The 280,337-nt window shown below is 41.8% G+C and overlaps 5 protein-coding genes across 8 annotated transcripts in view; 4 read left to right on the plus strand and 1 right to left on the minus strand.

Annotated features, from left to right (window-relative positions):
• The first annotated feature begins 265 nt into the window (after positions 1 to 265).
• LOC125452234 (uncharacterized protein C6orf163-like) lies at positions 266 to 30,450 on the plus strand. The gene is made up of 5 exons (XM_048530405.2): positions 266 to 584; positions 6,158 to 6,252; positions 10,594 to 10,701; positions 23,497 to 23,699; positions 27,076 to 30,450. The coding sequence occupies exons 1-5, from the start codon at positions 275 to 277 to the stop codon at positions 27,515 to 27,517; spliced, it is 1,158 nt and encodes a 385-aa protein (XP_048386362.1). The 5' UTR covers positions 266 to 274; the 3' UTR covers positions 27,518 to 30,450.
• Positions 30,451 to 32,704: 2,254 nt separating this feature from the next.
• LOC125452541 (uncharacterized) lies at positions 32,705 to 125,502 on the plus strand. Its single transcript, XM_048531099.2, has 23 exons — positions 32,705 to 32,906; positions 38,768 to 38,836; positions 39,963 to 40,086; positions 43,120 to 43,222; positions 44,132 to 44,257; positions 47,255 to 47,371; positions 64,178 to 64,338; positions 72,175 to 72,321; positions 82,883 to 82,985; positions 86,537 to 86,665; positions 87,738 to 87,923; positions 89,460 to 89,710; positions 92,967 to 94,124; positions 95,278 to 95,389; positions 96,918 to 97,037; positions 99,799 to 101,634; positions 104,017 to 104,139; positions 106,072 to 106,200; positions 110,437 to 110,632; positions 111,328 to 111,452; positions 114,263 to 114,450; positions 120,393 to 120,526; positions 123,334 to 125,502. The coding sequence occupies exons 1-23, from the start codon at positions 32,885 to 32,887 to the stop codon at positions 123,564 to 123,566; spliced, it is 5,892 nt and encodes a 1,963-aa protein (XP_048387056.1). The 5' UTR covers positions 32,705 to 32,884; the 3' UTR covers positions 123,567 to 125,502.
• A 6,773-nt stretch (positions 125,503 to 132,275) lies between these two features.
• cfap206 (cilia and flagella associated protein 206) lies at positions 132,276 to 183,708 on the plus strand. 2 transcript variants are annotated; one of them, XM_048530235.2, is made up of 13 exons: positions 132,278 to 132,624; positions 132,732 to 132,840; positions 142,818 to 142,901; positions 147,808 to 147,898; positions 154,715 to 154,903; positions 156,484 to 156,642; positions 158,198 to 158,412; positions 161,765 to 161,884; positions 163,943 to 164,141; positions 167,775 to 167,915; positions 175,388 to 175,581; positions 179,711 to 179,842; positions 182,556 to 183,708. In XM_048530235.2, the coding sequence occupies exons 2-13, from the start codon at positions 132,733 to 132,735 to the stop codon at positions 182,787 to 182,789; spliced, it is 1,866 nt and encodes a 621-aa protein (XP_048386192.1). In that variant the 5' UTR covers positions 132,278 to 132,624; position 132,732; the 3' UTR covers positions 182,790 to 183,708. The 2 variants fall into 2 exon arrangements, with proteins under 2 accessions (XP_059501261.1, XP_048386192.1); XM_059645278.1 differs by lacking the exon at positions 167,775 to 167,915 and having other exon boundaries at positions 132,276 to 132,624.
• An 11,816-nt stretch (positions 183,709 to 195,524) lies between these two features.
• slc35a1 (solute carrier family 35 member A1) lies at positions 195,525 to 212,685 on the plus strand. Of its 3 annotated transcripts, none has more exons than XM_048531122.2 (8): positions 195,525 to 195,696; positions 197,190 to 197,367; positions 199,206 to 199,365; positions 200,671 to 200,823; positions 204,164 to 204,230; positions 209,261 to 209,437; positions 210,722 to 210,856; positions 212,074 to 212,685. In XM_048531122.2, the coding sequence occupies exons 2-8, from the start codon at positions 197,231 to 197,233 to the stop codon at positions 212,202 to 212,204; spliced, it is 960 nt and encodes a 319-aa protein (XP_048387079.1). In that variant the 5' UTR covers positions 195,525 to 195,696; positions 197,190 to 197,230; the 3' UTR covers positions 212,205 to 212,685. The 3 variants fall into 3 exon arrangements, with proteins under 3 accessions (XP_048387079.1, XP_048387076.1, XP_048387077.1); XM_048531119.2 differs by lacking the exon at positions 195,525 to 195,696 and adding an exon at positions 195,703 to 195,896; XM_048531120.2 differs by lacking the exon at positions 195,525 to 195,696 and adding an exon at positions 195,927 to 196,012.
• Positions 212,686 to 220,290: 7,605 nt separating this feature from the next.
• Positions 220,291 to 280,337, minus strand: part of rars2 (arginyl-tRNA synthetase 2, mitochondrial) — a 72,829-nt gene continuing 12,782 nt past the window's right edge. Inside the window, exons 2-20 of the mRNA XM_048531676.2 lie at positions 277,459 to 277,532; positions 270,065 to 270,167; positions 268,059 to 268,142; positions 266,495 to 266,592; positions 264,091 to 264,146; positions 262,174 to 262,257; positions 258,482 to 258,558; positions 253,974 to 254,132; positions 252,136 to 252,242; positions 249,055 to 249,150; positions 245,036 to 245,096; positions 240,133 to 240,209; positions 238,415 to 238,539; positions 235,828 to 235,895; positions 231,012 to 231,121; positions 228,402 to 228,497; positions 227,874 to 227,948; positions 225,412 to 225,475; positions 220,291 to 222,201 (exon numbers count right to left, since the gene is read on the minus strand). Of these exons, the coding sequence (XP_048387633.1) occupies positions 222,115 to 222,201; positions 225,412 to 225,475; positions 227,874 to 227,948; positions 228,402 to 228,497; positions 231,012 to 231,121; positions 235,828 to 235,895; positions 238,415 to 238,539; positions 240,133 to 240,209; positions 245,036 to 245,096; positions 249,055 to 249,150; positions 252,136 to 252,242; positions 253,974 to 254,132; positions 258,482 to 258,558; positions 262,174 to 262,257; positions 264,091 to 264,146; positions 266,495 to 266,592; positions 268,059 to 268,142; positions 270,065 to 270,167; positions 277,459 to 277,532 (1,701 nt within the window). The 3' untranslated portion in view covers positions 220,291 to 222,114. The remainder of the gene's footprint in view (positions 222,202 to 225,411; positions 225,476 to 227,873; positions 227,949 to 228,401; positions 228,498 to 231,011; positions 231,122 to 235,827; positions 235,896 to 238,414; positions 238,540 to 240,132; positions 240,210 to 245,035; positions 245,097 to 249,054; positions 249,151 to 252,135; positions 252,243 to 253,973; positions 254,133 to 258,481; positions 258,559 to 262,173; positions 262,258 to 264,090; positions 264,147 to 266,494; positions 266,593 to 268,058; positions 268,143 to 270,064; positions 270,168 to 277,458; positions 277,533 to 280,337) is intronic.

The following is a 280,337-nucleotide window of genomic DNA, read 5'->3' on the forward strand; positions in this document are numbered from 1 at the left end:
CCCCCCTATTCCTTCGGTCCCCTTCTCGTTTCGCTCCTTTCTCTCCCTACCCTTTTCTGATAACCCCCAGCCCGCAAGCCCCGGACCCCTGACCCCGTCCTTCCACCCCTCTCTCTCTCTCTCTCTGTGCTGGTCTCTAACCTACTCTCCCTCACCCACACTATCTGCCTGTCAGTCTCCATTTGTTACTGTCCAGATCACTGTAGCAACGTCACTGTGACAACTGCTGGACTTTAATCTGCACCCGTTTCCCTGGTAACCGTGACTCACTTGTATGTCTCGTGCACCAGACATCAACATTTTTAAGTCTACCGAGCCCCGAGATGAGCTTTTCGTTTGCATCTTGGATAGTATCCCATTTGTACGGTTGGACGAGTTAGTTGGAAGGAAGCTCATTCCACCCTCCTTATTTAGTTTCTCCTTATATTTACATGTATGGTCCCTGATGGACACTTGGTGTTTTAATATCGCATCCAGGAAGTCTCTGCTGGTGACCCCAGATAGGGGGGTCCGGGGGCTGCCCACCTGGTACAAGACGCCAACTCATGCTTTAGTTCAACTAGACGCCCACAAGTGTATACTGGGTAAGAGCTGCAAATGGTGCACCCAAACCAGGGGAGAGGTGTGTGAAGCTGCAGTGTGTGTGTGTGTGTGTGTGTGTGTGTGTGAAGCTGCAGTGTGTGTGAAGCTGCAGTGTGTGTGTGTGTGTGTGTGTGTGTGTGTGTGAAGCTGCAGTGTGTGTGTGAAGCTGCAATGTGTGTGTGTGAAGCTGCAGTGTGTGTGTGTGTGTGAAGCTGCAGTGTGTGTGTGAAGCTGCAGTGTGTGTGAAGCTGCAGTGTGTGTGTGTGTGTGTGTGTGTGAAGCTGCAGTGTGTGTGTGTGAAGGTGCAGTGTGTGTGTGAAGCTGCAGTGTGTGTGTGTGAAGCTGCAGTGTGTGTGTGTGTGAAGCTGCAGTGTGTGTGTGTGTGCGTGTGAAGCTGCAGTGTGTGTGAAGCTGCAGTGTGTGTGTGTGTGTGAAGCTGCAGTGTGTGTGAAGCTGCAGTGTGTGTGAAGCTGCAGTGTGTGTGTGTGAAGCTGCAGTGTATGTGAAGCTGCAATGTGTGTGTGTGTGTGTGTGTGTGAAGCTGCAGTGTGTGTGTGTGAAGCTGCAGTGTGTGTGTGTGTGTGTGTGTGTGAAGCTGCAGTGTGTGTGTGAAGCTGCAGTGTGTGTGAAGTTGCAGTGTGTGTGTGTGTGTGTGTGTGTGTGAAGCTGCAGTGTGTGAAGCTGCAGTGTGTGTGAAGCTGCAATGTGTGTGTGTGTGTGTGAAGCTGCAGTGTGTGTGAAGCTGCAATGTGTGTGTGTGTGTGTGAAGCTGCAGTGTGTGTGTGTGAAGCTGCAGTGTGTGTGTGTGTGTGAAGCTGCAGTGTGTGTGAGGTTGCAGTGTGTGTGTGTGTGTGTGTGTGTGAAGCTGCAGTGTGTGTGTGTGTGTGAAGCTGCAGTGTGTGTGTGTGAAGGTGCAGTGTGTGTGAAGCTGCAGTGTGTGTGTGTGTGTGTGTGTGAAGCTGCAGTGTGTGTGAAGCTGCAGTGTGTGTGTGAAGCTGCAGTGTGTGTGAAGTTGCAGTGTGTGTGTGTGTGTGTGTGTGTGTGTGAAGCTGCAGTGTGTGAAGCTGCAGTGTGTGTGAAGCTGCAGTGTGTGTGTGTGTGAAGCTGCAGTGTGTGAGGTTGCAGTGTGTGTGTGTGTGTGTGTGAAGCTGCAGTGTGTGTGTGTGAAGGTGCAGTGTGTGTGAAGCTGCAGTGTGTGTGTGTGTGTGTGTGTGTGTGTGTGTGTGAAGCTGCAGTGTGTGTGAAGCTGCAGTGTGTGTGTGAAGCTGCAGTGTGTGTGAAGTTGCAGTGTGTGTGTGTGTGTGTGTGTGTGAAGCTGCAGTGTGTGTGAAGCTGCAGTGTGTGTGTGAAGCTGCAGTGTGTGTGAAGCTGCAGTGTGTGTGTGTGTGAAGCTGCGGTGTGTGTGTGAAGCTGCAGTGTGTGTGAAGCTGCAGTGTGTGTGAAGCTGCAATGTCTGTGTGTGCTGTCGAAGCTGCAGTGTGTGTGTGTTTGTGCTGGTTATAGAGGGGCACGGTGGAGAACTGGAGCTGATTTGTCTGATCACCCTCAGCCTGCTCCAGGCTCACTGGGACACCCGGTTTCATCCCATGCGGAGCTTGATCGGGTTTTCAGAATGTGCATTTAGGAACACACGCAGAACAGGCTTATTTACAAAGGTTTGGGCAGATTTGCCTGTTTTCCTCAGCGCGGTTGAACGGCCATTCATTTCTTCAGAAATCTTGGATTCATCAAAACTGCGCAGCTCGCTAACTCCGTCTCGTTATTCACGTCGTGTTGCCAATTCCTCGCAAACTGAGAACATTTTCTTAAACATGATCATGCTGGTCAAATAATCACTGCAGAAAGCTAACTGCTAAGGTTATTACATACTTAACGGTTGCACTAAACAATGAATATACAGTTAATATGCAAAATAATTGTACAACGGTAGGTTACACTTCGTTGGTTAAAAATGTGTTGTCCCTGATAATAATTACACCTGCACATGCTTGAGTAAATATCTTATCTTCACTATCAGTTTTGCCATTGATGTGATGAATCAAACATTTAATCTTTTGCTCAGATTTTGAAGAACAAGTTCAACAGTTTCTCTTTAACCATATAAGATGTCAAATTGTTCTCGAATCCACTGCATTTTCTTTCAAGTACCTCCTGTCCTTGGGAGCATGGTCTGAAAAGCATGGTTAGCAATCCCATGTTCTTTGATGGTACTGAGTTCCATTTCTCCATCTCTCTGCCTTGATCTCAAATGCCATCCTGCTGTTAGACTGCCTGTCCAGAATAAAGAATGACATGATCTGTAACCTCATCCTGCTCAGTCATTGTGAAGGCTGGGGTATGCTCTTCAGTCGCCAGCACAGATTTCATTCCCTTCTTATTGATTTGATCCCACATTAGTCACTCATGGACTCACCTATCCAACCATTAATCTTAATATTTGATTAATAGAACATAGAAAACAATACAGCTCAGGAGCAGGCCCTTCAGCCCACTGTGTCTGTCCTGAACATGACACCGGGTTAAACTGAACACATCTGCCTGTGCATGGCTCATGTCCCTCTATACACTTCCTGTTCATGTGTCTGTCTAAATGCCTCTTAAAAGTTGCTTGTGTATCTGGTTCTACCACCCACCCCCCCCCCCACCCCCGGCCCCCAAGCCGCACGTCCTACCCCTAGATAATGAAATCCCACATCCTACCTATCAGTAAGATTGCTCACATAGCACTCTATAAGATTGCCTGCCGTCTTCCATCCATTTCAACGCTTTCTTCTCTGAAACCCAATTCCATGTTGTCCTAATCTTAATGAAATATTACTATCATACTTTATAGTACAGTACTATTTTCCTTGGGATCTCCTATTCTTAAACCCAGATAAAATTCAGATTATTAAAAAGCCTGCCTGTTCCGTAACAATTTCCATTAACTCCTAATTCCCCAACACATCACACATAAGATCTGACTTTACCTATAAATCTGCATACTGTTTGGTTACATCACTGCTCCTCTAACCTTATTTATCAAACACACTGTGATTTTGAGGTGCTCAAGTGGCACATTGGGTAGTATCCCTGTCTTAATATCCATCACTCCTGAATATAACACATATGTAAAAGTACATGTTACCACAGCAACCTGGAATCCCTGAGTGAACTGTAACACATCACCACCCTTAGTTCTATCTTTTGTGGCTGAGCATCCAGTCATTCTATAGAATTTTCTCTTCACTGATCCATTTTCCTCTTCAAATCTTTTGAACAATCTCTACATCCAGCTAATGTAGGTTGTCTCCTCCAACTTTGATATTCAGTATCTGTTTCCTTCAATGTACTTGTGAAGATCCAGCAACTATGTCTTGTTTTAAAGTAATTACAAAGTCACAAAGTTGATCAATAAACACTATTGTGATGTAACGCGGCTTACCACTCCAGTTGAAAATTAACTAGCAAATAAAGGAACTAACATTCACATTATGTTCTTCTATTATTTCCAAACTGTTGTTGTCATTGTGTTCTTCAAACCTGCTGTAGCCAAATGTGTTGAACCTGAATTCATTCCATTTTAATTATTTCTGTAGAATATCTAAAACATATTAAATGATTATAAATTATTTCACAGCCTTGTATAATTTCTGCCTTTTGCAATGAGATTAAAAGAGAAACCATACAATAGAATTTTTGCTGTGCACTGAATGTCGCTGAATGCTAAAGAGTGATGTTGGCTGCATTCTATCTGGGTGTATAACATCTGCTCTGCCAGGACAGTAAGAAGCTACAGAAAGTTGTACACGCAGCCCAGACCATCATGAAAGCCAACCTCCCATCCATGGAGAGAGAGAGATAATGGGAACTGCAGATGCTGGAGAATTCCAAGATAATAAAATGTGAGGCCGGATGAACACAGCAGGCCAAGCAGCATCTCAGGAGCACAAAAGCTGACGTTTCGGGCCTAGACCCTTGGACACCACGTGCACTTCTCTTTGCCATGAAAAGGCTGTCAACACCATCAAAATCCCCTTCCATCCCAGTGATACTCTGTTTCAACCTCTTCCGTCAGGCATAAGATACAGAAGCTTGAACAGGCACCAACAGGTTCAAGAACAGCTTCTTCCCTGCAGTTCTGAGACTGCTGAATGGACTTCTCTAATTTCAAATCTAGTGTTGATCTTGCTTTTGGGCACCTCCTGGGCAGCTGTAACCTTGCATGCCTCACTCTGCTTAAACACCCTATGATCTGTGTGTCCTTGAATGTTATGATCTACCCTTAATGCTCGCGAAACAAAACATTTCAATGTACTTAGGTACATATGACAACAATAAATCAAATCAAATCAATCATTGACAATTAATTTTTGCAATATGCTTGTGGATTCTATCATGCCAGTCCCTTTTTGGTTGTATCGTAACCAGGGTCATACAAATGCAATGTGTCTTTGACTGTAGTAGCGTGTATGTGCTTTACTTTGTGTTGCCATGTCCAGATAGCATTTATGTTTTCCTTAAAAATTCATTCTCATGTCAAAATTTGTTTAATGTGGACACACTGATGGACTCTCAATATGTTGTCAATGATCACATGATGCCACGAAAGCCACAGACAATCTGCACCCCCCAGCTGGAGTGATTTTCAAGGAAACTGTTGCACCTCTTTATGCCTGTGATGGCACTAACAACTCCAATAATCAGCTATAAAAATGCGATAGCCTTTCGCAAAGGGGCATCAAATCCCACTTCATTTGCTGAATGCCTCACCAGCAATCTCAATTATGTGACTGAAACTGCTGGTTTTTTAACATCTTCAAATTATACAGTTTTCACTCTGTTCATGATTCTGTTTTGAACATCAGAAGAGAAAACTGCCGCCTGCTTCAATTTATCGAAAAGTTCTTAATTCTCGCAATAATAATGTCACCTGAAAAGTGAACAAATTTTCCACCCTACAAGAGCGATATTACTGCTACTTTAACTACAATTCAACCGTATCCAAGCTTATATAAAATGTTCAATATTGACTTACTTGACTCTATTTCACATGAATTAATGTTAGTGCCTTTGATTCTTCTTTCAGTCATTAGTAAATTCTTTTTACTTTTCTTTTCGTTCTTCTTGCGTCAATATGTGTACGTGTCTGCACCTGTGTGTGTGTATGTGTGTGTGTGTGTGTGTGTGTGTGTGTGTGTGTGTGTGTTTGTCCAAATTAGCTCCTGAGTTGAATGCTTGAATAAACCATCCTTTTTGTCTTAATCCTTAAGGGAGTGTATGGTGAGTCATTTTAAAATTGGACTTCACAAACTGAAGGTCTTTTTTTGCCAGAGGGGTCACACCACAGCTTTTCTCGAAAAGGAAATCAAATTTTAAAAAATATTAAAATTACCTGTGTTATGGACAGTGGAGAAGAACAGTAAAAAAAATTTCACCTCGGTTGTGACATACTCTATCCTGCTAATGCAATTAAGTACATATTCTTCAGAAAAAATTAGGCACAAAATCCACATTTGCTTTGTAAATTTTTGGTGCTCATTACTACTGTAATTTAAAAGGCATACACTAAAATACTGTTTTTCTTCCGTTACAGATCTGGGAGCACAGATTCATAAGAAATACATGAACGAGACTGTGAACGAAATTAGGCAGGCTGTGGAGGAAGTGCGAGCAACAATGTTATATTGGGTATAAAAATTATATCTTTTTTAATCTTCAATTTTCTCCTATCCCATCATTTTCTAAGAGGATTCGCTCTAGCCACTGTCTGAACTTTACCCAAATACACATTATTCAGGTGTCAGTTTGAGTTTTGAGTTCGACTGGCTGCACACTGTTGCGTTAAGTTAGGCAATATTGTTGAGCCCAATTCCACAATCACACAACATTCACACTTCCTGTAAAAACCAACAGACATTGATTCTAAAGCATGAAACAGTACAGATTTATAATTTGACATTTTAATTACAAGACAGAAGGGAGAGGGGAGAAATTGGATTTAACTGAAAGCCGTTTCTTTCATTATTGATTTATTTGGCAAATCTTTGTTAGTTACTGATGTACAAACTAAGTATACAAATCACTAATCATTCTAAAAGGCAAAGAGCCTCAATGGACAAAGGCAGTGAGTAAATGATACAAGCATGGCACCAAGATCCCAGGTGAAAATCAGAAAGCACTGGAGAAACTTGGCAGGTCTGACAGCATCTATAGAGAGAGAAAAACAGTTAACCTTTCAAGTTCGAATTTTGTCCTATCCAGGATTGGGCCTATATTTTTTGTTTGTGAGGATTAGATTTAACATCAACCATCCTTCTTCTCCCTGTTATGGCCAATTGGAATGCTGCCATTAATCGATAAAAATTGACTACTTGGTCAAAAGTCAGTGAGTTACATTATCCTGTAAAAGTCACCGTGTGGGTACGTGCACATAATATGGTGATTAAAAAGTGTGTCCCTGAATACAGTAATTACAAGGCTGAAGATATCTATTGCCTTCACAGTTCAAAGTTTTGGCATATGTGAAAGAGAAATCCACATAATTGTTACTTTAATGTACCTTTACCTTGTGTAAATGTAGTCATTAAAGTATGAGCACAAGTGTATAAAAAAAGTAGATATCCACAAATTGCAGCCCCTAAAAATTGTTCTATCCTCTGTTTAAATTGTGTGCCCTTCAACACATCTAAAACATTATTTTGACATTCTTCTGCACTTATGACCCTGGGATTTCACAAGTTTCATTTTATCAGCATTCTGTTGCTGTCCATGGGAGTTTCACAAATATTAGCTTTCCTGGGATCCATCCTTAAAGACTTGCAGTTCAATCAGGTAATACAGATATCCTTAAGATGAATTCACTGAGATTGTTGCCTTGGAAACAGACATTTGAATCCATGGTGTTGTCACAGTTGACATAGACATTGATGTATTAGAGGGCTTTATGAATAAATAGAACCCTTACAGTGTGAAAACAAGCCATTTGGCCCATTGAGTCCATACTACACCTTCAGAAGGCTTTCCACCAAGACTCACACCCCTACACTGTGCCTGTAACTCTGCAATTCCTATGTCTAATCCAACTAGCCTGCTCAACTCTGGACACAAAGGGCAATTTAGCATGGCCAATCCACCTAATCTGCACATCTTTGGACATTGGGAAGAAACTGGAGCACCTGGCAGAAACCCATGCAGACACAGGAAGAACATTACAAACTCCACACAGACAGTTGCTTGAGTCTGGAATTGAACCCAGGTCCCCGGTGCTGTGAGGCAACAGTGTGACCACTGAACCACCATACTGCTCCAATGCTGTGGAACTGTGTGCAGGAGCTTATAGAATGTAATTCAGTGAGCTTTTAGGAGCAAAGTTTGAAGTGAATAGTATAGGTGCATTTAAGGGGAAGCTAGATAAACAATGAGGAAGGAGGGAATAGAGAATCGCAAGAGAGACTAGTGAGATACCACCACCAGGCACATAATACCCTCCCCTCCCTTGTCTGTCTTCTGCAGTGACTGTTCCTTCTAGGACTCCCTGTTCCACTCTTCCTTCAGTCCAATACCCACCATAGCCCCATGGCACCTTCCCCTGTAACCGCTGAAGGTGTAATACCCGCCCTTTTACCTCCTCCCTCCCCATTATCCATGGGCCCAAACATACCTTCCAGGTGAAGAAACACTTCACCTGCACTTCTCACTATCTTTGCTGTTCACAACGTGGTCTCCTCTACATTGAGGAAACTAGGTGTAGATTGGATGACTGCTTCACAGAGCATCTGCATTCTGCCCACAAAAAGGAGCCTGAGCTTCCAGTTGCCTGCCACTTTAACACACCACCCTGTTCCCTGGCCTCTGCCTCAGGCTTGCTGCAGTGTTCCAGCGAAGCTCAGCACAAGCTGGAAGAACAATGCCTCATTTTCATTCAGATGCTGCCAGACCTGCTGACCTTTTCCAGCAACTTTGTTTTTGTTCCAGATTTACAGCATCCACAGGTCTTTCAGTTTTTAAATGCCTCATTTTCCACTTGGGGACCCTGTAGCCCCCTTGACTCAATATTGAGTTCAATAATTTTAGGGCCTGAACTCTTCCATGTCCTAACCCCCAATCCTACACGCCATGCCTTGTTTTCACACTGTCTGCCATTGCACACTACCTACTGTTAGCCACTGGCAGTGTCCATTAACAGCTATTCACCCTCCTAGTCAGATTATTATCCACTCCTTTGTCTATACCACTGTTCTTCTGTCTCTTTGGGCTCTATTCCCACCTATTGTTCACTCCTGACTCCCTCCCCCCACTGTGTCTTGTGCATAAAAACCGACATTTTCCTAGCTACCACCAGCCCTGAGGAAAGGGGTCACTGGACCGGAAATGGTAACTCTGACTTCCTCTTCACAGATGCTGCAATGACCTGCTGAGCTTTCCCTGCAACTTGTGTTTTTCTTTCTGATATACAGCATGCACAACTCTTTCAATTTTTAATCATAAGGGTAGATTTTACCAAGGAATTGGCAGGAAACTCTTGTGGAATATAAACATGGCATGGGCTGGGACTGAAGATTTCTGGTCAGCAATGTCAAAGGCTGCAGATGGAGAAGCATGAGAAGTAATACTTTACTTTGCTCACAGTTACGTAGAATGTGAAATTGTTTGCCACAATGTCAGCTTTCTGATTCGTGCATCAGTTCACTCCATTTTAATCGGTAATTGTGATGTCTTTTGTGGCAGCTAGAATAATAAAGATTTTCTATTAGCTCAGTGCCATGGTGACTGACTGTGCTTGTGGTGGTGGTCAGGTTCTAATACACAGCACGACTCCGTCACTGCCTCCCTTGTGAAGCAGAACTATCGGAAACTATGTCCTTTATCATTTTAAGGGGGTGTGCCTCTGTAGATATGACTCCATTTGTAAGTAGCAGTTCAGTTGCTGCAATTATAATTGAGAAAATGACTACTACCCTGAGAAATTGTTCTTGTATTTCTCTCTACAGTCCTCACTGACCCCTTCAGTATTGGTAAGACCAATCTAGCCTGCCAAACATGCCTCTTTTTTTTTACTGATTCTTCCTCCTGTAAAATTGGAACGTCTCATTAGACTTTCTGTTTCCTAAATTATTATCAGAGCAGGTAAAACTGTGTTAGCCAAAATTCTTGGTCAAAATTTCGATTAAATAACTAATGGAAAATAACATGCAACGTGTTGTTAAGGAAAAGCTCCATTCACGGAGGTGCTTCTGGAAATAGGACAAGTTCCTCTTCAAATGTTGCTTTCCTATCAGCCCAGAACATTCCAGGTCCACGACACCTACTTTGCTTAGCATCAAACAGTGAAAATTGCTGGAAGTTTTGCAAAAATTAAAAGATACCAATTAAATGCTTTTGAATATTAAGCTGAAGTAGTGTGCTTTAGAGCTGACGTCCTGAAGAGAATTTACTTGAATGCAGTGCAGACCAAGAAGACAGTCAGTAGGATTGATGTTCTTCCAGTTTCGAGTCACTTGTGATGGTAATAACAAGATACGCCGTTCTAAAGCTAAAGCACTGCAAAGTGCAAATATACTGGACATATAAATCTATTTACAGGCTTTTTTCTGGAAAAGTAATTTCACCCGATGGATACAAAAGAAGGGTTTTGCCTTAAATCATTAACTTGATCTGCTTATACTCTGTATTGTCAACATTAAATAACATGTGAATTATATCTTTACTTAGCCATTTAGTTCTCCATGCTGCTGCTCACTTCAGACAAAAGGTAAGATAATCTGAGCCAATGGGCTGACCCTGGCTGTTACCAATGTTACACCTTAACAGATGTTCTTTATGGACAAGCCACTTTTCACATTCTGTCTGGGAATACGGCCAAGCCCTGGTGAATCTTACCCGCCGTGGAGAGATGAGTATGAACACTTCATGATAACTGCCAAAGTTCTCTATCCAAAATGACTTAGAACCAATGTAAATGATTTCTCTTCAGGAATAGACAGTGGTTATCATTAATTACGCTTTTATTTTGTGTAAACGCTTGTCCAGGCCAAAAAGGAGAAAGAAGAGGCAGTGAAAGCAGCTTTGGTTGAGGCTGAAAACAAAAAGAAAGCAGCAATTGAAGTATTAAAGAAGACACACATGGTTGAAATGAATGTAAGTACTTGATTCAACCATTTGTTACAACACCTGACTCGGAGATGTGAGCGCTGCCGAGTTGCAGTTATTAGGAAAAGGAGGTGGAGAAGCAAGAGATATTAGGGAGGACATTCCAGAGCACTGGACCATTTGGATAAAGGTGATTACAGGAGGGATGAAGGAAGGCAAACCAGGCTCAGAGAAATGAAATATTTGGGATAGGGAGCAGCCTTTGTGCTGGAGGTAGAGAATTTTTAAAATAATATTGAAATCTTTAAATATGAGCTGTTATGGAACTGAAAGCTAATAGGTCTATAGTTCGAGTACAATAGATGGGTCAGTTTTTGTCCAGTGTGTGCAGGAGGGCTTTCTGACACAGTATGTAGATAGGCCAACAAGGGGCAAAGCCACATTAGATTTGGTACTGGCTAATAAGCCCGGCCAGATATTAGATTTGGAAGTAGGTGAGCACTTTGGTGATAGCGATCACAATTCTGTTATGTTTACTTTAGTGATGGAAAGGGATAGGTGTATACCACTGGGCAAGAGTTATAGCTGGGGGAAAGGCAATTACGATAAGATTAGGCAAGATTTAGGGAGCATAGGATGGGGAAGGAAACTGCAGGGGATTGGCACGTTAGAAATGTGGAGCTTATTTAAGGAAAAGCTCCTGTGTACCCTAGATAAGTATGTACCTGTCAGGCAGGGAGGAAGCTGTAGAGCGCGGGGGCCGTCGTTTATGAAGGAGGTGGAATCTCTGGTCAAGAGGAAGAAGAAGGCTTATGTTAGGATGAGATGTGAAGGCTCAGTTAGGGTGCTTGAGGGTTACAAGTAACCAGGAAAGACCTAAACAGAGAGCTCAGAAGAGCCATGAGGAGACATGAGAAGTTGTTGGCGGATAGGATCAGGCCAAACCCTAAGGCTTTCTATAGGTATTTAAGGAATAAAAGAATGACGAAAGTAAGATTAGGCCCAATCAAGGATAGTAGTGGTAAGTTGTGTGTGGAGTCAGATGAGATAGGGGAAGTGCTGAATGAATATTTTTCAACAGTATTCACTCTAGAAAACAACAATGTTGTCGAGGAGAATACTGAGATACAGGCTACTAGACTAGGTGGGATTGAGGTTCACAAGGAAGAGGTATTAGAAATCCTTCAGAGGGTGAAGATAGATAAGTCCCCTGGGCCGGATGGGATTTATCCCAGGATCCTCTGGGAAGCCAGGGAGGAGATTGCTGAGCCTTTGGCATTGATCTTTAACTCGTCATTGTCTACAGGAATAGTGCCAGACGACTGGAGGATAGCAAATGTGATTCCCCTGTTCAAGAAGGGGAGTAGAGACAACCCTGGTAATTATAGACCAGTGAGCCTTACCTCAGTTGTTGGTAAAATGTTGGAAAAGGTTAGAAGGGATAGGATTTATAATCATCTAGAAAAGAATAAATTGATTAGGGATAGTCAGCACAGTTATACGCACACAAGGCGTTCGATAAGGTTCCCCACAGTAGGCTATTGTACAAAATGCGGAGGAATGGAATTGTGAGAGATATAGCAGCTTGGATCGGAAATTGGCTTGCTGAAAGAAGACAGAGGGTGGTGGTTGATGGGAAATGTTCATCCTGGAGACCAGTTACTCGTGGTGTACTGCAAGGGTCAGTGTTAGGTCCACTGCTGTTTGTCATTTTTATAAATGACCTGGATGAGGGCGTAGAAGGATGGGTTAGTAAATTTGCAGACGACACCAAGGTCGGTGGAGTTGTAGATAGTGAAGAGGGATGTTGCAGGTTACAGAGAGACATAGGTAAGCTGCAGAGCTGGGCTGAGGGGTGGAAAATGGAGTTTAATGCAGACAAGTGTGAGATGATGCACTTTGGTAAGAGTAACCGGAAGACAAAGTACTGGGCTAATGGTAAGATTCTTGGTAGTGTAGATGAGCAGAGAGATCTTGGTGTCCATGTACACAGATCCTTGAAAGTTGCCACCCAGGTTGACAGGGCTGTTAAGAAGGCATACAGTGTTTTAGCTCTTATTAATAGAGGGATCGAGTTCCGGAATCAAGAGGTTATGCTGCAGCTGTACAAAACTCTGGTGCAGCCGCACGTGGAGTATTGCGTACAGTTCTGGTCACTGCATTATAAGAAGGATGTGGAAGCTTTGGAAAGGGTGCAGAGGAGATTTACTAGGATGTTGCCTGGTATGGAGGGAAGGTCTTATGAGGAAAGGCTGAGGGACTTGAGGCTGTTTTCATTAGAGAGAAGAAGGTTGAGAGGTGACTTAATTGAAACATATAAAATAATCAGAGGGTTAGATAGGGTGGAAAGGGAGAGCCTTTTTCCTAGGATGGTGACGGTGAACACACGGGGGCATAGCTTTAAATTGAGGGGTGAAAGATATAGGACAGATGTCAGAGGTAGTTTCTTTACTCAGAGAGTAGAACATAGAACATAGAACATAGAACAGTACAGCACAGAACAGGCCCTTCAGCCCACAATGTTGTGCCGACCATTGATCCTCATGTATGCACCCTCAAATTTCTGTGACCATATACATGTCCAGCAGTCTCTTAAATGACCCCAATGACCTTGCTTCCACAACTGCTGCTGGCAACGCATTCCATGCTCTCACAACTCTCTGCATAAAGAACCTGCCTCTGACATCCCCTCTATACTTTCCACCAACCAGTTAAAACTATGACCCCTCGTGCTAGCCATTTCTGCCCTGGGAAATAGTCTCTGGCTATCAACTCTATCTATGCCTCTCATTATCTTGTATACCTCAATTAGGTCCCCTCTCCTCCTCCTCTTCTCCAATGAAAAGAGACCGAGCTCAATCAACCTCTCTTCATAAGATAAGCCCTCCAGTCCAGGCAGCATCCTGGTAAACCTCCTCTGAACCCTCTCCAAAGCATCCACATCTTTCCTATAATAGGGCGCCCAGAACTGGACGCAGTATTCCAAGTGCGGTGTAACCAAAGTTTTATAGAGCTGCAACAAGATCTCACGACTCTTAAACTCAATCCCCCTGTTAATGAAAGCCAAAACACCATATGCTTTCTTAACAACCCTGTCCACTTGGGTGGCCATTTTAAGGGATCTATGTATCTGCACACCAAGATCCCTCTGTTCCTCCACGCTGCCAAGAATCCTATCCTTAATCCTGTACTCAGCTTTCAAATTCGACCTTCCAAAATGCATCACCTCGCATTCATCCAGGTTGAACTCCATCTGCCACCTCTCAGCCCATCTCTGCATCCTGTCAATGTCCCGCTGCAGCCTACAACAGCCCTCTACACTGTCAACGACACCTCTGACCTTTGTGTCGTCTGCAAACTTGCTGACCCATCCTTCAATCCCCTCGTCCAAGTCATTAATAAAAATTACAAACAGTAGAGGCCCAAGGACAGAGCCCTGTGGAACTCCACTCACCACTGACTTCCAGGCAGAATATTTTCCTTCTGCTACCACTCGCTGTCTTCTGTTGGCCAGCCAATTCTGTATCCAAGCAGCTAAGTTCCCCTGTATCCCATTCCTCCTGACCTTCTGAATGAGCCTACCATGGGGAACCTTATCAAATGCCTTACTGAAGTCCATATACACCACATCCACAGCTCGACCCTCATCAACTTTTCTGGTCACATCCTCAAAAAACTCGATAAGGTTTGTAAGGCATGACCTACCCCTCACAAAGCCGTGTTGACTGTATTTGATCAAGCCATGCTCTTCCAGATGGTCATAAATCTTATCGCTCAGAATCCTTTCTAACACCTTGCAGACGACAGACGTGAGACTTACTGGTCTATAATTGCTGGGGATTTCCCTATTTCCTTTCTTGAAGAGAGGAATTACATTTGCCTCTCTCCAGTCCTCAGGTACGACTCCAGTGGAGAGTGAGGATGCAAAGATCTTCGCAAGTGGCGAAGCAATTGCATTTCTCGCTTCCCAAAGCAGCCGAGGACAAATCTGATCCGGGCCTGGCGACTTGTCAATCTTGATGTTTGACAAAATTTTCAGCACATCAGCTTCGTCTATCTCTATCCATTCCAGCATGCACACCTGCTCTTCAAAGGTTTCATTCACTACAAAGTTCGTTTCTTTCATAAAGACAGAAGCAAAAAACTCATTTAGGGCTTCCCCTACCTCCTCAGGCTCCACACACAAGTTCCCTATGCTATCCCTGATCGGCCCTACTCTTTCTTTGACCATTCTCTTATTCCTCACATAAGTGTAAAATGCCTTTGTGTTTTCCCTAAATCGTTCTGCCAAGCCTTTCTCGTGCCCCCTCCTGGCTCTCCTCAGACCATTTTTGAGCTCCTTCCTTGCCTGCAAGTAATCCTCTCTAGCTGAACTTGACCCTAGCTTCCTCCACCTTATGTAAGCTACCTTCTTCCTTTTCACTAGAAGCTCCACCGCTCTCGTCATCCAAGGTTCCTTAATCTTACCCCTTCTTGCCTGTCTCAGAGGGACATATTTACTCATCACTCCCAACAACTGTTCCTTAAACGTCTCCACATGTCTATAGTTCCCTTACCATGGAACAACTGCTCCCAGTCCATGCTTCCTAACTCATGTCTAATCGCATCATAGTTAGAGTAGTAAGGGAATGGAACGCTTTGCCTGCAACGGTCATAGATTCGCCAACTTTAGGTACATTTAAGTCGTCATTGGATAAGCATATGGACGTACATGGAATAGTGTAGGTTAGATGGGCTTGAGATCGATATGACAGGTCGGCACAACATCGAGGGCCAAAGGGCCTGTACTGCGCTGTAATGTTCTATGTTCTAGGTCGGTGAAGGGAGGAGTGGGGAACCCAATGGGGCTCCAATTGGACAGTACATTTTCATGTAAGCTGGGGTTTAATGTCCCAGTGTTAGATGTGAGAGTGAAAAAGGCGAGGTTATTAACGAGATAGTTGTTAATGTGGCATAGGATCTTAAAGATTATTTTTCTGAGTAACATGGACTTGGCAAGATTTGTGGCAGAATCACAAAGTTGAGAGAGCCCTGCCTTGATTTCAGGATCTTCTCACTCCACCTTTCATGTTTTCCATCACTGGAGAGGTGAGTTTCTCATGCGGCAGCAGTGAGCTGTCAATTAAGGGGGATCACAGCTCTTTAAAATGCCTTATTAACAACCCAAGTCACATCAATTAATAGGGTGTAGAGCTGGATGAACACAACAGGCCAAGCAGCACCAGAGGAGCAGGAAGGCTGACGTTTTGGTCCTAGCCCCTTCTTCAGAAATGGGGAGGGGTAGGGGTTTCTGAAATAAATAGGGAGAGAGGGGGAGGCAGATAGAAGATGGGTGGAGGTGAGGATTGGTGGACAGGAGACAGACAGATAAAAGAGATGGGGATGGAGCCAGTAAAGGTAAGTGTAGGTGGGGAGTTAAGGAGGAGATAGGTCAGTCCAGGGTGGACTGCAAAAATGCAATCCCCCTTTCCCAATTCCTTCGCATCCGCCGCATCTGCTCCCAGGGTGAGGCATTTCACTCCTGTGCATCTCAGATGTCCTCATTTTTTTGAGGACCGCAACATCCCCCCTGTAGTGGTCGAGAATGCCCTCGACCATATCTCCCGTATTTCTCACAGCTCATCCCTCACAACCCCTCCCCGCAATAACAACCAAAACAGAATCCCCCTCGGCCTCACGTACCATCACACTAACCTTTGGATCCAATGCATCACCCTCTGACACTTCTGCCATCTGCAATCCGATCCCACCACCAAAGACATTTTTCCGTCCCCACCCTTATCTGCTTTCCGGAGGGGCCACTCTCGCTGGGACTCCCTTGTCTGCTCAACACTCCCCTCCAGCCCCACCACACCCTGCAATTTTCCCTGCAACCGCAGGAAGTGCTACACCTGCCCCCATACCTCGCCCCTTCCCCCCATCCCAGGCCCCAAGAAGACTTTGCACATCAAGCAGATGTTCATCTGCCAATGCGGCATACTGTATCCATTGTACCCAGTGTGGCCTCCTCTACATTGGGGAAACCAAGTGGAGGCTTGGGGACCGCTTTGCAGAACACCCACACTCGGTTCACAAAAAACAACTGCACCTCCCAGTCGCGAACCATTTCAACTCACCCTCCCATTCCTCAGACGACATGTCCATCCCTGGGCTGCCTGCAGTGCCACAGTGATGCCACCCAAAGGTTGCAGGAACAGCACCTCATATTCCGCTTGGGACCCCTGCAGCCCAATGGTATTAATGTGGACTTCACAAGCGCAATGGTATTAATGTGGACTTCCCCCACCGCATCCCAAAACCAGCCCAGCTCATCCCCATCTCCCTAACCTGTTCTTCCTCTCACCTATCCCCTCCTCCCACCTCAAGCCGCACCTCCATTTCCTATCTACTATCTCATCCCGCCTCCTTGACCTGTCCGTCCTCCCTGGACTGACCTATCTCCTCCCTAACTCCCCACCTGCATTCACATTTACTGACTCCATCCCTGCATCTTTGACCTGTCTGTCTCCTCTCCATCTATCTTCTCCTCTATCTATCTTTTACCTGCCTCCCTCTCTCTCTCTATTTATTTCAGAACAAGGTTCGAAGCCCGAAACATCAGCTTTCTTGCTCCTCTGATGCTGCTTAGCCTGCTGTGTTCATCCAGCTCTACACCTTGTTATCTCAGATTCCCCAGCATCTGCAGTTCCTACTATCTCTCTCCACATCAATTAATACTGAGCTTCCTATATTACCAAACAAGGTAAACATCAATAAAGCTCAACATGGAAATCAGGGAGTGACACCAGCTCACTACTTGCTCCAAAGAACATCCATGTTGGATACCAGGCTCCAATATCTCCACACACACTCCATGGGCACTGATCACATGCCCCCATGTCCATGGACATTGGCAGCTGATGTGTGCCAGCCTCTAAGAATCCTCATAGTACTTCTCCAATCTATTTACAGGATGCTTTTGCACTTCAGTGCTGCATATCATGCTGAACCAGCAACTCTCATTGTAACGCTGCAGCACTGTGATCTCAGGGACAAACACCTGGCTAAAGGACCAGGCTGTACCTCCAGGATCTTTGCTCTCAGTCATGGAATTCACTCACTCTGAGCCTACCTGGATGCTCACTACTTCCTCCCTTGTGTTGTCTTACCTGTTTGCATTTTGTCCTACTGCAGGAGACACATATTATTTCTCCAAAACCAATTTGGATATGATCAGTCAGCTACTTAGTCAGTAAGAGTCAGGAAACTCTTCTCATAAACAGTGAGAAGCTGAATGTCCCTATTGTGGGATAACAAGGTGTAGAGCTGGATGAACACAGCAGGCCAAGCAGCATCAGAGAAGCAGGAAGGCTAACGTTTCAGGTCTGGACCTTCCCTCATAATTTTTCTGAAGAAGGGTCTAGGCCCAAAACGTCAGCCTTCCTGCTCCTCTGATGCTGCTTGGCCTGCAGTGTTCATCTAGCTCTACATATTGTTATCTCAAATTCTGCAGCATCTGCAGTTCCTAGATCTCTGCCCTCATTGTGAGCTATTTTTCTCCTGGAATGAGAAAGCAACTGGTTTTTTGGGAGATAAAAGTGGACAGCACAGCAATTACTTTCAATACAAGTGGGGAGGTTCCCAGAGAGAGTAAGTGCAGACAGCATTGGTGGGGGTCGGTGTGGTGGGGTGGTGGTTTAATGGTGTATTGGATAGGGATGTGGGGGCAGGTGAGGAAAGATATTTCAGCCAGAAGTAGTATTGGGAGAACATGAGCATTGGTTGGAAGCTGGATCCAGTAACGGAGATAGGGTGAGTGTGAGGTATCAGAGCAAAGGTGGTAACACTTACATTGGCAGAATGGAGAAGCTCATAGGCCATCTTCCTATATCTAACTGCTCTAACCCAGGTGGCATCAGATCAGGTTGGCACAGTCTGGTTTAATGGCCTCACTGCTGATCTTGGGCATGAAGATGTGCACCCTCTCTTCACCACGCCATCCAGCGGGACCTTTAGATCCCTTCCCACAAAACAGGGCACTGATTACTCTGTGAATGTCCAGGGCAAAAATCAAGAACTGTGCAAGGCAGCTCCAAACGGATAGTGGTTGTCTGGGTACACAATGAATTTTTAAAGACAGTGTGGGCACATGGGATGCAGCTTAAATCCGGGCTATTGCCAGCAGTGGGAAGTTATTTTGGGAATGGTAAGACGGGGCTTGAATTGGATGTGAGAGTTTCCATGGGGGTGGAGACTATGTGGTTGATAAGGTACATTTAGTAAGGAACGGTGAGAAAACCCACAAGGCAGAACAATGAAAAACCTTTCAAAAAAACCTGACACACTTTCACTTAGCCAAAATAATGTGAGATTCAGCCCCTTATCTGCTACAGTTCTGTCCACCGAGATTCAAAGAGCAGAGCAATACTGAGAGCTGCAATATTATATAAGTTCTAAGCACGGGTGTGCAGCAGTGAGTCTTATCGGCTGACTTACATTACTCAATTGCAATTGCATCCTTTGTATATTGCTATGGTTAGAAGTGTGCTCCTTAACCCATAAACATGCTTCTTACCAAAGAATTTGCTTTCTGTTCACATTTGGTTCAGTCTGCTTTACTTTCACAGCTCCAATGAATATTGAAACATTTTTCTTGAATTGCCCACTTGTGTTGTTGAAAATCGTAAGGAGCACTTTGTTTCAACAATCAATAACTGGTCAGTGCAAGGCATTCAGGATCTTCTACATGTCATTTAGGTTTGAGATACCAACCATTGGTAGACAAAATAAAATCAAAGTATTGCAGATGTTGGATATCTATAATAAAATGAGAAGGTGTTGGTGATACTTGGCAGATTTGGCAGCAGCTGTGAAGAGAGATATATAGTTAACATTAACTCTGCTGTTCTCTCACCAGTTTCTTATTGGTTTTTATTATCCATTGGCTGCAGGTCTTTAGGAAATTTTCTGACGAGGAGTTGGGGACGAGGTTTAATTTCAATAAATGAGAGGTGCTGCAGTTTGGAAAGGCAAATCAGGGCGGGACTTAATAATGGGGTCTGGGAAGTGTTGCTGAACAAAGAGACCTTGGAGTGCAGGTTCATAGTTCCTTGAACATGGAATAGCAGTTAGATGGGATAGTGAAGACGGTATTTGGTACACTTGCCTTTATTGTTCAGTGCATAGAGCATAAGAGTTGGGAAATCATGTTGCTTCTCTACAGGACATTGGTTTGGCCATTTTTGGAGTATTGTGTGTAATTGTGGTCTCCCTCCTAAAGGAAGGATGTTATGAAACCAGAAAGTGTTCAGAAAAGATTTACAAGTTGCCAGGGTTGGAGGGTACGAGCTGTAGTAAGAGGCTAAACAGGCTGATGTTATTTTTCCTGGAGCACCAGAGGCTGAGTGTTGACCTTATAGAGGTTTATAAAATCATGAGGGGCATGGGTAGGGTAAATAGACAAGCTCTTTTCCCTGAGGTGGGGGAGTCCAGAACTAGAGTGCATAAGTTTAAGGTGAGAGGGGAAGAAAATAAAGGGACCAAAGGGGAAACTTTTTCATGTTGAGGGTACTGCATGTATAGAACGAGCTTCCAGAGGAAACGGTAGAGGCTGGTATGATTGCAACATTTAAAAGATATCTGGATGGGTATATGAATAGAAGGGCTTAAAGGGATATGGGCCAAATACTAGCAAGTGGGACTGGATTAATTTAGGATATCTGGTCAGCATGGATGAGGTGGGCTGAAGGGTCTGTTTGGGTGCTGTATGTCTCTATGACTATGACTTTATGACTTCATTAAAAAAATCTGTGTCTTTATTGGTATTTTGGTGATTTATTTGGTGGTCATTTGCTATATGACTTACTGAATTTAATTATTATTTCAACTTCAATCTTAGTGTTTAACTTTGAAGAAATTCTGTATCTTAAAATTGTTTTCTCAAAGATGTCTAATCCACTGTTCTATTTGGCCCAACTCTGACATTATATAATTTTAAAAATATTATTTCTCTTTTCATTTCTTTATAACATATTTATTTATTTTTATTTATTTTAAATGGATTAAAATCTGTGCCATCTTCATACAATATTTAACCTGTACTCTTCAAGCTTCCATTCTTGCAATAGATCAATGTGTTCTTAAATTCTTCATTAAAGTTTCTTTAGACTTCTAAGCTGTGCACATAGACTTTAAAAATATGTTTTACTGAAATATTTTGTGATACTTTTACAAGAACGCTTTAAATTCTATGAGCTAGCAATCTTTACTGTGTTACTTATCAAAGGGCATATTCTGTGAAACAGCAACAGTGTATTCCTATATTGGTTGCTGAAGGCCTTCCGTTTTTTTCCATGAGTAAAATGGTAGCCTTCTCCTTCTGTAGCATTATCCAATGTTCTGCAGCCAAGTTGGAGATTTGTGTGTTGCTTCCTGGGTGAAATGGACATTTTCCTATCTTTTAAGGTTCATTAGATGATCCATGACCCCTTGGACAATTTTTAAAATTAACTTCTAATACTGTGCCAAAATAACTCTTCCTGCCAAAATTGCAATTTAAATTCTGGGTGTCTTGATCATGTAAAACACTTCTTCTGTTAGACTGTTTCTTCATATTGTTCAGATTTACCTTTTTGTTATGATAAATAAACTGGGCCACATTTCCAGTAATGTGATCTTTGAGTAAATTACTTTTCTGACCATTGCTCCATCTATTATACTCATGGCTCCTGGAGTTACAATGCTGGTGATGCTCATTTTGAAAGACTACTTTCATTCCATCCCACCCTGTTTTAATCACCATTACTATGATGTTTGTTCCCAATGCCCTTAATGACATCTAAATTTACGGTCAGAGCTTGCAATTACTCCCGCAGGCTCAATTAGAATCATAGAATTGTACAGCACAGTAAAAGTCCCTTTGGCACAAGTTGTCTTTGCTGACCAGATGCCCTATATAAATCTAGTTCCATTTGCCAGCATATCCCTCTTACCCCTTCCTATTCATATACCCAGCCAAATGCTTTGCGAAAGCTGTAAGTGTACCAGCCTCTACCACTTCCTCTTGCAGCTAAATCCATACATGCACCACCCTGTGTGAAAAAGTTTTCCCTCGGGTCTCTTTAATACCTTTCCCCTGTCACCTTAAACCTATGCCCTCTAGTTCTGGACTCCCATACTCTAGGAAGAAGACCTTGGCTATTCATGCCCAGAATGATTTGGTAAAGCTCTTTAAGGTAACCCCTTAGCCTCCGACATTCCAGGGAATTCTACCCAGTTTATTCAGTCTCTCCCTATCGCTCAAACCCTCCAAACCCCAGCAACATCCTTTTAAATCTTTTCTGCACCTTTTCAAGTTTAGCAACATCTTTCCTATATCTTGGAAGCCGGAAATGAAACAGTTTTTCAAAAGTAAACTAGCCAATGTACTGTACAGCTGCAATATGACTTCCCAACCCCCATATTCAATGCCCTGGCCAATAAATGCAAAACACCCTCTTTTCTACCCTGTATACCCATGATTCCCATTTCTCTGAGGTTTTCAGGTCATCCCAGTGTAGCTAGCTTTTATCCTTTTCCTAGCCCACACAATTTTCTCTCTGCATCAGATCATCACTGAGATTAAGGTTTCTGCTGCTTTCACTGTGCTGCTGGACCGATAACTGCAGCTGTTTGTTGGTTTTCACATTTCAGCTGCTGTGTTCATGCCTTCTTAAAGTGGAAGTCTTCTTAAATCAGTAACTTTGCTTGTTGTGAAAACCTTCCTTTTCTGTATGAAGTAGATTATCTCTACTGTTGTTACATTCAGGTATTTCTACAATGGTGCCTACCACTGATCATCATGTTATACTGGGCTCTGGGTACTGATCACCGTTTGGGGTATACACTCTCACTAATCCTCGTTACTGTGCTGAGACTAAGGATCAAATTAGTAATCAGTGGTAGAGAATAAATCACCAGAGAATCTTAAAAATAGGATGCATTTTCTTATATAACAAGGAATAATTTATTGTGTAATAGCAATAGATACAATTAACATTAACATGTTAGTTCCAACTATCAGAAGTTCGGCATTTCACATAAGTTTCATTGGGACCTCATTTAAGACCAATAGTTCTTCCACCCAAAGATGGTGTGACATCCTCAATACCATTACCTTGTACAACACTGTAGACATTTTGTCCTCTGAAATAATTTAGTTATCATATTTTTTCTTTATAATTTTGTTCTTCTATGAAAGTGTTAATGTCAACATACTGAAGTTAGCAATTCACTGTGAGAGGAAATGCTGAGAATGATCCATACACCAATACAAGCATAAGCCACCACACTATCACATCAGTTTTGCATTTGAACTAGAAAGGTAGGAAGGTATTAGAATGTATTAGCTTCCCAGTGTGTTTCTACAGGATGTGGACTGTTCCTAACAGTTCTTTCCGTGATATGATTCTTGACCTTGCCCTGGTCTTAATGGGGAGATGTGATACAGTTCTGGGGTACATTACCAAGAGAAGACACATCATATGTGAAGTGGAAGAGACTATCAACAGCCTATCAAAAATGTAAATTGTTGAATCACAACCAGTGTTGTCCTTTGCTGGGCTGACTTACTCTATCATCATTTCAAACACCGGTGTAAAGTTACATAATATTGGAGGTTAAGTAAACAAAGACCATCAGATGAAAATATGTTGCAACAGACATATCTCTGAAGCCTATAAGATATGATGATTGGAATTTTCTTTCAAATCATGGTGTCGGATAAAAGTTTGTTTTAACATTTTTTCAGTTTGAGAAGTCATTTCCAAACTATGTTAGAACTTAATTTCTTTTCAACATTGTTTGACTATCGTTCTGTTTTAATAGAAAGCAATACGAAAAACAGTGGCTAAAATGCAATGGCAACAAGAGCAGATGGTGAGCAAGGAACATGAAGTTGGAAAACAACGATTAGCGCATGAAATCCAGCTGATGCTTCATAAGTGTGAAATTGAAAAAGAAAAGGCTGTAGCTGAAGCCATAGAAAAAGAAAAGCAACTTGCATCCCATACTCTTGATCAAGTGATAACGTAAGTTCTTGGATCTCACTGTATGTGTCAGATCTATGCAATAATAGCTGCCGACATCTTTGCAGCATTTGGAATAACTATGCAGCTAACTCTGCTGACAAGATCTTGTGCTTCCCATTATTGCAAAGTGGATGCGCCATTTCTTTATCAGTAACATCTTGGTAACTATGGTCCACTCTGCTAGGAATCATCCTGGCATACCTTTGCTCATGTTGAGAGAGACAGTGTGGTAGTTGTAATATCCTTGGCAATCCAGAAGCACATTCTAAGCTCTTGGGACTTGCTGTTAAATTGCAACACAGCAGCTGGTGGATATCAAGTTCAAATGATAAATCCGGTATGGAAAACTCATCAGAAAATTGGTGGCTGTTAAATTAGCATTGATTGTTATTAACGCCCATTTAACCTCTTGGTTCAAGGGGAAATAGGGATGGGTAGTGAATGCTGGCATTGCCAATGACAAAAATTAATGAAGAAAAATAATCAGTCTGGTGGAGAAAGACATACAATGATACAAGTAAGCATCTGGCATCACAATTATTGAGATATTGCCATGTTTTCTTTGTCCCATAATGACACTAGAATGTTTACCCAACATCTTTTGGTGGCTGTTGGAGGGAAAGGTTATTACAAGTGTTCTCACAAACAATTCTAATAGGAGCAGACAAAGTAAATGCAGGAAGGATGTTCCCAATGATGGGGGATTCTAGAGCCAAGGGTCACAGTGAAGGATATAGGATAGTTCATTTTAGACTGAGATGGTGAGCCTGTGGGATTCTCTATCACAGAAAGCAGTTGAGATCAAAACATTGAATGTTTTTAAGAAAGAGCTAAATGTAGTTTCTAGGACAAATGAGGCCAAAGGGTATAGGGAGAAAAGGGCAACAGGGTACTGAGTTGGATGATCAGCCACAATCATATTGATTGGCAGAGCAGACTTGAAGGAGCAAATGGCTACTCCTGCCCCTATTTTCTAAGTTTTCATGTGTTTGTCATGGCTTAGAACCAAGGAGTACATCAGGGCCTATTCACCAACACAGGGATTGAGGGGGTTAACTGTCGCTGAGGTTGCAGGGGTAGGGAGCTGCAATGCTTGGGGCAAGGTAATTTTGCATATAACCGGATTAGAGCTGGCACATGTGGGTACGGAGCAGGGCTGTTTCCCCGGTTAGGGGCACATTGCCACTGTCTGTGGTTCAGCAATCAAACCCGCTATGCACAGATCAGGGCTAGGTCCAGGGAGCCAAAGGCCCATATCCGCAGGAGCATCGGAATCTGTGATTTCTGTCCCCACCTAGGGTGTCAAAAAGGATTAATTTATTGCCATTGAGGTTGTCTCTAATTGCAAACTTTAAAATACTGCAGATGAAACTTGCAACAGGAGTCTGCATGCATTCTGGAAAATACCTACAGAACCCAATTTGTGAACCATTGATCTAGGTGTATTACAAATGAAAAGTAAGTTCATATATAATGTGTTGAACACTGTGTACGTTTCTAGTCTGTGTATTACATGAAAAGGGATAAAGCAGCTTTTGGTAAGGTTTATAAAAGGTTCACAAGAAGTATACAAGAACTGAGAGATCATATCTATCAGGAAAGATTCAACAGCTGTTTTTTTTCTGTTGAGGACAGACAAGGCTGAAGGGGGATTATTAGATGATGAACTTTCAGAAGGATTGTGACTAGGTAGTTGTGACTAGGACTCTTAAATATAGGAGTAAAGTAATTGGAGATTTGGGACAAATCTCTTCATTTAGATGTTTGTTAGAATGTGGAACTTTTCATCACAAGCAATAGTGATGGACCTGCTCTTAATCTCCTACCTCTTGCATATTTACAATATGTAAATGATCATCTTGCTACATTTGAATTTGCAGCTGTAATGTCTTAATATGCTCCATCCTACACTCAAATTCACATTTGAAATGGAGCAATTTAAAAAAAACTTCTTTTCCTCAATGTCCTAGTTGAAAAATCAGTCAAGTATTTCTTTTCTACTGTTTAGCACAAAAATACTTTTGCCAGTCAGTAAATATGTTGGGATCCCTATTGTTCCCTGGGCTATAACACTGATTTTATTGGAAACCTCACAAATAGGGTCCAAGTCTTTGTTCATTGTGCAAACTCAAAGCAGAAATAGGGATATCAAAGCCATCCTGCAAAATAATGGCTACTTTGATCGAATAATTTCTCACTGTTAATTGCGCAAAATCATGGAAGGCCCTAAAGAGATCACTTTCCATCTTGAAAAGTGCCCAATCTATCTCAGGTTACCCTGGAATAGTAAGAAGTCTTAAAGGATTGAGTAACAGGCGGTGCTTGTTGTTTCACATTGCTACAAAGGACATTCTAAAGACTGGCAGATCATATCCAACAGCATGTCCTTTGCAACAAAAAACAAAGTTGCTGGAAAAGCTCAGCAGGTCTGGCAGCATCTGTGAAGGAAAAAACAGAGTTAACGTTTTGGGTCTGGTGAAAAGGGTCAACGAAACATTAAAATGGATGAAAGCCATTCTCAGGTTCATTTCTCAGTGCTATGCCCTGACCAAGAGAATCAACCCACCTGATTTAAAATAAAACAAAGCCTGACAATTAACTCTTAAACAGCATTAACGGATGTGTTCTCCTTGGAAATACCAATCAGACTCCACCTCCCAACCAATCAGTACTCTGTTCTCACACAGAATAAGTTCTGGTTTCCTCTTGAATTTGTATTCTTGCAAAATGCCCTGAAGAGTGCAAAATGAAAAGCTTCAACAAAATGTGTCTTTTTTCAGCAATACTTAAATGTTCATTTTCTTTACTTGTAAATTCAATTTGAAACTTGAATGAAGTGAGTTGGGAAAATTGTATTTTGTAATTGCAATAAAGCTCACAATCAAAATTTTAAAAGAGCAATATTGTGGGGTTACATTTTCTGCTCATTCAGCTGGAGGTTCCCAAATACACAAATGTTTTTACACCAAACCTGGCCTCAAGTACACCCAGCAGCAGAATAAGGCTGGAGTCCATACAAATAATAAACCTGAAACTTACGATAATGGTGTGATTTTGCTCCCTCACTTTTAAATTCATCTTGGTCACTCCATTGAGTAAGGCTGAATGATTTGTGCTGAATTATGAGCAGTTATATGTGTGAATTTACAATCCAAAGTAACATAATTTGATTATGAGTCACCACATATCATTTATTTGGATCTCATACAAAGTAACGAGACAATTAATTGGATTCGGCTCAAATGCAGAATTCTGAACTGAAAGAATAGTATGTTAACTCAGCACTAGATCAAGAGCACCTAATTATATTACAGTTTCAAATGTGCTTTTTTTTCCCTGTGAGGTACTAATATTACATTTGTTTATTTCTAATCAGAAAGCTAAAAACCGATGCTGAAACACAAAGTCAATCCATTCTACAAGAAACTTTGGAGATCCAAAAAGCAGAATATGAAGAGAAGATCATGATGGAAGTTGCTAAAGCTCGTGTTGAAGAACAGGCACAAGCTATGGAACCCATCCTCATCCTACAAAGTAGACATCAGTCTGAAATTGACATGTTGAAAAGACTACTGTGTGAGAAAGAGGTTGACCTCAAAGACGTTTACAATAAAGTGGAAACCATGACCATCTTGGAATTAGAGCTAGAGACTGAGCTACGAAACACAAGGTCAGCTTTTCAAGAGTACATTAATCTTACCTACCCAAATTTAGCTCCTGGGCAGGCAGACTTCATTCTTCCACCTCGACAAATGTGCAAAGATTCTCTTACAACCAACAAACCCCAAAATGCTCAAAAACGTCCCCAAGAGAAATAAAGAGTTAAAAAAAGGAGTGTTTCCACTTTTGTTAAACTCGAAACAAAATCATTCAGTAATTATAACGTACTAAACTTGTCAGCGCCCTGCAGTTTTTTTAGTAATCCACTGCATCACAAATATTAACAATAACAAATATTATCAAAATTTCCATAAAATATAAAATTATTATTTCAACTAAATAGTAGAATAGATGCCCCAGTGTCCTGAGATTTGGTATAAGAAAGAAATCTGAACATCAACAACCTTTCAAAAACCTGAACCAGTTAAAATTTCTTGAAGGGAGATGATACTATAGTGGCAACGTTATTGAACTGGTAAAGCAGAAGCCAGGCTAATCTCCTGGAAACAGGAATTTAAGTCCCACTATGGTGGGCAGCAAGGTTTAAAATAAATTGATAAAAACTAGATTTGAAAGTTATTTTCAATAATGGCATCATGAAGCTGTCAGTTGTTGTAAACTACAACCAATCTAGCCAACGAATGTCTGTGCGAGACGTAGATCTACTCTCCTTATACAGTTTGACCTATGTGTGACTTCAGACCGACTTGACTGTTAATGGCCCCATGAAATGACTGAAAAAGCCCACTACATTCAACAGCAAGAAGAGATGAACAACAGATGCTGGCCTTGCCAGAGATACTCAAATACCATTAAAAATATTTTAAAATGTGGAAATTCATTTTTAGTCATTGAATATTTGTATTTGACAGATGACACCAGAAAAATTGAATTGATGAAGGGGTAGTTGATTCAGATGGAAGAAATTCAAATATGCACACAGAACATAATTATTGAACTACCCTGATTTTGTGATTGAATTTGCTACTATTAATCCAGTTCCCGTACATTTACTGAAAGAGAGTTATGTTATAGTTGCATACCAGAACTTCAAGAGAATCAGTGGATGGAGGTGAGTGTACTAGCCATCACTGAGGAGAAGGTGTTGGGAAAGCTGAAAGTTCTGAAGGTGGATTAATCGCCCATATCAGATGGACTACAGCCCATGGTTCTGAAGGAGATCGCTGAGAAGATTGTAGAGGAATTAGTGGTGATATTTTAGGAATCACTGGAGTTAGGGAGAATCACATGGGACTGGAAAATGGTTAATATAACATCCCTGTTTAAGAAGGAAGGGAGGCAACAGATACTATAGGCTGGCTAGGCTGTTGGCAAGATTTTAAAGTCTGTCGTTAAGGCTTGTGGAGTGCTTGGGGTGCATGGTTAAATAGGATCGAGTCAGCACGGCTTCATCAAAGGAAGGTCACACCTGACAAATCTGGTAGAATTCTTTGAGGAGGTAACAAGCAAGTTACACAAAGGAGAGCCAGTGGATGTGATCTATTTGGATTTCCAGAAGGCCTTTGACAAGGTGCCACATAGGAGGATGATAAATAAGATGACAGTCCATAGTGTTAGGAATAAAGTACTGCCTTGGAAAGAGACTTATCTGCTAATGATCTTGATGAAGGCCTGCAGACATTGTTGCTAAACTTGCAGATGGTACAAAGGCAGGTGGAGGAATAGGTAGTGGGGAAGCGGGGAGGCTGGAGAAAGACTCGGAGGATAGGAGACTGGGCAATACAATGGAATACAATTTGGGAAAGTGTGAGATTACACAATTTGAAAGGAAAAACAGAGGCATAAACTATTTTCTAAATTGGGAAATACTTCAGAAATCTGAAGCAAAAAGGCATTGAGGGATCCTAAGGTTAACATGTAGGTTCAGTTGGCATTTCGGAACAGAAACGCAATGTTAATATTAATTTCAAGAGGGCTGGCATACCAAAACAGAAATAGACTGCTGAGGCTGCATAAGGAGTTGGTCAGACTGCATTTGGAACATTGTGAGCAGTTCTGGGCCATGTATCTGAGGATGGATGTGCTGACTACAGAAAGTCCAGAGGAGGTTTACAAGAATGATTTCAGAGGTAAAGGGCTTGTCATATAAAGATGGTTGAGGCCTTTGGGTCCGTACTTAATAGAGTTTGGAAGAATAAGGGGATATCCGATTGAAACTTAGACAACACTGAGAGGTCTAGATATGGAGAATTTGTTTCCATTAGTAGGAGAGATGAGGACCTGAGGGCACATCCTCAGAGTGAAGGTAAGACCCTTTAGAACTGAGATTAGGAGGGATTTCTTCAGCCAGAGGGTGGTTAATCTGTGGAATTCATTGCCACAGAAGACTGAATGGATTTAAGACAGAGATAGGTTCTTGATTAGTAAGGGGATCAAAGGTTACACGAAGAAGGCAGGAGAATGGGGTTGAGAAATATATCAGCCATGATTGAATGGCAGGGCAGACTCAATGGGCTGAATGACCGAACTCTGCTCCTGTAATTTATGATTTTGTAGGTAAACTAGTTACTTATATTTGATTTTGAACAGTTGAGACTCCTTCTTATCAAGAGATACAAAAAGTGTCCATTCAGGAACCCATATTTTGATGTACTAAAGTCCTTACATTAGATAATAGGTTTGTAAAGTGCAACTTATGACAGAACTTTTCATCTTAACAAAAGCAGAAATTATTGGAAACACACAGACCTGATGATGTATTTGCTGGGAGAAAATGTTAACATTTCCATTGTGTGACTTTTCACTATTTAAATAACTGTAGGAAAAAAATGTATAACCGTGGTCACAAAAGGCAGAATATTTTCAAACCAGGAACGTACCATAGCCATTTCACAATGTTTGGTAATGTGGTACTGTGTAGATGTTCATCTTCACAGTCTGTGAAGCACAGAAAATGTGGTAGCGAGGTTGTAACATAAAATAGCTGATTTTCATCTTCCTGAAAGTAGAAAAGATCCAGAGATGTTCATTTCTGACTTTCACGCTGGCATTAAAAATGTAAGTATAAAACCTAGATTTTGCGTAAATATACTGTGCATTACTGTAAAAGAAGCTCTATCCTGACCATGCCAATGCCACAGTAAACTGCTGGTACAAAACACAGCGGTGTAACATATATCTGTAACCTTAAAAATTGAATCAATGATATGAGAATAAACAGTAAGTCACATGGCTGATCCGACAATCCTTGTGTCCACTTTCATTCCCTTTCCCCGTTACCCTTGATTTCCTGACTGATCAAGAAAGTATCACAGCTAGTAGGAACTGCGGATGCTGGAGAATCCAAGATAACAAAGTGTGGAGCTGGATGAACACAGCAGGCCAAGCAGCATCTCAGGAGCACAAAAGCTGACGTTTCGGGCCTAGACCCTTCATCAGAAAAGGATGAGGGGGAGTGGGCTCTGAAATAAATAGGGGGAGATGGGGAGGCGGATCGAAGATGGTTAGAGGAGAAGATAGGTGGAGAGGAGACAGACAGGTCAAAGAGGCGGGAATGGAGCCAGTGAAGGTGAGTGTAGGTGGGCAAGTAGGGAGGAGATAGGTCAGTCCAGGGAGGGTGAACAGGTCAAGGGGGCGGGATGAGGTTAGTAGGCAGGAAATGGGGGTGCGGCTTGAGGTGGGAGGAGGGGATAGGTGAGCGGACGAGCAGGTTAGGGAGGCGGGGACGCCGGGGAGAGAGATTTTGAAGCTTGTGAAGTCCACATTGATCTAACTCAGCCTTAAATAGACACAAGGAGATTGTTCCCACAGCCCGAGGAGGGTTCAGCCCCCGTGGCAGATTGTGTGCTTTTGGCATTTTTCCTGAAGCTTTCTGTAATTAGTTGGCATACCATCCAGCCAGTGTTGAGCAGGAAAACACAAGGACTTGCACCATTCACACCTCAGGTCATCTCAAGGCGCCTTACAGCCAGTCAACTACTTTGGAAGTGTTAATAAAATGTGAGGCTGGATGAACACAGCAGGCCAAGCAGCATCTCAGGAGCGCAAAAGCTGACGTTTCGGGCCTAGACCCTTCATCAGAGAGGGGGATGGGGGGAGGGAACTGGAATAAATAGGGAGAGAGGGGGAGGCGGACCGAAGATGGAGAGTAAAGAAGATAGGTGGAGAGGGTGTAGGTGGGGAGGTAGGGAGGGGATAGGTCAGTCCAGGGAAGACGGACAGGTCAAGGAGGTGGGATGAGGTTAGTAGGTAGCTGGGGGTGCGGCTTGGGGTGGGAGGAAGGGATGGGTGGGAGGAAGAACCGGTTAGGGAGGCAGAGACAGGTTGGACTGGTTTTGGGATGCAGTGGGTGGGGGGGAAGAGCTGGGCTGGTTGTGTGGTGCAGTGGGGGGAGGGGATGAACTGGGCTGGTTTAGGGATGCAGTGGGGGAAGAGGAGATTTTGAAACTGGTGAAGTCCACATTGATACCATATGGCTGCAGGGTTCCCAGGCGGAATATGAGTTGCTGTTCCTGCAACCTTCGGGTGGCATCATTGTGGCAGTGCAGGAGGCCCATGATGGACATGTCATCAAGAGAATGGGAGGGGGAGTGGAAATGGTTTGCGACTGGGAGGTGCAGTTGTTTGTTGCGAACTGAGCGGAGTTTTTGCTGGGCTGGTTGTACCCCCACCCACTGCATCCCAAAACCAGTCCAACCTGTCTCTGCCTCCCTAACCGGTTCTTCCTCCCACCCATCCCTTCCTCCCACCACAAGCCGCACCCCCAGCTACCTACTAACCTCATCCCACCTCCTTGACCTGTCCGTCTTCCCTGGACTGACCTATCCCCTCCCTACCTCCCCACCTACACCCTCTCCACCTATCTTCTTTACTCTCCATCTTCGGTCCGCCTCCCCCTCTCTCCCTATTTATTCCAGTTCCCTCCCCACATCCCCCTCTCTGATGAAGGGTCTAGGCCCGAAACGTCAGCTTTTGTGCTCCTGAGATGCTGCTTGGCCTGCTGTGTTCATCCAGCCTCACATTTTATTATCTTGGAATCTCCAGCATCTGCAGTTCCCATTATCTCTGATACTTTGGAAGTGTGATTCCTCTTGGCAGGGACGTTCACAATAGAATAGACTGGCTATTTAACATTTGCAGGCATTTTCCATTGACCCGGCTTCCTTGCACCTTTTCAGTGGCAGAGAGATGTTCTGGGGCGAGACTGGGGACTTGGGATTCTTGCCCAGGGTCAGTCGAGGGGATTCGGGCATGAACAGTCTTGGAAGCGGGAGGGGGAGAGATTGCTTTGTGAAAGGCTGGCCTTTACCCAATCAGCAAGTGCACGTCTGCAGCCTATCGGCTGAATGAATGAGAGAGAGAGAAAGAGAGAGAGAAGTCTCAGGGTTGGGAACATGGCGGAGTCAGGGAGTGTGGAGGTGAGGTGTACAGTGCTTTCTGCAGCTCACTGGTAATGTGAAGCCCTCGGAGAATTCCTTACTCACTTATCCGCTCTCAGTCCCTGGGGCTAAACTCTGCCGCTGATGGGCGCCGGGGTGTAGCTGAAGTTGGAAGGAAGAGGAAATATGAGCCGGGACAGCGCAACAGGTAAAGAAGGTCTGTGTAAGCAGCGAACCTTGCAAATGTTAAATATTAGGGAGCAGTTACTAATTTTGCTTTTTGCAGTGATCGTGGGTTTGTTCTGAAGAAAGATAAGGATTGGCAAAAGCAGGGGAATCAAGGACAGCTGCTGTGGGGCTATGATACAACATCGCACTGAACAGCCTCACCGTGTTACTGTTGAGCCTAACTGCACCCAGTACTCCGTCCATCTCTTCACTAATGCAAACTCCAATTTTTTTAAATTAATCGCTCTTTTTTTTTAAAATAAGTGATCTGCTGTTCCTGTACGTCAGGATTTGGCAACGAAGCTGTTAAACCGCATTTTTAGAGCGTTCTTCGTAAAATGTCTTGGTTGTTCATTTTTCCCCGGTAATTTTGAAGAGGTGGGTCTCCTAAACTGGGGAATCGGGGCAAGAGGTGATCACTGGTTTTCACCAGATTGCAAGCTCCAAGCGCTTGGTGAGGTCTTCCCATTGAATCGTTGTGTGTGTGTGTGTTTTCTTTTGTGAACAAAACGACAAATATTTCTCCATTTTTTTTTGACATGACGAGGATACCCCACTAGTGAGATGGGATTTTGATGACAGTAACTTTAACGCGTTTAAAAAAATTGTGGAGACGTTAATGTAACTACCGTGAATAGTTCTATACCTACTGAGATAATGTCATGCAGTAAATTCATTTTCGTAACAATTAAAGCACCCTGTACTTGACAATCAAATAAATAGCTTAATTAAATATGATTTTTCAAGTAAAATTCAGTTCTAACCATAGGCACCGGAGAAAAGAAATGAAGATGGGTTTGATGTTATAGGTTCGTGTTCTTTTCTGGACTTCAGTTTACTGCATTTGCAGGTTCTTTCCCCCCAAACCTTCAAATTAGTTTCCGAATTACTTTAAATTGCTGAGTTGAATTATCTAAATTCAGAGTTTGGAACAGAAGCAGAATCTTCTTGTATTCGTTGTCCTCATGTTTTTGCGCTGTCCCGGACCAAACAAAGCTCCCCTGACCGAAGTTTGAGAGAGTGTTTTCCAGAGCAATCTTTGGTCTAGCCACGAGGAGGTGCTTGAAGGATTAAGGCCTGCCATTTGTTTTCCCCAATTTCGATGGTATGGAACGGATTACCCTGTACCATTTGCGGTGACTACAGCTGGGATGTGCAAATGTAATGTAAATCTCAGCGGGATATACAGAGCAGTCTGATCACATTCCACCCAGCACAGAAAGACAGGTCTTGTATTACATCATGTTCAACAATATTTATTTGCATTTATGTAGCACGTTTTACTGAAGGAATTTCTCCCGCTCACCACAACCACCAGATTTAATAGGGACATTAAAAAACAGAATTTGACGCTGAGCTACACTTTTGCAGATATTAGGACAGATGATCATAAGCTTGGTCAAGGAGAGAGGTTTTAGGAGCCCCTTGAAGGAGGAGAGGCAAAACAAGGGAGAGAATTCTGAAGATTGACTTAAGCATCTGAAAGCAAGTTGTAGCAAAAACAGTTGGGATCTCATGAGAGGTCAGCGTTAAAGAATTACAAAGTCTTCTGAGGTTTGGTGTGGCTGGGGAAGATTAGAAAGTTGTGGAGGGGCTTGGGCACAGGGATATAAATTTTAAAATTGATTTGTTGAACTGTAAACGAATGTGGGTCAGTGGGCACTAGAAAATTGAGCAAACGGGCAGGATAGGACGTGACAGAAATGTAAATCAATTAAAGTAGGGAAGGGTGAAAGTTGGAAAGCTCCGAAGAACTCTGTTTCTCTTTCCACAGATATTGCCAGACCTGCAAAGTTTCTCTACTGTTCTGTGTTTATCTCATATTTCCAGCGTCTGTAATATTTTGCTTTTATTGGAGCATTGCAGTTGTTCAGTTCAAAGGCAGCAGAGTGCTTAAGGGTTACAGCAGCACAAGGGGCTGAGGCTGAAACAGAGGCAGGTCTATCAGGCAATGTACAGTAAAAGTGGAAGCCTGTGATTATGTTCAGCATTTGCCAGCAGAGCCTTTGACTCAGCCTGTTCAAGTTCATATCATTCAAGGCCACGGGCCAAGTATTGGAAAGTGGGACTGGTGCAGTCTGCTGGGCTGAAGGGCCTCTTCTCTACTGTCTGATTCAATGATGTGTTCCATCATTTGATACCAGGGCTTCCTGCTGTCTGCAGGGATTCAAATATCATTTATCTTTGAGATGAAGAATTAACCAGGTCATTAATTTCTGACTGTTGGCAGCTTGACAAAACTGGAATCATTAATAGATCGTGCTGCCAACTCAAAATGACCTTCAGCGTTTTGGTATTTCTCATATCAGTACAAATGTTGGTTATCAAAAGAAGGTGTGGAATGTGCTCATTAGTAGTGCAACAGAACCATAGCGCACGGAAGCAGACCCGTAGGCTCAAGTTGTACAGGCCGACCAGGTTTCCGAAACTGAGCCAGTCCAGTGTGTTTGGCCGGTATCCCTCTGAACCTTTCCTCTCCACATATCTGTCCAAATGACTTCTAAATGTAGCAACTGTACGCACCTCTACCACTTCCTCTGGCAACTCGACTCCACGTACATGCAACCCTCTGAGTGGAAAAAGTTGCCAGTCAGATCCCTGTCAAATCTTTCCCCTCCAGTTTTGGACTTCCCTACCTGGGGGGGTGGGGAAACACCTCTGCTATTCACTTTATCTATGCCCTTCATGATTTTATAAACCTCTATAAGGCTACCCATCTTCCTCCTACACACCAGAGAGAAAGTCCCAGCCTGTCCAGCCTCTGCTTATATCTCAAACCCTCCAGTCTTGGTACTAACATCTTTGCAAATCTTTTTGCACCCTTTCCAGTTTAATAATATCCTTCCTGTAGCAAGGTGACCAGTATTGTACACAGTACTCCAAATGTGTTAATTGATGCTTAGTTTGTAATTGCAGCAGTTGTTGTATCTAATATTTCCAACAAAAGACTCCAAATATAACCCAAAAGGTGGATGTAGAATTAGAGTTTAGGGTCTGGCCATGCTACTGTATAATCTTTCTTATAGGTCTCCCAATGGTAACAAAGTTTTATCGGAGCAGATCTGCAGGGGAAATCTAAGGTGTATGAGAAGTGTTGAATGGTACAGAAACAAATTGCTGGACAATCTCAGCAGGTCTAGTAGCCCCTGTGGAGAGAAATCGGAGCTCATGTTTTGGGTCCAGCGACTCTTCCTTAAAACCGGACCACTGGAGTTGGAAACCAGAAGTATAGAATGATGATTACCAAATATTGACTGGGATTATGTTAAAGGGTGAGTGGAGTGATGGGGAGGGGATGAAGTTAGATACGTTGTGATGAGGTATTTCTGAAAAGTGTTCAGGAGAATTCTCTTGATTTGCAATGTGCTCTTGTCCAACTGGGAAGAAGTTAATGCTGCATCTGCTGCTAGGGAATGAGTGAACAACATGTCTATGGGAGAAGAACTTGGGTAAGAGTGACCATTGCATAAGATTTTAGATCAGTTAAAAAGAAGAATGAGAATGAGAACTCCTTGGATTTCCTAGCAGTCACCCATTCCCTATTTGCTTGCTTTCTTCTAACTTGCAGTGCCTCTCTGAATGTGCTATCCATTATAGTTCTCTGTCTCGTGGATGCACCTCAGTGTCTGTTGTTGCTGCTCGAGCTTGTATAGCTGGTTACACTCCTTGCTGATGAGCTTGTCAGGATCATGAGCATTATCAGTGACCAACCCCAACCCTCACAATATGCCATAGAATGAGTACTTCTCACATCTACACCCTAGCATACTAAGGAAAGTAGCCATGGACATAGTGAACACATTGCGTGTATCTAGACTTCTCTAGATTGTAGAAAAGTCCTACAAGATTGAAGGGTGGAATATGTAAACCCACTCTTTAAAAATGGAGGGAGGAGAAAATACTGGGAATTACAGAGTAGTATGCTTAATTTCATAGGAGGGAAAGTCTTGGAGTCTGTTATAAAGTACATGATAATATAACACTTAAAAAATACCAACAGGATTACACAAAATCAACAAGCATTTCTGAAAAGGAAATTTTGTTTGAGAAACCTGTTAGTTTTTTGAGAATGTAACAAGAAGTATAGATGACAGAGAGCCAGTGGATGTGGTGCATTTAGATTTTCAGAAAACTTTGGCTGAAATTCCACACAAGAGATTAGTGGGGAAAATCAAAGCACACTGGAATGATAGTAATATCCTGGCATGAATTGAGAATTGGTTAGCAGACAGGAAACACAGCAGGAATAAATCAGTCACTTTCAGAATGGAACATGGCGATTAGTGTGATACCACAAGGATCAAGTTTGGGGGCCCCAGCTATTCATGAAATACCTCAGTTTGGATGAGAGGATCAAATGTAATACTTCCAAGTCTTCTCACTCAACAAAACTAGGCAGGATTGGTGAGGAGGAGGCAAGGAGGGTTCAGGGCAGCTTAGGCAAGCTGAGTAGGTGGGTAAATGCATGCAGGATGCAGTGTAATGTGGATAAGTGTGAAAATCTACTTTGGTGGGAAAAACAAAATGGCACAGTATTATTTAAACACTGATAGATTAGTATAGAGACGGACCCAGGTGTCCACCTTCATTGCACTTCCCTCTAAATCAAAAAAATCTTTTTTTCATCAAAAGGAGACAAAACCAGCACACATTACTCCAGGTGTGGTCTCACTAAGGTCCAGGCCAACTTTAGGAAGACATGCCTGCTCCTGTACTCAAACTGTCCTGCAATGAAGGCCAGCATAGCATTTGCTCCCTGACTGTTGGCTGCATCTGCCTGCTTGCTTTCATTAACTGGTGTGCAAAGACCAGTTTCCAGAAAGTTTCCTTTCTATACTAATCTATCGGCATTTAAATAATACTGTGCCATTTTATTTTTCCTACCAAACTAGGTTTTCACACTCATCCACGTTATACTGGAATCGATCCTGGGTGCCGTTGTGTTCTCTATGGCTCAGTTTGTATTCGTACTGGAGATGTGGCAAACAGTGAGATTGATGCCAGCGAAGTGCAGCAGGACACAGATGGGCTAGTGTAATGTGGACAAGTGATGAAATTAATGCAGAGAAGTGTTAAGCGACATTTTGAAAGAAGAAATATGGAGAGAGGTCACAGACTAAATGACACAGTTCTAAAATGCCTGCAGTGATGGGGATTTAGAAGTTACTGTATATAGATCACTAAATGTGGCAGGACATTTTTAAGTGAGTTGTTTGCAGTGCTTATGGATTATTAACTTCATAAATAAAAATTGAATACAGAAGCAAGAAAGTTTGGTGAACATTTATAAAGCTTTGAGTAAACCACATCTGTTAGACTGTCACAAGAATATTATGTCCAATTTCAGTCACTACACTTGAATGGGTGCCAAAGAGGTTAACCAAATTGATTCCAGGGATGAGGAATTTTAGCTGCCACATTAGGTTGGAGTTAATCTCCGAGTTAGAGGGAGGAAAGGGAAATTTGATAGAGATGTGTAAGATTATAATAAGTTTGAATTTGGTGGATCAAGAAAATCTTTCCCTTTAGTTGATGGTACCTGGACTAAGGGACACATATTTAAAGATTTAGACCAAAAATGTAAGGCAGTGGGTGCAGACTTTTTTTTTACCGTGAGTGATAATGACTTGGAACTCTCAACCTCTATGGGTGATGGGAGCAGAAATGATGAATGTTTTAAAAAGGAAATTGAATGGGTGCTGGAACGAAGTAAACTTACAGGTCTAAGGGGATTTTGAAAAGAAGGAAAGGGATTAATTGAATAGCTGGACAGAAAGCTGGCATGGGTTTGATGTGCTGAATAGCCACCTTATCTATTGTGACTCCATATTTTTGTCTTAGGATTTCAGAAATCTCTTCTGTGCTTGCCTGAGGATCGAGTCCTATATTCTGGTGTTGCCATTATCCCAGGTGAGCCTAATTTTGTTTACTTTTCCCATTTAGCATTTGTTGTTATATATGAGCAGTTTTGGTGGTGAGATAGAGTCTAGTATTTTAGAAAATGTGATGCACTTTGAGTTGTTTCAAATTATTTTTGCTTGCTTTCTGTGCTGCATGTAAGGATACAAGTGTGATATACCTAGAGGCAACATTGTATACTGCTTTGATGTTTTGCTTGTGGTTGATGCAGTGGGTTAATAGACAGCTTAGTGAATATTAGTATTGGAGAAATATTTACTCTTAAGCTGTTCGGATGCCCCACCGTATCTGACCATCCAGATATACCACCAAGGCAGTTCCTGACCCTCTTTCCTACATTGCAAAGAAATTGGTCTCTCAGCCTGAGACCTTCCATTCCTCCAGCTCAGATTAGGTATCCCTACCTGAAACTGTTCTGTGGCAGAAAGTGTTGATGCATTAATAATCAGTGTTGACCAAATTTTCATCTTTAGCTTCTCTCTGACTTTCTAATAGTCACTTCAATACATGTTTGAAAGCGTAAGATCATAAATCTTTGGAGCAGAAGTATACCATTCAGCCCATCAGGTCTGCTCCATCATGCAATGAGATTCTGGCTGATCTGATAATGCTCAGCTCCACTTTCCTGCTTTTTCCCAGAACTCTTGATTCCCTTACTGGTTAAAACTGTGTATCTCAGCCTGGAATGGGCTTAGTGATCCAGCCTCGACAGCTCTCTGTATTAAAGAATTCAACAGATTCGCTACCCTCTGAAGGAAAACATTTCACATCGTAGCTGTCTTAGAATAAAGGTGACCGTTTATTCTGACATTATGCCCGCTGGTCCTGGACACTTCCCAAGAAGAAACAACCTTTCAGTTTCGACCCTCTCAAGTTCCCTCAGAATATTGTATGTTTCAATGAAGTCCAATGAGTTCCAACTTATTGAACCTTTCCTCATAAGACAGTCCCTTCATACCTGGTATCAGACTAGTGAACATTCTTTGGTCTCTCTGCAAAACCAATATGTCCTTCCTTAGACGTTCCTTCTAGTATATTTAACATCTATGTCTCAAACGATTTCTTGGCTTGATTATTGTTGTGTTAATCCCTTCACTTTCTGTTGTCTCCTTGGCAGGCAGTTTTGATCATCAGGGATGTCCAATTGTTATATTCCCCAGGGCACAGCATAGCAAGCTAATGTCGGATCTAAAGCACAGTGATGTTGTTGAACTTCTCAAATATTTTCTGCATCATCTTCGGTCAGTTCATATGAACTCTTTATTTGCTTTTTTGTACGTTTTTTATTTCTTGTGATGGTTTAGCAGTTATCCACTTTGAACAGGAATGTGTTCTGAGTTGGACTGGTGGAATGAGGTGTGACTTAAAGTGAAAGGGGAAATTGCTTGAATGGAAGAGTAGCTCCATCAGAAGTGGAAAGACACCTCTTCTGAACGCAATTCCTGTTTAACTAGCATTGAATCAAAAGCTGTGGTCATATCTGAACTTAACTTTATCAACGTTTCATGGGTTCTGATGTCTGGCATAAGTTTCTTGTATTAGGGCGATGCTGTCATTCTGAGATCTGGTGAGGAATTGTATGTCCTGTAGAACAACAACAAGTTTAAAATAGACTTGTAAATAATTAATTAATACTAAAAATTAATTCCTCTATTAACAAACCGAGAAATATGTGCTTCAGAGAATTTAAGGGTAGGTATTGAGTAAGATGATCAGATCAAATTCAACGTGAGCAAATGCGAGGTTTTGCACTTTGGAAAAAAGAATACTGGCATGGACTATTTTCTAAATGGTAAGAAAATTCGTAAAGAAGAAGTACAAAGGGATCTGGGAGTCTTGCTCCAGGATTCTCGAAAAGTTAACTTGAAGGTAGAGTCTGTGATTAAGAAAGCGAATGTAATGTTGTCATTTATCTCAAGAGGGTTGGAATATAAAAGCAGCAATGTGCTTCTGATATTTTATAAGGCTCTAGTTAGGCCCCATTTAGAATACGGTGTCCAATTTTGGGCCCCACACCTCCAGAAGGACATACTAGCCCTGGAACGTGTCCAGCGGAGATTCACACAGATGATCCCTGGAATGGTTGGTTTAACGTATGATGAACGGCTGAAGATCCTGGGATTGCAGTCATTAGAGTTTAGAAGGTTGAGGGGAGATCTAATAGAAACTTACAAGATAATGTATGGCTTAGAAAGGGTTGACTCTGGGAAGTCATTTCAGTTAGGCAGGGAGACTAGGACCTGTGGGCACAGCCTTAGAATTAGAGGGGGTAAATTTAAAACTGAAATGAGATGACATTTTTTCAGCCAGAGAGTGGTGGGCTTGTGGAATTCATTGCCGCAGAGTGCAGTGGAGGCCACGACGTTAGATGCCTTCAAGGCAGAGATCGACAAATTCTTGATCTCACAAGGAATCAAGGGCTACGGGGAAAGTGCAGGGAAGTGGAGTTGAAATGCCCATCAGCCATGATTTAAATGGCGGAGTGGACTTGATGGGCCGAATGGCCTTACTTCCACTCCTATCTCTTATGGCCCTCTGGTCCGAAGGTCTTATAAGCTGTGAAGACAATGATCCTGCAGATACTAGGGCCAGACTGGCCCAGACCTCTCCACAGCTTAATAATCAGGGAAAACCCACTTCCATGTAACTGGAAGCCCCAAGCTGATTTCATAACTGTCAGGCCATGAGTTCGCACAGAGCAAGACATGTAAACCCATCTGTGAGTAAGTCCTGCCTCTGAGAGGGCCCGATCTTAGCAGCACCCATAGTAACAGTGGTGACCACTGCTGGAAATGTAACTGGTCTCCAGCAAAGAGCCTTGCTTGAGCTGGCTAATGTGGTGAGTCGAAGGGTTTATAGTGGGATTGGTCTAGCAAGTCTGAATGACTGGATTGAACAGCAGCCACAGGGAGGACCCTGTTGTAAGATGGTGGGGACGGTAGGCTTGGGAAGACAAATGGGCTGGAGTATGCTGCACTGTGTGCAGGGGCCTCTTTTGGACACAGGGTGCATAAATGACACCCCTCCCATCAGTTCACAACAGCACCACAAAATTATGGGACAAGTATGTTATGAAGATGTTGACTTGCTAACCAAGCTGGCTTGGTTTTGTCGCCATGCTATGTAACATCATTAGTGAGGCCTCTGATGAAGCAATGTTGTTCTACTCTGCTTGGAATGTATATTGTCCGGTCCATTATGGTACGTAGTGTCATTTCCGGTTTTGTTCTGCATTGGTTTGTATATGGGGTCCAATTCTATATGTTTGTTGATTGCATTATTGGTTGAGAACCATGCCTCTAGGAATTTCCGTGCATGTCTATGTTTGACTTGGGCTACTATTGTTACCTTGTCCACATCAAACTGATGGCCTTCATTATCCGAGTGTACATGGACATGCACGGGAATTCCTAGAGGCATGGTTCTCAACCAGTAATGCAATGAACAAACACATTGAAATGGACCCCATACACAAACAAAGATAGAACAAAACTAGAAACGACACATCTTACCATAACGGACTGGACAGTATAAATTCCAAGTGGAGTAGAATAACATTGCTTCAGCGAAGCCCTCACTGATGATGTCACCTAGCATGATGATGAAATGTCTAAACGAAAACAAGCCAGTCCAGTGAGCAAGTCCACAACCTCATTCACAATCTGAGCTATAAGTCTTTAAAACCTTAAACAAGCGTATTACACAAAGCGTGCCACAAATCATTAAAGTGTTCCTCTCGATCACCCTCGGTCTCTCTTCTTGCCCCACATATTGTCAACAATTGATACCTTTCTCCTCTGAGATCTTGTTAAAATCAAACTGTTAAATGTGTTACAGTACATTTCTGGAGAGGGTGGGACTTGAACCTAGGCCTCTTGTCCTGCCTACCCCTCTCCCTTAGTATTATTGTTTCTCACTTGGACAGAATTGGGAATAATTACTGCAGTTATTGGTTCTATAATAGATCTTCTTTTGAACTAAAGGTTTGCAACCCAGTGGAGTTTGCATTTGCACCATGACTACCCAACACGTAATGATCACTAACCTGTAACAGTTACAGGGTTAGGAATGAAACCTTCCTCCATTGCTCTCTTGGTTGGATGAAGTTAAAAGAGGGAAGGTGAACATTGAATCTTTTATACCCCAAGTTTGAAATTCTGTTTCATTATTCATTATTTCACTAAGTTACTGTAGAATCATTCTTTTTCTAGGGCAAATTCATTGAGCAAATATGTTCAATCTTATATTTACAATTGATTTTCTTGTCTTAATAGTGAATCACAAACCACAAATTGTCTAGTGTCTGTCGTAACTGATCTCCGATGTGCCAAATTAGATGTTGTTTCCATCATTGTAAACAGTTTGCTGGAAATCCAGGTAAATAACGTAAAATGTTATAAATATTTATAAATCAACATTTTCAGAAAAGCCTGGGGCAAATGGGACATGAACCTGGACCATCTGGCTCAGAGGCAGGGTGAATATCACCGTGCCACAAGCCCTTGATGGTGAACCATGCTAAAGTCAGATGCCTTTAAGCAAAGTGACCACAGGAACATATAATGTGTTATAATCTTGGGTCTTAATTAGTGGGAGCTGATTGCTTATCAGCCTTAGTTACATCACTGCGCAACTTAACTGCTTAAAATATTTGCATTGCACCCACTTACGTTGTCCGAGGAGTGAGAGTACTGGTGGTGGTGTGTTATGGCTCACTCAGGAATTCTGAGTTGTTGTGAGAACATGCAATCTGTGGACTTGAGCTGTTGATCGCGATGGGAGAGGTTCCAACTTTTTTTCCATCACATGGCTGACCAGGCATTTCTGCCCCAGCTTGGTGGTGGGCTGAGTTGGCTGGACAGCTGGTTTGTAATACAGGGTGATGCTAACAATGTGGGTTCAATACGTGCAATGGCTGAGGTCCCACCTTCTCAGCCTTGTCCCCTACCTGAAGCATGGTGACCCTTGGGTTAAAATCACCACAAGTTGTTTCTCTCTAATGAGCGAGAGCCACCTGGTGCGGTAGGGATGTTTACTGCTTGCTATCGGTGTGTGTTGGAAGATTTTGTATGATCGTGTTTGGCCCCATCTTGCGTACCCCTTATTTGACCAACAAGTTGTGGAGTGGCACTAGTACCTAGATCTTCTGGCTCCAATGCAACAATGTTGGTACCCATTGAGCTACAGGCCCTCCACTAAGAATACAGTGTGGGCTAAACTAAGCATGGGGCGACAAGAAATGAATCCTTCACTTGCATCAGATTTTCTTTCCTTTGTTTTACTTAGCACCAAATTGGAAGAATATTCAACACTTTGTACGCTCTCCAGCCACAGACAAAGGGAATTAGAAAATGCATTTTGAAGTCACTAGGCCTAAGCCACAGGAAGCTGCTTTCAGAGCCACCATTCAAGGTAAAAAAAAAGTTTTATTTTACTGATATTTGGATTGTATTTTAACAAAACATATTCTTCAAAGTTTTAAATGATCAATTTTCTCTTTCAATGATATCAGGAAAATCAATTTTTGTGTGTAAATTAGGTTTTGAGATTTATCTGTACATATGTATAACACTGCACAATACTGACTAGTACAGAAAGCAAATCTGTCAGGTACAGACACCCTGTTCCAGCTCCATCTTCATTTCAGCGATGAACCTCTGCCTTGTTGTATGTGTAATAATGAGTGTATCTCTGTTACCTCCTAGAATCACACAAACTCTCCCTGTTATATATCTGTGCTCAATCTTTTCTGACGTCACCCCTGCACACCTCAAAAGTGACAACATCATTTACCCCATGTATAAATAGTTTACCCTCAATCATTGGCCATCACCATCTCTCCAATCGATTCTGTTTGTGCAAGCCGGAGAAAAGACAAGAACTACACTTCTTCAAGCACTTGATCCTCATATATCTGATCCCATCAAAAACTACAGTTACCCTTTTCAAAGGCACCAGTTAAACCCTGTGTGACCCATGGTCAATCTCCTTCATTGGTCTTTCTGCTACCTCATCATAGTCTGTCTCATTCTCTTCCGTTACACCCTCAATGATCCATTTACACAGCATCAATCTCTATATATGTCTACTTCTGCATAGCCAGTTCAGGCTGTCCTCCCATTCAGCACAAATCCTTCTATCCCCTCAACTCTTACGTTTCTCCTTTTCAAAACATTACCAAATGTAGAATGTATGTAGGTACAGCCAATGTATGTTGACAAGATTTTGCAGAGCTGATGGAGGTCTCACCCTCTGCTGGAGAATTTGGTGGAGTACCTGTCCATGAGGACCCATTCCCTTATCAGCATGCGAGGCCCGAGTAATCCACTTAGACTTTCCTGAGTAACTTTTTTGAGAACATATGAGATCTCAGGTGTCACCACTAATTTGTGCTGGGTTCCTTGATAATGGATGTCCTTAATGAGCTAATTGACATCCCACCACCAATGGCCAGGCATTCCCCCATCCTCTCTACCGCCAACTTCATTGGTGGTGGCTTTCCCAGCAGGAGCTTAATGCAGAACTCTCCACAATTAGTGGGATTTGCCTGCAATGATTCCCACAGCATAATGTCTAGGAGTTCATCGATCCCTGGATATTGGAAAAGCAGCAGTTTCCGTTATCTCACCATTGGTAATGCCTTGTAACTTCCACCAGTTTTTTTACAAAACTCATGCACTGACTCCCTCAGCCTGCTCTATTAACTGCACAGATCCTTTCATCTTATATGTGAGCTGGACAATTTTAGGCTCATAAGTGGGAAGTAGGTCAAATGGTAAGCAATGGCCATCTTCCATCCATCACCCTTTGATGTACAATGGTGTTACGATTGCTGAAATCCCAAAGTCAACATCCTAGGGGATATAAATGATCAGAAACTGAGCCAGACCAGCAGTTTGAATACTGTGGCCACAAGAGCAAATCAGAGTTACTCCTGCAGTGAGTAACTCATTTGCTGACTCCCCAAAGCCTGTCTATCGTCTACAAGGAATAAATCAGGAGTGTGATGGAATACTCCTCTCTTGCCTTGAAGGGTGTAGATCCAACTATACTCAAGAAGCTCAGCATCGTCCAGAACAATGTAGCCAGTTGATAGACACCCATCTAATACCTTCAATGCTCACTGAACCACAGACGCTCTGTGGTAGTAGTGTATACCATCAACAAGGTGCACTGCAACAAATCACTAAGGCATTTTTCGGAGCATCCTCCAAACCCATGACCACTATCATCCAGGAACTATATTGCTGTTCCTTCAATGTTGCTGTGTCAAAATCCTGTAACTTACTACCTAATGCCTTGTAGTTGTATCTACACCAGATGGACTACAGTGATTCAACAAGGCTGCTCACTGCCACTTTCTCAAAGGCAACTAGGGACTGGTCAATAAATGCTGGCCAGCCAGTGACAAATTCCATGAATGAATTTTTTAAAAATCACCAAGACATCAGAGTGTTTAGGCATTCCTGGCAAATGTTGTGCAGGCAAACTGTCTTGCAACTTAAGGCGTGGGAGATTTTTAACCTCTGAACCCTGACACCTCAGATCATATCAGAGTGACACGAACCCAGTGCTGTGTGGCATGGGGAGTTGGGATAGGGATTTCACAAACAGGTGAACGGTTGTGTTGGGATGGGGCTCTGCTGGCTTCGGGAAGATGGGAGACAAGGAAGCTATAGAAGAAGACAACCAAACTTTTCCTGTGGTATGATTCTGCTGCTCCTAATGCACAAGGAAACAATACCAAGTGAAACTACATAGCTTTCTGGTGTTCATTACACCCCAAGTCCTCTTGTGACTAAATTAACCGGATTAAGAAACTATGCCCAGCTGCTGCTGTTCCAGTTCCTATCAAGTTTCCTTTTCCTTCACTTCAATGCCCTTAGTTTCCCATCTCACCTTCAAAATTCATTGACCTCATTCAGTTTCTATTATTGCACATTCTGTCTTACTACACTCCAACTATGTCACTGTAACATGGCAGAGATTGGCACTGTAAGGAGGCAGGGTGCTCTTGGTCACCATCTTTGCAGTCCACAAATATTTGTTTGAAAAATCCAAAAGATACCATGCTGAGTAATTTATGCTTTAAAAGTTATTAATATAAGATGCCATCATTCAGCATGACAATCCTCAACACATTAAAAGCAACAAATTTGATATTTTTTATCATGTCTGGAGAGGTTTTATTTTTAGTCTTTGTGTTCAGCACATCATGTGAATTATTGCTCTTGAATGTAAAATTGAATGTGCAGTCCATTTTTTTTTTGGAACAGTTGAATTTTTACAAAATATCTGCTGCAAGTAACAAAGTGTGAAGCTGGATGAACACTATTATTTTGGACTCTTCAGCATCAGCAGTTCCCATTATCTCTGCTGCAAGTAACACTTTGTTTCCTCCAATATTAGTGTGTGCTCATGAATGAAGTCTTTGAGTTGTACAACTACATTGATAGAAGTCAGTTGACCTCTGACCTGGGAGGATATTTGATTTATCAGCATGAAGCATGGGTCCACTTCAGGAAGGTAAGATGCATAAGATGTCAGAGCTGTAACCTATTTCATAGATCTCGGCCCAGCCACCTGATTTATTTTTCAATTAGATCATCTGAATTTCTTCCTTGAGAGATTTCTCTGAAATATGTGTCAATGAGTTTGGTGTGGAAGGTTCACCAGAGCTGTTGGGCTGAATGGCCTGTTTCCATGCTATAAACATTATGCAATGTGTCTCAGTTAAATGCCTTGCAATATGTTTCAGGAATGTCCATATTTATTATTTCAGAGTAAACATTTCTCAGTGGCCTGAAATAGTGATCACAATGACTCGCTAATGAGAGAGTGTGCCGTAGATTTTATTAACTGTGAAATTTTTATTCAACCGACATTTCTGGCCATACTTGCCAAGGGATTCCAAATGTGCGCTGATGACACCAGCACTGTCTCACCTGTCTCTTGCTCAACTTCTTGTATTGTCTGTGATGGTCCAATATCTGGCAAAATTTCCTCCAAGTAAATATTGAGACTTCCTATGTTTCTAAGAACTAAAGACATAGCCTTTGACTTCCACCAGAAACACCACCAACTCTGTCCTTCCTCGCGGTATATGTCTGTAGGTAAACAATTCACAATCTTGACCTTCTCACCACCAATCAAGTAGATTGTGTTCATCTACCTCCATAACATTGCTGTCCTGTCTCAATTTGTCTGTCTTCTGAAACTGTCACCTGTCTTTAAATTTGCTATTACCTTGTCCTAGAAACCACCCTTCACAAATTTAAACTTATCTGTGCAGCTTTAAGTAATTATCATATATTTTCTTGCAGAATATTTCCTGAGTGGTTATTGATTTGTTGTTGTCTCAAGTCCATTCTTTTAAAATTCATCATTAAGTGTGGCACGGTGGCTCAGTGGTTAACACTGCAGCCTCACCACGCCAGGGACCCGGGTTCGATTCCAGCCTTGGGCAACTGTCTGTGCAGAGTTTGCAAGTTCTCCCCGTGTCTGCGTGGGTTTCCTCCGGGTGCTCCAGTTTCTTCCCACAGTCCAAAGATGTGCAGGCTAAGTGGATCGGCCATGCTAAATTGCCCGTAGTGTTCAGGGGTGTGTGGGTTATAAGGGGATGGGGTTGGGTCTGGGTGGGATGCTGCAAGGGGCGATGTGGACTTGTTGGGCCGAAGGGCCTGTTTCCACACTGTAGGGAATCTAATCTAATCTTAAAAAAACACACTGAATTGACTGTTATTCTACAGCTTTGTACATTAAAATAACTAAGCCATATGGAGAAATATGTGCCCTTTGAATCATATATTGATTTTATCCGACAATAATAAACAGCCTCTGTTTGGCCATTGCATCAAGGAGATGCACTGAGAAGGTAGCATCACTTTAGGTGGCTTTTGCTTCAAACATATTTGAATGTAATTTATGTCCAAGTACTTTCTTTTGGAAAAGGACAGAGCTGCCCAAGCTGTGCAATGGGACTGGAATAGTGGTAGCCTCTGGTCTATGCATGCTGGCATATGTAAGCAGAAGCAACCTTGTGACATAAGCCATTGATAGGTAGGGAACGTAAATATTGATCAAAGTTTCTAAAATGTTGGTGATCTTCTGCTATCTGCAGAATATTGCAGCTGCAGGAGGAGTGAGGCACAGTCTTTTCTAAAGCAAAGTGGGTGTTGAACATGGTGATGAATACAAAGACCAGCAGCAGCACACACTACTGACAACATTGGCCTGATTTATATGAGGCTCACTTAGCAGATGCATTAAATATAAAAGACTTGCCCGAACCTCTGCCCCAAACTCCTCCAGCACAGTTTTCTAACAGCCAGCATTCCTCTTCATAGCCCCTCATTGGTCACCATTAATTCAAGTCTCTCCCCCACCCCATTCACCATCTCAACTCTTCAGCATCATCGAGTATGAGAAAGGGGGCAGTCAACGCATGACTGAGGATGTTATACATAAATGCATGCAGTATACGAAACGAGATAAATTAGTTTGTAGCACAGATATAAATTAGCAGGTATGATGCTGTGGGTATCTGAGACGTGGCAGCAAGGGGACCAGGGCTGGGAACAAAATATCCAAGGATACATATCCTTTTGAAAGGACGAGCCGATGGAGGTGGGGCTTCCTTGTTAGTAAGAAAATAAATTAAATCAATAACAAGAAGTCACAGAGTCAGAAGGCATAGAGTCTGTGTGGCTAGAGTTAAGGAACTGTTATGGAAAAAAGGCCCCAATGGGAGTTGCGTACAGGCTTCCTCGCAAGAATGAGGATATGGGGAAGGAAATAAATCAGGAGACAGAAAAGACCAGTAAGGAAGGCACTAATAATCAGCGAGAACTTCAGTGCAGGTGGACTAGAAAAATATGCTTGATAACAAATCTTAGGAAAAGGACTTCATGAAAAGCCTGAGAGTTTTTTTGGAGCAGATTGTGATTGAATCCACTAGGGAACAGGTAGCTCTGAATTTGGGTGAGCATAATGAGGCAGACTTGATTAAAGGAGCTGGACGTGAAGGAGCCCCAAGGTAACAGTGATCAAAATATGACAGAGCTCCCCCTGCAGTTTGAGAGGGAGAAACTGGAATCCGATGTAAAACGGTATTACAGCTGAGTAAAGTAACTACAAAGACATGAGGGAGGAGCTGGCCAGGATTGGTTGGGAGGACAGCGTAGCGAGGAAGATGCTGGAGCAGTAAAGGCAGGTGTAATGCTGGAAACTCAGCAGAAATTCATCTCAAGGAAGAAGAAACATTGAGGAGGGGGCAAGGCAACTGTGGCTGACAAGGGAAGTTAGGAACTGCATGAAGGCTAAAGAAGAAGCATACAATGTGGTGAAGATTAGAGTGCAGCCCGAGGACTATGAACCCTTTGAAAACCAGCAGAGGACAGCTGAAAAAAGCAATAAGGGAGTGAAAATGAAATAAGAGGGCAAGCTAGCTAGTAATACAAAAAAAAAGTTGCAGAACTTTTTTGAGATACCTTACAAAGTAAAGGAGAGGCTAGAGTGGACATTGGATTGCTGGAAAATGAGTCTGGAGGAGTAGTAATTGGGAATGAAGAAACGGCAGTGGGTACTTTGCATCAGTTTTCACAGTGGAAGACACCAGCAGCATACCAGAACTTTAGAGTCGGGGGCAGATGTGAGTGTAATGGCCATCATTAAGGAGAAGGTGCTGGGAACTGAAAGGTCTGAAAATGAATAAATCGCCGAGACCAAATGGATTACACCCCAGAGTTCTGCAGGAGGTAGCTGAGGAGATTGTAGAAACCTTGATGGTGATATTTCAGGAATCACTGGAGTCAGGGACGGGCCTGAGCGGTTGAAAATGACTAATGTAATACCCTTGCTTAAGAAAAGTGGGAGCAGAAGGTAGGAAGCTAAAGTCCAGTTAGCCTTCACTCTGTCATTGGTAGGATGGAAATCTAAAGTGCATTATTAAGTAAGGTACTGTGGAGTACTTTGAAGTGCACGGCAGTATGAGGCTAGGTGTGCCAGCTCAGCTTTGTCAAGGGGAGCTCACAGCTGACAAAATCTGTTATAATTCTTTGAGGAGGTAATGAGCAAGTTAGACTAAGGAGAGCCAGTGGACACGATCTACTTGGAATTCCAGAAGGCCTTTGACAAGAGCTGCACCGGAAGCTGCTGGAGGCAAAGTTCTGTCATGGATAGAGGAATGGCTGCATGGCAGAAGGCAAAGATTGGGGATAAAGGGGTCTTTCTCAGGATGTCAGGTGGTGACTAGTGGAGTTCTTCAGGGGATGGTGTTGGGACCACGACAATTCACATTATGCACTAATGATCTGGGTGAAGGAACTGAGGGCATTGTTGCTAAGTTTGCAGATGACACAAATACCGATGGAGGGACAGGTAGTGTTGAGGAGCAGGGGAGGCTCCAGAAGGATTTGCACAGCTAGGAGAGTGGGCAAAGAAGTGACAGATCAAGTGCAGTGCAAGAAAGTGAGAGATTTTACACTTTGGTAGGAAGAGTAGAGGATGTTTTGGCCTTGGAGGGTGCTCATTGTAGATTTAGAAGAATGATTCTGGGGATGAAGGGCTTATCATGTGAGGAACAGATGAGAACTCTAGGTCTGTATTCCTTGGAGTTTAGAAGGATGAGGGGGGTTCTGATTGTCTATTCTGTATTCTGTAAGTTTCTGAGTGGATGTGGAGATGATGCTTCAACTCGCAGGAGATTCTAGGACCTGAGGGCACGGTCTCGGAATGATGGGATGACCCTTTGGAAGTGAGATGAGGAGGAATTTCTTCAGCCAGAGGGTGGTTAATCTGTGGAACTCATTGCTGCAGAGGAGGCCAATTTTTTTTAGTTTATTTAAGATAGAGATAGATAGGATCTTAATTAGCAAGGGGATCGAACATTGTGTGGAAAAGCCAAGAGGATGGGATAGAGAAACATATCAGCCGTGATCATATGGTGGAGCAGACTTCATGGGCCGATAGGCCTCATTCTGCTCCTATATCTTATGATTTGAGTAAACATCTTTCTTTTCTTCAGTTGAATCCTTGTGTTGGATTCCTATTATGTCAGCAGGAATGGCTGACCACTTTGCTCCAGCAATCCTTGAACAGTCGATGATGTCATCTCAAAAGGACATCCAAAAGGGAGAGATCCTAGGTGAGCAAATACTAAATGATTGTTTTACTCCTATCCGCAGAAAAGTTTGTGTAATTTGTGCCTTAATTCCTGATATGTGTTGCCAGTGGATGAAGTTTCCTGTGTGAAGTTGGAAACTTATTCCCCTTGAGTCTGCACGTTTAGGGAGAAAAAATAATTGTTGGAGAAAGAAAGAAAAGTTTTAAAGAAAAGAGATGTGTGCCGCTTCAATATTGAGAACTATTCATTACTGAGAATTTCCACGTAATTTCTTGCTGCTGTTTGCAATGGTAATGAATGCAAGTCTGTAATAACTTGAGTTTTGTTGGTACTATCAATTTGGAGCATATTACTGAAGACCAATGTGTGTACAGATCTGTGGAGAGAGTGAAATGTGTCATACTGCAAAAAAAACACATCTGAGCAACATAATTTATTTATCTGTAGTGAGAAACCTTGTACAAAGTTGATGTTGTTAGAACCCAGTGTGCTGTGGTGGTGCTTGTAGCAAGGCCATGAGTGTAACCCTGTCTCATTTTTTAAAAAAAGAACAATCTCTGTTTTGCTAGTCTCTCCGTGTGCCGGAAATGTTTCATCCTTTTGTACCAGAGGGTAAATTTAGTCTGCACTTTTCTTAAAGCCTTGACATCCTCTGAGAATCAGCCAGTGCCCCAGATGACAGTGAGTTCCAGGCATTTTCTCCTCTCTGCACTCCAGAGTCCCGGAAATCTGCAGCATATGGACAATGTAGTTCACGCCCCAGACACACGAGTTGATTTTGGGGTCGGGGAGAGGGGGTTTTGTGCAGTGGGTTTCTATAGGTGTCAGTATTGGAGCCCTTGGTTTAAATAAATGATTTAGATTTGAATGTAAGAGTGTTGATTGGTAAGTTCAGCCAAGGCCAGTGCAGAGGAAAGAGATGGCAGTCTGCAGCAAGACAGCAGTGTGCAGGCCACGGGGATTGAGGGACTGAGCCTGGCACAGGAGAGAGAAATCGAGCAGTAGGACCTTAGGAAGCATCGAGTATCAGAAGAACCTCGGTGTGCACATACGCTAGTCCCCAAAGGTATCAGGTTAAGTGGATAATGTGACTAAGAATACATATGGTGTACTTGCCTTTAGAGAGTTTAATATCAGAAAGGTCAAGCAAGAATTGTTTAAAAACATCATTTGTTAGGCCACAGCTAGCTATATGCAGTTCTGAAATCCATACTTTGGAGGTGTGCGATAGCATTGGAAAGGGTGCAGAGGAGATTTACCAAGATGTTGTCTAGCCTCGAGAGTTTCAATTATTTAGATTGGACAGACTGGGATTATTTTCAGTAGAGCCAGAAGAGATTGAGAGAAGACATGATTGGTATCCATAAAATTGAGGGGCAGAGAGTACAGAGGAGAAATGTTTCCTCTTAATAGAAAGAGAAATGGCCAGGGGCCATGGGTTTAAGGGAAGGAGTAGAAGGTTTAGAGGAAATGTGAGGAAAAACTTTCTCACCCAGAAGGTGGTGGGAATCCGAAACCTACTTACTATAAGGGTGGTAGAGGGAGCAAACAAGGCTATGGGCCAAGAGCTAGAAAATGGGATTAGAAGAATGAGTTGTTGCTTGTGACCAGCACAGACAGGATGGGCTGAAGGGTCTTTTTCTGTGGTGTAGACCTCAATGACTGTATGCTGGGGTGTGTATATGGCAAAAGCTGTGTCATACATTTTTATATACAATTTGAGTATTGCTGTTTAAAATATATTTTTCCAAAGCTTTTCATTTTGTAGTTATACCTTGTCACAAGAATACAAATCAAGGGAAAAATAGACATTTATATTGAATAAGGTGAGAGCTGATTTGACTGGCAATGTGTCTGAGACATTGCCATGGCGATTGCCTTAGTTAGTGATAATTGACAGTTAACCGCCAGGCTTTGAGTAAATTTAAACCAGACGGTTTAAGCATTGCCCTGAGAAACGCTGCACCTAGTTTGTTGCATTGAAATAGGTGCAGTGTGTGTACATGTTCTTTGCAGTTTGAAAAAAAACAGAGCTCAGTGTATTAAATAAATGTAGTTTTCAGCAGGCGCGCACATGCAAACCTGAATTGGTTGTCAGTATAATCCTTCTCACACACAGGATTAACCAGTAAATATTGTCCAATTGCAGGATCATATCTAATACTGGCAGTGTTGCAAGTTTTGTATGTGTGAAAGATTGCAATTATTTATCCTCGGCCAGAATAATGTCAAAGGTTATCCAGTCATTATCACATTCCAGACAGGAAGCTAATGTAAACAGCAAAATTGTCTACCTTGTTTCTGACATTACTGTTTGGGAGCAAACACAAAATGAAGCAGGCACTTCCACAATTCAGGGAGCAGTAGTGGCTACACTGTCAGACATTCCTAATACCATGAGTCAATAGAGTGGCCTTGGTTGTGAGCATATTGTAAACAAGCTGTTGGATGTAACTTGTTATGCAAGGGGGCCCATTAGGAATTGCAAATAAACAATGTTCAATTTTTTAAAAAATCTATTTTGCTAATCAACCTATTCAGGTGTTTTTACACTCCTCTGGAGCTGGTGGGACTTGAACCTGGGCCTTCCAGTTCAGATGTTATCACTGTGCCATAAGAGGACCTAATGTTATTAATATTGACTAGTAAACCAAGAAGAACTCGCCTGCTGTTCTTTTGAAATACTATCATGATGCCATTAGACTCCACTTGAAGGAAGAAGTTCTGAGGAAGGGTCACTGGACTCAAAACATTGACTCTGCTTTGCTCTGTAGATGCTGCTAGACTGACTGGAGTTTCTCCAGTAACTTCTGTTTTTTGTTTCTGATTTACAGCATCTGCAGTTCTTTTCAGTTTTTAGTTTTGTTTGTTTCATTCTCCAGCATCTGCAATTCTTTGTTTTATTTTGTGATAGACAGGATTGAACAAATCAAATCCAGCTAATTCCCCCACCATCAATCAACAGTGCCAGGAAGTTATTACTTCCAACAAGAGAGAATCTTACTGTTGCCCCGTGACATGCATTTGCATCCTATCATTGAATTCCCCATTGTTAAAGTTCTGGAGCTTGCAGCTAGCCAGAAGCTGAAGGGGATGAGCCATGTAAATTTTGTAGCTACATGTCAGTGACGTACAATTCTGTAATGAGCAATTGCCCTTAATTGGGCTGTTAAAGGCCTCATTAGGCCCAAAGTCAGGTGACAGGGATCAGGACAGGGTTGAGCTGGAAGGAGATGGGCTGGGCACCCCTCATCTCTGCTGCCCACCCCACCCAACCAAGAAAACGCCTAGCGATGGAAGTAGCCAATATATCCACAATTTTATCTAGATTATAGAGCAATGGGCTCAAAATATGGAAAGAAAGCAGAAAATTGTGCTTTAAGAAATTCAGCGCTGAGAGCTAAGCTACTTTGTTCTATTGTGAAAGAACAAACTGAATTATGCAGAGCATGTTAAATAATGCGCGTGATTCAAATCCATTGACAAAGCAGATGCCCATTCCATTACAATTGAAAAATGAAGTTTAATGTACATTGGGAAGAGCATTTGTGCTGTTACATAAGACTGTGATTGATTAGCAGCAGCATATTTTCCATTTTATTTGTGATCCACTGTAGGTGTAATGTAACCTGTTCTGATATTGAGAGCCTGTACTCATGTTGCTAGGAGAAACCCATGCAGGCATGACCTAATTAATAGTTAGAAGTAAATATTATTCATTGGAGTAAATTATGCTTCTACAATGGGACCAGATAAATTCCATACTTTCATTATCCCTTAATTAAAGCATGCACAAAAATATATGTAATGAGAGCAAAGGAACAAGAGGAAATTTGATTCACAAATGGCTTTTTCTGCCATTACTACAATGACAAAACTGGCAATAGCCTCTATGAATAGCATTGGTAATTTAATATGTGGGAACATCATGAAATTAATGTTGTTAGGGTGATTTATTATGAATTTACAAGAATGTAAAGCCAAATGGAAATGTAATGTTTCAACTTGGGGAATTATTCAAGAACACTATACGTACATATCCTGCTTAAAGAACATAAAGTTCTCCAGCACTAAAATGGTCGACAGGCATAATGTACTGGGAAGAGATTCTGCGATATAAGACAGGAGTTGTTGGATAACACACAATACAGGAAAATTTTCAGGAAAGCAAGCACAGAAGAATAACTTTCACAAATGATCACCAAAAGACAATCGCATTTTTTTAGGGCATGTGTTTAATGGAGGGGAACCAGAATATCTGGTAAAATATTATGGTAAAAAATTTAAAGAAAGAGATTTGAGATGGCAAGTTTATTCTGATAACAAGCAGTATTTTGTATTAAAATGAAGATTGCAATAAATTCACTAAGAGAAAAAAACTTGTTTATGAATGAGGTTTTTATGATTACATTTTTATGATTATGTGTAAGGAATTATTTCTTGTTTTCCATCACTTCTAGCAATTCAATCTCCTCCCTGCCCACTTCACATTGCATTGTTTGCTGATGTACGGTTTCAGTAACCCACTATTCTTTGGGTGCCATGTTTTACGCTAGTGATTATGACTCTCCAACTTTGAGTTTTTGATAATAAATATTATCTTGGGGGTATTTCTCAAATCTTGCACCTGTTCTAATTCTTTAACTATTAGTGTATTTTCGCCTTTGCGTCTGTCTTGTTTTGCTGCTCTCAATGTTACCAAATATCCTAGTTTCTCTCCATTGAATACATGCCCCAAAATGTGGCTGTCCTTTGGTGATTATTTGTGCAAGTAATTTTTCTGTGCTTGCTTTCCTGGGAATTTTCCCTGTATTACGTGTGTCATTCAACAATTCTGGTCATATGTCTTAGAAACTATCCCTCTGTTACCTTTATCTTCCATTTTTGTGCTTATATTCCAACTTTCTTTTTGATTTAAATCAGAAGTCACACGACACCAGTTTATAGTCCAACAGGTTTATCAGCAATCACAAGCTTTGGAAGGGCTGTTCCTTTGTCTGGTGAAATCGCTTCACCTGACAAAGGTGCAGTGCTCCAAAAGCTTGTGATTTGAAATAAACTTGTGGACAATAACCTGGTGTTATCAGACTTATGGTTATGTCCATTCCAGCCCAACACCGGCACTTCCACATCACTCATAATGATATACTGAGATAGATGATGTGTGGCACATTAGTAATATCTTTATGCTTTCCATTAAGATGTTATTATTTCTAAATCAGTCTGCTATTTTTGAATGTTTATTTTGCATGTGTTATGCATGTCCTGATGTCTTGATTACTTTTCCATTTAGGCTGCCTAGATACAAAAATGATTATACTTCGTTTTACTTCTGCTGATTCCATTGGTGTTTTGCATCTATGTGTAATCCTTTTCTTCTTACCATCCTTCATAGTTTTGCACCAGTTTAATAATAATCCATATCTCTTTCTGTTTGATACTGTTGCATGTTGGAGTATTATTGATTCTTCTCCTGTAATGCTGTATCGTTGACAGATCTCAAAGATTTGTTTTTGTAACCTCTCCACCAATGGAAATTCCTCAGCTCTGTCAGATTTTTTGTATTTGGTAAAGATTAAAAAGGCATGGAGACTGAATACAACCTTGTTGCACTCCTCTTTTATAGCTACCTAGTCATTGTATTCGTAGTCTATTCTAATTGTGCATAGTTTAACTTCTGAAGCCAATTTACATTTTTCCTTTATGTGTCTAAGTCATTTCTCAAGTGTCCTTCTTTGTAAGCTTAAATAATCAATATTGAAAGAGCATTACAGCCATGCCTTACCCTGTTCTTACCTGATGCAGACAGATGATTACTACTTTAACAAATCATTGGATAATAGAATGAGAGTGTGAACTCCTGCCCACGTTTATTTTGTTCTCTAACCCAGGGATATTGAGGAAATTGTAGCACCCTTTTCTTGATGACAGCTGTGGCACTCGCATCTGAGTCCTGAGTTCAAACCCCAAACCAGAGTGTGTACCAGGTGCTGTCTTTTGGATGAGATGTTAACCTGAGGCTATTCAAGTTGATTTAAAAGATTTCATGGCACTATTTTGAAGAAGAGCAGGCCTAATCATCTGACCAATATTTATCTCTCAATCAACATCACAAAGGACATTATTTTGGTCATTGCCACTTTTGCTGCATATGTAATGTTGCAATGTACAAATCAGCAGTCATATTTCCTACATTATACCAGTGATTTACATTTCAGAAAAACCCTCCGTTGGTCTTAAAGCCCTTTGAGACATCTGCTGGTCATGTAAATTTCTACACAAATGCAAGCTGATTCATTACAGGTTGGGGATCGCCGATCTGCATGGCTCAAATACTAACAGAAGCCTAATAATTCTTTTTTAATCCAAGGTCACTCACCAAATATTTTTCTGCTATTATCAATGTCTGGTGCCTAGTTTACAGTTGCCATTCTGATAAAATTCCTTTGACCTGAGCAGTATAAATTACTCCCTTCCAAAGGATTCAGTTAAAAATATGCAATATACAAATCGTATGCCAGATCTGCAAACGTTAAAAGGATTAACTGAATGGTTTTGAGTATGTTCCAGAATAGACATATGCTTGTCTACAAATTTATTCTAAGAGCTTTATTCTGAATTACAGATTTCTGTATTTTAGTGTTACTGTAGTTTGGCCACATTTGGAGTATTGTGTGCAGTTCTGGTCGCCATGCTATAGGAAGGATGTGAAGGCATGGGAGAGCATCCAAAAGAGGTTCACCACAGTGTTCTCTGAATTGGAGGTACAGGCTATAAAGAGACATTGGACATACTTTGATTGTGTCCACTAAAGTATCAGAGGCTGAGGGGCAACCCAATAGAAGTATATAAAATTATAAAAGGGATTGATATGGCAGATGGTCAGAGTCTATTTTCCCCACAATGGAAATGTCAGATACTAGGCTGCATTGGTTTATGATGAGACAGGGAATGTTTAAAGGAAATGTGCAAATCTTTTTACACAGAGTGTGGTAGATGCCTAGAACACGCTGCCAGTGGAGGTGGTAAAAGTGGATGTGATAGCAATGTTTAAGATGCATTTAGACAGGCACATGAACAGGAAGGGAATAGAGGGATAAGGTACGTGTACAGGCAGATGGATTAATTGAGAATGGCATCATGGTCAGCACAGACATGGTGGGCCGAAGGGCCTGTTCCTGAGCTGTACTGTTCTGTGTTGTAATATTAGCTTTTATTAATAGAGGGATCGAGTTCCGGAACCAAGAGGTTATGCTACAGCTGTACAAAATTCTGGTGCAGCCGCACTTGGAGTATTGTGTACAGTTCTGGTCACCGCATTATAAGAAGGATGTGGAAGCTTTGGAAAGGGTGCAGAGGAGATTTCCTAGGATGTTGCCTGGTATGGAGGGAAGGTCTTACGAGGAAAGGCTGAGGGACTTGAGGCTGTTTTCATTAGAGAGAAGAAGGTTGAGAGGTGACTTAATTGAAACATATAAAATAATCAGAGGTTTAGATAGGGTGGATAGTGAGAGCCTTTTCCCTAGGATGGTGACGGTGAGCACGAGGGGGCATAGCTTTAAATTGAGGGGTGAAAGATATAGGACAGATGTCAGCGGTAGTTTCTTTACCCAGAGAGTAGTAAGGGAATGGAACGCTTTGCCTGCAACTGTGGTAGATTCGCCAACTTTAGGTACATTTAAGTCATCATTGGATAAGCATATGGACGTACATGGAATAGTGTAGGTTAGATGGGCTTGAGATCGGTATGACAGGTCGGCAGAACATCGAGGGCCAAAGGGCCTTTACTGTGCTGTAATATTCTATGTTCTATGTTCTGTCACGTTTTTAATAGTAATAATGGTCTCCAGATTAATCGTGTTGTAACTGAAGTTATTTTAATCTACTTTTTCCTGACTAAGACTAAACTATGATTGTGAAAGGAAGGCATGCTTTCTATCTTGCACCCGTCAGGACAGATGCAAGAATCTCAGATGGCACAGCTACCCCGAACAGATCTTTACTCACTGTGTGCAGCACATCCTCACAAACAGGCCATCACATTCAAACCTGAGAAGTGCCCAGTCTATCTCAATATGGGCTGTCTCAAAAATTTAAGCATCAGTTAAAGCTAGCTGTTTTGAACTGCTATTAAAGAGTAGCAACGTGAATGGTGTTATCCACTGACAGGATGCTGCTGAAATACCATTTGATGTTTTGCCAACTACACAAATGTACAGCATGGTATATGAATTACAGTGCTGGTGTGATGCCAGGTATATAGTTTCCAGTGACGAGCAGTTCATATCAAATACCAATACCAAGAATTCTAACCATACACAGGGAGCCCGTGCTTGCAGAACTCGTGTGCAGTGTTTGGTGTGACTCCAAGATTGGGCTAAACAATTCCAAAGTGTGCTAAAAATTACACTAGTGACCAATTTAAGATTATCACTTGGGTTCATATTTTTGTTCATCAGATTTCTAGAAGCTACCTATGTTGATACGTGGGACTTGTCCTCTGCAAACAGAAGGATTTTTGTTTTGAATCGTTGGTCCTTGTTTGAATTAAATAAAAGTATTGGGAAAATGGCTCCCTAATTTCTGGCACATTCTGTATAGCATTGCCCCAACCAATTGGAATTCCCTTGCTAGCCAATCAACACTTTCTCTCTTGCAGTATAAATTGTCACTCCCTTTGAAATTTACGTTCTTGTATTTGACCTGATGAGCGCAACGCAAAATTCTTTAAAAGCATGTGTCCATTCTCTCAGCAATACTTGAACTCTATATCACCAAGCAACTATAGTTATGAAAGCAGTCCTTTGCTACTTTGTTCGGGCCTTTGGACAGGAAGTGGCTGCAAAGTATCGTTGCCAAGCCAGATCAGATTTGTAGCTAATATCAGCAAGTGCACTCTATAGAGTGCCAGCCGGAGTGGGAAGCAACAGCTGATTCTCACTCTCCTACCTAATCATGGGGAATTCAGGCACCTCTACTGATGTACAGCTAGCAGTACTGCATTGATGCACATTCCCACTCTTACCATGCTCCAAATCTCCAAATGATCGGGGTGGCCTATGACCTACTTTACTGATTGTCCATCTGAGTTAACTAAAACTGTGAAAAGTGTTGTTATAAAAACTTACTTTCTGAAGGACCACAGGCATTTTATTGCTCCAAATACACAACTTCAGTTGCTGACCTGTGTTAGCATTGTCGTGACCTGATGTCTAATGCAGTAATGATGCTCTCTTTCTCTTGATGAATCCTTCCCACAATAACATGATGGAAGTTGGTATTTGAGTTACTTGGCAACAAATTGCACAAACAAGGTTTCTGTTCTGCTGTGAAATACCACTCAATCCAAAGCCATCTGCAACAGCGCTTAGTTTATGAATGGAACACTACAGATCACAAGATATAGTAGAATTAGGTCATTTGGCCCATCGAGTCTGCTCCACCATTTGATCATGACTGATCTGTTTCTCAACCTCATTCTGCTGCTAGATCCTGTAACCATTGATCAACTTTCTAAGCAAGAACCTATCATTCTGTGTCTTAAATACACTCTGACAAGGCCTCCACACCCTTCTGTGGCAAGGAGTTCCACAGTTTAACCACCCTCTGGCTGAAGGAATTCCTCCTCATCTTAGTTCTAAAGGATCGTCCCTTTGCTTTGAGACTGTGCCCTCGAGTTCTTGTCTCGCCCTCTAGTGGAAACATCTTCTCCATCCAGGCCTCTCAGTATTCTGAGCATCTCATGAGATCCCCTCTCCCTTCTAAACTCCATTGAGTACAGATCCAGACTCCTCAACCGCTCCTCATATGACAAACCCTTCAACCACAGGATCATTCTTGTGAACCTGGTCTGGAAACCTGCCAATGCCAGGACATCCTTCCTTAGATGCAGGGCCCGAAACTGCTCACAATATTCCAAACGTGTTACGGCCAGAGCCTTTTACAGACTCTGAAGTACGTTCCTGCTTTTATGTTCTAGTCCTCTTGAAATTAATGCTAATATTATATTTGCTTTCCTGGCTGCCAGCTGAACCTGCATGTTAACTTTAAGAGAACCCCTTAGTCTCTTTTGATGACTGTCTATCGAGAAAATGGTCTATGCCTCTGTACTTCCTATCAAAGTTCATGATCTCTCAATTTACCATATTATATTCCATCTGTTTCTAATTTGACCAGTGTCCTAGCCTTTTCAAGTCATTCTGCAGCCTCACACTTTCTCAACACTACTTACCCCTCCACCTATCAGCCAATGGCTCTTAGATAATAAAATGTGAGGCTGGATGAACACAGCAGGCCAAGCAGCATCTCAGGAGCACAAAAGCTGACGTTTCGGGCCTCGACCCTTCATCAGAGAGGGGGATGGGGAGAGGGAACTGGAATAAATAGGGAGAGAGGGGGAGGCGGACCGAAGATGGAGAGTAAAGAAGATAGGTGGAGAGAGTATAGTTGGGGAGGTAGGGAGGGGATAAGTCAGTCCAGGGAAGACGGACAGGTCAAGGAGGTGGGATGAGGTTAGTAGGTAGATGGGGGTGTGGCTTGGGGTGGGAGGAAGGGATGGGTGAGAGGAAGAACAGGTTAGGGAGGCAGAGACAGGTTGGACTGGTTTTGGGATGCAGTGGGTGGGGGGGGAAGAGCTGGGCTGGTTGTGTGGTGCAGTGGGGGGAGGGGAAAAACTGGGCTGGTTTAGGGATGCGGTGGGGGAAGGGGAGATTTTGAAACTGGTGAAGTCAACATTGATACCATTGGGCTGCAGGGTTCTCAGGCGGAATATGAGTTGCTGTTCCTGCAACCTTCGGGTGGCATCATTGTGGCAGTGCAGGAGGCCCATGATGGACATGTCATCTCGAGAATGGGAGGGGGAGTGGAAATGGTTTGCGACTGGGAGGTGCAGTTGTTTGTTGCGAACTGAGCGGAGGTGTTCTGCAAAGCGGTCTCCAATGGCTCTTATCACATTTACCAACTTGCTGTGCGACACCTTGTCACAGGTCTTCTGGTAATTCAAATAGATATGCCCACTGGTTCTCCTCTTGTCTAACTTGCTCATTACCTCTTCAAAGAATTGTAACAGATTGATCAGGCATGACCCCCCCCCTCCCCCAAATGAAGCCATGCTGACCCGGCCCTATTTTATCATGCACTTCTAATTACTCCACAATTTTATCCTTCTGAATGGACTTTTAAAATTTTACCGAAGATGACATTCAGGCTAACCAGCTTTCCTGCTCCTAAGATGCTGCTTGGCCTGCTGTGTTCATCCAGCTCCATACCTTGTTTGCTCACTCCCTTCTGAAGTAACGGTGTTACATTAACATTCGAACATTAGTTCTCTGGGACCCTCCCTGATTCCAGTACTTCTTGAAAGATCATCACCAATGCTTCTACAATCTCCTCAGCCGCGCTCCTTCATTTTGCAAATCAGGCAAAATTTTAGAAATTGAGGCAATAAAAGTATTCAGCAAGTGTCATGTAACCCAAGTGTTAAGGAGAGAATAGAAACACAAAATGAATAAAATAACGTTGGAACTTTTACTAAATAATCAATTTAATGATACATCCGGAGTCGATTTTTACTAAACATATTCAGAGGAAGAATTTCAGAGGTGGACCTTCTTGTATGTGTTGTTGAATCTTGATCTTAGCTACATTGTTTACAAATCAATCATTTTAAGATGGCCTTGTCTAAATGTATTTTTTAAAAATGCTATTCATTCTTCGGATTCAGGTGTCACTGAAAAATGCTTGTAGCCTACTCCTGCATTTTTTAAATTACTGCATTCTGTGTGGTGAATGTCTCCGCCCTGGCGCTGTTGGATGGGAAATGTTCCTGAGTTTTGGTCCAGCAATGATGATGGACGATCGAGTGTGGATGACGTGTGGCTTCAAAGGGAGCTTGAAGTTGATGTTATTTCCGTTTAGCACACAGATATTAGAGATGTTAATACTCAGTTAACTTTGTGTGCTCAATCTAAATTGATACTAGAAAAATGTGGTAACAGCTACAATCAGTCAATTCACAAACAGATTCCTTTACAAGTATACCTCTGAATAATGGAATAAGTGAATTTGTGACTTTTTTCACATGTCCATGTCATTAATTTTGTGCTGATAAATTTCTGCGTAGTCTAATTGATGTAGTGAATTTTTAATTCAGACCGACTTCTATTGCATAATTGCAATTATAAATGAATGAAATAGCTTATTTCTTGCAGGAGATTGACAGCTTCACGCATGAATATTATACCTTGATCCAGAGATTTCCTAGCTGTCTCGCTGGTCTCCAGGAGCTGTCTTTTCAGCCATTGCCCGCAGAAGCAGAAGAATTAGAACAATTCTCCTACCAAGTCATGGAGCTACACGCAGCATGGAAGAGGTGAACAAACTAGTTAGGCTAATATTATATGATTCACATCTTGTTAACTCAGAGTTATTTTTCACAAACAATTCCAATTATCCAGCTATTTTAACTCAGGTGCTTTTCTTAGTTCCTATATGATTCCAATTAATTGAATAATGAAGGATTTTACAGCATAAAGGCTGTTCATTTTGTCCACGGTCTGTGCTAGTATTATTGCAGCTTGTGAGCTTCCTCCGTCAAACCTCATCTCTAACCAACATCTCCTTCTATTTTCTGAAGAAGGGTCTAGGCCCGAAATGTCAGCTTTCCTGCTCCTCTGATGCTGCTTGGCCTGCTGTGTTCATCCAGCTCTACACCTTGTCTCAGATCCTCAGATTCTCCAGCATCTGCAGTTCCTACTATCTCCTTCTATTCCTTTCTCCCTCATCTACTTAGCTAGCTGTCTCTATAATATATTCGTTTCATTTGCATGAAGCAACTTCAAAGTGTTGACAATAATGATTCAGAACAAATCTGAAACCACTAATAGCAATATCATCCTGAACAGCATTTTCAATTTCCAGAGGATGTTCTTTTTTAAAGGACCTGTAGCTGTTTACATTTGTGTGAATGCTAAATATTATAAAGGGACATTCATCCCTGTTTTTTTTTGTTGAAACTGTTGATATGTGGTTCACCTGGATGGAAACCATTTTGTGCTGTCTGCTTAAAACTTTGCTGTAGCTCCACTTTATTTTTATTTTCATACAGTGTAGAACTTTTCCAGATGTCTGAGGAGGGGTTATTGTAAACAAATGAGTTTATGTACCTGAATACTAATTCAAAAGTCAATATTGAATTGAAATGAATGAAGTGTAGTCCACTTGGACATTTAATCCATTGACAGTGGTTGAAAGTGGCAGATAACTACAATCAATGTATTGATTTTCTGTTTCGAGTCCAGAGAACCTTCAATAGGCTGATTCATGGGATATAAGTGTTCTCTTAAAAGAGAGAAAATGATGTGGACGTGCTGGTGTCAGACAACATCAGGTTATAGTCCGACAAGTTTATTTGAGATCTCAAACTTTTGGAGCATTACCAAAAGATCATACAAATGGTGTGAGTAGAGTGTCAACAGCTGAATAACCAGTGAAGGGATGATCTATAAACTGATTAAATGAGGCAGAGAGATAATTACAAAAAAAAGAAAAGGTTGAGTTTGAAGAATGGGAGGTGATTGTATTGAAGCGTGTAGCATCTTGGAAGGGATTGACCGGGAAGCTACTGAGCAGATATTTTCACTCATGGGAGTACGTGGAACTGCAAGATATGGTTTCAAAATAGGAGGCCTCTCACATAAGTCGGAGATGAGGTAGAACAGCTTCTCTCCGTTGTTGGTTTTTGGAATTCTCCTCACCAGTGAACAGTAGAGACTTCGACAACAGTCATAGAGTTGTACAGCACGGAAACAGACCTTTTGTCCGACCATAATCCCGAACTAAACCAGCCCACCTGCCTGCTCCTGATCCATTTTTCCCTGAGCCTTTCCTATTCCTGTACATATCCAAATGCCTTTTAAATGTTGTAACTGTACCTGCATCTAACACTTCCTCTGGCAGTTTATTCCACACACAAACCACTCTCTGCTTTACAAATAAAGTTGCCCTGTGTCCTTTTTAAATCATTCTCCACTTGCCTTAAAAGTATGCCCCCTAGTTTTGAACGCCTCCACCCTAGGGAAACAACTTTTACTCTTCACCTTATTTATGCCCCTAATGATTTTGTAAACCTCAATAAGGTCAACTCAGTAGAGACCGTTAGGCCATAATCTCAACCTCCTATGCTCCAGTGAAAAACGGTCCCTACCTCTGCTTGTAACTTAAGCTCTCCATTCCTGGCAATATCCTGGTAATTATTTTCTGAATCTCCTAATTTAATAATAGTCTTCCTATAGCAAGGCAGCCAGATGAGCATGCGGTACTCCAGAAGAGGCCTCACCAACATCCTGTTCAACCTTAACATGACGTCCCAACTCCTAAGCTCAATGATCTGAGCGATGAAGGCAAGCGTGTCAAACGCTGTCTTAACCACCGTGTTTTCCTGTGATGCAAATTTCAAAGAACTGTGTACCTGAACCCCTAGATCTCTCTCTGTTCTATAACACTACAGTCACTGAGTATATTTTAGGCAGATCAGACAGTTTTCTGATTGACAAGGGAGTCAACACACATGGGGGGGGGGGGGGGGGGGGGGGTGGGGTGCAGACAGGTAACTGGAGTTGAAGCCACAATCTGATCACCATGTTGTTCCCTCGAACTCTGAGCTCAATAGTGATTTGCCCCTATTATTTCCTTCAAAGTTTTTGGTTTTACTGCCTTGATTTTTATTTATTTGGCTTTTGGACAGCACCTAATCATGATTCTGCTATTCACACATCCTATTTACATTTTTTTTATTACTTGTCCCATGATCATTTCCTTACATCATCATTCCTTTTACCTTCTAATCTCTTTATCCTTCCCCCCCTCGTTTCAAGGTGGTTGGAATTTGAGAGTAGGGAAGTCTTACTGCAACTCTGCAAGATGGTGGTGATATTACATCTGCAGTACTGAGAACAATATTTAGGGAAAAATATATTTTATTGGAGACAGTGAAGGTTCCCTAGGTTGATCTGCAGTATGGAGGGATTGTCTTATGAGCAAAGGTTAAACGGGGGTTGGGATTCATTGGTGTTCAGAAGAAAGAGAGGCAATCTCATTGAAATATGAGGAGCTCCTAAGAGTCGAGGACCAGAGGCCATAGTCTCAGAATAAAGTGGCACCAATTTAAGACAGACATGAGGAAGAATTTCTTCTCTGAGGGTTGTAATTCTATGGAGCTCCTTGCCAGAGAGAGCTGTGGGGGTAGAGTCATTGTGTATATTTACAGCTGAGATAGATTCTTGATCAGCCAGGGAATCGGGTTATGGGGAAAGTAGGATCAGCCATGATCCTATTGAATGGCGGAATAGCCTCAACGGGCCAAATGGTCTACTCCTGTTCCTATTTCTTATGGTCTGATGATTTCTATTGCATCCCACTTTCACCTCCAGAAAGCTTATTACATTTCTCCACTTTTATCAGTTCTGATGCTGCTGAGTGGCCTGGACAGAGTGGACGTTGGGAAGATGTTTCCATTGGTAGGAGAGCCCATGACCCGAAGACACAGCCTTAGCGTAAAGGGAAGACTTTTTAGAATGGAGATAAGGAGAAACTTCTTCCACCAGAGAGTGGTGAATGTGTGGAAATTACTGCCACAGAAGGCTGTGGAGGCCAGGCCATTGAATATATTTAAGACAGAGATTGAAAGGTTTTTGACTGTCAAGGGTATCAAAGGGTTACGGGGAGAAAGTGGGAGAAACTTATCAGCCATGATTGAATGGTGGAGCAGGCTTGATGGGCTGAATGGCCTAATTTCAACTTGTATGTCTTATGGTTATAGATCTGAAACATGGTGAGACATTTTTTATAACTATGTACCAGTGTTTTTGAAGGTGCAGGAGCATGTAAATTGGGTGGCTAGCTCACCACCTCCCACACACATCTACTTATGCCTGATATTGCAGGGGGTCACTAAGCTATCTGTCAATTTTCCCATTTTCCGGCCTTCTGAAATCCTTAAGCTGGCAATTCAAGGTCATTTAAGATCCTCCTGCTGCCTCTCCCCTTATAAAGTTGGCGAGTAAAGGTGGAAGGTAAGTGGCCATACCGTTTCTTATTGAACCTGGAAAAGAAATATGAGAAGAAGGTGTTTGCTCCTTTTGGTGGTTCTCTCTGTCTATCAGGGCAACCTCCCAATGGTAACCCTCTCTTTGTGCCTGTCTTCCTACCGACTCCACCCAGGCATGACACCCCCTGCAACCACCACTTCACTGGGATCCTTGAACAATCCCTAACCAACGATTCAGGATTTAACATGAAGTACTGTCTAGGTGGATCTTCTCTTTAGGATTGCTTGTAATCTCAAATGGTTGCTGTGAAGTTCTGACACTGATCTTGTCATCTGCCAGCTATTGAGATTGGCAGCACGTCTCCATTGTTGAGTGAAAGTCCCCTTCTCGGCTTGTTCAGGCCACCCCCAATATAGAACATAGAACATTACAGCACAGTACAGGCCCTTTGGCCCTCGATGTTGTGCCGACCTGAAGCCCATCTAACCTACACTGTTCCATGTACGTCCATGTATTTTTGCTGCCGGCAACCTCATTCAGAGTTGCCAAGCTGTGTATAAGTATGTGCTTGTACACTCCTCTCTCCGTAGTGAATATGTTACACAACTATCAAAATTCCATACAACTTGCATACATCTCCCATTTCCCATTTACTTATAAATCTAACTGAACCACCAGTTCCCTATTCCTGCTCTGTTTTTGATTTGAAAAACCAGGCAAAGAATTAAGACCAGCCTTGGCCTGAGAATGAGGAGAGGCTTTCTTTAACAGGATTAATTTTGACATTGACCTTCAATTGAACTGTCCCTTTCAGCAGATATGCCTCCTGACTTTCACTCTGACTTGGATCTGAATTGTTTCAAGGCATAGCTTGAGTTGGTGTAACTACTGGTTTGGTTTATTATTGTCACATGTACTGAGATACAGTGAAACATATTGTTTTACATGTTATCCGGGAAAATCATACCTTACATAAAGTACATCAGGGTAATAGAGCAGAATGCAGAATATAGTGCTACATTTACAGAGAAGATGCAGGAACAGATCAGTCATGTATGATGTGAAAAACAGAAGGAACTGCAGATGCTGTAAATCAGGAACAAAAACAGAAGTTGCTGGAAATGCTCTGCAGGTCTGGCAGCATCTGTGTAGAAAAAAATCAGAGTTAAGGTCTGGTGACCCTTCCTCAGTCATATATGAGAGATCAGTTCAAAAATCTGATAACAGCAGGGAAGAAGCTGTTCATAAATCTATTGGTACATGTTCTCATCAGTATTGTACTTTTATCTCAACTATCCAATTCATCATTTGATTTTACTTATCTCCCCTTTTCATGAATCTCTGAAGGTAAAATAGGAATTCCATGTGCAAGACTAATCTATCTGCTATGAAGCATTTTGACTAAATGTTTGTGAGGATCACATTTTAATGCCTTTCCCTTTTAGCCACTTGAACCATTTAAGATGTTCCTTCACCTTTCCCTTCAGGTTCAACCTTCAGACATATTCTCCATTCTCATCATGCCTGTTTTTCTGTCAAGATTGTTTTCCTTCTATTGACTATGGTAAATGTGCCTTCAGCAATGGAAACCTCGTTACAGGCTGTCTTCTAAGGAACAATCTAGCTCACATTCTACCAGTCATAGAATGACGTGTGCAATGATCAATGAAAAAAAAAGCCAACTTGTGATGCAATGACATCAGATATTTCTTCCCATTTCAGTTTTTTTTGTTTTACAAGAGCATGTTTAACAATTTATTTTAAAATAGTGACTCTCCACCAATTGTAAATCTAGCTGCTTCCCCTTGACATTCAATGGAATTACCATCACTGAATTCCCTAGTAACCATTGATCAGATACTGATCTCATTATGCCTTTATATGATCGGTGTCAGATGCTGGGAATGCCATGGTGAGTAATTCACCTCCTGACTCCTAAAGAGCGTCCACCATCTACAAGGCACAAGTCAAGAATTGTATTCCACTTACCAAGAAGAGTAGATTTCCAACACCACTAGTAGAAGCTTGACATCATCCTGGACAACACAACTACCTTGACTGCTAACCCTTTCACCACCTTCAACATTCACTCTCTGCAGCACTGACAACACAGTAGCAACAATGTGTGCCATCTACAAGTTGCACTGCAGCAGCTCAACAAGTTGCCCTTTACCAGCACTTCCCAAACTCGTGAGCTCTGCCATTTAAAGGGAAAAGGGCAGCAGAGCTGTTGGAATCATCTGCAAGTTCCTTGCCAAGACACTCATCGCCTTGACACTAGAACTAGTGCTGAAACTTCACAGTCACTGGGACTCCCTCCCTAACAGCACAGTGGATGGATCCACTCCATGGGCTGTCTTCAGTGACTCTATGGCCCACCACTTTTTCAAGTAGTTAGTGATGGGTAGTAAATGTTGACAAAGCCAGCATTGCCCACAACCCACAAGCAAATGTGTTTTTTCAAATGTCCATTGAAGATAAAATGTATTGGTTTGTAGTTATTCCTCTCGAATCGAATTAGCAATTAATGTTATGTAGGCCTGTGTGTACTGAACATGCTGAGACAAACATCATGATGTCTTAATGCAATACACAGCTGGCTCTGGCAGTGAGAGATACATTGTATACTTTTCCTCAATGAGAAAAATGTTACTACTTTGCTCAGAACCTTTTTATGTAAAAACATGAAGTCTTCCAAGTGAAGCAGGAGGATGCTGTGTGTTAATATACTAAGATTAGAGTACAGTATCCTCTATATCAGGAACGAACAATGGCAATTTTAAGTGGTGACGACGTGAACTGTTTGGCATCTTGCTCTTTCATATACAAAGTAATTAGTGGTGGAAAGCAAGTTGTAGCTCACTGAAGGGAATGTCGACACTGTTATCCTTCCCTCCCCCGACATTCCTCGTGTGTATGGTGTTGTGTGTGAATGAGAATGCCACAGAGCTGCTGTAATCCTTCCAAGTATGCATTACATTTCACCTCAGGAATTGCCTACGTTTCGGTGAGTTGTGTTTAGCATGTAATGATACTGTTGTGAAGTAAGTGAAACCCCTGATTTTAAAGGGGAGCTTGGCTGGTGTACTGTGGGGAAAGGTTAATATTGAACCTACTAGTTATGAAGGGAGTATGGTCCCTCAGTTTAAATTTTACAGCCCTGCTCCAATCTGGGGAAGCAATTTCATGTCTGGTAGGTTTAGGTGGGAATTGTAAACTTTTTGAGAGAAGGGCATAAAATAAGAGCTGGCAGCAGTAGGTAAGGCCTCCGACTGAGGTGGGCCTGGTCTCATTCCATCCACCCGCGCACCTTCCTCACTAGGCATGGGCTCAAAACTTGCATTCAAGTCACTGCTTTCCAAAGTTTCTAAGACCCATCTGAAGAGTTGTCTTTCCTCTGGTAGCTCCAGACACAGATGCGCTGAAGTAGCAAAATTCGATACCTCCCAGTTGCAATTTTATCTTTACACAGGAAGACTGACGTAACTCGACCAGCAGTACATTTATCAAGAACAGTCAGGCAGCCAACAAACTCAAGTTCCAAATAGTAACTTCCCTGTATCTGTATCTAGTTAAGCTCCTGCTTTGTGAGTGCAGGGTGTGGAATCTGACTAACAAGTGGAAATGTACAGCTCTTGAAATCAAAGCTTAAAAAATTCATTATGTGAATTCAACAATTGGCAAGTGTTTTCATAACAATGTGCTCACAATTCTTTGATTCTTCTCTCCTCCCATCACAACCCAACCCTTTTGGATTTCTTATTTAAACACTTCTGCAAGGTTTTTGCTTTATGCTGTAACAAGTAGTCAAATCAGAAAGAACAACCCCATTACTCAGAAGGGTGACTGTAGAGGTCTGGAGTAAATCTGACAGATATTCTGTTCATTGTTAGGCCATCTTCAAATCCTTGTGTATAAGGTTAGATATTGATCTTAGTTGATATTGATTGACCTGCTCCTAAACCTCCAGTGGAAGACTTCCAGTATGTATCTCTCTTGGGTCATTATTTTGAAATGTATGCGACTAATTATTGTGTAATTATTTTGTAAATTGTTTACATTTACAATTACATATAATTTGTAATAGTTTATAAATGTGAATGTGTACTGAGTATAATGTTAGTTAAAAATTCTGAAGTCCGCAGTTTTTCTTGCTGTAGGGATCTGGGAATCGATGTTCTGTTGAGAAGTTGTGAGGGGATCTTGGAGAAGCTCAGGGATCCGAAATCTGACCCCTACTTTTTGGCCATGGCTGGGACTGCCCAGTTTTGGCACACATTTGATGACCTCCGTGAAAAGAATGAAAGGTAACAAATCAGAAGCCTCAACTTTGTGGGATGCTGAAATGTGAAGGTCAGCAGTCAGTGGTAATAGACAGTCTTTGGTTCACACTTTGAGAAGTTGCAGTGGGAGACCACTTTCTGGAAGTAATTTGGAAAATCTAGCAAACCTATTAGTATCAGAGTCAACACAGGCAGCCAAGCTTAAAAAAAAGTTCTCTGAGAAAAATGACCCTGCGGTCATCGCAGACCTTGACTATTTGCAAAATAAAGTATCTGTTTTGAGTAGTATTGTCATCTACATGCTTTTGTTGTATATACACTGTTTCATTGCTGACGTTTGTTGTATTTTTAAGATCGGCTTCCTGTATATAAACAGGGATCCATAAATGATTTCAAACTGTTCAAAGGTTTAAACTATTTTATGATTAAGATAATTTTTATAGGTGCAATCTGCCAGGGAATTGACATCTGTTTCCAAAGTAAATTAAATATATTTGAGTTTAATTAACTGCTATTTATTATATAACATTTTCGAATGATGAATCCCAAATTATTTAATTGATAGTCACTTTAATCTTGTCATTTTTATGTAAAGGTTGTTTTAATTTATTTACTAATGCAGCCCTATTGTTACTGGAATGTTTTCAGAGAAGGCTATTGCAACAACTCAAAAATATTGGGGAGTTTAAATGGTACACCTCTGCCTTCTGGATGGGGTGTAACTTATCAACCACACAACACAACTACGTAGCATTCAACCATGCGATTCCTTGTTCCCATTCAAAGAATCATAGAAATTTACAATGTAGAAGGAAATCATTCAGCCCATCATATTCACAGCAGCCAACACGCAGCTTTCCAACTTAATCCTAATTTGCAACTCTTGATCCATAGCCTTGTAGATTAAACCATTTCAGATGTACATGCAAGTATTTCTGAAATGTTTCGAAGGTTTTTGCTTCTACTACTTTGACAGATACAAGTTTTACATCGGCACCATCTTGATCAAAAGTCCTTTCCAGAGCACAGTAATCTTTTGAGAGCTCCTTTTGAGTGTTAGCTTTTGGTTTTTGTGTGTCTTTTTTTTTATTGTCCCTGACTCCTTTATTAGGTGATGCGGTCACATAGAAATATTATTTTCCATATTTGCGTTGACGCAAGGGGCATTTGGGCTTTCACAGAAGCAGAATTAGAAGAATTCATTCATTTCAAAGCCACAACAAACAGGAAAAGTGTTTATTTCCAAGACAGCACATTTCTTAAATGGTTGTAAAACAATGGCTGCAAGTTAGTAATAAAGGGTTCATCAAAATAACTCTCACTTCAACAAACAAAAAAACTATTACACTGAACACACCTGTGGCACTGCTATTGTTGCAGCTAATGCATTGTATACTCCTAAAGCTGGAATATTTTAACCAGACATTTATCTTTTCTATGCATCTCCAATCTCACTCTTGCTTTTAAATTAAAAATTGACAGGTTTTTCAGTGCAACAGCACCCACTTGTTTTCCCAATATAATTGTTTCTAGACACATGCAGAACCTACTTCCCAACCTAAATTTGTGCCTCATGATTTTCACTTATCACCCTGTCTAGGTATTCTATTTTGTACGTTTCAGTTCAGCCCCTTTTCAACCTCAAAAACATCTATCATTATTGCACCTTGCCAAACATTCAAAATATATGGGATAGCTCATGGATTCACTCCTGTCAGGCCCCAAGAAGCCTAAAATTATCTACAGACTGTTTCTCTAAATAACACCACCATTCTGCATTCAACCTTTATGAAGATATTCAGGTGGCTACTCAATATAAATTATATTTTGCCAAATTACATGAATATTAATTCCTGGAAAATTCAAATGAGTTTTGCATCATTTTTGCATGAGGCGTGCATTTAACTGTTTTGATGAATGCAGAAAAAGGATTGCGTATTGGAAATTTGCTTCTGATAAATCACCATCAAAATTAAAAAATAAGTCGCTCTCAAGACAAGTCAACAAAAAGGTCTTAAAACAACTCGATTAATTTGAGCCGTGTTCCTGGCTTTGAACCAGTTTCGCATCTGACTTGCCACTTTGTCTTGGATGCCATGGGCTTTTGCTTTAGTAACCATTAACAAAAGCCCACATAAAACCTACTTAGACAGCACCAAATGCACTACCTTCATCAGCATTCTTTGCTATGTTCCCAAAATATTCAATCATGTCAGTCAGACGTAATCTTCCTTTCAGAAACCAGTGTCTATCTTAATGTGTATTAGTTTTCTGCATTGTAGGTGGCCATTTTCCTAGCTGGAGCTGTAGCAACATTGTAGGGGTAGAAAATCCTCAATCCCCTCTTGAGCTAAGCTTTATGACTGAATATTTCTGGAGGAAAATATATGTTGACATTCATTGGGTTTCTAAGTTTTTGAGTTTCTAAATTGGCACAATGAGTCAGTAATAGGTTACATTGGTATTTCACTTAGAAAGGGCCAGTTACCTGGAATGGGAAAGCTCTTTGAACAACATCTTGGAGAGTGGGGGGGTGGGGGAAGTTAATAATGGAAACTGCTTCCTTTCAAAATGGATTGTCACTTTTGCTTTAATTAAAAACCGGGCCCAGATCTTTCAGTCAGTAGCCAAGACAGTGTGTCCAATGCTGTGATTCTCTTATGCTCACTGTCCATTTTACATTGGAGCTACAGCAGGGATGCAGGAATGAACAGTCAGGAGGTAAATTGTCAGACACACAATTCCAGAACAGCCATATCCCCCTTCTCCGGGCGTGGACTGAAGTCACAAACCTTAAGGCCTGCCTTCAGTTGATTGATACCTTATTAGGCAATCTCACAAGTCCGAGCATGACTTTCTACCTTAGTTATGGGTCCTGGGATGATTTAAAAAGACCAATCCTGGATTTACACACTGGCACAGAAGGGGAAGCTGGTGATGGATGAGATGACAGGTTTTCTGGCTCAGTCAACTCTGTGATTTACCTCCGCCTGGACCCATCGGAAATACTCAAACTGGTTGTTAGTGGCACGTATGCTTCTTTGCGATTAGGGTGATCTTGAGCAAGGGATTCCCTTGGTGAGGATATGATATTCTTTTATTCACTCGTGGACATGGTTGAGCCATTGATTATTTCCTAAGCTGGTTGCCTGTGAGAAAGTGGTGGGGAACTGCTTGCTTGAACCACAGCAGTCTGTTTGGTGTAGGTACACACACGATGCTATTAGGCAGGGAGTTTCAGTGCCACTGAGGAACGGCGATATAGTCCTAGGTCAGAATGATGAATGACTTGGAGGGGAATTTGCATGTGGTGGTGTTACCCTGTATTGTGTGCCCTCCTTCTAGATGGTAGTGGTCACAGGTTTGGAAGATGCTGTCTAAGGAGCCTTTGTGAAATTCTGCAGTGCATCTTGTAGACCTCTCATGCTACTACTACTGAACATTGGTGATGGAGGGAATGAATACTTGTCAATCAAATCACCCTAGTGAGAAAAGATTGGACAGGCTGGGCATGCTTTCACGGGAGCTCAGAAGACCAAGGGGTGATTCGATTGAAGTTGATAGGATCCTGAGTGATCTTGATAAGGTAGACATGGAAAAGAGGTTAACTCTTGTGAGTCCAGGATTAGGGGACAGTGTTTTAAATTAAGGGTCATCCTTTAAGGCTAGAGGGGAGTTTTATTTTTCTCTGAGAGTTGTGTGTCTTTAGAACAGTCTGCCACAGAAGGTGATCGTGGTGGGTCATTGAATATTTTAAACGCCGATGTAAACAGATTCTTGTTAGGCAGGAGAATCGAAGGTTATCAGGAATCGGTAGAAATGTGGAATTTGAAACACAAACAGCTCGCCATGATCTTCCTGAATGGCACAGCAACTTGAAGGGGCTGAATTACCTACTTATGCTCCTTTGTATGTTTGTATGAATCAGTCAGACAAACAGAGACAAATGAAACTGTAGCAGACTATTCAAGAAACACTTGCAGAGTTGAGCATGAAAGAACGCTGGAATACTTCATTTTCTTCAGTATTGGCAGAGCTAAAGTCTTCGTTCTCTGCTGTGAAGAGATCATGAAAATTCAAACAGAAATGGCTGGATTCAGGATAAATCGAAACTTGAGTATTATTTTTGATTTGGGGTCTTTTAGGGGAAATCTCTGCTCAGGTTATAAAAATGAATGAAGGTCTAAAAGAGAAAGATGAATGACAAGATGATTGAACTCAACCCCATATACATTCCACTACGGAGGAAAACTGGAAATGAGGCAATCCATCTCAACGGACCCCAGAGTTTACAAACCAGGTGGAAAACACACTGACACTTCATCGGAGGCTACACTGAGGATGTTACCCAGCATGGTAACAAAATGTCTGCAAAACAACCAACATCAACAAATGATTGATCTTGCCTGTGTAAAGCTGCACTATTTACTGCTTGTCCTTCAGAGAGGTGTAGACTTTGTTATCACACAAATTGACAGAAAACTGAGAAAATAGGACGACGATCATAAAGAGCGCTACTTATAGAATGATACAGATGGAAACAGACCTTTTGGTCCAACTAGTCCATGCTGACCATATTCCAAAACCAGACTAGTCCCACTTGTCTGCATTTGGCCCACATCCATCTAAACGTTTCCTATTCATGTACCTGTCCAAATGTCTTTTAAATGTTGTAACTACCTGCATCTACCAGTTCCTCTCACAGTTCATTCTGCATGCTTCACATGATAAAATGTCGTTCATATAAAACCAACTCGTCCAGATTACAGGCACCTCCGAGCTTCATATATAACATTACGCTATTACATACTCCAGCTCCCACATTTCTTTGCCCGGGTGTCTTACATAATGTACTGTTTACCCCCAGTTTAAGAAAGGAATTGCCTGTGTTTCACCTGAGGCCAACATTATCTTGCTGCTGGTGTGGTTCCTGCAATTCTAGCCTGCTCTCGTGCATCTGAGGCTCTCTTCAGATTTTGCTATATCTGAAAATTTAACCTAAGGGTTAACTAACTGAAACTGATTCAGTTCTTCAGGCTTTTCTGGCAAGACCAGCATTTGTTGACCATCCCAAATTGCCCTTGAATTGATTGGTTTGCTAGGTCATTTCCAGGGCATTAAAGAGTCAGCCACGTTGCTATGGGTCTGGAGTCACATGTAGGCCAGATATGGTAGAATTTGTTCTCTAAAGGATATTAGTTGAGTTTTTGCTGCAATTGAGAATACATTGACATTGACCAGCTTTCAATTCCAGATTTTATTTATTGAGTTAAAATTCCACTAAATAACGTGGTGGAATTTGAATCCATGACCCCAGAGCATTAGGCTGATCCTCTGAACAGTTGTGCAATAAAATTGCTCTGTACCACTGTCTCTTCCAAGCCACCAATCAGGGAGCCCTGGTGTCACTGGGCTACGTACCTCCCCAAGACTGCATCCAATCTCCAGACAAAAAATATTTCACCCACGCCGACTTGGAAAATTCACTATGGTTTCAGAGCAATTTCAAGGTACAGAAGAAAGAGAATCATATGTTGACCAAGAATGATTTGTGACATTGAGTATCCCAAGCAAAATTTCCAGGCATGATTTCAAAATTAGCAGGTTGCTTTGTGCTGGATGATGTCAAGTTGCTTGAGTTTTGCTGGAGCAATGTTCATTCAGATAAGTGGTGAGTATTCCATCATACTCTTGACTTGTGTCTTGTAGATGCTTGATAGCATCTGTGCAGGGAATTCCAGAATGTGGGACTGGTGCCATAATTGTCAACAGTGGAGCAAAGGAAAGTCAAAATAATGGAATGTTATCAGAGATAATAGGAACTGCAGATGCCGGAGAATCTGAGATCGCAAAGTGTAGAGCTGGATGAGCACAGCAGGCCAAGCAGCATCTTAAGGAGCTGCTTGGCCTTCTGTGTTAATCCAGCTCTACACTTTGTTATAATGGAATGTTAAGCTGGGAAGCAGCCCTGACAGAAGTTATGGAGCTGGAAGATCCATTTATACCACAAGATTTTGCTCTGTTTCAACGGTGTAGAGTGACAATTTAGAGAAGGTACAAGATGAATTTAGAAGATTGTGGAGATTCTAGCGGTGGAATTTAGAAATGGAAAAGGACTGTCCTCGGAATTCCTTTGGCTCTGGTAGCAGATGTGAAATAGTTGTTTTCATGTTCCTTCTCTGTGACTCAAAGCAACAACTTTGATACATTGTGCTGTGCTTTGTATCTCTCCCATATGACAGGACTATCTTTCCTTTGCATTTCTATGAATGATCTTTTTAGTTTTTGCTTGTTCCTTACCTCTTTAGTAATACCTGGATTTTTATAGCAAGTTGAGTTTTTAATTTAAACTGGTTGAGTATCGTTTTAAATTCATGTATTGAACACCAGGTACTGATGTTCCTTCATTCTGGCATTGACATTTGCCCAGTTTACTGTATACAGTCTTGTTATGAGTTTGCATCCAGTAAGATGCTTTACTTGATGCAGTAGTGTTCATATCATCTCTAAAACAAGAAAGTGGGCAGATATCATGGTATTCAAGAATCCAAAAGACATTCATTGCATGTAATCATATGTACAAACATTACACTCATTTAGCACGTAAGTGTCTGGGCTAGTATTAATCTGTTAGATTATAACAGAAGCAAGCTTCCAATAAAGTGTTATGTATCAAGTGATCTGGGCTAAGATGAAGTGTGAGATTTTTACATGCTCAGCTTGATTACTATGATACAGTAATGATAACAGCCTGTCTGTTGAAGGGTTACTGACCATGATACACAACGTAATATTCCCCTTTTTCCAAAGATAAACATCTGTCCCAAATTGTGTATTGGCATGAGTTGTCAACTTGATTATTATACAAATAATTAAAACAGAGTCTATATATGATAAACATTTCAAACTTTAATATAATACCTTTTGCAGACTGATAGGTGTCTTCGTTTTATGATTGTATACCTATCTGAGGAGGTATACATGTTGTACTGGTTTGGAAATTTGGTTGACTGACTGCTGGCTGCTGTCATTCAACTTCAACTTTGTTATAAAGCAGAGATTGATCCCCATCTGAGAACCAAAACCAAAACCCCCAAAGAGGAGTGACTTACCCTACAATCTGTAAAATTGCCTTTCAGCAACTTCTAGTGGTTAAACCAAATAAATCTGTGATATTCACTTTACAATCAACAAGTAACAATTTATCTAACAGTGAACAAATTAACTAAATGATTACAAAACCGAGCAAATCTCTTCTAACCACTAGCTATTCCTGAATAATGAAAGATTCTAACGGTATACTTTTCCAATAAATACACTTCACACTTGTATAGCAAAACAATAAAATTTAGTCTTTCAAAATTACAGACATGTTATATCTCGAATGTTCTGTGTCTTCTCTATTGATTCTTCTGTCAGGAATGCTTTCTCAGTAAATACTTCTGTCAGGAATCTTAGTTCAGAGTGCCACGGTACTGTTGTGAATACCGTGCTCTCTCTAAGAGCTGAGAACTGTTTTCTCTAGCAGATGACAGTTAGTTCAGCTGGTTTTCAACTATCCCCTTCTTTTATGCCCCAATGACATATACATTTCTTACAATTAGATTGGTTTTGTGTTGTCAAAACCAACAAAATTATATTTAATTGGTTTTTGGTAAGTATGTGCTTGGTTCAAATTGGCTAACTTCAAAGCTTACTGTCTTGATAACAAAACAACACTGCTGCTTAGCCTGCTAATTTCACAGCCTCTCAATACATATGTTTCAATATGGCTGCTCTCTGTACTTGCTAACTTTCAAGCTCCTCACACATCTTCATGCAAAAAAAGCACAATCTTTTAAAGGGACCATGCAACGCTTTCCCACCTAGCATTTTACAAACACCCAATTCAAATGTCCTACCTCCCAATCCATAATTACTCCACCCATCTTTGCAACAGCATATAGTCATCACTGTGAGAGTGTTCTTCTCTCTAACTTCACATATGATTGCTGTGCTGTATGTTGGTCAGAACTGGCTTCTGTTCCTTTGCAATGTAGCAGCAGTGTTCCTATGCTAAGAACTTCTTTTTTCCAAGTATTTGTATTTCTAACATGCACGCTCTGCCAATGGGCAGTTAGGCAGTTCTCTCTACATGTTTGCTTGTTGTGTATCTGGATCATATTCCCAGGCTAGCTGCTTTGTCCATTCAATGCCCATGTGTCCCTTTATAATATCAACATAAGAGTTTGTTGCAATGCTTTTGGTAATAAAACTTATTTGTTCTTGACTTTGTATGTTGGAAATGAATGTATCTTCTGTTGGTCCTTCTTAATACTGTCAGATCATCCCTGGATAATAACCACATCCAATTCTTGTATTTGCTTATCTTTGGCAGTCAATTGTTGCGACTGTTCACGCTTAGGCTCTGGCCTAAGTGTGACAGATCAACCTTAAGAATATCTTCAACTTTTCAAGATCAAGAGGAATATCCTGGTCTTTGAGTGGGTTGATTAATTTGTGTGTCAGATGTAATTATCCTGATATTTTAACTTCTATCTCACTTTAACATGAGATTATTGACTGATTTGGTTGCGAGACCCACTATTCTGCCACAGTGTGTGTGTGGATTGAATCTCATGATTGTGAATAGACTGAGATCTGTGAATACCAGTAGTCCTGCCATGGCTGGACTGTTGTTAACAACTGCTTTAGGAAGCCAAGACAAACTTGCAGATTACCTTTGCTGTGTAACACTGCCAGAGCATGGAATTGGTTATCCGTTATATGCTGTGAGACATTCTCTCATTGCTGAGGTACCCGTCTTTCAGGATGTGTAGGGGTAACATGTTGGCAACAGCTCTTGTGTTGACTTTAGCTTTCAGTGAATGTCATTTTGCCTTTTCTGGACATATATTAATGACTGTAAAAAGCTCCCCATGATCTAATTGCATCAATGTGTTGTGTAGTGCCTGGTTTGGAGTGAACGTCATTGGTCGGTTGATATTTGTGCACTACCTTAACATTTTCCTAACTGTTGGTTTTTTTTATTGTGCTATGTTGTTGGCCACTTGTGTTTTGATTTGGGTATGGCTTGATCTTTGGATGTGTGCATGTGTGTCCAATGTCTTTTGGTGCCATATACTTTATGAAGAGCCAGGTAGCTTTTGGGTAGCTGCAGAGCACTTTCTGTTGCAGATTTTGATGGATTGGTGTGATTTGCTGACTGTAACTATACTGTTTCTGGAATCTAAATCATTACAGTGGCAAGTCACTCTGACTTCACATTTACATTCATCCTCAAATAATGTTTCCATGGTAATGCCCTATTTTTCTTGCTCAAATGATCTTTCCTGAAGGATTTAATTAACATACTTGTATTCTCAGCAAAAATAAATTAGCTCTGTTTTCAGGGTGGTTAATGCCAATTAAAAAAAATACAATCTGGATTGACTACCTCACATTCAGTCAGTGGTCAGGGAGAGGAGGGTGTAACAATGATCAAGGAAGGTAAAGGCATCCAGGAAGTACTGCTGTAGGAGCCTTAGCTCTTGAGTTTTTCTAACAGGTTTGAGGTCCTTGCTCCCTGTATAGATGAGAGTGGGGTGCTGTTGGGAGAATGAGCAAACTAACAATGGCACTATGGTATTGGGAGCCATTCAAGACTAGGGAGAAAGAAATGTAGCTGTAATCAGGGATAGTTGAGGGAGTAGACACTGTTCTCAGTGGCCATAATTGAGATTCCTGAAGGTTGTATTGCCTGTCTGGCGTCTGGGTTCAGGATATCTCATTGTGATGCTGATCTTTCAGGAAGCACTGGAGTCGGGGAAGGTCCCGGAGAACTGGAAAATGGCTAATGTAACGCCCTTGTTTAATAAGGGTGGGAGGCAGTTGTATAGATAGATGGGGGTTCTATAGCTCAGATGAGATTGGATTAGCTTAATGGAGAGCAATACATTAGAGAGTAGTCTTTAACAATATAACAATATAACAGTAAGATTAAAGACTCAGATTACCATATATAGCAATAGATAATATTAAAATTCAATAAATTTAGTTTGAGTTCAAAAGAAGCCCAAGCCTGAAGGCATTTCTTGACCTTCTCATCAATCTGTTTTAAAGCGAAATTCTAAGATATGGGCATTAAACCAGAGGTCAATAGATAATCAGTTTATATGCCTCAGATTAAAAAAAAGTCTGAGCATTCTCACTCAAGTGTTTATACAGCACCTTGCCAGCAATAATTCAGATGTGTTTTGCTAAATGAGAATGACTCACTCCCTTACACACCAAAGGTCTTATTCTTCAATGAAAGGTCCAGATGTCCCCCTCATCACATTTATAGATAATTTTAATCAACCCGTTGTGTCACACCTCTAAAGCAGACGTAATTTGATATGAGGCCTCCTGGTTCATGACAGGGACACTACCACCGCACCCCCAGAGTTCCCTAAAATAATCACATGTATCCTTTTGTCACAACACGCTCTGATAAAAATCCTTTAGATTAAGATTCTTCTGTACTTATTCATTTTGTGTAGAAAGCTTTTTTTAAAAAAATCTAATTATGTATGTAACTTTGCTTATTTTCATTTGCCTGGGATAGGATAAGAGCAGCTGTGGAGAAAGTGGAGTTACTGTGGCAACAGGCTCTTGCCAGGGCTCAGCTTTTCCAGAAGGACCTTCAGTGTAGGGAAGAGGCTGAGCAGGTAAAATTCATAAGTGCAAAGTGTTTTATAGTATGACTGCTTTATTCTCTAACTTACTAAAAAGAATGGCAAATGGGAATAGTAATTAAATATTTGTTCTTGAGATCTTTGTGTAGAATAATTCATTGCGTTTGAGTTGATTTTACTGAATAGATCCTCCCTACACCTTGTTGAAGTGTAACTGGGAACAGACAGACTGCTTATACCTACCTGCAAAAAAGCGAAACACTGCAGATGTTAGAAATCTGCAACATACAGAAAATGCTGGAAATGTTCAGGTCTGGCAGCATCTGTGGAGATTCATGTTCTGATCATGTTTCACAGAGGTCACAGAGCTGAAAACACACATGCTGTCTTTCTTTAAATATTTTCTGATTAAGCAGATTAATTCCACCATTTTCTGATTTATTCCTGTGTCTACTCAGTGTAGTATTGTTCTGATAACCGGTTTGATTAATTTTTTTTCTTTCTGTGTTAGTTCATTGAGTGGGAAGGTATTTGCCCAGAGCCATTATCACTAGACTATTAACCCAGACACCCAAGTAGTAATCTGGGACAAACCAAAAGAGCTGTGGATGCTGTAAATCAGGAACAAAAACAAAGTTGCCTCAGGAAGGATCACTGGACCCAAAACGTTAACTCTGTTTTCTCCTCCACAGTTGTTGCCAGACCTGCTGAGCTTTTCCAGCAACTTTTGTTAACATTCTGGGAACCTGGGTTTGAATCCCGTCACGGCAGGTGGTGGAATTTGAATTCCATTTTTAAAACTATGTGGAATCAAAGGATAATAAAATGTGAGGCTGGATGAACACAGCAGGCCAAGCAGCATCTCAGGAGCACAAAAGCTGACGTTTCGGGCCTAGACCCTTCCCGAAACGTCAGCTTTTGTGCTCCTGAGATGCTGCTTGGCCTGCTGTGTTCATCCAGCCTCACATTTTATTATCTTGGAATCTCCAGCATCTGCAGTTCCCATTATCTCTGGAATCAAAGGATGTTGATGGTCACAAAACCACAGCCGATTGCTTGGAAAATCCATCTCGTTTGCTGGTGTCTTTTAGGGAAAGAAACTGCTGTCCTTACCTGGCCGGGCCAACGTGTGACTCCACCCATAGCAATGTGATTGACTCATAACTGGAGGAAATCAGTACTAGCCTAGCCGGTAAATGAACACAATTGTTGTGAACTCTGCCCAAAGGCAGGCTCTTGGCTCGTTGTCAGATTCATCATGATCAGTCTGTCACCAGTAGGAGGCCTTTTGTTAAACTCAGGGACAAAACAAGAAGGCAGCTCCCAAGTTTACATCAGCTGGAAGGGGTATTAAACCCCCACTTGTCAGTATTATACAAAGTTATTTGCTGTCCAACTGAGCTAACGGTCTCCTGTTTAAGTGAAGCTAAATCTGTACTTGATCCTTTTTGTGCCAACGATAGACTGATATGGCAGCTTATTGAGACAGACAACTGAAGGCATCTCCTTTTATGTTTGAATTAAAGCATTGATTCTGACAATAGCTGGTGACTGCAAATGTTACAGTGCTGTTGCTGAGTACCGTACAAAACTTTTTTTGTGTGTGTGGTAATGCCACAGAATTATTAATCCAGAACCTCTGGCTAAGGCTCTAGGAATAAGAGTTCAACTTCCACCATGGCAGATGGTGAAATTTTAATTCAGTAAGCATTTCTGGGATTATCCTGGTGGTGGCCATATACTGAATGATTGATGGTTTTTGAAAAGCCCATCTGTTCGTGAGTGTATGCTGTCCTTACCTGGTCAGGCCTACATGTAACTCCAGACCCACAGCAATGTGGGTGCATAGCACTCTATCTTAACTGCCTTTGCTGATGGGCAAATGAGCACACTTTTAAAATTCTAGAACTCCACGTGACAAGCAGCTTGTTGAGAAATTGGTTTGCTTCGTCTGTCACAGGCTATATATTAAATGTGTATTAAATCTTTGACACTAACTCTCTTTTCATCCCCCTCCCTCTATGGTGCTAAGATGTGCATCCATGTTTTTGCTTCCTGCAAACGTAATTATGCCAGTGTTGGCATAATATTAGCCCCATGTCTTTCACCCTCTGTAACTATCATTTTGTCCAAAGCTTTGTTGCCAGTATCTCATCTTGTAGCAATCTTGTATGTTGTCCACCATGCCTATTATCATTTATCTTCATTGCGTTCTTCTATCCAATGACCTCAAATCTAACATTCATACAGTTGTATTTATATTCCTCCATGGCCTTGCTGTTCCCTACTTCTGCAACTTCTCCAGGGCCACAGACTCTTCCTCTACTCTCTCCTTCACTCTTATTTCGTTGGGGTAGGAGTCACAGTGGATGCCTGATCTGTCTGTTTTGTAGGTTGATGAAAGGGTTAATCAGATACCAGAATTGTTGGAGGATGCAAAATTTAGTGAGAGGGAAGAACTGAAGGAGATCAATATTCATAGAGAAATGGTGCTGGGAAAATTGTTGGGATTGAAGGCTGATAAATTCCCAGGGCCTGATGATCTAAGTAGATGAGGAAGTAGCTGTAAAACTGGTGGATGCATTGGTGGTTATCTTCCAGGAATTTATAGACTCTGGAACAGTCCATGCAGATTGGACAGTGACTGATGTCACTCCAATATTCAAAAAGTGGGGTAGATGAGAAAACAGGAAATTATAGACTGGTGAGACTAACACCGGTATTGGGGAAAATTGTCAAACTCATTGTCAAGGATTTTATAGAAAGCAGTGGCAGGATCAGACAGAGTCAACATGGATTTATGAAGGGGAAATCATGCTTGACAAATCTGTTGGAATTCTATGAAGATGTTAACTCAACTAGTTATAAGGGGACAAAATGTGAAAATTAGAAATTTCCAGTTGGGGATTGGATAAAGCTCAGTTCTAAGGAGCATGGTTGTTTAATTTTCATCTTTCTCTTGTAATCTAGTGCAGTGAAGTCCATCATTGAAGTCTATCGATATCTCCGTTGAGATCAACTTACTTAAAAACAGTGCAGGATTGAATTATTGATAATAAAACAAAGAGTAGCAGATGCTAGAAGCCTGGAACAAAAACTGAAGTTGCTGGAGAAATTCAGCAGGTCAGGTAGCACCCGTGGAGAGAAAACAGTAATGAAAGAGTCATTGAATCATAAAAGTTACTCAGTTTTCTCCCCAAAGTTGCTGCCAGACTGCTGAGATTCTCCAGTAATTTCTGTCATTGAACTGTTGATGTTCCTGGCCTCTGCAACTCTAGTGCTTATTTTATCAGTGAAGCGATCAGGAAGATCCTCATGTTCCTTTCATACAGCATCTACAGTTTTGGAATTCATCACCATGCAGATTTTTTTGTAATTTTAAGAATTATTTGAAACAAAAGTGACATACTTTAAGAACATTCATTGTTAAACATGCTATTGGCCTCGTGTTTAAAAAAATATAATGGAGAAAGAGCAATATGATGTTGTCTAGATCCTCGACACGTTGTGGGGGGACACAGTGAAGATGTCCTTACATAGTGGTTTTGAATGTTACTAATCAATATTCTTTTCTTTGTCTGCAGATTATTGATTTGATCACCAATGAAGGAATGGGAAAGATCCAATCGTACAAATTAGAAATTGCAAGTAATTTGAGCCAAGCAGAGATTCTAAAACTGGATTATGATGTTGCCATTTATAACCCTGCAATGGTGAGTTCGTTTAAACCTGTTTATTTTTCATTATGAAATATTTACAATTTTAAGATCATATTTAATACGCTGGCACAATCGTTATAAAATGGATTGTGTTTAAATGTAATGTAAATGATTCTATATATCAGACTAGTTTGCGGTATTGGGACAGTTGGTTTACATTTGTGCTGAGTGTACAGACTGGCATTCTGCCAGGCCAATGGAAGCCTCAACTATAGGTCAGAGACCCTCTGTCAGTTCAGTGGGGGATGCCTGTTGGAAATAAGTGCCCACTAGGTTCTTCAGTGTCCCAGGCTTTCCCCAAGATTGAGGCCCCTGGCTGCAGAAATGCCATCTGACTAGAACTGCTGGCAGTCCAATACTGGCAGGCTTTCATGCACCCACCACAGCTCCAGAACCACCATTGGATGTCAGTTGGGGAGCAAGAGATGGGATGGGGTGAGCATTGAGAGTTATGGAAGAGAGTGGGGTGGGGTAGTGGTGAAAATTATAGCTGTGAGCAGGTGAGGGGTTTTTCAATAGTCCTCCCCTTCCTTGTGCCAAGACCCATGAATGTCTACTATTAAGGGGCCACCGGCAGGAAGCAGTGAGGAATCCTGATGGTTTTACTTGGTGATCCTCCACAGAGGGAGACCTCTACAGCCTTCACTTAATCCCAGAGGCATCACTCAATTGTGATCAGTGCGAGGAGATTGAACGTCTCTGTTTCATTAATGAGCCTAATTGGCATCCTGCCCACGGCAATTAGAAATGCTGTGCCAGCACCTTTTATGCCTCCAACTTAATCAAAAAGAGGTTCCCTCCCCACGTGGGGATGACCAAGGGCCTCAATTTAGTTGCCATGGTTCCCATCACTATGGGCTAAAAAAAAATTCCACAGCTTTCCCAGACCATTGGCCTTACGTGTGCAGGACGCAAACACTTTGACCAGTGAAGATTTTTCTGAGAAGGCTGACAATTTGCCTCTAATGACATTGATGGATTGTTTTTTAGTCAATTGGGGATTTGGCTCTTTGACTGTATCTTGAATGTATAATGGAACTGTTTGTGCTGTCCATGCGATGTATAGAAGCTGATTGCCGACTCTGAGAGAGTGTTGCAGGATTTGGATGAAATAACCAAAGAAAAACGTGGAGGAAAAGAGGAGGATTGTAAAGAGGAACTGAGCAAACTAAAAGATATGTTCCACATAGCTGTAGAACTGCCCCACCAAACCTTAAAAGCAGTTTATGATTTCTACTACATTTTTGAAAAAGTAGGTAATGTATAACCAATCTGACTGGGCTGAATGTGCGTCTGATTTGAAATAAATGACCTCTTTTGTGAAAGTGAATTTCCTTCTGTGGAATTGGTTTAACTCTGATTTCACCTTGAGTGTTAAATCTGGCTTTCTGTTTTCGATGCTGAGCAATTTCCTGTTGCTTTGACCTTTTAAACATTTTCTCATTCTGGATGTCTGTGACTCTTATGTGTATTTCTGTGTTTACTTCGTATGCCCAGTATTCATTTAACTTTTAAATGTTAGTATTTGATTTTATTTTCATCGAGCAATGCCAAAGAGCCAAAGTAGTTTTACTAATTCACCACAAATGACTATTTCATCTTTTTTCTTAAATAACTTACGGGCTGCGGGTGTCACTGGCTGGTCCAGCATTTATTGCTTGTCCCTATTTGCCCTTGAGAAGATGGTGATGAGCTGCTGCCTTGAACCTCTGCAGATCATGAGCCGTGGGCAAACCCACAATGCCATTAGGGAGGGAGTTCCAGGATTTTGACCCAGTGATTCGATCTTTACTAAATAATGGACTGTTTTATTAAGTCTGAGTAGTTGGTTGTGAACCAGTTCATCTTTGTACCCAAGGTCATTTCTGATATAGCAATTAAGACAAAGTAATTATAGTTTCTTCAAAGAGAGCTTGTAAAGACAAAGACTATGGTACTACAAAGATCAATCCCAGTGCAACCACACTCAATTATCTAAAGCCATTTCAAGACACAAGAACACTAATGTGCTTCTACAGTGAACCCTAATTTGCGTGTGCATTTTTTGAAAGTACTGCAATCTAAACGCCAACTGAATAAGTTTTTTAATGCAGATATTTTGCATCAGTTTGGAGAGAAACTCCACAATTTGGAGTCAGTTTTGGCAATGAATCCATCATTACCAGGGCTGCATGAGCCTCAAATGGACTGCTTGTCTTTTCACACTCGTGGGGAGACAGTGGCATTGTTTGTAGTGTCCGTGGACCACTAATCCAGGCTCCCAGGCTGGTGTTCTGGGAGTATGGTGTTCAAATCTGACCATGGGAGATGGTGAAATTTAAAATCATCTTAAAAAATCTACGGTTTAGGGAAAAAAATAACAGCCTACTGCTGACCCTGTCACCACTCTTGTTTGCTGCAAAAATAACCCGACCTGGTTTGTTAGTGTCCCTTAGGGAAGGAAATTTGCCATCTTGGTTTGTTCTACCTGTGACTCCAGACCTATATTCATCTGGCTCACTCTTAACTGCCCTCTTGACAGTTAGAGGTGTGCAATAAATGCTGGTTGCATCAGAATAGCTGTCTGGCACTGTGCACCCTTACCAAGCCCAATCTCAATAAGGCTGACACTGAACATTTAGACTGTCTCCTTGCTGTCGTTGCTGCTGATGCACCACAGTGTTTCTTTGGTTTCATCAAAATTAAAATTGAACCCCTTGTGTTCAAGATTGATGCTACATTTTAATTCTTTTTAAGTTGAATGTCACCTAGATTTTTAAGAGATTTTTGCAAAATTATTCCTTTATAGGTTGCTGGCTGGTATCATTTACTGCTGCAAGAGATACTTTTTAAGGATGCAGTTGATACTCATGATGCACAATTGTTAGGCTTTCTTCATGAGGCAATGATCTGCCTCAAACCAAGCTGGCAGAACCAGGTTAATCACTTCCTGAAAACAGCTCCAGTTCCAGCCATTGAAGAATTGGTTCAACTCAGGGATTTGGCTGATTACATTCCAGATGCGCTGCCGAGGAGAAGAGGAAAACTGCTATCCCATCAGTAAGTATTGGAATCCTGCTGTATTTTCACAAATATCAGAGAGAAGTATTCCATCAATCCACCAAGCAAGAAGCTTAATGAAGTCCAATCCATTTAAGATGCTGCTTGGCCTGCTGTGTTCATCCAGCTCCACACTTTGTTATCTCGGATTCTCCAGCATCTGCAGTTCCCATTATCTCTGATGCAATTTTAACCCCCATTTATGTACTGCTTAGTTGTGATTAAAATTTGGTGAGACTCTAAAATGTACAGCTAACCTGACTCCTTCAGTCTGCCTGAACTTGTAATTTTGCTGCTAAGAGCTTAATTGTTTGTTTGTTTTCCCTCCTCTGGCCAGTTTTTGTAGTAGGTTGCATTTCTTTCCTACTCCTTAGGGCGGCACAGTGGCTGAGTGGTCAGCCCTGCTGCCTTGTAGTGCAAGGGACCCGGGTTCAATTCCACCCTTGGGGTGACTGTCCATGTGGAGTTTGCGCATTCTCCCTGTACCTGGGTGGGTTTCCTCCGGGTGCTCCGGTTTTCTCCCACAGTCCAAAGATGAGCAGGTTAGGTGGATTGGCCATGCCAAAGTGCCCATAGTGTTCAAGGATGTGCAGATTTGATGGGTTATAGCGGGATGGGTCTGGGTGGGATGATGCTGTCAGAGTCGGTGTGGACTTGTTGGGCTGAAGAGCCTGTTTCCACACTGTAGGGATTCTATGAAAATGCTCTCAATTGTTATTGATCTGCTCTGTCCTAGACAGTCCTTTTTGCTGACATAGTTAGTGTCATTGTACTGACCTATCTCCTACTTCTACAGCAGTATTCTGTTGCATAAACAATCCGACAACTATTGGCCCAACAATTGTGATAGTGAGGGAATTCCAAGAATGACTGCGTAGAATGGGAGGATAATATATCTCAAACAACAGAAGGCACAATTTACGTTGCAGAAATGAAAGTAACAATGGAGCTGATAAAGATGAAGAACTTAGTGTTCTAAAAGAGATATTGGATACACTGGTTATGCTTTTCTGAACTTTGAAAAAGCATTCATTAGATGTGACAATAGGACACATGGACTTTGGGCTAATATGTTAGCTGACAAGAAGAAAGTATGATTGGATGTGACATTTTCAAGTTGGCCAGCAGTAATTGTTGTGGAATGATTCAAAGATTAGTGCTCCAACATCTGCTTTTTACAAAGTCTGTTAATAACTTGGAGATGAAGGGACGGTATTGTGTACAAGTTTATTAATGATACAGAGCTCAATGGAAATATCAACTGTAATGATTACACCAAGTGGCTGCAAAGACAGTTTAGGTGACAAATTGAGTATAATGTGTGGAAGTGTGAATTTTTTTAATGTGAAAATTTTAAATGCTGATGTTTAGAGAGACTTGAGTACATTCATAAAGAGCAAGGAAATGCATGCAGATGCAACAAAGAATTAGGAAGGAAAATGGCATAATAACTATTTTTGTAAAGGGTTTGGCATACAGAGACAGAAATGTCTTGTTACAATTATGCAGCACTCCAGCACACTGAAGTACTATCTTTAGTTTTCTTCTCCATGTTTATGAAAGAATATATACCCCTTGGAGGCAGAACAGCGAAGGTTCATTGGATTGATTGGTTGGTTGAGAGGGTCATTCTGTGATGAACAGCTGAATAAATAGAGCCTGTGCTTTTTGTAGTAGAATGAGAAGTGATTTCATTGAAAATATAAGTTCATGCAGGCACTTGACAGAATAAACATGATCATACCCTTAGTCTGGGGATGAGTGCGTGGTCCCTACATAAAGGAGACAATCACTTGGAATGAAATGGGAAATTTCCTTGCTCACAGGGTCGTAAATATTTTGGAACTCTCTTAACCAGAGAGTTGAGGATGTTTCATTATTGAATGTAGTTGAGACTGAAAGCTTTAGCCTCTCAGGCATCCAAGGGACATGTAGAGCGGCAGCGAAGTGGAGCTGAATTCAAGAATTGGCTGTGATTATATTGAAGGGCAGCACAGGCTGACATGCCAAAGGGACTATATCTCATGTCCAAGTTACAATGGGTGTGTGACCTGGAGAACATGTAAGTAATGCTTTAGCTCTCAGGCCTCAGGAGGTAAAGCTGGAAGCTCCGTTAAAATATGTGTTTCATTTCCAAAGTGCAGGTTGTATAGTGCTTGAATATACCGGCCGCTCAATTTGTCAGTGGTGGACAAATAGAAATTCAGCAGCAGGAATGTCAGTAAATTGTTTAGTTCTGCACTGGATGGTATTGAGCTTCTTGAGCGTTGCTGCACCTGTGCCCAGCAGGCAAGCATGAGACTTCTAGATAATGGAAAGGCTTTAAATCGTGAAGAATAAATCATTATCCCAGTACAGTCACTGTCTGTAATGCTGACTTACCCTGGGTTGACATGACTGGTTCAGTTAAGCTTCTGCTCAGTACATTCAGAGAAATTGTTTTTAAAATGCTTTCAGTGACAAATGTTGAATTCAGTATTAGGGGTCTGATACATGAAGGCGTGTGGTTGGCATGGTGGCTCAGTGGTTAACACTGCGTCCTCACAGTGGCAGAGACCCGGGTTTGATTCCACTCTCAGGTAACTGCCTGTGTAGAATTTGCACATTTCCCACCACCAGCACCCCCCACCCCCCACACCGTGTCTGTGTGGATTTCCTCCCAAGTGCTTCAGTTTCCTCCCACAGTCCAAAGATGTGCAGGTCAAGTGAATTGGCCATGGGAAATGTAGGGTTACAGGGGTAGGGTTCGGGGAATTGATCTGGGCGGGATGCTCTTCATAGGGTCACTCTGGATTTGGTGAGCTGAATCGCCAGCCTCCACATTGTAGGGATTCTGAGTCTATGAAAACCTACTTAACATTTTTCTCCCCCAGCCAATTTTTAAAATGATTGAGGTTTAGTGTTCTCATTTCCTGCCATTAGTGCATGACTGAACATCACTTTATAGAATATGGTGATTCTTGAGGACCAAAATAGTAAAGCCATTTATCTCTGAAAGCAACAACTTTAAGTTTTCTAAGAAAGAATTTGTATTTGTAAGGTATATTTACATGTAGGAAAATGTCTTGAGGCACAGAGGAATGAAAAAAGCAGATGTTTCACCTTTTGAAAATGGACAGGAGGAGTTACTGAAAGTTTTCATGAAGAGAGATAATTTTATTTGGAAATATGTGATGTTTAAGATTGATTTTATCGATGCTTTAATCTAATCAGCTATAACTTTTTGCCTTTTGCCATGATATTTTTCCTTATATAGGTGCTTCGTTGTAATAAAGTTATTGACTTCTCTGGGGAAAGTATTCCTGATTGACTTGGAACAAGCGATTCACTGGCAAGAAATGTACTTAGAGAGACTGCAAAATGCAATGCTTTATCCTGCTAATTCATCTGTTGACACCAAGATCAGTGCAAGTGCTGATAAGGCTCTGAAAACTGTCAGTGATGCACATGTTATTGAGGAACAATTCATTGAAAGCAAATTGCAGGAGGCAAAACAAGAAAATAGCTCTGAACTATGTGCATCCACAGTAGAAAAGCACTCTCCCACAAGTGAGAAAACAGAACAGAGTAGGGGTAATCTTGACTGTGACCAGCTGCAACTAACATCTTTTCTATCCACTCATCAATCTGTTGTTGTTCAAACTGACCAAAAAGGCAGAGCATTAACCAAAAAAAAACCATCGTTAAGTGCTTTTGACCCTGGAATTGATGGTGCTGGGAATTGCAATTTAGAGACTGGAAATGTAAAATTCAAGTCTGAAGTACCCAATAGGGACTGCCGGGTAAAAGGAATCTCTGAACTATCACTTAAAACTGTAGCAGCAAAACAAAATGAAGTGGATAAAGTTTGTACAAATGAGTCTGATGATTGGCTGAGTTTTGAGCAATTTGGGTTTGCTGATCTCACATCCATATCATGTGAACCCCTTTTGAATTCTAACACAAAGACTTTAAATTTTGAGATAAAAGTGAGCCGTTCAGCTAGTTTGCCTAAGAATCCTTGGATTGGCTTGCCTATTGAGAATCTTGAAAAGTCTTATGTGGTCACAATCACCCCCAAACAACCAACTTTGGAAACGTGCCTCAGATATAAAAAAGCTGGAAGCTGTAACACGGTGCGTACAATTGAAGAAAAGATCGGGGACCAGCTTACTGTTACAGTTCCAGGAGAGAACAGCTTTGGGGCAATGGCAGTCCAGGCGAAATCTCCAGAAAAGGAACAATTTTTAATTTTTGAGGACTTTGATCTGCAGCCTGTTGAAATAATTGAATGCGCACAGATCGGCGAGGACCAGTGTTTGAATTCTACCACGCAGATTGATGAAGACCTTAAAAGGGAGATCCCAGCAACTTTTTGTGATAATTATGAACTTTGTAGACCCAAACGATTTCTGGAGGAGAGTAAAAATGAAAGGTATTAAATTGTTACATACATCTCCATCCCACCGTCTCCTGAACCACTCCCAGATACTACTTTGGACGTTCATCTAATGGACTGAAATCCCTCTCTCATTTCTCAATCAAATGGGATCCAACAATTATAATACAGAACAGGCCAAGGCTGTTCAGTCTGATGTAGTCTTATAGGAGAACTACCCACTCAGTTTCGTTCCCTATCCTTCCCCGTACCCCCTGTAAAAGTGCAAATCTTTCCCTCTGGGAAGGTTGTCTAATTCCCTTTGAAAGTGTAAATTACATTTGTTTCCATCACTCCTTTTTTTAGTTCAAGCAGTGCATTCACTATCATTACCCTTTTACACAGCTTATTTTATCTCCTTGCCTTTTGCCCGCCACCTCAAATCTGACTCTTCTCCGATTAGAAACAGCCTCTCCTTCATGACGCTGACAAAATTATTTTATGATTTTGTGCAGCTCTATTAAATCTCACCTTCACCTTTATCCAAAGAAAAAGCACCTCCATTCTCTCCAACAGAATTCTCCCACTACCCCACCCAAGGCTTTGTTAACTGTGGTAAAGTATGGTCCTTGGGTAATGTAATTTGAGTGAGTTTTGCAAGGGTACTTCAAAATCTGCAACACCAAAATCTTGTTTTGTTACTTTGCTTGTTTATTATAACATTGACCTAAGTTTGTCAATTATCTTCTTAAAAATGGATAGGTCTTAATCACTGATGGGGTGTGCCACAAAACCATAGCACGTAATTTTGCCCTACCATTTTCTCCATTTAAGTCCAATGCTGCTTTCCACTGATCTGGTAAGACACGATGTTATTTGGAAGGTGAGGCAATGCTTTCTGTACAGAGAATTAAAATCAGAAGCAGTCAGCACAGCATATTCTTGTTCACCTCTGGGACAGAGTAAGAAGCCATTTAGCAATTAAGTTCCTCAAGGCTCTGCTTAATGAAAAGGAATGTAGTGAGAGATGATTCAGAAAGTGCCAGGCTTACTTAGCAGCTTGGACAGCATTTGTGAGAGAATTTGTCATTTCGGGTGGGAACCCTTTGCTAGAGCCAATTTCTTTCTCGCCAGTTTTAATATACAGTACATTATGTGCAGAACTTTTTAATGATCGCAACCATGACTTTCTTCCACTTCTCATGTGCAGAGATCATGCTGCATTAACTGAATCAAAGCTGTGTGACAGGGACATGATGGAACAGGAGAAGCTGCAGGATGATATTGAAAAGCTTCTGCTGAGGACAGCAAAGATTTTAGAGGTAAATGTGAAATATTTGTGTGTGATTGAATCATTTCTTTTTAATTATGTAATACATGTGAAATTGAACGAGGCAGCTGAAGGCTAAGATGCCACGGGTTGGAGTGGAGAAGGTGGATGTACCTGAGAGTCATAGAGAACGGAGTAGAATGAAGGGCTGAGTGAGTTTGCAGAGTTAGGATGCTCTAAGGCCATGGAGTGATTTGTCGATGATGACTAAGCTCTTGCAAACAAGATTAAGGTGACAGTCAAGATAGGTCAGCAAGGATGGGTGTGTGGGTGCAAGGATGTGTGACAGGATCCGAGTTGTGAACAGTTTGCAACTTATGAAAGTTAAGAGCTTAACGGCAGAGAATGCAAGTGTTGTGGAAGCGAAGTCTCAAGGTGATGTTGATATGGTTAAGAGGTTTGGCAGTAGTGGAGATAAAGTCAAAGTGGAGATGGACAGTGTTGCAGATGTAGCAGTAAATCAATTTGAATGGGATGTCTCATATCACTGCCTCTTCGGTTTTTAAAGGATATTTAGATCTGGTTCAAATTATGATTCTAACAATGTGAAAGATTGGTTGTGCAATACATCTGTTATAAACTATCCCATCAATAGTTTTACTTCAGTGTTTAACATATTCTGTGATCCTGTCCATTCCCGTAGGAGATTCATGGCCTGAATGTTGTTCCATGGCCACCTGGCCTCTTCTAGTAAATGTATTCTGATATAGAAAACATGACCAGTCATTTTGTGCATACAAGATCCCACAAACAGCATTTGATTATGTGAGAAAGCCTGGTTGTTTCTCATTTAAATCCCATTCAACCTGAAGACCAAATTTGAGGGGCATGTGACCAGAGCAGGAGAACTGGAAATAGTGCTAGTCAATGATCAGAAAGCCCTCTGACATTGATTGAGGATAAAAGGAAATCTGTTGGAAGCTCTGTTGTGAAATAATAGCATCAGATTGATTGCCGTATAGGTGGTCAAACTGTGAAAAAAGAATGGGTGCTTATAGAAAATGGGCAGGAATAATAACCATCCAGGTAATCAGGATGCTGGTGGGATTATAGTGGGTAAGGGTGAAAAGATGATTACACAAGATTCGGGAAGGACTGAAAGGAAAGCGTGAAATTAAAGGATGGATGGAAAATTGAAACATAATTATCTTAATTATCCATGTTAAGCTATATAGCAATGTAACATTAAGCAATGCTGGCACACACATGGGTATAATTGAGAGGACAGGGAGGTGACCTGAAGAGGACTGGCACAGACTGAATATGTCCCGTAAAAGTTGGGCATAACTATAATACCCATGGACCTGCAATGAAACACTTATTGTCTGGTAGAGGTGAGTAGAGTTTAAGGCTTTGGCTTTATCAAATCTGACTGACCCCCTGTGCATCTTCATCTTTATTTGAGATAGCTACATCCTCTGAGCTAGCATCTTCCTCTTTGTTCTCAGTTGAACACCAACAATCTGAGTAATAACACCAGTTTTACAAATTTTAACGTTATGCTATTTTTTTGAATCCAGGAAGAAGAAGATGTGCTTAGACAAGAAGAAGAGCTGGAGCTTCTTTTGCAGTTGGAAGAGAGCAAGTGCTACAGAGTTAATGAAGTGAACAGCATAGGCTCGGACTTGCACAATGAGAAGGTAGTCCTCTCAAATATTTTCACAGGAGTTTTTATGATGCTCAGTAGCCAGATATTTGTTTCACTTAACGTAAATCTGATTTGGCAACATGAAAGCATTGTTGAATTCCAAACATTTCTTCAATAGTTTCATAACCTGTGTAAGATACATTCATAGCGTTGTCCTTTCTTTGGATTGTGACGGAAATTTGCAGGACTGATCTTCTGAACACATTCCCCCTGCAAGCACTTTATCTATCTGGTTCACAAATATAGATAACACTTACTATCTATGAGAATTAACACAGAAAATTGAGAATATTGTCTGCAAATTTCTGAAATGCAATACATTGTCCCTCATTTGGAAAAGTCATAATCTTTTCTTGAAAGCCCATGAACAGATGTTTGTCACCTGTACCTCTTTTGATGCTGAGCTCTGCATGTCAGGACTTCAGGCACAAATGCACATCTGTCACTCGCATTGTCGCTTTTATTCGTCAGAGCACCGAAGGCAAAATGTTTCTCCAGATAAAGATCTTTGTAAAATGTTATTATGTGATAAAAATTGAAGTTTGTGGGTTGTTTTTGTTCAGCAGTATCTCCATTTACGGGACCCAGCAATAAATCAGGGGCAATATAATGTGCAAAATGTTCCAATTAAGATTTTTCTTTATGCAATAAGTTTCCTTAGTAATTGACCCCTTTGCTACCTGAATACCGCATCAAGTAGTCTTAGGTCCGAAAAGGCACAAGCCAGTTTTGCTGCCCAGTGAAATATTTTAATCTTCAGTCTGAAAAGGACACTGTATTGATGTCTGAGTAACAGGCACTTTAACAGTCTGTTTCGATGAGACTGTCAGATGTGCTTTGTTTTCCTTCTGATCCATGCCCACTATAAACCGTTGAGAGATTCCACAGCTTAAAATGAATTCTTTGCTACCACCTAGTGTGGGTTAGAATTAGGCTTTTTCCTCACTTTTTACTTCCCAAGAGGACAGTGAATGTAGGAGGTATAATCAGTAAGATTGCAGATGACAAAAGTTGGTGGTGTTAAATAGCGCAGAGGAAAGCCTTTGACCACAGGGACAATATGGATAGCTAGTCAGATGGGCTAATTAGTTGCAAATGCAATTCAGTTCTTGAAAAAGTGAGGTGATGCAGATTGGAAGGACTAACAATGCAAGGAAGTGCAGAGGATCTATCCCCACCTCAAGCCGCACCTCCATTTCCCACCTACTAACCTCATCCCACCTCCTTGACCTGTCCATCCTCCCCGGACTGACCTATCACCTCCCCACCTATACTCTCCTCTCCACTTATCTTCTCCTCTATCCATCTTTGGTCCGCCTCCCCCTCTCTCCCTATTTATTCCCTATTTAGAACCCTCTCCCCATCCCCCTCTCTGATGAAGGGTCTAGGCCCAAAACGTCAGCTTTTGTGCTCCTGAGATGCTGCTTGGCCTGCTGTGTTCATCCAGCTTCACACTTTGTTATCTTGGATTCTCCCATTATCTCTGAGTGCAGAGGATCAGTGGGATCTTCATTTGCATGTCCAAAGATCCTTGAGGAAAACAAGACAGGTCGATAATATGGTTAAGAAGGCATATGGGATACATGCCTTTCTTAACCAAGGAATTGAATAAAATAAGAAAGGAAGCATGATGGAGCTGCATAGGCTATTGTTTAGGATACAACTGGATTACTGTGTGCAGTTCTGAGTACCGCAATAAAGGAAGGAAATCATTGCATTACAGAGGGTGGTGGAGAGGAGATTCACCAGGATGTTGCTTGGGCTGGAGTGTCTCTGATATGAAGAGAGACTACATAGGCTGAGATAACAAAGTGTGGAGCTGGATGAACACAGCAGGCCAAGCAGCATCTTAGGAGCACAAAAGCTGACGTTTCGGGCCTAGACCCTTCATCAGAAAAGGGGGAGGGGGAAGAGGGTTCTGAAATAAACAGGGAGAGAGGGGCAGGTGGATCAAAGATGGATAGAGGAGAAGATAGGTGGAGAGGAGACAGACAAATTAAAGGGGCGGGGATGGAGCCAGTAGAGGTGAGTGTAGGTAGGGAGGGGATAGGTCAGTCTGGGGAGGACGGACAGGTAAAGGGGCTAGGATGAGGTTAGTAGGTAGGAAATGGGGGTGCGGCTTGAAGTGGGAGGAGGGGATAGGTGAGAGGAAGAACAGGTTAGGGAGGCAGGGACGAGCTGGGCTGGTTTTGGGATGCAGTTGGGGGAGGGGAGATTTTGAAGCTTGTGAAATCCACAGTGATGCCATAGGCTGAGGTTGTTTTTCCTTAGAGCAGAGAAGACTGAGAAGGAAACCTGACTGAGGTGTGCAAAGTTATAAGAGGCAGAGACAGGACAGATAGGGAGAAATCGCTCCTCTCGATAGAGGGATCAAAACCCAGTCGTATAGTTTTTAGGTAAGGAGCAAGAATTTTAGAGGAGTTTTGGAAAAACTCTGTTTTTGCCCAGAGGGTGGGATAGGTATCTGGAGCTCACTTCCCAAAGAGATGTTAAAGTCAGGAACCCTCAAGACATGTAAGAAGTATTTAGCACAACACTTGAATTGCTGTGGCATTCAAGACTATGGACCAAGTTCTGGAAAATGGGATTCGAGTAGATAGATATTTGATGAACAGTGTAGTCAAAATGAGGTGAATGACCTTTTTTCCATGTTGTCAAATCTCTGAGTTTCTATGAATAAATAAGTAAATACACTCTGTATTCTGATTCTTAGCATTTTAAGTAACTCTTTTACTAAATCTTTTATTTTTTAGGTCACCATGTCCCTCAGTGAGCTTGCAGAAGCTGGAGTGATTGGATTGGAAGACTGTGAATGGTCTGAAAGGGAACAGCAGGAATGTCACTGTAGTTGCACCCATTCACAGTTGGCTTGTGATATTGAGAGCGTGCAACAGGAAAGAAGCTTCAAGTCTGACTGTGGTTTTCATAATATAGACTGTTACACGACTGTTGTTACTCTAGGGACAAATTGGAGCGTACACAATAATCACAGGTTATTGCAAGAATTGAAAGAACTAAATCAAATTGAGGACAGAATTCTGGAAGAGAACTTGAAGATAAGAGAGCTACGTTCCTCTGAGGAAGAGCAGAATGGTCCGGTACAAGTCTTGGGCAAGTCAAAGCTCAGCAAAGATAGAACAAAGTTTTTGGCTGAGCTGGAGAAGGAAAGAAAGGAGGTTGAGAAAATGGAGCAAAGTCTTGCTCGAGAAGGAAAAATGAAGCACAGGACTGTGAAGAAATTGCCACAAATATCTTCAAAGACGGGATGTAGTAATCCAAAGAGCAGAACTGTAAAATCATCTGCAAGAGTTTTGAGTTCTCATTCAAAATGTAGCCAAAGAGCTGAAGCAAAAAAACAATCTGGGTTCTCAGATGCAGATTTCAAATCCAGTGAACTAATGTCCCCTGCAAGTATCATTGATTCAGGCTCCAGTCAGGATCGATCTTTCAACAAGTGTATCCCAGACAAAACTCCTTCACAATTAAAGGAGGTATGTAGCTCAAAGAAAAAAGCCACCAAAAAAGTACATTCCATTAAAGATCAAGATCATGTGTTTGGTCAGGTTATGAATACTCCTATTGCTGTGAATGAAGAAAATGACCCAACGGACTCAAAAGATGACCAAGCATTCATTACTCATCCAGATGATGAAATTCCTGTACAGATTTTTTACTCTTCCAACAAGGAAACAATCGAAGATAATAAAATTTTTACCTCTGGCTATCAAAGCCAAGGAGAACTGGCTGTGCAAACCAAAGAAAAGCCAATACCAGTACTTTGTGCTAATGTACCTGTAAAAGTGGAAAAGGTTCTGACCTCTGAATGCTCTGACCACTCCTGCAGTGAATCTCTTGGAGATGTTGCAACAAAAGATGTAAGGAAGGAGCAGCTGAGAATTCCAGTGCCCCAAAACGGTGTCAAAACCAAAACTTACCAAACAGAATTTTTGGAAAATCCTAATGCTGTGAGGAAACCTAGTGAACAGCAAGAGTTCTTCGAGTCTTTAGAGAACTATCCAGTGACACAAGAATCCATGACTGCCGGTGCATTACTTGAAGCAAATGCACGGATAGGGAACATGAATAAATCAGAAGATGTCAAAAAGGACCATGTCAGCGAAATCCCTTTTAACTTGTCAGAAATCTCAACAAACGTGCATAACAGTCAAGTCAATTATGAGAAAGATGGTTCTATCACTGAACCAAGCTCTTTAGTAAACTCTGAGAATGGAGAAATGTGTCTTGAGCAAAAAGGTTCCAAACTGGTTGTAAAGTCAGATCCATCTGTTGAAAGTAAATGTGATGCACAAGACACTCTCTTATTTAATGAAGCGATAGTGGAAACTAGTATAATTAATAGCAGCAATGTAGGATCAAGAGAGTATTACACAGTTGAGATGTTGCAAGCTGATGAATCCAGAAATACTGAGATACAGAAGGATTCTTTACATATCATTGACATTACAAACCAGATACAGGATTCTTCAAATCGAGACTTGGATGCGATATTTGAAGATTGTAATACAAAGCTGTCAGTGGATTGTAACCCACCAATTGATGCACATGTTTTTCAAGTATCTGTTATGAAGGTAACCAAAGATTGTATTTTAGTTAAGATAAATACAGTGTGTCGTTATTTTTTCCTGTGATCTCAGTTAAAGGAGCAAAGTCTGTCAGAAGATTGAATTTGATCTTAGTTTTTTTTAAAGAATTGGGGCTTCTAAGGATAGCAAGATAAGATTTCCTGGAGAATGAGTTTATGATTTAATTTTAAAACAGCATGCCACCTCCACATGTGCTCGAATTCCCAAAATAAATGACACCACTGAGAGGTGAGATGGCATTCCTTTCTCAAGATAACGCAAACTGTTTTATTCTACACATTTCCAAAGATGATGATGTTATAACAACCTGTAAACAGCACTGTCTTGAAACAAAAGCATATAACAAGCTTTTTAAAAGTAAGGTCAGTTATTGTATAGGTTGCTGACTCTCTTGTAGCTATCCGGCTCCCAGAGCCTAAGCACAGATAATTCTTCAACAGTTTTTCACAGATTTCTGCATAAGTTCCTGCAGTTGTCAATCCACTCCACGAAAATTCCTTTGCAGAGCTTCCTCTCTGATAATGATACACTGGCATTGGATTCTGCCATTCTCACTGCTATATGATACCCATTCTCAGACTCCTTCCTGGGCCTTCCTATAATTGTATTCTGCTACATGCTTTTACTTTTTCGTGATGAGGCCCTTGAAAATATTGTCTGAATGTGCATCCAAAGACTCTAGTGCCTTCTCTCAGGGCAGTTAGGGATGGTCAGTAAGTATTGGCCGAGTCAGCAATGCCATATCCCACGAATTAATACATTTTAAAAAAAAACATTGCCAGTAATGTCTTTGAGGAGTTTGAATCATCCAGTAGTGTCAGTTTTTCATTTCGATTATCTGAATAACCCTGAATTAACTTGCCTGGGTTAGTGAGTATAAGTGACATTACTTACAATGGAGTGGGCATCTTCTACTGTCAATGTCAAATGGAGTAGGCACCACTCTCACTCCACACTTACCTGCAGAGATAAAAAGACTGAGGTATATAATGTATTTCCATTCACCCACCTCTCTGTTTCCATTGAACTCGTGTAAGTGTCTCCTTAAAGTAGAAATCTAAATACTAAAACTATTTTGAGTCCTTCACCGCCATCATTTAGTCAGAATAAACCATAGAACATAGAACATTACAGCACAGTACAGGCCCTTCGGCCCTCGATGTTGTGCCGACCTGTCATACCGATCTCAAGCCCATCTAACCTACACTATTCCATGTACGTCCATGTGCAAATGGTCTCAATGGAAAGAAACTAGAAAGTGCAGTTCAGAAAATATTTAAAAAGCTGAAATACGAATGATATTTCTCTGGAATTAAGTCTGTGTAGTGAATAGTGTTGTGAAAAAAGTTGAAACTTTGTTTTGATGTCTGTATTAAAATCTATACATCTGTATTCAATACAAAGATGTGTGTTTGTTTTCTTTGTGTGTTTTGTTTTTGTGTGTGTGAGGTAACTTGCATTCTGTTGATAGGGAACATCCAGGACATCTGAATAGCCAAGTTTCAATCTGGGATTTCTCTTGGCCAGTATTAGAATTATCTGAGATCATCTCACTTGTCATTTCTGCATGACCCTGGCTGCTGCTCCATTGGCAGATCTCTTCCCAGTTACTCCTTTCCTATAATAAATTTTTTTTTGTCTAACTAACTAAACTTGGATCCATAATTTGAAATTGCTGTATGCTGATTTTGCTCTGAGAAGCAATCAAAAGCACAGCTGTAAGAGTAATAGTTTTGTCCATAAGAGAGATTCCTCCATCCCTTTCTCCCAACTCACTCTCACACCCTGGCCACAAATTAATTCCCTGGGTCTTCTAACAAAAACAGAAGTTGCTGCAAAAGCTCAGCAGGTCTGGCCGTATTTGTGAAGGAAAAATCAGAGTTGAAGTTTTGCATCCACAACACCGAGGAAGGGTCACCGGTCCTGAAACGTTAACTCTGATTTTTCATTCACAGATGCTGCCAGACCTGCTGAGCTTTTCCAGCAACTTCTGTTTTTGTTCCTGATTTACAGCATCTAAAGTTCTTTCAGTCTTCTCTGGGTCTTCTAGCCTGTTTAGATGTAAATTTTTGTCCTGAACAATGTTTGGACAGGAAACCCTCTTCAGTGCATATGCAGCAGAGAATTGTGAACCCTGTTATTTCACGAACATTTTATTTTGTATTTTTTTTGCGTAGGACATGGTATCGAATACTACACAATGTGTATATTCTGGCCATATGGTCCTCCTTTATTTTCAAATGTGAATAGCAACACCAACCCGTATTTAATTATCTGCATACTGCATTAGGAACATAAGCCCAAAATATCATCAGTAAGAATGGGAAATGAGGACAGGCTGTTAACGTGTATTTTTGTCACTGACAGGTTCGTGATTATAACATACCAGTTGTATTGGATACAGGATCTGGTCTGATGAAAGCTGGCTTTGCAAATCAGGATCTACCAACTACTATATTTCCAACAGTAATTGGGCGACCTAAATATGAGGTAAATAATGCTGAATATTAGCTTATTGGGAGCTTTAAACATATTATTTTATAAAATAAAGTCTTTTACACAGTGTCTAGTATGTTACAAAATCAGACAATAGCCTTTTAGGAAATTATGCTTTCTATTACATAAAAGTCTAACTACTGTACTGTCAATCTGTTCCACTTTACTGGCTTTTCAAGCGGCTTTTGACAAATTTGCCATAAAATGTACACATACTGTTTTACACGGTATAGGACTTTCTAGCTTGAATCTATAAATTACTTTTATAAGAAATATGTTCTATCTAGGCATTGGGGGGAAAAAATTGCCATTAATAAATTCTGCTCTTTAACTTAAAAAGTTGTTTAAATTGAATTCACCATTTATTTGAATAGAAATTCTGCAAAAATAGCACATCGTTTTATTAAAATTGTTTAATTTGAACAAGTAATTAGTTTTTAAATCGAAACGACTTCAGATAAAAGGAAAAGGAATAGGCTGACTCCACATTTTAAGTAGTTCCACCCAAATCTCATCTCATTTCACCATATCCCAACCCCTCCAGTGTTTGTGTACTCTTTATATTCCCTTATTGTTTCATTCTGCACGGAAAGCATTCCCTGTACAGTTCCCGCCATTTCTTTGTCTCGTTTGTTCCTTAAGACCTGTAAACCACAACTTCAGAATGATCTCTGTCCAATTTATTTCATCAACTCTTTTACCACATTTTATCCTCTTTTCTACCTCTAATTTCTCTATCCTTCCTGCCTATCTAGGGTTCGGTAGGGAAGCTATTAATTTCCATTCTGGAACCCAGTGGCCTTACATTTATTGCAGGTATATTTTGATCAATTAGAATCAAATCTCAACAGCTCTCAATCCGATTGGCTTCCATCTTTTATTCCCACCATATTAAGGGTTCCTTGCCCCATTAACCCCTGATGTGGTAGTTAGCTCCTTGCTGTCATCTCTGTAGGAAGAAGGCAGGAATGTATGAATGGCTGCATTAACTTCCAGATCTTTCTGGATCATCACAAGCCTCCAATTCTTTGTGGTTGAATACTCCAACGTCTCTTGGGAGGTTGAGGCTGATCCCAATGCTGTCACCACTATTTCCAATCAGGGAATGTCACAACTAATTCCCTCCCCAGTGTCCACCCCCACCCCTCCTCTGCAACTTCAACTCTGATTCAGGACGTGGGATTCTAATAAATTGTTTCTTCCACAGTCGAGCCCACCTGCTCAGCCTCCTGTGACTCCTCCACCTTCTAGTTCAAAATAAGTATTCACCCTAAGGTTTGCAGATTCTCTCCTCATTTTAAGTCCAGGCATGGGACTATGAATAAAATATTGGCCCATTTGTGTCAGCAAGAACCCCTTCCTCCTTTTCAAGGGGCCAATCACTGTTGAGATGCATGCCCAAAATGGACATTCCAGTGCTGTTCACTTCCTCCAGCTCAGTACAATTTCCAGTCACTTATTGGCTAAGGTGGCCTGTCAGAAGGAATTGGAGGAAGTGACTATCCTCTGAAACTCCCTGCTTGAATTGTTTTGGGAGTGAAATTCAAATTGAGTATAATGTAGGACTGTCAATTTCAGAAGGAGAATTGGGTGAAATGTTAAACAGACTGCTTTGCTTTGTCTGAGAAGAATTTCATCTCCTTCATTTTAGGTCTTCTTGAAAAATGTTTAGTTTATCTTTTGATCTCTCTCTTCTCATCGTTTTCTATTTGTGTATCCCTTATGAAAGATGCTGAGGCACTGTTTAAAGCAGGGCCATAACATAACTGTGTGTAGGTGAATTTTCCCGAATTCACATTGTGCCCACAATTTTATAAGTGGATGGATAATCCTGATGGTGGGATTTGGAAGAATTACTCCAAACATAATGGGCTGCCTGTAATGCTAAGATGAACTAGTTTTACAATCCTGTTTATTTGTTTTCAGAGAGTTTGTAATGGGAGGAATCAAAAAGATGTTTACATTGGGCACGATGCTCAACATATGCGAGGTGTTCTTTCCTTGCACTACCCGCTGGAACATGGCATTGTGACAAACTGGGATGAAATAGAAAAGGTATGTTTAACTGAAATGGACTGAACTTAGAAAGTTAAAGCTTTCAGAATACTAACTAACATTTCTCCAAATCTTAATCAGTTAGGACCTTTACCTGTTGTTATCACTGCAGCAGGAAGAATGTAGAATAGAACACCACGACTCCAGACCTACCATCAGTATAAATGTGTTAAATCAATCAAAATGGTCAATGGTTTCTCTCTTGCACTATTTCAAAATAAATATTTTATCAGCTTCCTTTGATGAACTCAAAATAATCTGTTTATTAGAAACAAAACTTATTTTTAAAACAAGTTGCAAACATTGGTTAACATCGAAGTTACCACCTGCAATTTAAACTATACCACCTTAATTCTAGCACAGAAACATTCACACAACACAAAAAGGCAAGTCTGAGTCGAACTGATGCCTTTTTTTTAAAAAAGCAGGCATGAGAGGAAAAGAAAACCGTGTTGAAGGGTCTACGCCCGAAACGTCAGCTTTTGTGCTCCTGAGATGCTGCTTGGCCTGCTGTGTACATCCAGCCTGACACTTTGTTATTCTGTTGGCCAATGGTCTAGAAATCAAAAATAAAAGCGAATGATTGCTCATATCTGCTGGATTTCCTGTTGATGAAGTCAAACTGTGGACCGTGATAGACTGGTAGAATTTCACCTCTGCAGTGAATCTGAATTGCAGTCTTTAGAACATGATCACAGTCCAAATTTTCAGGTTTCACAAATTAGTCAGAAACACTGGCTTTTAGAATATACCACATTCACAAGAATTTCTACTGAGAACAGCATTTTGTTAGAGAGACTCGCAGCTTTCGGGGTATCTTCCTTCTGACTCTTGGGTAAGTAAAACAGAAATCCAATACAGAAAAAGGTTGCTAAGCAACTATCAGCAGTCAAGTCCCTTAATTGTTGCATAGTCAGGGTCTAGAAATTACGACATTAAAACTCATCTCATCTCTTTGTAAGTTTTCAGCTCTCCAGGGCATTGGTTAGGCCACTTTTAGAATACTGTGTGCAATTTTGGCCTCCCTGTTATAGGAAGGATGTTGTGAAACTTCAGGAAAGATGTTGCTGGGACTGTAGGGCGTGAGCTATAGGGCAAGGCTGAATAGGCTGGGGCTATTTTCCTGGAAGCACCTGAAGCTGAGGGGAGGACCTTAAAGAAATTTATACACTCATGAGGGGCAATGGATAAGGTAAACAGGCAAGGTCTTCTCCCCATGGTAGGGGAGTCCAAAACTAGAGGGTATAGGTTTATGGTAGAGGGAAAAGATTTAAAAGAGACCTACGGGGTAACTTTTTCATGCAGAGGGTAGTACACGTACAGAATGAGCTGCCAGAGGAAGTGGTGGAGGCTGGTACAATTACAGCATTTAAAAGGCATCTGAGTGGGTGTATGTATAGGAAGGGTTTAGAGGGATATGGGCCAAATGCTGGCAAATGGCACTAGATGAATTTAGGATATCTGGTTGACATGGATGAGTTGGACTGAAGGGTCTGTTTCCATGCTGTACATCTGATTCTATGATTATTATAAGTGATCTAGCTTATGAAGCTAAGTAAAACCAGTTAGCTGTTCCATTCCTGGTTGCTGTCTGCACACCCTGATTTCAATATAATACAAACATATACAAAATGATACAAACACAAGTCCATCAGCTCTCTGATGAAGGGTCTAGGCCTGAAACGTCAGCTTTTGTGCTCCTGAGATGCTGCTTGGCCTGCTGTGTTCATCCAGCTCCACACTTTGTTATCCTGATTTCAATATACTTGTCTGTGAGCATTTCAAGTTTAATAAGGTCTATGTACAAGTTTGAAGCTATCTTATGCTACTTACCAGTGTGCGTAATTTTAAATCCGTTGACAACCGTTGAAACAAAATGCACCTCATGTCCATAAGAGAAATGAGCCTCCTTGAACTTTTCCAACTGAAATTTCTATGCACTGGGATTGTACGTCACTGTGGTGGAATAGCTAGGCAACATTCATCTTAAAGCATAGCTGGATGGTAACCCAAATGAGCTATAACCTAGTCAAAGTCAGCATCTCTGAGAAATGACAAGAATGTAATGTAAGTACAACTAATTGAGAGTCAGATTTGATTCTAGCTTTTTATGTCGAAGACTTCTGTATTTAACACTTACGTTATATTACATATACCAACCCTGTTAAACCAATAAACTTCTGGCTGACTCAAAGGTGTCGTTGATACTGATGCTGTAGGATTAATGTAACTGAGGAGAAAGAGGGGAAGAAAAAGCTTCTGAAATGTTTAAACAGCCTTGGGGAGTCTTTTAACATTTTAATGTTTAGGTCTACTTATTAATTACTTTATTTCACACTACTTCAGTGATAACCTTCCATATAACTTGAATAAATCATCGGTAATATTCTTTTTAGATACCATTTTATTTTAACTTCAGTTAACACCTAACACATCATCATATAATAATATTGAACAGCCACTTACCCTTTTCTGAATAGGTTTTGAACATATCGCAGTATTTTGCCATGAAGTTTCTCTTTATTTAAACATTTGAACACAAGCTTCCAAAATCAAAGCAGGATTTTATTTCTTTTCATTTCTCTGAGACATTTAATGCTTCCTCAGTGATACAGACATTTTATTAAATGATATAAACAAAGTAGACAAAATAAGCAAATTTATCATTTTGAGGATTTGTCTATAAACTCAGTGCTAAGATTCTGCTGTTCAGGAGGATTTTTTTTGTAGAAAGCATTGTGTTTGCCGAAGACCCCTCAAAAGTCAGCAGTTCGACCAAAGCCATTTGAATGTACTCCAGAATCTTTTTTTCTTGTGGTTAGATTGACCCTATAATGTCAGGTTTAGCTGGTGTTTTGTGCAACTGGATGAAAAGTCCATTTCAAACTCTCTTCAGCCCTGCATTACTTTCCAAACCACAAACTTTCTAAGAACTGGTTTGTATCACATGATTTACAGATTTTCTTTCTTAGATCCACCTTTTCAATTTAAGATGAAACAATCTTCATCAAATCCAGTAAAGTTTGAGATTAGAGTGAGAAGAGGCTTGAGTGCATAAGTACCAGCATACACTAGTTGTGCTGGATGGTCTGCTTCTGTGCTGTAAGTTCTCTGTGATTCAATGTAACTCTGTCTATGTTAAAATAAAGTAACTGTACAGAATCAAACCCTGGCACTGAACTACTCTAGAACTTGATGAATCCTCAATTAACATCATTTTACACAATGGACAAAAATTTATTTTACTGGTATTTAGAAAGCATTCATATCAATTCCGTATTTTTTTATGAACATGTTTTCCACACAGATCATCTTCAGCACTGTGCAAATGATTTTTGCTCTTTTAGCATTGACATTCTCACTCCATCCCATCCTTTCCAAATCTGAGAAGGGCACGGGCTGGAGATTTGCAGGAACACTGTGATCCCTTACAAGGTGCACAGCATCCTGACTTGGTCAATCCTGTCAATCTTTCACAGTCACTGGGTCAATAGACAATAGGTGCAGGAGTAGGCCATTCAGCCCTTCGAGCCAGCACCACCATTCTTTATGATCATGGCTGATCATCCACAATCAGTATCCTGTTCCTGCCTTATCCCCATAACCCTTGATTCCACTATCTGTCAGTAACTTGCAACTTCTTCCCTAGCTCCATTGTGGGCTCATCATCACCACAAAAATCTAAGGCATTCAAGGAAAAGATATTTTCTTTCTTCTCAGGGAAATTTAAGAATGAGTGATAGATGTGTGCTTTTGCTCTCATTCCAGGCCCAAAGGAAAGATAGCTGTATATATATAATATGCATCCTTCTGGATATTCATAAGTGCTTCACAGATATTGAAGTTATTGTTATGAGGCCTAATGCAATGTCTGAAGATGACAAACATCCAGTGAGTTAAAGCCAATTATTAGTTGAGGGGTAAATATCGACCCAGTGTTAGGGAGGATACCCTGTTCTATTTGAAAAACATCAAAAATCATTTACATTTTGAACTAGGCCACAATCTAATACCTCATCCAAAAAGCAGAACCTGAATGATGCAGCATTCTGTCTGTACTCAACAAAAATCATCAGCCTAGATTAAGCTTCCAAATTCATAGCAGGAACTGAACTTGAAGCACTTTGATTCAGAGGTGACAGTGTTGACATAGAGTCATGTTAATGCTAGAGTGTATTTTAGTGATACGGTTTGATGAAAGGAATAAAGTATTCATGCTAAGTTAATTTATTTCAGATCTGGCATCACACATTTTATCACCAACTCCGCATTGAACCAGAAGATCACCCAATTTTCCTGACCGAAGCAGCCATGAACCCACACCGGAACAGAGAGCGAATGGTTGAGATCATGTTTGAAGTTTTTAATGTGCCTTTCTCTTATGTGGCAATGCAAGCTGTCTTAGCACTTTATTCTTCTGGGAGAACAACAGGTATATCAATGTGTTCTTGTTTCTTCACAGGCTCATTTAAGAGGGATGACGTTTGTGTGATGTCAGTATTAGCATATCTTCTGGCAATGCTACACAGCACATGCATGAAGTCAACGTAGGGAAGACTATTTACAGGATGAAGAGTTGGGAATGATGTGTGTGGAGTGTTATTTCGTTGGGAGACATCCACTATTTGAATCAATTTTTTTTTTCAATTTTCCTTGGCTATGCAGTCAGAGTTTTGGCAGTTCAACAGCAACAACTTGAATTTATCAAATGTCTTTCATGTCACCCATCCCTTCCTCCCACCCCAAGCTGCACCTCCATCTCCTACCTACTAACCTCATCCCACCTCCTTGACCTGTCCGCCTTCCCTGGACTGACCTATCCCCTCCCTACCTCCCCACCTATACTCTCCTCTCCACCTATCTTCTTTTCTCTCCATCTTCGGTCCGCCTCCCCCTCTCTCCCTATTTATTCCAGAACCCTCACCCCATCCCCTTCTCTGATGAAGGGTCTAGGCCCGAAACATCAGCTTTTGTGCTCCTGAGATGCTGCTGGGCCTGCTGTGTTCATCCAGCCTCACATTTTATTACCAAAGACTTTAGGTAGCCCAGTAATGTTCTGAAATTTTCTGCTTCAAGAATGACTACATTTTATGCACTCTTTGTATTTCCTTTTCTTTCAAATTACAGGTATAACCTTGGACTCTGGAGATGGGGTCACACACACTGTACCAGTCTATGAAGGGTATAGTCTGCCTCATGCCATACAACGTCTAAATTTGGCTGGTCGAGATCTCACAGAATATCTTGGAAAGGTGTGTAAAATGTTTATTTTAAAATAGATAAAATCTGGCAGTTTGGATGGGAGCTCCATAAGGATAATCAGACATGTGACTATTCTTACATTTCAGAAACACACATTTGTAAGATACAGATGAGTCATGATATAACTTTACTGTTGAACTGGCATAAGGGGCTGAATGGCCTATTCCCACAGTTCTTCATCACAACCTTGTTCATGTGAAATCCTTTTCATTTCACAGTCAGATTTGTAAGTGACAAGTGACGTTATTGAAATATAATTGAAACCTTTCAGCCTATCTGTTACCTTACCAAATCTTCAAGACAGCGCAGAGTGCTTTAGAGCTGATTGTAATGCAGCCATTGTACTAATGGAGTCATGTTGTTTGAAAGTTGTGACAGTGATAACCTCCAGCTTCTCAAGGACACTTGGGAATGTGACCGGGCAAACGTTGTTCTCCACTTCACTCCTGAAGTAGCTGACCAGCTCCCTCGCTTTGCTGACACTGAGGGAGGGATTGTTGTCTTTATATCACACCACTAAGCTATCTAGCTGCTTCCTGTACTCTGTCTTGTCATTGTTTGAAATCTGGTGTTGTCATCAGCAAATTTGTAAATGGAGTTAGTGCTAAATTTGGCCACACAGTTGTGAATGAGTAGGGAATATAGTAAGGGGCTGAGTACACAGAGTATTTTCCACCATAATGACAGATGCTAAACATCTTTTTAAGTCTTCTGTCATTTCCTTGTCCACAACTGTCTCCCCAAATTCCGGGGAGGCAATGGCCTAGTGGAATTATTGCTGGACTGTCAATCCAGAGACCCAGATAATATTCTGGGAACCTGGGTTCAAATCCCACCATGGCAGATGGTAGAATTTGAATTCAATAAATATCTGGAATTAAGAGTCTAATGATGATTGTGAATCCATTGTTAATTGTTGGAAAAATCCATCTGGTTCACTAATGTCCTTTAGGGAAGGAAACTGTCATCCTTACCTGTCTGGCCTACATGTGACTCCAGACCCATAGCAATGTGGTTGACACTTAACTGCCCTCTGGGCAATCTGGGATGGGCAATAAATGCTGCCTTGCCAGCGATGCCCTTGCCCTATGAATGAATTTTCTTCTTAAAAAATTCTCAGGTAACGAAATTCACTTTGACCTAACTTTTCTATTTATATATTTATAGAAGCTCTTATTGTTGGTTTTTATACGCCTTGTGAGCTTGTCCTCATAGTTTGTTTTCTCTCTATTACCTTGTTAGACCTCCTTTGCTGGCCTCTGAATTTATCCCAGTCTTCAGGGCTATCACTGATTTATATTTTACATGCTTTTTCATTCAAATATATCTTCTTTATTTCCTTTGTTAGCCATTTTTGATGTATCCCTCTCTTCGATTCTTTCCTTCTAACTAGGATCTGTTTTTGCTGAGAGTCATGTATTACCTTCTCAAATGTCTGCTACTGCTTGCTTGCTTGTCCTTCCTGCTAATCTATCTGCCTTGTCCACTGTAGCTAACTCTATCCTCATTTCATAATAATCCCCATTATTTAATTTAAACATGGTTGTTTCTCACACTCAAACTGAATATTAAATTCTACCATATAATGATCATTGCTTCCTATAAGACTTATTAAACTTGTCTCATTACCCATTACCAGATCCCTGGTTGGCTCCATGACACACTGCTCTAGGAAACTATCATGAATGCATTCTATAATTCATTGTCATAGCTACCTTTTCCAACTTGATTGACCCAATTGCCATGAAGAGTCTAGGCCCCATGATGTTTGCTCTATTCTTTTATACTCCTATTATTTGTTGATTTATACCCTTTTCTATGGTGTAGCTCCCAGTGTTGTCTTTCCCTTGCTGTTATTTATCTACACCTAAATGGATCTTACATCACCTGAGCCTAGACTATCTCTCACAACTGTTGTCATTTCATCTCTTTTTAACAATGCTACCCCACCACTTTTTCCTTCCCTGCAGTCTTTCTGAAAGATCAGATATCCCGGAATGCTAAGTTCCCAGTTCTGATCGCCCTGCAACTGTGTTTCCATAATGGCTATGAGATAGTAACCACTTCTGTTTGTACTGTGGCCCTGTTTGTCTCTTGCCTTTGATTACCCTGATTACCATTTTTGCAGTTAACTTTTTTTTATTTCTGTCATTGTTTCTCTTTCCCTTGTCACCCTGCTTGGGTTCCCACTCCTCTGCCATTCTAAATCCACCTCAACCACACTAACACATACTTGCCTTAGGATGTCAGTCCTTGTCCTGCCCTGGTGTAACCCATCTAGTTTGTACAGGTCCCACCTCTCCCAGAACCGGTCCCAAAGTCCCAGGTATCTGAAACATTTCCCCCTTGTACTGCCTTTCCAGCCACATATACAATAGATTATAGACTGTTATCTCTACGCTGATTAACACATAAGTCTGGTGGTAATCCTGAGGTCATTACTTTTTAAGGTCCTACTTGACTTTAGGCAAATTGAGACACTTAGTGTACTCACTGGATTTTCTCAAAGTGCTGAGTCTTATCATTTCCACTAGGTGCAAATGTAAATGGTAATGCTGCCAGGAGGGACCTAGCAATGTTTCCTGAAGTGCTTCTCTGCAGCACAATGCCGTATTGAGAAATGTTTTTTTTATTCTGGTTTTATATCACGAACATGTTCATACTACTATGCATCTACACTGGGAGTGAAAGGCATTTAAATCTTGAGATTATATTGCATTTATCGAAGCTTTTGTTCTCCTGGCAGTTTGATGTTTAACTTTGAATAAAATTAATTGCAAAATCTTTTCTGATTCTGCAGCTCTTGAAAGAAAGGGGTTATTCATTTAATACTTCAGCAGAACAGGAAATTGTCCGAGATATCAAAGAGAAACACTGTTATGTTGCTGAAGACTATGAAAGAGAACTGGGCCACTTAGAAAATTGTGGAGAACTGAACTACACATTGCCTGATGGACAAATAATTACAATTGGCAATGAGGTGTTCAGGTAAAGTACAGCGTATGTACATGTACCTCTGCTTGTTGTAGCATTGTGATATGACATCAAACTAGGGAAATAGATCAAAGGTTATTTGGATCCCTTGTGTCTAGGAACTATGAATTGTCATGTTTCTAATATACCAGTCATCTCATTGCTGGTGTGACCAGCTATAATCTGGATTCATATCTGTAAAATGCTAAACATGTTGTTGTCTTCGCTGTGCACATTCTTCAGAAATGCAGAGAAAGAAAGCCACTGAAATCATCTTTGGTTTATTAGCTTTCTACTACTCTAGACCTCAACCCAGTAAATGGACTTAGCAACAAGAAGAAATAAGAGGCGTTTCATCACAGCACAAAGCACATTAGGGTTGAGGATTTGTTTTAGCTGATATTCAGAACCATAACTAGCTTTTATTGTACAAAATCAATATTCCATTAATCTGTTACATTACTTTGACTACCAGTCCATGACATTTTAATGATGTATGTCCAGGAGCTCCCAAATCTCCTTCACTTTCCACTGCTTCTCTCTTTTCATCTTTTATATAGAAAAAGGTATTCAATCCAGCATGGATGATCTCATGTTCTACCTGTGCTGAAATATCTATTTGCTACAACTTTGTCCTTTCTCTTTGCTCAGTTAATCGCTCTATATACTTTTAGATTTCCAACTACAATGGTGCCTTTCTTTGTGCTAGCAGCAAGGGGACAAAGGACAGGCATTGAGCCCATGAGTGACATAAAATGGAAACTTTCTTGTCGATACAACAAATGATTAGGATTTGAAATGCACCTAGTGTGAGTCTGATTCATTGTGAAGGATTGAATAAACACTTGAAGGGAGAGAACCTGCAGTGCTCCAAGAAAGTTTCTGGTGTCAGGACCTCAAAACTTTTTTAATCAGCTGTCCAGGACACCTGCAAAGCCACCTCTACCTATATTGTAACACCCAAATCACTGACGCAGGGTGTTGGTCCATTCATTTGGATGTTGTTTCCAACCAAAGAACTGGATGCTCTGTTATTCTGAGGCTTTGATACTAATGTAATGAATTTGAATCCAGTTTGAATATGCATTTAAAAACTGAATAGCAACCCTTATTCACACCTCCAAAACAAGAACTGTGATTGATCATGTAATGTCTATTATAATGGCCTGTTTCCACCTTCCCATTCTCAAACATTCCCACGTAATAGAATATGTTAGTGTTCTGCAGCTTGAATTTTACATCAAAGTCAATTTGCTCCTACTTTCTATTAAATTTATTGAAAAGATGATGAACAATGTTTCCTTTGAAGATGAAATCAATCAGTTGTGTGCAATTTCAATTGAACATGATGAGTACTTCCATCCACAACTTGTTGATTGTGGTTTCATATTTGTTTTAAAGCCTCAAAGCTTCAGATGTTTCAATGATAATGGGAACTGCAGATGCTGGAGAATCCAAGATAATAAAATGTGAGGCTGGATGAACACAGCAGGCCCAGCAGCATCTCAGGAGCACAAAAGCTGACGTTCACCTGCACATCTGCCAATGTGGTATACTGCATCCACTGTACCCGGTGTGGCTTCCTCTACATTGGGGAAACCAAGCGGAGGCTTGGGGACCGCTTTGCAGAACACCTCTGCTCGGTTCGCAATAAACAACTACACCTCCTAGTCGCAAACCATTTCCAGCAACTCATATTCCGTTTGGGAACCCAGCAGCCCAATGGTATCAATGTGGACTTCACCAGCTTCAAAATCTCCCCTTCCCCCACCGCATCCCAAAACCAGCCCAGTTCATCCCCTCCCCGCACTGCACCACACAACCAGCCCAGCTCTTCCCCTGCACCCACTGCATCCCAAAACCAGTCCAACCTGTGTCTGCCTCCCTAACCTTTTCTTCCTCTCACCCATCCCTTCCTCCCACCACAAGCCGCACCTCCATCTCCCACCTACTAACCTCATCCCACCTCCTTGACCTGTCCGTCTTCCCTGGACTGACCTATCCCCTCCCTACCTCCCGACCTATACTCTCCTCCCCACGTATCTTCTTTTCTCTCCATCTTCGGTCCGCCTCCCCCTCTCTCCCTATTTATTCCAGAATCCTCACCCCATCCCCGTCTCTGATGAAGGGTCTAGGCCTGAAATGTCAGCTTTTGTGCTCCTGAGATGCTGCTGGGCCTGCTGTGTCATCCAGCCTCACATTTTATTATCTAAGCTTCAGATGTTTGACTGGTTTCAAAGCATTTTTTGATCTGGCTTTTGCCCCATTTTGAACATTCGTTGATCCTCTGTATTTAGTGACATGTAATAGGGCAGCGACAGCAAAGGTGTGATTCTGTGTGAAACTACACCCGAAAGCTGACAAGTCTTAGCTTTTATAATAATTGCGAGTATTTTCTTAAAACCCTGGATCTCTATCCGTTGTGGCAGTGTGATTGTGGAGGATTTTATGCTGCCTACTGCAGTTTAAACCATGAAAACTGGACAGTAAAGTTATTTGAGAAGTCCGGTGTCAGTCTCCTGGTGGTGGGAAAATCCCAACCTTTTTAAGTTGGTGGACAGCAGGGACTGACGTAGGTTTGTCTGGCACTTGGTGGGATCTGAAGGGGCTCTTTTAAGAAGCCAGTTGATGCACAGTTAAAGAGAAATTACTCCATCGGGTGCACTGCATTCAGCTGAAGCAAATGCTGGCAATCAACCCCTCCTCTTGTGTTTTACCAGAATCCTGTCTCTCCTCCTCAGTAACTCCAAACCTGTCTTCACTGTCCTGTGGCCTGGGGTCAGTTCACAATTCTCGGCCTCAGATTGGTGCTGTGCCTCTAACACTGCACCTGCTCCATGGGGAGTTGCTGGCCTTTGGGTGAGTGGCAGTTCCTGACAGTTTTAGGAATGGCCTGTATGTCTGAAGCACCTTGCATCCGCCTCCACCATGTAATTACCAGATCTCCAAACAGTGGGCAAGACAACCCCCCCCCCCCAACAAAATACCCCAACTCCCCACTAGCACCCCCCTAACCACCCGCCACACACAACTCTAGCTACCATGTATGAACTTGATAGCCAGTACCACAAGGCAGTGCTGTAAAATATGGATGTAAAATCCCTATAATTCCTTGAGTGATTTAATGCCTGTCAATCTCCACAAGCTGTTTAGAGATAGCAAGAAGTACAGATGCTGGAGTCGGAGATAACACAGTGTGGAGCTGGATGAACACAGCAGGTCAGGCAGCATCAGAGGAGCAGGAGAGTTGACGTTTCTGGTCGGAACCCTTCTTCAGAAATCTGGAATGTTAACTTTCCCGCTCCTCTGTTGCTGCCTGGCCTACTGTGTTCCTCCAGCTCCACACTTCATTGCCCGCAAGTTGCTTGCTGTTCAAACTGTGTACAGCTGGTGAAATAACATTTAAAGCATTGAGGAGAAATAACAGCCTCTGATCCAAGTAGAAATAGAATGCAGATGGATCAGTGTTCTTTGTAACTATATTAATGATTTTTAAATTGTGGGCAGTGTGACTTGTTTTTCTTTGCAGGACCATGTATTACACAGGTGAGTGGTGTACACCTCACTTGCTTCCAGTTCTATAGGGACAGGTAAAATCACCATACTGCCACTCTGTCATTAGAGAGGGAGAGAGATAACTGGTGATAAATTTGGCCTGAGGGTCACTGCGCCTCAGGTGAGGTCCAGAAGATGGAATCCTCATGGTGATCTCAGCCAGTGTGGGAACTGAACTTATTTGTTGGTATCACTGCATCACAAACCAGCCATCCATCCAACTGAGCTAACCAACCCCAGTTTTATAATCCCTCACCAACACCTCTCTGACCAGTAACTGAATGCAGTTTTAACTGATCAGACCCGAGAGCAGGTTTTTGTCCAAAACTTAAAATTACCCAGTCTGGGAAAATTCACATTGACGTGGAAGCTAGGAGACCAATTCAATTTCAGGCCTATGTTTGAAAAACAATCTGATTGTATTTTATATAATGTAGGTTTAATTGAAAGGAAGTTGCACACTGATTAGACTGTAAGGGGGAAAATTATTCACAACTTTATAATGTTAATTCGAATATGTAACAGCTTTTTCTAACATCACCAGTGATTTTTAAATTGTGGTGCTATAACTATCTTTAGCAGAAAACTATGTTTTGCTTTACTCAGTCAAGCATAATCTCAATTAATTTTTGTGCACTATCCCAGCTACTATTGCAGTAAATTGGAAGATAGCATTTTTCAAGGCAAACAGGCAATTTTTTAAAGCCATCTTTCATTCCTGCATCTAGACTGCAATTTTATTTCAAACGAGTCTTTTTGAACAGTTTGTAAATTACTTTCTGCCATCAAATAGCCAAATGAGTCAGAAGGTCACTGTTGGTTTGACCTGAAAGGTTTTTAATGAGGTAAGTATTTTCTTTCCCTCTGGTACCACTTTTCAGCTCCATGATACTAGAGATATGTAGCTTATGATGTAGCAGAATGTGTATGTGGTATTGTTTTGTGCATTTTTGTTCTTGACATCTGGACATTGTTGACAGAGCACTGTCTGAAGCTTGTAACATTGCAGCATCATGTCAGATCTTTTTTAACCATTAGTAGCCATTTGGAGCATCTAAGTCATCAAAATCTAGAGATAAATGATGCCATAAAGCATTATGCTCACACAACAAATGTGTGATCGGATTGAACAAAGAAGAATCATCTGAGATAACAGATGGAATCAGGAATATACAGTCCATTCCTGCTATTATGATTTTGAAGACTGTCTGGTAAGGGAGTAGCTCTATGGTTCCCTAGAACTATGGCAACTTTACCTTCATCTGTGAACCTCCCATCAGATTAGGTACAGCCAGCTGGCAGTGACTGAGAAGCGTGGCTTCTTGATTCTGTAGTTTAACATAAAGGCAATTAAAGTGCCTGTCCATTTACATGCAGAATACCTGCAAAAACTTCAAAGCAAGAGTGTGGCATTGTCACTGAATTGTAAGGTAACCAGGATTATTTATGAAAGAGAAGTTTGCTGTTCACTGAATAAAGCCATTGAGTTATAATGAAGTACTTTTTTGAAGTAGGAACAAGTGCAGCCTATTTCTGCCCAGCAAGCTCCCATAGTCGGCACCGTGAAAATGGTCAAACCATCTGTTTACAGGGTGATTATTTGTGGAATAACTGTTGGTCTAAGTATGAGGGATAATGTCTCTGCTCTACTTCAAAATAATGACACTGATGTTTTACATCTGCCTGAGAGGGGAACGGAGGGGCTGAATTTTGTTGGGTAAGTGAGTGTGTCACCCGCGAGCTGGAGAACTAATGGTGAAACCCCTCAATTCCATTGGGGGTGCCCTTCAGGTACTTCAGTGACTGATGTCGAGCCTCCCTGTGATTGAGACTTCCAGCAACATAACCCAACCCTCTGAGAGCTGCTGGTGAATTAGATATTGACATTGCCAGTGTGAACAGTGGCTGCTGGTAGCACTGCACTCAGCACAGGCCCTGAAACAATTTAAACTCCCAGATGGAAGTGAGTGAGGGTAGGATGGAGGTTGCAGGTAAGAGGGTATGGGGTATAGTAAGCAAGGACAGGGGTGTAGCTTGTGGGAGAGTCAGGACTGGAGCGATATATCTCCGAATAAGGGGTTGCCCATTTAAGACAGAAAAGAGGAGGAATTTCTCATGTCAGTATGTGGAGAATCTGTGGATTTTTTTTTTAACTGTAGAAGGTTGTCAAAGATGTGCCATTTGGTATGTTCAAGACTGAGATAGGTTTTGAATCAGTTATGGTCATGGAGGAAATGCAGGACTGAATGGGCTGAATGGCCTACTTCTGTTCCTGTGTCTTTTGGCTTTAAGCACATCTCAACACTCCACCTTTCCTGATGCCAGGTCACAATTAGGCAGCTTGGTGACTGTGTACTGTGACCGTTTTTAAAACTAATTGTATCATTTTTCAAAATTTCCAGAGCTCCAGAGGTCTTGTTTAAACCAGAGGTGATTGGAAGAGATCACTATGGAATTCATGAGAGTCTTCTCCGTGCCATTATTCTCTGTGATGTAGACCTGAGACAAAACTTTGTTGGAAATATTGTTCTCTCAGGTAAACTGACTGGCCATCTACTACAAAATAAACTGGAACGTAAACTATATATCCTAATATGGCATGGATGATTTTTTTTGTGATAACTTTTCAGCAGCTTGTGGTATCATTGCCTTTACCAGCCTTGTTTCTATTACTGTGTGATGGTAAGCAATAACTTTGTGGACAGTCTGAAAGTGGGTTTGATTGACCTTTAGGTTGAAATGACAGTCTACTCCACTGAGTGTTGTCATGTTATCAGATTTTATGGCCATCATAATGTATTTGGGAAAAGAATCTCCTGCAGCCCAATGGTATCAATGTGGATTTCACAAGCTTCAAAATCTCCCCTCCCCCCACTGCATCCCAAAACCAGTCCAGTTCGTCCCCGCCTCCCTAACCTGCTCTTCCTCTCACCTGTCCCCTCCTCCCACCTCAAGCCCCACCCCCATCTCCTACCTACTAACCTCATCCCGCCCCCTTGACCTGTTCATCCTCCCTGGACTGACCTATCTCCTCCCTACTTCCCCACTTACACTCACCTTTACTGGCTCCATCCCCGCCTCTTCTCCTCTATCCAACTTCGATCCGCCTCCCCCTCTCTCCCTATTTATTTTGGAATCCCCTTCCCCTCCCCCATTTCTGATGAAGGGTCTCGGCCCAAAACGTCAGCTTTCCTGCTCCTGAGATGCTGCTTAGCCTGCTGTGTTCATCCAGCTCCACACCTTGTTATCTCTTAATAGTGCTAGGTTTTGTACAAATGAATGTTGTGAAAACATTCCAGTAAAGGGTAGCAACCCTGCAAGGTGGTTGCAGAAGTTATTTTCCCCAGATAGTAAATCCCCTGATTTATCAACTTGCTGAAATGATTGAAAAATCCCTCATGTTCTGTCATGGCATACTCATTATTCTATAACAAAAGCAAAATACTGCAGATGCCAAAATGCATCACTTCATACTTCTCTGTATTAAACTATATCTGCCACTTGTTCATCCATTCTGCTAGCTTTCAGTGTGTTGTTGTAGTTAAATGGTCCCATTGTCACTGTTTTTAATATATTCATGTTCAGAATATTAACATGTTGAACTTTTATTCTGTATTCTTGTATCCATCATTTAAATAAATCAAATAAATAAATCCTTGGGGAACACCTCTGTCTACCATTCTGTATTCTGAAAAACAACCATTTACTATAACTGAGACAGTAGGAACTGCTGATGCTGGAGAATCTGAATAAGGATCTGGACCCGAAATGTCAGCCTTCCTGCTCCTCGAATGCTGCTAGGCCTGCTGTGTTCATCCAGCTCTACACCTTGTTATCTCACATTTACCATATCTTGTATTTTCTCTGTCTTTAAGCAATTTACTTTATCCAAGCTGCCACTTGTGGCATCTTGACAAACACTTTCATAAAATCCATTCAGAAAACTCGTGTGCCTCCTGCCAGCTAATTTTGCTCTTTAAATTTCCTAAGCCCCTATCCCTGTCCTTCAATACCTGTACTTAGTCATTTGCTCTATTCCCCTAACTGCATGGGGCACTTCCTTAATGATATCTCACAGCTGGGTTCCCATCGCTGCTTCTGTATTTTTACAGCTGTGCATCCTGCCCATGGTTTTCTTGTCCTTGCTATTTCTATGCTTTGTGTATTTGATTCTCCCTCCGACTTCCTGTTCTATGCTTCCATAGCAGTGCATCTCTCTTGACTACCACCTGTCTTTGGGCTTTATGTTACTATTCATTCCCAGACCGCCCATTTCCTCTTGAGTTGAAATTGTTTGCAGTGTCAAAGGGTCCCTTTGATTGTGTGCATACAACTTTTCATCACCCAAAATGCCCTCACAACCCCCAACAAGAACCTTTTACCCTTTCCTGTGCAGGTATTGAAAAGCAGCAGATGGGAAGATTTGTAAGTGGGAGGCTCTTGTATGACTACTTCCTTAAAATCTGTTACTATGTTGAGGTTACGTAGAAATAACTCCGTACTACCTTTGTACCACCCTAATCTAACTCTCTTGAAATGCAAATATGGAATATTGACATGCTTAGCTTTACTGATAAGGGACGGTGTGATGGCTCAGTGGCCAACACTGCTGCCCCACAGCACCTGGGTTCGATTCCACCCTCAGGTGACTGTCTGTCTGTGTGGAGTTTGCACCTTCTCCCTCTTTCTGCATGTGGTTCCTCCTATATTCAAAGATGTGCAGGTTAGGTGGCTTAGGAAACCCTGGGAAATGCAGGGTTACATGGATAGGGTAGGGGGTTAGTTCTGGGTGGAATGCTCTTTGGAGGGTCAATGTGGGGCGAATGGGCTAAATGGCTTGTTGATTCTGTTCTGCGATTCTATGATAACATATTGTGAGATTACAGGTGAAATCAATTGAATAACTGGGCAACTCAAAATGAAGGGCACTTTGAAGAGAATATTTTCACTCTAGTCTGATGACTCTTTCACATAATCTTCTTCCATATCTCTCACTTTGAAAGACTCATGGCCCTCAATATGTGCTCAGTTGTTTTTGTGGTGTCAGTAAAAGTAATGTTTTGTTGTAAAAGTACATTTAAAAGAAGTTTTCAAGGCATTTTTTTCCCCTATTGGGATATGAAGTTACTGTTTTCAAATGAGTAACTGTTCGAAGGCTCAAACATTCCAGGTTCCTGGCTTGGGTAGCTTGCTAATTCCAGTCAAGACCTCAGCCAGTGTGTTTCAAATTTGTTTTGAGAAGGAGAAAAAGTTAGTTGAGTTAGGTTTAGGGTTGAAAGATGCTTAAGATGGAGTTACTGTTGCTATAAAAACTGTGTTTTAATTATGTTTACTTTCTTAAAGGTGGAAACACAATGTTGTCTGGATTAAGAACAAGAGTACAAAAAGAAACCTCTTCCATGTTGCCCCTGGATCTGTCCAAGTATGTACACATTACGAGCCCAGCAAACCGGGACTTCACAGTGTGGAGTGGAGGTGCTGCCCTGGCAAGTTCGTCTGTCATTGACTATGCCTGGATCAGCCGAGAAGACTATTATGAGTTTGGTCCAAAAATTGTTCATAGGAAATGCTTTTAAATTACACTTCTGGATAAAGTATTTTTAAAGCTTTCTTTTATTAATCATAAATGCAATAATGATTTAATCCCAATGAAATAAGATCTGTACTTCTTTACAGCAGGTGACTTTACTCTTGTCTTGTATCTAGGTGGTGTTATGAACAGGAAAAATAAAGTTTTCATCTTGTCCTTGTTTGCTAGGGGAGATACAAATGTTGATGTTCCAGTGCTTGAAGGTTAAGGTTGGAAGTTTATTACTGGAAGCTTTGTTCCCACTATGTATTGTGGACGAGGAAAAGAATGTTGCTGCATCCTAACGGTACTGCACATTTGAACACTGACCTCAGTGGGAAGGAGGATGTGGTTAAAACGTTAATCCCCTCCAAATGTTAATGTTGTACTTGTGGATGAGGGTGAGAGGGCAGGGGAAGATGCTGAATTTGGAACTGTTGACATTATCTATGTTAACGGAAGAGATGGAAGCAGAAGAAAATTAAATATTTTAACCAAATTTGGACTGCCATCTGAACGTTGCTGGAACACTACAATGCAAGCTACTCATCTGCCTTCTTGAAAGGGCAAAGGAGCAACTTGATATTAACTGAGCTAAATATCTTTAGTAATTTGTAAGAAATATTTAGTGATTAAGAAGAAAATGTATGTTTTGAACAATCTATCTCTACATGGGAATGAACTTGAGCTGTTCTGTGTAGTAAATAATTTTTAAAAACATGAATACACAGACAATTGTCCATTCAAATTGGTCCCAGATTTTGAATAGTATGACAAACAATTTTAAAATATTTTCTGCATTGATTATATATCCTTGCCTGGGATACAATCACTGGTTAATTTAGGAGCATTGAGATAGTGCCATGAATTCAGTTCTGTGCAAAAGAATGGCTCTCTTTTAGAGGCCAGTCGTAAGTGAAAACACTTTTTCTAAAAAAAAATTAAAGTTTTTTATTGATTTTTAAGATCAGGGATGATACCATCACAGGGCCTTTTCTGGGACATTGATTTCATAACATGTTTTATCTCGTATAAATTGCCTTGAAACTTTGTACTGTAATTCTTTGTAACTTTACCTTAATCTACTAGCTGCTTCTAAGAGAAACACCCCTTAGGCAATTTTAGGAATGTATTTTATGTGCCATTGAAAGGATGAAATTAATACTCCTTTGAAAACAATTACAAACAGCAATGTGACTGTTACAATGACCATAATTTTGGGAAATGCTTTTTATTACAATTCTTGTTGCAGCATTTCAATTTTGTTTGCTTTTATGTCAGTATTGCATTTAAATCCTGTTAAATGTGAATCAAATTTGCCAAGAGATCTACTTGAAATGGAACTGTTGAATCACCAGTGTTGGAAACAGGTTTACGTTTTGTTAAATTCCAGTCTGTTATCAACATGGTAACTCTGAAGGAAATGCAATCACTGGGAACTAGTTCTTTGCCAATCACGTCTATATGTTTATATTTTTAAATGTAATAGTTTGATGTATTGCTTTCAGCAAAGATGGCACATTTTTCTGACTGGCTTAAATGATTTTAGTCATCTTTTTAGTGCAGAACCTGAGTACTGCCGAACAGAGCAACATGTTAGGAATATAAGAAGTAAAACATTTGGCCCCTCAAGGCTAACTTGCCATTCTAAGATCATTCCCCGTGTCTCAACTCCATTTAAATAGCAGCTTCTCAGAGCTGTCAACTCTGATATTTCAAAAATGTATCTACTTCCTCTATAAATAATTTGTGATGCAGCCTCCACAACATTGTAGTATGGAGAGTGATAATGGGAACTGCAGATGCTGGAGAATCCAAGATATTGAAATGTGAGGCTGGATGAACACAGCAGGCCCAGCAGCATCTCAGGAGCACAAAAGCTGACGTTTCGGGCCTAGACCCTTCATCAGAGAGGGGGATGGGGTGAGGGTTCTGGAATAAACAGGGAGAGAGGGGGAGGCAGACCAAAGATGGAGACAAAAGAAGATAGGTGGAGAGGAGAGTATAGGTGGGGAGGTAGGGAGGGGATAGGTCAGTCCAGGGAAGACGGACAGGTCAAGGAGGTGGGATGAGGTTAGTAGGTAGGAGATGGAGGTGCGGCTTGGGGTGGGAGTAAGGGATGGGTGAGAGGAAGAACAGGTTAGGGAGGCAGAGACAGGTTGGACTGGTTTTGGGATGCTGTGGGTGGAGGGGAAGAGCTGGGCTGGTTGTCTGGTGCAGTGGGGGGAGGGGACGAACTGGGCTGGTTTTGGGATGCGGTGGGGGAAGAGGAGATGGAGAGTTCCAGGCATTCACTACAGCCCCCTGCGAGAAGAAAAACCTTCACATCTCAATTTTAAATGAGTGTTCCCTTATTCTATAAATGTTACTCCTAGTTCAAACTTCCTATGCTTGCAGAAATGATTTCTATCTTCCCTTTCAATTTCCCACAGAATCTTGCTTATTTCATTTAAGATCATCTCTCATTCTACTAAGTGCTAATGAATAAAAACCTAACCTATTTCACTGATCTTGATAAGTCAACTCCGACCTCACAGGAATCAGCCTAGTCAGCCTCTTTTGAACACTCTCCAATTCCAGTTCTTAAATGCAGGAAGCAAAATTGTGCACCTTCTTCTGGATGCAGTCACACCAATGCCCTATACATTTGTAACAAGACTTCCCTGTTCATAAACTCCAACCCTCTAGCAATGGAGACCTAAATCCCATTTGCTGCACCTGCATGGTTTTTTTGTGTATCATGCACAAAACAGCCATTCTGCACTTTTTTTGGAATGTTTCACCATTTAAGATGCCTTTTGATTCTTCTTGCCCAAGTGCAAGTCTTCACACTTTGCAAAGCTTTTCATCTTGCACTCAGCAGGCCAACTGTAAAAATAACACATTTTAAACAATCATAGTCATTTATGTGACAGGAGAAAAGGGTGCTGATTAGTTGGCAAACTGGATCAACTTACCTATTTCTCCTGCAATTTGAATTGTTGAGATTGCTTGAAATTTAGCCTTCTCATATTTGTCCCAATGAATGCAAGACAAAAGCTTTGGTAATATGTTACTCTTTTGAAGCAATATCTTTCCTGTTCAGTTGACCACACTAATGTGCTCAAATATTTGACTGATAGTATTACTATGAACAAATCCAGTCGCTTTAGTTACTGATTCCCTGGGAATCGGGAACAAAGAACTGCTACAAAATACACAATTATATTCCTCAACTATCCTTTCTCATTCAGGTCTGTATGTGTGGCTAAAGCAATTTGATGAGATGCTGAAATTGAGTAGATTGTCATTAAAGGAACATACACAAGAGCCATGTAAAATCAGTAGGTCTCTTTAAGGCGAAGGTGGAACAGACAATCTGATGAAAGGGAAAATACACGCAAGTTAAAAAATTGGTAACTATCTAATTTAGCCAGAGAAATGAATTATGTAAGGAGATTTTAGTTGTTCAGGAAAATAGTACTGGAGATGAACCTCTCTAATATATTCTGTCATTGTAAGTCAGTATATCCTTCAATTTACCGTAAGCAAAGTCAGCAGTAGCAAGGTCCACCAGTACCTACTATAAATACACACACAGATGTGATCTGCAGGGAAGAATAACTACCATTATCATTCATTTGTAGAAATCAACATCTTTTTCTATTTGTGTTTATCACAATTTCATAAGTCACAGTAGTGTTGATGGTTTTAATTCTTGAGATAATATACTGTTACATTTTTGTGCAAATAATCAAACATATCACTGGTGAGCAAAGCATAATGAGCAGGACCTTTTGTATTTTTGTCCTCTTAAAATTGTAAAATATTAGATTGTACCACAATCTGAAATAAGACTGAAGTATTGTACAATGCACAATTTTATCTTTTGTTCTAAATAAAAGTATTTTTTAAATTAAACATTGCTTTTAGTGATACCTGTGTGGACTCATTGTTGCAATATTCTTGTTTAACTGGGCAATGTTTATAAAGTTTTCTTAAAATATTATCCCTTCCACCAATATAAAACTCAGGAAAATGATGATTAGATGTTGTTGATGGTCAATTGCCTCCCACTTGTGTGGAATGCATGTTACTCCCCACTTATCAGTCCAAGTCTTGCTGTACATGGACACCTTCAGCTGGATTGTCTAAGGAGTCATAATTACGTTGAATATTGTGCAGTCATCAGCAAATGTTCCCACTTCTTACCTTTAAGATGGAGGACATAGAAGAAGCAACTGAAGATGGTTGAGCTTTGCACAGTACCTTAAGAAACCCTGGACAGATGTCTGAGACTGAGATGATTTGCCCCATCAAATACTGCCATCTTTGTTTATATGGGCTATGAATCCAACTGTTGAAGAGTTTTACCCTGATTCTTAGTAAATTAACTATTGTTGATGACATACTTGGTAAAATTCTGCCTCAGTATCAATAGCAGTCACTCTAACTTGATCCATGTTTGCACCAAGACTACAGTAAGATCAGCAGTGGCCTTGATGCAACTCAAACGGAGGATCTGAGAGCAGATTATTTCTGTGTAAATGCCACTTTGTAGCACTTTCAATACATCCTCCATCACTTTGAGAGTAGACTGGTGAGTTGTTAACTGGATGGGATGGATTTGATCTATTTTTTGAGGACAAGACATAGTTAGATATTTCAGGAGGATGCCAAGGTGGATCAAACTCCAAAGGCATCTCTTATTTGTACGAGACTACATTGACATACATTTGAAGAACCAGGAAAGTATGATAAACTGAACAGGCCCCCAATTAACTTTGGCAGAAAGACCTTAGTCAGTGGTCTTTCTCCACTGTACCTTGGTAGCCAGTGCCCCAAGCTTTAGTGCATCCCTCAGCATGCAAACCTGGACCTTGGAATGTATCAGCGTGCAACACATGGTCGAGGTCAACTCCTTCTCTGGAAGACCAGCAACTTTCAGGCAGACCAAAGAGAGCCTTTCACTGCATTGATGGTCCTCTAGGCGCAGTCAATGTTTGTTTTTGTGTGCATCTTGGGGAACAGACCGTAGAGCACAGAATCCTGTCATGGAGCTGCTCAGGATAAACCTCAATCAAAAACCATGGCATCTTCCTTTGCAAAGGTACATTTCAGGAGGTGTGTGACAGTGACTAAACTGTCTGTCCCACAGCAACCTCGAGGGCAGCATGCAGTGGTGCACAGAGTCTGGGCGTACATGAAGGATCTCATAGGTAGTACCCTTCTCACCACCAGCCAAGCATTGTCATGGTGCATGTTGGAGAGTTCTGGTGATGAGACATTCTGTGAAATGACTTTAATAGTCTTCTCAGGAAACAACCTGACAGGATCCATCCCCTCCTTTTCCTGCAGGGTCTCAAAAATGCCATGTGTTGACCACTTCCTGATGGATATCCACAAACGTCCACTTGCTCCACCACTGACGCTCAATAACAGCAGTGTATACCATGTATTATATGTAGTGTATAAATGCAGCTCAGAAATTCACCAGGATCCTTCGAGTCATGGTCCAAACTCATAGTCATTACCACCTAGAAGGCCAAAGCAGCTGATACATGGGAAGACCACCATTTGCAAGTTCCCCTCCAAGCCATTCACCAACTTGACTTAGATATATGTCACTGTTCTCTCACTGTTGCTGGGTCAAAATCCTGGAACTCCCTCCCTAACAGCATTGTGAGTCTAAATACAGAACATGCACTGCAGCAGTTCAAGAAAGTTGCTCACAATCATCTTCTAAAAAGGAAATTAGGGATGGGCAATAAATGCTGGCCCATCCAGCAATGCCCATTTGGCACAAATAAACTAAAGATAGCACTTCTGCAGCTAATCCTGTTTGGGTAAGAAAAATTGAGCATCCAGGTCAGTGCACTCTGTAAACTAGCTTCACTCAGCCACTGGGAAGGTTTATCTGCTTCAAAAAGTCTCCTGTTCACTGATCCATCTGCATCCCTTTATATTTGCAAGCTAGATTTTTCACATCTTCCATTAAGTCAGCTCTGTCACAGGTATGAACTCCAGGCAGAATATTTCTTCCAATTAACCAACTTTGAAAGAGGGCAGGCAGTTTAGCCCACTGCAGACTGGTTTCTTATTTTGTTGCTATCAGCTGGATGACCATCGTGGGCACTTGGCCTCTGGCTCTCTGGAGATCTATCTAGTGGTGTCTAGTCGGAGCCAAGTGCGGCTAAACCGAAACAGAAATAGAGATTCCAAGATAATAAAATGTGAGGCTGGATGAACACAGCAGGCCAAACAGCATCTCAGGAGCACAAAAGCTGACGTTTCGGGCCTAGACCCTTCATCAGAGAGGGGGATGGGGGGAGGGAACTGGAATAAATAGGGAGAGAGGGGGAGGCGGACCGAAGATGGAGAGTAAAGAAGATAGGTGGAGAGGGTGTAGGTGGGGAGGTAGGGAGGGGATAGGTCAGTCCAGGGAAGACGGACAGGTCAAGGAGGTGGGATGAGGTTAGTAGGTAGCTGGGGGTGCGGCTTGGGGTGGGAGGAAGGGATGGGTGAGAGGAAGAACCGGTTAGGGAGGCAGAGACAGGTTGGACTGGTTTAGGGATGCAGTGGGTGGGGGGGAAGAGCTGGGCTGGTTGTGTGGTGCAGTGGGGGGAGGGGATGAACTGGGCTGGTTTAGGGATGCAGTGGGGGAAGGGGAGATTTTGAAACTGGTGAAGTCCACATTGATACCATATGGCTGCAGGGTTCCCAGGCGGAATATGAGTTGCTGTTCCTGCAACCTTCGGGTGGCATCATTGTGGCAGTGCAGGAGGCCCATGATGGACATGTCATCAAGAGAATGGGAGGGGGAGTGGAAATGGTTTGCGACTGGGAGGTGCAGTTGTTTGTTGCGAACTGAGCGGAGGTGTTCTGCAAAGCGGTCCCCAAGCCTCCGCTTGGTTTCCCCAATGTAGAGAAAGCCGCACCGGGTACAGTGGATACAGTATACCACATTGGCAGATGTGCAGGTGAACCTCTGCTTAATGTGGAATGTCATCTTGGGGCCTGGGATGGGGGTGAGGGAGGAGGTGTGGGGACAAGTGTAGCATTTCCTGCGGTTGCAGGGGAAGGTGCCGGGTGTGGTGGGGTTGGAGGGCAGTGTGGAGCGAACAAGGGAGTCACGGAGAGAGTGGTCTCTCCGGAAAGCAGACAGGGGTGGGGATGGAAAAATGTCTTGGGTGGTGGGGTCGGATTGTAAATGGCGGAAGTGTCGGAGGATAATGCGTTGTATCCGGAGGTTGGTAGGGTGGTGTGTGAGAACGAGGGGGATCCTCTTGGGGCGGTTGTGGCGGGGGCGGGGTGTGAGGGATGTGTCGCGGGAAATGCGGGAGACGCGGTCAAGGGCGTTCTCAATCACCGTGGGGGGGAAGTTGCGGTCCTTAAAGAACTTGGACATCTGGGATGTGCGGGAGTGGAATGTCTTATCGTGGGAGCAGATGCGGCGGAGGCGGAGGAATTGGGAATAGGGGATGGAATTTTTGCAGGAGGGTGGGTGGGAGGAGGTGTATTCTAGGTAGCTGTGGGAGTCGGTGGGCTTGAAATGGACATCAGTTACAAGCTGGTTGCCTGAGATGGAGACTGAGAGGTCCAGGAAGGTGAGGGATGTGCTGGAGATGGCCCAGGTGAACTGAAGGTTGGGGTGGAAGGTGTTGGTGAAGTGGATGAACTGTTCGAGCTCCTCTGGGGAGCAAGAGGCGGCGCCGATACAGTCATCAATGTACCGGAGGAAGAGGTGGGGTTTGGGGCCTGTGTAGGTGCACCCTAGACATTTTTCCATCCCCACCCCTGTCTGCTTTCCAGAGAGACCACTCTCTCCGTGACTCCCTTGTTCGCTCCACACTGCCCTCCAACCCCACCACACCCGGCACCTTCCCCTGCAACCGCAGGAAATGCTACACTTGTCCCCACACCTCCTCCCTCACCCCCATCCCAGGCCCCAAGATGACATTCCACATTAAGCAGAGGTTCACCTGCACATCTGCCAATGTGGTATACTGCATCCACTGTACCCGGTGCGGCTTTCTCTACATTGGGGAAACCAAGCGGAGGCTTGGGGACCGCTTTGCAGAACACCTCCGCTCAGTTCGCAACAAACAACTGCACCTCCCAGTCGCAAACCATTTCCACTCCCCCTCCCATTCTCTTGATGACATGTCCATCATGGGCCTCCTGCACTGCCACAATGATGCCACCCGAAGGTTGCAGGAACAGCAACTCATATTCCGCCTGGGAACCCTGCAGCCATATGGTATCAATGTGGACTTCACCAGTTTCAAAATCTCCCCTTCCCCCACTGCATGCCTAAACCAGCCCAGTTCATCCCCTCCCCCCACTGCACCACACAACCAGCCCAGCTCTTCCCCCCCACCCACTGCATCCCAAAACCAGTCCAACCTGTCTCTGCCTCCCTAACCGGTTCTCCCTCTCACCCATCCCTTCCTCCCACCCCAAGCCGCACCCCCAGCTACCTACTAACCTCATCCCACCTCCTTGACCTGTCCGTCTTCCCTGGACTGACCTATCCCCTCCCTACCTCCCCACCTACACCCTCTCCACCTATCTTCTTTACTCTCCATCTTCGGTCCGCCTCCCCCTCTCTCCCTATTTATTCCAGTTCCCTCCCCCCATCCCCCTCTCTGATGAAGGGTCTAGGCCCGAAACGTCAGCTTTTGTGCTCCTGAGATGCTGTTTGGCCTGCTGTGTTCATCCAGCCTCACATTTTATTATCTTGGAATCTCCAGCATCTGCAGTTCCCATTATCTCAGAAATAGAGATTGCTGGAAAAGCTCAGCAGGTCTGGCAGCATCCGTGCAGAGAAATCCGAGTCAACGTTTTGCAGCTATGCTGAAAACACAATGCAACATCTTTCATCGAATATCGCCACCGTGACCACGTGCGTAAGAACGTCAGGGGATTGACGTCAACCAATCAGGCTGGTCGGTTGATGTCTGTCTCCAGGGTAACGGGATCGTTACACGAAACAACAGGAGGAGGGAAACGGAGAGTAACATCCACCCAGGAAAGGATCAAGAGCTCGGAACTTTGTCAGCTGAATGTGACCGTTTGTAAAGCAGGTTGTGAAGGGCTGATCTGAACAAACTGCTGTTAATGTGTGTCCTCCTCTTGATGTTTCCATTATCTAAATCCTCACGTCTTTTTTCCCCCTGTTTGAAACCTGCAGGATGGCTTACACCCAGGCTGAATGTGTGATTAAGAATATCATTCGGGAAATAGCCCAGGAGTGCGCTGATAGAGGACACTCCATTTCTGAGACTCTTGTAGCGTTCATGGTGAGTGCAGTAAGATTGGTACTCTGATGAGTTATTTGCGTTTTACTGAAGTGAATACGTTCTTCATTACAGCAATTGTTACTTACCGTTTGGGACAGGAGCATTGGGAAAAAAATCGAACTTCATAATCCAGAAAAAACGTAACTATGCTATTGCAAGAGATAATGGGAACTGCAGATGCTGGAGAATCCAGGATAACAAAGTGTGGAGCTGGATGAACACAGCAGGCCAAGCGGCATCTCAGGAGCACAAAAGCTGACGTTTCGGGCCTAGACCCTTCATCAGAAAAGGGGGATGGGGAGAGGATTCTGAAATAAATAGGGAGAGGGGGGAGGCAGATAGAAGATGGATTATGGAGAAGATAGGTGGAGAGGAGAGTATGGGTGGGGAGGTAGGGTGGGGATGAAGGGTCTAGGCCTGAAACGTCAGCTTTTGTGCTCCCAAGATGCTGCTTGGCCTGCTGTGTTCATCCAGCTTCACACTTTGCTATCTATGCTATCGCAAGCCTGGTGAGGAGCGCATACTCTGATATTCTGTAGAACACATGAATTTTCAAACTGGGCAGTCCCAGTCCCCAACGAAGCACCACACTGGGCTCACAGTCTGCCTCGATCGATGTTGTCCTCACTACCTTCCCATTGATTAAGGACGAGCAGTACAGATCACAATATTGTACAAGTATCTCACCTCATCTCGTCTTCAACCAGAAAGGTGCACAGCTTGCAAAGTCTTGGTGTGCAGTCCGGTATACTGCAGAAACAGCCAGAGCTGAGTAAGCTGTGCATAGTGTATGAATCTGGAGTATAAAATGAGTACTGTATTTACATGAATTACATCAGAGGCTACTCTAATATTTCAGCCAAAGTATACAAAGATATTTGTTCATTCATCCCCCTTTCCTTTACAAGAAAAACTTTTATATGCTCCATAAATTGCAGGTTACTCAACATACATAATCTATCGTGAATAATCTCTTGCATCAAGAAATATCTACATGTTCTTTCAATTTCACCTGCCCCTACACATGTATTTCATGCATAATGTTCAGTTTTTCTAATTATATGCACCGGATTCTTTGTTGTCTGTTCGTCTGGTGTCTCCTGGTTCCTGGATTGACATTGCTTTTCTGAGTCATGCTGTCGCAATACTCTGTTGTGTGGTGCTATTTGTTGCTGCTGATCTGTTGCTTTTATTGGGAAATATTTGACTTCTGGGATTGATGATTGTTCAGTTCCTTGTTTGCAAAATTAAACCTGCCTTACCAGCAGTCTGCTGTGAATGAGAGTTTCTCCGGTTTCATGTATACGCCTACGGTTGCGATGCTACCTCTTGCTGTTCACTTTCACTATGTATAATCTAGGCAATAACTAATAATTTGTGATCTTTATAAATGACTTGGTTGAGGAAGTGGAGGATTGGCTTAGTAAGTTTGTTGATGACAGGAAGCTTGGTGGAGTTGTGGACAGCATGGATGGCTGTTGTAGGTTGCAACGGGACATTGACAGGATGCAGAGCTGGGCAAAGAAGTGGCAGATGGAGTTCAACCCGGAAAAGTGTGAAGCGATTCATTTTAGAAGGTCGAATTTGAATGCAGAATACAGGGTTAATGGCAGGATTCTTGGCAGTGTGGAGGAACAAAGGGATCTCGGGGTCCACGTCCATAGATCTCTCAAAGTTGCGACCCAAGTTGATCGGGTTGTAAAGATGGCAAATGGTGTGTTGGCTTTCATTGGCAGGGGAATTGAGTTTGAGAGCCATGAGGTTATGCTGCAGCTCCATAAAACTCTGGTTAGACCACACTTGGAATATTGTATTTAGTTCCGGTCACCTCATTACAGGAAAGATATGGAAGCCTTAGAGAGGGTGCAGAAGAGATTTACCAGGATGCTGCCTGAATTGGAGGGCAGATCTTATGAGGAAAGGTTGAGGGAGCTAGGGCTTTTTTCATTGGAGCGAAGAAGAATGAGAGGTGACTTGATAGAGGTTTACAAGAGGATGAGAGGCATAGATAGAGTAGATAGCCAGAGAATTTTTCCCAGGGTGGAAATGACTGTTACGAGGGGGCATAATTTTAAGGCGATTGGAGGTAGGCATAAGGGAGATGTCAGAGGTAGGTTCTTTACACAGAGAGTGGTGAGTGTGTGGAATATGCTACCAGCAGTGGTAGTGGAGTCTGTTACTTTAGAGACTTCTAAGCGACTCTTGGATAGGCACATGGAGGATAGTAAAATGTAGGGTATGTAGGGTAGATTGATCTCAGTCAGATAATAGATAGGCATAACATCATGGCTGAAGGGCCTGTATGTGCTGTACTGTTCTATGTTCTATAACTGCTTTATACAGGTCCCCAAATTGTTAAGTGGGCTGAAACATGTTGAGAGTGTTAAATGTTGGTACTCTGACTAGCTCAGATCTGGCAGTAATTTGGCTGCGTTTTCAAATTGGAATTTGGCGTTCTGCCATTTCACATTGATCTTGTCACTCAATTCTGTTACTAGGAATTGGTTCAGTAGATTTTTGTTTTTGAAAAGTCGTGTAGGTGCAGAGTGATATTAGTCACTGGGTTGGACTACTTTCCTTGCCTCAAGGAGTTGTGTTTCTCTAGTCCTATTATTTTGCTTGTGTTCATTTTATTAGTTCCTGTCCATGAATAGCATTAGTTTCTTTAGCATGCTAACATCTTCATCTATTGTAAATATACTCTTGTAAAGTAATTATTCAATAGGTCTGCCATTACATTATTTTCAGCAACGATTTCATTGTTATCAGCTTTCAAGGGGCTCAAAGTGGCCCTGACTCCCTCTTTTTCTAATAGCATTAGTAGCAAGAATTTGATTTATCCCTTGCTGATAAGATTGCCTTGTTCACTCCAATGCTGAATTTCATCATTTTAGATGATGCTGTTGTCAATTTTCACTGCTGTCTCAACCTTTCGATTGGACTTAGGAAGGTACATGGGGATGTGATGGCATAGTGTAATTAGCAAGGCAGATTTTTAATTGAATTTGAATTCAATAAAAATCTGGAAATAATAGTCCACTGATGGCCATGAAATCATTGCCAATTGTCTAGAAAAACCCATCTCATTCAATTATGACCTTTAGGGAAGGAAACAGTCACCCTTACCTGATAGAGGCATAGGCTGTTTTCTAAATGGGGAGAAAATTCAGACATCTGAGGTACAAAGTCCAGGATTCTGTTCAGATAACCTTGCAGGTTGATTCAGTAGTTAGGAAGGCAATTGCAACTTCGACATTTAGTTTGAGAGGCCTTGGCTATAAAAGCAGGGATGTACTTCTGAGGCCATATAAAGCTCTGGTCAGACCACATTTAGAGGATTATGAGCAATTTTGGGCCCAATACCTCAGGAAGGATGTACTGGCCCTGGAGCAGGTTTAAAGGAGGGTCACGAGAATGATCCCAGGAATGAAAGTCTTAATATATGAGGATCATTTGAAGACTCTGGGACCATACCCGATGGAATTTAAAAGAATGAGGAGCAGATCGAATTGAAACTTACAGAATACTGAATGGTCTGGACAGAGTGGATGTTGGGAGGATTTTCCATTGGTAGGAGAGACTAGGATCCAAGGGCAAAGCTTTAGAGCAAAGAGAAGACCCTTTAGAACAGAGATGAAGAGAAATTTCTTCAGCTAGAGAGTGGTGAACCTATGGATTTCGTTGCCACAGAAGGCTGCAGAGGTCAGGTCATTGAGCACATTTAAGATAGAGATAGATATATTCTTGATTGTCAAGGGGATCAAATGTTATGAGGAGAAAACAGGAGACTAAGATTGAGAAATTATCAGCATGATTGAACGATGGAGCAGACTCAATGGGCTGAATGGCCTAATTTCTGCTCCTTTGTCTTAGTCTTTTGTGGCCAACATGTGACTCCAGGTCCACAATGGCCCACAGCAATGTGATTGACTTTTAATTGTTCTCGGGGCAATTAAGGATGGGCAATAAATGCTAGTCTAGCCAGTAATGTCCTCATCCCATGAATGAATAAAAAAAATGATGTGTAGTGCAGAATCTCCTAACTATTCATGAATACAGATAACCTCATAAACATTATGTGTTTTCAAGAAGGAGGTATATATGACTGTTGTGGCTAAAGGGCTCAAGGGATTTGAGAAGAGAGGGGTCAAGATATTGAGCTCAATGATCCATCCCAATCATGTTGAGTAGTGGAGCAGGCTCGAGGGGCTCAATGGTCTACTCCTGCTTCTATCTTCTATGTTTCTATGAGGGCTGATGTTGTTTGAAATTTCAGAGTTTCAGGAAGGCCATAATGTCGGAAGTGTGCTTTCAGGCTTTCTATAGTCTGACTGGTGATCATTGAGGTCAACTGCTCAGCAATCTGAATCGTCATTTGTGATGAAATATTCTGTTCCTGAAACAACAAAATAATCTATGACAAGCTTCATCCAGGGGAAGTTCTCTAGTTTGCTCAGCTTGATATTTGTTACAAGTGCTACACTGGCTGTTATGGTTGTTAATCTCATTGTTTATGTTTGACTATTTGAGCGCTCTCTTGCCTTCCTCAAGATGGACTCAGTTCCTTGATGGCTTGCCTGGATGTGTTTCATGTATCCTGCCTCATCTCTTGTTTCTTTGTGTGTTGTTTCTTGGCCATTTTGGGTTATCACCTTATCTCTGTGTATCCAATACTCTTTTATAGCAACCTTGATGGTTTCAGAACATCTCTTCATTGCAACATCCTATAGCACTTGAAGAGTTGCATCTCCTTATGTAGTTTGTTTGATGTGAGAAAGACCCTTGTGTGTCAGGTTCAATGGGCTACATGTCATGCAAAAACCTATTCAGCCCCTGAGTGAAGAGGATGAGGCTGTCAACTCAAAAGCCAACTGTCCCACAGCAGTAATGTGCTTGGAGCAATCTTCACTGATTTAGAGTGGGTCTTTCACTCCCATCTTCCACTCCAAAATATACCTGGCCCTTTTCTGCAGTGGGAAGTATTTTACCAGCAAAAGCAACAGATTGGTCCATACTTTTCCTTGCCCCAGTCTGAACAATTATTTAGTTTTCATATTACTAGGGCAAAATCTTTAAATGTTTAGACTTCACTCACCCACTGCACCATACCTGAATGGGTAAGTAGATATTTTCTAATCTGCCTTTTTTTGTGCCTTTTATCAATGTCGGACAGTCAGGTTCATGCATTCTTAAACACCAATTAACCTGTTCAAAATATGACTTGTGAAAAGTTGTGTTCACACATCACCATTAAATACAATAGCTATCACTAGATTTTAACAAAGTGCTGGGGAAACTAATGGAACTAAAAACGGTTAAGTCTCCTGGATCTGAAGAGATGTGTCCTAGGTTTCAAAAGAAATAGCTGGGGATATAGTCAATGCTCTGTTATCTTGGAAAAATGTCACAGGATTAGAAAACGGCCACTGTAGCACCTTTGTTTATAAAGGGATGAAGACAAAAAGCAGGTAAATTTTGGCCAGTGAGCTTAATGTATGTTATGGGGAAAACATTGGAATAGTCTATAAAGGATGTAATCGTAGAACATTTAGGAATGTGTATCACAATCAAGCATGGCTTCATACAGGGGAAATTATATCTTACAAATTTCTTCAAATTTTTTGAGGGTGTGACAAGGAGGACAGATAAAGGGGAAGCAGTGGATGTAATATATATATATGAATTTTCAAAAGGCATTTGCAAAGATAACACTATTTGAAAAGATAAGGTAAATGATATTTAACAAGAAAAGAGACCATTGTGTTGGAAGAAATGTATTAGCACAGAGACTGGCTAACCAAAAAAAGACAGGCGTTGAGATAAAGGAGACATTTTCAGTGTGGCAACACTGAATTTGCAATATATATTAATAACTGGATAATGAAGGTAAACATGCTACAGGCAAGTCTGCAGATGATGTAAAAATAATTGGGAAGGCAAGTGGTGAGGATGAATCTGCAGAGCCATAACAAGTGTCTGCAGAGGGATATAGAGATGTCAAGCAAGTGGACAAAAGCTCGGAAGATAGAGTGTAATGTGGAAATATTTTCAGAAATTTTATACATTTTGGTAGCAGGAATACAGGAGCTGACTCTTATAGAGTCACAGAGATATTCAGCATGGAAACAGACTCTTTGGTCCAAATTGTCCATGTCAGCCAGATATCCTATATAAATTTAGTCCCATTTGCCTACATTTGGCCCATATACGTATAAAAACACTTCCAATTCATATACCCATCCAAATGTCTTTTAAATGTTGTAATTGTACCAGCCTCCATCACTTCCTCTGGCAGCTCATTCTATACACACACCACCATCTGTATGAAAAAGTTGCCCCTTGGGTCCCTTTTATATCTTTCCCCTCTCACCTTCAACCTATGTCCTCTAGTTTTGGAATCTGTCAGCTCAGGGAAAAGACCTTGCCTATTTACCCCATCCATGCCGTTCATGATTTCATAACCTCTATAACATCCCCCTCAGTTTCCAACGCTCCAGGGAAAATAGCCTGAGCCTAGCCAGCCTGTCCCTATAGCTCAAACACTCCAAGTCTGGCAGCATTTTCATAAATCTTTTCTGAACCCTTTCAAGTTTCACAACATTCTTCCGATAGGAGGGAAACCAGAATTGCATGCAGTATTCCAAAAGTGGCCTCACCAATGTCCTGGAAAGCTGCAACATGACCTCCCAACTCCTGTACTCAATGCACTGACCAAAAAAGGCAAGCATACCGAATGCCTTTTTCATTATCCTGCCTACCCGCAACTCCACTTTCAAGGAACTGTGAACCTGCACTCCACAATCTCTTTGTTCAGCAACACGCCCTCATACCTTATCATTAAGTGTATAAGTCCTGCCCTGATTTGCCTTTCTAAAATGGAACACCTCACATTTATATAAATTAAACGTCATCTGCTTCTCCTTGGTCCATTAGCCGATCTGATCAAGATCACTGATAATAAAATGTGAGGCTGGATGAACACAGCAGGCCAAGCAGCATCTCAGGAGCACAAAAGCTGACATTTCGGGCCTAGATCCTTCATCAGAGAGGGGGATGGGGTGAGGGTTCTGGAATAAATAGGGAGAGAGGGGGAGGCAGACCGAAGATGGAGAGAAAAGAAGATAGGTGGAGAGAGTATAGGTGGGGAGGTAGGGAGGGGATAGGTCAGTCCAGGGAAGACGGACAGGATACACCTCCTCCCACCCACCCTCCTGCAAAAATTCCATCCCCTATTCCCAATTCCTCCGCCTCCACCGTATCTGCTCCCACGATAAGACATTCCACTCCCGCACATCCCAGATGTCCAAGTTCTTCAAGGACCGCAACTTTCCCCCCACAATGATCGAGAACGCCCTTGACCGCGTCTCCCGCATTTCCCGCAACACATCCCTCACACCCCGCCCCCGCCACAACCGCCCAAAGAGGATCCCCCTCGTTCTCACACACCACCCCACCAACCTCCGGATACAACGCATCATCCTCTGACACTTCCGCCATCTACAATCCGACCCCACCACCCAAGACATTTTTCCATCCCCACCCCTGTCTGCTTTCTGGAGAGACCACTCTCTCCGTGACTCCCTTGTTCGCTCCACACTGCCCTCCAACCCCACCACACCCGGCACCTTCCCCTGCAACCGCAGGAAATGCTCTACTTGCCCCCACAACTCCTCCCTCACCCCTATCCCAGACCCCAAGATGACATTCCACATTAAGCAGAGGTTCACCTGCACATCTGCCAATGTGGTACACTGCATCCACTGTACCCGGTGTGGCTTCATCTACATTGGGGAAACCAAGCGGAAGCTTGGAAACTGCTTTGCAGAACACCTCCGCTCAGTTCGCAACAAACAACTGCACCTCCCAGTTGCCAACCATTTCCACTCCCCCTCCCATTCTTTAGATGACATGTCCATCATGGGCCTCCTGCAGTGCCACGATGATGCCACCCGTAGGTTGCAGGAACAGCAACTCATATTCCGCCTGGGAACCCTGCAGCCATATGGTATCAATGTGGACTTCACCAGTTTCAAAATCTCCCCTTCCCCAACTGCATCCCTAAACCAGCCCAGTTTGTCCCCTCCCCCCACTGCACCACACAACCAGCCCAGCTCTTCCCCTCCACCCACTGCATCCCAAAACCAGTCCAACCTGTCTCTGCCTCCCTAACCTGTTCTTCCTCTCACCCATCCCTTCCTCCCACCGCAAGCCACACCCCCATCTACCTACTAACCTCATCCCACCTCCTTGACCTGTCCGTCTTCCCTGGACTGACCTATCCCCTCCCTACCTCCCCACCTATACTCTCTCCATCTATCTTCTTTTCTCTCCATCTTCGGTCCGCCTCCCCCTCTCTCCCTATTTATTCCAGAACCCTCACCCCATCCCCCTCTCTGATGAAGGGTCTAGGCCCGAAACGTCAGCTTTTGTGCTCCTGAGATGCTGCTTGGCCTGCTGTGTTCATCCAGATTCACATTTTATTATCTTGGATTCTCCAGCATCTGCAGTTCCCATTATCTCTGATCAAGATCACTGTCCACTACACCTCCAATTTTAGTGTCATCTGCAAACTTACTAACTATAGCTCCTATGTTCACAACAAAATCATTGAAATATTACTTAAATGGAAAAAGACTGCAGAAAACTATAGCACAGAGGGATTTGGGAGTGCTTGCGCATAAATTACAAAAAGCTGGCATCCAAATTTGGCGGATAATAGGGAAGGCAAATGGAATGTTGACCTTTGTTTCAAAGAATGGAGTGTAAAAATAGGGAGGCCTTGCTAAAGCTATACAAGGCACTAGTCAGACCATAGCTGGAATACTGTGAGCTGTTTTGGAATCCTTAAACTAAGAAAAGATATAGACATTGAAGACAGTCCAGAAAAGATTCAATAGGTTGACCTTGGATAGTGAGGGACTGTCTTACGAGGAGAGGTTGAGTAGGTTGTGCCTGTACACATTAGAGTTTAGAGGAATGAGAAGTGAACTCATTGAAAGATACAAAATTTGGATGGGATTTGACAGGGTGGATGTGGAAAGATTGTCTGCTGTTCTGGAGAAGTCTACAACCAGAAGGCATACTCGCAGAAGAAGGGGCTGCCATATTAATACTGAGATGAGAAAGAATTTCTTCTCTCAGAGGATGGTGAAACTGTGGAAATCTTTAATACAGAGGGCCAGCAAGGGTGGGTTGTTAAGTATGTTCAAAGCTGCGTTTGACAGATTTTTAATCAGTGAGAGAATCAAGGGTTATGGGAAAAGGCAGGAAAGTAGTGTGAGAGATTATCAGATCAGCCATGTTCTCATTGAATGATAAAGTAGACAAGATGGGCTGTATGGCCTACTTCTGCTCCTACATTTTTTGATCTTGTGATCTTTATATAGGGGTCTGTTAAAGGCACTTTAATGTGATATGACAGAAATTACAACGGTCATTCCCAATGTTTTTTCACCTGCCACTAAACCAGTTCCTTGAATGTTCATACATCTGTGAGGCAGGTCCTGTCCTGCCTTTCACTTACCCACAGTGAACACTGGATATTAAGCACACAGATTGATTTCCAATCCAGCCACTCCTTCTCTGCAGAGGGAAGGCAGATATTTCAGAACACCTTTGCTAAATTCAGTTTGTGGATTGAGACCAGGACCTTCCTGAAATCTCTGTCGTAAAGCACAGCAGCAAACATTTACTGTTTTCAACAACTGCAATTTTATAATCAAGTGTGCAGAGTGCGTTTGTGAAAGAAAGTTACGGGAATGCTCCTGAATTCCTATTATGTAATCCTGGCAGGCAAAGCAAGGCACTGGGAACACTGAAGATGGAAATTTCCTCGAGCGATTATGTTTTTCTCAGTTATGTATCTTTCTGTGCGATGCTATTTCTTTGAAAGCTAATATGCAGAAAAAAATTGCACTCTGTAAATACACCAAATACCAAACACCTTGAAGTAGTAAAATGAATTTATTTTCTAATAGGTTAAAGCTGTCGTTCTGGATCCAAGATATGAGTTCAATGTCGACAAAACCCTCACAAAGACTGATGTTCGCAAGCTCATCACGGTAACCATTTAACTAAGCTAATGTTGCCTGTGTGAAAATTCATCAGGGGATCAGTATTTTGCCCACTTTGATTTTCTTCCTTTTCTTGTCCTTCACATGAAAATGGTAATTAACGCGGAATTACAGTCCCATTTCCTTCATACATTATTTAGGAGAAAATTTTGCATGTGTGCTTATGGAGTGATTGGAGATGATCTATTCACCTGAGAAGCGTTCACAGTTGACCCCTTTGCCTTGTCAACCTGCATTCCAGTACAAGAGGTGACACATTCTGATTATGAGGATGTAGTGAAGTGATTACAGTATGTCACTGAGCAGACCACTGTGGTGGTGATTACGAGTACCATGTAGCCACCACCTTGCTACATTACCCAGAAATGTTAATTTATCCAGGTTCAAATGAAGGCAGCAGAGGTCACTGTAAGTCACTGTAAGTGGGATCATAACAAGATAACAAGGTGTGGAGCTGGATGAATACAGCAGGCCAAGCAGCATCTTAGGAGCAGGAAATCTGACGTTTCGGGCCTAGACCCTTCATCAGAAATGGGGGAGGGGAAGAGAGTTCTGAAATAAATAGGGAGAGAGGGGGAGGCAGATCGAAGATGGATAAAGGAGAAGATAGGTGGAGAGGAGACAGACAAGTTAAAAAGGCGGGGATGGAGCCAGTAAAGATGAGTGTAGGTGGGGAGGTAGGGAGGAGATAGGACAGACAAGGGAAGACGGACAGGTGAAGGGGGCGGGATGAGGTTAGTAGGTAGGAAATGGAGGTGCGGCTTGAGGTGGGAGGAAGGGATAGGTGAGAGGTAGAACAGGTAAGGTATGCGGGGACGAGCTGGGTTGGTTTTGGGATGTGGTAGGGGGAGGGGAGAATTTGAAGCTTGTGAAATCCACATCATAGCAAGGCCAGTTTTAGCATGTCAACCATTTCCCTCTACTGTTCCTTCACTGAGCTCAACTAACTGAATGCATACGAGGGATATAATAGTCAGGTGTATACTTAGCAGTACAACACAACAGAGTGATTTTATCGACCAAGATAACAAGTGAGCTCAAAAAATTTTAAAGGCAGCAATCTTTTAAAATATGTTAAAAAGAGAGATTATGTTTGCAAAATTTAAGAGCTGTAACCTTTGTAGAAGGATATAAAGCTCTAGACACAACCATCTTCAGCTGCTTCAAAAATGACCTTCATAAAGCCCAGAGTGAGGATATTTGCTGATGATTGCACAATGTTCAGCACCGTTCACGACTCCTCAGACAGCAAACTGTCTATGACCAAATGCAGCAAAACCTGGGCAATATCCATGTTTGAGCTGAAAAGCGGCAAGTAATATTTGAGCCACACAAATGGCAAGCAATGACCATCTTCCCTTGAAATTCAATGGTGTTACCTTTATTGAACCCCTGTCAACATCTGGGGTATACACATTGGCCAGAAACTGAACAGCACTAGCCATGAAAGTACAGCGTCCACAAGATCAGGTCAGAGGCTAGGAATCCCACACTCCCTTCCTGTCTCCCGAATGCCTGTACATCATCTCCAAGGCACATGTCAAATATGATGAAATATTCCCCACCTGCTTGGATTAGTTCAGCTCCAACAATGCTGAAGAAGCTTGACACCATCCAGTACAAAGTAGTCTGGTTGATTAGTATTATATCCACAAAGTTCCACTCCTGCTATTACCATACTGAGTAGCTAGTGTGTACCATCAACAAGATGCATTGCCAGTTCACCAAAGATCCTTACATAACACCGTCCAAACACATGACCATGTCAATCTAGAGGACAAGGGCAGCGGATGCATGGGAACACCATCACCTGCAATTTGCTCTCCAAGCCACACACCATCCTGATTTGAAAATATGTCATTGTTCCTTCAGTGTTTTTTTGGTCAAAATCCTGAAATTCTCTCCCTAAACAGCATTGTGGGTCTGCCTACAACACATGGACTGTAACAGTTCAAGAAAAATAGAAGATAGGAATGGGGCAGGCCATTTGGCCCATTCTTCGCAATCATGGCTGGTCATCCAATTCAATAGCCGAATCCTGCTTTCTCCCCATAATCTTTGACCCCATTTACCCCAAGTGCTATATCTAGCTGCCTCTTCAATACATTCAATGTTTTTGCATCAACTACTTCCTGTGGTAATGAATTCTACAGGCTCACCACTCTTTGGGTGAAGAGATGTCTCCTCATCTCTGTCCTAAATGGCCCAACCCGCATCCTCAAGCCATGACCCTGGTTCCCCACCCTCAGGAACATCCTCCCTGCATCTACCCTGTCTAGTCCTGTTAGAATTTTATACTTCTCTATGAGATCCCCCCTCATTCGTCTAAACTCCAGCAAAAACAATTCTAACCAAGTCAAGATAACGAAGTGTGGAGCTGGATGAACACAGCAGGCCAAGCAGCATCTTAGGAGCAGGAAAGCTGACATTTCGGGCCTAGACCCTCTCTGATGAAGGGTCTAGGCCTGAAACGTCAGCTTTTGTGCTCCTCTGATGCTGCTTGGCCTGCTGTGTTCATCCAGCTCCACACCTTGTTATCTCTGCTTACCTTCAGCCACTGGTGCACAAGGACACCCAGATCCTGTTGCACACTCCCCTCTCCCAATTTACAGCCACTCGGGTAGTAATCTGCCTTCTTGTTTTTGCTTCCAAAGTGAATTACCTCATATTTATCCAAATTATACTGCCTCTGCCATTGATTTGCCCAGTCATCCAACCTGTCCAGATCATGATGAAGGATCTCTGCATCCTTGTCAGGGCAATAAATGCTGACACAGCCAGTGCTTCCTACATCCCATGACTGAAATAAAATAAGTATAGAAATCCAATGAGTTACAAGTTAATTAAGACACCAGGGATCATAAGTACGTGATCACCACACCATGTTTTGGCCACTGATAGGAATGAATGGTTAAACAGCCTGATTCTGTCTAACTTCTCAGAGGCTAAATTTAACTTAACCTGTCTAGCAGATATAGGGAGGATAAATTGAGTTCAATACATGGAAGAGTAAAATCAGGCAGGGTACAGATTAAAACAAAAAACAAAAGTTGCTGGAAAAGCTCAGCAGGTCTGGCAGCATCTGTGAATCAAAAATATATGTTAACGTTTAGGCCCCATCTCTGGGGAAGGACCACCGGACCCGAAACGTTAACTCTGTTTTTTTCTTCATAGGTGCTGCCAGGCCTGCTGAGCTTTTCCAGCAATTTCTGCTTTTTTCCCCCCAACTTACAGCACCTGGGGTTCTTTTGGTTTTTATGTGGTACAGATTAAGCTGTTTTCTCTCTCGTTTGAGTTTTTCTCTGCTTCAGCTTTTTAAACTGATTGTGTCTGGGCTATTTCCTGGCTGTCGATTTAGCCCATCCAAAAGTGAAGCATTTTTCAACCAGTCTTTTCTAATCCTCCCAATTCCGACGGCTCTAAGTTACCTTTGACAAGCAGAGTTCTGGAGGTGACACGTTCTGGTTATGAGCATGAAGTGAAGTGATACAGTATGTCACTGAGCAGCCCACTGTGGGTGTGATTATGAGTGCCATGTAACCATCACTTTGCTACATTACCAGGAAACATTAATTTACCCTGGTTCAAAAACAGGGGAAAAGGCAGGGGAGTGTAATTAGCTATACTGCTCATGCAGAGAGACAGCATGAACAGGATAGGCCAAATAGCCTTCCTGCCTCTCTACTGTACAAACCACTGAGTCAATATTTGGTAATTATTGGTCATTTTATTTGGACTGCTTGACACTGACCTTTTCGATTATCCTGCCAAATCTGCTATTGCATTCATTTTCCCAGGCTATGCCTTCCTTGCCTTTCACTTTCCTGATTCAGGAACATTTAGCCCTGAGGAGTTCCATTCCCTTTACTGGTGCTCTACTTCCCAACAATATTCTTATTAGCTGACCAGAGAGGTGAGTCACGCTGTGGCAGAGGCAGAAACCGATATTACCAGATTACCCTCTTTCTGCTTGCAGCAGAAAAGCAGAAACAAACTACAATCTTCACTTGTTTAAACCATTGAGGAGCCCACAGGAGTTGCCAGCTTGCATACATTGAAACATATAGGATTCAAAAGGGGCTTGACAGGGTAAATGCTGAGAAGATGTTTTCCCATATGGTAGAGTCCAAGACCAAAAGTTGCGGAATGAAGGGATACCGATTTAAGACTGAGAGGAGGAGGAATTTCTTCTCTCAGATGGTTGTGACTCTTTGGAAGTCCTTGCCACGGACAGCTGTGGGGCCAGAGTCCTTGTGTATATTTCAGGCTGAGATAGGCAATAGATTATTGATCTATAGGGGAATCAGGGGTTATGAAGAAAAATGCAGGAAATTAGATTGAGAAATGTCAAATCATCCATGATCCTATTGAATGGCAGAGCGAGCTCAGGGGTATACTCCTATTCCTACTTCTCATGATTTTACAATGCTTGCAATAACTAAGTGGGAAAGAAAGTTAGATAGGGTCAATGCACTATTGGCTCTTAACTTTTGTTTACTCACTTGACCATTTAACATGTTAAAGATGCTATAAAAATACAAGTCATTGTTTTTGGTGTGCACATTAAATGATGAATTCATAATGATATCAAAGGACAACATTTGGCCCAAAAAATCCATATAAGTTACATACCACCTAATCATAAAACCTGAACTCACGAGCCCAGATAAATTACCTGATCATTTTCTGTCACATAGCGAGGAACAAGTTAACTAACCTTGAGTCCAAAGGGCCACTTTTCTACTGCATGTTCCTGGCATCTTGCTGTGTTTATATTGAACATAAATCAGCACTTAAGGGGTCCAACATTAGATTTTCTGGCCAAATAGATAATTCAGGATAATTTTTATTTCAATTTTGCTTTGTAACAAGACCATCAATGCTTATTTTCTAGACTTGCGTGGACAGATTGCTTGAAACACAACGGTCATCTCTTGACACAATCAAGATGCAAGTTTATTTTGATATGAATTATACAAGTAGAGGTCAGTTTCCCTTGTTACCTTTTTCAGGCAAACTGCTTTAAGTAGTTTCGTAGATTGAAATTGCTAAGCTTGAATTAATTTTCCCTTGTGCTGTAGTGCTTTTCTTTACATCTCATGCATTTGGGCTCTCTCAACATTCTGATCTCTCCATTTCATATTTGCAAAGGTCAAACATTTTGAAAAGAAACGTACTCCCCATTCTTTTTAGCTGTTTCAGAATGTACTAACCAAATTTCAGACCAATTACTGAGAGACCTGCTCACCCTTATCTCTAAGCAGTGCTTAGCAGGTCAAGTGGCATCCATAAAAACATCAACAGTGAACATGTCAAGTGTTTGTCCCTTCCCTCAAGAGAACTATGCAGTGACCCTGTAACTTGTGGTTGGATATGGACACCACATTCTGCTATCCCCTTAAACATATCTTTTTGCAGAGACAAAATAAAATGTCTATCCAATAACATTTCTACTTGAGCTGCTTTGCCTGCCACTCTGACAATATATTAATAATAATCTAATCCTTCATCTGGTAGAATGGGTGAGCTTTGAGAGGCATTTGCTGCATTGAGGTTCCAAGTGTAGTATAAAGAAGATAGAGATAACAAGGTGTAGAGCTGGATGAACACACCAGGCCAAGCAGCATCAGAGGAGCAGGAAGGCTGACGTTTCAGGTCTGGACCCTTCTTCAGAAATGGGGGAGGGGAAGGGGATTCTGAAATAAATAGGGAGAGAGGGGGAGGCGAATGGAGGATAGATAAAGGAGCAGGTAGGTGGAGAAGAGACAGACAGGTCAAGGAGGCAGAGATGGAACCAGTAAAGGTGAGTGTAGGTGGGGAGTTAGGATGGGGGTTGATCAGTCAAGGGAAGACGGACAGGCCAATGAGGCTGGTAGGTAGGAGATGGGGGTAGGGGTTGAGGTGGGAGGACCAGATAAGTGAGAGAAAAGATGGACAGGTTAGGGAGGCGGGGACAAGCTGGACTGTTTTTGGGATGCAGTCAGGGGCAGGGAGATTTGAAGCTTGTGAAGTCTACATTGATATCATTGGGCTGCAGGGTTCCCAAGGGAAATATCAGATGCTGTTCCTGCAACCTTTGGGTGGGATCGATGTGGCACTGGAGGAGGCCCAGGATGAACATGTCATCCAAGGCATGGGAGGTATGAAGAAGGTTTTGTCAGACTTTGAAACAATAGATGTTTAGAGTGTAGAAGTAGCTCACTCGTCCCTTTAATTTTTGAGCTGCATTTTCGCACAAGGAGTCCAAAATAAATCCTAATGCTCTCTTCACTCCCCCAAATCCTGCTTCTACCTTTGCCTCAAATTTTTGTACATCCTTCCCTTTAAAATTTAGCAATCCTTCTTAACAATTGTCTGGAACAGTGTCTTCGAAAATCTTACAATCCTGTCTGGAAAGAATATTCTCTTAACCTCTTCTCACTGCCTCATTGACAACTGCTCATTCAATGCACCCCAGACAAAGAGAATTGACATTCCCTATTCATGCAATCAAATCCTTCAGAATATTATAAACCTCAAAGGCTGGTGTGAGGTTCAGCATGGAAATAATTGTCTAAAGATAGGTGAGAGGAGTAAAAAGAAAAGTCGGGGTGTTTAAAAAAAAGTTGTTTTGAATACTCTATAAATTTACAGGAAGTAATAACAAAACACGCATTTTGAAATGAAGTAGGAGAGTAAGAAATGAGAGGATGGGGGGTCATTGAGGGCATTTTGAGAGACATCAGTCAGCACTGATTTGGCATGGAAAGTATAATGGGCCATGGGTGTGTTTGGTGGAAGGAGCAGAGAGTGGGGAAGGGGAATGTGTGCATGATATGGTTTATAAAAAAAGTTTTACATTAAATTTGCCTGTGCTTTTCTTTGAAGTGTAATATATCAGAAAGTGTGGGAAATACTCCGTCCGTGTGTATAAGCAAGTTTGGGGACAGCCTCTGAGATAAGAATTATATACAAGAATGCATGTCCCATCAGAAATAATAGAAATCTGTTGTAAGTACCCATTTTGCTTAAAGTACACAGTACAGCAGCCATTAAAGGACCTGGCTACAAGCTTGTGAAGTTATTCCAGGTCGTAGAGTCTTTATTTTTGGAATTTTAGAACACAACTTTTACTTCATATTTTTCAAATCAACTTAATGCCAATTCCCAATTTTTCCAAGCCAGGCAGCATCTGGAGGAAAGGAGGAGTCAACATTTCGGGTATTATCCTTCTTCAGCTGACAGCTCCTTTCCTCCAGATGCTGCTTGGCCTGCTGTGTTCTTGCAGCCTCCTGTTTGTTTACCTTGGATTCTAGTATCTGCAATTTTTTGTCTCCACCCAAGCTTTCCAAACCCATTAAGTTGTAACCAATGAATCATGTAATAAAAGTGGCAAATGTAAAACTGCTGAGAGCAAAAAAGGAACACCCATTTACATGTCTTCCTTTTGAAAATGGAACTTGCTGTGCCCACACCCTGATAGAAGTGCCACTTGGACAGGCCACTGAAGCATCAATAACAGCCTCAGTGCTTCATACATCTTGAAGATATCAAGCAAGTAAAGTCAACAATTTAGTTTAGTTTTTGAAACAGATACACGTGATAAGCTAATTCTTTTGTTGACCTGGGCTCACCACAAGCCTCATTTTGAGAGGATGGAGGGTCATTGAGGGCATTTAGAGAGACATCAGTCAGCACTGATTTGGCACGGAAAGTATAATGGGCCATGGGTGTGTTTGGTGGAAGGAGCAGAGAGTGGGGAGGGGGAATGTGTGCATGATATGGCATATATTGGAGAATGGACAGGTTGCGGCAGAGTTGGGGTGTTGGGGCTAGGAGTGTCCAGTGAGGTGTGGGAGGGCCTAAAGCCTTCTAAACAACCAGGGCAAAGTCCCAGAGAAGAAAGATGGACCTTCTAAACAACTCACATTGGCATTTGCCCGCAAACTTGTAGCCAGGTCCTGTAATAGCTGCTGTACTGTGTACTTTAAGCAAGATGTGTTCTTACAACTGATTTGTATTATTTCTGATGGAACGTGCATTCTTGTATATAATTCTTACTTCAGAGACTGTACCCAAACTTGCTTATACACACTGATGGAGTATTTCCCATACTTTCTGACATATCACACTTAAAAGTGAGGGTGTTGCTCTAGGAGTCCTCAACATTGCCTCCCAACCCCATGAAGTCTCACGGCTTCAAGTTAAACATGGACAAGGAAGCCTCCTGCTGATTACCACATACTGTCCTCCCTCAGCTGACGAATCAGAACTCTTCAATGTTGAACAGCACTTAGAGGAAGCACTGAGGATGGCAAGGGCACAACATGTACTCTGGGTGGGGGATTTCAACGTTCACCACCAAGATTGGCTCAGTAGCAGTACTACTGATTGAGCTGCTCGGTTCCTAAAGGACATAGCTGCTAGACTGGGTCTATGGCAGATGGTGAGGGAACCAACAAGAGGGAAAACCATACTTGATCTCATCCTTATCAATCTGCCAGCTGCAGTTTCCGTCTGTCCATGACAGTAACGCTAAGCATGACCATTGCACAGTCCTTTTGGAGACAAAGTCCCACCTTCAGATTGAAAACAACCTCCATCATGTTGTACGGCACTATCACTGTGGTCAGTGGGATAGACTTCGCACAGATCTAGCAACTCAAGACTGGGCATCCATGAGGCGCTGTGGGCCATCAACAGCAGCAGAATTGTATTCCAGCACAACCTGTAACCTCATAGCCCAGCATATCTCCTACAGAGCCATTGCCATCAAGCCAGGGGATCAACCCTGGCTCAATGGAGAGTGCAGGAGGGCATGCCAGGAGCAGAACCGGCATACCTGAAGAAGGGGTATTAACCTGGCGAACCCACCAAACAGGCCTACTTGCATGCCAAACGGCAAAATCAGCAAGTGATAGACAGAGCTAAGTGACCGCACAACCAATGGATCAGATCTAAGCTCCGCAGTCCTGCCATATTCAGTTGTCAATGGTGGTGGACGATTAAATAACTCACTGGAGGAGGAGGCTGCACAAATATGCCCACTCTCAATGATGGAAGAACCCAGCACATCAGTGCAAAAGATAAGGCTGAAGTATTTGCAGCAATCTTCAGCCAGAAATGTCGAGTGGTTCCAGTGGTCCCCAGCATTACAGATACCAGTCTTCAGCCAATTCAATTCACTCCACCTGATATCAAGAAATGGTTGGAGACACTGGACACTGCAAAAGCTATGGGCCCTGACAACACTCCAGCAATCGTACTGAAGACAGCTGCTTCAGAATTTGCTGCTCCCCTAGCCAAACTATTCCTGTACAGTTACAACACTGGTATCTACCCGACAATGTGGAAAATTGCCCAAGTATGTCCTGTAGGACAAAGCAGGACAAACCCAATCTGGCCAATTACTGCCCCACCAGTCTACTCTCAATCATCAGTAAAGTGATAGAAAGTGTCATCAACAGTGCTATTGAGCAGCAGCTGCTCAGCAATAACCTGCTCAGTGATGCCCAGTTTGGGTTATGCCAGGGCCACTCAGCCGCTGACCTCATTACAGCCTTGGTTCAAACATGGACAAAAGAGCTGAATTCCAGAGGTGTGGTGAGAGTGACAGCCTTTGACATCAAGGATACATTTGACCGAGTGTGGTATCAAGGAGCCCAAGCAGTCTGGAATCAATGGGTATCATGGGGCAAAATCTCTGATAGTTGGAATCATACCTGACACATGGAACATGATCATGGTTATTGGCGGCCAATCATCTCAGCTCCAGGACATCTCTGCAGGAGTTCCTCAGGGTAGTGTCCCAGGCTCAACCATCTTCAGCTGCTTCATAAATGGCCTTCCCTTTACCATAAGGTCAGAAGTGGGGACGTTCGCCAATGATTGCGCAATGTTCAGCACCATTTTTCACTAATGACACTTCAGATACTGAAGCAATGCATGTTCATATGCAGCAAGATCTGGATAATATCCAGGCTTGGGCTGACAAGTGACAAGTAACATTGGTGCCACACAAATGCCAGGCTATGACCATCACCAATAGGAGACAATCTAACCACTGTCCCTTGACATTCAGTGGTGTTCCCATTACTGAATCCCCCATTATCAACATCCTGGGGATTACCATTGACTAGAAACTCAACTGGATTCACCACAATAACAGAGTAGCTACAAAAGCAGGCCAGAAGCTAGGAATACTGCAGCGAGTAACTCACCTCCTGACTCCTCAAAGCCTGACCACCATCTACAAGGCACAAGTTAGGAGCATGATGGAATACTCCTCACTAACCTGGATGAGTGCAGCCCCAACAATACTGAAGAAACTTGACACCATACAGCACAAAGCAGCCCATGTGATGGGCAGTACAGCCGCAAGCATCCACTCCCTCCACCGCTGATGCTCAGTAGCAGCAGTGTGTACTATCTGCAAGATGCACTGCAGAAATTCACCAAAGATCCTCAGACAGCACCTTCCAAACCCACCGATCACTTCCATCTAGAAGGACAAGGGCATTAGATGGGAACACCACCACCTCCAAGTTCCCCTCCAAGCCACTCACCATCCTGGCTTGGAAATATGTCACCGTTCCTTCACTGTCGCTGGGTCAGAATCCTGGAATTCCCTCCCTAATGGCATTGTGGGTCAATCCCCAGCAGGAGGACTGCAGTGGTTCAAGAAGGCAGCTCACTGCCACCTTCTCAAGGGCAACTAGGGATGTGCAAGAAATGCTGGCCAGCCAGTGATGCCCACATCCCATAAATGAATAGGCAAAAAACCCCACCGACTGCTTTTCTTCTGGGATCAGCAGACATGAGTCCACCTGCAGTCAAGCAAAAGAGGGTGGCAATGAGACAAAAGAGCAACAGAAGATGGGTTAGAAGGAGGTTTAACTGGAATAGCAGAATGATCACCAGTAGATGCTCTCTGATCAAACAGGGGCAGAAGTTATGATCTAAAATTGTTGAATTATAGAAAGTTATAAAGTACTCAATCAAAATTTAAGATACTGCTCTGAGCGAGCAATGAGTTTGATGGGAACAGCGTGGGGTGCTGAGAAGAGAGAGGGTAGGGTGAGGGTGTAGTGGAATATTAAAGTGACAGCCATCTGAAATACAAGAGCTGTGGATTTAGCGTAGGTGTTCTGCAAATCAGGCACCAAGTATGGATTTGGTCTCCCCAAGGTAAAGAGACCATATCATAAGCATCAAATACAGAATATTACATTAAAATGAGTGCAAATCAGTAGCTGTGTCACCCAGAAGTGGTGTTTGGGCCCTGGACCTTGAGAAGGGAATGGATAAAAATGTGGATATTGTGTCTCCTGCACTTGCACAGGAAGGTGCTGGGGGTGATTGAGGAGTCAACTGAAGTATCATGGAGAATGTTGTACCTTTAACATAATGAGAGGAAAAGGGAAGGAAAGATGTTTGGTGTCAGCACGCCACTGGGAGTGGTAGAACTAGCAGAGGAAGATCTGTTAAGTGTGGAGGTCGGTGGAATGGAAGGTGAGAACAAAGGGAACTTTATCCTAGTTCTGAAAGGGAGGGGAAAGTATGAGACTAGAAATATGTGAAATAACACAGTCACAGTTCAGGACCCTGTCAACAACAGTGGAAGGGAATCCTTGGCTGAGTGCAAAATAACAATTTATCCTTGTCACTCAAACTTCTTGGGTTAATGTTCATACTTTCCTTACAGTAATAAGTGGGACCATGAAAAATGATGCAGAAAAATTGCAAATATCTTTGTATATATTGTTTCCACGTTTTGTGGAATTCCAAATTAACACTGAGCTGTTTTCATTTCCTCATTCCAGCGGAATTTCTTGCTGAGCATCGCACTGTCTTGGAATCTAGGTTGGCCCCAGTATGCAGAGAAATCACAGATAGCCGCGCGAGGACACGGGATGAGTTGGAATGTCTTTACCGTAAAATTGTAAGCTACATGCTGCTTCATTCAGGCCTTGGATCTCCCACTGAAATAGGTGTAGTGAGAGAGGCAACTGGTAGGTGATTTAATTTCTCTTCACGTTTTACTATGTAGCATAAACTTGAATGTAATCAAATATTCTTAACATCCTCCATGGAAGTGAAAACTGACATGGAGCCATGTATTCTAAGAGGTGACTGGAAGCATGCCTAAAGTAGTACATTTTGAAAGGAGTGAGGTAGGTAGACAGGCAGAAAAGCTTAGGGCAGTGCTTCTTGAATTGGGGCACAGGACACCAAATAGGGTCACAAGCTAAAACTTGCAGGTCCTGAGGCAGCAATGGCAGCCATGGAGTTCTGAGCAAGTAATCACCACTGTTTCTCCTACTCTGACAGTTCTCAGACAGAGCTTACAACAACTTTCAGGCCTTGAGATAGGATTCACAGAGGGAAAGGTTTCAGAAGCACTGATTTACAGAAAGCATTTCAAAGTTTGGATTAAGATAGATAAAGGCATAGAAAGCAAAGGCAAAAGACAGAGGATGAAGGGAAGCTATGGTCAAAAATGGATTCAATGTACTAACATAGAAGGCTGGAGGCACTTGCAATGTGGGGGGTGGTCTTTTACAGCATTTCAATTGAAGCTAAGGATTTTGTTATCAAAGCACTGATAAATAGGGAGTTAATGCTGGAGATGATAAAACTTAGCTTAGGTTCGGAAGAACTTCAAATTAATTGTTCATACATTTGTAGACTATGGGGCACTGATAAGGAAAATATTAGATTACTCAAACTTGGAGGTGATGAAATAACAATGGAAGGATTTCAGCATCAGTGTGGGTGTGGTAGAATTTGAGATCGGTCAGTATTGGGAATGAGCAGGTTTGCATGGTAAGCATCTCGGATCCTGGCTGAGATTAGCTTTGAAGTTTAACTGGGATTCATATAGGACACTAAGGTTGAGTCCAGCTCAAGCAAACATTTGAGGATCGGGATGAGATAAACCATGGAGACTGAACTGGAGCATGTTCTTACCCACATGTGACTTTGATGCCTGATCAAATGCCCAATGACTCATATGAGTGTAGATCCTGAAGTCAGGGCTGGTTGGAAAATTAATGCTGGTCCTCATCACCATATCTGTAAAGCATGTGGATGGTGGGCTCAAGGAGCAACATGTGGATGACAAAAAATGTCCCAAGTATGGAGTCTTAGAGTGTTCACAGGTCCACCATGAGCAAGCAGGGGGCATGATGCTTAACTGAAACAAGCCGCTCACAGAATGCTGGACTGTTAGTGAGAACTACAAAGCAGCAATCTTGATAAGATATTGTTTACAGGTTGTGATTTGACAGGCTAGGGCAGACATTTTATAGGTGGCACAATTTTCAAAGCGTTGATGGGGATCACCAATCTCCACCAATGCCTGCCGTCCCAGAGTGATTAAAGCTACTTGTGCTCTGACAGTGTTAATGGGCTGAAGGTCCAAACTCGACTGGTGGCTGGCAGTTCCATTGCCCCAGAACCCATGAGGAGTGGAACAGCAAGCAGACCCCAGATTGCAGCTTTTGCTATGCTGTCTCTCTGTCAATAATATCCTTCCTGAAGTATTTTTACAAATGACATGATGTCCTCCTGTTGACTTTTCTTTGCTTAGCTGCTCTGCAAAGTGTTTTTCCACAAGTGGAACTGGGTACCTTTCTTGTCCTCACAAAAAAGGACAAGGAGCGACAGTTGAATGAACTAAGCATGATTGTCACTGGCATTCGGCTCTTCAATAAGAACTGTAAGAAAGGTGGTGAAGGCATTGATGACTGTAAGTATTGCGAAAAAGATTTCAAACCACCTTGTGGCTATTTAGTTAGGCTTTTAAATTTGACTGTTAAAATTCTAAAGTAAACATTCTCTAAATTACACATTTTGAACATTAATAGATAAACCCTGTGTCTAATTTCAATGCAAAATTCAATTTGTCTGATTTTGAGCTGCCCAAATATATCCAGTTAACCCTTTGTAAGAAAGTTTTAGATTCTTAAGTTTGTTAAGGAGCAGAATTTGGATACGATATATTAGTTAATTGGGCAAAGAAAACATACAACCTATGACATTCGAGGATGGCCCATGATAATAGGAGAGGAACATGAAATTGGTACATAATGTATCAATTGTTGTGAAGGCAGTGTTTTACTCTACAGCCAAAGTGCTGGGGAACACCCTCAATCTCTTTTGGTTCACTTTCTTTCTGAAGAAGAGTGTTGCCTGACAAGGACTACCTTCAGACTCTGAGCACTTGTTGCTATACCCTGTTTCTAGAAGCTGTATCAATCACATGTTCCACATGATGTCAGATGACTATTGCCCCCTTGACCACCTCCATCTGTCTGTTAGTTGCCATTCCTTCTAAGAACAAAACTTCCCATTTTCCCAAAACACTGCATCAATCACGGGGCTGCCATAGTTCCTTGCTATCACCTTAATGGAACATTGTGCCCTTGGGGATCCTGATGATGAAAACTAATTCCTGCTGTAAAAGCACTTAAAAAAACTCTCAGCAGTGTGGCTGACTCTAAACTGCCCTATGAGGAATTAGGGAAGGGCAATAAACACTAGTCTGGCCAGCAATGCACATATTCTGTGAATGAATTTATAAAAATGTCTATTACGCACATGTAAACAAAATCAAAATTACGAGATGATTTGGAAAGGTCTTATAATGTGCAAAAGATCCAACCCCTTTTGCCCAGCCATTCAATCCCCATGAAGTATCACACCTACTCTCTATTCAAATATTTCTGACTCAGCTGACAAGCTGGCAAACAGTGTCCTTTAATTAATTTCTGCACATTCACCAGCTCTGGTTTTCTTTATTATTTTCTTCCCAAGCCACGTACAGACTTTTCCTCACGAATGCTAAGAAAATCTCAGGGCTTTTCCCATGACTTTGAGTACCGTTATGCTGCTAAACAACTTAGCTGATGATGTGGATCTTTCCTTCTGAACTGGACCCATTTCTGCTTTTGTGCTGTCTATCTGTCTCCCACTGGATTATAGATCTCAGGTTAATAAGCTCTTCAACCATTATCTCATCAGGTCTGGCCATTTAGCTTAAGTCATGTGATATTTTGGAAATTGCTGTTTAACGCACTATTTAGAAAATAGTCCCTGACCCTCTTTAAAAAATTCATCGTCATAGAACTAAAACCGAAAACCCATAAACCTCTACTTTAGAACCAAGTTCCTAAATAATAGTTTGTTATGAACTGTCATTCCCCCCGGCTGCAACTTACTTCCAAATTGTTACTCTCATGCCAACTTGCACTATAATTATCTGAAGTTACTTCTGTGTAATTGAAATACATTTACAAACACAGTGCCTGCCATTCTAAATGAAGCTGTGCCAACAACCAAACAAAACGTTGAGTCTGAGCTACAAGCCACGCAGCAGCTTATCTACCACTATACAGCTATTATGGAGAGGCTGGAGAAAAGCAGAGCACAATGGTATGAAAAAGATGGGTTACATGACAAACTGAAGGAAGCTCTATACAACGTGAGGCAGCATGAGGTCTTTCTACGCATTATTGTGGTAGGATGTTATTTTAAGTATTATTATGTATTTATTATGATTGTAATGGAAGAAACATACTTTTCATTTCTTTCAATTTTAAATGGAAATTGGACTAAAATATTTTTGTTTTTCTATTTTTGGCATTATTATCTCCCTGCCACCTCTTTTGCTTTTATCTCTGCATCCCTTTTCCCATGTAAAGTGATCTTTTGGAAATGTGTGTTTTGCAAAGAAGTGTTTGTGCTGGAAATGTTGGTTTGGGCCACTGGCAAGAAGAACTCATAGAAACGGCTGGAATTTAGGACAGAATTAAATTCGCTTACTCCGTTTGACTTCTTGGTTGACAATTTCCAGTAGGAACAGAAGGATCAGTTAATTTTCCCACCTCCCCAATTCAAGGGACTGTGTTTTTGTAGGTGTGTCCCTGGGCCACCCAAGGAATTGCATTCATTCCACCTGTATAAGCTTCAGCAGCATTCTCAAAGTCTTTTGAAAGGCACCATACCTTCACAGTCTCCCTTTGGAGCTGAAACCCTCTCCGCAGGATCTTTTCTTGAACCTGGAAAAAGCCTGGAGAATTCCCAGGAGAATTGCAGTGTCGGCAGACTCTCTTTGCTAACCAGGAATTGATAATAAATTACCTTTGAAGAGGGCAGTGGATTCCCACACTGGCACTACTGAGTTGGCCCAAAGGAAATGAAGTCCGTAATCTCCAATTTAAGACAACAATAAGATTAATTGTAAAGCATATATAATCGCTCTGTTATGCCATTCCCCACTTTTCCTAGCTTTCTCCTTTTCTCTCAGCAACAGAAATTGTAGATTATGTCTATTGACCCTGATTAAGGGTCTTTCTTTTCATGTTGAAGCAAGGCAGCGGGGGAATGTTGGTTATTTTCTCTCTCCTCTGTTATAAACCTTTGATTCCTTTTATTTCTGTTTTCCTAATAAAGAACCTCACCCACCCTAGGGCAGAGTCCTTCATATACTTATCTTCAAATGCCTAAGGCCCTTTTATAGATCATTGATCAGAGAATCATACAGTAAAGGAGAGGCCTTTCGGCCTATTGAATCTGAACGTCCAAAAATATACCACTATCTGCAGTAAGTCTCACTTTCCAGCGCTTGGCCCATTGTCTCAAATGTTATGACACTTCAAGTGCTAATCTAAATATCTTTTAAAGATTATGAAGTTTCCCATCTCAACAAACTTCCCAGGCTGTGCATTCCAGTCACACCATTCCCTCCACCACCACCACTCCAGGTGAAAAAAAGGTTTCCTTGTTTTCCTTAACTGCAATCTGAACCTTTTGCCTTTCAGTTTAAAATTATGCTCCCTTGTTCTTGACCCTTCAATATTTTTATTCACCATATCCATACATTTTGTAACCCTCAGTACCTCAATCAGCTCCTCCCTCAACCTTCTCTGCTCCAAAGAGACCAGCCTGAGCCTATCCTACCTCTCTTCATAGCCAAAATGCTCCATCTCAGGTAACATCCTAGTAAATTTGTACCCTCTCTGGTACAAGCCGATAGTATGGTGACGAGAACTCACACGTTTCTCCAGCTGTAGCCTAACCAGAATCCTATACAGCTCCAACATCACCTCCCTGCCCTTATAATCTATGCCACAGCTGATAAAAGCAAGTGTCCCATATCCCTTCTTAACTAACCTATTAACCTCTCCTGTCACCTTCAGGGATCTGTGAACTTCACCCCAAGATCCCTACATTCCTCTGGGCTTCCTAGAGTTTTGCCATCTATTGAATATTCCCTTTTCTCCTTCCTCCTTCCCAGGTGCATCATCTCACATTTATCAGGGTTAAATTCCATCTGCCACTGCTGTATCCATCTGACTAATCCATCTACATCCTCCTGTAACCTAGCACCTTCCTCCATGCTGTCAACCACCCCGCCAATCTTTGTGTCATCCCCAAACTTATTTATCATCCCTCCAACATCCTGACTTACATCATTTATGGGTGGCACAAACTGTAATGGACCCAGCATTGATCTGTGTAGTCTGACACTGCGCAGATGGTTTCCAGTCACACAAACAGTCTTCCATTGCCACTGTCTGTCTCCTACCACTGTCCTAATTCTGGATCCGTCTTGCCAAGTTAGCCTGGATCCCATGAGCTTTTAACTGCCTTAACAGACTCCCATCTGGAACCTTGTCGGTGGCTTTGCCCATAAAAGCTCTGAGGGACTCTCAAAAAGAACACAGTCTCAGGATATCATGGCAGAAAGAGTTTAGATTCTGGCCTTTCCCTACCGCCCCTCGGTAATGATGATCCCATTTAATCCCTCAGCTTTTGGTGCTGGATGTTGGAATATGCCAGTCTGCCGCACTTGTTCGAGAACAGCTCCTTACACTGGAAGACGAGGTAGTTTTGGAAAGACCATCTTTCACTGAGTTGATAGTCCTTGAGGTGCAGTTGATGTTTGTCTTAATGTGAATCCAAGGGAACAACCAGTAGAGAGCAAAGCCCTGGATCACAGAGCTGCTTGGAACGAAACTCAATAAAAAGCACTGCAATGCTGTCTGTAAGAGAGCCTCAGATATTCATCCCTGGTCAGTCCACTCGGCAAGACATCCACAGTCTTCTACTGATTCCACAAACATCATGACGTTGACAAAAATCTGGTTCACAGGTGAAACACTCAAACCTGACTGAAACAACTCTACCTGATTACACTTTCTATCCTTGCCTGTGTCCAAACCATCAAAGTGATAAGTATGGTCCTTACCATCAACTTACATCATGGCTGTTACCCTGATGCATTTGGCATTTTTTCCATCTTCAAGCATTTAATTTACTTCCACCTATCACAAAGCAGCTACATTAGACCAGTGTTTGAATATCATTTAGAAGGAGTCTTGAATGTGATCAGGAGAAGCTGGGCAGATTTGATCAACTATTTATGTGTGTCCAACTTTATTTATATAAGCACAGTAAAAGTTTTGCTCATTTAAAACAAAAACTGATGCTTTCTTTCATTTGAAACATTTTAATTCTTCCCTTTTCAGACTGCCTTTGCCTGGCCTTCATTACCAGCTGCCATTCTAGATTTTGCACTCTCTTCAATGCCAAGCTGGCAATAGAGGCATGGTTTGCACTATCAGCTTTCTGAATTAATATGGGGCAATGTTGGGTTATGAACATGGCATGAGCATCACAGCAAGTCTTTCAGCTGGATATTGTGCTCTGTTCACTGCTTGATTTTGCCCAAAACCCAAAATCACCCCCTCCCCCTTCGTAGATCTCAGCATTTTGCTAATTTAATGTATGATTAGAAGTATTGCACAATGGGTTAGGCACTTCTGACTGCTTTTAATAACTTAATCTGGTTCTTGTTTCCTCCACAGACTGAAATCGTCACATGCGCTAAACAGGTAGAACAGCTAGAGCATCAATTAGAGAGACAAATGTTGGAGCTGAACGATGTAGTCAAGTCAAAGGCAGCTGTACCCACCGCACAAGTCTATGTGAGTGTTTTATAAAATTTGTTTTTCCCATTAAACTTCTAGAACTCAGGTAGAAATGCATCTTTGGTTTGCATTTCCACTTAAAGCAAAAAGGAACAAAAGAATCATTTGAAAAAGAGAATGATAGCTTGTTATCGCAAGTTCTTCACCCTTGACTGTGATGCAGAATGGTGACAGTGACAGGAAAATTTTAATAGAATTAGAATTAGATATTATTGTCATGTGTACTCAGGAGTATAGTGAGAAGTATACAAAGTTGCTGTCCTCCAGCGCCATCTCAAAAGACAAAGCCAGAATTTCTCAAAATAATGCAAGAGAAGAAATAAAAGAAACATAGCCAAAAGAAAATAAAAACATTCAGACCTTAGTGTCTTATCTGATTGGGCCTAGCCCTAGCCTGGACTCTCAGTGAGCTTCCTCCTGAGACATGCTGCCACCAATGGCCAGGAGGAGCCTCACAGGTTTGCCACCGCCACGCCACATGTATTGGTGGTTGGGCTCACCTCACCGATGCCACTGCCGAAAGCTCGCCCTTTCCTCACCATACACACCTCGAAAATGGCAAAGCTGGGCAGAAACACGATTATTACCTTGCTCATGTTCTTAGAAATCCAGCATTCCCAAATGTGATAAATTGGGAGATACCAAGGTAGTTGGCACTAATACAGTAGCGAAGGGAGATTCTAAGCAATTTGCATCAAAAATGATCACATAAGCATGTTCTCCAAAGATGCTCACTTTGACTTCAGGGCCAAGAGCTCTAATTGATTTCTTTTTCGTTCTATCCAGCCCAATGCATTCTATTTTACAAATCAACTTAAACTAGGTAATGCCTCCATTAAAGTAGTAGAAAGAGAATTCTCATAAAGTGGGTAAGGATTTTAATCATAATACTAACAGCAAGGATTTATTATTGTCACATGGGCCAAGTATTGAGAAGGTAAAAGTCGAAGCCCTTTGGTAATTAAAGCTGAAACATAAGCCCCGAGTCTGTCATGGCGGGAGTAGAGGTCCCCTTCTAATAATTAAACCCAACACACCCAGAGAAGCTCACTTTACCTCACCTTATCTGTTAAACTGTTACAGAGAATGGGAGGTTAAGTGAAAGAAAGTCCCTGAGATTTACTTTATAATTAACAAGTGACAATTTATTTATTACCTCTTAACTACTAACTCTTTCCTGACTAAAATAAATGCTACTGGTATACTGTTCCAATAAACACAAGTCCCACTTACACAACCCAAGTAGTAAGAAAATAAATTAAAACTTAATCTTTCAGAGTCAACATGCCTTTCTTCTGCTGTTCTCAAGTCATGAACACCTTTCTTCCGCTGATCTGGCCGTCAGGGATGTTTTCTCTATAAAGTCTTCTGTGAGAACTCTTAGCTAGAAGTGCTGTGCTACCTTTTCTGGATAGATACTTTTGAGGAGAGCTTAGTGATTTCTTGTAAGAGGTAGATGCTTATTTCTCAGATGGCAGTTAGCTTTCACACTGATTTTCAAAAACCCTCTCCTTATATACCTTGGATGACATATCAATATTTTAATAAAAGCATTGTCCAAGGTTGTCAAAACCATCAGATTTAAAGTTAATTGGCTTTCAATCAATACTTGTTTGGTTTAAATTAATTGGCTGATTCCAGCTAGTTGCCAAACCATCAAAACGAGCCTAAAGTTTCCAATCGCACAGCCAAATGATACGTGTTTCAATTTTAGAACTGATTGTACGTCTTCAGCTACACTTCTTTTCTGTATCTAAGTTTAGAAAAGCACTTTACCTCTTAAAAGAATCATGCACTCTTTCACCCTATCATTTTTACACACAAATTCTAGCTTTTTGCCTTCTAATTCACGAATACTCGACACAACTTTGTAACACAAGATACAGTAAAAAGTATTGTTTTGGGTGCTATCCAGGCAAATCATACCTTACATCAGCATAATTTGGAAGATAAGTGTTCCTATATTGTACACATTTAAAACATAATCTATAACATTGCAAAGTCCTTCAACCCTTTATTAAACCAAACGTAGATTTTGTTTTATTTATTTTACAGCCTCATTTTATTGCTCTCTCTAATCTGTGGACCGCTTTCCAGGATGAGATGGTGCTGCTCAGTGTTTTCAGCAACTTAGTAACCAACTTGGATCCATATTTAGCAACCCACTCACAGCTGTTTCCAGATGGGGTCATTGGGCCCTTACTAGAAGGAGTGGTTGTGAAAACGGATGAGCAGAGGTTAAGTGAAGTATCAGGTATGTCTGGCAGAGACAGAAATTTGAAACAAAATTACAAATTTGAAACACTGGTGAGATGGTTTGCTTTTCAGAAAGACATAGTTGGAATTTGAGCAGTGTCAATTTTTGGTTACAATTTAAACCCAAATCCCACAACCATTATTTTTGTTTGATACTTCAACCATTTAGACAACAGGAAACAGTAGGGTGAGGTACCTTAGGAAACTTCACACATTATGAGGGAAAACATAAAACTATATGGAGCTAATATAGAAGATCACAAACTATTTATTATAGAGATTAGAAAGTAGCTAGTAAAGATTACACAGCGTGTGCATAAGTTATAAATTCACAGTGACTAGTATATGAATGGGAGGTTGTGAGATATATCCTTACACATTCAGTCAATAGTGTTGAGGCGATTATATTGTCACAAAGTTAACTGTAATGCAAAGCCACATGTAATTGCTTCTCTTTTAAACACAGACCCCTAAAACAAAGCTAATGTAGAACACAGAAGCCATTTTCTCCCTCTCTTCTTGCAGTAAAAGTCCCTCTATCTTTCAATCATTGACAACACTAATTTTTATTTTACCTAACAAGATGAGAGGAAGAGAGCTTGGTCAACAGTGAAGATTATACGTACTTGCAATCTGGCTCTGTTAGGTGAAAATAAATTGTAAATAGAGGCCTCTCAACATTATTTCATTAGTGCGTTACATTCATTCTGTTCAAAATCCCATAGTGCATTTCTTTGTCAAGTGAGGCTAAGCAGAGTCACGTGATATTAAAATGTTACATTTACAGAGGCTGCAATTAAGCAGAATAATATAATACTAAATTAATCAATTAATGTATGATTATAAGTAAATTAAACTAATTGTGAAACATCAGTCATCCCACTTGTCCTAAACAGGAGTCAGTGAATGTACCAGGACTTTCAATTCATGAATATGGCAGAGTGAACTCATAAAATTAGTGCTGTGTGAGTTTTGTTGTTTTGTTTCTTTCCTAGCAAGTAACTGAGAATTGCTAATGGGAACCTATTCGAAACATCTCGATTACCATCACCTGCAGTGTCAGCAAGTGACAGCAAAAGAAAACTAAATGTGTGTTCTGCATAATATTTAGTCTCTTGAGGAAAACTACTGGTGGTCCACTGACGGAATGAAATTGGTGGCCTGTTTTATATTCACTTCTACTCTTTATTGACTTTGTTCAGACGAATGGTTAGCAGAGTTTAACTCCGGCAGCTGATCCATTTCTGTTAGTATCCCAGTGGCTGTGTTCATGGTCCATTTTTGGTCTTCTGTAGCTGTGGCATCCTGAAGATTCCTTTTCTCAGTGACAGTAATCGCTAAAATTCAGTGTTGAACAGTGAAAAGACGGAATCCGTTCACTCTTTGGCTTCATGCAACATTACAAATCAGAGAGAAGGTACCCAAATCAGTTAGAAATGATGAGAATGGGGGTAGGTGTTGGGGAGTGAGCAGACTGATGGCAATGAGGGAGAAGATTAAGAATGTGCCTTTGTCAGCCTATAACATTAATATTTATTTTAATGTTGTACAAGTGTATGCCACAATTAGGAAACTGCTAGTCAGATGCATTAATGCGGTCATTATAGATTGATAAATCTGGGGAAGCATGTTCACAGTTTTCGGCAGTACTCCCCACTGGATTAACAGTTTTGAAAAACTGTTCCTAAGGAGTTAAAGCATAGAATTCTGCAAACGTGGCATTGAATACAGAACTTGAGGTCATCTCCCATATGTGAACACACCATAGTCTACTTGATGATACGAGGCATTGTAGGTGCTGGTATAAAACATATTCCTTTCCTTCAAGAGTTAAGCTCCAGTCAGTGCTGCATTAGCTGATCCAAGTGTAAAACTGTAGGAGAGATACTACTATTGAACTCACTCCGGTTGTCATTCATTGGCATTTTCAACAAAATACTTCCATGTGAATATTAGGTGAGACCATATTAAGGCTTTGTTCTGAAAGTCCTGCCACAACCAATTAGGCTGTCAACTCTTATTCTCTAGGTTCAAATCTGAAGAAAGGCCATTTAGGTACCAGAAAACACTAGGATTCTTTGGATCCGTACTTTGTTAATTAATGGGGATAATTGGTGCAGAAATTAAAAAATGTTAAAAAATACTTGGCTTTTTTAAAATTCTCAATGTCCCACTCATGTCTGCACCCTTCATTATGTGCCAGTTCACCGTTAACAGCAACTTTGGGACCCTTTTGTTTTAATCATATCTAATTTAATAATTATCTCAAACATTTTTTTCCATCAAGTAATTTGTTTTCCAGCCAAGTTTACCAATCAAGTTTAATCCTTAGTATGTATCGTGCCCAATTTAGTAATTAACTGCAGCTTTGCAACGGTGCAATTGTCAACATGACCAATGTAAAAATTAACTGTCACAGTTTACAAACGTAATTCTTCATCAGTCTGAATACAATAATTACCCACAACTAATTCACGGAGGAATATATTTATAAAATTCTCCTGCTTAGAGTGATCATGACCAATTTAAAAGATGGATTCTACTTGATTCCCTTTCTTCAATGACTGTCGTGCACAACTTAATCATCAGATTTGATACTTTCTACATCCAGAGTGCATACATTTCATCAACTTTAAATACTGGAAACTAGATGTATTAAATTTACCAATTAACAGTAATTTTATTAATGCGCCAGCATCCACAGTGTCTTGTGCTTCCACTCAGGCCTGTATGGGGAGATTTCTGCCTTCTAATGCTTCAGGTTTTGATATTCAATATTGTCAGAGGATGACAAGCAACTCAATATCATTTCCAATTCACCTGGTGTTCCGCTCCAGAAAACACCTTACACAACTGTTGGACTTCTTAGACCTTTGTAGTAATCTCAGCTGCTCCACTCCCCTGTCAATGTCCTGGACTGCCCATGAGCAACGTCAGGGTAGGTACACTGGTAGATCAACCAAAATATTGTCATCAAGTTACATTTTTCCAGCACCAGGACCATTATACTGCCTAGGAACATTACATAAAAGAAATTGATAATGAGAGAGAAGGAGGCAATGGCCCAGTGGTGTTATTGTTTAGACTACTATTCCAGTCACCCAGGTAATGTTCTGGTGACATGGGTTTGAATTGCACCATGGCATATGGTGCAATTTGAATTCAATAAAAACTGGAATTATAGTCTTATGATAACTGATAAAATGTTGTTGATTGGCAAGGAAAATCTATCTGGTTCACTAATGTCCTTTAAGGAAGGAGTCTGGTCTACATATGACACCAGACCCAGAGTAAAGTGGTTGACTCTTAACAATAAATGGATAATAAATGCTGCCTTCACCAGAGACACCCACACCCCATGAATAAACAATGAAGTGTCATAAGGCTGCCTGATTTTCTCTGCTGTCACTAGTTAATGAATGGAAAATTGTGTTAGGCTCCCTTATAAATGTACGGTCCTTTCTATCTGATTTTCCTTTACACATTGTGCTCAGGCAATCCCGTATGTTCAGGAGTAAAAGAGAAATAAGTCAGTCCTATTGTATTAATGTAATTGCAGTGACTATTAAATGATGTATTTCTAGTGATGAGTGAATGCAGCAATTGTTCGCTGTATTGTTTTGGTAATCAGGGCAAAGAATTAACCCATCAGACTTCAAGAACCGAGAGTGGATCTTTCCAGAAGACAGATTAGCATACTGTCAGCCAACTTTACAGTATCGTGGATTCTGTGCCTATACATTTGCTGCAAGACATGGTCTCCTTCTGAGAGGTATGCAAGATTCACCAGTCATCTGTTCAGTTGAAACAATTTGCTTAATTCGTGAAAAACCTATTCGGTCTGCACACCAGAATATCTGACAAGGAAAAATCAGTTAGCTGGGGCTCAGTCCTTGTCACATGAACAGACTACTAGGTGATGCATGACAGCTGGTTATTAGTAGCTCTACTTCAATGATGATGGTAACCCTAACAGATTGCTTTTAAGTAACTACTCTAACATTGTAAGTATCTCCTAGCACTTCACAGGATTGTACTCAGATAAGATTTAACATCAAGCAATGTAGGGAAATATTAGGAGAGCTGACCAAAAACTTGGTGAAAAGTTAAATGTTGTAATCTGTCTTATAGGAGAAACTAGAGAGATAGAAAGCATTAGGGAAGGAATTCTACAGCATAATGCCTTAGCAACTGAAGGTACTGTTGCCAGTAATGGGGCAAAAGAGAACCATTTCCATGTTGCCAGTATTTTAGTGAAAGCCTGAACTCTGTTTTGCATCATCCCATGAAAGCATCAGAGATTAGCAACTTGGCAGAGTTAAGGTGCTGGGGAGAGGTGATGCTACAATACATTTTGCCACTATGTCACTGGATGACACATTTAACTGTGCAGATCCTTACCTTTTTAGACCTCCCTAAGTTTGTGCTGACAAATAACAATGTAATAATTTATTTAAATTTAAATGGAAAGCACTTTCTACTTTGCCAAAAAATTTAAGTTGACAGCATACCCCTCTCAGTAACGTGCTGTGTAGGGGTTTTGGACTCTAACATGAGAATGGCAACATATTGGGTGGATTGACTTTTAAAAACCCAAGATCTCATTGGGACAGTGTTTCTACAAAAAAATTTTGCTGGTTCAGGTATTAGGTGCCCTGTAAACAATGTATAATAATGCAGTGTCCACTTTTAATTCAGCATTTTTATGGTTTTCTCAGCCTGTGCTGTCCATAGGATTCTCAGCCAGAATTTTAGGTATCGGTAACAACTGACTGGCTGCCTTTACTGAGCCAGCATTTAGTTTCAGGCCATTTACCAATGGCTGCATTGTCTGTGTGCCTAGTGGATACAAGAAAGTGATGTGAAGAATGCATGGGGTGAGATGGTGGGCACACATAAAGGCTCTGGAGTATGTGAGGGAGCATTGGAGATGTGGGAGATCTTGGAGGGAACAAGAGGGCTGGCCAGGGGGATAAGGTTGAGACCTTGTGAGCTTGGCTATCAAGATTACAAATGGGCTCATGTGCCCGAATCAAAATTATACCAGTTGGGGCCTCTTTCACTGAGACATGGCTGTGAATTTGGAAATTTTGCTGACTCATGTTTCTTGTCTCAAAATCTGGCCTTAATAAATATGACCAGCAGTTTGATCCTTTGCCATTGACTTGGTTGCAATGAGGTGTATAATTAAATAGTGTACTTTATACATTAGGTTGGAGATATAAGTGGGCTAAATGTCAACTGAATTTATGATGATCAGTGTGATTTTAAATTTATATATTGTACCTAAAACCATAAGACAAAACAGCAGAAGTCCACTCTTCCAATTATGTTCACTCTGCCAATCAATGAGATCATGGCTGATCTGATAATCTCCAATTTTCTCCCTTATCCTCATAACCTTTGATTCCCTTAATGCATAGAAAACTGTATATTATAGCATTGAATATAATTAATGTTCCAGCCTTGATAGCTGTATACGGTAAAGAATTCTGTGGGTTCTGATTTTGTTCCAATCCAAAAACATGGCAGGCAATTTCTATTGAAAAGAACTTGTTACAAAACTGTCGAAGATACTTAATGGAGTGCTTCAAAAAAGATGGAGAAATTCAAATTTAAACATTTCACAATGGAAAAGTAAGAATTCATGAATCAGAAGTTGCAGTAGCATGCTTTATCTAAGATATTGGAACATAATACACACTGCACAGAGGACGAAAACTTTGTTGATGTAACTATGTAACCAAGTATCAGGAGCTACATATATGCATCAAAACGGAATGTTTCTAAAATTCAGTTGTTTCCTTGTTTGGACTGTGTTTGACCTTATTAGCTGAGATCATTGTGTTGTGGACATGAAGTAATATTAAAATTTAGTTTAGAATTTTCCCTGGTCTAATTTTTCTTTTAACAAAGGAAACCTCATAACTGTTGTTTGCTGTAATTAACAGATTTCAAACAAAATGGGGAAAAAAAACATAAAAGTAACTGACTGCAGGGCAACATCCCCACTTCGTCCTACTTTACAATTCTTTCAAAGAACAAAGAAACCTACAGCACAGGAAGAGGCCCTTTGGCCCTCCAAGCCTGCGCCAACCAAGAGCCTCTGTCTAACCTGTCATCTATTTTCTAACGGTCTGTGTCCATTTGCTCCCTACCCATCCATGTACCTGTCCAAATATATCTTAAAAGACGCTAACGTGTCTGCGTCTACCACCTCCGCTGGCAACGCGTTCCAGGCGCCCACCACCCTCTGTGTAAAGAACTTTTCACGCATATCTCCCTTAAACTTGCCTCCTCTCACTTTGAACTCATGACCCCTAGTAATTGAGTCCCCCACTCTAGGAAAAAGCTTTTTGCTATCCACCCCGTCTATACCCCTCATGATTTTGTAGACCTCAATCAGGTCCCCCCTCAATCTCCGTCTTTCTAATGAAAATAATCCTAGTCTACTCAACCTCTCTTCATAGCTAGGACCCTCCATACCAGGCAACAGCTTGGTGAACCTCCTCTGCACCCTCTCCAAAGCATCCACATCCTTTTGGTAATGTGGCGACCAGAACTGCACACAGTACTCCAAATGTGGCCGAACCAAAGTCCTATACAACTGCAACATGACCTGCCAACTCTTGTACTCAGTACTCCGCCCAATGAAGGAAAGCATGCCATATGCCTTTTTGACCACCCTATTGACCTGCCTTGTCACCTTCAGGGAACAATGGATCTGAACACCCAGATCTCTCTGCTCATCAATTTTCCCTAGGACTTTTCCATTTAGTGTATAGTTCACCCTTGAATTTGACCTTCCAAAATGCATCACCTCGCATTTGCCCGGATTGAACTCCATCTGCCATTTATCTGCCCAACTCTCCAGTCTGTCTATATTTTGCTGTAATCTGACAGTCCCCTTCACTATCTGCTACTCCACCAATCTTAGTGTCATCAGCAAACTTGCTGATCAGACCACCTACACCTTCCTCCAGATCCTTTACATATATCACAAACAACAGTGGTCCCAGCATAGATCCCTGTGGAACACCACTGGTCACAGGTCTCCAATTTGAGAAACTCCCTCTACTACTACCCTCTGTCTCCTGTTGCCTAGCCAGTTTTTTTATCCATCCAGCTAGCACACCCTGGCCCCATGTGACTTCACTTTCTCCATCAGCCTGCCAAGGGGAACCTTATCAAACCCCTTACTGAAGTCCTTTCTAAATTAACTGTGGTTGTTCTGGCTGAGTGTAGCAGAACCTTGTGAATTGGCAATTATAAGACAAAACAAATTTATCACTCTTTTTCATAAAAGTTTAAATTTCTTGGCATTGAGATTCACCACCTTTTTCTCCTTTGATTTAATAAGCAGTAGATCCCTTGCTTTTCCTGATTTATATTAATGATATAGACCTTGGTGTACAAGGAATAATATTAAAGCTTGCAGATAATATGGAACTTGGAAGCATTGTCAACCATGAGGAGGACTATGAAAGGGTGTGAAAGGATTTAAAGGATGTGGGGTATTGTGTGCATTCCTGGAATCCACATTATAGGATGGATGAGATAGCACTGGAGAGAGTGTGAGGAAATTTCCAAGATGTTGCAAGCTTTCAATTACAAAGAGGGTTTGGACAGATAACATGGTGTGAAGCTGGATGAACGCAGCAGGCCAAGCAGCATCAGAGGAGCAGGAAAGATTGTTGTGCAATGAACCGGATTTGATCAGGGACCTCAAAGTAAAGGAGCCATTAGAAGGTAGTGACCATAATATGCTAAGTTTTAATCTGCAGTTTGAGAGGGAGAAGGGAGAATCAGAAGTGTCAGTATTGCAGTTGAATAAAGGGAACTATGGAGCTATGAGGGAGGAGCTGGCCAAAGTTCAGTGGTACAGTACCCTAGCAGGGATGGCAGTGGAACAGCAATGACAGGTATTTCTGGATACAATGCAGAAGGTGCAGGATCAGTTCATACCAAAGAGGAAGAAAGATCCTAAGGGGAGGCGGGTACAGCCGTGGCTGACGAGGGAAGTTAAGGACTGTATAAAAATAAAAGAGAAGTATAACATAGCAAAGATGAGTGGAAAGCCGGAGGACTGGGAAGCTTTTAAAGAGCAACAGCGGACAACTAAAAAGGCAATACGCAGAGAAAAAATGAGCTATGAAGGAAAACTGGCCAAAAATATAAAGGAGGATAGTAAAAACTTTTTTAGGTATGTGAAAAGAAAAAAAATGGTTACGACTAAAATTGGGCCCTTGAAGTCAGAAATGAGTGAATTTATTATGGGGAACAAGGAAATGGCAGATGAGTTGAATAGGTACTTTGGATCTGTCTTCACTAGGGAAGACACAAGCAATCTCCCAAATGCAGTAGTGGCTGAAGGACCGAGGGTAATGGACGAACTGAAGGGTATTTATATTAGGCAGGAAATGGTGTTGGATAGACTGTTAGGTCTGAAGGCTGATAAGTCCCCAGGACCTGATGGTCTGCATCCCAGGGTACTTAAGGAGGTGGCTCTAGAAATTGTGTACACATTGGTAATTATTTTCCAAGGTTCTATAGATTCAGGATCAGTTCCTGCGGATTGGAGGGTGGCAAATTTTGTCCCACTTTTCAAGAAAGGAGGGAGAGAGAAAACAGGAAATTATAGACCAGTTAGTCTGATGTCAGTGGTGGGAAAGATGCTGGAGTCAATTATAAAAGATGAAATTACGACTCATTTGGATAGCAGTAACAGAATAGGTCAGAGTCAGCATGGATTTACGAAGGGGAAATCGTGCTTGACTAATCTTCTGGAATTTTTTGAGGATGTATCTATGAAGATGGATAAGGGAGAGCCAGTGGATGTAGTGTACCTGGACTTTCAGAAAGCCTTTGATAAAGTCCCACGTAGGAGATTGGCGAACAAAATTAGGGCACATGGTATTGGGGGCAAAATACTGACTTGGACTGAAAATTGGCTGGCTGACGGGAATCAAACAGTGGTGATAAACGGGTCCCTTTCGGAATGGCAGGCAGTGACCAGTGGGATACCACAAGGTTCGGTGCTGGGACCGCAGCTGTTTATGATATATATTAATGATATAGACGAAGGCATTAGAAGTAATATTAGCAAATTTGCTGATGACACAAAGTTGGGTGGCAATGTGAAATGTGAGGAGGATGTTATGAGTATACAGGGTGACTTGGACAGGCTAGGTGAGTGGACGGATGCATGGCAGATGCAGTTTAATGCGGATAAATGTGTGGTTATACACTTTGGTGGCAAGAACACGAAGGCAGATTACTATCTTAATGGAGTCAAGTTAGGTAAAGGGGAAGCACAACAAGATCTAGGTGTTCTTGTACATCAGTCAATGAAAGCAAGCATGCAGGTACAGCAGGTAGTGAAAAAAGCTAATAGCATGCTGGCCTTCATCACAAGAGGAATTGAGTATAGGAGCAAAGAGGTCCTTCTGCAGCTGTACAGGGCCCTGGTGAGACCGCACCTGGAGTATTGTGTGCAGTTTTGGTCTCCCAATTTGAGGAAGGACATTCTTGCTATTGAGGGAGTGCAGCATAGGTTCACAAGGTCAATTCCCGGAATGGCGGGACTATCATATGTTGAAAGATTGGAGCGACTGGGCTTGTATACTCTTGAGTTTAGAAGGATGAGAGGGGATCTGATTGAGACGTATAAGATTATTAAGGGATTGGACACTGTGGAGGCAGGAAGCATGTTTCCACTGATGGGTGAGTCCAGGACCAGAGGACACAGTTTAAAAATAAGGGGTAGGCCATTTAGAACAGAGTTGAGGAAAAACTTCTTCACCCAGAGAGTGGTGGATATATGGAATGCTCTGCCCCAGAAGGCAGTGGAGGCCAACTCTCTGGATGCTTTCAAGAAAGAGATAGACAGAGCTCTTCAAGATAGCGGAATTAAGGTTTATGGGGATAAGGCAGGAACAGGATACTGATTGTGGATGATCAGCCATGATCATAATGAGTGGTGGTGCTGGCTTGAAGGGCCGAATGGCCTACTCCAGCACCTGTTGTCTATTGTCTATTGTTTTGGGTCGAGACCCTTCTTCAGAAACAAACTATGTTGTTTTCCCAAGGCCTCAGGAGATTGAAAGAAGATATAGTTGAAATATATAAAATTATGAGGGGCATACACAGGACAGACAGGAAGTAAAATTTCCCCCTGATGAATGGATCAATGACCAGGGGTCACAGAATTAAGACAAATGATAGAAGGGATGCAAGGAAAAACATTTTCATCTGGAGGGGGTGTGAATCAAGAACTCACGGTCTGTGAGAGTGATAGAGGCAGACACCCTCAAAATGATGTCAAGGCATACATGGCTATGGGCCAAGTGCTAGAAAATGGAATTACAATAGTTGGGTGATTGTTTTTAACTGTTGCAAGCACAATAGGCCAAAGGACCCTTTTCTGTGCTGAAGATCTCTATCGCTCTCTGTTGATCTCATTGAATTGTACAATAATAATCCAGATAGTCCAGTGATTCCACACTTTCTGCAAATTCCTGCTATTTTTCTCCTGTTTCAAATATTTATCAAATTAGTTTTTGAAAGCTAAAACTAAAGCTTTTTCCACAACCCAATCAGATGACATACTTTCATTCCTAACTACTCACTGCATAATTGTCCTGATGAAGGGTCCCAACCCAAAACATCAATTTTCCTGCTCCTCTGATGCTGCCTGACCTGCTGTGTTCCTCTCGATCCACACTGTCTAGACTCTGACTTCAAGCACCTGCAGTTCCTGCTTTCTCCTAGTTTTCCTTCAAGTTGCCTTTGGTTATAGCCTTGAATATAATTAATGTCCCAGCCTTGATAGCTATATGCGTCAAAAAATTCTGTGCGTTCTGATTTTGTTCCAATCCAAAAATATGGCAGGCAATTTCTATTGAAAAGAACTTGTTACAAAACCATCTTGGAAACTTAATGGAGTGCTTCAAAAAAGATGGAGAAATTCAAATTTAAAAATTTCAGATGTTTCACTATGGAAAAGTGTTTTGTCTTAAATCTGTGTCCTCTTGTTCAGCCATAGGAAACAAATTCTCTTTGTTGAGCTTAATGCGTGAACAATTCTGTCAAAGGAGTAATCGGGTCTGTTAGCCATTTCAGAAATGAGTACACATAGGAATCCTGTGGATTAAAAATAAGGCGCCGCACAGATGTAGCAGAATAGTTAGATATAAACTATTCTATACAAATGTCAAAAATTAATCTGTCCTTTATTTGTTCCAGGAAATCCAAATGTTGGAATTCTTAAATATCAAGAAAAGTACTACGCATTCGCCTCGAAAGAAACTGCAAGTGCTTTTGCTCAAAAGCCTGATTGTTTCATTGCTATGGCAGCAGAGGAAGCTAAGCACTCAGCAGAACTCATTCAGTTGCTAGAGCTCCATCAACAGTTTTCCACAATCACTCCCTACACACAGGTGCAGCTACTTTTCAAAGAAAAGTGACTACAAATCATGTTGCTCGCAGTCTTAGTGTAACTGCTGGCCGTTCATGATTCCAGCATCCAATGTTCTGTCCACAAATCTTAATATTGCAGCATGGTGCACAAGGATAATGAACAAAACACAGAAATTATTGAGCCAGTGCAGATGTTGTCAGGAATTAAATGTCTATTTTGAATCTATTCTCCAAGACCATCCCCACCACCACCTACCTCTGCTTGATCGAGCTCATCTTCACTTTGAACAATTTGTCCTTTAACTACTCTCACTTTTTATTCATATCAAAGGGATGGCCATGCGTACCTTCATGGGCCCAGTGTGCCTGTCCCTTTATGGGGTTATGTGGAACATTCCCTGTTCCTATCCTGTTCTGGCATACACCCACAACTCTTGCTGTGGTATATCATTGACATAATTGTTGCTGCTTCCCTGTCTCGTCCAGAATGGAAAATTTATCAATTTTCTTTCCAATTTCCATGCTACCATCACCTTCACCTGGTCTATCTCTGACTCCTCCCTTTTTCTTCCTGACATCTCTGTTTCCATTTCTGGGGATATGCTGGCCACCAGTGTCCATTATAAACCCACTGACTCTCACAGTTACTTTGACTGTGCATGATGGTACCCTGTTTCCTGTAAAGACTCCATTCCATTTTTACAGTTTCTCCAACTCCATTGCATCTGCTCCAGTGATGCCTGTTTCTCCAAGAGAGTCTCCAAACTGTCTACCTTTTTCAGCAACTGAGGATTCCCCACCACTGTTGTTGACAGGACCCTCAGCTAGATCTGACCCATCTCCCACACTTTGGCCCTCACTCCTCTCTTCCCTACCACAACAGCAGTAGGGATCCCCTTGTCCTCATCTACCATCCCACCAGCATCCACGTCCAAAGGATTATGAGCCACCATTTTCCCCCCCCCACCTCCAATACGATGCTACAACAACACACACACCCCTGTCCTCTCTTGACAGCCTTCCACGGGGACCATTCTCTCTGGGACATCTTGGTCTACTCCTCCTTCACTCCCAACACCTCTCCCATATCCCCATGGTAACTTTCCTTGCAATCAGAAGGTGTAATACCTCCCTGCCCAGTATCCAAGGGCCAAAACGTGCCTTCCAGGTGAAGCAGTGATTCACCTGCACTTCACACATTCGCTGCTCGCAGTGTGGTCTGCACTACACTGGGGAGAGGAAATATAGGCAGCGTGACCACTTTGCAGAACGTCTACACTGTGTCCGCAAAAATGATCCTGAGCGTCCAGTTGCCTGCCATTTCAAAAAATTATAGTGTTCCCTGGTTAACATCTCTGAGCGAAGTTCAGCGTAAGCTGGAAGAACGACACCTCATTTTCCATTTGGGGAGCCTGCAGCCTACCAGACCCAACCCCCACATACCAGGCCTTGCCATTACATGGGCTCTACCACACACAAACCATTGTCAACCACTAACAGTCCCCATTAGCAGCTGTTCATTCTCCCAGGCTGACCTTTACCCACTCCTTTGACTGCCCGACTGTTTTTCCCTCTCTGGGCTCCATCTTCAACCTATTGTTTACTCCAGTTGCTCCCATCTTCAGCATTTATACCAACCTTTTCCCAGCTACAGTCAGTTCTGAAGAAGGTCACTGGACCCAAAACATTAGCTCTGCTTTCTCTTCAAGAATGCTACCAGGTCTGCTGGGTTTTCCCAATGAGAATGTTCCATTCTCATTTTTTCACTTCAATGCATTCAGCTAAGAGGCTGTTTCTCTTCAAACCTTTTTGGGTTGTCATCAGACATTCTTCTGAACTCTTTAATTATGGTATATAATAGGCGGCATGGTGACTCAGTGGTTAGCACTGCAGCCTCACAGCGCCAGGGACCCGGGTTCAATTCCAGCCTCAGGTGACCGTCTGTGTGGAGTTTGCACATTCTCCCCGTGTCTGCGTGGGTTTCCTCCAGGTGCTCCGGTTTCCTCCCACTGTCCAAAGATGTGCAGGTTAGGTGGATTGGCCATGCTAAATTGCCCGTAGTGTTCAGGGGTTTGTGGGTTATAGGGGGATGGGTCTGGGTGGGATGCTCCAAGGGGTAGCGTGGATTTGTTGGGCTGAAGGGCCTGTTTCCGCACTGTAGGGAATCTCATCATAAAATATTCACTGTTTTGGAAAGAAGAAACTAATATTGATCATATGCACAAAGTAGGAAAGTGAAATAGTTGAGATGAATTAGAGATAGCGTGGAGGGAAGATGTGGCAGCAATTAAGAGAAAGAAGGCAAAGAAAAATATATAATGAGAGTTGAGAAGTACTCGGGAGACATTAAAATAGAAAGAGGTTTTCTCTAAAATGAATTTTCTCCCATTCCCAGTGATGACAATTTAGCCTATAAAATTAGCTTTTTCTTGAGAATCTTAAAACAATCTGAAATATGTTTGAGTATTTTTATGTACCCTTAAGCTAACATTTCCTTACTACAACAAAAACAAAGTTGCAGGAAAACCTCAGCAGGTCTGGCAGCATCTGTGAAGGCAAAAAACAGAGTTAATATTTCGGGTCCAGTGACCCTTCCTCAGAACATTTCCCTATTCCATTATCACAGGACTGATTGAATTTGTAAAGAACCTTATAAGACCTCAGTACACCTCAAAGCACACTTCCTTTTTCATTCATAGGATGTGGGTATCACTGGCTGGAACCAGCATTTATTGCCCATGCCTAGTTACCCGTTACAAGATTATGGGGAGATCATCCACTTATATTTCTGTCACTTTAAAAATACCACAAGCAAACACATCTTCCCTGCCCCTCCACTGTAAACATGCCACGGGGAGATGGTTTCCCTCACAACCCTGTGGTCCACTCCTCCATTACTCCTAACACATCCTCAAAACTTCCCACCCAACCCAAGACGCCTTCCTATGCAATTGCAGAAGGTTTATTTCTGAGCTCCCTTCCCCCTCCCCTGAAGAAGGGTCCTGCACTGAAACGTCAACTCCCCTGCTCCTCTGATGCTGCTTGGCCTGCTGTGTTCCTCCAGCTCCACACTGTGTTATCTCTGACTCCAGCATCTACGGCGCTTACTATCTCTGTCATTGACACATATTTTACATCTCTAACCTTCTTTTACTACCATTAGCACTCTCTTTGTCCTTAGATCTGGGCACCCTCACTTCCTCCCTTTCTGTCAACAGCATAAGGAAGTCATACCTGACTTGAAATGTTAAGTCTATTTCTGCCTCCACTAATGTTGATGAGATTCTGCAGAATTTTCTCTTTTTATTCAGGAGAGACGTTAGGAGACAATTTGAAGAATAGTGGTTGTGTGCTTCCACTCTCTTCCACACAAAAAAATACTCACTCAATTAATATTAAATCATAGCAAATCAGGGATATTTAAAAAATTGAGCCAAAGTGGGTGGATTAAGTTAAGATACAGATCTGTTATAATCTTACTCAATGATGGAACATACGCAAAGTGACTGAATGGCTGACTCCTCTATATATTTTACAAAATACCTAGTTTTCTGCCTGGAAGTTCTCCTGACTCAGAGTGTCTATAGGGAGAAGTGATGGGATGCAGGCAGAAACAGTCCAAAATCCAGAGCACAGAACAACACTTCATAGAAATATCACATGTAACTTTTGTAATCTTCAAACCATCATGGCTCCAGCAGATGGACTATGATACTAAAGAAAACTCATTCTTACTATAATGCAAATGTCCCTAACGTGACAAAGGTAGTTTTAGACAACAAAATTTTACGTTAGCGCATCGGGTGCAAATTTGAGTTTATTGCCAGAGGACTAGGAAAGAAAAGAATCTTGCATTATTCCTATCTAATTGCTCACAGTGTACTTTAAGCAAGATAGTGAAGTACTGCCAACATCATTCTTCAGGCCAGGAGAAAATCTTCAATGTACTTTATTCTATAACATTGTTATGTTTTCTTTAAAATAATACTTCTGTGGTGGGGAGGAAATTCATTGAGGATGAAGACAAGTAAACCATTTTTTTATGATTCAAGTATTGCAGAGCAAGTCATTTTTCAATAATATATTATCATTTTGCAATCAGATGCTTGAGTCTTTTTTCCTTCATCTTCTATGCTTTCTATATTTTAGGCAGACAGATGCTTAAAATCCATCGAAAAGTTTGACAGCTGCACACAAACTGACACTCACATCCTGGAACCAAATATTGTTAAATCATACGAATGGAACGAGTGGGAGTTGAGAAGAAAAGCAATTAAATTGGTAGGCATGCCCTTTTTTTAAAGTTTACTTGCCAATATTTTGAAGTTTCTAAGTAACCAAAAGCTAACATCAGTTCACAATATCCACGTCTATAAAGGTACACCAAGCCCACAGAATTGACTAGCTACAAAATCAGAAATTGCTGGAAAAACTCAGCAGGTGAGACAGCATCTATGGAGAGAAAGCAGAGTTAGCATTTCAGGTCCAGTGACCCTCAAGAATGCCGTGATTGAATGGCAGAGCAGAATCGATGGGCTGAATGGCCTAATTTCTGCTCCTATGTCTTATAACCGCTTGTAGCTAGGAAAAGGATGGTTTATGTGCTAGAGAAGGGAGTAGGGGGGGAGGAGTAAACCATAGGTGGAAGTGGAGCCCAGAGAGAGAGATAAACAGTTGGACAGACTAAGGAATGGGTAGAGGTTAGCCCGGGAGCATGAAGAGCTGCTAATGAGGACCATTAGTGACTGATAATGGGTTGTTTGTGATTGCAGCCCATGTGATGACAAGGCATGGGGTTGTGGTAAGGACATCAGAAAAGCTGCTCAGGCCCAAAATTGTTGAACTTAGTCTGGAATGCTAGAGGTTTCAGGGTCCCCAAGCAGAAAATGAAGTGCTGTTCTTCTGCCTTGTGCTGAGCTTCAGCCGAGGTGCCAGCCGAGATGAATGACACCGTAACCATTAGAACCAGAAAGTTCATGACAAATCGCTTGCTTCAACGCAAGCAAATGGTTGTCGATGTTCTCCATCCTGGCAAACCCACTGTTCCTAAGACAGAGATTAGAGAAAAACTAGCAAAAATGTACAAAACGACACCAGATGTCATGTTTGTTTTTGGCTTCAGGACACTGCAGCAAGCCTGAGACAGAAATGTTGGCCAAAGAACAAGGTGATGAATTGAAGTGGCAGGCAACAAGAAGATCAGGGTCTTTTTTGCAGAATGTAGGTGTCCTGTGAAGTGGTCATCTAGGCTATGCTTCTTTTCCCCAATGTAGAGAAAACCATATTGTGAGCAGTGAATGCAGTAGATTAAATTGAGTTTTACCTGGAAGGTGTGTTTGGGCCCTTAGATACTGAGAAGGGAGGTGTTACACCTTCTTCAGTTGCATGGGAAAGTGCCAAGGGGATGTAGGGAGATGTTGGGAGTGGAGCAGGTGTTCCAGAGGGAACAGTCTCTGTGAAGGGAGGGGAGGGGAATAGGTGTCTGGTGGTGGCATCCAATGGACATGGCAGAAATGGCAGCTAATGATCTTCAGGATGTTGGTTCTGGTGGGATGGTAGGTGAGGATGAGGGGGACCTTATAGCTGTTGTGAGAGACAGGAGAAGGGGTGAGAGTCGAAGTATGGGAGATGTCTCAGACACACCTGCCAACCAATGTGGTGGGGAGACTTAGCTGAGGAAGAAGGTAGACATTTTGGAGGGCCCCTTGTTGAAATTGCCATCATCGTCACCCGGTGAGTTTTTCCAGTGATTTCTGATATGGTATATGATTTCCAGCATCTAAAGATCTTTAGTTTTTTTGTTCACATGATGAGCTACATTGTACTCACATGTCAGTTTATTACAGATGTAATCTTAAAAAAAATGAATACTTTTCAGTTGTCACTTGAAAACGACAAGCAAGATTCCATTATCTGTTTCCAAATCGAACAGATAATCTCAGGATAGATTTTACTCTATTTTGCCTAACAGCAAGGTTGTTTGTCTGGCCTTAGTGGATGATATTATATATTTCAGCGATACTACTCCTGCTTTTATTAAATAGCATACCACCAGTCTTATGTGGAATACCATACGTGAACAATAGATAAAATCTATAATGTGTTAATATTCCCAAGCACCTCAGTGCTTTCTTTCACACACTTTTTTCTGTCATATTTTGTAGCAGCCCAACTGTTATAAAACAACTTCTGCAGTAGGAGGTGTGCCTAGGAAGGTTAATGAACCACGATATAAGTATTTTACTTATAACTCATTGGCTTACATTCGATGCTTATCGAAACACAAATAGATATTCATTGCTGGGTTAACAAAGTGTGAAGCTGGATGAACACAGCAGGCCAAGCAGCATCTTAGGAGCACAAAAGCTGACGTTTTCTGCCTAGACCCTTCATCAGAAATGGGGGATGGGGAGAGGATTCTGAAATAAATAGGGAGAGGGGGGAGGTGGACCAAAGATGGATAGAGCACCTCCCTCCCCCTATTTCCTACCTACTAACCTCATCCCGCCCCCTTGACCTGTCCGTCCTCCTCGAACTGACCTATCCCCTCCCTACCTCCCCACCTATACTCTCCTCTCCACCTATCTTCTCCTCTAGCCATCTTCGGTCCGCCTCCCCCTCTCTCCCTATTTATTTCAGAATCCTGTCCCCATCTCCCTTTTTTGATGAAGGGTCTAGGCCCGAAATGTCAGCTTTTGTGCTCCTAAGATGCTGCTCGGCCTGCTGTGTTCATCCAGCTCCACACTTTGTTGCCTTGGATTCTCCAGCATCTGCAGTTCCCATTATCACTGATCACAACAGATATTCATTGCTGAAAGCAGGAATAAGCACTGCTGTGGGCAATGGCGAATATCAATTGGAAAACCAGCTACAAGCTATTGAAAATTATCTTTTGTCAGACAAATGTTGCCTCCTTGTAAAATATTGTTAACAAGGTTGCGGTTGACCCCCTTTTGGTAGAAAAATGGCATTTTAAATGTTTTGATTTCTCCAGGCAAACTTGCGTCAGAAGGTAACACGCTATATCCAGACAAACCTCAGTCACATGAGAAGAGACAACACTTCGCAAGTCTACCTGCCAAAAAACAAGTCAATACAAACAAAACGAGACAGTTCCAGCAATGTGCCAAAACCACAGGTCTTCTATGCTGGCTTGCGTGGAGGAAACATTACTGAACCAACCCGTGTGACCAAGTACGATTTGACAAGAGCAGTAGATGAAACATAAAACTGAACCTCCCTGGCAAAGAACTTAATAAATCAACCTTTCCAATTTAAGTTGTCTTAATGATCAAATTTAGCATCTAACTACAAAGAAGGCCCTGAAATGTGTTTTTTAAACACTGTAACTGAAGATAATGCTTCTAGCAAATATAATTTGATGTTAATTCCTGTTATGATATTGCAGATATTTTTGAGGCTTTGAATAAATTTGGTTGAACTATTTGATGCTGAAGATACAAGCCACAGCCCGGATCCTATTAAATGCAATGCAAACCCCCTTGAGGAACTTTAGAATTACAGGAGCCTAACAGACTTTTATAATGTATGTCGAAATGATTGGAGTTAGAAACCTGAATGAAAAATTAGTCAATTTAAATTACTGGCCCCTTTGAAATAAAATCTGTGGGCATTCCGATATAGTTTACCAGTCCTGAACACAGGAAACATCAAGCAGGAGGCGTGTGAGTACAGTATTAATGTGACAGGAAGAACAGTTGCTCCTTCTGGCTCCAATGTACAGTACGTTTGTTTTTTGAAGAACATATCTGCTAGTTTATTTGGAGCTTAGCTATCTCATTAGACCAGCTGCTGAACCTAAAATTCCATGTTAATCTTCTGCAGAACCAACACTTGCCTAGTTTAGAATAATGTAGAAGGTGAATCCTGAAAAGGGCCTAGCTCTCTCTAGTATAGGCAGAAATGAAAACTGGTAAAGTTGAGTAATGGGCGTCTCACTTGGGATAATCTGTTTTATGCTGTTACACAAAATGTAAGAAATACTTTTAACTATGTAACTGTACCATTGTTCCGTTTATTTAATGTGAAAGAATGTGGACTGGTTTCTTAAGGTTCCATCGTGCAGAGTTTATCACATGCTGGCCGCATGGAATATTGAGAATTATTGGTATTAATTTTAATAAAGATATGTCACATTTAATGGAAGAATATCCTGGTTGTTGCTATCTCGTTGGTATCTAGAGTAAAAGCAAATACCTTTTGAAGAGATATCGGGTCTGATAGCCCAGGTTTCTTCTTTTATCATCAAAATATTTTATCTTCTTATCAGCAGAAATGAAAAGCAGAAGCCATGTGGAGTGGGATCATTTGTTTGACACTGTCATCCAAAATCAAAGCTGCCTTTGTGGTTTCTTCTACTTGAGCCTGCCTCTGTTATACAGGTCTGTTGAAGGATTTTTGTCATCTGCCTCTTCTGTAGTGAGGCCCCTTCTTGTGTGATTTATGTAGCTCATAAATTTAATGGCTTATTCAATGCGTTTGGTATCTGGATGGTGCAAAAGGAGGTTGTAAAGTCTAGCTGCTTTCTGCCCTTGAGGCAGTGGTTTGGTGGACATTTTATGGATGATACACATGGAATATATGGCACAGAAACAAATTATTTGGCCAAACTAGTCTATGTATCTATCCATGCTCTTGCGCACTTTTTTCTCACCCAATTCTACAGTCATAACCATACCTTCCTTATAGGCTTTCCCTTAAATGCTTCTATACTATTGATTTTAATCATTCTCCATGGTAGTCAATTCTACATTCTCAATAGCCTTTGGGTGAAGAGCTTGCTTCTGAGTTCCTTATTTTTTGTAAGTCCATGGCAAAAAGAGACGAGCACTGGCAAATTTTGACCCAGTGATTTAAATAAAACGAATAGTAGTATTTGGGATGGTATGTGATGTCAAGGAATCTTTGCAGTGATAATGATCCTGTGAACCATTGCCCTTAACACTGTTGATGATGGAGGGCATGAGCTTGGAGATGCCATCAAAGAAGCTTTAATGAGCTGCTGCACAGGATGCTATGCATAGAACACACTGTAACCATTGATCCACTGGTGGTGAATAGGGTGAGGTGTGGGGGGTGGGGGGAGCAGATGGCACACATAAGTGCACTGTTTTTCTGGATGGTGTTGAACTTCACGAGCTTCATCAGCGGGCGGATGGGAACCAAAATTGTACTTCGAGTATAGAAAAGATTGAGAGTAGGGAGGTCTGAAATAAAGTTGCAGGGACGCAAGATGGCACCTGCAAGCAAGAAGTTGGTTTGAAGTCTCTTTTAGTGTGTTGGCAGCTAATGAACTTAAAAGACCTTATACAGACAACAAGCAAAACAAACGTCATCTACAAAATACCTTGCAAGAACTGTGACAAACACTACATTGGACAAACAGGCAGAAAGCTAGCCACCAGGATATATGAACATCAACTAGCCACAAAAAGACATGACCCACTATCACTAGTATCCTTACATACAGATGAGGAAGGACACCACTTTGATTGGGACAACACATCCATCCTAGGACAAGCCAAACAGAGACATGCACGACAATTCCTAGAAGCATGGCATTCCAACCGGAACTCCATCAACAAACACATTGATTTGGAGCCAATCTACCATCCTCTGAGAAAAAGAACAGGAAGAGACATCACCAAACCAAGGAAACCTAAACATATAAATTGAAAGCGGGACATAATACCAGTGCTTCGTCGGAGGCTCACTGATGTTACCTAGAATGGTGATGAAATGTCTGGGAACGAACCTTCCCGCTCAGAGAACCAGCTTACATCTGGAACTCAATAAAGACCCACTCTCTTGTGGACCGAGAGGAGGAGAGCGCGACTGTGTTGGAGGTGGAAGGAAGATGTCGGGTTGGCTGTGCACCCTTGCAACCGGTGGATCTTAATGCTGGCTTCGGCCTAACGCTGGTTCAGGGGAGCAGCCAACCTGCAACGATGGCTGCGGCGAGTGCTCGTGCCCCAGGTCGGGGGTCCAGAACACCATCGCATTTCCGTGAAGAAGGTGGATGAAGGTGCACCTGTGGACTGCACCTTCTTCATGAAGAGGGTCCTGTTGGACTGTTGTGGGTTCGCTGCTGCGGACATTTACTGCCGGCAGGATTTCCCCAGAGGAGGTTTTTACAATGTAACCTTCAGGAGTGCCAAGCTTTGCGAGCGCTTCCTGGAGGTTTTCAAGGAGAAAGGAGGTGAGGGCCCCCTCTCTGTATTGACCACTGTCCTGCTGTTTGTGATGCCAGCGCAGAGGAGCCGTATGGTGACTGTACACATGTACAACCCGCATGTGCCAGCAGTTGATGTCCTGACCTTCCTTGGAAGGTACGTGAAGGTGGAAGGGGACCTAACTGACATCATGGACCCCTTCGGCGTCTGGACCAGTAAGAGGCAAGTCAAGGTGACGCTGAGGATGGGCGCGGACGGGAACATTGTACACCCACCGTCCAGCTTCGCGATCGGAGGGAGCAAAGGGCTATCTGACCTACGCAGGGCAACCTAAAGTCTGCCATGCCTGTGGTAGGTCAGGTTACGTGGCGGCCGACTGCAAAGCCACCATCTGCAGGAACTGCAGGGAGGAGGGACACCTTGCAAAGGATTGCCCACAAGAGAAAAGCTGCAACCTTTGCGGGGAAGTGGGCCACCTCTATAGGGCATGGCCGCGGGAGGGGACCACCTATGCCCAGGTCTCCGGCAGGGGCAATGCAGGGCAAGCCCCCCCGGAGGAGAGGAAGGCACCAGGGCCCTGCAAGGACCCCACTAATGTGCAGGAGGGCCAGGTCGTGCAGGAGGGCCCAGCCCCACAGGATGGACCTGAGGCCAGCAAAGCGCCCCTCCAGGCTCCGCTCCCCCCCGACAACCCGGAGTCGATGGAGGCAGTGACAGGCGACCCAGGGGAGTGGACGACGGTCCGGAAAGCGAGGAGGAAGGTGTGCCAGTGGGCCCAGGCACCGCAACAACAGGTGGGAAGAGGCAGCTACAGGGGGGCTATAAGAGCTCCTCTGACGAGGGAGATTCGGAGGAGGCCCGCCCAAAGCAGAAGCTAAAGATCTCAAGGGACAAGGAAAGCAGCACCCAGCTTCCAGGAGACAGGAGGCGTCCTGAGGCTCCCTCCGACACCCAGCCACGTGCTGCTGGGGCCCTGGAGGGCCCCCTGGAACTTCCAGGCGGGAAGGAGGAAACAGCGCGTCCCCAGCCTGACCCAGAGCCAGAGTCTCCTGCCTCCGTACCCCCGATGGGGGGATGCCACCCGGAAGGCAGCACGGACGGTTTCCTGAGCCCGGAGAGTGTCCAGCAGTTAGCCCGGGCAATGGGCATGAAGGGATAGATGGAGGGGCTGGACCTTGGACTTGGGGAGGGTACTGCGATCACTGCCCACAATGGGGGTACGAGTTGCGAGCATTAATGTGCGCAGCGTCGAGTCCACCGCAAGATGTGTGTCCACGTTGGCCTACCTGACCACCGTCAGGGCGGACCTCCTGTTTCTGCAGGAGTGCGGGATACCGCACCTCAGCAGGAATTGGTCCGGCACCTGGAGCTGTGGCCCTTCGATCTGGTCAGGGAGTAACAACTGTCGCTCCTCAGGCCTGGCTATTCTGCTGCGGGGGCGCAAATTCACCATCTCTCAAGTTCAGGAGGTGGTGGGGACGCTCCTCCTAGTGGGTGATGTCACCTACAGGAATGCTCCCCTGAGGGTGATCAACGTGTATGCCCCAGCGGTATGGAGGGAGCGGTTGGCCGCCCTGCAGCGGCTTCCACCCCTGCCGGCTACGTCCAGACTGGTCATCCTAGACGGAGACTTCAACTGCATCATCGATGCAGATGGAAGATCCGGCGTGGGGACAGCGGGTGGGGGAAGTCAACTGGACATCACGTCCAGATTCCTGCTGGGCACGGTGAAGGACGCCAAGCTGCTCGACGTCTTCAGCACCCCTGCAGACGGAGCGCAGCGGAGATACACCTGGTCACGGCCAGACGGGTCTATCCGCTCAAGGATAGACTTCCTGTTTGTGTCACGGGCGTTCTCGGTCAGGTCCACCGGCGTCGAGCCGGTGTTCTTCTCTGACCACTGCCTCCTGCTGGCCAACTGTCACTTACAGGACGACTAGCAGGCTGGCAATGGGACGTGGAAGCTCAAGACAACTCTGTTGACCCCAGAGAACGTCGAGGAGCTTAAGAGGGAGTACGCCGGTTGGAGAACCGTGAAACCCCTCCGAGTCTCTGGGCAACTGGTGGGAGACGGTGAAGGAGAACATCAAGAGGTTCTTTGTCCTCAAGGGTGTTCGGAAGGCAAGAGAGAGGCGGGGAAAGCTGTCACGACTCCAGAAAAGGGTGCAGAACCTGCTCCTTCTGCAGTTGATGGGGCTCGATGTCACGGAGGACCTCGGCGAGATGAGGGGCCAGCAAGCCTCGCTCTTCACCGCGGAGGCCTCCAGGATAATCTTCCGGTTCAGGGTCCACTCTGTGGAGCAGGACGAGACGTGCTCGCGTTTCTTCTTTCAGAAGGTGCACAAAGAGAGCTCTGTGCTTAGCCGGCTGAAGGAGGATGACGGCTCGGTGACGTCGTCTTGGCCCGACATTTTCAGGATCAGCAGATCCTTCTATGCCAGACTGTACGACGCGAAGCCCACGGACAGCACGGCCTCTGAGTCATTCCTATCGTCTATCATGGAGGTCTTAGACGACAGCACGAGGGAGTGGCTGGACCGGCCGATAACCCTGGACAAGCTGACCAAAGCCCTCAAGTCCTTGGAGAGGAATACGACTCCCGGGAGCGACGACTTACCGGTCGAGCTTTATTCCGCTCTGTGGGACCTGGTCGGCCAGGATCCGCTGGAGGTGTACGATAGTGCGCTTCGGGCAGGGGAAATGTGCAAGTCCATGAGGAAGGGCATCATAACCCTCATTTACAAGAGGAAGGGGGAGAGGGAAGAAATTAAGAATTGGCATCCCATTTCACTATTAAACGTGGACTACAAAATCCTGGCCAAGGTCATTGCCAACTGGGTCGGGTCTGTCCTGGAGTCGGTGATTTCACCCTGACCAAACCTGTGGTGTACCGGGCAGGAAGATCGCTGAGAGCCTCGCACTCATCAGGAATACGATTGCCTACATGCAGGACAGGCGGGTGGACACCTGCCTCGTCAGCCTGGACCAGGAGAAGGCCTTCGACAGGGTCTCTCATGCTTACATGAGGACGTCCTCTCCAAATTTGGGTTCGGGGAGGGCATCCGCAATTGGATCCGGCTGCTCTACACCAACATCGTTAGCGCAGTCTCGATCAACGGTTGGGAATCGGACAGTTTTCCCGTCAGATCTGGAGTCAGGCAGGGCTGCCCGCTCTCTCCTGCCTTGTTCGTGTGCTGTGTGGAGCCCTTCGCCGCATCCATCAGGAAGGATGTGAGCCTGAAGGGCGTGACTATCCCAGGCAGTGGAGACGTTCAGGTCAAGACCTCCCTGTACAAGGATGATGTTGCCGTCTTCTGCACCGATCGTCGGTCGGTGAGTAGGCTGTTGGACATCTGCGGCCAGTTTGAACTGGCCTCGGGTGCCAAAGACAATAGGGGTAAGAGCGAGGCCATGTTCTTCGGGAACTGGGACGACCGCTCCTTCATCCCCTTCACCGTCAGGACGGACGACCTGAAGGTGCTGGGTGTTTGGTTCGGTGGAGCTGGGGCATGCACTAAGACTTGGGAGGAGCGTATCACCAAACTGAAGCAGAAGCTGGGCAGGTGGACGCTCCGGTCCCTCTCCATCGCAGGTAAGAACCTAGTTGTCAGGTGCGAGGGGCTTTCGGTACTGTTGTATGTGGCGCAGGCCTGGCCTATTCCCTGAACCTGCGCCGCTGCGGTCACCCGGGCCATCTTCCACTTCATTTGGGGGTCGAGGATGGACCGGATCCGCAGGCACACCATGTACAAAGACCTGGGAAATGGGGGAAAGGGCGTACCGAACGCCACCCTCGCCCTGACGGCTACCTTTGTGTGCGGCTGCATCAAGCTGTGCGTAGATCCTCAGTACGCAAACACCAAGTGTCACTACTTACTGAGGTTCTACCTGTCCCTGGTGTTGCGAAGGATGGGCCTGGCCTCGTTGCTGCGGAACGCTCCGAATAGTTGGACCGTCCCGTACCACCTGTCCTTCATGGAGGAATTTTTGAAAGGAAACACCTTTGACCGCAAGGCCGTCAGGCAGTGGTCAGCACGTAGTATCCTCGAGACCCTTCGGAAAAAGGAGAGGGTGGATCCCGTCGTGTGGTTCCCCACGCAGACTGCCAAAGGCGTTTGACAGAATGCCTCATCGCCCGAACTTTCAAACAAGTACAAGGACATTGCTTGGCTGGTGGTGAGAGGGGCTCTGCCAGTGAGATCCTTTATGCATGCCCGGAATCTCTGCACCACCGCACACTGCCCTCGAGGTGGCTGCGGGGGGGACGAGACTGTCGATCACCTCCTTCTGGAGTGTGCCTATGCGTAGGAGGTCTGGAGGGGGATGCAGTGGTATTTGTCGAGGTTCGTCCCGAGCAGCTCCGTGACGCGGGACTCCGTGCTGTACGGGCTGTTTCCCGGGACGCACACCGAGACCAACATCAACTGCGCCTGGAGGACCATCAATGCGGTGAACGACGCTCTTTGGTCTGCCCGCAACTTGCTGGTCTGCCAGCTGAAAGAACTGACCCTGACCGAGTGTTGCAGACTGGCGCACTCCAAGGTCCAGGACTACATGCTGAGGGATGCGCTAAAGCTTGGGGCAGCCGCCGCCAAGGCGCGGTGGGGAAAGACCACGGTATGAAACCCCTCGTCCAGAATAGAAAAAGGGCCCTATCTGGTAACTGGGCCCAGCTGGTGCCGTCCCCAACTGGTCAGGGGGCCAACTGGGACTGTGCGAGGTGACGACTGCCGGGGTATTTTCTTTGCTTTGTTCTTTTTTCTTCTTTGTTTGTTTTTTTCCTTTAGTTGGTGTACGTACCCCCTGGGTAACCCGGAGCGGCTTGCATGACTGGGTAGGTGTATAAATATATTTTATTTTTTGTACATCTTATGAATAAAGTATATTTTTTCAAATAAAGAAAAGTGACGAAACATCTGAAAACGAACCTTCCAGCTCAGCGAGCAAACTTACATCCAGTATACAATCGCCCCTAAAAATTCGCCAGAATGTATTTCTCACCCACTCTGCCCTTTACACTACCATGATCCCGGTGTATAACTAAATAATTCATGTGCTCGGTTATAACTCCTCTGTAGTTTATGCAATTCTCTGATTTCCTTGCAGATCTAACGATTGATTTGCCACCAATTGGAGGCCTTTCAGATTCATCCAGAAACCATTTAATGATCCCTCTCCAGTTTCTTATGTCGAATCAACTGGATTATGGCCTTGACACCTCTCGTACATGCTCCTGCTCCAGTACTGCAATACTCCCTTCAATCAATAATGCTTCCCTACCTCTTTCCTTTCCTTCCCTACCTTTCTTGAACCTCTCCAGCTGAAATTTCAAGGTCGTGAGTGGACCTGAGTAAATTTGAGCAGGGGAAGAAATAGTGGCCAGCGGGCAGCATCTGACAGCAGTGTTCTTGTACTCCATGTGCTTACGTATCTGGCACTTCAAGAGGTTGGCCACTGGGAAGAGCTGACTGACTCGAGACGCCAAGGGACGGTCGAGCTTATCTGCTGCACATTCTCTTTTATTGACGATTCTTTCTTCCAGGTACTCTCTCAGATGGCCACACATTTATTGATGTTGCAAACACTGAGCCCCAACCATTTACTCCAGAGACCCTTCCTCACCTCACAGTGGAGCATCATTATGGAGGCAATAGCCTAGTGGTATTATTGCTAGACCAACAATCCGGAGACCCAGGTAATGATCTGGTTTTGAATCCTGCCATGGCAGAAGTTGAATTCAATAAAAATCTGGAGTTAAAAGTCTACTGATGACAATGAAACTATTGTTGATTATCAGGAAAACCCCATCTGGTTCACTAATGTCCTTTTAGGGAAGGAAACTACCATCCTGACCTGGTCTTGTCTGCATGTGACTTCATACCCACAGCAATGTGGTTTTCTCTAAAGATGCTCTGGACAATTAGGAGTGGGCAATGAAAGCTGGCTTAGCCAGTGATGCCCAAGTCCTGTGAATGATTTTTAAGAAAGTTCACTATACCCACTGCCACCCTCAAGGGGACACTATTCACAGATGGCTGTGTCACACACCTAGTCCTGCACAGCAATGCTGTGCTCTCATCATTGCACAAATGACTAGTGCATATGGACCTATTAAGGTGCTCATCTCTGTTTCAGTGCTTGCTTCTCTTATTTACAAAACTCTGTATCTTTAGAAAACTATCCCTCCTGATGTTTGAAGAATTCCTCAGATTGTTCATTGTGACCTGATTAACCTGTGTGGAACACAAGGCATGCTCAGAGAGGTAGGCATGGAGCCCTGTAAGTTCCTCAATGATGGAGATTCCCACAGCACCCAATGCTTCACATGCTGCCAAACTTGGTGTAACAAACGGCCAGCACCACTCACTGAAAATCACTCCCCATTGCCCCTCACCACTACCAAGATATTCCCCCTTATAACCACCACTAATTTTGCCACCACCACGACACGCTCACCTGATCCTGTTTATAGCTCAGCGCACCTTGAATGGGCATCTTACTTTCACACGCTTGCTGTGGTGAGGGCACCTGGCAATGTCCTTAGCGTTCTCGGCTGTGGCCCTTACTATCTCCAGTGCCAGTGTTCCACCCCCGGTGTGTGCCACCTCATGGGATGTGGGTGTCACTGACCAGACCACCATTAATTGCTCTGGAGAGGTTGGTGATCAACTGTTTTCTTGAATTGCTGCATGGGGAGTGGGGAGATTCACAGTGCTGTAGATAAGCACCTTGCAAGGATATGAAGGAGCAGGAGATCAGGCATTGCAATGCTTTGTGGAGAAGGCTCTAGCACATAGTTTGAGACCATGTTTATTTACTGGCAACTGAAACCAAAAGGTCTGGACACTGTGTCAATGTATTGGGCATAGACCCATGCCAGGTTGATGGGCATTAACAACTTGAAAGCAAGATGAGAGCTTTGAGTCCTCACAACTACACTCACCCTGCAGATCTGTTCATAGAAGATCACCTTTTAATTTCTTGTTCACACATAACATGATTGGTTCTCGTGGCACAATGATAATGTCCATACCTCTGAGCCAGAATATCCTGTTTCAAGTTTATTCCACTCTGGAGCTATGTCATAACACATCTGAAAAGGTTGATTAAAAAAAATACACAGTAAATGAAGAGCACTGTTCAACAACCTTTCCAGATCAATCAGCATGAGGAACAGGCAGTGCCATGCAGAATCACTGGTAAACCAATTTGGCAAAGAAGTCAAAGAATAAACGAAGAATTTAAATATATTAGCAATGCTTAGAGACAGAAGCTGATTGGAGGAACAGTGCTATTCTTGTACATGCTGTTCCTCAAATCATTGCTTTTTTAACAGCACTTGTTTCTAGCACCAGACAATGAGTGTTTTCTTTTTCAGGAAAGGGTGTAGTTGGTCAAAGCAAGAAAGACTTTTAGATGCTCAAAAGGCTTTTTAAAAAAAAAATGGGACTGTCAGTTTCCATTGTATAACTGCAGTGTGGAAACAGGCCATTTGGCCCAATCAGTCCACAGCAACCCTCCAAACAGCACCCCACCCAGACTCATCCCTGTAATTATACATTTCCCATGGTTAACACATACATCCCTGCTCAATATGGGTAACTTAGCATGGTCAATCCACCGAATTTACACATCTTTGGACTGTGGGAGGAAACTGGAGATCCAGTGGAATCCCACACAGACAGTTACCTGAGGGTGGAATTGAACCTGGGTTAACCACTGAATTGCCCTTTCATTTCAGTAACTTCACTTCAGGGGTAGGTAATTGGTTGCAAAGTGCTTTGCAAAGTTCTGTGCTGATGGAAGATGTAACATAGTTATATGTGAGATTTCCTCTGCTTTTCTGATTCTAGGAACTTGCACCAACATTTACTATTCATCTCAAAAACTTTAAAATATTCTCTCTCTATAAATATCCACGCATTTTACAAATTGCAACCTTGTACTACATTATGTTGATGATACCTTTCATACTGTTCTCTTAGGTGGTTAACGGCAGAGATTCGCAAATGATGGTTCAGTGGTTAACACTGATGCCTCACAGTTCCAGGGACCCATGTTTGATTCCAGCCTCAGGTGACTGCCTGTGCGGAGCTTGCACATTCTCCCCATGTTTATGTGGGATATCTTTCACAGTCTAAAGATGCAGATTAGGTAGATTAGTCTTGGGAAATACAGGGGTGGTAGGTGAGTTGCTCTTCAGAGGTTCTGTGTGACTTGATGGACCAAGTGGCCTGTTTCTACACTGTGGGGATTCTATGATTAATAATGTTATTGCCTGATGCATTATTTAAAAGCATTAATTGTAACGCAATGTGGAGCCGATATGCTAACTGATTTCAGGATTATCATGAAGGGAGTATCTTCAAGCTTCACATACACCTGATGTTACGGTAAGGAGGATGAGTCATAAGTCCTAAAGGCTGCTTTCCCAGTTGATTGTGGTTGGCTGCTTATTTATATTTCCAGATATGTTTTGTGACAGAGGTATAGTTTCACTTCCATACAATCCCTCATCTGTTCCATGTTCGTGCTTTGAATAAAGATCTTCCCAATCTGTTCAGATTTAGAAATCTTTATAGTCTAGTAAGTCAGTTTGGGCAGGAAGGACTAAACACCTGCAATGTGTTCTTATTTTTTCTTTCAGTTGAAGTGGGTGTCACTGGCAAGCACAGCTTTTGTTCATCCCTAACAGCCCTTGAGTTGGCCCAGTATACAAGGAAGTTTGTGTTGGTATTGGAACCGGTCCAAAAGAGGTTTACAAGAATGATCCCAGAGATGCAGGGTTTGTCATATGCGAAGTGGCTGAGGACTCTGAGTCTGTACTCAATGGAGTTTAGAATGATAAGGGGAGATCTCGTTGAAACTTACACAATACTGCGCAACCTGGATAGAGCGGATTTGGAGAAGATGTTTCACCATTGAGAGAGACTAGAATCTGAGGGCTTCCTCAGAATGAAGGGATGACCCTTTAGAATTGGGATGAGGAATTTATTCAGCCAGAGGGTGGTTAATCTGTGGAACTCATTGCTACGGAAGGCAGTGGAGGTCAAGTCATTGACTGTATTTAAGACAGAGATAGGTTCTTGATTAGTAAGGGGATCAAGGCTTATGGAGAGAAGGCAGGAGAATGGGGTTGAGAAACATATCAGCCATGATCAAATGGCACAACAGATGCAATGGGCTGAATTCCCTAAATATGCTCCTATATCTTATGGACTAGCTGGGCCATTTGAGACGGCAGGTAAGTGGCAGCCACATATTATAGTGCTTCTGAAGTTACATGGAGGCTAGTACCAGTAGGGATGGCCGACAGCCTTCCCCGAAGGATATTTGTGAAGCAGATACCCGCCCAGTAGATTGGTAGGTGTGTTACATGGAGGGGACACGGGTAGTGGGTGGTAAATGCATTAAATGGTGTGGTGTTAAGTGGTAGGTGGGTTATGTGTTGAATGGATAGTTTGGAAAATGGATAGCCATGATGTAGAGATGCCGGTGTTGGACCGGGGTGGACAAAGTCAGAAGTAACACGGCACCAAGGGTTTATTTGAATCACAAGCTTCCGAACACTTCTCTTTTGTCGGGTGACTATAACCTGGTGTCTTTTGACTTTGAAAAAATGGATAGAGTAGAATATGGGTGGGGGTGGTAGCTGGTTAGGATGCCAAGTGGGTAACGTAGTGGCTGAGTGGGGTATTAGGCGCTAAGTGCATAGTTTGATAAATGGCCAATGGGTGTCGCATAAGCGGGTAGATGGCGTGCCGGTGGAGGAGGTCATTTCCACGATTACCGAACAGTTAGAGTCGGCTGCCAGACATTTCCGGAGTGTTCGGGTCAATGAGTCAGTCCTGGGCGAGCGAGGGAACTGCCCACTCAAAGTTCAAACTTCGCCCGAAAGGGCACTCGAGTCGTGAGACAGCGATGATGCGGAGAAACTGGAAGGTGCAGACCAATGGCGCGAGTCGGCCCTGCTCTACGCGGCGGTGGGCGGGATTAGAACGTGGCCCGGAGTGTTCGGAACCGGAACGTCTGCGATTGTTCTCCGATCTGGGCCTCGTTCGATTGCAGCGGGGTGGCGGGTCAGAGCTGGGACGGAATCTCGTCCACACTCTGTATGCAGTTAGCCAGGAAGATGGCTACTGGTAAGCTGGCATGCTCGTGCACTCCCGTTTGTAAACGCCTGTTTCATTTCGAGATTAACATGAACGGAGATATTTTGGGAAGCGAGACCTTGAAAACCCCTTGTCAACAAAAGCTGGTGTGAGCTTGTTAGTGACCGCTCGCCGTTATCCCTATCTAGAGTTAAGAGTTGACATGTTTTTTCTCTTTTGTGTGCGCGGATTTTAACCGAATGCGCAGGTTTGAAGGGCACCGTCGAGAAGCTGTGATACCGCTGACTTGTCAGGATTTTTAGGACTGGCATAGGAAGAAACTGACTCAGTCCGCATTGGGGAAACAGTAAACAGCCTGTCGTTATAGTCTTGGGGTGTCCTTTGCACATTGAACAGTGGCTAAGGGGCAGAGCTCTAAGTCTTGCCCGATTTTTAAGTTGAAGTTTTATAGATTCAGCTTGTTTGGGATAACAGTGAGTACAAGTATAGAGCCTTTAACATAATGACTTCTTTGGGACTGAAATAGCATATAAGCCAGACCGAGTAATAATCGTTAATAATCCTTAGTTGACTTTTTTCACAAATCCTACAGTCTCGTCTCATGCTCACTTTTAATGAGGCTAGTTTGCATTATTATCTGAGCTAGCAAGAATTGCAGATGCTGGAGACATACAGCAAACCAGGTCTCAAGTTGCTATCCGGTGCTTTTAACACGGTAAAACATCATAAGGCACTTAATGTGCATCCTATTTGTTGTAGTGTATATAGCTGTGCAAGATGGAGAAATTTGGGAAGACTGGTGTGATCAGGCCAGACCACATTGAATGCAATGACTACTTTTAATTACTGAAACGTGGGTGACATTCAAGTCTGGCACTGGGGAAATGGACTAAAACCTGATGATAAGCTTCGGGGAATTTTTTTTTAGGGGACACAAACTTTTTGGTGGTTCAGCTTTGGAAGTGTGTGTTTGGAGGAGGGTCTTTTAAAGTTGTGAGATTATTAATAGAAATAGAACAAGAATGGAATAGATAGTGAAGGAGAGAAAATAAACAAACTATTAGAAAATGTGGGGATGTTGTAGGTATCGCAATGAACCAACTGATTTTGGGGTTGTGCTTTTGTGTTCCTGAGATGCTGCTTGGCCTGCTGTGTTCATCCAGCCTCACATTTTATTATCTTGGATTCTCCAGCATTTGCAGTTCCCATTATCTCTGATTTTGGGGTTGATCTGTTTTCCACACCTTATTGGTTTTAGTAGTCCTAGGACCTTTTCTTTCTCAAGTCTTTTTGAGGCATATTTTCCTTTTTTTTATCTTTCAGAGAATGTCAGCTTATTGTTTAAAGTGTACTGCTTGTCAGTAATGACGCTTGTGGCTGCTACTTATACTGTAACATTACGGTACACAAGGACAGTCTTAACAAAGATGTATTTTGCAACCACTGCTGTTTGTATCACGGAAGTCATCAAACTAATTCTGAGTTTAGGTATGTTAATAAGGTAGGTGTAAAACTCACTATTAGTGCTACTTGAAACATATGTTGTATTTTATGACTGATTAGTGAATAAGAAGATAGTATTGTCTTTATTGCAAATCACTTGTGTAAACTATTGCCTTGTCATTATAAACATTTCAATAGACCAAGTCAGCTTAGCTGTGCATCCTAATTTTTACTAATTCTTCTGGCAAGGCCAACATTTGTTGAATCGTCCTAGATTTTCTTTAGTGATTGAGTGGTGACAGAAAGTACTCAAAACTCTAGGAGAATCTCTGCCGTGCACACAGGATTAATTTGGCTGACTGTAAGCTAGTGTGACATGTTTATGATATTCAAGAAGATTCCATAACCTGAACTGACCAGTTGATCTGTTTTTCTGGCTGTGGTTAAGGGGAGAATGATGTCCAATATATTGGTACAATTTGTTCTTCGAGTAGTGTCTGGGATCTTCTTCTGTCCTCATGAACCTGTAGATCAAACAAACTGTTAATTACTGTACACAGTGCAACATTTTCTCTTTGTTATACTGGAAGGTTGTCTAGTTTATGCTTTAAAGTCTGAGTGCATCTGGAGTGAAACAAGGGTCACATGCTGCACTGCATGTCATGTGGTCACTTTTTTCCTGTAGCATATGTTTGTGATGACAAACCCATTTGACTTTGAAAGTTTATTTTAACTTAACATTCTGGTACACACATTCTAACTGTGCATTTGTAGTTCAAGGCCCGAAGAACAACTTTAGCTAATCAATGTTGTTGGGTGATTAATTTCACCAGCTGGTGAAATTGCACTTGAAGTGTGTATTTGGGAGAAGGTCTTTTAAAACTGTCAGATTATTAATAGAAATAGAAAGAGAATGGTTGCCATGTCAAGTGGATGGAGTGAAGGAGGGAAGATAAGCAAACTATTAGAAAATGTGGGGAAGCTGTAAATGTCACAATGAATGAACTGATTTTGACTGATAGTTTTCCCCCCTTTTTGCCAGTCTTTAGATTTTTCCTGTGTCTTTAGGTACTTTTTTTGAGACATATTTTCCTTTTTTTAATCTTTCAGAGAATGTCAACTTTATTGTTTAATATATAATACTTTCCAGTAATGGCGCTTGTGGCTTCCTTCTTGTACTGTTACTAATTCTTAGGTCCGGAGACTTTTGCCTACTTTACTGCAGTTTCCAATCATGGGACAAAATACTAAAAGTATTGCTGATTTCAGTGTGCGGGACATTGGGCAGCTACGCCATGCATGGTCTCCTTGTTTAGTTCATAGTTCTTGGCCAACAAGTAAATAAAACAGAGGTCAATGTCTTCAGTTGGGGTAACCACAGAAACCTGGGATTTCCATCCTCCCTGAATGTAAGTCGGAGTTGACCAACATGGAAAATTTCACCACACTGGGGATGGCGGGTGGTCTCCTGGCTCGTTTCTACAGTAGAAGGAAGAGGATGCCTCTGAGCTATTTTGAAGGAAAATATCTGTTCCTTTGGATTTCTGCTTTTATTGATGTGGCTACCCTCTGAGGCTCTTCCATTTAAATGCTGGGCCCAAAGGTCCTAAACTGCCAAGGTGTTTTAGTGTTTGAACTCGCAAATATGGAGTATTTGATTCTGTGTCCTGTGATAATCAGACACCCATTCCCTATCTGGTACATGCATTTTCATGGCTTTGAGATTGGGCTCTGACAAAGGGTGGCTGGGATACTGCAAATTATGTTTTCCAAGTCAAATTTTATCCCCTTTTCTCCCCCTAGATGTGAGGTGACCAGATGGTCTGTGCCAGTATCCTTTTGCTCTCTGACAATGATTTAACATGTTGCATTGCTTCTATTCTTTTCCTTCCTAAGGGACTCTGGGAGTTTGAGTAGGACGCTGTCAGCTTTACAGGAGCATATACTAAGAAGCCCCAAAGAATTGCTGAAGCTCAGTGTTCCATCGCTAGTGTATGCTGTTCAGAACAATATGGCTTTTGTGGCACTTAGCAATTTGGATGCAGCAGTGTATCAGGTAATGAATATCTGGATACATGAGTCACGAAGACATTATCAAGCCATGTGGGTGTCTTACATTTTTTGAGAAGTATGGTATGTTACTCTTTGACACCTTGAAAAAATAAAAATAGTGATGAGAAAGGACATCAGAATGATGCCAAGTGGAAAGTGTGCTTGGCAAACTGCATTAACTACTCTAAAATGGCTTAACAAATCAGAGACATGCTTTTTTTGGAATTAAAGACCGAGTGTGTTGACAGTGCTGGCAGTTCTGATTTTAAAAGGGATGTAAATGGAACAGATGCAGACCTGTGTCAGCAAGCATGCAGCAGTTGGCTCCAACTCCCTTGCTGGAAGCTTAAAGTTTTCATCCGATATCCTATGTCTGACTTGTCTGTGATGCTGCCTGCCCAGACGACTAGCTCTGTCTTTGGTCACACATGGTCAGTGGAAACTTGGCAAAAATGCTAATGTATGACCAATTCTTTTATAATAGCTCCTCTGAGGAGTCTAGTCCTGAGACTACAAACATGAAGTCTAGCTGATCAAGTATTTTTCTGGTACATAGCAAATGCCACAGTGGACGTGTATGGGAGGGTGAGGAACAAGGTTTTGCTATTGCCTGTGAAATGATAGCATTTGATTATTGGTGATGAGGGCAGGAGGATGGGCATTACATAAACTTGGTGTTGTGAAATCAAAACACAAAGATTTAAGCTAAGTAGTCCCGGAGGAAAACGCCACGTGGGCAAAGAAAAACTTTATTAGCCGTGCATTTCAGTGGCACTTTTGCAATGGATTTGGTGTGTAATCAAATAATGGAATGGACCCTGAATTTAGTTCTCAGATTGTTTTTGGGGAAGGGTTTGTAGAGAGCAGTTTTTTAAAATAATAAAATATATTTGGAGATAAACGTACCAATCATATTGAACTTCTGGTTCTTGTATGCAAGTCGTATCAGACCAGTATATCTCCTTTGTCGTTTTGCTGGCTTATCTTTGTGTTTTTGTTGGGACATGGTGCAGGTTTCTCTGTCTGCTTTGCACTGACCAGCTGCCAACTTGAAAGATGTACCAGATAAGTTCAGCATACCTTAAACCAGAGGCCTTTTTAATTTAACTATACAAAACTTGTATTGCTAACTTATAAGAATCGAAGTTCAAAGTAAAAACTGATTACTCGATAATTTACAATGTCTCTCAGCATGGTAATCACTGAAATAATTTAGCATGCCCAGGGTATTTTTTTAGCTGGGCCAGTTGGAAAGAAAAGAGTAGAATTTCTGTTTTCTCTTAAATTATATTTGCATTTTCTTTTGAAGGTGACCTATCAACTAAAGATCCCCAGTACAGCATTGTGCACAGTCTTTATGCTGAACCGCTCACTCAGCAAGCTGCAGTGGGCATCTGTGTTTATGCTCTGTGCTGGGGTAACGTTAGTCCAATGGAAGCCTGTGGAAACTACAAAGGTGCAGGTAAGTAATTGGAGATGGGGAGATGGCTTCAGTGAAGCGTTGATGCTGGCATGGACTGGTTGGGCAGAACAGTCTACTTATTTGCTATATTTTCCAAATTATTTAACACGTTGGCAAAATAAAACTTTGCAGCCTGTTTAAGATCAACCTGTGATATCACCACAAAAGACTGTTGTTTTCATTTGCTTTAGTATGAAGGCTCTTAACAAACAAGTGGAATCAGTCAATCAACTAATTCTGCCACAATTAGCATTGATTTGCTGTTATACACTTATAATGCTTAAGATCTGCCTTTACCATTTTGAGTCATATAAAGCTCAATGACCTTTTGCTGCAAGTATGTGGATGTCAGATGGAGACAAAATTGTGTGGTGGTAATTCACATGATGAATCGTCAGTTGACTTGAAATACTGAAAAAAATTCTTTGGAGTCATAGAGATGTACAGCATAGAAACAGACCTTTCAGTCCAGCTTGTCCTTGCCGATCAAATATCCTAAATGAATCTAGACCCATTTGTCAACATTTGGCTGTATCCCTCTAAACCTTTCCTATTCATATAGCTACCCAGATGCCTTTTAAATATTGTACTTGTTCCAGCCTCGACCAGTTCCCTCTGGCAACTGATTCCATACTTGCACCGCCCACTGCATGAAAAAGTTGCCCCTCAAGCCCCTTTTAAATCATTCCTTTCTCACCTTAAACTTATGCCCTCTAGTTTTTTGACTCCCCCACCACAGGGAAAATACTTTGACTATTTACCCTATCCATGCCCTTCATCGTTTTATAAACCTCTATAAGGTCACCCCCTAAGCTTCCAACATTCCAGGGAAAATAGCCCCAGCCTAATCAGTTTCTCCCTATAGCTCAAACGCTCTAATTCTGGCAACATCCTTGTAAATCATTTCTGAACCCTTTTCAAGTTTTACAACAGCTTTCCAAAAGCAGGGAGACCAACATTGCACACAGTATTCCAAAAATGGCCTAGCCAATGCCCTTTAGAGCCATAGTGTGACCTCTCAAATCCTGTACTTAATGCCCAGTGCATTGAAGAAAGCATACCTATCTATCTATGACACGTCTTTCAAGGAACTATGAACCTGAACTCCAAGGTGTCTTTGTTTAACAACAGTCTCTAGGACCTTATTAAGTGAATAAGTCCAGCCCTGATTTGCCTTTACAAAATGCAGCACCTCAAAATTAAATTCCATCTGCTGTTCCTTACCCCATTAGACCATCTGATCAAGATCCTGTTGTTCTTTGAAATAACCTTCTTTACTGTCCGCAACACCTCTAATTTTGGTATCGGGTGCATACTTACTAACCGTACCTTCTGTGTTCACATCCAGATCATTTATAAGAATGATGAAAAGCAATGGACCCAGCACCAATCCTTTTGGCATACCGCTGATCACAAACCTCTAGTCTGAAAAACAACCCACCACTACTCCTCTCTGTCTTCTATCTTTGAGCTAGTTCTGTGTCCAAATAGCCAGTTTGCCCTGTATTCCATGTGATCTAGCCTTGCTAACCAGTCTACTATGAGGAACCTTGTCGAATGCCTTACTGAAGTCCATGTAGATCATGTCCACCCCTCTGCCCTCATTAATCCTCTTTGTTACTTCTTGAAAAAACCCAATCAAGTTGGTGAGACACCATTTCCCTCACACAAAGCCATGCTGACTATCCCTAATTAGTCCTTGCATTTCCAAATACATGTAAATCCTGTCCCTCAGGGTTACCTTCAACAACTTGTCCACCACCGATATCAGGCTCACCAGTCTGTGGTTCCCTGGCTTTTCCTCACCACATTTCTTAAATAGTGGCACTATGTTTGCTAGCCTCTGGTCTCCTGGCACTTCTGTGGTTTTTGATACAAATATCTCAGCAAGGGGCCCAGCAATCACTTCCTTAGCTTCCCACAGAGTACGAGGGTACACCTGATCAGATCCCAGGGATTTATCCACCCTTATGCATTTTAAGATATCTGGCATCACCACCTTTGGAAAATGGACATATTTCAAGATGCGGCTATTTATTTCCCCACACTCTGTATCTTGAGGAAATCTCTCTCATTGTAAATCACACCTCTTTGAAAGGAATGATGCCATGTTTTGACTGTTTCCGTCCCCCGCCCGGCCGAAGATTTAGAAAAAACTGAAAGAACTGCGGATGCTGTAAATCAGGAACAAAAACTGAAATTGCTGGAAAAGCTCAGCAGGAATGGCAGATTCTGTGAAGGAAAAATTTGAGTTAACGTTTCGGGTCCAGTGTCCCTTCCTCAGAACTCAGAAAATTTAGCAAGTTATTTTGAAGCTTAGCATATTCACGGAAATCTAAAAATTGCTCTGGCGTGGGGGAAGGGGCTGGCAATGCAATCTTTAATCACCAAACTTTCCTTGGATAGTTTAAGAAAGTGTCTCAGTAATCAAACTGCTTTGTGCCCGGTCAGGGAATTGTTGGTGCCTGGTGCATAAGCTGCATATTCCAACTGTATGGAGAGGCAGGTCAGATCCGGAAATGGACAGTCATTCTCGTTTTGAAAGCAAATGCTGCAGGCATTCTGGTGTCTTCGATGTAGCAATTAGAAATGCCGGAGAGCAGTTGGCTTACAGAAACACAGAATCCCCACAGTGCAGAAAGAGGCCATTTGTCCCATCAAGTCTGCACCAACCCTTTGTAGAGCTTGTCACCCAGACCCACACCTCCCATCTGGTAATCTGACGTGGGAATTTTACCTACACATCCCGGGACACTGGGCAATTTTTCGCATGACCAATCTTTCTATCCTGCACATCTTTGGACTGTGGAAGGAAACTGGAGCACCTGGAGGAAACCCACACAGACGTGGGGAGAATGTGTAAACTCCCCATGGACAGTTAACCAAGGCTAGACTCGAACCTGGGTCTCTGCTAACTACTTATTTGAATTTTGCATGATTGCTAGTTTGCTGATTTGATGAAGGGTAAGGTCAATATTCCCTGTAGTCTGTATGACCCTGCAGCAGCTGAGAAAAACCTGCACACCCTCCGTCATTCTCTACTCTGTGATTTCTGCCCTGCTTTAAATATACCATGCCCAAAATATCAGAACACCACGTATGGACAACTAAGCTTAGAGGGAAGAGATAACAAGGTGTAGAGCTGGATGAACACAGCAGGCCGAGCAGGAACGCTGACGTTTCGGGCCTGGACCCTTCTTCAGAGTCTTATTTGTACATTTCTGTTTTCCATACAAATCAAACCAATTTTGCAACTCTGATCTGATTCACCAAAATAGTCTTGTGCTATTCATGTACAATAAGGAGGCCAGTCTTCACAGCTTGTTTACTCATACTGCAGGTTGAACAGAATCCAGTTTTGGGATTTGTTGCCATAGCCATTGCAGTGTTGTGTTCTGGATTTGCAGGTAAGTAGATGTAACCTGATAAAGCATTAAATCTTCTCTTTCTTGTTTAAGATAATTCCTTGCCAATATAGTTTCTTGGTTGAATGTACGTCACTGTTATGTTAATTGTTAATTAGGTATCAAATTGCCTGTAATCTTCATAATTCCCAGATATGAGGGGTTTCAGCCCAAAATGTTGATGAAGGCTTTGTATACCTATAGCATGACTTTGAATCTCTACAACCAATTCCTTATCCCGGCTAATAGATTAAATCAGATTAGATTAGATTCCCTACAGTGTGGAAACAGGCCCTTCGGCCCAACAAGTCCACACCGTCCTTTTGAAGCATCCCACCCAGACCCCACCCCCTATAACCCCCACACCCCTGAATACAATCGGCAATTTAGCACGTTCAATACACCTAGCCTGCATATCTTTGGACTGTGGGAGGAAACCAGAGCACCTGGAGGAAACCCACGCAGACTCGAGAATGTGCAAACTCCACACAGACAGTTGCCCGAGGCTGGAATCAAACCCAGGTCCCTGGCGCTGTGAGGCTGCAGTGTTAACCACTGAGCCACCGTGCTGCCCAAAGTTTGTGCTCAATTTCATGAGTTCCTTTCTCGAGTATTCTTAGACGAATACAAGATGTTAAACTTTAGCGAAAATGATGCTGAAGTGCTTGGAATTAGACCCACTATTCTATTGGTGATCTAAAAAAGGCTTTGCGTATTGATTTCATGAGTTCAGGTTAAAATTACGGAATCATTTTAATGGTTTGCTTAATTGATAATCTTAAACCCAAGGTGCAATAGAGGATAATGTGGGAAAATATGATGTTTTTCATGTTTGAAGGGTGAACAGAGTGTAATTTTAAGTGGGGGGAAAACCTGCAGAAAGCTGCAACACAGGGATTTTGAGGTTCTTGTCTATGAAACACAGAAAGCTAGCGCATACAGCAGGTAATCAGGAAGGCTAATGGAATGTTGGCCCTTATTTCAAGGGGGTTGGAGTATATGAGTAGAGAAGTCTATTTGCAACTGTACAAGTGCTGGTGAGGCCACATCGGGAGAACTGAGAGGGTTTGGTCCCCTTATTTAAGGGAAGCTATCATTTCATTGAAGGCCGTCCAGAGAAGGTTCACTATGATCCCTGATATGGAGGGATTGTCAAATGGGCAAAAGCTAAACAGTTTGGGACATTACCCGCTGGAGTTTAGAAGAATGAGAGGGTGATCTAATTGAAACATATAAGGTTCTTCAAGGTGCTGGACAGGTTAAATGCTGAGAGGGTATTTTCCATGGGGAGCAGTTAGGACCAGAGGGCATAGTGTCAGAATAAAAGACATCAAATTTAATTTGTGATGAGGAGGAATTTCTTCTGAGTGTTGTGAAATTTTGGAACTCTACCACAGAGCTGTGGGGCAGAATCCTTCTGTATATTTAAGGCTGAGATAGATATGATTCTAGATCTTAGGGGAAATGAGGATTACAGGGAAAATGTTGGTAAGTGACCATGAGGAATGTCAGATCAGCAATGATTCTGTTGAATGGTGGAGCAGGCCCAAGGAGCCATACAGCCCACTCCTGCTCCTGTTTCTTATGGTTTTAATCTAATCCTGGCCAAGGTATCTTCAATAGCGAATAGTGACAAAAATATACTGTCTGGTACAGGACCAGTAGTTTTCACATTATGTATGGGGGTCAGTAACAATTTACTGGTCTTTGTTAGAATTTGTTTGGCAGATAGACAGTATAGGAAGGTGTACCAGGAAATGCACTGGGCATACCTAAGAACGAGACGTCAACCTGGTGAAGCTACCAAACAGGACTACTTGCACACCAAACAGTATAAGCAGCAAGTGATAGAGACAACCGATCCCACAATCAGTGGATCAGATCCAGGCTCTGCAGTCCTGCCACATTCAGCTTTGAATGGTGGTGGACAATTAAACAATGCACTGGAGGAGGAGACTCCACAAATATCCCCATCTCCACTGATATAAAGCGGTGCGCATCAGCGCAAAAGTTCTGGCAGAACATTTGCAGCAAACTTCAGCCGGAAATGCTGAGTATATGATACATCAAAGCCACCTCCAGTGGTCCCCAACATTGCAGATACCAGTCTTCAGCCAATTTGATTCACTCCATGTGATATTAAGAAATGGTTGGAGACTCCGGATATTGCAAAGGCTACCAGCCTTGAAAACATTCTGGCAATTGTCCTGAAGACTTGTGCTCCACAATACGCCACTCCCTAAGCCCAGCTGTTCCAATACAGTTACTAAACTGGCATCTATCCAACAGCATGGAAATTGACCAGATACGTCCTGTATCCAAAAAGCAGGGCAAACTCAACCCAGCTAATTACCACCCCATCAGTCTCCATTCAATCATCAGTAAAGTGATGGAAGGTGTTATCAACAGTGCTATAGTGCAGCACCTGCTCAGTGATGCCCATTTTGGGTGCTGCCAGGGCCACTCAACTCCTAACCTCGTTACAGACTTGGTTCAAACATGGACAAAAGAGTTGAATTCCAGAGTGGGGGGTGAGAGTGCTCGCTAGCCCTTGACATCCAGGCTGCATTTGACTAAGTGTGGCATCAAGGAGCCTGAGCAAAACTGGAATCAATGGACATCAGGGGCAAACTCTCCAGTTTTCGGAGTCATACATGATTAAGATGATCGTGGTTGTTAGAGGTCAGTTACCTGAGCTCCAGGACATCTCTGCAGGAGTTCCACAGGGTAGTGACCTAGACCCAACCATCTTTAGCTGCTTCAGCAATGGCCTTCCCGCCTTCAGGATAGGAGGTGCTTGCTGATGATTGCACAATATTCAGCAAGTCCTCAGAGACTGAAGCAGTTCATGTTCAAATGTAACAAGATCTGGATAATATGTAGGCTTTGCCTGACAAATGGCAAATAACATTTGTGCCACACAAATGCCAGGCTTTGACCAAGAAGAGGCAATCTAGCCACAGTCCCTTGATATTCAATGGTGTTACCATCACCAGATCTCCCACCATTAACATTCTGGGGGTTACCTTTGACCAGAAACTCAACTGGACTGAGCCACATAAACATAATGCCTACAAGAGCAGGCCAAAGGCTAGGAATGCTGCAACGAGTAACTCACCACCTGACTCCCCAAAGCCTGCTGCCATCTACAAGGCACAAGTCAGGAGTGTGATGGAATATTTCCCACTTGCCTGGATGAGTGCAGCTCCAACAACCCTCAAGCTTGTAACCACCAGGACAAAGCAGCCTGCTTCATTGGCACTAAATCCACACTCCTTCCACCACTGCTCAGTAGCAGCAGTATGTACTATCTACACAATGCATTTCAGCAACTCACCAAAGATCATTAGACAGCACCTTCCAAACCTTCAACCACATCCATCTAAAAGGACCAGGTACAGCAGATGCAATGGGAACGCCATCTGCAAGTTCCCTTTCAAGTCACTCACCTTCCAGACTTGGAAATATCTCACTGTTCCTTCACTGTCAATGGGTGGGTCAAAATCCTGGAGTTCCCTCCCTAATGGCATTGTGGGTCAACCCACAGCAGGTGGACTGCAACAGTTCAAGAAGATAGCTCACCACCATCTTCTCAAGGGCAACCAGGGATGGGCAAGAAATGCTGGCCAGCCAGCAATGCCCACCTCCTACAAATGAATAAGGAAAGGTGGAGGATTTTCTGCGTGAAGTTTCTAAAGGCATAAAGAGGCTGTGTACAGCACTAGAATTTGAAATCAGAATAAAATGCTGGAAATACTCAACTGTTTCAACTGGCTGACCTTTCATCAGAGCTATGTCAGTTTAAATACAGTAAGCTCCCACTGGTTACAGTTCCATCCTTTGTAAATTCACTGATCTGAACAGTGTTTACTGTATACCTCTTTGATCTCCGCTTGTCAGTAGTAAGCAAGATTTGCACTTGTAAAGAAAAATAACTTGCCTGGAGTAAAAGTGTGCATGCCTCACACAAAAAACAAAAAGTAACAGCACAGGAACAGTCCCTCCAAGCCTGGACCAAGAAACTTGGGCTTGTCTGGGAGTTGAACCTGGGACCTCTCACCTGTAACCCTGTACAGTAACCTAGACGAGAATCACATCCCTAGACCAACAAGCCATTCCCAAACACAAACACCCAGCGTGGGGCTCAAACCCATGACCCTGAGATTAATGGTCTAATGTTTTATCGACTGTGTATTACAGTTTTCCATATATTCACCATTTGTGAAAATCACCATGACACCTCCAAGAGAGCATCCCCAGCAACCAATGAGACTTAACTGTAATGCACATTATCTAAGGCTAACAATCTGATCATAGAACCATAAAACATAGGAACACAGGTAGGCCATTCAGCCCATTGAATGGCCGAGCAGACTCGGTGAGATGACTGATCTGATGATCCTCAACTCCAATTTCTGTTGTCTTCCCCATAATCTTTGAGTCCATCACAGATTAAAAATTTGTCTACCTCAGCCTTGAATATTTTTAATAAAAGAAAAGCACTATGGATGCGGAAAATCTCAAACAAGAGTTAATGTTTTTAGTTGAGAATAACTTTTCAGGAGTTCAGTGGTTGTTGCTGAGGATTCTTAACCCAGCTCCAAAGAAACTGCCAGCATTAAGGTAGTGTGGTGCAGTGCGATCAAATACGTTTCTGCACCTGAAATTTCCAAATAGCTGTGGAATAGGAATTGAGAGTCTTTCGCAAGTTAAATTTTTGTTAGGTATGATGAGCTGCTAAAAGTAGTGAATGACTTTCAGCTTTGCACAAATTATGCACTGAGTTCAACAAGAGTAGATTACAGCTTTTTCAAACTGATTATCTTCCAGAATATGGCAGGCCTACTGTTCTTGGGCTGGAGTTCAAGGTGAATTCCGCATCAGCCCAGTGTGAGTGGAGAAAGTGCAGTAAAGAGTAGTTAGGATTTTAAATGCTTGCTGATCTGATTTTAAGAGTATTTAGTGAGAGTCAAATGTTTTACTTGTGCTTTTGATATTGTTCATCTGATATGTTTCATTTCTGTCCGACGTAGGTGTTTACTTTGAGAAGGTATTGAAAAGTTCTGAAACCTCTCTGTGGGTGAGGAACATACAGATGTATATCTCTGGCATTGCAGTCACTGCATTTGGAGTTTATGTCACTGATGGTGCCCAAGTGATGGAGAAGGGCTTTTTCTTCGGATACACCCACTGGGTCTGGTTTGTTGTATGTGAGTACCGTTATCTTCTTAGTGAAATGAATAATTTTATTGTTATATTAAAACAGTTCAAGTTCTGCATGGTAAAGTCAGGAATCTCATTTCCTCAAATAGAAAGATTGTACGTGGTGAGAGAGAACATTTGGTGCCCAGGCGTGATTCTTTTAGAGATGGCAATGCAAGTAGATAAGGCCATAAACAAAAGGACCAATCTTCCGGTCTGTGACACACAATTCTTATTTTTGATGGAATCCTGTTGCATTTCTGGTGGGATGGTTATTCAGTCCACTCCAATTCAGGCTCATTTCCGGTTTAATAATTTGTTCGGTGAGTTCTGTGGGATTCCTGGTTCTGGGAAGCTTTCCTGAGCTGGCTTTCGGAATTTTGCTGTAGGAGCTTCTGCAGACTTGGCATGATACAATGTACTAAATACCTTCGAACCATGCTTCGCAAACCTTTTCCTAGTGTGACCCTGTTATTTTTTTACTGCCCTTTGGTTTGCATGTCCCCATACTGAATATTCGGGGTGTGTGGTTTATTGAATGCTTTAAATGAGGTTGGTTTCATTTGCTGAGTAGGGTTCATCTGTAAGGTCTCGAAGGACCATCTGCTTGTCGACTTTTAACTCGGCAGCGCTCCTGCCATTGAGTTTGGTTTTCACCCCCACCCTCATTGTAGTGTCTGCTGACTATAGAAAAGACTGCAACAAGACAAGCTTACTCCAATGGTATCATCACTCCTGCGCTCTCCTGCACCATTTAGAGCTAGAATTGCAAAACTGTGGGACTAGTATTGCCTCAGTGATAATGGGAACTGCAGATGCTGGAGAATCCAAGATAATGAAATGTGAGGCTGGATGAACACAGCAGGCCCAGCAGCATCTCAGGAGCACAAAAGCTGCCGTTTCGGGCCTAGACCCTTCATCAGAGGTCTAGGCCCGAAACGGCAGCTTTTGTGCTCCTGAGATGCTGCTGGGCCTGCTGTGTTCATCCAGCCTCACATTTCATTATCTTGGACTAGTATTGCCTCCCAGGTTCAGGTCCCTCCCAAGCACTCGAGTTGCCTGTGCATCATTGCTGCATTGTCATTGGGTAAAAGTCCTGGCTGCTATGGGAGTGCCATCAGCACAAGGACTCGCAGGTCCAGGGAGAAGGCTTCCTGACTGCCATCACAATAAAAGGCCTTGTCAGTGTTTCTCACATTTTGAGTTAAAACAAACATTAAATCTAGACGCTAACAATTTGCTATCTTCAGTTAATTATCTCTACAGTGATCATTTTGCTTTCACCTCCACAGTGTTAGCAAGCCTTGGAGGTCTGTATACCTCAGTTGTTGTGAAGTACACAGATAACATCATGAAGGGATTCTCAGCTGCTGCAGCAATAGTCATTTCCACAGTTGCTTCTATGCTGTTGTTTGGCTTGCAGATAAGTAAGTATTATCTTTTCCTAATGTTGGCTTTCACTGTCAAAATGATGCGTGCCATGTCAGTGTAGTGACGCTTTTCGCCTCTTGAACAAATAGGGTTTGTTTGGATGAGCAGAGATTCTGTGAACATTGGGGTTATTTTGGTGAAAACAGGGGCTAAATCAGTCCTGTCTTATTAAGACATACATATGTTCAAACGTCTGGTTTAGCACACACATTTTTGGTCTGAGAATTTCAGGAATATATTTCTGAAGACCTGAAACGTCAGCTTTCCTGTTCCTCTGGTGCTGCTTGGCCTGCTGTGGTCATCCAGCTCTACACCTTATTATCTCCGGATTATATACTGTTTGGTCAAAACTGCACCAATATTCAAAGTCCTTCACAAAGTATTCAAATGTGTTTCAAAAGTCCTCTTCAACTTTCCAGCAACAAATGAACAATTGAAGATTATCTCCAAGTTCCCAGCAACTTGGGAGGAAGCAAAGGATATTCAGCAAAGGAGGGCTCAGAAAAGATTTACCTGGATGTTGCCGGGAATGGAAGGTTGTGTTATAAGGGGAGGCTGGATAGGCTGGGATTTTTTTCACTGGAGCAAAGGTGGTGGAGGGGTGACCCTATGGAAGTCTCTAAAATCGTGAGGGGCGTAGATAGGGTGAATGGCAGGTGTGTTTTCTCTAGGGTTGGGAATTTCAAGACCAGGGGACATATTTTTAACATGAGAGGAGAAATATTTATGAGGGGAAACTTTTTTTTTTAAACTGAGGGTGGTTCATGTTTGGAATGAACTTCCAAAGGGAGTGGTGGATGAGGGTGATAATGGGAACTGCAGATGCTGGAGAATCCAAGATAACAAAGTGTGGAGCTGGATGAACACAGCAGGCCAAGCAGCATCTCAGGAGCAGAAAAGCTGAGGGTACAGTTTACAATGTTTAAAAGACGTTTGAATAAGTGAACGAATAAGAAATGTTTGAAAGGATATGGGCCAAGCACAGACAGGGGGACTAGTTTAGTTTGGGATTATGGTCAGTATGGAATGATTAGACCAAATGTCTGTTTCCATGCTGTATGACTCTATTAAACTGCAAATATGTTCTATGTACGGGACAGCATGGATGAAGAATAGTGCATCTGAAAGTTTTTGCCATGTTGTGCAATGTATTAACAAATATCAAACTATTTTTCTAATGTATGTGAAGTAATTTTTCTTCTTTTCATTTCAGCTCCCACCTTTGTATCTGGAGCCATTCTTGTATGCATTTCAATATATTATTATGGTTTACCAAAGCAAAATACAATGACAATTCAACAGACTGTGACAGAGAAGTCCAAACAGCCACTGGAAGATGTGTGATCATAAACGCTTCATTAGGGAAAAACATGAAGAATAAAAGATCACCTTATCTGCATCTTTAAGATTTTGCAAGGGATGTGGATATTTTTTAAAAATCCTACATTGGTTGTTGATTCATCAATTTTGTTTTGCACTTGGTGTCGACAAGGTGAAGGTCTGGTATGCATTATGACAATCCAAGAAACACACCCAGTTATTCATCGAGTTTATGAAGAAGCCGTTTTTTTAAAAGTCTACTTCCTAAAAGTTCTGGTAATTTGGAGTCATGTTTCGAACAGCCACAGAAGTCTTTGTTAGGTTTTTGTTTCAGATGCCTCTTTAAATGTAAACTTTAAACGTCAGTGCTTTGCAGCTGCAATGTTTGTCACACTTTTAGTTGCTGGTTAATTCAATATTTGGCCCCCCAGTTCGTATCAGGAACAATGGTTCCTATGAAAATCCTGATGCTACTGTGTATCTTTTGGTCCATTATCCCTACTGTTAGATTAATTTTGAGTAGTTGTCTCTGTGTCTGAAAGTAGGGCAGCTCACTCATAATTCCGTAGTGTGATTTGGCTTGAATATATACAAAAATTTTTTTTTTCAAAATTGCTGTTTATGTTGTAATTTATGTTTTACACAACATTAATTATTTTTAAATTGCATGCTTATCATGCATAGTATCAACATTGACATCATACAGCACCTAGATTTGAGACAAAATGACTGGTTTTGATCTGATCTCTTAAACTTTGAATTCGTCTGTGTGCAGTATCAGCATAATCTAAAAGTTTGTACTTGGTGTTACAAATCCGGGAATTAGTGTGTATTCTGAAACCCCTTTTCATGTCGTTGACAAAGACATAGCAATTACCAAGACGTTTCCATTGGTCTAATCAAACATGAGCCTATTATCACCAAACTTGGTGTCTTGTATTTACTACTTCAATTGTCTATGGAGAATTTAATTGTAAGACTTCTACCATTATTAGGAAAGTAAAAGAGCAAATCCAAAACCTCACTTCATCCACCAAGACAATATTTTTGGAAAAATCATGCTCTTCTCTTGCTAGTTCATCCAGATTATCAAACATTTCTGCAAACAAAAAAGCAACTATTGAATTGGAGCTTTTGGACTAGGTACTTGGCTGTCAGAGGACTGATGTTGGTAAAAGTCAAACGTTTATATAGTCCTCCCAATGAGGAATGTGTTCCATCTGAGGAAGGAAACAAAAATTCTAACCTGTTGGTAAATAATTGGAGAAAAAACACATAATAAGCCTAATTTTAAAATAGTTTTAAAATTTTGTACATATTCAAGCCAAATCACACTATGGAATTATGAGTGAGCTGCCCTGCTTTCAGACACCGACAGCTACTCAAAATTAATCTAACAGTAGGGATAATGGACCAAAAAATAGAGTAGCATCAGGATTTTCATAGGAACCATTGTTCCAGATGCCAACTGGGGGACCAAATATTGAGTTAATTTTACGTAGTTGGTATTTTTGACATGTTATCAAATCACTTCATTTTTTGTTGCAAATCCTTAAATCCTTCATGACATGAAATAACATGTAATTCTGTCGTTCTCACTAGTTAGATGACATGAGAACAAGGGAACAGACAGCAATTGTTGATTTTTTTTTGGAGGAATGGGTATGGGGAAGAGTATTTTTTCTTTTTACAGAGATGGTGGTAATGACCTGGCACTGCCTGCCCCTAAGGGAGGTGGGAGTGAAGACAGTAAACAGTTTTGAAATGTAATTGGTTACACAGTTGAGGGAAATAAAGCTGGAGGGTTTCAGAGATAAGAGACTGATTGGATTGGTCAGCAGAGAGCTGATGGACTCATTAGAACAGAAGGAAAGACAGGTGACCTGTCTTAACTCTTGTGGGACCTTTAGTATGACCCCTTGAACACGAGACAGTTTTCTACTTCTGGATTTCAAACTGAGGCTGAATCAAGTTTGAGCAGGGTTTCTGTTACTTTTGTAATTTGACAAGGTTAGCATGGAGTTAATCGTCCTGCTTACAATACACTCTCCTGCTAAAGTCAGGATTGACATTCATAAATGCAAGCTTCTGTTTCTGTGCAGATGTAGGGTCAGTGTGGAGTTGACTTTAGGTCACCTGTGATTGACAGAAGGAAACAACAGATTTCTGTCCGAAGTGAATAACGTGTTGCTTCTGCACAAGACAACTTCTAGAGAGGTGTTTGTTACTAGCATTTGCTTGGCATTTGTGGATTGAAGGCTGATAAACCTTTTGCAAACAGTATGCAATAGCTTTGTTTCTCTCCCCCTTTCTGGCAGACACTGTTACATGAATGCATGCTAGGAATGCCTAAAGTTCACTCATTCCACATCACACATTAAAGATTTCGGTTTAAGGAAAAGAACACTTTTTTTTCCCAAAGTCAAAGTGCTTGGACTGCGTTTGAATGTTTGTGACAGGTGGTCAAAATAGAAAATTTGCCCTGTAGTGAATTGCACAAGATTGTGCAGTTGCCCTTCAACAGTTGTGTACTAATTCCTAAACTTTAAAAATAAACAAGAACTGCAGGTGCTGGAAATCAGAAACAAAAACAGAAATTGCTGGAGAAACTCAGCAGGTCTGGCAGCATCTGTGCGAAGAAAGCAGTTAATGTTTCAGCCTAAGTGACCCTTCCTCAGGACAGCAATTTCAGGGTTTTTTTGGTAACCATTTAAAATGCTTCTTTCCTAATAGTAATATTTGTTTAAAAAAAGCATATTTATAAATCTGAACTACAGTAGACACTTGCACCTGGTTGCAAAAAAGTTACAATTTTAATACATTTGCTGGTCCCAGAAATTTCGCATTCCCCTTCCCTTCCCTTGGGCGAAACAATGTAATAACCAGTCAAACCAGAATTGTCATTTACTTGACTGGTGCTTTTACCTGCTCTGGTCCTCTCCCCACCCTGATTTTTTTAAAAGATTGTTATAACTAGGTATAAGATGGTATGTTACTCATTCAAAATGCAAGGTAATTGCTGGCCACAGTGCCGTGGTTTAACAGTTCATTAATGGGTGCATCTTCTGTGGTGTTTGCTATTTATTTCCAACTTTTTAAATTGTTTGCTCATAGTAAATATGAACCGCTGAGAGATTCTAGAAGATGACATTAGAATCTCAACTTGAAGTCTCACCCCCTTTTGTTCCAAATGAAATTTTGATATCCATATGTAAATATCAATGAAGTATAATTGAATTTTTATTACTTTTTTTCCCATGGTCATTCCAAACAATTAACCTTTTTTTAGTCTGAGACACTTTGTTTTGATTCAAACATTGAATGTACCACTGTTTCCCTCCCCAACTTAAGTTCTGCCTTATTTCCATTTGAACTTTTTAAATAATCTTGAATTTAACAGGACATTTTGTTAATTTGTGTTTTAGTGCCTTCAGCAGCATGAGTTACTGCAAACTTTTGCTGATGACCATTCCTAGAGTTAATGTACATATTATTTTGAAGTTGTATGTGTACAAATATTTGTAGAATGTGGGGTCTGGAAATGCTGTATGCAGAACTGAGCCTTTTTAAAGCAATTCACTACAGAGTTTACTGGATAATGTACATTCCGAAAAAACCAGTAGAGTCTTTGGGAATCTGTAAGTACAGGCTTGTGCAGTACCCTGAGTTTTGCAGGTCATCAGTGGGTGGTATTTTAATACTGTAAATGGAAGAACTCGTATTTGTTAATAATGACCAGCTAACACAATTTTGTGCATCAGTTGGTACTTGGATTTTTATACAAAAATTTTTAGTGTAATATCACTAGACACTGGGAAAGATAAATGATATTTTAATGTCCAAATTTGTTTTGCTCTTTTTCATGGTGGAAGTTTTCTTTTAAGCAAAGCTATTCACCTTACAGCTGTACTGAAATTGTAAAGAAAAGAGGAACTGCAAACAACCAAACTTACAACATGTACCTTTCCCACATTCATTGGACTATAAAATGTAACCTACTTCATGGATTGATTTATCTATTATAGTCTCTATTTGGAAAAGACATTCTTCAGCGTGTGGCACTTAATGTATTTTTTTATTGTTTTAATTAAATTTTTTTCTTAAATTTGTTGTGTTATGACTGTTAATGGCAAGATTTCTCTTGAGCTAGACAGGGAGTAGCTTTCTTGAATCACTGAACTGTAGGCTATAGGGACACAGCAGGCCCATTCTAATTTCAGGATTGCAGAAGTACACTCCTGGTTACTTTCTCTACCTCTTTGCAAAGCTGTTGAGGCTAATTGTGACCCCTTTCTTCTTTCTCTGTTTCTGTGAGGGAGAAAAAGTTTCTCCTTGGTGTAAACTTCTATCCCCACCCCTCCCCTGACATTGGTTCTTTTTGTGTTGCTGCTTTTAGTAAATCAGCCAACCAGCTGTCTGAGGGTATTCTGAGATCAGAGATCAGTGATTAAATGCAAGTCTTTTTGTGGGTGCAATTATCATCCTGGTCAATTGCCAGTTCCATGGCTGGGACCTTTCATAAATATTAAGTTTCCTTATTCCTGAACCAAACCAAACTCATTCTGCTAATGTATCTCTACCTATTTTCTTTCTGGATGATTTGTGTTGTCTTTCCTTCTTTCTATATTTATAGATAAAACTTCTGTTACTCCAGTTTCTTTTGACATTTTCAGAGCTGCATGGCCATCTGGTAGGGCAGTCATCAAAGTCACTTGGGGGCTTGGGTCATGGTCCAGTCTTGGTCTGCTCAGTGAAAGTTAGCAGCAGCCATTGCCGTCCCAGTAATTTGCAAAGTTGATCCCTGGGGATTGAAGGCAGCATGTTAGGATGCAGACAATGAGGAGGAAGACAGTGGGCAGGGTAATAAGTACCAGCCTAGTTAACAATATCCACATTCTATGAATGAATTTTAAAAAAATATTTTTAAGATCTAAATGTACAACTGTGTCACACAGTAAAGGCTGTTGGGAACACAATTACAATAGAAACACAACCAATGAAAATGGCAAAAGCATATTACTTCATTGTGGGAAAGTTTAAAAAAAAAGAGAAAAGTTCAGAGAAACTGAAAAACATTAATGAGATTTGAATTGACAAACTTCTGCCTCAAAAGGAATGACAATTGATAGTTTTGTCATTATCTTTTATTGACATCTATAGTTTACAATGATACTAAGTGACAATAACTGACTGATCAATGTAACAATGAAATGTTATGCATGGGAACAAGGTTCATGTCAGTTTTTGGACTGACATTTTTCCCCATTTGTTTGTCTGCATTACTGGCAAGCCCAACATTTATTTCCCCTCCAACTATTGAAAAAGGAAATGAAGAACCACAGTCCATCTGGTGTAGATACATCTATAGTGTTATTAAGGAGTCAGGTTTTGACCTTCCCATTATCTCTGATACTAGGTTTTGACCTAATACAGTTTTAAGTCATGATGGTGTGAGGCTTTAAGACAGGCCTCCAGATATAGACATTCCCCTACATTCCCAAAATGTTGCAGTACATGTGTTGGTAGTGGAAGGCGTAAAGGGTTGAGATGGTAGATGCAGTGCCATTCAAGTAGGCTGTCTTAAATGGTGTTGATCTTCGAATGCTGTTGAAGCTGCACAAATCCAGGTAAATTTGACATGTGACTTGCTAATAGTGGACAGGGATTTTTGTAGGAGGGGGTGTAGGGAGGGAAACAGGTGGAGAGTTAATTGATACAGATGCCCAGGTTCTGACCAGCTCTTGAAACCATATTTCTATGGCTAGTCTAGACCCCCACCTGGCACTGAATGTAAGTGGAGAACATTACATTCTTTTGTTGAGGATGACAATTGGGTGGTGTATAGGACAGTTGCTACTTATTGACCCAACTTCAATATCATTCCAAATCTTGGTTTTCTAGTATCTATAATTCTTCTGAAGACTAGATCAGTAATTGCATGAACAATGATTGGTGGAGCAACTGAGATCACTGGATCTAGATGCTACCCTAAAAAAGGAACTTCTGCAGCTTAACTTGTTGACTACCATCAACCATTTTCCATTGTGTTAGGTCTACCTCTTAACATGGTTTCAGTTGACTTTAATATTGCTTGAACCCCTGGCTACTATACCCTTGATGTGAAGGCAGTAGTACTAACATTCTTGGATTCACTTACTGTGATCACATTTTAATTTTGCGCTCAAACTTCAACTTCCTAAAGTTTCTTTTTAACCCTGCTTCCCAGTTCGACAACCTACCACCAACAGGCATAATCACTGAAACACTATCACGGTCACGTCAGAGCATGTACTAATCATTTCTTTGTTACAAGTTTGGAATTTGTCATGAAAACCTATGGAAGCACCAACAATGCAAAGATGCAGTTGCTCAGAGGCTGCCATTTTTTCAGGGATAGGAAATAAATGAAGTCTTGCCAACACCATTCATATCATGTGAACAAGGGAAACTAAAACCCAACTTAAAAGTCAAGATTTCAACCCTTATCTACCAACTCCTCCCTTCGCACATTCCAGCATTCTCTATTCACAAATTATGTTTCCGCTTCCAATTTCAGTGGAAAAACTGAGCAAATAGTGTAGCTGACACAAACAAGTCATCAGCCTCATCACTTGAGTTATTTGATTTGACACGGTTACTAAACATGACAAAAGTTACAGAAACAGGGTCATTCATTCTTGTGCCATTCAAGATACAGATTGTATAATTATGAGAGAACCAAGGCCACAGAAGCTAGCCATGAGCACAAAGGAAAGCTCCCAGCAGCAGTCTGGCTCTAACTCAAAGACTGAAGAAAGCAATTGGAGTTCAAAACTCCACAATATTCCCAAGGAAATATTCAAATCTGGACCATTTGATAATAGGAAGAAACAGTCAAATATCAGAACCGGAAATTGCGTTTTGTATATAAATCTGGCCCAATTCAATTCAAGAAAATAAAATCAAGCAATGAAACCAGAGGTGAAAACAACCATAAAGAAGGAACGTAACCAGTGTCAGTTCCTACTTTGAGCTTCTTTAATGGTTTACAGTTAACTCAGTAGTCACTATGACTAATGACTAAAACTAGCCAAGCAGTACCAGCAAACATTACAAAACTTCAGTTTTTGCAAACAGTTCAACACTTAGTGCTTTTGAACTACTTTGGGCCACATTTACTGATGTGAGATCCCTACCTGTGGAGTATGCCAGTCAGCAATCCTGTTTAACTATAAACTAATTTGCTTGGAGGCCAGTCAAAATGTGCACTGTATGTCAAACTTTGCTGTGGGTGACAATTTGTATGTTGGCAGATCATACGAGAGACAGACTGTTCGTTCATGGAAAATACGTTTGACAATTGCTGGGTTGGGAAAGTTCAAAATTATACCATACCCAGCAAAAAAACTGCTATCTGCCTCAGTGCTCATGTGCGTGGCTCAGTGCATTAATCTATCACTGGATGTAACCCCACAGAAATGTCAGCATTTTCACATTGATGTGCGCTTCAAACTACTTCCTTGGATACAAAGGTGCAGTAAATGTACCTGCAAATTTTCATCTAGTTTATACATTTGGGTGGGGATAAAGAAAGAGATATTGCATTTAGGTCAGGAAAAGAAAATATCAGCAAGCTACTGCTCAGAGAGGCAATGCCCACAAGTAATTTTATCACTGTTCAATTAACTGTATTGTACTTCCAGATCAGAAAAGGAATAGCCAGATGCAGAATGACACCTCCTTTTATTCAGTCATAGCTCCACAAGAGGGGTCAGGCCATTATCCCCACCAGCTATTTTTAATAGCCACTAGGATAGTCTGTGAACATGCTGTTTTGAACCTACCTCTCCTTAACACTGACCAAGTTTATTTGCAACCAGAGAAGATTTCACCCTCGAAACCTAGGTTGCATTGAAGCACAGGTTGCAGAAACAAATGGAAATGAGATAATGGGAACTGCAGATGCTGGAGAATCCAAGACAACAAAATGTGAGGCTGGATGAACACAGCAGGCCAAGCAGCATCTCAGGAGCACAAAAGCTGACGTTTTGGGCCTTGACCCTCTCTGGTGAAGGGTCTAGGCCCAAAACGTCAGCTTTTGTGCTCCTGAGATGCTGCTTGGCCTGCTGTGTTCATCCAGCCTCACATTTTGTCATCTCAAATGGAAATGATTGTGCTTAGTGATAATTTTTATTACAAGCAATACTGTCAGTCAACTCAAATGAATCAATCCCAAACTTGACTACCAAATAAAAACAGAAGAGTTTTGTTGTGGAAGAGTGAATGGCGGTAGTATCCTTGATAGTAACTCTAATGACAATTCCAGACACAACCCTTTATGTTGCCCAGATTTTTTCAGGTTGTTTTGACCAGATTCCCCCTTCAGGGTAGAAATCCATTTCTGATAGTTGGTGTGTTGATGGGAGGAATGGAAGGGTAGCTCAAGGGCATCTTAAAACTAGCTGCTCATTGAGCTCAGCGCTGACTGATCATTCAAGATCCCACTTTCCCTGCCACACAATTTAGGGGTCATAGTTTTAAGCTGGTTGGAGGAAAGTATAAAGGGGATGTCAAAGGCGGGTTCTTTACAGAGTTGAGAGAGCATGGAATGCGTTGCCAGCAGCAGTTGTGGAAGCAAGGTCATTGGGGACATTTAAGAGACTGCTGGACATGTATATGGTCACAGAAATTTGAGGGGGCATACATGAGGATCAATGGTCGGCAAAACATCGTGGGCTGAAGGGCCTGTTCTGTGTTGTACTGTTCTATGTTCTATAATCTGATCATTGTCAGCTCAGTAATGCTCATTATTTAAAAAATAGAAGCTTTGCTGGCCCATCTAGCTGAGATTAATTTGAATTATTAATATAGAAGTACATTATCTCATTATGGAATCCAACTGTTTGCAATCTATATTAATGACTCTTAAGGGGTTGTCTGTTTTATGGCCAAATATGTCGACAGCACAAAGATAAATTGGAAAGCAAGCAATGAACAGGATATGGATCAAGAACCCATATAATTATTTGCTGAAAGATTTCAATTACCCTGCCTTCAATGCTCTGCGGGGAAGAGAATCTGTTGGACTCATGATCCCCAGAAAGTTTCTCCTTATTTCAGTATTAAAAATGGGATGTCGGTTAGTTTAAAACTGTGTTCCCCACAGGCAGTAGCATCCTTTCAGCAACCACCCTGGCAGGTTCCCTCAAGATCTGTTATGTTTCAACAAGATCATTTCTCATTCTTCTAAACACAAATGGATAAAGGCAGAACTTTTGCAACTTTCCCTCTTAAAGAGCCCTTTCACTAGAGGAATCAGACATCTGAATCTTCTCTGAACCAGTTCTAATGCAATTATACCCTTCCTTATGGAGTCAAAAACAAAAAGGGTACATAGTACTCTCGATGTGGTCTCATCAAGGCTTTGGACAGCTGCAGTAAACATTGCTACTTTTCTATCCCATCCTCCTTACGATAAACAACATTCCATTTGCCTTCTCAACTGCGTGTTAACATAGTGATACATGTACCAAGATACCCAGATCCCTCCACACTACAGAGATCTGCAATCACTCGCTCATTAAATAATACTTCATTTCTTTCTACCAAACTGGCCATAATCAGATCAGCCAGCAGCAATTTCTCAATCTTCGTTCTATGAAATAGACTGTCTGAAACAAGACAGGCTTTCCTCAGCTCTTTGTTCTTCTTTGGACAGTGGGCCATACCTCCCATGTGGAGTTGAATTAGAGGAATTCCTGCTCTCCACCAAATGTTGCACAAGGAAATTGTAGTCTGCCATCTTGTTTTCTTCCTTATGGGTACTCAGCTAAAAACAAAGTTTACTTTTGAGTTTAATCAGCTATTGTAAACATGTGGGTTTAATCACATCTTTACTTAAATTTTGTTGAGTTGAGCCATTAAATTGATTAGAATATAAAAGCAGGTGCTACAATCACATCTTCTCCACTGGAGTTATACCAAGCAGTTTCATTCCATTGGCTAACACAGAAGCGGTTCCCTTGAAAAGTAGATATCTTGCCTAGAATAAAGAGGAATAGAGGTGAAAAACTCCCAGGATGAAAAACTTTGTGAAAAATCTGCAATTTTGAATTCAGAAATGAAAAATTGATTACATCAATACCCAGTATATCAATTTAAATTGTTACAAAAAAATTAAAATAGATACTGCTAACTAACAGCACTTTTTATATAAAAGACAATCATGTCCATGTTAATGTGTGTACAATTCTCAGGCACTATGATATTATCCTTGCAATATTAACAAAGACTGTATTCAATTAGGCAATTCAAAATTGATCTCTGATCAGGAACAGGAGGGTGTAACTGCAGGTGAAGTAGGTATGAGGACCCACATGGTTGCAATTGAGGAGCACTGACTTCTGCAACTGTCCATGGGAATCTGATACAGAGGACCATTCCAAGTAGGGGAAGGAAATAGGCATGTGGTTATGGTAGAGGCAGTATGGGGGGGTGTGCACGCGTGTGTGTGGTGGTGGTAGTGGAGATGGATGATGATACTGTTTTCTGCAGCCAGGGAGTCCCAAGGGCTGTGCTGCCTGCCCGTTGACAGGGTTAAGAACGTCTCAAGGCTGGAGAAGAACATAGCGAGTGCGGGGAAGATTCCATTTGCTATCAGTGACATTGCTAGGACAAGAAAGGAGGTTATGCTGAAAGATCCTGAACAGTCATGAATTAAATTACAAGGCAAAATGACTAAGGTATTCATCTCTGGACTACTATCTGGGCCATGAGCAAACTGGCATAGAGTCAAACAGTTAAATGTATGCTCAAAAAATTGGTAAAGAGTAGAATGGGTTTAAGTTCATGGGGTGATAGAACCAGGACTGGAACAGAAAGGAGCCGTCCTGGGGTCTAGGCTTAACCTGAACTGTACAGGGATCAGCATTGTGATGAAATGAATAAGTAGGACTGTAGTCAGGGATTGGAGAGGGGAAATGTAAGCTTACAGAGAAAGAGAAACAACAGAATTAAAGAGCAGCTATTTGAATAACACTATCCAATGTGAGACAGGAATGGGCAGAGTATCCAAACAGAAAAACAGCACTTAAACAGGCTAACCGGGGAACAAAATGGTAAATGGCAAAATTAATGGCCCTTTACTTAAATGCTTATGGTGTCTGGAATTGATGAACGAGTAAGAGTTAATGGTACAAATATAGGTTAATGCATTTCTCCATTATAGTCATTACAGAGACACGGTTACAATGCGGTCAAAGCTGGGAATTAAATATTCCATTGCTGGAATGGGAATAGAATAAACATGATAGCAGGGGGTGATCTCAAACTTAAAGTTGTAAAATCCACGTGGGTGGGAGTAAGAAACAAAAAAGGAAGTTGACCCTGAGAGTAGAGTCTAGACCCCTGAACAGTGGCTATGCAATGGGACAGAGAATATATCAGGAGATAATGGCAGCAAGTAACGAAGACAGTACATGAATCACAAAAGACCATAATCCTCATGTAGCTGGGGATAATCAGATTGATAGAGATAGCCATGGAGAAGAATTCAGAGTGTAGTGCAATATGTTGTGGATCCAACTAGGGGTCAAACTATTTTAGATCTGATGATGTGTAATGAGGCAGGTTTAATAAATGATGTCACAGTAAAAGATCCCCTCGGAAGCAGTGACCATAACACAGTAGAATTTAGCACTTGGTTTAAAAGTGAGGAACATGGGTTGAAAACAACTGTTAAGCTTAATTAAGATTAATTGCACAGCAACGAGGGCATAACTAGTTGGAATGGACTCGGAAAGGAGTTTAGCAGCAATGATGGATGAGGTACACTGGCAGACATTTAAGAAAATATTTTCTGACTCCGATGTATCCCAACAAAGGAAATAAACATACTCTAGCCAAATTTGTTATTAACACAAACAGATGGGAAGGCGGGTAATGATGACATATTAGCCTGGAGAAGGATACAGACAGATTAAGCAAGTGGGCAAGAACAAGGCAGACACAGAGGAAAATATGTGAAGCTATGCACCCTAACAGGAAGAATAGAGGAGCTGATTATTAGTTAAATGCAGAAAGCTACAGCACAAAGGGATTTAGGAGTCCTTCTGCGTATATCACAAAAACTCTAGCACCCATATTCAAAAATAGCAATATTAACTCTGCTTTCTTCCCACAAGTTTTGCCAGACTTGTTTTTGTTTTAGATCTCCAGTCCCGCAGGGCTTTGTTTTATTTTACATCCACATTCAGTAGAAAATAGGGAAGGTAAATGGACTTTAGCTTTTATTTCTATGGGAAAGGGAATGGAGTACAGAAGTAGGAAGGTTTAGCTATAAGTTTACACAGACCACAGCTAGAATACTGTACCCCATATTTAAGGGCAGATATGCTGGCATTGGATGCAATTTAGAGAAGAACATTGGGGAACTGTCTTAGGAGAACAGGTTGAGTAGGTTGGGCCTGTACTCATTGAAATTTAGAAGAATGACAGGCAACCTTATCAAAAGATATAAAGCTCTTGGGGATGTTGACAGAGTTATGCAGAAATAATTGTTTTCCTTTGTAAGAGTGTCTAGGACTAGAGGGAGCAAACTCAGTAAGGGTTTCCCTACATCAGAATCTCAAATGTTACAGCCCAGGAAGAGGTCATTCTGCCCATCATGCCTGCAGTGGCATGATAAAACAGCATCACTACCTACTACCAGTCCCCTGCTTTTTCCATATCCTTGTACATTACTTTTATTCAAATGAATATCCAATGCCCTCTTGAATGCCTTAAGAGACAAATTTGGAGGAATTTCTTCTTTCAGAGAGTAGCGAATCCATGTATTTCTCTACTGCGGAGGGCTGCCTCATGATGTATATTCAAGGCTAAGACTGACAGATTTTTAATCTGTAAAGGAATCAAGGGTTACTGGAAAACACTGTCTCAAACAAGACGACAATTTTTTGAATCACCACCAATACTCATTTTAGCTCCACAAATTACTGAATAATAATTCATCAGCCTCAGAGTGAAATACATCAATGGCTTTTGGGTTAATTACATTAAATCAACAACACTTTTTAAAAAAAAGAAAATTGATTATAGTTGAAGGATTAAGCTTTCAGGCAGCCTCAGACTCAAAATTGACCATAAGTTGATACAGCAGTAATGCTGGTTGGATTTTTAAAGTTTAATTTAAGCGAACTCTACGCAATAATACCTTACAACAACTGGACAGATTTATTAAGTAACACACACTAACCATTGCTACTTCAGATAAGCTGCCTTTGACGTGCAGAGTCCTGTGAGCTATAGAAGCAAGACGGCTGCAAAACAAAAAAAAAAATACACAGTTTAACAAGATATAGAGAAACAGAGTTGTTACATTTATTTTTACAAGTTTGGTGGAGTTCATATAAAATGACTACACTGTGTGCTTGGTAACAAGCAGAGGCTCAGGAAGCATGTCTCTACAGGTTGCTATTCAAGCTTACTGCAAAGTGCCCAGGTATGAATATTGGGTACGTTAAGAAATAGGAGCACTGCATCAATCAGTATGGTCACGACTGATGTTGGTCTTTAATTCCATATTCCTGCCCATTTCTCATATTGCTCAATGCCCTGAGTGATCAAAATGTGCCTATTCAATATTTATATTATCAATAAAGCTACTAGAGACTTCACAACTGTCTGGGGCAGATAATCCAAAAGATACATCGCCCCTTGAGTGAAAACATTCCTTGCCTCACATAGGTCAGTCCCTTATTATGACCCTGTGTTTTAGCTTCTGGTCAGAGAATCTATCAACATTGCCCCTTTCTATGCCTTCAGAAGCTTGTACATTTCAATGAGATTACCTCTCGTTCTGCTAAACTTCAGATAATCCAGCCCCAATTTGATCAGTCTATCATCACAGACCAACTTATCCATCTCATCCCAGGGACCAATTTAGTGGACCTTTGTTGTACTGCTTCTAATGTAAATCCATCATTTCTTAAGCTTGGGAGATCAAAATTACACATATTGCTCCATTTGCAGTCTCACCAAAACCCTTCACAATTGTAATACAACTTCTTTATTCCTGTCCTCCAATTCTCTTGCAATACAGGCTGACATGCCATTTGCCTTCTAAGTTATTGGCTGTATCTGTATGTTAATTTTCTGCAAACTTTGCATGTGCACACCCAAAACTCTCAGTGTCAATACTTGCAGGTTTCACAGTTTAAAAAACCCACATAGGAAAACAAAATATTATGACCAAAGTGAATACCTTCACACTTCAAGGACAGGGTTAGATTTTCTTTTGTGTTACTTTCCAATCAAGAAGCAGAGGGCTACTGCTATGCAGTGAATCATATCTTACAGGAAGTCTACTCAGAAAAGAGGAATTGAGGGGAGGAAACTGGCAGATGCATATTGACCATTGCTGGAGATACATTAAGTGCAACTCCAAGTAACTAACTTAGAGAACTGTGTTATTTCCTCAAATGACACGTGGCAAATCCTTGAAATCACAGATTAATCAGTTGACTTTCAAAATCATGAAGTCACTGTTAACTGCAACTAAAACCTTGTGGTCTGAGGTGATAAGTAAAAGTTGGCCTCTGAAAATCCATAGGAGAATTTCCCTCCTAAAACAAAAGTTTTTCATTGAAATAATAAGATTAGGAATGGGCAATCAATGCTGTCATTGCAGTATCAGCAATATGCTGGAAACAAAACAAAAAAAAGGACATCCAAACTGACTCAATCCCCACCTGCATCTAGAGGTGGTCCTGGGAACTACTCTTAATTTCACACATCTTGCACAGTGGCTCCGTGGTTAGCCCTGCTGCCCCTCAGCACCAGGGGCCTGGGTTTGATTCCACCCTCAGGCCACGGACTGTGTGGAGTTTGCATTGTCTGCTTGGGTTTCCTCCAGATTCTCCAGTTTCCTCCACCAGTCCAAAGCTGTACAGGTGAGGTGTATTACCCATGCTAAATTGCCCATAGTTTCCAGGGATGTACAAGCTGATCATCGTTCATATATTCCCTACAGTGTGGAAACAGGCCCTTTGGCCCAACAAGCCCACACCAAACCTCAGGAGCACCATACCCAAACTCATCCCCCTATAATCCACTTAATCTACACATCCCTCTGGGCAATTTAGCATGGCCAAATTCACCTAACCTGCACATCTCTGGACTGTGGGAGGGAACCCCCACAGACAGGGGCAGAATGTGCCAACTCCACACAGACAGTCGTTCAAGGCTGGAATTGAACCCAGGTCCCTGGTGCTGTGAGGCAACAGTGTTAGGTGGGTTAGCCATGGGAAATGCAGGGTTACTGGGGGAGTGTGGGGGTGGGGCATTGGGATGTTCTTTGGAGAATTAGTATGGACTTGATGGGCTGAAGGCCTATTTCCACACTGTAGGGATTCGATGATGATTCTATGCTGATTTGTGCATTGGAAAGTTATCACCAGAATAGTAATTATTTTGATCGCTGGGCAACAATTAAAAATAAATAACCCTTCTTTTAAGAACCAGGAAATAAAATCGGACATTTTGCCCACTTACGCAATTTTAGGTTGGTCAAGATATTGCAAAACAAGTCACCCCAAAATTTTGGAGCTGGCAGATTTTGAAAAAGGAGTTTTTAGAAAGTATTTATTCCAAAGAGATGAAGCCTCAAGCACTGAAGATGGCCATCTAAAAATCATACTGAGGCAGCAATAATCTTACCTCAACATTATCAGGTAGCTTACAAGATGTTTAGGTTGGAGGTCCTCCGAAACTTGGAAGAGAACTTCATCATACCTTAAAAAATCCAAAGGAACATATGACACCTTGACATAACATTTCATGTTCTGCTTCAGTATAAAAAAAATCTTAAGACATACTTAGAAATAAAATTAGCAAAAAACTTTATACAATTTTAAAATACAAACTATTTACACACTTTATTTGATCACGAGACATGGGTGTCTTTAGTAAGATCAGTATTTATTGTTTATTTGCTCTTGGATGGGCTTGGTGATTGCAATTCGCCTTGAATTGTTAAGAGTTGGTATGCTGTAGTTCACCACCCACACAGCACTGTTAAAATTAGTGTGCAGGATACTATTCCAGCAAGGAGTGCAACAGATCAGGAATATAATTTAGAACAGAATAAACCTTCACTAATAGAGAATTCATTACTTACAGCTATTAAATCATGAACTGTATTTATAACATTGCTTCTCAAAAGATATATTTATTTATCGGTCATACCTGAGGAGATGCTGCAATAATGCAATTGCCTGAGGTTCCTGTAAATACGCTGGGTCAAACTGCTCCTCTATTCTATTTTCAAATGATCTCTGTAAACTGCGTTGATTTAAAAAACAAATCGCAGCTGTAAATACCTCAAAGAGAACAAGTCATAAAGAACGCTTGAGCCCTAAAGTCAACATTAATAATGTCATTGCAGTAGGAGGTCCAAAAATGGTCCATAGTGACCATTCTGCCATTCAGCAACATCGAGGCTGACGCTTTACCTCAAAAGACATATTCCTGTTCTGATCCCTTTATCCTGAAGACCCTTATTCTGTAGAAATCTAATTGTTCATTCAAGATATTTAATGGCTTGGTCAACACAGCCTGTGAAGAAATTTCTCATCTGTCCAAAATGGCTTACCCCATATCTGAAGGCCATAAATCTCTGTTCTATAGCCTCATAGCCATCATCTTCACATTCAATCTCTTCCATCCTGTCAGAATTTTGTATTTTTCCAAATGAAATCCCATCCCATTCTTCTAAACTTCAGTAAAAACATGTCCAACTGATCTAATCTCTCCACGTTGGATAAATTTGCCATCCCAGCATGCTGTATAATTATGCATCAATCTGGTGGACCATTGTTACAGTCTTCTTAAGGAAAATACTTTCCTTTTGGTGAGGAGATCAAAACTACACAGAACACCCCAGGTGTGGTCTCACAAGGCCCTGTACAGCTACAGTAAGACATCATTGTTCTTGTACTCAAGCTCTCCTGCAATATCATTTGCCGCCTTAACCGCTTGGTGCCACGTGCATGCTTGCTTTTAATGACAAGTGTAAAAGGACACCCAGGACCTATTCTCAGATAACAAAGCATAGAGCTGGATGAACACAGCAGGCCAAGCACAGAGGAGCAGGAAGGCTAATGTTTTGGCCCTAGGCCCTACTTCAGAAATGGGGGAGGGGAAGGGGGTTCTGAAATAAATAGGGAGAGAGGGGGAGGCAGAAGATGGATAAAGGAGAAAGGTGAAGAGGAGACAGACAGGTCAAAGGGAGGTGGGGATGGAGCCAGTAAAGGTGAGTGTAATCTTGTGTAGATTAAGAATACATAAAGATTCTAAAGAAAGGGCCCACTATCCATGGTTAACTAAATACTGAAATAGCATACACTTGTGCAAAGTAAATGGCAGGTCACAGGATTGGACAGAATATAAAGAATAGTAGAAAGATAAAAAACTAATAAGTAGGAATAAATTAGAGTATAGGAGGAAGCTAAGTAGGAATGTAAGAGTGGACAGGTTCTTCAGAAGGAAAATAAAAGTACAGTGAGTGTTGGTCAGAGGATAGGGAGTTAACAGGCAATAAGGAAATGAAGATGAAATTAACAAACATTTGGCTCTGGGGAGAGATTAACTTAGTGACATTATAATTGTAAAGGAAGTAGCACTAAGCAAACTGGTGGAGCTGCAGACTGACAATTCTATAGGTGCAGACGAATTTCAACCTTATTAGATGAATCAGAAAAAGTCAGTATTCAGGTACATCACAATCAATAAGGCTGATGGGATGCTATGCTTCAGTGGAACATGCTATGCTTCATGGGGAAGAATTGTATATAATAGTAACGACATTATGCTTCAGTTAACAGACATTGATGAGACACATCTTGAATAGAGTATGTCGTTGGGTCTCCTTATTTAAGGAAGATGTAAAAGCACTGGAGATAGTTAAAAGGTGGTTTACTGGATTTATGCCTGAAGTAAGTGATTTGTCTAGTCGACAAGTCGACAGGGTGATCTTGTTTCCACTGGAGGTTTGAAGAGTGAGGGTTGACTTGATTGAACAGTACAAAGTCCTGAATGGTCTTGACAAGGTGAATGTGGAGACTTGGTTTCATCTTATGATTAAGTCCGTAACTAGAGGATACTGTTAAAATTAGGGATTACCCTTCTGGGAATGCAATGAAGAAAATGCTTTTTGAGGGTTGTGCAGCTTGAGGCAAAATCATTAAATATATTTGTGGCAAAGGAAGGTGGATACTTTTAGACAGGGAAATAAAAGATATGGGGATAGACAGCAATGTAGAATTTGAAATATAAAACAGATCAGCCATGATTTTATTGAACGGTGGAGCAGGCTCCAGGGGCCGAGTGGAAAACACCTGCTCCAATTTGTATCAGAGATAATGGGAACTGCAGATGCTGGAGAATTCCAAGATAATAAAATGTGAGGCTGGATGAACACAGCAGGCCAAGCAGCATCTCAGGAGCACAAAAGCTGACGTTTCGGGCCTAGGGTCTAGGCCCGAAACGTCAGCTTTTGTGTTCCTGAGATGCTGCTTGGCCTGCTGTGTTCATCCAGCCTCACATTTTATTAACCTGCTCCAATTTTGTGTGTTTGCAAAACTGGGGATGTTCAAGAGGCAATACAGAACATAAAAGGAAGATATTTAGCCAATCACACACGTGCTAGTTTTTTGAATGAGTTTTCCAACCTTTATCTCCTTCTACTTCCCGCTAGCCTGCAATTTTTAGCTTTTGGATTCTGTACATGGATAACTATTTTACACTGATCAACATGTTGTCAAAGGATTGCTTGGCTCTTCTGCATTTGCACCTTACCTACACAGCCTTGCGTGAGTGTATTGTAAAAATACTCCAGTATCTCCATGGCTTTGGAGGACACGATCCCAGTCGAATTCATAATCAGACAAGAGAGGTCCTTTGAAATCCTATAAATTATATTTAAAAAAGAGTTAGTCACTTTTCATTTTTAAAAAAGTTCTAACTCACCAACTTGAAAGAAAATCAGGAAAATTGACTTTGAAAAAGAAATGAAAATTGTGCCATTAATATTTGTACTTCACAATTTGACAAACTCTGTTCCAACCTTCTAGATATTGACCTGGAGTCTCCAGGAATTGAATATCAATCTCCAGAACACTGCTGACTGCAACCCTGGAGAAAGATTATAAACATTAAAAAGAAAAAAGTGTTTCTTTTTCATTTCTTTGAATGTTTCTTTTTACCAGATATAAGCATATTGAAAATGGGGATGGAAACAAGTAAGGCCATTGACAGTCAAACATCAGTTGGAAATTACTGGCACAGGAAGGCAGTGCATCACGGAATGGATGACTTGGCCAACTAATGAGTGGTATCTAGGGGAAAAGCATGTGATTAAATCTCCAGGAACATACTTAAGTACTGTTGTCATTAGTACTTACTTACATAGTTTCCCTGATCAATTAAAAGGCAGGGAGCACATTGCACTATTATAGTGCAATGTGCTCCCTGCTGGCTGCAAAATAGTGAATGCACAATCTACAGGCTCAAGTGGTCTAACGGTCACAATAACAAAAGTGCACATGAACTAAGAATTTGGTTGTTCAGTTTTTATATAAAACCAATTTACTTAGAGATTTTAAAGCAAACTTACAACACAGTCAGCACATTGGTGCATCTCAGTGAGGAACTGTCAATCCTATGCCTCAATATTATGAGGAGGGTCTTGGTTTGGAAATACTAGGTGGAAATTAAGGGGTTCCTCACAAAGTGAAATAAATCCAAGGAGACTGAAATTCTGAGCCCTCCAAAAAGTGCACACCCACTGGCTTATTGGAGGCTGGCAGGGGCTGCCCATATCTTGTTAAAAAAAAGCTTGTTAAAGTTCAAAACCCATGTCTGCCAGTATCACTGAACATGCTTGAAGTGAGGCTCTCAGACTGAGTGTGACTGCCCAGACTTGATTGGGCGTCAAACATACACTAAGATGCCAAACAGACACACTAATTGGAGAGTAGAGAGCTCAAAACCTGGCAGGCACAACATTCCTCTCCATTCCTTTTAATCAAGTCTAAGATTCACAAAATTGATCCTCCTCATGGAGAAAACTAACATCCTCCATTTAGGCAGCTACATTTATTTTTTGTGTGCATCAAAGATGGGCGCCTAATATATGGCTGCTGCGGAAACAGGTTTTAAAATTCTTTAGTGGGATGCAGCAAGATCAGCAATTGCTGTCCGTCCCCAATTGCCTCGAGGTGATCGTGATGAGTCACCTTTCCAAACCACAGCAGTATATCTGATATCTGTAGCAGACTCATACAAACAGCGCTTAGCTATTTTAGAGAGTTAAGCACATTGCTGCGGAATCGTACACAAGTCAGACTGGGTAAAGACGGCATGCTGCCTTCCCAAAAAAGGACATTAGCAAACCAGATTAATTTTTCATGACAACTGATAATAGTACCATGAAACTATTAGAGACCAGCTTTTAATACCAGATTCATTAATTAACCAAATTTAAATTTCAACACTGCCATTTCAGACTTGTGTCCCTGTAGCATTATTTGTTGGAACTCAATATTACCAATCCAGTGACATTCCCAATGCGTCAACGTCGCCCCCCAAAAGTGAAAATCAAGGAACCTCCCTGACTATGTACTCTAAGTCAGCAGCAGAGATGCATAACAGATGAATGAGTGTGCAAAGACTGGCAGCCTGCAAACTCTGAAATTGTGCACATTACCAAGTGACTGATTTCCAAATTATTATTGGGCAGTGATGAGGCCAGTATGTGTAACTTCACCACTTCACATTGTGCAATGCATAAGAGCTCTACAGAAATTCCATCATATTCTCCATATTGATTGGAAGGACCACTAAACAAAGAACTAGTGTGTCTTTCTCGACGTCAGATGCATAAGCATTCAGGGAAAAAAAAAAACTTTTCCTAGAGGACAATGGATTGAATGGTGTCTGAATGACTAAAAAGCATCACCCCACCAAATCCAGTTTTCTCAACATTTAAAAGATCAGTGGCCCAGGACTGGATAAAGAAAACACTACATAGACACTATGAAGCTCTTCTTGAAACACAGCAGTGACATGAATATCCAGGAGGAGTTTGCTACCAATCACTCAGTTAGGCAACAACGACACGTCGAACAATCTGCATCTTGCTTTGAATCACAACACCTTAATGATAAGGAAAAGATGATGATGCCAATTTGCACCCCAGATCCCAGTACTGCATGGGATGTCTTGCTCAAGGATCTCAGGATAAAAAATTGACCTGTTCCATCACACAAATAGGTGGGAAAGTAAGTTACAATGAAAAAATAAGAAATTTACAAGTTATATGGGCAGGTTAGGTGAATGAATCAAAATCTGGCCAATTGCATTTAATACAATAAGTTAACCATTTGTGACTGGGGAGTAAAAGGGTAAGTCACTTTCTGAATGAGGTGTTAAATAGTGAGGAAGATAGGCTGTAGGTGGCCTGGCAAGATGGGATGATGAGTAGAATTCAATTCAGAGAAATGTGGGGTGATGTGCTTAGGCAGGTCAAACAAGGCAAGAGAATGCATGATGAATGGTTGGAAGCACCAAGGTTCGGAGCGACCTTTGCGTGTACACTGGTTCCTTACTGTATCAGGTCAGGTGGATAGTGGTTAAGGAGGCATATGGTATTTATTTTACTCAGCCATTCAGCACCTCTGTAGCAAGTGGGACTTGAATCTTCGCCTCATGGTTCAGAGGTAGGGACACTATTGCTGCATCACAGGAGCCCAAGTAGGCAAATGGCATACTTGTCTTTATTAGCCAAGGAATAGAGTTTAAGAGCAGGAAGGTTATACTGGAGCTTTATAAAACGCTGGTTAGGCCACAGCTAGAGTACTGTGTGCAGTTCAGGAATCCACACTGTAGCAGGGATGGGATAGAACGGGACAGAGGGTACACAGGAGATATACAAGGATATTACTCAGGCTGGGGAGTTTCAGTCATGAAAGAGTTGGACAGACTTGGGTAGTTTTTCCTCACAGCAGAGGAGATAGAAAGGGGACATGATTGAGATGTATGAAATAATGAGAAGCATAGATAGGGTAAATAGGGAAATACATTTTCCCCTGACAAAATGATCAGTGGCCAAGGGCATAGATTTAAGAGAAGGGACAGATGTTTAGAGTAGATGTGAGGAAAGGCTTTTTCACCCAAAAGGATGGTAGGAATCTGGAACGCATTGCCTGTAAGGGCGGGAGAGGCAGAAACCTTCATAACATTGAAAGAAGAAGTGATTAGATGTGCACTTGCAAATGCCAAAGCATACAAGGCTACAGGCCAAGTGCTGGAAATGGATTGGAATAGTTAGGTGACTGTTTTTGACTGCTGCAGACACAGCAGGCTGAAGGGTCTTTTTCTGTGCTGTTGATCTTTAGGACTCTATAAACAGCAGAGTGCTTTAGCGCAGAGGGATCTGGATGACCTTGTGCATGATTCACAGAAAACTGGCATGCAGGTACAGCTGGTAATGATGTGGAGGTGCCAGTGTTGGACAAGTGTGGGGTGGACAAAGTCAGAAGTCACACATCAGGTATGGTCCAACAGGTTTACTTGAAATCACAAAGTTTTGGAATGCTGCTCCTTCGTCAGTTGACAAAGGAGCAGCACTCCAAAAACATATGATTTCAAATAAACTTGTTGGACTATAACCTGGTGTCATGTGACTTCTGACTTCAGCTCATAATACAGATTGCAAATGGAAGGAGTATAAAAATAGAAAAAAAGTGTTGCTGCAACTGTACAAGGCATTAGCGAGACCACACCTGGAGCATGGCTTACAATTTTGGTCCTCTCACCGGAGCGGGTATAGTTGGATTGGAGGCAGTTTAGCAGAGATTCACAAGATTGAGTCCAGAAATGAGGGGTTCGTCTTGTGAAGAAAGATTGAGCAGGTTATGGCTATATCCTCCAGAGTTTGAAGAATGAGGGGAGATTTAACTGAGGTAGATAAGACACTAAAGATGATTGACAAAGTAGATGAGACACTGCTCACTCATGTCAGGCAATCTAGAACAAGAGTCACAGTTTTAGGAATAAGGAGTAGAAGATTTAAAACAGAGATGAAGAGAAGTTATTGATTTCAAAGGGTTGTGAATCTGCAAAATTGACTATCCCAGAGCATGGTAGACACCAGGACACTGAATGGATTTGGAGGAGATGGACAGATTTTTGGTTAGTAATTTGTCAAAGGATTATAGGAAGTGGGCAGAAAAGTGGAGTTGAGGCCAAGATGAGTCCAGCCATGATCATACTAAGTAGCGGAGCAGGCTTGAGGGTCTGAGCTGCCTGCACCAGCAACTAGTCCTTATGGTCTTATGATGACTGGTGGCACTAACTGGTGACCCCAAGTGAATGTCACCTTCAGTTCTAGGGACAACTGGACACAGCGACAACACAAGGAAAACGAGATTATTCCACATAACCTGGACGCATTCTCTTCCAGTTAAAACAAAAGGTTTCATTGTGGAATTTCCTAGTTTAGACTATTCCCCACGTCACACCAAAACTTTCAGAGGATTAAAATGAAAATTGAAGATTTCAGAATCATCTAATCTCTCAATGCAGGTGAAAGCAGCAAAGGGTCAGTCACTACCTGAATAATAAGTGCAGCCACACCCACTTTTTCTGCAGTATCTTCAGGGTCTTCCAATTCCTTTGTTGCTTCATATGAATAAAAATAAAGAATTAAACACAAATCACCTGTAAACAATCAAATGAATCATGGCCTTAAAAATACCTTGCAACAGGTTTACCCTCACCTTAGAAACAAAACAAAAACCTCAATCTACACTTTATTCTGTTTGATGTACAAGTTCAGGAATTTCATTCGGTAGTTTTTCTGTAATTTCTTTACATTTTTAAATTTGAAACTGCTACAACCGTCACAGAATCAACATTTAATTTTGGGACTCGTGTTACATCCACCTTTGCTAAAGCATAATTGTACTGTACGTGATGGAACGATAATGGCATATTACCATGTACTCAGATTAGAATGGTACTGAAAAAAAAAGATAAATTTAAGCAGAAAGTGTAAGTGGAAAATGCTGATTTACTTCTGATGAATGCTATGCGTCAGCAGAACATGAAAGTGCACTTGTACTAAATATTGATCTTTAATCTGATTAACCAAAGTTCCCTTCAAGTTGAACTTGATGATTTTGACGCTTCTAGTTTATAGCAGAGTTTGTGGTGTGGAGGGGGGGCACGAGAGAGCTCCCCACTTCACTTCTCAACTACTTATCCTGGAGAATCTAGGTTCTGAGAACACGTGTTTGACTTGTTACATGACCACCTCCGCCAACTGCCAGTAATTCAGATAATTGTAACTTGATTGAGTCAGATCTGGGAACTACCCCATCTTAGCCAAGTGTCCCACGTCCAAGGAATTAACCTTTTGATGGTTTGTCTTGAATACTAGAATAGTTGAGGAGAGTTTCTGTAGATGTCATCTTGATTGTGCAGAATGGAAAGTCATTCATAGTCCCCATGGGGGTCATTTTCTGTGGTGGGATTGGAATATGGGATTACAGTAATGCAACTTAATGTTGGCCATCTTGAGCTGAGTCGAGTCTCTGGTTTCTAAGAGAAACTAGAATCATAGATTCCAAATACACAAAATCGTACCTTTTAAAAAGGCAAGGTGGCTCAGCGGTTAGCACTGCTGCATGACAGTGCCGGGGCCAGGGTTCAATTCCACCCTTGGGTCGGAGACTACATGGAGGTCGCATGTTCTGTGTCTACGCAGTTTTCTCCAAGTGTGCTGGTTTCCTTCCACAGTCCAAAGACATGCAGGTTAGGTGGACTGGTCATGCATAATTGTCCATACTAACCAGGGTCCAGTAGACTAGGGTGGATTACTCTCAGCAAATGCAGGGTTACAGCAGGGGTCTGGGTGGGATGCTTTTTGGAGCATTTGTGCAGACTTGATGGGCCAAAATGATCTCTGTCTGCACTGTAGGAATTCTATGATTCTAGTTACTCTTAGAACCCAGAGACTCAACTCAGCTCAAGATGGCCAACATTACCTTGCATTACTATAATCCCATATTCCAATCCCATTAAAACCCACCACAGAAAATGACCCCCATGGGAAGTTATGAATGACTTTCCATTCTGCACAATCAAGATGACATGTACAGAAACTCACCTCAACTATTCTAGTATTCAAGACAAACCATCAAAAGGTTAATTCCTTGGACATGAGACACTTGGCTAAGATGGGGGTAGTTCCCAGATCTAACTCAATCAAGTTACAATCGGAAGTTACAATTATCTGAAGTACCGACAGTTGGCGGATGTGGTCACGTGACAAGTCAAACACATGGTTTCTCAGAACCTAGATTCTCCAGGATAATTAGCCGAGAAGTGAAGTGGGGGCCTTCCTGCCCCTCCTCCACAACGCAAACTCTGCTTCTAGTTTATAGATAGCATCGAAATCATCAAGTTCAACTTGAAGGGAACTTGGTCAACAAGCTACAAACTAGATACTCTAACGTGGATACTAATTTGGCTAAACTATATTCCCCTAATTTGTATTTCTTGTTTGGACACAGAAGTCAAAGTGTATTTTGTTATATTCTACAGATCAGCTTAAAATATAAGTAATCACACTTCTTCCTTTGTTAGATGCAATAAAATTTGTTTGATTAGTTCTTTTACGATCACAGCATGTAAACCATTAAGTAGTCACAGAATTGGACATTTACCGTCTTTTTTGTAATTGTTTCAATGTAATGAATCAATGTCTCCTGAGCATAATTTATAAAGTTGTCAGTCACAGCTCAGATATCCCTGATGGTTCTGATGGTAAACCCATTAGCTGCAGGAAATTACTCTAGTAGAAAACAAACAGTCAGGAAACTTAGAGTACCACTTAAAAGGTGAGCCTCACAGTGCCAAGGATGTGTGTTTCCTCCAGGTGCTCGGGTTCCCTCCCACATTCCAAAGACATGGGAGGTCAGGTGGTTTGGCCATAGGAAACGCAGGGTGATAGGGTGGAGGAGGATCTGGATGGAATGCTCTTTGGATGGTTGGTGTGGACTTGATGGGCTGAATGGCCTGCTTCTGCACTGTAGGGATTCTATGACTCACTCACTCAATCTCCAGCTATGAAGGAGGCAGTCCTTTTGGGGGCTGGAAAGAAGGTAAAGTTTTAACTATTAAAATAGAGCACTCACTCTTTGAGGCAGCCATGTTTTGCAGCATTCTGCACCGGGCTTCATTCATAACATCTTCTAGAAAGACAACATCTCCTTTCCGAGTCTTCATCCCTTTAACTAACCCAAAGGGAACATGCCGACATCTGCAAAAATGATGCAAAAGCATTGCACATGATAACAGGAAGATGATCTGTGTTTCCTCAATTTCACTAATTACACGGGGAGCTTAAGCATTATAAGAATGAAAGGCACATTTACCAGAGACCTATTGGTAGTTCTTGCTAACCTGACACTAATTATTTTTATTCATTCGTGGGATGAGTGTCACTGGTTGAGCCAGCATTTATTGCTCACCCCTACGTGCTTGAGTGAAGGTGCTGGTGAGCTGCCTTCTTGAACCACTACAATCATGAGCTCTAGATAGATCGACAATGCTTTTTTTTGGTGGGGGCAGGAGGCAAAAAAATTCCAGTAATTTGACCCAACACTGAAGGGGCAGCAATATATTTACAATTCAGATGATGTGCAGTTTGGAGGGGAACCCACAGGTGGTGCAGTTCCACGTGTCTGTTGCTACTGTTCTCATAGATATCAGTGGGAGTTTGAAAGATGCTGCCTAGACAGCTTTGATGAATTACTGCAGTGCATCTTGCAGATCATACAAACTGCAGCTACTGAGCATTGGTGATGGAGGGAGTGAATATTTGTGGATGTGGTGCCAATCAAGCAGGATGTTTTGTCCTAGATGCTAACAAATTTCTTGAGTGTTATTGGAAGCAAACTCATCCAGGTAACTGGGGAGTATTCCATCTATGGCTAGGCTGTACTTTATGGCTTTGGGAGTCAGGAGGCGAGTTACTCACTACAGGGTTGCCAGTCTCTTATCTGCTCTTGTGGCAACAGTATTTACATAGCCATCCCAATTCAGTTTCTTGTGAATGGTAACTCTCACAATGTTAGCAGTGGGGGATTCAGAGATGGCGATGCCATTCAATGTCAAGAGGTGGTGGCTGGATTTTCTCTGGCTGGAGGTGGTCATTTGTGTGGCATGAAATGTTACTTTCTACTTTTTGACCCAAACTTGACTTTTGTCAGGTCTTGTTGCACTTGGACATGAGCTGAACATAAAAAGGAGATGATAATGAGGGACAAAGTTAATAAGATGCAAGCAGTGTGACCTCTGGATAAAACATTTTCTTAATAACTGCTGAGATTTCCCTGTATTACTTATTCTGGAAATATGTTAATTTCCTTTGAGTGTTGGACAATATTGATTGTTTCAAATTTTCCTCAAGATAAACTTTTTAAACTGTTAAGAAATAAATCTGTACTTTTTTTTCCTCTAGTAACCTGGCAACCAATGCTTTTCTTAGATTGTCTAGAGTTGGGATTTCTTTATTGTCACGTGGTCAAAATTGTGGAACTCCCTTCCTAATAAGTGGACTGTCATGTTTCCAGAAGGCGGCTTAGCACCACATTCTGAAAGGCAACTAGCGATGGGCATTAAATGCTGAGCCAGACAATGTCACCCACTTCCATGAATGAACAAAAAAAAAATCCTTTTCTCTGACATCATTTGTTCATTTTGATTAAATTTCCCAACTCTAACACTTTTTGTATCAGCTTCTACAATTCTATCTAATAAGAAAAGGATGGAGTCTGTCATCTTCAAGTAGTCCGTGCTGGATGATTTGTTATTACATTAGTGGAAACGTGGTAGTTATGAAAGAACCTACCGTTCTGTCCAGTTGTAACCCACGGTTTTCAGTACGCCAAACAACTGCTGAAAATGAGTGCACTGTTCTTTATCTGTCTGGAGAAAGATACAGTTATTAATATAGAAATCATGTACGAGGTGAATGGCAAGTGTCTTTTCCCTAGGTGAGGTGGAGTGACAGAAGAGCTCAAAACTAGAGGGCATACATTTAAAATGAGAGGAGAAAGACTTAGAAAGGACATGAGGGGCAATCTTTTAACACAAAAGTGGTTAGTGTGTGGAACAAACTCTAGGTACAATGGATGCAGGTACAGTTACAAGACATGTGGATAAGTACATGAATAGGAAAGATTTGGAGGGATATCAGCAGGCAGATGGGGCTAGTTTAGGTTGGGAACATGAATTAGTTGCACTGCAGGTCTGTTTCCATGCTGTATGACTCTACACCAAAGCTGAAAGCCTCAAGCCTCAATCACGATCCTTTCGATCCAATTCCAAAAGGTATCCCAAAAGCACAGCACAAGTTGTTTCTTTGAAAACTTGCTGAAACACAAACGCTCCAGTAAGGCATCACCTTGTGCTCCTAGCTATTCCAATGTACCAGCAAAGTCATGTGGCAAACAAACAAACACAATTTTTCCTGAGCAGAATGATTCAGTTTCATAAGTGGTCAACATTTGAGCAACTAAACGAGGCAAATACCAATTAAATTAAAAATCTAGGAGATGTATAGCCGTAAAGTTTGAATATAATGTTGGCATCCGCACCTCCTCACGAGTTCTGAATTTAAGTAGCCTCCATGAAGTCATGCAATTGAAATGAGATACTTTACAAGGGGAATTAAAGAAAAAAAAAAAGAGCAAGCTGATTCTCTGCAAATTTTAGATTCACATTGGTAAAACTGCATGCCTGCCATCTCAATTCTAGAGTGACCAAAGATAAGCCAAGACAGGAGAAAACAAAACAACATGCTGAAGGGGGCAGAAGAAAATTGCAAATTAGTTTAAAACTCATTTGGTAATATTTTCAACATTTTATCAAACCGTCACACATTTCACAGTATTGACTGAACATCATTTGAAATAAGGTTTTGGAACACAGAGTATTCTTATTGTGAGCTCAAAAAAAAGTGAACTAAGGTGGTCTCCCTACATCTCTCAATCTCACATTTTAATGACAGAATTTCTGGCTTAGTCATAATTTGCAGGGAACTGTTTTTATATTGGACCACAGAAAAGACAGCACAGAAAGAGACCATTCAGCCAGTCGTGTCTGCACCAGCATGAACAAACTAGATGCCCATTCTAATTCCACTTATCAGCACCTTGGCACTAGCCTTGCAGGTTACAGCACTTCATGTGCAGATCCAGGTATTTCTGGAAGGAATAAAAACAAAGTTGCTGGAAAAGCTCAGCAGGTCTGGCAGCATCTGTGAAGGAAAAAAAAGTTAACGCTGCAGGTCCAGTGACTCTTTCTCAGAACCGGACCCGAAACGTTAACTACTTTTTCCCTTCACAAATGCTGCCAGAACTGCTGAGCTTTTCCAGCAACTTTGTTTTTGTTCCTGCTCTACAGTATCTGCAGTTCTCTTGGTTTTTATTTCTGGAAGGAATTAAGTGTTACTGCCTGACCCAAACTGCGCTGCACATTCCAGACAGCCACCACCTTCTGGATAAAGAAATTTTCCTCGTGTCCTCTCTAATTATCTTACCAGTCACCTTGAACGTGTACCCTCTGGAAACTGTCCTCTCCAGCAGGGAAAGGACATCTTCCTTGTTTATTCCAACCAAGCCCTTCATTTCTTTGCATGCTGCAAGTACATCACCCCATCCTCAGATCCCTCTGTTCTAAGGAAAAACTCTGACCCATCAATCTTTCCTCATAACTGCAATTTTCAAGGCCAGACAATAGAATTACAATTAAACAAGTCAAATCTCACATCCTGATTAGACTAAAGTCTTGCTATTAGTCTCAGTAATCATTATACTTCCAATAACATTTCCCATTGCTCCTACAAATGGCATTGCCCTGGTCTCAGAAACGTGTAAAATACCATGTATTTCACTTGGTTATGGGCTTTCAAAATTTTCATTATCACTGAAATATAGCTTCTGCTCTGAAGAAAAATTGAAAATTTTATTGTATGTTCCATCATCCTACAGTTTTGCATGAACTAGTAGGCCACAAATGGTCTGAATTTTGCACTAAGAATAATGGAGAGACTAGCAGCATTTACTAATGTTAAACTGCACTTGTGCAGTTAAACACAGACATCAGAAAATTGCTTTTCAAGTTGCTCTGCTCTTCTGGAAACTTTTTTATACCCAACCAATAGTCTCACTACCTTCACGCACAAAAGAGCATGTAACTGCAGTAGTTATCTATCAGACACTTATTAAATGGAGAAGTTAAGTGCATGCCTAACAGAACGATAAGCTGTAATTACTAACAAGCCATCTTCTTGGCCCTGCCAATTTACTTTCACAGAAGTAGAGTGTCATTCCTTCAAATTTTAAACGTTATTGGAGATTTAAAACAAAAAAGTTAAATTTTACCTTTTCTTTGTTTCTTAACTCTCTCCAACTCTCATCTTTCTTTCTCGCTCTTTATTTTGCTTTCTGTAAACGATTTTACATGAAATTAAATACTCTAACTTACACTTCCTGGTTTAGATTCTACATGTTTCAATCCAACTGATTGAAAAGATAATATGTATTTAGCCCTGTCTACACGGGCTCTAGATCCTCAGTATAGGATCAGACAGAAATTAGTTTCTAAATTACTGCAAACTGTAGTATAAAACCCTGTCATATTTTGTAAGAGTAGGCATACAAACAGTGAGCACAATTTGCCTGTCAACAAAGCGCGGGTCAATGTGTAATTCACACTGAAATTTTTATTGCTTTATGATGGAGTTGAAAACGAAGTTACTATTTGGTGTGCATATCAGTTGCTTGGTTCTAACCGTAAGCATTAAATCATTGCAAAGTAATGGATTTTTCTCCTTACCCAGTTTCCCTGGGGTCCACAAAGTTACCAGACCCTACATCATCCCTTCCCCGATACAGATCCAGATCCCGGTCTCTTCCTGTTTTTGGATCAAGGCTGTAGTGAGGATTGGAGCCAAACATTAGCTACAAAACATGAGATAACAAGGCGTAGAGCTGGATGAACACAGCAGACCAAACAGCACCGCAGGAGCAGGAAGGCTGACATTTCAGGGTCTAGGCCCGTAACATTAGCCTTCCTGCCCCCAAGAGGCTGCTTGGCCTGCTCTGTTCATCCAGCTCTACACCCTGTTATCTCGGATTCTCCAGCATCTGCAGTTCCTGTTATCTTAGCCACAAAACACAATCTCAGCATCGGGGAAAAGGCTGAGTGTAACAGCTCATTCTCAGCTTGCCGATGATCTAGTACACACTGGCAGATTGGAATGTGTCTGGATATTTCTGAACAGGAAATATGCAAGCAACTCCCTGTATGCCAAATAGATGTATTGGACTTGCTTGGCTCAGGGTGCAGCTAGTTGTGGAAGACATGCATTTGGGGTAGTCTGCAACATGTATACACAGTTACTTGTTATTGCATTGGCTGAAGATCTGTCCTGAGGTGCCTACCATGAGAAACAAAGCCACTGACAATTCCAGACAAACAATGATTGAAATTCTTGCCTTCTCTGCTCATCATTGAGGATGATGAAAAGGAAAAAAATCAAATGATTTTTCTTATTGCTTAACTGCCAGCACCATTCACAATTACATGTGGCAGGAGTGCAGAGTTTAGACTGAAACTGCTGGTTTTGGGGTCACTTGGTCTAGCTACTGCCTGCTGTGCTGCATCATCTACATCTGTCTCACTTTGCACACTACTTTAAAAACTTAATTTAAACAAATTTAAAACTCTGCAGTGCATATATTTTCAAGTCCTGTTCATCAATCATGGCAGATCTCTAAGCAACATTGGCCCTCAATCTCAACACACCAAAATTAAAAATCACCACCATCGTGCTCTTACAGCTTCATAGTGTCTACAACCCATCAGAATTCTCCATACCTTCAGTTCTGGTCTATGTGCAAGCTTGTCACCTGGTTTTAGTCTGCCAGGGTAAGGTTCTTTGGACTCCCCTTAATCCCCTCTGCCTCCATGTTTTTATGATGTGTTTAAAATCTACCTCTGACCAGTCTTTTCCTCACTATTAATACCTGCTTGTTTAACAGCCTTTGTTTTGTCTGATTATGTCTCCATAAGGCACATTTAGCTCATTTGCAAACTTACTCGTAGTTCTCACTGAAAAGAATGGACAGTCAGGGTGGTCTTTTACCGTGTCAACAATATTTGGTTCTGAAGAGCTGACCTTTCGGTTTTTTTCTTTTATTAAAGTAGGAAGAAACTTGCTGACCCAGGTCAGGCAGAGTTCTTGTATTTCACAATGAAAGTCTTATTGGAGAGAACATGTGTAGTAATCGAATTAAGGCTTGCAATTCCATAACCAAAACGTGCGTGAGTGCGTGAGTGAAGCAGCAAAAGAGAAGTTTAAGAGAAGCCTTTAAAATTAAAAGCAACACATTCAAGCATATAATTTATGAATTCCTGCAAATTAATATTGACAATACAATGTATTGTGCCAGGCAAGTCACGTGGCTTTATGCTGGCTATTTCATACCAAAGCAGAGGCAAATATTTGTCAACAATAGTGGGTCAAATTTTAACAAGATAGTTTAATATTTAAGTTTCATCAGAACCTCCATTTACGTTGATATTATTCAAACTTTTGTGAGTAGTCCAGTTAAAAAAATGAACTAGAAGTAATGACTGTATATTCAAACTACGTAATTAAAAACCAAACAGCAGCAATTACATGAACTCGCAAACAGTTTGGATCCCAAGAGCAGTTCTTGTTAAAAAACTCTTTAGTTACCTACCACATAAATCATTTGGTCAAAATTATATTTCTCCATTCGATCTATGGCAGCTGCAACATCTCTGCAAACAAAATAGTGAAAGAACAGCAATTATTTCCATGGATGAGATCTATTGTTTCAACTATTTGTCTGAAAATCAAAAAGCTTCCCATCAGATAAACCAGCTACCAAATTTTATATTGTGAAAGAGAATACCAAATTTGTAAAGGAGCAAAAAAAATCCTCATGCCTCTGGCACTAGAATAACATCATATTACTTGGTGAATTGCATATTTATTGTTATTCATTATCCAAAACATAGGCAAAGGGCAGCAGTCGTACGCAAACAATTGTTTTCAAGTTTTGGAATAACTTTTCTGCAAACGTTGATATTCCTTAAAAAGCCACATCTCAATTTTGGGGTGATACAGACAAGTTGTTCAAATTTAAGCAACACCACCGCAAACAAAATGCTTTCATTAGTTTACACGAACAGAAATAATGCAGTGTTCTAACAAAATGTAAAGTTAATATAGAAATCAATGCTCTGATGTTAATTCAAAGTCAATGGGTGTCATTCACAGAAGATGATTACTACTGTACTCTTATCCAGGAAACTGGGGAAAACTTAACATCAGAAGATCCAAATTGTCTATTTTTACAAAGCTGGTCTATAAATTAACACAGAGCACATCAATCTACTGCTTTAAACAGCAACAGAAACGTGGAAGTAAAACAGGCCACATAGTAGCAACTTCTGGTAACACGTCATTATAAATGAAATAATAACATATGAGGCAAGGGATATTTATTACGTTTTCCACTTTGATCATTTCCTGTTAAGTTCAGTGAAGGATTAAAGACCTTCCTCTCTGCTGCCAGTGGAAAAAATAGCTGATGTTTCCTTTCATTATCTATTAACATTTCCAAGTGAAGATACAGTTTGCATATTTTCTTTAGCTTGAAGAAGTTCCCAATGTGTTTGAAATGCGCCCCCTCCCAATAAAGAGCAAAAAGCTGATAATTATAAATTCCAGTACTGCACTAAAAGACACACATTTCTAATTACATGCCTTTAAAATATCACCATGTCCATACACAATAAAAGTTTGTTTTACTTTAATGATGTAGCAACTCACCACAGTAACTTTAATTCAAGTAAGCAAATATTGCAGCTATTAAAAAGGGTCTGCTCACCTACTGGAAAATGGACTGGCAAAGACATTTAATGGGATTATCTATAAATGTGCAAATTATTCATAAGCCTCTTCATTTTCATTCAAGCAAATAATTTATGAAGGTAGGAATGACTTGCACTAAATATTTTACTATGGTTAAAGATACAACAAAAATTCAAAACATGAACAGAGAATTGTTTTGCTTTTGTTTCCAGGTACGTCACCGACATACCTCATGGGTAAGACTCCATGTTAATTCAACACGTTGGCACAGAAAGATACACTTTCAGGGAAATACTGGTAATAGCAAGGGAAATTTATTTTTGAAAATGCCAATTCAAGTCATTTGAACTGTTGAATTACTACATCATTTTAGAAATTAATGCAGACTCACCCTGAACACTGTTGAATGAAACACTGAAAATGCCTGTGCAGTAATAAAGTTGTCTGATATTTTGACATGCTCTGGGAAGGCAATGAACAAAGATTCCACAGAACATATCAAAATTTCCAACCTGATTTAATGGAAACACCAGGATGTACAGGACTCTGGTTGGTACCAAGCGGAAGATACACTTCTCAATGTAAGTGAACTGACAAATAGTCTAGGTTTGCTATGCATCTCCTAATTGAAAGCTCTAGGGGAAAGAGGGTGATTGGGGAGGACAGGGTGGGTGCAGTTATTTCCTTGCATCTAAAAACAAAAAAAAAAAACAGGTTGTTAAAAACATATCTAATTATTTTCATTGATGGATGTTCAAAGTGGTAGATTTTACACAATGAATTTTCTGCCTAGTTGATTAAACATATTACCCATGATGCGCATGGGGAAAATACAATTCAAAATTCTCATGAGATCAAGTCAGTGGTGAACAGCACTGACATTGCACTAAATGTGCCTCTGGAAAGCTCACTGGTTTTTAGTCCACACCATTCAGATATTTAAACGAAGTGGCAAACTGCCATGTCATTTTGGCAACTCAAGAACCTAAACAATGCAACTCATTCACAAAAATTCTACATGACGGGATTTAACAACACTTTTTACAGCTGCTCAATTATTCTTACCAATAAATCGATTTCAGAATTTTTTGCCACGATTCCATTAAATCATGTTTCAGAGTTAACTTTCAAGCATAATTTACTGACCCAGGTGATTATTTATTTTTGATGGTGCACCCAATGTCATCTTAGCTGAATAGCCACGAGTTGCTGCAGTCTTCCTTCCTAAATTCAGCTATCTGGTCTGGTTTTTCTCAAACTTGAGGGATCAAACTCTCATGTCTCAGTGATTAGAGAATGCCTCAGTGCTCCGTGTGGGTTGATCACAGATCTAGTGATCGCAGCACAACTTCGTTTTAATTCTATGCTATAATCATTTCGGCTATTCTGCACTATTTACGCTGATTGAACATATTCGACACAGCCTATCAATAACTTCAAATTGGATTCACGCTCGTTTTGAAAACACCATTTCAAGTTATTTGATTTGCTGAGTTACTGCATCATTCTAGAAATTGATGCTCACCCCAAACGTTGTTGAATGAAAAACTGAAAATGCCTGTGCAGCAATGAAGTTGTCTGTGGTCTCAAATTTGACATGCTCTGGGAAGCAATGAACAATGATTCCACAGAATATATCAAATTTCCAACTTGATTCGACACTTCTTAAATTGGTCATTTCTAATTACACTGGGTAGTTAGGAAAAAAAAAGTAAAAGAAAACTCATTTCCATTTCTCAACTGGTGTTTTTGCTCACTCGAGTTTTCCTTCAAGAAGCAGGTGGCAGTGATGGGACTTCCTCTTCAATTGCTTCAGTCTGTGGAAAGTGTAAAAATCTTCCCCAGGGTATCAGGTCAGGAGCATGTTCACATCAAAATATTTTGACAATTCAGTCTATTACAACAATCTTCAGACCAGCTCTTTTTATATGAAAATTCTACTTGGTAAGATTTAATTTAATTTGACAACACACTAGACTTGAGGGAGGATCTGACAGTCACATGCTTTAAAAAAAATCTTTATTTTCCCCATTCACAGTGGGAACCTAGTGGTACAACTACCTCATTCCTCTTCAATGAAAAAAGCACGAGTCGGTTGAGAAGTAATTGCAGTGTGTGTCAATGGGGACTTGTTTTGTAATAGCTAAGAAAACTACCAGTCATCTAGAATTAATAAATACATGCGAAAGATCATATGTTTGTGCTTAACTATCTTAGTGCTTCAGTGACATAACTAACCTTGGCTTCTCAAAATGTCTTCCCACAAAAACACATCACATTTCCCATCTTGAAGGACTTAAGTTTTTGCTTGAATTTGTTCTTTCACAAGGAGAAAGCAGTTCATAGCACCTCGTACACACTTCTACACAATGTCAAGATTGAGAACCGTCTGCACAAGAGAGTGAACATCGGCCTAAGCACGGTAACACTATTGTGGAGCATTGGTACATTAGCATTCTTACCAATGCACAGGGTAAATAGTTAATTACAGCTAAACGTTCCAACTTCAAACTTTTTAAGTTTGGCTATAATTTATGCAGAACAAGTACGACTTTATAAATTTAGACGCAGGTCAACAAATTGGCTCGTGGTACTCAGTGATAGCCAGGTTTTTCTTCACTAATAACACTGGTCCTGACCATAATTGCAGCCATTTCATAACTACCTTCAAAAATTTTAATATGGAAACCTATAGAAAACAAAGTATTGCCAGAGCAGACATACAGCTGGTCAGGTATATGTAGCTTTACCGAGTGCAGTAGCAGCAGGTTTGGATATTCGGACGAGTAATATTAATGTCACCAAAACTGTCAGGTATATTAATAAAAATACATCAAAAAAATGGGGGAAAAAAATTACCTGGTCAAGTAAAGGGTTGTTCCATCAGAGCGAACCACCTTGGCATAAACAGCGAGATCACTATTTGGTGAAAGATCTACTACTCCAGTTCCTTGCCTTTCGAGAAAGAGAGAGGCAAACAAATCTTCTATTACTTTGTTTGCATAATTTTGTTATTCTTAAGGGATAAATAAAAGAAAACTGGATTTGTCATACACCACTTTATATGAAGGATTTCTGATAGTTTTGACAGATGAGCATTCAACAAGAAAAGACGACCGCTTAAGATAAGATTGATGCTGTTTCATGTGCGATGTTAGGCAAAGTCTCGATTTTGATGCAAGGTGCAATTTATATACATTAAAATATCATTTCACTGTTCTGGAGCCATTGTTTTCTTTTGAAACAAGACAAAGAGAGAAACTACCTGTAGTGGTAATGCTACCTGGTTTGCATTGACAGAATTTTAAGAGTGGACAGAACAAATGTTGAAGAGCACTAGTTAGCTCTCACTTAGAAGGATCAGGAATTGATTTTTGTTTTGCTTAAGAAAGTATCCATAGCTTGAAAAGCTTTTAGTTTCATTTTGCAGAAGTCCTAGTTGACGTTTGGTATATGAAACAGTTTCTCCTCAAGGAAGGTGTTAGTTCAGAAAAGTTAGAAAACAGGTTACCTTCGAGTAGTGTGAAAGTTCCAGATCAGAAGTGTTTGGTTAGTACCACAAAAGGGTTGTTTGAAACTGAGAAAGTCTAGGTTCAGTTGCATGAATACTCATAACAGCGATGTCATGCGGAGGTGCTGGTGTTGGACGAGGGTGGACAAAGTCAGAAGTCACACCACACTAAGTTATTGTACACAGGTTTTTTTTTGAAATTACAAGCTTTTGTAGTGTGGTCCTGTCACCTGACAAAGAGGCTATGCTCTGAATGCTTATGATTTCAAATAAACCTGTTGGATTATAACCTGGTGTCATGTGACTTTTGACATTTTCAGGACAGCGTAATGAGATCAACATGGTTAAGTGTCTGGGGAGAATCATGGATCATCTTAACATTCTTCAATGATTTAGGAAAATGTGTGCTGAAATTCGGTAGTCTCACGGCTTTGACAAGCTCAGTCACCATGCTCCAGGAGGAGAGACTTTACATCCACTTAAAAGTAACTATCTAGATTTCCTTTCTTAGCCCTGAAGAATGTCAATCCAAGAGACCTGCCTTTCAAATGTTGACTAAATATTTGCTCATTTCTAGCAGTCTTTTTATTAAAAATCAAATCATGTCCTGCAGTAAGATTTATACAAAGGAGGGGCTCATATTAGCATGGAAAGATGACTGGGTCACTGGCAGAAAACAGATATATATGTAAAAATGGATCTCTGCCTGATTGGCAGAATGTGACAAGTAGAGACCTGCAGGGCCCTCAACCTTTAGCAATTTATATCAATGGGGCAGGTGCAAAGGCATGGCAGCTGAATTTGTTGATGACACAAAAATAGGTTGGAAAGTACATCTGAAGAGTGCATAAGGAGGACGCAGGTGGATGTAGATGGACTGAGAGAGAGTGGGCAAATATCAGGCACATGGAAAGTAATGTGGGAAAATGCGAAGTTGTTCATTTTGGTTGGAAGAGTTAATAAAAAGCAGAATATTACTCAAAGAAAGGCCATGGAATTCCATGGTGCAGACGGCTTAAGTATGAATGAGTGATGAGTTACAGGAAGTTAGCATGCAGTTACAGGAATTATGGAATACTAAGAGAAAATGAACACAAAAAAGATCTTAATGCTTCAACTACAACAGTACATTTTGAATATTGTTTTGGTCTCCTTATTTCAGGAAGGATGAAAATGGATTGGAGGAGGTTCAAAGATGTACTAGATTGACAGAATGAGCAAGTTGGCTTCTGATGACAGGTTGGACAGATGAGCTAGTGGATGTGAGATTGCTCGCTGAGCTGGAAGGTTCATTTTCAGACGTTTCGTCACCATTCTAGCTAACATCATCAGTGAGCCTCCGACGAGCTGGTGTTATGTCCCGCTTTCTGTTTATCTGGTTAGGTTTCCTTGGGTTGGTGATGTCATCTCCTGTTCTTTTTCTCAGGGCATGGTAGATTGGCTCCAAATCAATGTGTTTGTTGATGGAGTTCCGGTTGGAATGCCGTGCTTCTAGGAATTCTCGTGCGTGTCTCTGTTTGGCTTGTCCTAGGGTGGATGTGTTGTCCCAATCAAAGTGGTGTCCTTCCTCATCTGTATGTAAGGATACGAGCGATAGTGACCCACTATCGCTCGTATCCTTACATACAGATGAGGAAGGACACCACTTTGACTGGGACAACACATCCACCCTAGGACAAGCCAAACAGAGACACGCACGAGAATTCCTAGAAGCACGGCATTCCAACCGGAACTCCATCAACAAACACATTGGCTCCAAATCAATCTACCATGCCCTGAGAAAAAGAACAGGAAATGACATCACCAACCCAAGGAAACCTAACCAGATAAATAGAAAGCGGGACATAACACCAGCTCGTCGGAGGCTCACTGATGATGTTAGCTAGAATGGTGACGAAACGTCTGAAAATGAACCTTCCAGCTCAGCGAGCAGTCTCACATCCAGAACCTCAACCTGAGCTACAAATCTTCAAGATGAGCTAGTTTCCACTTAGGTTTGTCAGACAGTGAAGGCTGGTTTGATTGAGGTGTATAAGATCCTGGATGGCTCTCAAAGTGCATGTGGAAAGGGTCAGTCCAGAGCTACTGGGCACTGTTTTAAAATTATCAGTCACACCTTTGGGCCAGAGAGGAAGTGAATTTTTTTTCTGCTCCGAGGGTTGAGAGACTTTGGAACTCTGTATTAGAAGATGCTGAAGGTAAGGCAATTAAATATTTTTAGGGAGGAGGCAGATTGATTCTTATCAGGCAAAATAATTAAATGTTACTGGATAGATGAGAATGTGGAACTTGAAACAGACATATCAGCTACGATCTTTTTGAACGGTAGATTGGGTTCTCATGGAGCCGAATGGCTTACTTCTATTTGTGATTCAGATGTTACTACGCATGTAGATTTATAAAGTATGGCCACTGAAGTCTAACCGTACGTTGTTTTCTTGAGTAGTCCTTTCTGATCCAGCAGCCACAGAATCTCCTGTGTTTTTTCTTGGTAGAACGATTCTCCAGAGTACTCATCAAAATGCACACCAAGCCGCTATCAGAATACACAATTTAAACAATTAGATTAACTGTAAAAGACTACTTTCAAATCAGGTCTAGCACCAAAGTCACAAAACACAATCCAGTTTAGATCAACCTCCAGCATTTTGCAGCAACTGTATTAGAAACATTTTAGAAATTTAATTCAAACGTTCAATGTTATTTGATCACAGAAAATATGCTGAATATAAGTTCATTTATTATTTCCATTAGTCAGCACAGTGAACACTGTATTGATATTTTGAATTAAAAGAAATATAGCTGTTCAGTGCTTTTCATAGCATTTTAGTTTTAACTTAGTAATCATGATTTTAAATGGAAGGCCCACTACATTCTCAAAGTGCCACTTAAGCTTGCGTGGTAATGTAACCTCTCAGTTCTGGACTTCTACATAGATGACATGTTTGCACACAAAGTCAAAACTGCATACATCCAAACACATGCCCAGCATGCTCACAGGCATAAAATACACATACACAAAAAAAGAGACAGTTCCTAGAAGACTTACAATATTGACATTGTCTATAGAATGTCAATAAGACACAATGAGGGAGGATACACTGTATACAATAGATGCAATGAATACATGAAGAATGAGTTCACTATATGCAAAATCTACCACACGGGCAAAACCTACTTTTTTAAAAAATATCTTTTAAAAGTGGGGCAAGGGGGCAATAATAGCAGCATAGTCAACAATTTTGACTTAACTTCTCCTAATCCTTTTCTCTTACTTTTGCTGGAAGATTGGTGCTCCTTAGTTAGGTATTCTAGGTAATAGTTTCTGATAACGGGATGATGGCCAGTAATTGTTTTTTTGTGGCACATTCTTCACCAGGCTGAGTCATTACATGTGAACGTGATTAAAAATTAAATTTCTGTTCATTAAGCTGCATCTATTAAAAAGTGCAGTCCTGTTGTCAAAGACTAAATTCAGCTATTCCGTAGTTAGACAGCCTACCTACTTGAAACAGATAGTTTCCCTCTGTTGTACCATTTTTACTTCTCAAAAGGGACTCCTCTAGATATAATGGGGCAATAGGATTGTTTGATTTTGTGTATAAAAACATTGCTGTGAAATGAACAAAACCAAATTTAAAGTGGCCAAATGAGCAAAATTCAACATTTTCCACACTGAAAACACTTTCACTTTTGCCATTTTTTTCTATTGTAACTTCTATTATAAAATGTTATGCTGTAATCACGCCCTCTCAATGTTAGTCGCTCCGTGGTGCCTTTGATTTCCCCAACTCCTTAGTCTACACGGCAGAAACACAGTTATTACAATCAACTATTTATTAGCATCTCAAAATTGCAATTTCTTCTGATTTATAGGTGATATCTAAATACTATATAATAATTAGAGATAGTATGACTTTAAAATGGACACTGGATTATATCACCATACCCTGATTCACTCATGTCCCATGCCGCAACCCATTTCACTCCATGGCTGTAGCTGTGGCAATCCCAAGTGCACTAGTGTAGGACAATCAACATCAACAAAACAATATATGTAGACTGCCCTGCATCAGCATTTTTATAGGTCAAGGTTATACTTCAGGCCTACTTATGATGCAGAGATGTTTTGTTAGTTAGCTACATCAGCAAACATCTGCTCACCATGCTTTGTGGGCTAGAAGTGGGGCAAGATACCTGGTTACAGTAGAACAATGGCTGATATGCACCAGTATAGCAGGTACAACTGGAATCCATTATTTCACACCTGATAAATTTTTTGGTATTCTTCAATGCTTATCGATCTAAACTGTTGCCATAATCTCAAGGCATGCTCATCCCCTCCCTCTAGTTTCTTGAAGAACTCTTGTCCTGCTTTGTGAATGTCTTCGCTGGTTTCCGCCATCTTATTCACTTCAACATAAACCTGCAATGCAAATACAAGACCATTTAATGCTGATGATCTGGTTGTATTAGGACTTATCTTGTTGGTGCTTAACCTCTAGGAATGAGTTTTTGTTTCCATTTGCTCTCCATTAACAATTGTTTGTTTTGCAGCCCATACCACTTATCTATTTTTACATTACTTGAAAGTTGGTCTGCTGATGCCAAACTTTGGGTTTTAATTTCATGCTTCCAGTCAGTGACTTGCCAGTAATAAAATAAAAAGCGGGACAGAAAGTTCGAGGCGAGAAATATAGAATTGGAAGAAAAAAATGCAATTGGAGGTATTTGTTTATCAATTAATCAGAATTTGTTGTTTCATTAGGGTTTGTACCCATGCCACCAATACCATATTCAACCCCTCTGCGTACCTATTGTCTCTGTTCAAAACAAGAACTTCATAATCACGGAATCTTACCAGATCTCGAGCACGGTTTCCAAACTCTGATCTTCTCCAATCATAAAAATGCCTACTTCCAACTCAAGAACACTCATTTCTCCCTGTGCTACACCTTAGATCCAGTTGGTAAGAGAGAAACCAAGACATCTTTTTCTTTGAGGATAGAATTCATTAGCTACTCAGTCCAATAGTTCTTTTAAGCCATTCCTACTTGTGCTTCCTTTATATCTACCCAGTTAATTAATTAATTGATCAACCTCAAGCCCTGCCTATATTCACAAGGATGACCAAGAAACTGATAAAGAAAGGGAAAACAGAATATGAATGCAAGTTAGTGAGAACCATAAAAAGCACACAACACAGATTCTTTTGGAACGTGATGAAAAAGATTACTAGGACAAATGTGGGCCTGTGACAGGCTGAAACTGGATAACTTGTAATGAGAATGCTAGAAAAACAAACTACTTTAATGTTGGCCTTCATGGAAGTCGATTCAGAAAAAGCGAGCCAGTTGAGGTCTTTCAAAACTGGGGAACTGAAAGAAATTAGTATTCATAATGAAACCTTTAAGTGTTAACTGTAATTAAAAGGTTGATTCCCTGGATTGAATGAGTTTACTTCAAATGTTGAAGGAGGTGGCAATAGAGTCAGCAAATTCATGTCAGTATATCTTTCAAAATTCTACAGACTCTGGAAAGGCACCTACAGACTGAAAAATAACAAATGTAACCTCACTATTTCAGAAGGGAGAGGGAGGGAATAGAGAACTAGAAATGTGATAGTTTGAAGTTACAACATGTTGGAATATATTAATGGAAATGAGATCAATGAACATATAGGGATGCCATATAGGACTAAGATTGGAATGGATTTCTTCACTCCAAGGACAGTCAATCTTTGGAATTCTCTACCCAATAAGACCGTGCTAGCTCAGTCATCAAGAATATTCCAAGACACAAGGCAGTAGATTTCCAGAAACTAATTACTGCCCTCCCTTTACCACAAGCACACTTTTCTTCCTGTGCAAATCCTTCTACATCATGGTTACTGTTAGGAGAGTTATGTAAACCATTCCCACAAGTGATTTCTTCTCCCCTACTATTCCTCAACTCCAAACCAATGCTTCATTCTGAACTCCTGAACTGAGGCTGACTTTAATAATTGCACTAACACCATATTTTATTAAGAGTGCTACCTCTCTACCTTTAGCAAGCATCATGTACCCCTCAATACTTGGAACCCATTTCTTGTTATTTTGTAGCTACGCCCCTGTAATGGCTATGAGATGGATCAACTCAAGTGCACAATATTCCAGACACAGTTGTGCCAAGATTCTATACAAATGAAGATATCTTTATTCCTGTTTTGGAATCCTCTTACAATAAACATGAACTTGTAATGTGGCTTATTAATTGTTTGCTACACTTACCCTTCAACATTTCATGAATCAGGACTCACTTCATTTTGGGTCTTCAATCCTTCTCAACTTCCTACCATTCCTCCAAAGTGGATAACTTCAGTTATTCACATTATATTCAATCTGTTCATTCTTGCCCATTTACTCAGCACATTAAAAAAGCTCCTTAAAGCCCATTTGTGTATAATCCTGACAACAAACATTCCCAACTAGCTGTGCATCATCCACGAACATGGCAATGTTACATTGGGTCCCCACACGTAAATTATTGATATAGATTGTGAATAGCTGGGGCCCAAAATACTGATTCTTGCAGTACTCCACTAGTCATGGCACATCAACCTGAAAAAAACTCATTTATTCCTATAAATATAAGAAATAGGAGCAGAAGTAGACCATACAGATCAAATCTGCTCTGCCATTCAATAAAATCATGGTTGACCTACATTCAAGTCAAATTCCACATTCCTCTCTACTCCTGAGAGTCTGTGATTCACTTGTATATAAGAATCTATCCACATTTGTCTTAAAAACATTCACTGACCATGTTCCAACATCTTCTGGGGTAGAGTTCCGAAGTTGTACAACTCTGAAGAAAACAATTTCTCTGCATTTCTATCTCGAAAGGGTTACTCTGTTTTAAAACAGTGCCCCCTCGATCTGGATGGGCCCACAAGAGATAACATCCTTTCCACATCCACCTTTGAGACCATCAGGATCTCATGCACTTCAATCCTACTCTAGGATTTCTTACCAATAATTAACCCTCGATTCATGTCAGTATAGTCCCCATCATTCCCCAAATCCAAGTGTATCAAATCCACTGAGTTTCCCCCTTATTCATTCTGTTGGCAACATCCTCAAAAGTCTCCAACAAACATCATTTGCTTTTATAAATCCAGGTTGACTCTGTGCAGTCAGATCCTTATTTCTAAGTGTCACATTATCACATTCATTGTTTTGGATTCTGGCAATTTACCTTCTACTGACAGCAGACTACACAGTGATAATGGGAACTGCAGATGCTGGAGAATCCAAAGATAATGAAATGAGAGGCTGGATGAACACAGCAGGCCCAGCAGCATCTCAGGAGCACAAAAGCTGACGTTTCCGGCCTAGACCCTTCAGAGAGGGGGATGGGGTGAGGGTTCTGGAATAAATAGGGAGAGAGGGGGAGGCGAACTGAAGATGGAGAGAAAAGATAGGTGGAGAGGAGAGTATAGGTGGGGAGGTAGGGAGGGGATAGGTCAGTCCAGGGAAGACAGACAGGTCAAGGAGGTGGGATGAGGTTAGTACGTAGGAGATGGAGGTGCGGCTTGGGGTGGGAGGAGGGATGGGTGAGAGGAAGAACAGGTTAGGGAGGCAGAGACAGGTTGGACTGGTTTTGGGATGCAGTGGGGGGAGGGGACGAACTGGGCTGGTTTTGGGATGCGGTGGAAAGGGGAGATTTTGAAGCTGGTCCACATGGATACCATTGGGCTGCAGGGTTCCCAAGCGGAATATGAGTTGCTGTTCCTGCAACCTTCGGGGGGCATCATTGTGGCACTGCAGGAGGCCCATGATGGACATGTCATCTAAAGAATGGGAGGGGGAGTGGAAATGGTTTGCGACTGGGAGGTGCAGTTGTTTATTGCGAACCGAGCGGAGGTGTTCTGCAAAGCTACAGTCCTGGTTTACTTTCTCTATCCTTCCTTAAATAGTGATGTTACTTTTGTATTCTAATTAGCATGCACTATTAAATCCCCTCTCAGATTATGTTTTGGATGGTGGGACAGGGGCATACTGCTTACCACCCACCATATTCTACCTCCAGCAGGCAGAAGCCTCTACAATGCCAAACTTGACTGCAACTTAGACTTCCACTTTGAAAGGCTTCATTTATTGAGCTGAGCCAGTGAGTGGCTTTTTGTATAAGTAACACACAGAGTTTTGCATCAAAAACAAGCACCCTGTTTACATGCAAGTACCCTGGTTCATTTATGAACATTATGTCTCTTGGTGAGAGATGACCAGTTCTCACTGGTCCTAGTACACACGGACAAAGAAGGACACCAATTCATCTGGGACAACACATTCATAATAGCACAAGCCAAACAGAGACAAGGCAGGGAATTCCTGGAGGCCTGGCATTCCAACTGGAACTTCTTCAACAAACACAATGAACTGGTCCTGATATAGAAACCACCAAAACACAACTGTAAGTAATGCCAACCACCCAGCAAACTGAGGCATACAAATAACAAGTGGGACAGAACACCAACACTTCACCGGAGGCACAGTGACAATATTACCTAGCAGGGTGACGAAACATCTACAACCTCAAACATTATGTTTACTGCTGCGGCTTGTTGGTATTTCCAAATTTAAATTTCACATTCAGCATTGATGACAACCTCTATACCTCATTTAAAATAAAAACACCCATAAAACCATAAGAAAAAGGAGCAGAATTAGACCATTCTATTCTGACTGATAGGTTTCTCAACCCCATAACTCATTTTATGTTTTTACTTACTTCAAAAAGATGTTGTAACGGATTCGCTTTCAGTTTCACTTCAGAGCCAAAGAGCTGAAATCCTGCTCCAAGCAATCCTAAAAATAATTGACAAGGAACAAAACACCCAAAAAAATGTAAAACCACTTCCCCTTCTAATTTACCACAACTGTGACATACAGCAATGCAGAAATAAGGAGACAATCCTCACAGAAGTATATATAATTTTTCTTGTTAAAGATCACACTCACATCCAACTTGACTCAGAAAGGCCTGAAGTTTCTGTGTATCCGTTAGACACGACACCTAGCTCACAGCTATTCACAATACCTTAGATTCAATGGGTGTCACCCAGTCCAGGCAACAGCACAACCAGCATTGGACTCCACCTTCTAGAAGATGGACACTCACTAGCCACTTGCATCATAAAATGAGAGACAGAAGAAAAACAGGATATGTGACAGTGGTAGTGTCCCTGCTTCTGGGCCAAAGGCTGGGGTCAAGTCCCACCTGTAACATAGCAGGCACTTCCAACCAGACAGAAGAGCTTGCTCCAAAGCCTGAGATATAATAGGAACTGCAGATGCTGGAGAATCTGAGATAACAAGGTGTGGAGCTGGATGAACACAGCAGGCCGAGCAGCAGGAAAGCGGACATTTCGGGCCTAGACCTTTCTTCAGAAATGGGGGAGGGGAAGGTGGTTCTGAAATAAATAGGGAGACAGGGGAAGGTGGATAGAGGAGAAGATAGGTGGAGAGGAGACAGACAGGTCAGAGGCGGGAATAGAGCCAGTAAAGATGTGCGTGCGTGCGTGGTGTGGAGTTAGGGAGGGGATAGGTCAGTCCAGGGAGGACGGACAAGTCAAGGGGTGGATGAAGTTAGTAGGTAGGAAAATGGGGGTGTGGTGTGAGGTGGGAGAAGGGGATAGATCGGAAGGATGCATAGGTTAGGGAGGCAGGGATGAGTTGGACTGGTTTTGGGATGCAGTAGGGGAGGGAAGATTTTGAAGCTTGTGAAATCCACATTAATGCCATTGGGCTGCAGGGTTCCCAAGCAGAATATGAGTTGCTGTTCCTGAAATCTTTGGGTGGCATCGTTGTGGCACTGTGGGAGGCTCAGGATGGACATGTCGTCTGAGGAATAGGAGCGGAGGTTGAAATGGTTCAGGACTGTGAGGTGCAGCTGTTTATTGCTAACCGAGCGGAGGTGCTCTGCAAAGCAGTGCCCAAGCCTCCACTTGGTTTCCCCGATGTAGAGGAGGCCACGACAGGTACAGTGGATGCAGTATACCACATTAACAGATGTTCAGGTGAACACCTGCTTGGTGTGGAAGGTCTTCTTGGGGCTTGGGATGGGAGTGAGTGGGGAGGTGTAGGGGCAGGTGCAGCACTTACTGCAGTTGCAGGGTAAGTGCCAGATGTCGTGAGACTGGAGAGGAGTGTGGAGCATGGAGCGGACAAGGGAGTCACAGGGACAGTGGTCCCTCCGGAAAGCAGATAAGGGTGGGGAGGGAAAAATGTCTTTGGTGGTGGGGTTGGATTGCAGATGGCTGAAATGTCGGAGGATGATGCTTTGGATCTGGAGAGTTGGTGGGGTGGTACATGAGGACAAGGAGGGATTCTGTTTTGGTTGTTATTGCGGGGACAGGGTGTGAGGGATGAGTTGTGGGAAATACGGGGTCGAGCGTGTTCTCAATCACGGAGGCGGGGGGGGGGGGGAATATTGCGGTCCTTGACAAACGAGGACATCTGAGATGTACGGAGTGGAATGCCTCATCCTGGGACCAGGCGCACTGGAGGCGAAGGAACTAGGAATAGGGAATGGCATTTTTGCAGGAGGTTGGGTGGGAGGAGGTATATTCTAGGTAGCTGTGGGAGTCGGGTGGGCTTGAAATGGATTTCGGTTTCTAGGTGGTTGCTAGAGATGGAAATTGAGGGGTCCAGGAAGGAGAGAGAGGTATTAGAGATGGTCCAGGTGAACTTAAGGTTAGGGTGGAAGGTGTTGGTGAAGTGGATGAATTGTTTGAGCTCCTCGTGGGAGCATGAACTGGCACCGATGCAGTCAATGTAACAGAGGAAGAGGTGGGGTTTAGGGCCAACGTAGCTAAGGAACAGGGATTGTTCCACATAACCTACAAAGAGGCAGGCGTAGCTCGAGCCAGTGCGGGTACCCATGGCCACCCCCTTTGTCTGTAGGAAGTGGGAGGAATCGAAAGAGAAGTTGTTGAGGGTGAGGATGTGTTCGGCTAAGCCGATGATGGTGTCAGTGTGGATGGGCGGGGTGGGGTGGTGGTACTGGTCGGGCTTGCGGGACAGGCAGAAGTGGAGGGCCTTTAGGCCATCTGCATGGGGAATGCAAGTGTATAGGGACTGGGTGTCCATGGTAAAGATGAGGTGTTGGAGACTGGGGAATTAGAAGGTCTGGAGGTGGTGGAGGGAGTGGGTGGTGTCATGGGCATAGATAGGGAATTCCTGGACAAGGGGGAGAAAATGGAGTTGAGATAGGTGGATATACATTTGGTGGGGCAGGAGCAGGTGGAGGCAATGGGTCAACCAGGGCAGTCACGTTTGTGGATTTTGGGAAGGAGATAGAAGTGGGCGGTGCGGGGTTGGGGAACAATGAGGTTGGAGGCTGTGGGTGGGAGGTCACCCGAGGTGAAGTTGTTGTGGATGGTTTGGGAGGTGATTGTTTGGTGGTTGGGGGTGGGGTCATGATCAATGGGCTATTCGGAGGTGGTGTCAGAGAGTTGGCGCCTGGCCTCGGCGATGTAGAAGTCAGCGCGCCATACTAAAACTGCACCTCCCTTGTCCACGTGTTTTATGGTGAGGTTAGGATTGGAGCAGAGGGAGCAGAGAGCTGCACGTTCTGCAGGGGAGAGGTTGGAGTGGGTGAGAGGGGTGGAGAGGTTGAGGTGATTGATGTTTCGATGGCAGTTGGAGATGAAGAGAGATCGAGGGAGGGTAGGAGGCCTTGGGGTGGTTTCAGGACAAGGGGGTGTGTTGGAGGCGCGAGAAGAGGTCAGTAGAGGGAGGGTTAGGTTCACGGTTGTAGTGCGGAGGTGGAGGCAGCAGAAAAACTGCTCAATGTCCAAACGTGGCCAGTATTCGTTGATGTGTGGATGGAGGGGGACAAGGGTGAGTCCTTTACTGAGAACTAAAAAGAGCACATTTAAATACTTCATAAATGTTAGGAAGGTTTCTGCATCTCCCACCCTGACAGCAATGAGTTCCAGATTCCTATCACTGCCCGGGTGAAAAAGCTTTTCCTTGCATCTTCTCTAAACTTTCTGTCCCTTCCCTTAAATCTATGTCCCCTGATCAATGCTCCCTCCATCAAGGAGAAAGCTTCTTCCTGTCTGCTCTATCAATGCCCCTCATTATTTTATACATCTCCTACAATTCACCCATAATGACATCAGGGAGGGAATTCCAGGATTTTGACTCAGCAACATCGAAGGAATGGTGACATATTTCCAAGTCAGAATGCTGGGTGGCTTGGAGGGAAACTTGCAGGTGGTGATGTTCACTCGTTTCTGCTGCAGACCTCTATGACTATGTTTGAACAAAAAAATATTGTCATGAAATAAAATCTCTACAGTTCCCCTGTCAACATTAGATCTGTAGATCAAAATCATTTATAACCATTGCCTCAGAGTTCAAATATTAGTCTGCACAATGAAACACTGAAAATTAGCAATAGCCCTAAAAACTTACCGAATTGCATGCCCCAGTCTCCAAGGTAGTTGATCCTGATCACATCATTCCCCAAAGCTTGCTTTATATTAGCTATGAAGTTACCTGACAGAATAGTGCAACAAAAAATACATGTTATCCCTATTGTATTAAATTTTTTTCTCAGAATAAAGTGAAATATTGCTTTACTACTGCCGCTTGTTGGAAACATTGCATCTAAGTCACAGGGTAAAAGGGCTCAAGGCCTACTCTCCAGAGGCAAGGACACAATGCAGGGTGACGCTCCACTGCAGGTCAGAGAGCACGAGACCACACTGTACTGTTCGATTATTCGTTAATCTAGTGAATTGATGGCCTTCTCTACCAAAGGTCCCACAGAACTCAAGTTTGTTCAGTGCCCAGGCCAACATTAGTTACTCAAACAGGAGCAATAGTATAAAAACAGAAAATTCTGGAGTTATTCAGCTGGTCTGGCTTCACCTGTAGAGGAAGAAACAGAGTTAGCATTTCAAATTCAATGACTTCACACAGGGCTCAAAACTTGGTTCCTCCCTCCACAAATGCTGCCAGACTTGCCAAGTTTCTCCAGTTTGTGAACCACTTCAACTCCCCCTACCCTGCACTCACTCATCTATCTTGCACCTCCTCCAGTGTCACAACGATGCCACCCGGAAACTGGAGGAGCACCTCGTATTCCACTTTGGGACCCTTAAACCTGATGGTCTCAATGTGGACTTTACTAGTTTCAAAATCTCCCCCCACTCTGCCATCTCATCCCATGATCAAGCCTTCCTCTCATTCCCACCTCCTTAACTTGTCACACCTGTCCATCTTCTCTCCCACCTATCCGCTCCTTCCACCTCACTGACCAATCCCCACCACTGCCTGCCTGCACCCACCTATCAACATTCCACCTCCTTTCTCCCTCCCCCATTTCTGAAGAAGGATCCCGACTCAAAAGATCAGCTTTCCTGCTGCCTGGCCTGCTGTGTTCCTCCAGCATCGGCTGTTCTTACTACCTCCGAGTGAGTTATAAACTAAATGTGTTTCTTTCTTTCGAGAAATTTTATTTTTGCATCATCAATATAAAGGTGTTAGTTTTGTGAAGGCCCACTCCAAGATACTTTAAATAATCACACAAAGTACAATCTAATGCAATGGACACCCAAACCTATAGAAAGCTTGAAGTGCCATCTGTCTGAGCCTGCTGGCAATTACTGCTCAGGCAGTTTTTCAGTATTTCCCTCAAACTAGCAACAGAAAAGCAAGTGGCAATGACTTGGCTCCTGTATCACGGGCACTAGAATATCCAAACTTTTCTTATCAACGAGGGGCCAGCTGCTGCACTTCATTGATGAAACCAAAAGGACAAATTCCTCAACATTCATCTCGTGGAAATGTATCTACCTCGGCACTTGAAAGTAGCCACTAGAGGCACTGGAACCTCCCAAGCCCGATCTGAGCAAGGCACATGACTATAGTGTAACTCCTAGGACAAGGAACAAGGTAGAACCTTTGATTAGAGTGCAGAGCTACAGTAACAGGTTCATTGCTGAGCGTACAGAAAATTGGGATACAGCATCCTACTTTGTCCGCCTACCTGATAAGTTGTATCCAGTTTAAAGGTCTTAGTAAGAAACTATTATATTTTTGCTGAATAGCATTAGAGGCAAGGTCAGCTTATTTTAATGCCTTCTACAAGTCAACAGCTGATCCATTTTTGGTTTTTAATTTACTTTTGGTGATCAAATTTGAAATGCAACTTGTAATTTGCACATCAGGAAATTTATTTTAACAAGTTATTTTGGGACATTTAATGCAGTTCAGTCAGTGTGGACTTGGGTTCTGCACTAGGCTGTTAAATTAGTGTTATTTTCCTGCTTTGAAATAATTTTAGATACAATAACATTTCTTGCAGTAAAAAAAGGAAATTTTTACCAATAATTGTTGAACGCAAATGTCCTGCATGAAATTTTTTCGCAATATTTGGTGAGCTGCAAAGAAAGAAAAGGTAGTATTATTCAAATTTGGTCAAAGACACAAAAGCTCAGCATGGTTCACTCAACTAGACTGGCTGTAGTCATATTCAATGCACAAAGATACTAGTAGAGACTCATAATCCACGTCCCAAGAATTCTCTGCAACTCTTAGATAGGGTACCAGCTTAGGCTTGACCCTCTTCATACCATTCTATCAATGACCAGCCCTGCATCATAAAGTCAGTTGCAATCACACAGCTTTCAGCTGCCCTCGTAACTCCTCAGACAATCAATTCAGTCACGTATTGCCATGCACAAGTCTTTTGGACAAAATTTAGGCTTGTGCTGATAAATGGCAAGTTGTATTTACATTACACAAGCAGTAAGAAATGACCATCAAGGAGAGAGAGCACATCTATGTCTCTCTGAAATTCAGCAATATTACCACAACCGTGTTCCCCACTATCAACATCCTGTGGGTTACCTGTGACGAGAAATCTGACTTAGCAAACCAAATAAGTGCCAGACTGGTGGAGCAAACTGGACACCAGAAATTTTGCAGAGTGGATCACTTCGACACCACAAAATCTTTTCACTAGCTACAAAGACACAAATCACGTGTGTGGTCTAATAATCCTCACTTGCCTCAATAGTTGCAAAACTTGTCAAGAAGTTCAACAGTCATAAGAAAGAAGTTCCAGCTTCAAAGCTGCCCTACATCACAAAACCACACAACTGTTACAATGCAAAAGGAGGCCATTGCACAGCATTGATTTGCAAAGCATGTTATTTGATTAAAAATCAACCTAGCTATGAATGCCACTGACAAGGCAGCGTCTGTACCGGCTTTCCAACGAGCATTAGGATATGGCTTTTCCTCATACTAGTGCACATTATTTAAATTAGAAACAAATCACCTAATGCCCTCTTAAATGCCTCAGCAGACTCTGCTATGAATACAACTGTAGGCAGTGCATTCCAGATCCGAATCTCTCATTGCGTAAAATATTGTTTTGTATCATATACGCTATGCTTGCAAGTCACCTCTTGTTTGCAATCCTTTTGTGAACAAGAGCAGTTTCTCCCTAGCTAACTGTCCAGACTACTCGTGATCAAAAATTCCTGTCAGATCTCCTCTTAGCCGTCTCTCCAAGGAGAACAGTCCCAATCTATCCTCATATCTAAAAGTTCCTTATCCTATTTTAAATCAATCTTTTCTGCACTGTCTCCAAAGCATTCGCATCCTAGCTATAGTGTGGTGCCCAGGTCTGTACACACTACTCCAGGTGAAGTCTAACAAATGTCATTGCTTTGCTTTAGTGCTATATGCCCTTGTTAATTAAATCATAGAATATTGAATGTTTTTATTAATGGCTGTCTCCACCTGTTCTCCCTTCTTCAATGATTGGCACACATTTACATCAAGGTATCTCTGCTCCAGCATCCCATCAATAATGCTTCACCTCACACTTCTCCACAGTAAACTTAACCTGCTACCTGTCTGCTCACTTCCACTCCTCAAATTGTCTATTCCCTTTTGAAGTCTGACACTCCGTTGTCTCCTCCACACCAATATACACCAGGAAAAGTAATGGTTCTAATGATAACCCCAGGGAACTTCACTACAAACTTTCCCCTAGACTGAATTAATACCCTTTGACCACTACCATTTCTTATCTGCCAGCATCCCTTTTATTCAACGAACTAATCTTTCTTCACTAGTCTGTCAAGTGGCATTGTATTGAATGCCATTTGAAAGTTCACATTCAACAGCATTACTTTCTTTGACCCTTCTATTGTCTATTCAAATAATTGCCAGTAATATAGTGAAACAGGATTTCCCCTTCAGAAATTAATGTTCTTGATTCTCCTTCCAACTTTCATCTCAAAATTAGACATTTTACAGCATTCTCTAATTTAATTCATTCTTTGTAGAACACAACAAATGGGATGGCTCACCTCCCACATACAGTCAACTGGATTTTAAAGCCCATGTTTGTTATCACTTGATCAGTAGCTTTCACTTTATCTCATTTTATACATTCAATTGTCAGTGGTATCCGACATTATATGCCTGGAGATTTTTTAATCATACGAACAATAAAGCTAATACAATTTCAAAGTTTCCATTGTCTTACTAAACCATAGGTTTGCTCTCTCCTTAGAGAGCAAGACGAACAGATAGACATGACTGGTGGTCGTTTAATCTGAGGGTCACCACTTCTCAGGCAAGGGGAAAGGTTAAAAACAGTTGCTTTGAATAAAATTTCAATGAATACATGTAAAAAAGAGCAATTTGAAATAAAATAATATAAACAGACTTCACTTGAAATTTATGGTTTTTACGCGAGTCAGAAAACTACCTAAATTCCACAATAACTCGACCACAGGGGTAACCTTGGAAGAGTTCACTCTCTAGTCCATATTTTGAACCCTTCTTTGAAATCTCTCGCATCACAACCTGTAAAAGGTAAAAGATGCAGAATGTAAAAAGACAGAAATGCAGTGCTGCAATTGCAATCAAGTAAAACTAGCGAGACTAGTGCCCATTATAACACTGGGTGGAATTCTCATTTTCAGTTTACATGTTTTGTCACTTCATCATAACCGGCTGGGATTTCTCTCATGCAATCTTCTTTCTTTACCTCATTGATTATGCCACCAGGCTTATCACCAATGGCCTTTTCATGGAATCATGAAAGGACAGGCAGTAGAAGAGAGATCTCACTGCTGACCCTATACTTAAAACCCAGTTACACACTACTTCAGATAACGAGTTACTCTTGATGCTAATCCAGAGTCACTGAGGACATGGCCCAGGGAGGAAAGCTCACTGTTTCCTGGACAAGGACATGGAGGTGCTGGTGAGTGGGTGTTGGAGATGGAAGTGCTTATGGTTTCCTCTGACTGTCACGTGAGGCCATGCCATCAGATACAGCCAGACTGGACCCAGGTACCTCTACTTAAAAAGGACTGTCCAGCTGTGCAGGAAGCATGCCAATGATTTTCAAAGTTCCACCAACGCTACTTGAGATCTACAGGGCCAGTCGCTCACATCATTAATGCTTACGGGGACTCACTGGGTTCACCTCACGAGCTCTTGCATCGCTTGAAATGCTCGTCTATCCACTTCCATTGTCAGGAACAAATGGCCTACCTCTTGTCCTGAAGTCTCCACAGCCCAGTGACTGACCTACCGGCAAATGCCAAACTGGTTACACTTGACCTGCACAACTGACCAAGTCCCAGACCCTGCACTGCCAATGCAGAGCCCAGGTCCTGGTAGGACTAAGCTCCTGACTACTGTAAAACCCTTAGACTGAAATTGGACAAGGCCTTTGATTGACTGTAGTGGCACTCCCTGATTGAGTGGAGAATATCCTGACCTGGTTCCCTTTGACTTTCAGATGTTTTGCTCGAGGCACATGGGTTATAGCCTGGTGCCATACAGTGGCATGCCCCATCTCCGGGAAGATGATGCCCATGGAGTATACAGGGACATTGTGCTGAAGACAGAGTTGGATAATGGCAAGAATACACAGTCAGGGAGCTGCAGTTGGCAGGTCTCTGCTCTGGCTAACAGGAGGCATTTTCATTGTCAGGTTTCTTAGGAAAGGAAAGGGGAAAATTGGAAGTGAGGCATAAACAAAATGAGTTGAGTTATTAGTAACATGCAAAAAGGGAAAGAAGGCTGTCACTGCTCAATAGTGAGATTCTGAAATTACATTTTAAAATCGCGGGCGGTGGAGGCGGGGGGGGGGGGGGGGGGGAACAGAGGAAAATCAGAAAAAAACTTCTGATTCTTTTTATTCTCACCATTTCCCGCAGCAAGACCAGGGAGAGGAACATTTTACCTATTTATAATCAAGTTCCAGAACAAGAGGTCTGCAATAACGCTAGAGCTCCAAACAAACTTTATACGCTCACCTCAGCAAGCAAAGATCGGTTCACTTTGAAATTAATGGTTCCTTGCCCGACAGCAATCTCAGTAACCACATCATCACAAGTTAACTAAAGTATTAAAACAAAAATGTTCGTCTTAACCGAGACATGAAAACATTTTAAAAATGCAGGACAATTATAGCTTAACTTCATTTTTTGAAGACTTGTTAAATAGTTACAAAAAGCTTGAGGAATTTTTTACCTGTAGTCTCAAGCTAACACACACACTAGTTACTCTATAGCATTCACCCCCTAACAACATCACTTTATTGTGCAGTACATGTTTGTCTTACACTGGCCCTAGTAGTGTCTTGGCTTCACAGCCACAGTACCAAGACTCCACACATACTTCCATGTGCAAGTCAAACGTGACAAATCTAATTATCACCAAATGTTATGTTTGTTTGATCATTCTTTGGTTTGTGACTTTACTGAAAAGCAACGGGCAAACTTTATGACCCTTTAAGAATCATGTTTCTTGACCACTTCAATGAAAATAGATTCAGATATATTTCTTCTCAGAAACAAAAACAGAAATTGTTGGTGAAACTCAGCAGGTCTGGCAGCATCTGTGGAGTGAAAGCAGAGTTAACATTCCAGTGATCCTTCTTCAGAACACTTCAGGGGAGGCGATAGCCTAGTGGCATTATTGCTGGACTGTTAATCCAGAGACCCAGATAACATTCTGGGGGCACTGATTCGAATCCTGCCACAGCAGATGGTGGAATTTGAATTCAATAAATGTTTGGAATTAAGAATCTAGTGATGACTGTGAATCCATTGTCAGAAAAACCCGTCTGGTTCAGTAATGTCCTTTAGGGAAGGAAACTGTCACCCTTACTTGGTCTGGCCTACATGTGACTCAAGATCCACAGCAATGTGATTGACTCTCAGCTACCCTCTGGGTAATTAGGGATGGACAATAAGTGCTGCCTGGCCAGCAATGCTCACATGCCGTGAATGAATAAAGAAAAGAAAAGTTGCTGTTAGACCCACTGACTTTTTTGAGCAATTTCTCTTTTTTGTTTCTGATTTCCAGCTTCTGCAGTTCTTTGCTTTTACTTTAAAACATTTCTTCTCAGTCTTACTTTTACCAGGGAGTGATTTGTGTCCAGTCAGAGTCACTTACTGATCAAATGGCTGTGAAAAACTCTACCTAGCTGACATTAAGTCATGGTTCTTCAGCATTGTGTAAATACCTTTAGCACACAATGTCATGGTCCAAAAAAAGATAATCCTTCATCACCACCTCAAATGTAACTGTGGACACTATCCTTATCAGCAACATCCACATCCTGGATATTAAGCAATGCAGTTCTGTATTCCAAAGAAATTGGCTTCAAGGGATGTAGGATTTTCTCATCCAGTTTAGACTGAAATTATATTGCGAGTTTCTAAAAACATATTTTACCTTGTTGATAAACACCCCTGTTTAAGATTTCTGGTGTTTATATACAATATTGAATTGGATTTGCTTGTGCTAGGAAAGGAGAAGCTAAAGGTCTATTTCGATGACCTACTTCTATTTCAAACTTGATGGCAGCATACCAGATCCTTTTGCTATATCTGTCATTGGGAGGCTGGGTGTTTTTCTGCCAAAGTAAACACCTATTCCCCTGCCACAGATGCTCCAAAATCAGAACGGTCTTACATCACAGGGATTTCAGTTGTGAGGATGTCACCTTTTAAATATAAATGCAGTACTGAGGCCACAAAGATGCGAGAGGCAGAATCTGTGATTCCAACTAAACACACTGGATTGCCTGGCTGCAACAAAAAAAAGGATGCCAAACAGCATCCACCTGCCTGACTTTCCTAACATTTAGAATAAAATTCCATCCAATGTGATTCCCTGATAATCAACGCATCTAGCCAATACTGTGTGTTTTGATACAGATCCAGGAATACCTCTACCTTAAAGTCAGCAATAACCATCTTCTTCTCCCCTTCCAAAGCAATATGCACAACCTGGTATCCTCAAGTAACTGTACCTGCTCAGACAATTGCTTCGCTTTACTCTGGACAGTCGATCCCGATCTTAAACAGCCTTTCTCCAGCACAGAGTTGACAGATATGCGAAAATCTAGGGTTTGCCTGAAAAAGGTTGCAAGAGAATTAATTACAACTTGCCTTTACTCAAAGTATTAGACATACATACAGAGAGACAATGTCAAAAGTTCATTGCAAAGATGCACAGACAACATGAGGACATGGGAAAAATGAAGAAAAGTAGTCAAAACCAAATGTGTGTTTAAGGTCACAAGTTGTAGGGATGTTGTCAAAGGGGACAGAAGAGTATCCAATAGAACGGCTCAAACGTGAATTCCATTGTTCAACTGGAATCCGAAGGGCAAGCAGAAAACAGGAACCAGAAGGAGTGTCCCAGAACAAAACTCAGCAAAAACACAAAAAGGCCAGATGAAAAAGGCAGAGTTGGAAATGTGAATGAAAGGTGGATTTGCCCTCAAAAATGGCATGGGCATTTGTATCAAAACATGCCTCTGCACCCACATGAAAATCCATGCCAATCTTTTTTTCCTGAAGAACGGTCCAGATCCAAAACATTGCTGCCTGGCCTGCTGTGTTTATCCAGCTCTACACCTTGTTATCTCAGATTCTCCAGAAACAGCAGTTCCTACTATCTCTCATGAACGATATATGTTGGCAAGCAAATAACATACAAAACAGATTTTTATCATCATCTATTTAAGACATAAGACTAAGAGGAATTCCTCCACTTAGAAATGAGGAGGATTCAATCTTTAGAATACTCTATCTCAGCAGATGTGGAATCATCGAGCATGTTCAAGACAGAAGTTAATCAACTTTCTGGACACTGGATAGGCTAGGACTCTTTTCCACCAGAGCATACATGGTTGCTGGTTGACCTTAGAGGTTTAGAAGGTCACAAAGGCATAGATAAGGTGAATAGCAAATGTCTTTTCTGGAAGGTAGGGGCATTCAAAACCAGGGAACATATTTTTAAGGTGACAGGAGAAAGATTTAGAAAAGGACACTATGGGCAACTTTCTTTAAATAAAGTGGTTAGTGTGTGGAATGACCTTCCAGAGAAAGTAGAAGATACAGGTACAATGTTTAAAGGACATTTGGATAAGTACATCAACAAGACAGATCTGGAGGGATGTGGGCCCAAACGCAGGCAAGTGGGACTAGTTTAGTTCAGGAACATGGTCGTGTGGATTAGTTGGACTGAAGGGTCTGTTTCCATGCTGTATGACTCTACTGATCAAAAGGAGGAAGAATTTTAAAATGCATGCACGAATGGGAAAACAAACTAGTACAGTACGCGAACTAGGGTTAGAGCAATGGCAATAGTATATCGGTAAACATGACAAATTATGGATTAACCACTGCTTACGAAAGGGCTTGGGGCTAGCTGCAGAAAGATCATTAAGGTTCAGACAGCGGGGGAAAACAGTTTTTAATAAAACAAAGAACTGTAGATGCTGAAGATCTGAAACAGAAACAGCCAGTGAAATTCAGGAGGTCTGGCTGCTTCTGTAGTGAGACAGCAGGGTTAACAGTTAGAGTCTGGTACTTGTTTATCTTCACAGATACTGACAACCTGAAGAGTTAAGCCAGACATTTCTGGTTTTGTGTCAGCAGGTTGTGTTTTAATGAATTATTAAAAATGCTTTCCTTTTTATAGGACTTCTATAAATCCTGCAGGCAGAATGTAGTAGTGTTGCACTGGGATGATTACGAGAACGTGATGATCACAAGGATCGAGAGAGATCCAGAAAAATAAAATACAGCAGCAAAAATTCACACAACTGGGTAAAGAATGTTGTGTGTTACAACAGTAAGAACTCTCCAAGGAGAAACAGAATCATAAGAGATGCAATACATATTAAAATTGGAGATGAGCATAATCTTCCGTTGTGAATACTTACAGATGATTACGAGTAACATGACAGGTGACCAAAATAAAAACCAGTGAACGAGTGGCAAATCAGACGGAAATCCGAGTCAGATTAAAAGGGCTCAAAACTAATACCATCACAAACAGATGGAGTGTTGAGACACCTGATGGGAGATTTGTTAAGGCTTAACTGGTGAGTCACAAATGGATTGGAAACAGATCAATATACTGTACATCTTCAAAACCGATAGCAAAACTGACAGACGTCATTGGGCCCATCACTCCCACTTCATGCAATATAATATACTTGATTTGTAGGGAGTAAAGTTATGACTACCTACAGAGATCTACCAGATAGATGATAAAATAGTATCACCCTAATCTGAATCTAACTGGTTAACTCTTTCACATCTTCGAACAGTCATCATCCTGAAAGTAGTCCATAAATAGGTGAAGCCAGACCTCCAAAGAATAACAGAAAGAAAACTTACATGCAAGGTCGTTCTCCAAGGTGTGGAGATTCATTGCATTTTTGAGTTAAGAAATGGCTTAAGTACTAGCAGGCAGATAAATTCAGTCAGGATTGGATAAGTAGAGGTATTGTATTTGATTAGTTTTAGACTCAATACTACTACTATTATTTCTCAAACAAGCAATCTGGATGCACAAAGCGGAAAGATTTAATGACACAAATGGAAGTGGCAGTGGAATTGGTTCAGAAATTGTAGAATGGATTAATGAAGCAAAAACATGGGCTGGACACTGACAGATAAAATTTAATTCACATCAAATAAAAAACATTGCAAAGAAGAAAAAGCTATAGGCACTCAGTGAAGAGAGTGTTGAGATGGCCAAAGTTGAAAGAGAAAGAGACCTAGAGTTTCCTAGCAATTCAGGGCAAGAATCAACATCAACCAGAATGCTGAACTACATAACAAAGAAAAATGATTTCAGATGGAATATGGATTAAACTGTACAGGGGTTGAGTCCTGAACAACACATCCAGTTCTGGTTGTTTGCATGAGAGAGACAAAGTGCTGAAGGCTAATCCTTAAATCCTCACCAGTCACAATTACAAATGATGACTGCATGATGGTGTAGATAGAGCCAATACTGTCTGGAGTTTAAGCTGTTTGAAAGGAAATCTCACTGAAATGTATAAAATTCGTAGAGAACACGAAAGGGTAGATGTTTGAGGGGTTGTTTCCTCTGACTTCATAAACATACAACTAAGAGGTCTTCAGGATAAGGTACAGGCCATTAGGAGTCAGAAGAGGTTGAGTTCAGACATGTTCTTAAATTTTTCAAGTTTTCCAAGTAAATTTCTAGGAAGTGGCCTTATAGGAGGTGTATACGATCACTGAAGTGGTAATTGAGAATTGTCTCAAAGTAAATTGAAAGGGTATGGCAAAAAGATTCAAATTAGTAAAAGGCAGTATTGCAGTACTGACATCAGGAAACCATTCTTCAAATAAAACGGAAATCATACATAGAATGCTTTTATCCTTTCAAAAAGGAAAACAAACTAGTGATGTTTCTGGGCAGATGAGCAAGATGGGGGTGTATGAATATTTCACAGAATTACCTGTGATCCCGCATACAAATAAATTCTTGCTGTTTTCTGTAGTGTGTCACCCACACCCGGTTACTGGCAAGTTCAGTGGCATAAAGGTTCTGGGTTCAAGAAGCCCACTCCAGTACCCGAGCAAATAAAAAACCAAGGCTGACACCACAAAGAGGGAGCCTGCATTACCAGAGTCCCATTTTTAGTAAGACATTAAATGGAAGCTCCATCTGTCCTCCATTAGATTTAAAAGATCCAGTGGCACTACTTTGATGGACAGCAGGAGGATTTTCCTATGTCCTGGGCATACCTATCCCCTAATTAACATCCCAAAAACAGGCTATTGGTTCATTGTGTTGTTATTTGTGGGAGTTTGCTGCAGGCTAATTGACTAATGCATTCTTTACATTACAACAGTAATAAATTCAAAAAGTGCTTCAATGTCTGAAGTATTTTGGGAGATCCAGTGGTCTTGGAAAAAAAAATGCTAAATATAGCAGAAGTTTTTATTTCTTAGAAGTCCAAAACTGCCTTTCATGAGTGGACATTTGCAACATTTTAAGCTATTACATTAAATTCTGGCTCACCATATCAGTTCAACCAAGCCCTGGTCTTCTTATAAAGGCTCTGAGCACTCACTGTTTAAACTCAAAAGTTATTTAAAATAGGTCACACAAAAACAAACAAAAAGATGGTGAACTTTGATTTTATTACCATCCATATTTTCCAAAGTGCGTTGGATTTTCAGACAACTGGATAAGAAAATCAGGAAAGAAAAACACAATCATAATTCTTAATCATCTCAGTTTTATTTATAAAATCTAAACTTTGTTTATTTGGAGGAACACGCAGAACAAAGGATGGTAGTTGCAGTGGTTGGAGGCCAATTGTTTCCGTCTGAGGGCATCACTACAGGAGTTCCTCAGGGTAATGTCTTAGACCCAACAATCTTAATGCTTCAATGCCATCGTCCATTATAAAATCAGAAGTGGAGATACAATCTACTGGTATATTGTATTGGGCATTAAAAAAAGTATCAGCAGAAGACTGTGATCAACTTGGTAGGTCTATCTTCAAAAATGTTCTAAAATCTTTTTTAAAAAAAGTCACGATTCTGGCCATCATGTCTAAATACCACAGTTCATTGCCTGTTTCTTTTTTAATGTAGCACTGTGGAACAGTTTGTTTTGTTGTTAAAAATACACTTTTTTTGCCATCAGTAGTGTATTTCTTTTCACAACAGAGTTCGTTGGGGCTATCTCTAGGCTGCAGAGGTTTGATGTTGCCTGCCTGCAGAACAACATGAAGCTACCGATTCTGCATCAAGGTGGGAAAAACATCAGTGACTGGAACACAATAGAAACTTCCATAGATTGTGAATTTTTGCACTCGATGCCAAAATAAAGGCACTTGCTGCTTATGAAAATCTATAGAGCTCTGCAGCACAGACTTCCAGTTGCAAAAGCAATTCAGATATGGTTCCAAATCGAGGAGATCGCCAGGTATCCAGCCAATCACATTGTGAGAATGTATCAAACAGCAAAGGAAGAAATATACAATCACTGAATTCCTAGATTTTCAATTTTTACATTTTATAGATAGACAAGTAACTAATTGCAAGACACACTTGGGATTAAGAAAACAGAAGTATCACATGCAAACTGTCTTTTTCACATTTGGAATTCCTCATCAAGATAGAGGAACCCATGGTGAGAAGTTATCAGCAGAGGTGAAGGCAGATGTGAGTTTACGATCACCTTAGCCATAATCTTATTGAATTGTGCGGCAAGTTTAAGAGGCTGAATGGCCTACTCCTGCTCCATAATCATACATAAAATATTATGTTAATCTTTCTACCAGTAAGACTGTTTAGAAATAGCAATGAAGGTAGGACATTTAAAAACCTCAGCTATACTTAACACAAAAAACTTGTTCCAGTAAGATTAGGGGTGCAGGAATGGAAATTTTTGGTCAGTTTAATGATTTCCAATTGATTGCATTCTGAGGAGAACACAGTAGTGCATCCTCTGGATAAGCACAAAATCCTTGTCAGCAATTTATCAATTTTAATGTCTAACTGGGCATTTGCAGATTCCAGGAGGTTGCCGTCAGTGACAGTGGAGTTTCAACAGCACTGGCAGTTTCACCATTATTGCAACTGTTCATTGAATCAACATGTTTATCCTGTTCCATAACCTGCCATTACTATGTCATCATCCAAAACTCATACCATTTATCGAAGTATTGTCCGTCAGTAGGGTTAACAATAACTTGGAATAATCTGGTATCTTTAACATGATGAAACATTGGAAGCTGCTTCACAGAAGCATTAACTGACAATTTTTGACACTGTGCCACGTGTGGAGATGTTAGGGCAGATAGCCAAGAGCCAAAGAGGTAGTTTTAAGGAGAATCTAAGAAACAAGAAAGAAAGCATATTGACTAGTGGTGGGGAGAGATAATGGGAACTGCAGATGCTGGAGAATCCAAGATAATAAAGTGTGAAACTGGTCCTGATTCTCTGATGAAGGGTCCAGGCCCGAAACGTCAGCTTTTGTGCTCCCGAGATGCTGCTTGGCCTGCTGTGTTCATCCAGCTTCACACTTTATTATCCTCGACTAATGGTGGGACAATTTTGAAAAGTAGAAAGTTGTGGAACTGGGAGAAGCCTATTTATCTGCAACAGCTACAAACATGATATCAGCTTCCAGGTACCTCTGCCTCATCACTTTTGTGAGTTACTCCATTTCTGTGCTCTAGTATTGCAGGACCTGCCTCAAATTTTGGATGCAAGATAATTTTTTTCAAGTCAGCATTGGGAAGACTAAAATCATTACTTTCTGAGCTCACCAGAACGGAGGTAAAACCCAATATGCCTTCACATACCAACATTGCTTAATACTACACTATTACCTGACTCTTCTCCTACAAGAGAGATTGAGATTGGATTTAAACAGGAAATCTAAATCTACACATATAGAGAGCCAACATTCAAAGCTGAAAATAATGGCAAGCTAACTATGAATTTAAGGAAAGTACATTAATGATGTCTAAAATCTGTTTGAAAATGATGTATACTGCAATCACGAGAATAAACATACACACTCAAAAGTGCTCACCTGGAGAGTGAGGGGTCAATTATAGTCAGTTCATATTTCCAACCTGTGAGCTTGAACATACTTATTCCCAAGACTTCAAAGTTTTATTTGAAATTTTCCCTATTTGACAATCTTCAGACTTCCAAAAAAAAAAAGCACAGAACTGCATATGGATTTGACTTGTATCTTGCCCTGTTCGTTTCGATCTTGACTTGCACCCAGAAATTTTTCTGGGCTCAGAATTCAAAAGCAATGAAGGAACTCTCAAAAGACTTACATTAGTTGTTAATTTTCACTATTTCCAAAATATGCCTCAAATAAATATCACAAATTACATGATTATCGTAACAGTAAAGATAGCAATTACAGCAGCATTTAAGTTTCCCTTTATAGTGTCATTTTGCCTTTTGTTGTAAAAATTTCATTACACTCCATTAGTCTAAAATATGCATTTCACAGCTAGCAAGTTCACTCACCATTTATTACTTGCCTAATCATGATCATGGTCAGGTGTAGAGTGCTGGTGTGCTGCACTCAGCCAAGCACAGAGGAGGGATATCTGTTACAAACAATGTCTGACAAAGCACTAGAGTACACAGTGGACTGAGATTTAATAGGAGGGAAATGGATGAGCCGAGGAATGATAAATCAAAGCAGCTGAAAGCAGGATGCATTCTTTACTAGGTGAAAGACAGCACATGAAAAGTGTGCCGCTTAACCCACTACACTTGAGACTATGTACTAATTAAATTGCTACAAAGACATCAGGATGCATGCTCTTTAAATTTTAATCAATGCAATCTAAATCAGTAGTGTACAAATATAAAATGGTTAAATTACTGTTTCTTGGAGACAGGAACAGCAGACACCATGGGAATAAGCTTCTCTGTAGCAGTCCCCAGGATTTTGGAAAGCTGAGGAAAACAACAAAATTAGAGTTGACTTGAAAATGTGCAAACTAGATTTTCTGAAAAAATGTGGACAATGGAAAATTGTATTTAAATATATAAACAGCAGTAGGCAGCTGACGTGATAAGACTGTAATTTAATCACATCACATTAGAATGGCAATTTGTGTAAGTGTAATTTGGCTTGTATGATTACTTTAACTTTAAGGTTTCATTATCTGATATTTGATACCAGGCTCCTTTCATTTGCATAACAGTTAAATCACTCTGAATTAGTGTGCCCATCATTGCATATGTTAACTATTAGTACATGTCATAAAACAGTCAAATAAGGATGCCCAAAGTTGCTAATTGTGACTTTGGGAAACACAAACATTGAAAATAGGAGCCTATTTTGGCTCTTCAAGCCCATTCCAGTGGGTGGCTTTGCCCTGGATGGCGTTGAGCTTCTTGAGTATTGTTGGAGCTGCACCCACCCAGGCAAGTGGGGAGTATTCCATCACACTCCTGACTTTTGCCCTTTGGATGGCTGTTCATCCTACTTGGTACCCAGAGCCCACTTTCATCCCAAAGTCTTTGGTCCCCTTAGCTCTAAGAACAGTATCTATTTCCTTCTTGGAAGGAGCTTGTTTCCACAGCAGAGAATTCCACTGGCTCACCACTCAGTGAAGACACTTCTCCGTATTTCAGGCCTAACTGATTCAGCCACCTGTCCTCAACAGTGACCCTTGGTTCTGGACTCCACCAGCGTTGGGAACATCCTGCCTGCATTTTTGTTTTTATTTATTCATTCACAGGGCTTAGGTGTCATTCGCTGGCCAGCATTTATTCTCTTTCCCAAGTTGCCCTTGAGAAGGTAGTGGTGAACTGCCTTCCTGAATTGTTGCAGTCCACGTCTTGTGGGTAGATCCACAGTGCCCTTGGGGAGAGAATTCCATAATTTTGACCCAGTGAAGGAACAATGATATATTTCCAAGTGTAAGGATTCCATGATTTTAAGTCAGGATGATGAATGGCATGGAGATGAACCTGCAGATGGTGGTGTTCCCATATATCTGTTGCCACTGCCCTTTTGGATGATTAAATTATTGTTCTGTGTACATGTAACAAGTAATTGTTACAAATACAGTGAAAAATGTTGTGTTCTGAATAGTACACTGTTAAAAACACAGAGGAGAAACCAAGACCAAGAACATAAGGGTAAACAAAAAGTAAGGACTGTAATATTGAACTTCTAAGTGCCTTAGCCATGGATCTAGATCTGGCTCTCCCCTGCTCCGCCAATGCTTTGTGCTGGTGTTGGACTCCGCAGTCAGCCAGCTGAGTCCTTTCACTAGGCCACTACTGCAGGAACAGTGTCGCCATTCTTCAGTGTCATCTTGTCTCCACTGACTTTGTTTGCCACCATGATTCCTGCAGCCACTGCCATTGCAGGGCCTGGCAGCACCAGACACTGGGCTCAAACTTGCACCCCTGTCCCCCACCAACCCAACCTTTGCCTGCAGCCACAGGAACAAACTTCCCTCCAACACACTGGACATCGCCACCACAGATGCCGTTGGAGATCTCCATGAGAAAGTATGTTAAGAAAAGGAGAAAGCAAAAAGATTAAACAAAAGAGAGCAGACAGAGCAGATGAGCCTCAGGGTCCAGGAGCCTGAACGCTGTGCTTCCTCCACTACCATCTTGACTGGAATTCCAGGGGGAAGTGGTTATATGGAAGGTGCTGTCTGAGGGTCTTTGGTAAATACCTGCAGTGCATCTTGTAGAAAGTATACACTGCTGCTTCTGAGATTCAGTGGAGGAGGAAGTGGTTGCTTGTGAATCTGGTGCCAATCAAGTGGGTGGCTTTGCCCTGGATGGCGTTGAGCTTCTTGAGTATTGTTGGAGCTGCACCCACCCAGGCAAGTGGGGAGTATACCATCACACTCCCGACTTTTGCCCTTTGGATGGCAGGCAAGCTCCAGGGAACCAGAAGGTGTGTTAAATCGTTGCAGTGTTCCTAGTCTCTGACCTGCTCTTGTAGCCACAGTTTTGTAGTGAGACTAGTTGAGTTTCTGGTCAATGATACCCACCAGGATGTTGACAGGCAGTGTTTCGGTGATGGTAACACCACTGAATGTCAAGGATGAGTGGTTAGATTGTCTCTTCTTGCAGGTGTTCATTGCTTGGCATTTGTATGGCATTGACATATCCAGGCTTTGGCTGACAAGTGGCAAGTTATGACAAGATATTGTTGCAGTTGAATATGGGCTGCTTCAGTGTCTGAGAAATTGTGAATGGTGAATATTGTGCAATCAAACATCCCCACTACTGACCTTATGATGGAGGGATGGTCATTGATGAAGCAGCTGAAGATGGCTGAGCCTAGGATACTACCCTGTGGAACTCCTTAGAGATGTCCTGGAGCTGAGATGACTTACCTCCAACAACCACAACCACATTCCTACAGAGCAGGTACGACTCCAGAGAGTTTGCCCTTGATACCCATTCATTCCAGCTCCTTGATGCTGCACGCAGTTGAATGCAACCATGATGTCAAGAGCCATCACTGTCACCTCTGAAATTCAGCTCTCTTGTCCATGTTTGAACTAAGACTGTAATGAAGTCAGGAGCTAAGTGTGGTGGAACCCAAACTGGGCTTCACTGAGCAGGTTATTGCTGAGCAGATGCTGCTTGATAGCACTGCTGATTAACACCTTCCATAATTTTACTGATGGTCCAGAGGTAGAATGATGGTGCAGCAATTGGCTGGATTGGATTTGGCCTGCTTTCTATATACAGGACATACCTGGCCAATTATCCACATGG

Source organism: Stegostoma tigrinum, chromosome 4, assembly GCF_030684315.1.
Source record: "Stegostoma tigrinum isolate sSteTig4 chromosome 4, sSteTig4.hap1, whole genome shotgun sequence".
NCBI lineage: Eukaryota > Metazoa > Chordata > Chondrichthyes > Orectolobiformes > Stegostomatidae > Stegostoma > Stegostoma tigrinum.

Excerpts from the sequence above, each read along its gene's own strand:
- cfap206 (XM_048530235.2), top strand. The coding sequence starts at position 132,733 with ATGGCTTACACCCAGGCTGAATGTGTGATTAAGAATATCATTCGGGAA. Across the intron at positions 158,413-161,764 it reads TCTTTCTACGCATTATTGTG|ACTGAAATCGTCACATGCGC; the intron begins GTAGGATGTTAT and ends TTTCCTCCACAG. Across the intron at positions 175,582-179,710 it reads CAATCACTCCCTACACACAG|GCAGACAGATGCTTAAAATC; the intron begins GTGCAGCTACTT and ends TCTATATTTTAG.
- LOC125452541 (XM_048531099.2), top strand. The coding sequence starts at position 32,885 with ATGAGCCGGGACAGCGCAACAG. Across the intron at positions 114,451-120,392 it reads ATTGGCAATGAGGTGTTCAG|AGCTCCAGAGGTCTTGTTTA; the intron begins GTAAAGTACAGC and ends CAAAATTTCCAG. Across the intron at positions 120,527-123,333 it reads TGGAAATATTGTTCTCTCAG|GTGGAAACACAATGTTGTCT; the intron begins GTAAACTGACTG and ends ACTTTCTTAAAG.
- LOC125452234 (XM_048530405.2), top strand. The coding sequence starts at position 275 with ATGTCTCGTGCACCAGACATCAACATTTTTAAGTCTACCGAGCCCCGA. Across the intron at positions 585-6,157 it reads CGCCCACAAGTGTATACTGG|ATCTGGGAGCACAGATTCAT; the intron begins GTAAGAGCTGCA and ends CTTCCGTTACAG. Across the intron at positions 23,700-27,075 it reads ACTCTTGATCAAGTGATAAC|AAAGCTAAAAACCGATGCTG; the intron begins GTAAGTTCTTGG and ends ATTTCTAATCAG.
- slc35a1 (XM_048531119.2), top strand. The coding sequence starts at position 195,869 with ATGCAGTTAGCCAGGAAGATGGCTACTG. Across the intron at positions 197,368-199,205 it reads AGTTTAGGTATGTTAATAAG|GGACTCTGGGAGTTTGAGTA; the intron begins GTAGGTGTAAAA and ends TTCCTTCCTAAG. Across the intron at positions 210,857-212,073 it reads GTTGTTTGGCTTGCAGATAA|CTCCCACCTTTGTATCTGGA; the intron begins GTAAGTATTATC and ends TTTTCATTTCAG.